Source organism: Moschus berezovskii, chromosome 18 (assembly GCF_049115385.1).
Source record: "Moschus berezovskii isolate FMDL1 chromosome 18, NW_MosBer_1.0, whole genome shotgun sequence".
Taxonomy (NCBI): domain Eukaryota; kingdom Metazoa; phylum Chordata; class Mammalia; order Artiodactyla; family Moschidae; genus Moschus; species Moschus berezovskii.
The window spans coordinates 39,545,631-39,797,755 of record NC_142477.1 but is presented as its reverse complement, the minus strand read 5'-3'; the positions used below and the strand labels follow the sequence as shown (position 1 = coordinate 39,797,755).

The following is a 252,125-nucleotide window of genomic DNA, read 5'->3' as shown; positions in this document are numbered from 1 at the left end:
ATGGGCTTCCTCCGGATGAAGCAGGGTAAGTCATGTTGTCTTTTATGTGGTTCTCTATCTTCACTCACTAAATCTTACTAACTAAGGAAATTCCCACCTGTTCTCTCCCCATTACAATTTAAAGCATTGGCCACTATTTTAGCCAACCAAAGCTGTATGATTAATTTAAACATCCTAATCAATTCTACAAATATATTAGGCCAGTTCTCTCCTTCCACTATTGGAGAAGGGAATGGCAAATCACTTCAGCATTCTTGCCTTGAGAGCCGCATGAATTGTATGAAAAGGCAAAAGGGTATGACACTGAAAGATGAACCTCTAGGTCACAAAAAAGTCAGATATGACTGAACAGCTGAGCAACTCCTTCCACCCCAGCTGGAGTTGTCATCATCTTCCACAGAGCGTTTTGGCTCCCCTCTTATCATTGTCAGTGCTCTTTCGAAAAGGCAAGTCTGACTTCACAAATGTTAATCCCTGTTCCACTTCCCACCTATCTTAATGGGTCCCCATTGCTCATGGGACATCCTTAACGTGGCCTACAAAGGGGCAATTTGTCCCATTTATTTCATCAGCACCATCATTCTACTCTCATTTTTTCTCAGTCATTCACAAGAACTGTGAAGCTTTTGAAAGCAATATGCTCTTTTCTTCAGGCCCTTTGCATATGCTATGTAATAAATTCGGGATTCTTCTTGCATCCCCTTCATCTTTTTGTTTCCTTTCCTCAGAGTTTAGAGTTCAACCATCATGTCCCTAAGGAATGAACTTCTGGAAACAAAATTTCCCTTTTATCAACCATTCAACCAACATTATTTGGTATCTGTAATACCAATTACATATTAAGCTTTATCTAAGGATTAGTTTCACTCAGAGAAGGAAGCTTTTCTGGTCTCCCCCACCCCTCCAGATTATTTCAGTGCTACATACTCTCATAGTTTGTTATTTTCCTTTTAGGCACTCATTTCAACTGTAATTTAATGACTGTACAATTGTGTGCTTTGCGGTTCATTTCCTATTTCTCCTACTAGAACACAAGCTTGTTGCCAATGGGTCCAGTACAGTTCATTGCTCCCAGGAGGCACTCAGCAAATACTTGTCAAATGACTGAATTAGCAAAAAGTACCTCATGCGACGAGTTGACTCACTGGAAAAGACTCTGATGCTGGGAAAGGTTGGGGGCGGGAGGAGAAGGGGACGACCGAGAGTGAGATGGCTGGATGGCATCACCGACTCTGTGGACATGAGTTTGAGTGTACTCCGGGAGTTGGTGATGGACAGGGAGGCCTGGCGTGCTGTGATTCATGGGGTCGCGGAGAGTCGGACACGACTGAGCGACTGAACTGAACTGAACTGAACTGAATGAACCAGTGTCAATACCGAGTTATCCGAGACAAACAGTATGACAGGAAAGAGTTAGAACCCAGCGTTTTAAGCTCAGGAAAGGGCTGTAGAGGCGGCCTGTGACTCCTGCCTCTCTCCAGTTCCAGCTGCCCCTCTTCACCTCACTCGTTCCTACACTCACTCTGAACCTGCTTTCCAGAGCTGCTCTATGTCCTCTCTGACTTCATCACTTTCACTCTGCCACTCTCATTTTACTTGCTCCTCTGCTTCATGGAGACCTCTGAACTTTGAGCCATTTTCTCTCAACCTACCTCCAACAAACTCACACTCTTGGCTCACTGATTAATCACTTCCGCTGTACAGCTGAGCACTGCTGGAAAAAATAATGCAGTTTGGCATATTCACAATCCTCCATGTGGTAGCCAGTGAGTGATCTTTCTGAACTGCTACCCTGAGGATATTTATTCTAAGCCCTTCCAAACTCTTAAACTGCTGCTCTTCCCGATCCTCATTTGTTTTTCAACTCAACCATGATCTGGTTTTGCTCTCATCCTCTCTGAAACAACTCTCCCTAAAGCTTTCTATTGACATCCTGAATGGTGGGATCAAGCATTTTCAGTCTGTTTTACTGTGGCATTTCAAGTGCTGCTCTCCACCTTCCTGATGCTCTCTTAATCCCCTAGTTCTGGATTGTTTCCAGACTCCTCTGATCATTTCTTTTGTCTCCATTTCAACTGCATTTTTTTTTTTTTTGCTGCATCTTGTATGTTGGTAGTCTCTAAGGCTCTTCTTTGGCTGTGCACTGCTTACTGTAACTCACATGGCTGATGAGTCCCAAACGTAGCCCCTGCCCAAACTTTCCCCTGAAAGTGTCCTGCTTGTCTATGTTCCCAACTTCAAGACATCACCTGGACATCTTACAGGCACTCACTTACAACATATTTAAAATCAACCTGCTGCTGCTGCTGCTAAGTCACTTCAGTCGTGACCGACTCTTGGCCACCCCATGGACTGTAGCCTACCAGGCTCCTCCGTCCATGGGATTTTCCAGGCAAGAGTGCTGGAGTGGGGTACCATTGCCTTCTCCGAAAATCAACCTAGTCATCTAGAGAACCTGATAGCTATTCCAGATGGCTGTCTTTACCTCGTGAGTCAACTGTTGAGTTTCGCTGTTTTTGTTCCTGAATACACCTACATTCTCCAGTCTTCTTTATCCCTACCACCATCACTGTCCTAGTTCAGGCTCTCACCGTCACCGAGAGGATATTGCCTTCGTGTCCTCTTCTTGACACCCTCAAATATCCTCTAGTGGCAGCCAGAGTGAGCTTTCAGTAGTCCTTACCTTGAGGTCCTTCCACTGCCTACACATTTAAATTCTCAAAATTGTATACTTATCTCTATTTCTGTAACTTCACCTTTTGATATTTTACTATCAACACCCTGTGATGCTCACACTTCAGGTTTCCACATAACCTAGCTTAGTGATTTTATTTACAAAACTTCAAACACATGGCTTCAGACTATGTTTTCTGACTTCTCACCAATCCAAGTTTCAGTCTTCTGCATCACACCGGGTAATGTAAAAAATAATTAAAAACAGAACACATAAAATATTACATCTTACTATATCCATTTATCTAGCAGGATGGTAGGCATCTCAAAAGTTATTAAGTCATCAAGAAGCCTACATTCAGATCTTACTGGGTGACAGAAGAATGACCTTACAGATGAAATCTTCCTCATTATCTGATCTAGGAAATAAGAGCCCCAAGTGTTGCTCACGGTTAGCTCTAAGTTGGTATGTAGCTTATAGATATCACATTGCCTCTTTTGAGTTTCAATTTCACCTTCTTAAAAGAAGAATTTGAAATAGAAAGATCTTCTAATTTATAATCCATGAATTTTCAAGTCAGGGCATTTGTACATAGACCTAGGTGGGAGGACCATGAATCCTTAGAAATTGCATGCACAAATTTGGATATTAATTTGCTCAGTTTTCTAAGGAGAGAGTTCATCGTTTTCATCATGTTCTTCTCAAAGAAGCTTATGAATTACAAAGCAGTTAAGAACATTTAAAGGATTTCTCAGATCCTTCATATTGTGTATCTATATAAATATTTTAAAAACTATGAAATGTGCAGATTCACTGTTCATTTTAGCTTTTATGACAAATGGAGACTATAATTACTTTTTTCTTTGTTCCACAATCTAAATCTAATGAGGAGAAGCCTAAATTATAATTCTAGGTAAGTTATGATCAAGCAAAGCTTACACTGACACATATTAGTAGAAAAAGGCTAATGTCAGAGATGAAGACCTTAGAACTATTTGACAAATTAACACAAAAATAACTTTTCATTTCTAAGGTTCTGCATAACTGAGATTAAATGACTGAAAAACATCACAGAGACAAACTTCCATTCAGCAAAAACTGTAATGTCTTTCAATTATATACTATTTACAAAACAAACAATGGTGTGGTCACTCACCTAGACCTAGACATCCTGGAATGTGATGTCAAGTGGGCCTTAGGAAGCATTACTACAAACAAAGCTAGTGGAGGTGATAGAATTTCAGCTGAGCTATTTCAAATCCTAAAAGATGATACTGTTAAAGTGCTCAATATATCAGCAAATTTGGAAAACTCAGCAGTGGCCACAGGACTGGAAAAGGTCAGTTTTCATTCCAATCCCAAAGAAAGGTGATGCCAAAGAATGTTCAAACTACTGCACAATTACACTCATCTCACAACTAGCATGGTAATGCTCAAAATCCTTCAAGCTAGGCTTCAATAGAACATGAACTGAGAACTTCCAGATGTTCAAGACAGATTTAGAAAAGGCAGAGGAACCAGAGATCAAATTGGCAACATCCACTGGATCATAGAAAAAGGGAATTCCAGAAGAACACCTACTTCTTCTTTATTGACTATGCTAAAGCCTTTAACTGTATAGATTAAACTGTGGAAAATTCTTTAAGAACTGGGAATACCAGACCACCTTACCTGCCTGTTAAGAAACCTCTATGCAGGTCAAGAAGCAACAGTTAGAACCGGACATGAGCAGACTGGTTCCAAGTTGGGAAAGGATTATGTCAAGACTGTATGTTGTCACCCTGCTTATTTAACTTACATGCTGAGTACATAACGCGAAATGCCGGGCTGGATGAATCACAAGCTGGAATCATGATCACTGGGAGAAATATAAATAACCTCAGATATGTAGATGGCATCATCCTAACAGCAAAAAAGAGAAACTAAAAGAGCCTCTTGACAAAGGTCAAAGAGTAGTGAAAATGCTGGCTTACAACTAAACATTCAAAAAACAAGGATCATGACATCCAGTCCCATCACTTCATGGCAAATGGGGAAAAAACAGAAACAGTGACAGACTTTATTTTCTTGGGCTCCAAAATCACTGAGGACAGTGACTGCAGCCATGAAATTAAACACTTGACTCCAGTATTCTGGCCTACAGAATTCCATGTACCGTATATCCATGGGGTCGCAAAGAGTCGGACACAACTGAGCAACTTTCACACTTCACTGCTTCTTGGAAGAAAAGCTACAACAAACCTAGACAGCATATTAAAAGGCAGAGATATCGTTTTGTGGACAAATGTCCATCTAGTCAAAGCTATGGTTTTTCCAGTGGTCACGTATGAATGTGTGAGCTGGACCATAAAGAAGGCTGGGTGCTAAAGAATCAATGTTTTCAAACTGTGGTGCTGGAGGACTTTGAGAGTCCCTTGGACAGCAGGGAGATGAAGCCAGTCAATCCTAAAGGAAATGAACCCTGAATATTCATTTGAAGGAATGACGCCGAAGCTCCAATAATTTGGCCACCTGATGCGAAGAGCTAACTCATTGGAAAAGACCTGGGAAACACTGAAGGCAGAAGAAGGGGCGACAGAGGATGAGATGGTTGGATGGCATCATCTACTCAATGGACATGGATTTGAGCAAATTCTGGGAGAGAGTGAAGGACACGGAAGTCCATGGGGTTGCGCAGTCAAACACGACTGAGCAACAGAACCACAATAACATAGCCTGTGAATCCATTTATTTCAAGCAATAATTAGTACAGTTTCTGACTAACAGAAGAGCTATAATCCCAGAGTATCCTCTGTTACCTATTTACACTTGTTTCCTTTCTTCAGGTCTTCACCTCCAATTGCCTGCCTGGCATTTGCTAACTAAAATGCAAAGGATGCTTATCACCACCTTTCTGAAAACTAGACCCATCTCCTTGTTCATTATCTCTGGAGTGGTACCTCTGTTCTAGCTATGCAGGCACAAGTTTGAATGAGAAATGACTCTTAAGCCTACAATAAATTCAGGTAAGCAAAAGGATTAAAAAGCAGAAAATAACTGTTATTTAGAATTAACTATTTTCTTAAGTATCCAAGGACAAACAAGTTTCATCATAAAAAATTTGCAGAGTAAAAGACAGATGAAGAAACATTAAGACCAAAAGATATTTTGAGAAAACTGAAAAGTTACCAGATATTTGAGGTCAAGAAGTTATTTAGTATTTAAAGATATCTTTACAGGTGAAGTAACATGATGCCTTGGATTTGTTTCAGGAAAATGAGAGAGTGTACAGGTATAGCTCAAACAAGCTTGATCAGAAATTCAGAACTGACTGAAACTGAGTGATAAGTACATGCTGGTTCTATGACAAAAATCAGAAGTTTTTAAAAATTATGATAAAATAAAATTGTGCGCATACAGCATCACTCTGAGCAATGGAACCACACACAACTGGTCTGAAGAAGGAACGATGAGTGGTGATTTTTGCTTGGCTATAATGCAAAACATGAGGATTTTATGACCACTTGGTCAACAAACTATACAAACTGGAATTTGGGCAGTGACCTTTCTATCATACCAAATATATACTCAAATGGGACTAACATGACAGTGCCATTAAAAAAAAATCCACATCATTTGTATAATTAATACCTATGATGAAACATTATTTAAGTTAAACTTTAGTTTTAGAATGAGCAAGGCAAACAGTGAAAGGTTCAAATGAGTAGAACTTTTATAGAGCAAAAATTATTATCAAATGTTTCAAATTATTTTAAATGGGTAATCTGATGCATTTTATATTTGCACAAGTAATCTTATTCTGGTTGATATCAATAGATCTGAAGATGCAGACCACCTAGACATTAAGATAGTGACGAAGATGAGTACTTTATGTAACTAAACATGGTGTGTGGGGAGTGAGAACCATATACTTTTCTTGGATAGGTTCACTTTCTAAATGAACACAGGATAAATTTGCTTCCTGGTCATGAAATCAACATTGGACAAAAAAGCTTGACTTACCTGTCTTCATGAAATGGACTACAGTTGTTAAAAACTGGTGTGTGCTTCAGTTAACCTGCTAACAATTCAAATACTCGACATATTAACTGAATAAGCTATATACTACTTTTCCCTAAAAGTTCTGAATTTCTTCTACTAGAGATTACTAAATTCTGTTTACTGTATCTGCCCTTCGGTATGAACTTGTTTTTTAAATAACCACGTTTTACCAGAATATTACTAGATAATTAAGAAAATATAGGTTTCATATTAATGTAAAAAGTGAAGGTTTGATAAGTTGACACATCTTCGGCATTGGCAGGCAGATTCTTTACCACTGAGTCACTTGGGAAGCCCCAAGTTACATCAACATTTGCTTTAATTAATAGCTCAAATACTGAAGCTTAGAATATATGGAAAATTCCTAAACACAGCAATTCATCTATGACCAACTGAGGTTAACTGGGGTAAATAGGATCCCTAAGTATGTGTATACTCCAAGCATCCTTTAAGAACTGGTTCACTTTCAAAAAGGTTCATCTTTAATGCTGATGACCAATCAGTGTAGAGTAGTGAGATGCAATTACTCCAATGCTAAATCTAAATCCCTATTATAACACTTAAAAGCAGATTACTGAATCCTGTTGCACCTCAGTTTTTCTTATCTACAAAATGGGGATAACATGTTTAACTATCAAGAGTGTTTAAAGAAATTAAAAGACAGCATGCATCATTAAACATCAGCATTCAAAACTGGCTTTTTAAATCCACAGCTCCAGTCTTAGAAATCTAGAGGCTGGACTTTATATTCTATCCATTTTTCCTAACTGGTATTTTACTCTTATTGATATATTATTATTGTTTTCAAAAGTCACCTTAACCTTTTGCTGATAAAACTCCAAAGGAGGGAAAAGCCCAGTCTAGTTTTGTCCCACATAGTTCACAGTAAAAAGGAAGAGGAAACATGCAATTAAGTGGAAGAAAAAGAAGAATGAGAAAACATTTCCTTCAAGAAAATGTTCTGAAATAATTCCACATAGGAAATAGATCCTGTAAAGTTATTTTCATAGTGGTTTAATAGGAGTTCACAAAAAGGTATTTGATGGCAATGTCACTCTTCCTCACAAATTGAGTATCTTCATTTATTGGCCAATTTCATAAAACTTAACATTCTAGAGGTCAGTTTTAAAAAGCTGACTTAAAAAATAGTACATATTTTTAAAAAGATTTAAATCTGAAACAGACCTCATCTTCTGTAAATTTTAGGCATTACTATTTCTGAGCATCAACTATGCAAATCAACTAATTAAATACCCACCTCCCCATCTGTAATAACAAACAAATAAATGACAACTGCTCCCCAAAGATGTATAAAACATTTAGAATAGAAAATGAATAAACATCTCAACTAGTAAAATTACTCCTTTTTCAGCATTAAAAAATAACTCGTGAAAAATGTAATGTTATTATGAAGTGTTATAGTTATCTCAATTCTATTTCGAAAATAACACATGGCATAATTTTAACTAAGAGAAATGCTAGTTTCCCAAAATACCATGATTGTTACCTTTCCCCAAAACTGTAACTTTTCCCCCCGAGGTTTAAAAAATAAATATTACCATCATGACATCACTAGAAAGAAATTGAAGCATACAAGGAACAAACTATAGTTTCTTTTTATATCAAAATGTACTCTTGAAAATGTGTTTGGCACAGTGCTAAATCATATATAGTTAATACTAAATATTGTAGGATACAATAAAACCCTGGAGTTAATTGTTTACACCCTCTTATGGGAATGAAAATAATAGATACCAATTATTCAGAAGTCAGCCTATACAAACTGTATAAACAATATTTTATGTTTTGTCTTGAAAACCAGTGATATAATAAATTTTACATAAAAGACTGCAAAATAATATAAATGGATTTGAACAGATCTTTACAATAAGAAATTCAAATGGAAACAGACAAGTAACAAAGAGAAGTAAAAAAATTTATTGCAGTATTCGCTCCACCAGGTAGTCTGGGGATCCCTTTTCTTGTATTGTTTTCAGGGTGACCTAATACATCAAAATCTACATTTACAAAAACTCCTTCTGCAGATAGGTCATAGATACTGCATGCTTTTTTTTTTTTCCAACAGAATAAATTATATATCCAGGAGATTCTGCCATTTTACAGCCTGGAAAAAACAATGCTTCCCTGGAAACTGGGCTAAGCTAAAGAAAGCCATCCGCTGCTAGGTTAAACTCCAAGAACACTTTATTAAGAACATTAACAGACTAATTTCCAACATTCACTTGTTTATTTTTAAACAGAAAGTTTTTTTCCAAGATATAAACAATTTTTGTTAAACTATAATACAGTGGGAGTAAAAATGAACTGAGAATCTGTTTCTGCTGCACAACAGCGAAGGGAGCTCCCACAAAAATGTTTGCCCAACATTTCCTTCTTTTGTTCCTGCATCCCAGGTTCCATTCTTACTCTTCATAAAACTGATTTTTTTTTTTTTTTGCCAGAATGTTGATATTCAAGTTTTTCTGCCTTTAAAAAAAACTCCTGTAAATTTGGCTGCATGTACAAATTCATTAGCTGGAAGTCCCATCCTTGGCGGCATACAGGGATCGTAAAGTCTGAACAACTTTATTAGTCAGCTTATTAGCACTCGTTAGAGCAATTTTTTTGTAAATAATGTCTGACTCTTTAATAGTGTCTACCCAAGGCACCAGTTTGCGGCCATCACGGCGCTTAGCCTCAGTCCAGGAGCCACTGTAGGAGCCTGCCATCCACTGAACACTGAAGCCATTGCTGGTTTTCTGTACTACTCTTGCAATTTGTGGTCGATCTTTGTACTTTGGACAGCAAATAGCGATGACATCCATGACGTCAACACTTTCATTCATCTGTGCTGCCAACTCCGTAGAGTCTGAATTTCGTTTTGACCTTCTCAATGACTAAAACATTGGGAGGGGGGAAAAAAGACCAAGTGTTACACAAAATAATTTTAGTGAAATTATTGTTTTTATTGCTTTTAATCCCTTGACGCCGGGAGTTGGGATTTCCCAGCACACTTCCATTGCCGGCAATGAGACGCACCGTGACCGCCAGCGCCAAGGGGTTAACATATATTTGTAAAACCATGTATCTCTTAATTTGTACCCGTGTCTTTACTCTTATTGATATATAAAATTATATATACATATGAACCATAAAGCTACATAAAATTTAGCAACAATAAAAAAGGATAACACACATTAATACAATCCAAAGAAAAATTAATAACCCTTTATGCTGGATAAATCTCATTTCTGTTTTTTCTTTTTTATTGTCTTTTATGTTAAACTTTCTACAAAAAGATGTATAAATGGATAAGTAGAGAATTTCTATCTACAAAATGTTTTCTCTCATAAGTATTACATTACTTGGTGTACATTGAATAGACTGACATATATAAGCACATAAAAATCATTTTACGTAATACGCTGCGAAATACGTTGACTCCTCCTCCGCCTCACCCCTGAAGTGCCTCCTCCTCTATCCTCCCCATCACTTTCATCATCTTCTGTCTCTGCTGCTGCATTATTTTTAGGGCTGCCTCCTCCAAGCAGCGAGGTAATTGCTTTGTTCCGAGCATTTGTGCTGGCTGACACCTCCCCTTCTTCTTCCTCTTCATCAGGGTCCAGATGTTCCATGAGAAGTTTGAACTACAAAAATTAGATATTAACTTAGAATTTGACGTAAACATTTCAAACAAGACTGTCAAATTCCTAAATGTTTTCCATGGCAGTGGTTTGATGCTGGTGAAAGAGACTTTAGCTACTGTTCAACTTGGGTGCTGGAAAACGTTTTTTGTAAAGAGCCAGATTGGAAGTATTTTTGGCTCTGCAGGCTAAAATGCAATACAGAAATGAATGTGCATAGCTGTTTCAATAAAACTTTAGTTTACACCAACAGGCAGTTGACCAGACTTCACCTATAAGCAAGATGTCACTGACCCTGATCCAAATTACCAAGCAGTCAGTGATTACTAATTACTGACAGACTTTTAAACATTTTCTGCTCCTTCTGCTCTCCACCAAGAGGATATAAGAAAAAATGAAAGATGTCAAACAATTTTAAAGAACTATAATAAATGCTAAATTTAAAGTATAAGGTTTGCAGTTTATGAATAATATGAAAACCATTGTGTAGCTTACATTTGTAGTCAAGAAAATCATGATTAGTTATATTCAACGACCAGCTTTAAGTAGATTAAATTTAAAGACTTTATTTTTACTTTTTAGGACAATCTTGAAAAATATTTTTTAAAACATTAAAAAAAATTTTATTGTGGTAAAACAGAAAATTTACCATTTTATTTTAAAGTGCTTAATTCATTGACACGAAGTATATTCAATAACATTGCATAACCATCACTACCATTATTTCTAAAACTTTTACATCATTCCCAAAAGAAACTCAATGTACCCATTTAATACTCTCCATCCCTCCCTCCCCACTGGCCCTAGTAAACTTCGGTTCTATTTTCTGTCTCTCTGAATCTTCCCCTCTTATTTTTTTTCCCCAGCTGCGCCACATGGCTTTCTGGATCTAAGTTCCCTGACCAGGGATTGAACCCTGAGCCCTCAGCAGTGAAGGTGTGGAGTCCTAACCACTGGATCACCAGGGAATTCCCTGCATTTGCCTATTCTTAAAGACATTTTAAAAGCATAATTAATACACTCACATACACACTTGTTAAATGGGTATATACATACATATATATACACGTGCGGGTGTATATATATATATATATATACTTGTACTTCTTCTGTAAGAAAACATGAAAAAGTTGTGATATTGGTTGCCAGAAGGAAGAGGAACAGAAATGGCTAAAGCGGTAGCCCTCTCAAAAGTATTTACATTTTAAAAAGTCATTATCAAAATGAAATATATTTTGGTTTTACTACTCACATCTAGGTACTGTTTTACTATACTTCTCTTCACATCTTCAGTGATTTTGGAATTAGCCATATCACTCCGCAGGAAGTCCAGTGTTTGTTTGGGATGAAAATGAACTCCTGTTTTCCGGTTTATCGCTTTATCATACACTTTTGCAGATTCAGATGGAGAATATTTCTGAATTTTACTGTTTTAGGAAAATAAAACCGTTAATGTACCAGACACTTACATTTAAATGGATTCTAGTTAAGTTTTATTTACTTATAACTAAACTTTGTCATGCAGATTTTAACCAGTGAAACTGTATACGAAATAATTTTTAAAAGGGAAGACACAAAATCAAAGATTAAAGAGTAATATTCTCTTGTTTTCCTCAGTACTTGTCTTGAATCAAGGTATCATTTAAATGAAAGTAGTTTCTCATGTCTATTTTTTAGTACCATGATTGTGACTGTAGGACAGTGTTAATATAATTACTCAGTACTACCTAACTGGTTTACCTTCTTCTAAGATTTTTCATTCGCTACACAGCCAGAATGACTGTTTACAAACCTGCTTCATATATTAACAACTCTATTTCAAAATCTTTCCATCTCCTTAGCACTGCCCAAAGACTTTACAAGGTTTTAAATTATTTTGAATTACAGGCATACCTTGGAGACATTATGGGTTTGGTTCCAGACCATTGCAATAAAGCAATTATTGCAATAAAGTGAACCACATCAATTTTTTTTGTTTCCCAATGAATATAAAGGTTACATTTACACCATACTATAGTCTGTTTAAAGTGTGCAACAGCATTATGTTGAAAAACAACATACATATCTTAATTAAAAATACTTTATTGCTAAAAAGTATCATGAATCTTAAGTGAATTGTAATCTTCTGGCAATTGTAACATCAAAGATGACTGATCAAAGACCACTATAAAAATAATAATGAAAAATATTTAAATATTGCTGAATAACTACAAAATGTGAGAGACACAAAGGGAACAAATGCTGTTAGAAAAATGGAGCCAACAGACTTGCGTGATGCAAGACAGCCACAAACCTTCCATGTGTATCAAATGTAGTATCTGTGAAGTGCAGTACAACACAGTATGGCCCACAGTTGCCAACATTTAACATCAAGGTATTTCTCTTTAAAATCTGGATTTTCTAGTTTCCCTTGGAAAAAATGGAAGCTCTGGCCGCACTGTTCCCACACTCTCCCATGGCAACAAGCTGTTGAATATCTGAACCCCAAACGTGTTCTTTTCATTTTGCCAATGACCTACTCAGGTCCCCTTTATTCATTTCATTATCTGTCCCTATGAACATTTAACTTCAAAAGGTTATAATGAATGTGAAAAATGTCCAAAATTCCATGGGTACAGGCAGTGTAGTGATTGATGATGAATAAAATTATAGCGCATTCAAAGTTATTAGTACTTTTCTACCTCTCACCTTGACAGTGTACATTAAAGACTACTGGATCCTGTTAGAACTTAGCCTAGCTGGTCTGCATCTATTTATTCTTCATTCACAGCTCTTTAAAAACTTGAATTTGCCATCTTTTTTTTTTTTTTTTAAATTACTTTTATTGATTTTATTTCTTTTGCTTTGTTGGGTCTTAGTTGTGGCATGTGGGATCTAGTTCCCTGACAAAGGATCAAACCCAGACCTCCTGCACTGGGAGTGCAGAGTCTTAGCCACTGGACCACCAGGGAAGTCCCTGCCATCTATTTTTAAGGTTAGCGTAATTCTCTAATATCTTTTTAGGGAAGCCAACATAATGTCTTTTAATTTATGATGCATTATCTCCAATTAGAAGAATATAGCTTTCCTCTCTTCAATAACAGAATGTACAAACTATGGTATATTATACAACAAAAACACTATACAGCAGTTAAAAGGAACAAACTCCTTTTTATAAAAAAGGAGCATTTTTAATATTCAGCATGCAATCAAAACTGGGTTTCATATTTCTTCATTATTTGAAGACAGCAAAGTTTTTCTTTCACCACTTATATAATCTTACCTATCAGAAAATCCACAGAGATTCTTCAAATGTTGTTTTAACATCAGAAGCAATAAAATACCCTGGGAGACATTTGCAAACTCAATTAAAGGAGCTGAATTTTCTGGCAAACATTTCATCACCGAATTTATATCATCTTCTGAATCTGAATCTGAATCCGAATCGACACGTTTCCGCGACTTTCGAGGTCTACACACTTCTTCTTCACTCTCGCTTGACTCATTTTCCTTACCAGGAGATGACTTTCTCTCTTTCCTTTTGTCTTTTACCATAGACTGAAAAAAAGAGGAAATTATTCTGTCTGAAAAATAATAAAATGAAAATACCACTAACAACTATACATATGCTCCCTTCAACAGCTTCAAAAGTATCCGCAATTTAGTGTTTCATATATCAAAACTCTTACTTTCTGTAAACAATGGGGATGTAACCCTTAGGGAGAAAATAATGTTCCAAGACTAAATAAAATCCACTCCTCCAACTACTGTGCTAAAACCCTTCTGGAATATCATTCCAAGGGAAAGAATTTTCTTATACGATTGCAATGAAAGATAAATTATAGAAGTAACAATTTGGTATATAGGTAAGCCATTATAGAGGAAAAGAAGTAATTATAATTTAACTGAGGAAAATATAATAGGTCTTGAATTCTCCCACCTTCTTTTAAACTCTCCCATTTAAGAACTTTTCAGCAAGACAACAAGCAGTTTTTCTTAAAAAAATTAAACTGTTTCTTTGTATTTTATGAAACCATTAGCTTTTTAAAAGAAACAAAGCCAACTGGTTTCCAGAGGTGGAAAAGATCAGATAACAAAGCAATATTCAAAATATAGCTGTTAAGAAATAAAACAGGAGAAACATGAACAAATATATTTACAACAGTTAGTGAAGTAAAAAAAGATAACGTGATGGATCAAGTTCCTGGGAAATTATTAACCTCTTAAATTTCAATGTGCATATTAAACACGTAGGAATTTTATTAACAATGCAAACACTGTGTCAGCAGGTCTAGGGTGGGGCCTAAGGTTCTACAGGTCTAACAAGCTCTCAGGTGAGGCTGGTGCTACTGGTTCTGGTCTGCACTTCAAGTAGCAAGGGTTCAGATACCTCTGTAATTCTAATTCTTAGATATTAAAATAATCTCCCTGATTTATGAGTTTGACCAGGCTGAGTTTTGGGTACAATGATACTGTAAAATGAGAATATTTATTTGCATCATCAGGTACATGAAAATATTCCAACTAATTTACAAAGAATGTAAATTACTGAGTGCACCTACTGTATTTCCAGGGCTACACCAGGTGCCTTTACAATTAAACCAACTATATTTTCTTCTTAAAAACCATGAAAGAAAAGATATAAAGTTCACAACAAAAAACTTGGTAAAGATTTTGGGCATACACTATACCAACTCCATTATGATTCTGGTGTTCAGGGATAAGGAAATCAATAGTATAAATTCTCTGTGTTCCTTGTAAGTAAGCTATTTATATTCATATCTATATCTCTTCAAGTGTACTGCTGTTATCTATAGTATTTTCAGATTTATAAAAGAGCAAGGCATTTTAAAATGGGGTTTAAATGAACATATGAATGGACATTGAACATTTAAAGGTCAGTGCTAAAGTGGGAGAGATAAAGACATGGGATAGTTTATCAACAGAACAATCCATGTATGCATGTATTATGTACGTGTGTGTATGTGCACACATGTGCATGCACGTAAGTATGTGCATGTATAAATTCCACCTAAATGATCTGGAATGAAATGGTTTTAAGAACTTTCTTAATAGAAATAAATGGCAACTCATTTCCTCTCTCCAACTGAAGCACTATTTAGATTTCAGTAAGTTTATTTACAAAGATTTTATATACCTGTGAAAACAATAAAAAGAATAATGAGAAACAAAACAGTGAAAATAGTGTGCCTGCATTTTGAAAGATGCATTAAGAATAGCAATGTGTGTAACTTACCTCCTTGAATGACTGCAGGAGGTTACTACCAGAAACAGAGAGTGTAATGTCTATATGATGCATTATAAACAACGGCTCTTCCTGTGTCTGGTATGGAAAACAGGCTAGATTGTCTGCTATATACAAGAGCATATTCACTTCTGTTTTCTGTAAATTGAAAAAAAAAAAAGTACACGTTTAGTTGATAATCCAGAAATCCATCATAAAAACCTTTTTAGAAAAAATATTACAGGGTACTTTCACCTCAGTTAATGTTTCAGAAAGGAAGGGACAGGGAGAGAAAGAAAGAAGGAGGAAGCAGAAGAGAAATGGATTTTTCAGAATAATCTTAAATTCATTTTAAGAGATTTCCTAATGATTTAAACTATGGTACCTTAAAAAGGGAAGAGGTGAATGTTTTTTCAGTGCACGCAAGTGGAAGTTCTGGAAGTTTTATTATAGCATATATAGAATCTTTATGATAAAGCTATACCACATGAGAAAGTACACATATGAATTCATGATTATTTATCATTGTGCCTCTAAAAGTTTAAACCCATATGGAGAGAACAGTTACACACAGTTATTCTGTCTTCAAAAGTAAGAGGTAATAATTATAGTTCTAACATGTGGGTTAAAAAAATCCAAGTTCATGTACTCTTAAAACAATTGTCAGTTTCCTGTGTGTGTATAATTTAAAACATCAGAGTCATTCTGACAGAGCTGACAAAGACTCACCATAAAAACTCTGATGTTGGCAAATTATGGTTACTAATAGTTGTTTGCTTTTAAAAGAACAGAGACTTTTTTTCAGAACTTCATGATCATACAGAATATAAATAGAAAGACATGTTAATATTTAAATTCCTTTAAAAATATTTATAGCTTTTTTTTTTTAAAAAAAAGATAAAACAGGCAATTAAAAACATTACTTCCTGGTACTTCCCAGGTGGTTTGGTGGTTAAGACACTGCTTTCACTGTAAGGGGCAGGGGTTTAATCCCTGTTTGGGGAACTAAGATTCTGCATTGCCTGAAGCATGGCCAAACGCTCCTTAAAATCCCTCCCCAAACACACCTTCCTACCATCTCCCTTATCCTGCTGCCCAGACAACATAAAATGCTGTACCAGTGGTAGCAAACAACAAAAATCCCAAAGGACAGATGGAATGAACTTGCTATTAGTATTCATGAAACTCCCACTCTATTTTTTATTTTTAAATATGTATCAATATGTACATGTTAAAGTTGGGAAAATACAGACAACCACCCTCGCCTCCCTGAAACCTTTTTCTTTAGTTTTCTCTTCCTAACTCTTTGACTATTCCTCTTCTATTTCCTTCTCAAACCAACTCCTTTTCAAACTGCTTTTAGCAACATTCTATTTTTTGTGTGCTTAGAGGAGTCCTGAGAGTCCCTCGGACTGCAAGGAGATCAAACCAGTCAATCTTAAGGGAAATGAATCCTAAATACTCATTGGGAGGACTGATGCTGAAGCTGAAACCCCAGTATTCTGGTCATCTGATGCAAACAGCTGACTCACTGGCAAAGTCCCTGATGCTGGGAAAGATTGAGGGCAGAAGGAGAAGAGGGCATCAAGGATGAGATGGCTGGATGGAATCAACGATGCAATGGACATGGACTTGGGCAAACTTCGGGAGATGGTGAGGGACAGAGAGGCCTGGCATCTGCAGTCCATGGGGCTGCAAAGAGGTGGACATGACTAGGGGACTGAACAACAGGACAAAAATATTCCAGTTAACCTTTGACTATTCTCACAATGTCTCATAATTTATTCCTTCCTCAGTGTTTCTTCTCTCCTTCCATCCATTCTTTTCCTTCCAACTCTCATCGCAACAACTCAATCCCTTATTACCTTCAGTGTGAACACAATGCTAAAAAATCTGTGTTCCTAAAATGTTCTTTGTCACATGTCCTCATCACCGTATTTAATAGTTTTACAGTATCATATATAAGATCCTCCATAAACCATGCCTCACTATGACCTTGATGGTCTAGTTAAATAATGAATCTACTCATCATTTCCCACCCATTCTTATCTTTGTACCTTTATTTATGTTTTTACACCTGCTCTGTCTTACTTAAATAGTAGATCCATCTATTCCCCTACGTCTTCAGTAATTTGTTCCTCCTCTGACATCTTCTGTTGGTGGTAGTCAGAAGAAAGCACTGTATTATGAAAACTAGATTTCCAATTTAGCATGTCACATGCTGGCATGACAAGAGCATCCAGCTAATGACATACAGCAAGCAATGAAATCATGCAGGAATGAAGCTCAGGAAGAAGAGAAAGACCACAGATACAAACCATCTGGGACTCAGACTATGCTAATCTTAACCGCTATCTTACAGGAGGCAAGATCCAATGATGACAAGAGCACCTTATCATATCATTATGTACTCCCATCTAAACCTCTTACACACAATGAAAGCTTAATACTGATGACAGCCCTGATGATGATTAAATTATATTCCAAATGTTTCTAAAATAGAAGTTTATTATATTTATTTGTTAGATAATATAACCAAAAATTTCATGTACTATTTAAAAAGGAAAGGCCTAATAAGGCATTTGCATTCTGGTAATTTTTAGGGCTTCCCTAGTAGCTCAGATCGGAGAAGGCAATGGCAAGCCACTCCAGTACTATTGCCTAGAAAATCCCATGGATGGAGGAGCCTGGTAGGCTGCAGTCCGTGGGGTCGCTAAGGGTCGGACACGACTGAGTGACTTCACTTTCACACATTGGAGAAGGAAATGGCAACCCACTCCAGTGTTCTTGCCTGGAGAATCCCAGGGACGGGGGAGCCTGGTGGGCTTCCGTCTATGGGGTCACACAGAGTCGGACACGACTGAAGTGACTTAGCAGCAGCAGCAGCAGTAGCTCAGATGGTAAAGAATTTGCTGGCAGTGCAGGAGACTAGGGTTTGATCCCTGGGTAGGGAAGATCCTCTGGAGAAGGGATGGGCAACCCACTACAGTCTTGCCTGGAGAATTCCATGGACAGAAGAGCCTGGTGGGCTACACTAGGCTGCTGCTGCTAAGTCACTTCAGTCGTGTCCGACTGTGCGACCCCATAGATGGCAGCCCACCAGGCTGCCCCGTCCCTGGGATTTTCCAGGCAAGAACACTGGAGTGGGTTGCCATTTCCTTCTCCAATGCAGGAAACTGAAAAGTGAAAGTGAAGTCGCTTAGTCGTGTCCGACTCTTAGAGACACCATGGACTACAGCCCACCAGGCTCCTCCGTCCATGGGATTTTCCAGGCAGGAGTACTGGAGTGGGGTGCCATTGCCAGTCTAGGGGGTTGCAAAGAGTCAGACACGACTGAGCGACTAACACATAATTTTAATCTTACTTCATTGAAACAATCTTGTATCAAAACAGCAACAAAGTCGTCAGGTGATTAAAATATGAAAAAAATATTTTTATTTTTAAAGCTTCACACAAGAACTGTTTAGTTCTATGTGGAAAGATACCACATCTTCATCTTCTAGCACAATGGCTACCATAATGCATATGCTGAATACTGTTGTAAAATGAATGAAAACATTCAGAGGTAAGATTAAAGAATGGGATATTTTATTTTCCTGCCTTATAGTCTTGGCCAATGCAACTTGTGCAATAGCTCCTAAAGGGTCAAAATTGTAATTACACAAAAGTGGGCTTTTTATTAAAGGAGGTCAGGTTGAACAAACAGGGATCTCAGCAGCCTAAAACCGAGGACAGTTACTCTAAAACGTTCGAGTCTGATATAAACAAGTGGAATTTCACTTTATCTATCTATCCATCCATCCATCCATCCATCCATCCTGAGAAGTGATAGTTTAGTAACACAGTTTATGTGAAAGCATGCTTAAAGGAACTGCTATAAAGTTTATAACATACTCGGTATGGAGACACAATTATACTTTATCCCTCATTTTCTCTTCATGCAAAATTTCCTCTTCAATACCTTGTAGTTAACATAGACCTAAATAACCACATTTAAATAGTCACTACTTTAGGAATAAAATTTATAGAACATTTATCTTCTTAAAATAAGAAGTTTCTAATGCTTACTGCTGTGTCATCAAAGAGGTTGAGTAAAGAAATCAGAAAGGCGCGTCTGTGCTGGCGGTTTCCACGGATCATGGAGTAAAGGTGTGAACACAAAGCACTGGAGGACTCATCTTGCCTGAAACCCCTTACAGGATCTTTTAGGCATGTGTTAATTGCCTGTTGTACCTGGTAAGACATCTTCATGCCAGCCACCGCTTTCATCTGAAATCAATAAAAGCCTTATTTCTATCACAGAAATTAAAAGAGCCAAATTAAAAATATAAATTTGAGCATTATAGTTAGAGGCAAACTTTATAATTTGGTTTAATTTAAAATAATAAAAATCATAGAATGCAAGCACTGGAAGGAATACTAGAAATCATCTATTGTAATCTGCTCATTTTTATAGAAGAAAAAAATGGAGACCCAGACAAGCCATTACTGCCAAGATACACAGGAGGCACTAGAACCCATGCATCCTGATTTTCATTCAGCGTGCGTGCTATACTGCTACTTCCAGCTCAGTCTTAAAGAGTTAATTTTAAAAAGAATAAACACCTTGGGGGACAAACTTAGATTCATGTTTAGAAGTACTTAGTATGCAAAATATTTTATTCTAATATGAATCTGTGTAGGACATTTGCCAAAGAAATGGTTTACCAGAGAACAATATTTAAATTTAGGCCGCACAATTTAAAAATACATACATGAATGAATCCAGCATATTTTTTGTCTATTTCCACAAGCTGCTGATCAGCTTTGTTCCGCATAGCTGGTTCTGGGTCTGTGCCCATAGCAATTAAATACGGCACACACTGGAAATAAAAAAAAATTCATGAGACATCATAGTAGTAAAAGCTCTATATGTATCTTGATGTATATTAAAACTTGCTATATATCTGGGACATATGAATTTAGCTCACTGGCTTTCCTATAAATGAATGCCACGTTTTAGTGTTCTTTCAAAAATTATTAATCTTCCCTTAGATTTAGCTCAAAGTAAAAAAGCACTGGAGCACCAGCAAAAATTTAAAAAAAAAAAAGTGATGTGAACTTCAAGCAATTTCAATGTGAGTTTAAAGTTCTTTTATTAAAAAAAAAAATAAAAGATTAAAGTGCTCCCAAACTAATAATATCCATTTAAGATTTTGATATATACTACAAATTAATAATCCAATAATTTTTTAGGTCTGACTGAATTTTTTTGGTAAAGATAATAAAGGGGGAAAAACAATTTGTCTTCCATACTCAACACCAGAAAAATATAAATTCCCCCCTCAAATGCTGATTTTAGATATGGCTTCAAAGGTCTGACAGCTGGATAGCTAGTAATCTGGTAACAGCCATACTCACTGTATCCACCTAAAGCTCAGGAAACACCACTACTATGTTAAGTGACTCTGAATTAGAGATGAGGAAGCCACAAAAATAGCAACAAACAAATAAAAAACAACTTTAAAAAAGTAGACAGTACTGAATGAAATGGGTCATCAAGAATCAAACCCTGAATTGCAGGGTGGGGGAGGCTCGCTTCCCTGGTGGCTCAGAGGTTAAAAGCGTCTGCCTCCAATGCGGGAGACCCGGGTTCGATCCCTGGGTCGGGAAGATCCCCTGGAGAAGGAAACGGTAACCCACTCCAGTATTCTTGCCTGGAGAATCCCAAGGACGGAGAAGCCTGGTAGGCTACAGTCCACGGGGTCGCAAAGAGTGGGACACGACTGAGCGACGGAACGGAACGGACGGAGGTTCACAAAAAACATTATTTGCTTAACTTGTAAAATATGAAAATACATTACATACTATTGTATCAATGTTAAATTTCCTAAATTTGATAACTGCATTATGGTTTTATAAGAGAATGTTTCTGTTCTTAAAAAAAAAAGTATGCTGAGGTATTTAGAGGTAAAGAATTATGATATCTGAAACTTATTATCGAATGATTTAGTGTACGTATGGAGAAGCAAATGTGGCAAAATGGCAAAATATATGTAAAGACTATAAAGGGCTTAATGTAACACTCTTGCAATTTTTTGATAAATATAAAATTTTTAAGTTTAAAAAAAGATACAATAAAAGGAAAACCTAAGACTATCAAGCATATCATCAGCAAAGAGCCCTAAGTATCTAAAATATTCAAGAGTATCAACAGAGTACTGTACATTTTATTAAGTAATCCTGCCCTGAGTCACAAAGAATACACTGAATATTCATTAGTGTGTTTTGTTTCAGGACACAGAGAAGAACACAGCATAATAATCAAGAATATATTTTTAAAAAGTTAAACAAAACAGCCGAAATAAAAATCTTGAAGGGCACAAGCTGTTATTTAACAAAATCACTTCTGCAGCCTATGGCACTCTTCTGAACGTGTCAGATGGTGAATACTACAACATGAGCATTAGCTGCCAATCCCTTGTAGTACAAATATGTCTTGAGTACATCATCTAGTCTACAAATCCATGTTTTAAGGTATTGGGTACTTGATCTTACTTCCAATTAAAGATGAAGGAACAGAGTTCAGATTATATAGGTGACTCTTCTGTGGACTAAAATCCACACTGTTGAAAGAGATTATATCTTAACTCCATTTACATTACATGTTGGTGTTGGATTTTAGAGGTAAGAGTCAATGTGAATTAAATCAAATCTATCATCCCTACTTAGAAGAAGTAATACCGAGTACATATTGTGCAAATATAAATTAAAGTTTGTATAACAGAATCAACATTATGAATACATATGTACTTTGCAGTTAAAAGCAACCTAAAAGATGGACTAAAACTTGGATTCCTAAGAGTTTGGGATGCCCCTCTCCCCTCCCCCCGCCCCGCCCCGAAATTGACAACTAAGAGGAATAAAGAACTACTTATTTTCTAATCACAATGTCTTCAAGTGGCAACAAATTCTTGGCTCTTTCCGTTAAGTGCTACTGCTGTAAAACGTACTTACCTGAACTGGATGAATAAGACCTTGGTTTAGAGTCAATGCAATGACATTTAGGGCAAAGTGGCGTACACTTGATTGGGTGTGAAAAAACGCCTCAAGCACCTGTTTGAGGTAAAGCTGCATGATGGAACTACTCATCCCTGAGGAAACATCACCCATTTCTTTCAGATCTTCCTGTTTTGCAACCTTCTTCCCTACAAAAGGAAATAAACATACTAAGAATATGTATATTAACTTTACTAACTACACTAAATTAAGTCACTATCAAAAGCACAAAATGTGACAGCTGACCCACTGGTCCTTAATTTTTTATTTTTTTAGGTCTGTTAGAGACCCCTTGGAGAACATGATGAGAAAGTATAATCCCTTTCCCTCTGTCAAAATGTTAAGGTCTGCATGCACAATTTATAAACTACTTTAGGGAGTTAATGAAGTATCTTCTTTAACTCAACTCCTTTATCTAATATAGGGTAAGTAGGTGTCTGGATTAAAAGAGTCACAGAGTATGCTAACTGCAGCCCCACTGCGAACTTTCAAATATATTTTTACTTACAGTCTCTATCTGCCTGCTGCATACGTGTATCTTCTTCTTGTAGGTAGGTCTGGAGGTTTTTTAATACTTGTATTTTTAAATTTACTGAGGAGTTTTTATCAGATAAAATATTATTGTATAGATTTTTCACCTCTTGCTCAAACATTAGACTTGGGTGCTGAATAAAGGCAAATCCTAAAGAAGATGAAAAAAACAAAAATTCTCTTGATATATTCATATTAAAATTAAATATAACATTTATTGAAAATGTTGATAAAGTATATAAAGAGTTCCTTATTTCAAAAATTAAAACTTAAAATGACTGGAAGAATATGCTGGTGGCCTTACCTAGAGAAGAATTAGAGCAGGTACTTCTTCCCCCATGAATTAAAAATAAGAAATTGCATTTCAAAGGAGAATTTCACACAAGAGGAAACCTTGAGGAGGGAGCAGGGCCTAGTGGCTAAAGGAGTGGACTAGGAGTCAGGAGTCTTGGGTTCTATTCCTGGCTCCACCACTGACTTGTAGTGTGACCTTGGGTGAGTCACATAATCTCTCTGTGCCTCAATTCTCCATCTGTAAAATGGGGACAATAATATTTACCACCCACCTACCTCAATGGGATATTTTCAGGATTTAAGAGGTAATGTGTGCATTTTTAGATTCTTAGTGGAAGGTACTAACCTTGGTGCTATTAAAATATATTCATTTGATAAAATGGAGTAGTTCTAAAATAAAGCTAAAAATTTTGTATCTATTTCCGTATGTTGTTATAATGAAGCCACAATGCTGAATTCTATAATCACAAATTATTATCTATATTTATTACCCCAAATAATATTACCCATGTTTATTTGTACAAAACGCTTACTTATGAGATAAAACGAAGATCTTTGATGAGAGCAAGCATTATGGATGCCAAATAACAAACTAAATTCAAAGCATAGAGTGATCAGATAACTAGCCCAAGGTGACACAGGATAACAATGGCCCAGACAACTTTTATTAACTGGTCTAAGGGCACTATTTTCTGGACAGTACTACTTCAAATTAAAATTTACACTCTTTGTTCTCTGAATTAGATGTAACACTATTAGTTTTTGCCATTTTATAGAATGTATGTCCAGACTGAAGTACACATTTGACTTGAAAGGTAATACTGTACCGATACAACTCCCTAATAAGTAGTATATGAATTTTTACTCTATTTGCTACATGCAATTTTCTGAAAGAGATGAAGAGGAAATAAAATGTTAAGACTTAAATTATAAACTTTACTAATGCTACTAAATAAAATTTCTAAGTTATTAACCTTAATGAACAGCTTTATATGTATCTGCACAAAGTAAAACAAAACAAACAAAAACAACAGCACAAAAACGTGACGAGAATGCTCTTCTAATTTATTTTAGTGCATTTAATTCAGCTATCAAGACTTTAAGACTTTAAGGTATCCCTCTCAAATTTCGCCCATATTCCAATATTTTTCCAGATAAACCTCAAAGACTTAACCTAACCACATGTATTTATTACATCAATGCTCTTGGAAAAATAATATAGAAAAAGTATACATCCAGCTGTTCCTATGTGGTTGGTTACCACGTGTCTTCTATATACTAATAAATAGAAGTCTGTGTAGACTGCCCTTTGTTTTGACTTTAGAAGGGGCAGACACATATACTGACAAAACTTTGCAAAGAAAAATAACAAAAAAATAGACAACAGTACAAATTTTTCTACATCACTTTTCTTTATTAAAGTACTTTGAACCCTATAAAGTAGGGGTAGAGGTTGTCACCTCTATTTTACTAATGAGGAAACTGACAACCAAGTTACATGACTTGCTGAAAGTCACCCAGGAAGTAACTGTATGAGCCAAGAATGGAACCCAGTTTTTTTAACCCCCAGATGTATATTCTAGACACCAGATCCTACTTTAAACAGAAATATACTTAAGTAAATCAACTTTTTAGACTCAAAATTTTTAAAACTTCCTCAACCTCTCAAACAACTAAGAACTAGGAAGAAGACTAGACTTAATTTACCTAGACCAATGATGGCTTTTGTTTGCACTTCTTCATCTGAATGCTTTGTAAAATACATCAATAGTTCAAGTACTTTATCCTTTATGTTAACCTAAGGGGGAAAAACACATTAAAGTGTATAAGGAAGAGTAGCTTAGATCCATTTTCAACTGTGAAGGGAAAAAATATCTAAAAGCAAACTTCTGCGTGTAAACTTTACTAAAGAATAAATCACCAATACATATATAAGTCCATAAATTTTAGAACAATCTCATTCATTGAGACAGTTAAAAAATAAAAGTGCTGCTGACAAAGTGAGCCCACAAATACAAAGCAGATATAACTTGCATTAATTTATTATGGACTGGTACCTAACAGATTGGCTTCACAGATCAGAAGCCAGTCTGAAGATCATGTTTTGAATAGCACTGTTTTAGAATTAAACCAGACAACTCTAGGGACTTCCCTGGTCTGTCAGTGGTTAGGACTACACACTTCCAATGCAGGGGGTGCAGGTTCAATCCTGGGTTAGGGAACTAAGATCCCACACACTGGGTGTGCATGCTAAGTTGCTTTGGTTGTGTCTGCCTCTGTGCGACCCTATGGATTGCAGCCTGCGAGGCTCCTCTGTCCATAGGATTCTCCAGGCAATATGGGAGTGGGTTGCTCTCCCCTCTTCCAGGGGATCTTCCTGACCCAGGGATCAATCCTGCAGCTCTTACATCTCCTGCGTTAGCAGGCAGGTTCTCTACCACTAGTGCCACCTGGAAAAGCCCTTTCACATGCCGCATATCCAAAAAATAGAAAATACAATACAATAAAATTAAAACAAAACAAAACCAAAATCCAGACTACTCTAATGCTGCTCATCCTGGGTCATTATAGTCATTTTTTAATGCACAGGTCACATAGTTCTATTTTTTCAGGATACTAAATAATAATATTAGGATCTTTACCTTACTGTTGCCTTTAAAATCTTCCAGATCAAAATCAAAATGCCGACACAGTGCCCCAACAGTGAAAAGGGATCTCAGAAGTGCTGGTTTGTTTGTTAGCAGTGAAGTGTTATTTGGGTCCTCTTGGTGTTGACTTTTTAATTTTGAAATGGCACCTAGTAAAATAAATAACATTTATTTATACTTTTTATAACAAACCCTCTATTCTTAAACTGCTATGTTCAAATAATTACTGCTAATAAACTAAAACTAAATTTTACTAAAATTAAGTAAATTAAAATTAAATTTAAAATTTACTAAAATTAAACTTTTCTAAGTACTAAACATGCCTAGAAATATGAGGGCATTCCAATCGAGCCTAAAAGAACTAATGTAAGGGAAAAAAATGGTATTTAAATTTGACATAGTAGGCAAAAATCTTACCAACATTCACTTATGAGAAGATAAATTTCTGAAGTAATCACATTGGGTTATTGAGGGACTATAAAAGATACCAGGAAGTACTGCTTCTGAGAATGGACTACAGAGGACAATCACACCTCTTATAATTCCCTTGATATTATCTTTTATCAGATAGGTTAAAAAGGAACTGGACACTGCAAGATATAGCAAAATAATTTTAAAGCCCAGGCAGTGAACTTACCATAGTATCTATTGAAACAGGCCCACACAAATTTAAAATTTTGTGTCACTTTATTTACAACAGCCCCAAGACAGCTTACACAATGTTGCACTACCTAAAAGAGAAAATATGTTACTGTTTAGATAAAAATTAAAGACAAAGTTAAAAACAAAGGTAAAAGCATGATTAAGTGATTTTAAAACTCATGATTTGTGAATTGTATATTGATCAATACAGAGGAGGTAAAGTGAATGCTTACAGTCATGCCATATTTGATGATAAGCTTCATTAGATCTTCTTCAATAGTGGCAAGGAAAGTTTCACTTGGATGTTCCATCAGTGGTACAACTAGTTCTAGGATTTTTGCAACATTGCAGATAACCATGAAATCATTTTGTGTCTATAAGGATAAAATCAATGCTTTATGAATATCAAAATCTGAAAAGAAACTATATGCAGCTTTATGTATTTGGGGTTTTGGTATTATTTTATAGGTATATTATACACATATATATATACACACACACACACATAATAGCTTCCCCCCCCTCCAAAAAAAAAACACACCAAAACAGCATTATTAGGAAAGAACTTTTTTAAAGTATGAAGGGAAGAGGAGCAGATAGTGACAGGAACCTGGATTCTATTCTAGCTCTGTCACTAACTTACCATGTGATCACTTCGTCATAATGCTACAGTTACCGTTTTTCTCCCTAACATGCACTAACAGTCAGTTCTGAACAATGGTGTTTAAATATTTAACAGAGTATTTTACCAAAGACTGGTTCAATTTTTAAGATTAATATTTTTCAAACTAGGATAATAACAATTCAGTATTTCTCAATTGAGGGTGACTTTCCTGGTGGCTCAGATGGTAAAGAATCTGTCTGCAATGCAGGAGACCCAGGTTTAAACCCTGGGTTGGGAAGATCCCCTGGAGAAAATGGCAACCCACTCCATTATCCCTGCCTGGAGAATTCCATGGACAGAGGAGTCTGGCAGGTTATAGTCCATGGGGTCGCAGAGTCGGACACAACTGAGCAACTGACACTTTCACTTTCACTTTGTCCCCCAATGGATATCTGGCAATATATGGAGACAACTTTGGTTGTCATAACACTGGCAAGGGGGGTACTACTTGCATCCAGTGAATAGAGGCCAAGGATACTGCCAAACATCCTATAACATGCAGAAAAGCTCTTGACAACAATGAATAACCAGGTCCTGAGTGTCAACAGTGCCGAAGTTGAGTGCTAACAATAGTGCTGTGTTAACCCCTTTGATGACAGAGGAAAATGCAGAATCCCAGAATTAGGTATAAGTCTCCTTTATTTTAAAATTTAAAATGTTAACATTACAATCTTTTTAAATTTTAGAGGTTTCAAAACTGATTAAAAATTGTAGGCAACAGGTGATTATGATTAAAGTAGGTGAAGGGATAAATTAGTTTTTGTCAAGATAAATTCATTTGAAAATCACTGACAGAATCTTACTTTAAAAATGCAGTAAAAAATTTTTGAAACATAACTGATTTGAAAAATCAAGTAAATAAAGTATCTTAAAATCTAAAAGAAAAATTTAAATGAAGATGAAAATCATGAAGGAAAAGAGCTGTAGAATACATGAAATATCTGAAATGAACATACATAAGATAGATCAATATCTCAAACATTTAAAGAGTTTAAAAAAAAAAAAAGTCCACAATTCAAAGGTAGAATAAGCAAAGGATAAGAACAGTCAAATTAAAGAAAATCAAGTACAACTGGTTAATGCCATAAAAAAGATACTAAACCTTCTTGGAAATCAAGGAAAGGAAGCTGAAGCAACAAACAACTACATTCTTTTACATCTGTTAGCCTGGCAAAGAGTACAAAAATGACACAGATCATCATTCACTGGTTTCCAAAGAGGCTATGAAACATGTCCACCAGCAATTCTACAAGAGCTATTCAGAAGCAAAATCAAAACTGCAAAACATTCCTTCAATCTGAGAAGTCAATTCCTCAGACTATGCCAAAGAAAAAGAAGCACCAATATTTACAAGTACACGAATAGGAATGATTATTAAGGAATTGGTTGTAGTGGCTATCAACGGGAAACAATGTAAATAAAAAATATATACTCCCCTAGATAGCCATAAGATGAATGATACACAGCTATTCAAAAGGATGAATATATATCAGTTGTTTTGAGATTAGTAAAAATGCCTAACAGATACATATATAACATGACATGATTTTTTAAAAATCTGGTTAACCATTTGTATATGTGTGTCTGCAATTATAGAAACATGGATAAAATGTGCAAGGATACTCCAGATTGCTTATCCTGAAATGAGGAGGGTAGGATATAAAAAATAACAACAACAACAACAAACATTTAAAAAGGTGTCTATCATATATATAAGATAACCTTATTTATATAAAACTTTATATTAGTGTATGTACACACAACAAATTATACAAAATGTTTTCAAGTAACCTTGCTTTAAAAAATATCGATTAAAACAAGGATAATCAAGGCTCCATTGTTGTTTCAATTCTACAGGTAAACAGACATGGTATTGAATTCTAGCTTTGGGACTCATTAGCTGTGACACTCGGCAAATTATTTACATTCTCTAAGCTTTTGTTTCCTTATCTGTAAAACCAGGATAATAACGGTACTAACCGCATAATAGAAATAAGAAGCTGCATGCAAAATTCTTTAGTGTTTGGCACTGTGCTCAATAACTATTAACTATTATTATTAGTCATAGATTACATATTAATCAGTTTATATCTGGATCTAACACAAGCCCTAAAGACAGAAATATATGTTGTCTTAATTTTTGTTTCAGAAGCGTTATATATTATTTTTAATGTATTTATCTTCTGATACTTTCCTCTGGTTTTAAAATTCCTCAGGACATCCTGAAGTTTTTCACCTAGAATTTATTAATTTAGATCACCAAAAAAACTGACCATAGCAGCAAAACTAATTTAGTAAACAGTTAAAATTAGCTCCTTAGGAAGTTCAGAACATAGGAATTAAAATACTAATTACATTCATAGATTTTTAGAGTATTTTAAAATTTACTGTTGTAATAAGCCATTGAATTTACCACGCTGTTATATAAACTGCTGGGTTATCTGACTCAAGCAGTATTTAATCTTCTCATTTGATTTTAGAACATGTGTAATATTAACTTAAAAACCTAACATCTCTGATAATCCTTTATTTTCCATATTCAGTATATAAATACATTATATAAATAAAATACATCAAAAATAACAAATGAAAAGCAGAATCCAAATGATAGTAAATTTCTCAGTGACAAGAACTTTGCCTCACTCACTGTGTAAGTCCTAACAATAGTTACATTTATTAAGCATTACTGAGAGTTTAGCTTGAGGAGCTTACAGAGAAATGAAACCTGACATTTATTTATAATACATCAGAAAAATGACGTTTGTAGATAACTTGCCACAAATATTAGAACCTATATTTGAGTACATAACCCATTTGATCTTTCAGTGAAAAGGACTGTCATCTGTCAGTGAAAAGGTGGATGACACAATGTGAACTCTAAATTTAAAATATTTACTACATGGTTTAGATAAGAGAGGAAAACAGGACAGACAGCTCTATACTTACACTACATTTAGTGGTAAGATATGGTTGCATAGTCATGGCATGTTTAACCATGAGCTGGGGTCTTATTTTGCTGAATAAGAACAAAGTGGTTATGCAAGCTACCAATCTTCCAGAATTCACACCTTTATTGTCAGAGTCTGGAAAAACAAACAGAAAATAAGACACTAAAATATGACAAGGCAGTGGAAATTATACAGAATATTATTCAAATTACTCAGTGCTATTCTCTGAACAGATGCAGTGCATGCCTCAATACAACAGAGTAGCATTCCTTATGACACTAGACTTCCCGCCCATCTATATCATATAAAACACATGTATAAAGCATAAAGGGCAAAAAGGCTGCACTATGGAAGGCAAGTTTCACGTCAAGGGGAGGAGGACTGAAGTAAAAAGCAGAATGAAAGTCGGGAAGTTTAGAGCTGGAATTCTGAGAACAAACATGGTGTTGGTTAGTGTCTAAAAATGTATGGAAATGAGAATGGGAAAGAAATTAGCAAAGGAGGACAAAAACAATTTAGCTGAGGTGATACTGTGTTCAAGAGTACTGGGGCAAAAAGATGCTGCTGTGGTAGAATGTCAGAAGACAGGAATGATACATTAAGAAGGTGGACCAGTGCTGTATTAAGACAAGTAAATGCTGTTCAGGTAAGAGGAAAGTGTAGCCAGTTAGGAAATCCAATGTTTCTTGGTTCTTGGGAGTGTTGCTAGGAGATACAATGTGTCTTAGTTCTTGGGCATTTTTAGAGGAGATTAGCAACTTTTTAACATTAAGTGACAACAGTATCACCTTTAAAATCTAGGAAAGGGAAAAACTGGGAAACAGAACAGGAGATAGAAAGAAAAAGAGGTAAACATGGAAAATGAAAAAATAAAAATAAAAAAGACTGCATTAAAATATAAACAGTATCAACAATTTTTACCATAAATGGTACCTCTGTAAGAGGTAAATGGCCCCCAATTCTGAAAACTGACTGAGGCTGACTATTGTTCCTCATTAATATATATTAGGGGATGGGAAGGAATGTTAGTCTTTTACTGCTTTTAAGCAATAGATAACAATCATAACTTTTATGATTTTATAATTATATTTTCATTAATAACTTCAATTTTGTGACTGAGTGATATATAATATTAAATAAGGAATTTGTCAATTTAAAAATTACTAACACCTTTCTAGGTCAAGATTAAGCACATTTTATATAGTTATAAATGGTATTAGCAATGTACTGTAAATCTTTTAAAAACATTTTTATAATAATTAACTTCATTTTGATAGAAATTTTTATATAATTTGAAAGATACTGAACAGTTTTTGGATAAGCACATGTTTACCTACATACATTAGTCCCTGGACTTACTTTAATTCTTGCTCATTATGACATCTAAAATTATGTTCTATTGAAAGATATGTGAAAGAGATGAGTCCCATGCTTCTATTACATTGCTGTAAATAATACCAGTCAACTATAATGTAACAATAACCTGGGATTCAACACAACAAAAAACAGAGTTCATTTAAAAGTGAAGTAGTTAATTATTAGGCTAAGCAGAGCGAGAGGCAAAAATAAGAAATGTGCACAAAGTATTTTAAATATCTTATAAAATCAACTTAATGACCAATATATAAAATGTCTTACCAGCTAGAGATTCCTCATATTTAAGAATGTGCTCAACTAGGTTATCAACAAGTTGAGTACAAGCTTTCTTCACAGGTTTATATGAGGAATCCTCTTCAGACTTCAACAACTATAAGTGTATATATATGAAAAAAAAATCCCAGTATAATTCATTAGACAATAATAATAAAAATGCATCAAAATGTGTCCATAAGTAGTAAGATTTTCAATTGGTTATTAACAATACTGAAAATGCAAATTCATAAATAAAAATACATAATAAATATTTTAAAATATAACCAGTAATTAAAGATACTTCCAAACAATTTCAGTATGAAGTTATTTAAATTGCTATGTATAGAACCTAAGGCTAAAATGAGAGAAATGAGAACACTGACCTTCCCTTAAGAGTACCCCTCAATGCTAGTTGAGTAATTTTAAAGAATTAGAATTCCATCCCTCATCATTTCAAGTTCTTTGATTTCTCAAAAAAGTTTATTATGGGTTAATGACATTTTAAAAACAGCTGTAACTACATCTGACTTGCACCTTAAAATCTGCCATTATAAAACACAAGGCTGGATTTCTTCCCTGTGTTATCTTTTACCAACTTATTAATAAACAATGATAGAGATGTGCCACAAATAATGATATGAGGAAAGAGATCAGTGTTAACTGTAGCTGAAAAATAAATACAATCTTTCATAATCAGAGGTCAATGGTAACGTCATCTAAGATGTATCTGTTTTGTTAATAAAGAATAGTTAACACAATTCTTGGGTTATTAAAGAAGTTAAAATGTGTAATTTCTGTCAAGGATTCCAACGCTGTACAACTGTAACTTTCTGCAATGATGGATATGTTTTACATCTGTGCTGTACAATATTGCTGCCACAAGCCACATGCAGCTACTAAACACTTGAAATGTAGCTAGTATAACTGAGGAATTAAAAATAAGTAAAAATTCAAATTAAATGAAAAATCACATGTGGCTAGTATAGGACAGAGAAGATTTAGTTTAAACTTCCATTACAAGATGTGTGGATGACTACAACTGATAGCAATCAGAATAATGTATTACACACATTTCCCCTACTCCTTCCAATTTAAAGAAATAAATCAAATCAAGATAACTTCAGTTTACCCAGTTTCAGCTCTAAACAGCAAGTTCTCCATGTCCTGCTCTGGAACTCGACCTTAAGCAGCTATTAATATTACATGCTATCTCGGTCTTTTTTGGGAAGGGGTAGAAAACAGGCTAACTTTACCCTTGTTTTTGCTTTTTGCTCTCCAAGACATCAAGTACACATAAAAGTATTAATCATAAATTTTGGGTTATGACACTCTGCCAATACTGGTATGTGCCCTTTTCTTTGATTAAAATATTATGATGCACTATGAACCTAAGAGCATCTCCAATACTTAATATTTCCCAATGTGCTCTTTCCTTTATCATCTTCCTGTTGTTTCACTTTCAAAGTACCACTTATCAGAACTTTTTCCACTTCTTCGCTTAAAAAAAAAACAAAAACTAAGCTAAATACTGTTTCTAGATTTGCTGGATTTTCAATTTTCTAAAAGGTATCATGCTGGATGTAGTCTTCTAGGATTTGCTTTTTCCATTTAATATGTCACTAACTGTAATCCAGGTTGTTGCATGAAACTGTTACTTTACTCATTTTTGCTGCTATAAAATAGGCTGTTGTGTCTATACTGCAATTCATTCATCCATTCTTCTGAAGATAGGTTAATTATAATGCTAGTGGCATAATGAGCATTTTTATTTTATTTGTCTCCTGGTACACATATGTAAGATTCTTTTAGGTATGTACCTTGGCATGGAATTACTGGGTCATGGGTAATATGAATGTTCAACTCTATGAAATAAAGCTAAATTTAAAAATAGCCTTGATTTGCATTTCCCATATTATGAATGAAGCTGAATACCTTAAGTCACATGTGTTTTTTTCTTTATGAAATGCCCATTCATTACTTTCTCCTGTTTTCCTACTGAGACTCTTGCCTTATATTGGTTTGTAGGAAAGGAGCTCTTTATATTTTTTAACAATGCTCCTTTGTCAGTTATATGTGTATCAAATATCTGTCCCACTTGTTTTTTCTGGATTCACGAATGTTCTTCATTTTAAGGCAGTGAAATTTATCAGTCTTTTCAGGTTACTGGTTTTCTGTGACTCAAGAAATTCTTCCTCAAGAAAAGTTAAAAACATATTAATACATATACTGTCTTCTGGGGCTTCCCAGGTGTCGCTAGAGGTAAAGAACCTGCCTGCTAATGTAGGAGACACAAGAGATGCAGGTCGATCCCTGGGTTGGGAAGATACCCTGGTGGAGGGCATGGCAACCTACTCCAGTATTCTTGCCTGGAAAATCCCATGGACAAAGCAGCCTGGCAGGCTACAGTCCAAAGGGTTGCACAGAGTTGGACACGACTGAAGCGACTTAGCACGCACATACATACTGTCTTCTAAACATTTAAAGATTTCCTTTAATTTGTAGGACACGCACACGCTCAGTCATGCCGGACTCTTCGCTGAGTTGAAGAATTAAAAAAAAAACAAAAAACCCTTATGGGTAGCCATTGTTCCAGCTCTATTTATTGAAAAGTTCAAGCTATCTTAATTACTTAACCAGCTATTAATATTACATGCTATCTTAATTACTCAATCTTTAATAAGTCCTGGTACCTATTAAGACTCTTTAGTGCTCTTGCATTTTCAGAAGTGATGATTATTTTCAACTCTTTACTTTTCCATATATGGCTTAAGAACACCTTGACATGCTTGATAAATATTTTCTATTCTTGATTTTGATGAGATCTCTTTTAACATCTTCCCATTTTGCATGAATTTTACCTTAGGTTTTATAGCTTATTCTCTGTCAGATTTTACTTCTAGTTTACTAGACGTTATCATTCAAGGGTATTAAATTTTATCAACAATTTCTTTTGTATCCTCTGATATGATTACTTATTTTTTGTTTAATGTTAAATCATCACACATGTGCTGATGTTAAACCAGCCCCACAATATGCATGCACAGGTGTACATATATACGTATGCATATATAATATATATAGTATAAACATATACACATCTCTATCCAAACTTTTGACGGGTAAGTAAGCTGGAGACATCAATATACTCTCTAGCTTTTCCTTCTGAGATAAAATTTACATGAAATGATATGTACAAATCTACAGTTGCCCAGTTTTGTTACGTGCATTCCCCTTTATAACTCAAACACTCTAGCAAGATAGAGAACAAACTGTCTCCATTTTTAACTTACATTAGAATCATCTGGAGACTGCTAAACTATAGAATGGTGGGCCCCAACTTCAGAGTTACTGATTGATTAAATCTGGACAAAAGTCTTAAAATTTTATTTAACAAGTCACAGATAATCTTGTTAACTTTTAAAATCACTGATATAGATTATAACCATCACCTTTGAAAATTCCCTCATGTTCCTTTCCATTCGATCCATGGCTCTCGGCAATCAGTCTTCTGATTTTTTTCAATATAGATTAGTATAGCCTCTCCTAGAACTTTGTATAAATAGAATCATAACATGTACTCTTCTGTATAAGACTCTTGTCACTCTGTGTAATGTTTTTATTATTTACCTATGTTACTGTTAAGTATCAATAGTTTGTTCCTTTTGACATGCTGTACTATTTAGCTGTATGGATACATCAGGTTTTCTTTAGCCATTCACTGGCTGATGCAGACAAAGACACTACTTGACTATAAACTCGGGTACGAGAAATCAAGCTGCACCTTCAACCCTTTGCTTAGAAATCTCCTCAGCTAAACATCCAATTTCATCACTTGAAGTCTCCCCTTCACCAAACACTAGAAAAGGAACACAATTTAGCCAAGTGCTTCGCCACATTACAATGAGGACAGACTTTTCTGTGTTGTCCAATAGCGTGTTCTTCATTTGCATCTGAGACCACATCACAATAGCCTTTAACCATCCATATTTTTACCAAACTTTTGTACATAATTATATACATCCTGAGAAACCTGTATGCAGGTCAAGAAGCAACAGTTAGAACAAGACATGGAACAATGGACTGGTTCCAAATTAGTTAAGGAGCAGTACATCAAGGCTATATATTGTCACCCTGCTTATTTAACTTACATGCAGAGTACATCATGCGAAATGCCAGGCTGGATGAAGCACAAGCTGGAATCAAGATTGCTGGGAGAAATATCAATAACCTCAGATATTCAGATGATACTACCCTTATGGCAGAAAGCAAAGAGCAATTAGAGTCTCTTGATGAAGGTGAAAGAGGAGAGTGAAAAAGCTGGCTTAAAACTCTCAATAAACTAAGATCATGGAATCTGATCCCATCAATTCATGGCAAACAGGTGGGGAAACGAAACAGTGAGACTTTATTTTCTTGGTTTCCTATGGTGACTGCAGCCATGAAATTAAGACACTTGCTCCTTGGAAGAAAAGTTATGACAACCCTCGACAGTATATTAAAAAGCAGAGACATCACTTTTCCGGTAAGCAGCCTGCGCTGACCTCTAAAAATAGTGCACTATTCACTCGACCCAGAAAACCCCACAAAATCATGCAAACCAAGAGGTTCAAATCTTCACATTCACTTTAAGAACATTCGTGAAAACTGCCCAGGCCATAAAGGGTATGCATATCCAAAAAGCCTCCAAGTATCTGAAGGATGTCACTTTAAAGAAGCAATGTGTGCCATTCCATCATTACAATGGTGGAGTTGGTAGGTGTGCACAGGCCAAACAGTAGGCTGGACGCAGGGTCAGTGGCCCAAAAAGGGTGCTGAATTTTTACTGCATATGCTCAAAAATGCAGAGTAATGCTGAACTTAAGGGCTTAGATGTAGAATCTCTGGTCACTGACCACATCCAGGTGAACAAAGCACGCAAGATGCGGCACAGGACTTACAGAGCTCATAGTCGGATCAACCCCTACATGAGCTCTCCCTGCCACATTGAGATGATTCTTACTGAAAGAGAACAGATTGTTCCTAAACCAGAAGAGTAGGTTGAACAGAAGAAAAAGATATCCCAGAAGAAAGTGAAAAAACAAGAACTTATGGCCCAGGAATAAAGGCCACAAAGAATAAATGCAAATGAAAGTAAAGGAGAAAAAAAAAAAAAAGGCAGAGACATCACTTTGCCAACAAAGGTCCGTCTAGTCAAAGCTATGGTTTTCCCAGTAGTCCTGTATGGATGTGAGAGTTGGACCATTAAGAAGGCTGAGCATCAAAGAATTGATGCTTTTGAACCATGGTGTTGGAGAAGACTCTTGAGAGTCCCTTGGACTGCAAGGAAATCAAACCAGTCAATCCTAAAAGAAATCATTGGAAGGACTGATGCTGAAGCTCCAATACTTTGGCTACCTGATACAAAGAGCCAACTCATTAGAAAAGACCCTGAATTATTAGCATAAGCTTAACCACGTCAGGACTCCAACTGCAGCTCCTGTACCAGATGAGATGTCAGTGCTTGAACAAATTAACATCTTCTGGAACCTGGTGTACAGCTAATGATCTGGAAGATACCTTTTTTCCTCATCCTTGTCAAAGGCCCACCAGAAGCAATTTGCTTTTAACTGGCAAGGCCAGAAATGTATTGCACTGTCTTATGGGTACCTTAACTCCCCAGTCTTACATTATAATTTAGTTTGTATGATTCTGATTATCTTTCACTTTAACATGACATCACACTGGCCCATTACATTGATGACATTATGCCAACTGCACATAGTAAGCAAAACGGAACAAGTACACTGGACTTATTCGTAGAATATGCTTGTGAAAGGGTGGGGAATATATCCAACAAAAATTTAGGGATCTTCTACTTCAAAGAAATTCCTGGGGGCTTAGTGGTGTGGGACATGGTGTGATGTCCATTGTAAAGTAAAGAATAAGATGTTGCATTTGATCCTTTCTATAGCCAAAAAAGAGCTCAATGCCTTAGTGAGTTTCTTTGAATTTTGGAGGCTTATTCCTCATTTAGGTATATTATTCTGGCCCATTTACTGAGTGACCTGAGAAGCTGCCAGTGCTGAATGGGGCACAGAACAGAAGACAGCTCTGGAAAGGCAGGTCCAGGCTGCTGTGCAAGCTGCTTTGCCACTCGTGCCACAGACCAGCAGCACTGAGGTGTCAGTGGCAGATAAGGTTGCTGATTAGAGCCTCTGCCAAGCCTCTATAGGTGAAATGCAGTACAGGTCCACAGGGTTTTGGAACAAAGCCCTGCCACCCTCTGGGATAACCACTCTCTTTTTGAGAAATAGCTCGTGGCACGCTACTTGGCCTTAGTAGATACTGAATGCCTACCCATGGGCCACCAAAATCATCATGCATTCTGAGCTATCCATCATAAACAGTTGGCTGCCTCACCAAGCCACAAAGTTGGGTGTGCAAAGCAGCATTCTATCATCAAAGGGAAGCGATGTATACATGATTAGGTCAGAGAAGGCTGAAGGGCACAAGTTAATTACATGAAAAAGTGGCCAAAATGCCTATGGTTCCCATTTGGCTACACTGCCTTCTCTCAGCCTGCACCTCTGGCCTCAACTGACCACAGGGGATATCCCTGGTTTACAGATGGGTCTACACAACATGCAGGGGTCACCCAAAAGTGGACAGCTGCAGCAAGACAGCCCCTTTCTAGGACATCCCTGAAGGACAGTGGTGAAGAAAAATTCCCCCACTGGGCAGAACTTCAATATGTGCATCTCATTCACTTTGCTTGGAAAGACAAATGATCAAAGTTGGTGACAAGGGAATCTGGAAAAGAGGCATCTCTGAATGGTACAATATTTATATCCCATATGAACGTTCACCAAAGGGTGGCCTCAGTCGATAAGGATCTTAAAAATCAAGTGGATAGGATAACTTGCTCTGCAGATACCTTCTCCAAGGGTACCAGCCTCTTTCCGCAGCCACTCCTGTCCTCACCCAACGGGCTCATGAACAAACTATATGTTGTGGCAGAGATGGAGGTCATGCTTAAGCTCAGCAACACAGACTTCTACTCACCAAGGCCACACTATCTATGGTCCACTCTGCCAGCAGTAGAGAACAAAACAGTTTCTGATATGGACCGACTCCCTGGGATTACCAGCCAGCTACCTGGTGGCAGGTTGAATACAATTAGGCTGCTTCCATCATGGAAGGGGCAGCATTTTGTTCATACTGAAACAGGCACTCCTGATACATTTTTGCCTTTCCTGTATGCAATACTTCTACCAAAACTACCACCTATGGACTTAGAGGATACTTTATCTACCGTAATATTTGTTGTTCAGGCTCTTAAGTCATGTCTGACTCTTTGCGACCCCATAACTGCAGCACTCTAGGCTTCTCTGTCCATCACTATATCTCCGACTTTGCTCAAACTCATGTCCATTGAGTCAGTGATGGCATCCAACCATCTCATCCTCTGTCATCCCCTTCTCCTCTTGCTATAACTCCACACAAAACTGCTTTGGTTAAGAAAAGCACTTTCAGCACACAAGAAGTACAGCAGTGAGCCTATGCTCATATTCCATGTTTCCCACCATTCTGAAACAGCTGACTTGACAGAAGGTGGAAAACGCCTTTTACAAACTCAGTTACAGCATCAGATAGTGGGCAATATCTTGCTGTGACTGAGGCAAGATTCTCCAGCAGGCTCCTATGCTCTGAATCAGCATCCAATACACACTGCTGTTTTGTCCATAGCCAGGATTCATGGTCCAGGAATCAAGAGGTGGAAATTTGAAAGGCATCACTCACTCAAATTTGCTAATCAATCATTTGCTAATATGCTGCTGCTGCTGCTGCTAAGTCACTTCAGTCGTGTCCGACTCTGTGTGACCCCATAGACGGAAGCCCACCAGGCTTGCTAATATGAGTGATTAGCAAAATTTTTGCTTCCATTCCAGTGACTTTATGTTCTGCTGGCCTAGAGAGAGGTTCCAGAGAGAGGAATTTTTATGCCAAAAGAAATAACAAGAATCCCACTGAACTGAAAGACTGTCAGTCAACTATCATGCACTCATTATGCCTCTGAATCAACAAGTAAAGAAAGGAGTTGAGCTTTCCAGGCGGAAAGAACCGTCTGCCAATGCAAGAGAGCTACAAGACGTGGGTTTGATCCCTGGGTCGGGAAGATTCCCTGGAGGAGGGTGTGGCAACCACTTCAGTATTCTTGCTAGAGAATCCCCTGGACAGAGGAGCCTGGTGGTCTATAGTCCAAAAGGTCGCAGAGTTGGAAACAACTGAACATGCACGCACCAAGAAGAAACTAACTTAATATTCCACAATGGAGGTACATAAGAGTATGTTTGGAATTCAAGAGATCCCATAGGCCATCTCTTAGTAATAAATACCAGTTATGACCACACTATCAGTTATAGACACAAGGACTTTGCCATGAGCATTTCCTGCTTATTTTGTCATGAATACGTGTGTGTGTTATGTGTATGGAAGTTGGAGAGAGGGACAGGAAGAGAGAGACTGAGGGAGGGAAAGTGAGAAAATGTCTTTCTTCCCTCCCACCTCCTATTTCCTTACCACAGAACATAAAGTATATTGATTTCATATCAAAGTATTTAAACGTTATTATAAACTGACATGGTAGCAATTAAATTACGGGATATCAAGCAGAAGAGTAAACATTACTCAAGGACTTCTTCTGGGAAAAGGGTTAGTGCATTTTTGGCTGTATGCAGGAGAGCTGTATCATGTTAGATAGAATCGACTTTATCGTGACATTGTACAGGAGACAGGGACCAAGACCATCCCCATGGAAAAGAAATGCAATAAAGCAAAATGGCTGTCTGAGGAAGCCTTACAAATAGGTGTGAAAAGAAGAGAAGCGAAAAGCAAAGCATCTGAATATATAAGCATCTGAATGCAAAGTTCCAAAGAATAGCAAGGAGAGATAAGAAAGCCTTCCTCAGCGATCAATGCAAAGAAATAGAGGAAAACAACAGAATAGGAAAAACAAGAGATCTCTTCAAGAAAATTAGAGATATCAAGGGAACATTTCATGCAAAGATAGGCTCGATAAAGGACAGAAATGGTATGGACCTAACAGAAGCAGAAGATATTAAGAAGAGGTGGCAAGAATACACAGAAGAACTGTACAAGAAAGATCTTCACAACCAAGATAATCACGATGGCGTGATAGACATCTTGGAATGTGAAGTCAATTGGGCCTTAGAAAGCATCACTACGAACAAAGCTAGTGGAGGTGATGGAATTCCAATTGAGCTCTTTCAAATCCTGAAAGATGATGCTGTGAAAGTGCTGCACTCAATATGCCAGCAAATTTGGAAAACTCAGCAATGGCCACAGGACTGGAAAAGGTCAGTCTTCATTCCAATCCCAAAGAAAGGCAATGCCAAAGAATGCTCAAACTACCGCACAACTGCACTCATCTCACATGCTAGTAAAGTCATGCTCAAAATTCTCCAAGCCAGGCTTCAGCAGTATGTGAACCGTGAACTTCCAGATGTTCAAGCAGGTTTTAGAAAAGGCAGAGGCACCAGAGATCAAATTGTCAACATCTGCTAGATCATGGAGAAAGCAAGAGAGTTCCAGAAAAACATCTATTTCTGCTTCACTGACTATGCCAAAGCTTTTGACTGTGTGGATCACAATAAACTGTGGAACACTCTGAAACAGACAGAATACCAGACCACCTGACCTGCCTCTTGAGAAACCTGTATGCAGGTCAGGAAGCAACAGTTAGAACTGGACATGGAACAACAGACTGGTTCCAAATAGGAAAAGGAGTACGTCAAGGCTGTATATTGTCACCCTGCTTATTTAACTTATATGCAGAGTACATCATGAGGAACGCTGGGCTGGAAGAAGCACAAGCTGGAATCAAGATTGCCGGGAGAAATATCAATAACCTCAGATATGCAGATGACACTACCCTTATGGCAGAAAATGAAGAGGAACTCAAAAGCCTCTTGATGAAAGTGAAAGAGGAGAGTGAAAAGGTTGGCATGAAGCTCAACATTCAGAAAACAAAGATCATGGTATCTGGTCCCATCACTTCATGGGAAATAGAAGGGAAAACAGTGGAAACAGTGTCAGACTTTATATTTTTGGGCTCCAAAATCACTGCCGATTGCAGCCATGAAATTAAAAGATGCTTACTCCTTGGAAGGAAAGTTATGACCAACCTAGAGAGCATATTAAAAAGCAGAGACATTACTTTGCCAACAAAGGTCCATCTAGTCAAGGCTATGGTTTTTCCCGTGGTCATGTACAGATGTGAGAGTTGGACTGTGAAGAAAGCTGATCGCCGAACAATTGATGCTTTTGAACTGTGGTTCTGGAGAAGACTCTTGAGAGTCCCTTGGACTGCAAGGAGATCCAACCAGTCTATTCTAGAGGAGATCAATCCTGGGTGTTCATTGGAAGGACTGATGCTAAAGCTGAAACTTCAATACTTTGGCCACCTCATGCGACAAATTGACTCACTGGAAAAGACTCTGATGCTGGGAGGGATTGGGGGCGGGAGGAGACGGGGACGACAGAGAATGAGATGGCTGGATGGCATCACCAACTCGATGGACATGCGTTTGAGTGAACTCCGGGAGTTGGTGATGGACAGGGAGGCCTGGCATGCTGTGATACATGGGGTCGCAAAGAGTCGGACACGATTGAGCGACTGAACTGAACTGAACTGAAGAAGTATCAATATATGGGTGCCAAGTTAACAAAGGGTAGAGCTGTGATGATTAATTTTAAGTGTTAACTTGGTTGGGCCAAAGGATGCCCAGTTATCTGGTTAAACATTATTACTGGATGTGTTGGTAAGTGAGGGTGGTTCTAAATGAGATTAGCACTTGAATTGGTGGACTCAGCATAGAAAATTGCCCTCTCTAATGTGGGTGTGCCTGAAAAGAACAAAAGGTAGAGGAAGTAAGAATCCAACCATTTCCTGATTACCTAAGCTGGGACACTGGTCTTCTTTCACATTTGAACTGGGATTTATACCATCCGCCTCTGTGGTTCAGGCCTTAGGACACAGAACAAACTACACACTAGGGGCTTTTCTGGATCTCCAGTTTGCTGACAGATTGTAGGTTTAAGAGGCTCTGTAATCACATGAGGGGCTTCCCTAGTGGCTCAGCAGTAAAGAATCCACTTGCATGGAGGAGACATGGCTTCAGTCGCTTCATTGGGAAGATTCCTTGGGAAAGAAATCACAATCCACTCCAGAATTCTTGCCTGCGATGGCAGGCTACAATCCATGGTTGCACGAGAGTCAGGCTTGACTTAGTGACTAAATGACAACAACAATCACATAAGCCAGTTCTTACAATAAATCTTTTCTGTCTTTTTCAGTATTTGGTTGGTTCTGTTTCTATGAAGAATATGATAATATTCTAGAAGATATGACTGATACATATCCTTTCTGAGTAAATCCCTGGCCCCCTGAAATTACTCTTCTGAATTTTTTTAATACAGATTAGTTTTGCCTCTCCTTAAACTTCACATAAATAGTATCAGAATATGTACTCTCCTGTGTAAGGCTTCCTTCATTCTGCAGAGTGCTTTAATAAATGTCTCTATTGCTGTATGTATTACCAGTCTGTGCTTCTATGATGTGGAGCACTATCAAATTATATGAATACTGATATATTCATTTTTCTATTCATTCACTGATTGATGGTAATAAAGAGTATTTATTGCAAACTTCAAGAGGCAGATCTTATTTTGGATTACAAAGGCCAGGAAAAGATGAAATGTAGGCAATTAAAGTCTTTTCACTGCCTGCATTTTCTTGTAAACTAAAAAAAAAAAAAGTGTAGGGGGCTGTAGTCTTATAAGCAATGAAAAGGAGTGGCACTGTAATTGTAAAATTAATTTTGTGTACCTACTATAGGCTACGATAGTGATTTACACTGACTGAACCATTTTTTAGGGGAAAAAAAAAAGTAAGAACTTTCATGATTGAACTTTCTCACATACTACTGAAAAAATTCAAAACAAACCATGAATTCATTAAAAGTTAAAAGGAACATGAGTTTCCATACATTTAAAAAATGTGTGTATGTGTGTGTATATACTTTATATATATGTGTGTGTGTGTGTGTGACATTCTAACATTATGTAGTCAGCGGACAGAGTTTGATGCCTATGTAAATATGAAGTTATTTCATGTAGTACTTAAAATTTCTCAAGGCTATCACATTCCACGAGTTGGGAATCACTATCTATATGAAGTCAATCCAACACACACAAAAAAATAATGAGATGTATCTAAAATTGGACAGAATGGAATGTGTGTACATGAGCTCATGTGGAAATAGTAAGAATGCTGATTATTTTTGATTCAAGAATTTAAAATAATTCTAGCAGTTGTTCCTTCTTTGTATCCTCAGCTTTTCTTCAAATTTATGTAGTGTTGTTATAACTGCTAAGAGTGATTATACCTCCATCATGTAGTTACATAAATATTTTAATAAAATGTTCTTTACTTCATAAAACTAAACTCTGCTAGCTTAATGACTATATCCAGAAAGTCCCAATGCCGTTTTGGTAAATTAAATTGTTGGCAGAAACTAAAGCAGGAAAGCAAAAAACAGGGAAACAGAAAGAGCAATGAGCTTAAAAGAGGACTAGAGAGTAAAGCTATAAAGAGTACAAAACTACTGCTAAGAAGTTACAAATCTAGTGTTCACTTATCTACTTCCAATTTGCCAATAACACATAAGAATATTACCTTAGATTCTTTTTACTAACGACATTTCTGAGAGCTATACTAGTATCATATGAAACATGGGTGTAGAGCTTTCTAGAAATTATTGTGTCCCCTTTGGAACGGTTGACATAAATATAACTAAATGGTCATAAGGCTCTATAATACAGTTAATCATCTGACTTATGGGGGAAAGGGTATCAAATACATCATGTAAAATTATAAAATGGAAGATGATTGATAAAGAGAGTCTAAGATGTTACAGGCTGGATAACATAAGCAAACACCATGAGGGTGCTTAAAAAAGGCATCTTAAAATTTTTTTTAAAGGTAACATATTACTAAACACTACCAGAGAGTTAAACTTAAGAAGACTGACAATACCAAGTATTGATGAGAATGTGGATCAACTGGAACACTGCTGGTGGAAATGCAAAATGGTTCAGCCAGTTTGGAAAAACAGCCTGGCAGTTTCTCACTCACATGACCCAGTAACCACAATCATGGGAATTTACCCAAGAGAAATGAAAACACCCAACCTCACAAGAACATGCACACAAGCAGCGTTATTCATGATAGCCCAAACTGGGAACAACTTGTAAATCTGTAAGTTTGTCAATTAACAGAGAAATTATGATACATCCATACTATTGTGACTACCCAGCAATAAAAAGCAATCAAACAATATACCAGCAACATTCTGCTAGAAGTCAAATACAAAAGACTACATGCTGTATGATTCTCTGGACATGAAATTCTACAAAGGGGACAACTATAGTGACAAAAAGTGAATGAGTGGTTTCCCAGGGTTGGGGGAGAAAATCAACTACTACAAATAAATAGGCATAAGAAAACTTTTTAAGAGTGATATTCTTTACATCACTGTAAATAATGATTAAAATTAGTCAAGTTGCACACCTAAAATTGGTTAACATTTCATGTTAACCATGTAAATTATGTTCAATAAAATAATTTGGTTGATTGTTAAAAATATTGCTAAATATAGTTTAACTAAAAGTATTGTTAAAAATTAAAAAGTAACAAATAGAACAGATAGTAAATTGTTGACATATCAAACAGAAAAAACTATTTCATGATAGACTTTTAATGGTATGTTTAGTGAGCTATAGATAAAAAGAAATGTAAAAAAGGTCTTAAACTGTATCCAGTAATCTTATGTTAATATAATAGGGCAAAGCTAATAGGAAATTATCTTTGGAAATAAGATTTTAAGCCAAAAAGAAACAATAAAAGGAGCAGAATCTCAGTCTTAAATTTGAATTAAAAATATTAATTCTTGATTTATTTTTTCTTTCTAAATAAATATATATATTTCTAGCTCTATCCTCTGAAAAGGTCCAAAGCTATGATAACCCATTAGCAATGAATATCCACAGCACCCAGACTATTCCCACAAAAGGCAATCAGGGATTTTAGGAAAAAATGGCTGAGTTCAGATTTGGGACAGAAAATGTACAAGCCAAGTCTGGGGAATCTTGTAGAGACAGAAAGTAATCAGCCTACAAAAAAGCAATGAGGTTATACCAAAAAGGTACAAAATCGACTTGAAGGGACTACTACTGACCAAAGATGGGACAATTTGAGCTTCAAAAAGAATTATGATTGAAATAAATTAAAATACAAAGAATACAAAAATCTTTTAGTTCACACTGATATTTAAAAAAATGAACAAACTTGTTATTCACCTTTGAAAGGTAACAGGAAAATTCATTATTCTGAAAACTGATAAGTAATGGAAAAGAACAGAGCACTTTCCCTGCCTTTCTGGTACAAATTGTATTTCACAGTAACTAAATTATCAGGACAAAATTCCTCTTTAAAGAAGAATCCCAGCCAATTAATATGGGATAAATAAAATAATTCGAAAAAAATCAGCATTTTGCAATTTGTAATGAAAATAATGAACCTAGGTAATGATCACTTGAAACCTACCATGAAAGACTTTATGAAAAGATTAAGCACACAGTCAAAATCACTGAAAATGGGACAACCAAACATTATGTGCCTTTTGATGTGAGGCAACAATATTTAGCATCACTTGTGAAGTATTCTTGTCTGTTTTCTTAAACCTGAACTTCAATATCAGTAAACCTTTAGATCTAACTTAAGAGTTTACAGAAAAAAAAAAAATGGTGGACAGAGGAACACTAAAATGACACCAGAAAGAAGAGATCTATGAAATCGAGAATATGGGACACTCTACTGAAAACATGTAAGTGACATGAGAAAAGGAACAGTGAAAGCTGACTTTTATAGACTAAGACTTAAGAGTCATGTCAACCAAAGCAATGGCAATTCAATTATAAAAACACATTTTTGGGACAATCAGGGAAATGTGAACACTGAATAACTATTACATGTTAGGAAATAATTTTATTAATAGTTATTTTGATACAGATGACAAAGATACTGTTTCTTTTTTTAAAGTCATCTCTGTCAAAGACAGATATTACAGTATTTATGGGTGAAATGATATAAAGTATAGGATTTTCTTTAAAAGTGTTACAGCCAAAGAAAATTAAATTAAAAAAAAAAGATGGAGGTGGGAAGAGATAAATAGGATATTAGGAAAATGCTAACAACTTTTGAGGCTGGGTAATGAGTACTCCTATTTGAAAATCCTTAAATAAAAAAATTCATAAGGAGCTAAATATTTCCATGTATAAAATTTTTAAAGAACACTAATTGTGGTTTAATCCTATACTACTATAGGATATTCTATATATTTTAAAACATGTCAAATAATGTAAACATATATTTAATGCAATCTATATACCTATTTATAGATCTCATGTCTATCATCTACATTAAAGGGATTAAAAAATTATTTAGAAGGATGTGAAGAGAGAATATTAATATTAGTTATTCAGAAAACTTACTTATAGTGAGCAACTGAACAACTGATTAAATAGCGGTATTAAACAAAACATTCACCCTAGTATACTGAAGTAAGTTTTCTTTACCACAAAGTAAACACTTAAAAAAAAAACTGAAAAATTTCTTTCAAATCATGAAGTCTACAAACACTCACATTTTGAAGAAGCTGCTCAAACCAGTCATATCCAGTATCTCTGCATGCTGCAACCTAAGGGGAAAAATATGGTGCACCTATCAAAATTAGAAATTTACATTAAAACATACTTTTGTTATGCTATAGTCTCAAGAATAAAAATGTTCGAAGTTCTAAATTAAAAAAATTATTTTCATACTTATGGACACAGGGAGAGGGGAGGAGAGGGTGAGATGTATGTAAAGAGTAACATGGAAACTTACATTACCATATGTAAAATAGATAGCCAATGGGAATTTGCTGTGTGACCCAGGAAACTCAAACTGGGGCTCTGTTTCAATCTAGAGGTGTGGGATGGGGTAGGAGATGGGAGGGAGGTTCAAAAGGGAGGGGATATATGTATACCTATGGCAGATTCATGCTGAGATTTGACAGAAAACAACAAAATTCTGTAAAGCAATTGTCCTTCAATAAAAAATAAATTAAAAAGAAAAATAAGAAAAGAAAAATTAAAAAAAAGTGATTGTGGATTAAATGATTAGAACTCAAAAAAATTATTTTCAAATAAACTATTTTTTTTCAGTGAGCCAATAACCTACCATGTTAAAGAAATTTATTCCAAAAGTATATTAGAAGCCATTCAAGATATTCACTTAATGTATTTAAAACAGATATGATCATGTAATCCATAATATAAAATTTCTTAAGTTCAAAACATGAAAAGCATTCCGGGTCAAAAAAAAATTATAGTTTACGTGTACAATTAAACATAAGGAAATTAATTTTAATTCATGTAGTCTGGAAAAAGTAGAAATTATGCTCTCATGTCAGGTTGCTATTCATGGGTTATTGTATCTTTTTATCTACTTCTCATTTCCCTTTCAGTTTTCAATCACTGGAAGAGTCTGGAGAATTTTAATATCAGTGCTTAAGACAATGGATGACAAAAAAAAGTGGGGGTAGGTAGAAGTACCACTCTCATCTTATTTGCATCCCTTGAGTATTTCCAGAAATATATAATAAGGGAAGTATTAGAGGGTAACCAAATATCCTGTTATTGTCTCTCCCTTTATAAGACAAGGCAGGCCTCAATGAGGTTTGCACCCACAGGAATCACCCTTGTTCCAGTCCTTCCTTACCACATCAGTGATATTTAAAATCTTCCTTGTCATTGCTTCTTTGTCATTGTGTGGAGTTGGAGTAAACCAGAGTTTTTGGAATGTTTCATTTACTAATTTCTAGAAGAAAGAAAAATTTCAAACTAGTAAGTACAATAAATGTGGCAAAATTCTTAATTCCAAATTCTCATTAAAGCCCAAAGCAAAAGTATATATATTAAAAAAAAAAAACACCTGAAATTTCTGTTATGACATCCTCAGTTTCAAAATGATCACCAATTAACTTATAAAAATAATAATTTTTTTTCAGTTTGGCAAAGATTTTAAATGGGTTAATAATATGCCAATGCAGGAGATGTAAGAAAGATGCAGGTTCGATCCCTGGGTTGGGAAGATCCCCTGAAGGAGAGCATGGCAACCCACTCCAGTATTCTTACCTGAAGAATCCCATGGACAGAGGAGACTGGAGGGCTACAGTCCATAGGGTCACAAACAGTCGGACATGACTGAAGCGACTTAACACAATACTATGTCTAGTATAGAACTTCTGGATATAATGCACTCAAATACTTTAGATCAAACTAAAAAATACTTTTGCTGCTTTGGTGGAAGTTGTTAAAAAACAAAACAAAATCAAAACCCAAAAAAGAAATATAGGGACAATCACATATACATAGATTCACTAATGAACTTTCAACAAAGTATTTACTAATTTAGAAAACCAAGCATATACCATTTGAAAATCAATTTAATTTGAAATAAATTTCCTATATACAATGTAATCTCTACAATGACATTAAATATTACAATTGCCAAATTGGTTTGATCAGATCAGATTTTATTAACTAATGCAGGACCTAGAAATAAAAATACCTAAAAATGTCTTTTTCTTCAATTTATAGTCTACAATATTGATTTACTTGTATAGTTTTTATATAAGTTATAACAAAAGGTATATATATAACAAAGTTATATATAAAACAAACTTTTAACAAAACTTATATATATAAAGGAAACATTTAAATTACTTGGGCTTTCCTGGTGGCTCAGCGGTAAAGAATCCGCCTACACTGCAGGAGACACAGGAGACTTGGATTCGATCCCCAGGTTGGGAAGATTCACCCGGAGGAGGTCATGGCAACCCACTCCACTATTCTTGCCTGGAGAATCCCATGGACTACAGAGGAGCCTGGTGGGCTACAGTCCATATGGTTGCAAAGAGCTGGACACAACTGAAGTGACTGAGCATGCACACACATGTAAAATGTTAATGAAAAATGAATTTTTAAAGTAGTCAATGTTTTTAACTTACCTTAATGCCCTCTTCATCATTTACCCTGCGAATCATTTTTACACACATTTCTGTAATTTTTGGAAATGTTGGTTGTTCAATACAGATGTCTCTTAGAATCTTTATCACCCTTTTTCTGACACTGATACCAGTATCCTAGGAACAGAAAGATATTCTAATTGTCAGAGAAACAGATGCCAAGGTATATGAAATTTGATGAAATAAAATTAGAAAATACCAAGAAACAGTATACATACATTTATTAACATGACAAATATGGTCCATATATTTTCTTTTTGAACACATTTATATTAATCTTATTATAACTATGAGTTATTTTATTATACTGTCTTTTCTTTTAAAATGTAATATCCAATATGTGGAAAATATTAAATAGCACTGAACACAAGAGAAGCGTATAAACTTGCCAAAATTAAATGGAGTAACAAACATCAAACTTTGGCACTTAAACAGCATATGAAACATATTTAACAAAAATTTTTAACAAATCTTTCACACCAGTATCACTGTTTTATAATTTATAGCAAATATAAGGAAAAAAGGAACAGATTAAAGGAAACAAAACCATGAAAAAATAACAAGACTGGCTTGCCTTTTAAAATCTCTCAATGTCATGGTGGCTATGTGTAAGAAAGAGTTAGAGAATACACTAAATAAAATAGAGATGAAATACTGTGGTGGATACATGGGTGTTAACTGTACTATTTTTAACTTAACAGATTTTCATAACTAAATCATCTTTAAATAAAAAGTCCTGAACACCCATTGTGCAAAATTATCTCCATTACGTAGTTTAGCAATCATGAAAATATTTTAGGATATACTGGTAAGGTAGATGCTGTCAGAGTTCATTATACCTGAAAATCCTGCTGTTTGTCCTTCACTCTTAAAAAGAGTAAGACACTAAAAGTGAAAAAATTCTTCTACTTTTTCCTTAAAATTCTTTGCTTCCATCAAGATTTTATGCTAGTTGGATATGAAATTATCTGTAACTCAGTCCCACAGTATTTTAATACTGGGCTAAAAGTGATAAATTTTTGTCAGTTTAGGAATACCAAAATCCTGTACCTAATGAATCTCTGTTGAGTTACAGAAGAAGTCAATAACCCTGAAGTGGGTGGTATGGAATTTCAACAGGTATTTTGTAATGCCAATGTTTCCTTTCATTTCCAAGGAAATACTTCAGGGCCACAGAATTCAATGCCATAGAAGAAAAGAATATCTTAGAATAGCATTTCTATTTGCTCTTAAAACTCAAATGACTTTATTTAGCTTGCAGGTATCTGAGTCTGTCATAATTCAGCTTTAAGGAAATATGCAAATACACATAATAACCAAAAATATTGTCAGACACCAAAGTTCTGGTGTCTATACAGCTCTCACTGAAATAATTCTTCCTGTTTATATATATATGTATTTATATTACTCTAGAATCCTATCCAAAATACTTAACTATGTCACATAGCTCCTATCATTTACTCTTCGTACACCAGCATAATCAAAAGCTAATAGTAACTGGAAAGGAATTCAATTTTTACCAAAGATGTGCTTTACAATATTAAGTGCCCTCCTCTTGAAATATGTTCTTCTTTAGAAAGTTGCTACAGTTTATATATTTGGTAAGATAAATACAGAATTGATATCTACTTTTCTACCTTAATACTTAAAAAAATGATATTAGGAAGGCAAAATTATAAATTATAATAAAAGTGACAAAACAAGCATACCAATATTCTTTCAATCAGCATATCATAATACTGCTCAGCAAGCTGAGGTCGACAAAGGACAAATCGACCTAGTAATTCCACTGCTGCTTCTCTGACACTAGTGGAGTTATCCATTAATCGTCCGTGAACTCCTCGCTGCATATCCAGCTAAAGAAAAATAAAAAAAATATAACTTATACTAAGCAGAGTTAATATTTTAATTTGAATATAAAAGTCACATAAAAAGAATAATCTGTGTTCCTCTTTACCCTTGCTAGAATACTGGGGTCTACAGCAACAACCTCAGATAAACACTTCATGGCTTTTGTTCGAACGGCAATTGCATTTTCACCAAGAACTCGAAGGATCTGCCAAGCAAATATTAACATTTTCATCAATTTTAGAACATATAACTTTTTAACAAAACACAGAAATAAAACATGCAAAAAAATATAGAAATACCGAATTTACTTTCCTTCAATTTTTTTTGTTATCATACTGATCCAAAGTTTTAACTTAAAACAATAAGGTATAGTGTTCTATACTTTATGGCCTTTCCTTTCTTCTGTCATTCTCAATTAAACCTGTTTTTTATTGCTATGCTTTATTTGCAAGAAACTGTAGCCCCATTGAAACTTTCTATGTGTAACTTTAATCAGTTATTTAGTATCATTTAAATAATAATTTTGGTAACTGAATAATTTGTTTTTATAACATCAATCACTCTAACTATACCATCACTCTACCTGTACCATACAGATACATATCCACTTATCTGTAAAACAAGAATCAACAGGTAAAAGGCATGCAGAACAAACATATTTTAACAAATATGGAACAAAGAAACAAATGTTATTTTCATGATTTTTTAAAAATATCTGTTCTCAACAATGAACAGACATCACACACAAGTTTCCAGAATTGGAAAAATCAGTATCACTGTATAAGGAATTCTGGTCCAGTTTACCTGTGTCAAATAAATATCAAAGCTCTGGGCAAACGGCCTCATAGAGGCCAAGTATCGAACAATCAAACAAGCATCATCATAGTCCACAGTATCAGAGTTCATTCTGCAACGAAAGGTCATTAAATTGTAATTAATTTAATCTTTTTGTAAAGTAGATAAATAGATATCAAAGAGACAACTGAAAACATTGGATCTTTTCTTTTTGGATCTTACTTTAATGTGCTGAACTGAGAAGGTGTGGTTTTGATAATGCTTCTAAGAAACTTCTTCCGGTTTTCAGCTCGATGCATAATTTGACCAGTTGTCTCAACTTCCTTTGCATGATGTGATCCTTCAGATGATTCTTCATCTTTTTGTGATTTCATTGCTTTTTCTGTTTCCAGTGTTGTATCACGGAACCACTGGGCTATATAGAATTTACGAGAAAACTGGAAAGAAATTTTAAGACTTGAGTTTGATGAAATTAGTAACAAAATTTCCAACCTACTGACAAAGTTCACAATCAGAAATACAATTATCAAGGTTTACTTTAAAAAAAAACTTTAGAAAACATGGATAAAACGCTGAAGGGAGAAGACTATAGTTAATTTCAAAATTTTACCTTACTTCTTCAAGAAATATACAGTCAATTATTATTGAACTATATTAACACTAAGGTACATGTATATCTGTTCCTGGGTTTTTTCCCCTCCACTTTATTGAGAAATAATTGACATACATCATTGTAGAGTCTGTTCCTTTCCACAAAGACTAAAATTCTATGGTAGTTGGTTGAATAGCTTTAGCTATCTCCAACCTCTTTATTTTTTTAATTCTCCAACTTCTGTAGATGCATATCCCATCAATTAAAAAAAATTAAAAGTGCTCCAATACAGTGTATAAATTTTACATACAAGCTTATTTTTACTAATATTTTTGATACATAATATATTTAAAAAAGCAGAATTAAGGATTATATTTAAAATATACATATAAAATTCTAATCATTTTATAAAAATTCACTTTTTATATGCTAATAGAATATCTCATACACTAACTGGGTCAAAGATCTTTGTCTCAAAGATAAAACATGGAAAGATTTCGGATTACCCAAGTCACATAATATTAGGAAACAACAATATCTGTATCAGAATTCGACTACTACATATTTCTATTTCAAAAATTAATATTCCAATACTACTCTCCTCTTCATGACATTCTCAATTTTATTTCAGACCAAATTTGAAATAAACATGTGAACATTACAAAATAAGGAGTAGAATCCTACCACCAGTGAAGGATCAGTCTCTGTGTTTTCATCCAAGTAATCAAGCAATGCTTTTTGCAATTGCTGTATTTCATCTTCCCCTCCTGAAACCTATAAAACAAATCAGGTCATAACTCAAATATATTACTAATATATTTTAATAAATCATTCACTCACAAACAGAAATCTGAGGGAAAAATCTTATAAATGATAAAAAATGTATAGGTATAGTTAAGTAAAAGGAAGAAACAGAAGAATACTGTTTTTTGAAAAACATTATATACTGATAGCTCAGGTTACTTTTATGAATTACATGTTAACTTTTTCTAAAGAACCTCATAGGAAGCCGACATAATAATTATTAGAAAAATGTGTATGTAAATCTTCAGAGGTAGGAACCTCCTAACACTGGTTTTCTATTTGGTAAGAGACAACTCCAAACTTCTAATCTAGTAAATGGAAACTGTTACCTGTATTATTATGTATTATGGGTATCTTTGAGATATTATTTAAAAAGAACATTCTGAAAGGGAAATATTTTTATTTGTAATTAATACAAAATACTTTATGTCATGTAGGTCAAATATACAGTAGGTATATTTGAGCTGTTCATTTGATCTGGAAGCATAAAGAGGCTGAGTCTTTAGGTCCTGTCAAGAACAATGTTGTTGTTTAGTTGCTAAGTCATGTCCAACTCTTTTGCGACCCCATGAACTGTATAGCCTGTCAGGTTCCTTTGTCCATGGGATTTTCCAGACAAGAATACTGAAGTGAGTTGCCATTTCTTTCTCCAGGGGATCTTCTAGACCTAGGGATCGAACTTGTGGCTCCTGCATTGGGTAGTCAGATTTTTTACCACTGAGCTACCAGGGAAGCTCTTTCAAGAACAATACAGAGCAGGAAATTAACTCTGAGTTGACATTCATGTCTATAGCTTATACTCTGGTTCTACCTGTGTTAAATGCCAAGTATATGGTTTAGACTGTATCTAAGCAGAAAATAAAGACGAGAATAACCTATGTTCTGAGAGTATAGTGAAATGGATATATTCAGAATGGTTTTTATTCAGTTGCATCTGGGGTATCGATTTTTCTTTTTAAAATTTTCAATTTTATATTGGAGTATAGCTGATTAACAGTGTTGTGACAGGGTCAGGGAGACAACAAAAGGACTCAGCCCTACATATAAATGTATCCATTTCTGCCCAGACTACCCTTTCATACAGGCTGCCACATTAACACTGAGCAGAGGTTTCTGTAGTACACAGTGGGACTTTATTGGTTATCCATTTTAAATATAGCTGTATATAGTTGTGTATACCTGATTCAGTAGTTCTAGGGAGAGTCCTAAGAATCTGCATTTCTAACCAGTTCCTAGGTGATATAAAAGTTGGTGCTGCTTGTCCAGGGAATCATGTTTTGAAATTCTAGGGTAATGGTAACATCCTGTCTGCTCAAAATGGTTCAAAAGAAAATAAAAACGAATATACAGACACATATGTATGTTTATTCTAAAAGAGAATAATAAAGCAAATGCTAACCATTAAAGAAATCTGGATGAAAATTTGTGGGAGCTTTTTGTGCTATTCTTAAAACTCTTCTTTAAGTTATAGGCATTTGTCATGGCCAGCATGGATATGGTTATGGACATTAAAAAAATTAAAAAGAGCATAAAGAAAATGAAAAAAGCTTTACATGGTAGGATTACAGATCACTTGGGATACTTGGTGGCTGAGACGGTAAAGAATCCACCTGCAATGTGGTAGACCTGGGTTCGATCCCTGGCTTAGGAAGATCCCCTAGAGGGGGGGATGGCAACCCACTCCAGTATTCGTGCCTGGAGAATCCCCATAGACAGAGCAGCCTGGCGGGTTACAATCCATGGGGTCACAAAGAGTTGGATACGACTAAGTGACTAAGCATACACAGATCATTTACCTATCAATTTTCTTAAGTTATCTTAGTATTACTATCACCTCCTCCACAGTTTAAAATAAAAGTATTGTTAAACCAAATAGAAACTAGTATCATACATTCATAACAGAAGTTCACACACACAAAAAAAACTTAACTAAGGATTATATAGATCATTTGAAAGTTCCTGTTATACAGAATTCACCCTAAGGTATATATTTTCTCTGTGGCGCTTTCAGATGATTTTATTCTGAATCTACAGGTGAAATGCAACACTAACATAAGAATACTTTAAAAAGTTCTTAACTATTTATTACTTATCCCCATAATGTAAATTCTTTATCTCAATACCTGTTTTAAAATTCGTTCTATAGACCCTTGATCCATTTTGCTTGTAACAGCATCTTTCCTCAGTCGTGCAGCAACAGTTCCAAGGTAATCAAGAGATGCCACTCTTAAAGCCATCTCTGTTGACTTGTTACTGAACTGATGAACCTGCATATGAAAAATAATTTTAATTTAATCAACTAATAGCAGTTTATATAAATTCCATATCCATGCTGTTTTACTTGAAATTTAAACATTTTTTCCCCTGTAATATTATCCCACAAAGCAATTATCCTTTAAAAATTTTTTGTTTCATTTTTTTGGCCACACCCTGTAGCTCAGTTCCCTGACCATCGACTAAACCTCGGCCATGGCAGTAAAACTAACCAGTAGGCCACCACGGAACTCCCATTAATTGCCTTTTGAGTTTCCAGAATTTTAACATTTTCATTAAATAGAAAAAAAAAATTATAACTAAGTCTTCCTAAGAACACAGTCACTTTCTTTAAATGTAGGCTCAACTGTATAAAATGGGATTATAACTGACTCAAGAATTTCTTAGGCTGGAATTTCAAAGTCTATAAAAAATATCTTGGTTTCAGAATAGAATTAATATATTTTCCAACTGACAGAAAATAAGGTCCCCAAAGCTCTGTAACAACTACACAAGTCCAAATGTAGTTTAAAAATAAAAATCACAATAGCATTTCCTTGTATTTACTTCCCTAATACGGTATTACATGAGGACTAAAATGTGTCATGTTTTTAGAAGTACTCTTAAAGATGACAAAGTTCATATTAATCAGTTACATGCTTTGAAATGAATTAACTACAATAACTTATGACTCTGTGTTGAGATGCTTTTAAATAATAATACTTTCAAACAAATAAAAGAAGTTTTTTAAAGCACTGTTATCTTATGTAATGAAATGAAAGCACCAAAAGTCACAACATTTCAAAATTTTATACAAGGTACCGACAATATTATGTACAGTAACGCACATGCAAAAATAGAGATGCAATGGTCGTATTTCCTTACACATTTTTAAAGAATTCATCATCTGTGAATCAGAGTACATCCTCATTATGTTGTCTTCTAGTAATCTAATAATCTTTAAATGCTATACTCTTACCAACAGTCTCCCTAACAAACTAAGGAGTAGTTCAGCAGCTGGCCATTCAGGCTTATTGACTGTTGAAAGAAGGTCTTGAACAAAATTTTCAAATAGTGGTCTGTAATCTTCTTCACCTTGCTTACTACCACATCTGTTCAAAGATAAATAAGGAAAAATCTGTGAGTTTAGGTGACATGTTCACCAATATGACTGAAATTTTGTTAACTAAGTTTCTCAACTTGTATATCTAAACAAGGTGTAACAGAGCACATTAAATAAAATATGGTTTAAAATGAATCTATTCCTCAAACTTCATTTTCCCCCCTACTGCAGGAAATTCATTTACTGACTAATATTAATTTCTGGCAAGCATAATACATTTTAAATAATGACCACTGATTTTCTATGAGATTACTATAAACTTTTTTAAACTTTCCTATTCAATCAGAATGTCCAAAAATTCAATGAAAAATTAAAGAATTTCAATCCTGTACTTTAGCTTCTAGAGTTCAACACACAGGAAAGTTCATGAAACTTTAGATTTTATAATATTCCAACTGCCTCATTTTAAAGATAAGGATATCAGGAGTCAGGGAGATATAGTCAGGGTTTAGATTATGGAAGGAAGTTCGATTAATTTTTTACATAAAAGAAATGAACTATTCTCTCCATGGGGAAAATAAAAATCAGATTATGTTAATTTTACTCACTTTTTAAGGAAGATGGAAAGGAAGTTTTGGGCTGTTCGCATGGCTGTTTCATAAGAATTGGTAATGACAACATCTTGGTCAACCTAGATTGAAAAAAATGAATGGATATAGATGTAAGAAATAACCAACAAATTATTTCAGTTGCTACTACCATGTTATTACTGGCTATAAGGGCAGTACAATTAAATACTAAAACTTTATGAACTTCCCTGGTGGTAGAGTGGATAAGAATCTGCCTGTCAATGTAGGGGACACAGGTTCAATCCCTGATCTGGAAAGATCCCACATGCCGCAAAGCCTTTGCACCACAAGTACAGAGCCGGCACCACAGAGGCCAGGAGTCCCAATGACTGTGCCCATGAACCTCAACTACTGAAGCCAGCACACCCTTGAGCTTGTGCTCTGCAATAAGAGAAGACACCGCAATCAGAAACCTATGCACCATGACCAGAGAGTAGCGAGCACTCTCACAACTAGAGAGAACCTGGTCACAGCAATGAAGACCCAGCACAACAAAAATAAAATAAATAAATTTTAAAAATACTAAAACTTTAACTATACTCTTATATGTAAGAGAAGCATTGTCGTTGTTCAGTCCCTCAGTCATGTCTGACTCTGTGATCCCATGTAAGGCAGCACGCCAGTGTTCCATTTCCTTAACTAGCTCCTGGAGTTTGTTCAAACTTATGTCCACTGAGTCATTGATGCCATCCAACCATCTCAACCTCTGTCGTCCCCTTCTCCTCCTGCTTTCAATCTCTCCCAGCATCGGGGTCTTTTCCAATCAGTCGGGCTCTCTGCATCAAGTGGTCAAAGTACTGGAGCTTCAGCTTCAGCACCTGTTGTTCCAATGAATATTCAGGGTTGATTTCCTTTAGGATTAACTGGTTTGATCTCCCTGCAGTCCAAGGGACTCTCAAGAGTCTTCCCCAGCATCACAGTTTGAAAGTATCAATTCTTTGGAGCTCAGACTTCTTTATGATCCAACTCTCACATCCATACACGACTACTGGAAAAACCATAGCTTTGACAAGACAGACCTTTGTCGGCAAAGTAATGTCTCTGCTTTTTAATAGGCTGTCTAGGTTCATCATAGCTTTTCTTCCAAGGATCAAGTGTCTTTTAATTTCATGGCTGCAGTCACCATCCACAGTGATTCTGGAGCCCAAGAAAATAAATTCTGTCATTGTTTCCATTGCTTCCCCACCTATTTGCCATGAAATGACAGGACTGAATGCCATGATCTTCGTTTTTTGAATGGTGAATTTTAAGCCAGCTTTTTCACTCTCCTCTTTCACCTTCACCAAGAGACTCTTTAGTTCCTCTTTGCTTTCTGCCATTAGGATGGTGTCATCTGAGGTTATTGATATTTCTCCAAGTAATCTTGATACCAGCTTGTGCTTCATCCAATATGCTTCATTCTTAACGTATGTTAAGAATGAGAAACGTTTGTAACAAATGAAATATGAATGGTTGTTTATCATAATCTAGGTCAGAATAATTTTGATCGAAAATAAAAAAATAATTTCAAAAAAATTTGCAGGTTCAACGTTTATGAAATGCTGGAATATAATACTAAATAAAATTCAACACCATCATTAGAAATTTAAAGATCAGCATATAGGTAATTCAAAGTTGTAGAAACCTGATACATGAATAAACATTAAAAAAACTCACTAGTAACCAGAAAAATGCAAAATAAAACATGGTATTATTTTACACTAACCAGACTAAGCAAAAATCAAAAAGTATGAATGTAAACTAGAATATCACTTTAGAGCAAACTGACCAGTTTCATTAAAAGTGCATGTAAATTATGATTTACTATTCTAAGTATACCTAGAGAAACTTATGCTTCAAGTTGTGTGTCATATATGATGTATTTAACCCAAGTCAAAATGAATCTAGCATCAGCTCCATGTATTAAAAACAATGGTGAGTGAAAAAATTTGCTGTAAATGTCATTATATCATTTATATAAATTAAAACTTTATCAAATATGCAGATAAATAAATAAATGAAAGAAGATAAACATTCACAATGGTAAGGAAAGACTGTGAAAAGAGAACAAGATTAGGAGAAGTGGACAACAGGGACCTCAACCTTTTTGATATTTGCTTTATACTTTGCACCTTTCTGATTATAATAAAGAAATAAAACCTCTTTTGAATTTTTTGAAGGTAAAACTATAGAACCTAGAAAAATGTTAAGTGTTGATGGGTAAAAGCTACAAAACCAAAAGCAGACCATAGCTATAAGTTACTCAAATTGTTGTTGTTTAGTCTCTAAATTGTATCTGACCCTTTTACAACCCCATGGACTGTAGCCTGCCAGGCTCCTCTGTTCAAGGGATTTCCCAAGCAAGAATACTGAGTGGGTTGCCTTTTCCTTCTCTAAGGGATCTTCTGAACTCAAGAATTGGCAGGTGAATTCTCTACTGTTTAGCCATCAGGGAAGCCCCCAAGTTACTCAATAGAGAAGGCATAAATTCATTTTCAGCATGAATTAAACATTAATTACATTAAAATTATTTGTTACATGTGACTATAGATACTGCATACTACAATATTCATTTTCAAATTCGGTATCTGATTTGAACCTTACAACTTGTAATAGTAGGCTTGTTAGGTATTATCATTCCCATTTTATAAAGAAACAAGATTAAAACAATCTGTACATTTCATGAATGGTGGATACCAGAACTCAAGTCTCCTAAAATTTAGTCTAATGCGCAACAAGGATCTGAAAGCCCAGTCAAGAAACCCTAATTAACACCGTCAGTTTTATAAGAATGGCAGAGAATACAGGTACTTCTTCCTACAAAAGCAAACAGTTCTAAAACTTACAAATGATTCCTTACTTTTTTATTTGAGTCCTCTTCTGAATTAGAGTCCTTCTCTGATGATGGCAAGTGTACTACACACTGAATTAGTTGTAAAACTAGTGCTGTAACCATCTGAATATACATAGGCTCTCCATCCATATCACTACTATTTAACCTTTAATGGAGAAGAAAATATTTTAATCATATAGCATATTGAAGAGAATTTCATTTTACATGTTATTTATAATCTGGAAGTTTCAGGATGCTTTCTTTACCAAAATTTCTAGGCATTATCCTTAGTGCTTATAATAGTGACATTAAGTTAATTATTTTTGGGAAGTTAGAAAAAATACCAACTAAATGTCTACGTATAGATCATTAAAATAGTCACAGGAAAAATGCAGTATATAAAATTCTATACTTTATATGTACTGTAGATTGAAAACTATAATGTAAAACATCAAATATTTTGTGATTTTTAAAATGACAAGTCTTTAAGATTTCACAATGCCCAGGCGTTGATATCTCTTTTCTTATTAAAATCTGTTCCACAGTCAGCTCCTGATCATACGTTAGAGTATGAGGTCTGTGACACAGAATGTAAAAAACCAGATTTTAAATCTTTTTGTTTAAAAGAGTATTCCTTTATATGTTGATTCCTTTTCTTCAGGTTTTAGTAGACAATAGATGTTTATCAATACACAAGTGGTCCAAAAAAAGTAAGATAAAAACAATTATTTTATAGAAGACAACTTTCAAAGCAATCTAAATATAAGCCTATATGCTAGGTCAACACATTTAATCACCCAGGATTATGATAGTCATCGAAATGATGATGATGATCTATGCCAACAAAGGCAATACTGCTAACAATAGTGGATAACATTTCTTAGTTACTCTGTGCTTAGTGATTTAAAGTCATGTCTATTGTCTATATTGCCATTAGAGCAATTTTTCAGCTATCTTAAAAAATATTATATAATGACTTCCCACTGTATAAAGGATTAAGTTCAAGTTCCTTAATAAGGTCTGTAAAATCCCTGAACTGCCTCTGATGCTTTGGAGCCATATTTCCTACTGTTCTTCTCACAGACCAATGGTTCTTAAACAGGGATGACTCTGCCCTTCAGGGCACCTTTGCCCGTGTCTAGTGAAAATTTTGGTGATCGTAATTGGAAAGGGTACATTTCTTTTGGTTATCTAGTACGTAGGGGTCAAGGATGCTGCTAAGCATCTTACAATGTACAGGCCAGCACTACAAACAAAATATTATCTGGCTCAAAATGTCAATTATGCCAAGACTGAAATTCCCTGCCAAAGATTTTTACACTTGACAATCACTGAGCCTTTAAGTCTCTCAAGAGTATATTGCTATTTCACACATTTAAGCTATTCTTCATGCTGTTCTGACACAGAACTGTCTTTATTTGATGATTAAAACAAAAATCAGAAATGATAAAGAAAAAATAAATGATGGCTACAGTATAATGGGGTTCTTTTATCATAAACTTGGTGCTTGCTATAGTTAGTTACCTGAAGTTCCTTAAGCTCCTCTTGCTGGTAGGTAATCTTGCAAGTGAAGTAAAAATTTCTTCCAAAATTAACTGCCTATGTTTTTCATATCTTGAGAATACCTATTTAGCAATTATAAGATTTCAACTTAAGTTATAAGTATTTGAAAACAAACAAAAATGATACGATACTATGTGATAAAAATCTAATCTGCCATTTAGAATGAAAATGTTTTCAACATCTTCAACAGTAACGACTTTTCTATCATTTTCTATCATTAATTGTAACATTCTTATAGAAGTCATAGTATCCTAGTTTCACTTAGAGGAATATGATATCTTGGGTATGGAAAGGAAAGTAAGACAAGATTTAAATGATTTTAAATAATTAAGCAATTATTAAATATTTTTAAATACTTAGAAGTGTTTAAAATCTAAGGCATACTAAAATAGCCCTCATGGAAAATTCGAATCTCCATTAGTTTTTGCAAATTTGTATTGAATGATATCAATATTCTTTTTCTAGAGGATAACTAAAAATATGCACTGATTATACTTACTGCAGTGACTAATTTAATGGCACACAACTGTAGTTCACTGACATTCTCCACAAAAAATGGTGTTATTCCCATTGAAGATACCTGCACAGACACAGAGTAACGACACTACACATCTGTCCTTGTAACAGACTTCAGTAACATTCTACCTCACTAAATCCCAAAACACCACAAAACTTACTGAAAAACAATGGTAGAGCATTTTCTTTTCCCTCATCAATCGGCATCTAGTTTTTCCTTTGTTCCCTTTCATCCTCAAGAAAATTAGTACATACCTTCCTTCACAGATACCATTCCTCTAATTGTCAACTTTTAGATTGATAAATGTCACAGGAATGCAAAAAACAAAACATAATTCACTATTCTGGAAGAAATATCCTAACATATTTTAAAGGAAATGATCATATAACTTTCAAATAATTTGGAGTTTACAATTTACACTACATTTACCTTTCTTCTGACCCAAGTGCTTCTTTTTAAAACTTCCCTAGGCTTTCACTTCTTCCATTTAGATATAATATACTCAGAATGGAAAAAATTAATGCAGTGCTGGTATCATTATTGAGTGATCAAGGTTTAACTGAACCCAATTAGGTCCTTTATTCTTACATTATTTGTCTAGAAATATGGAAAATGCTTGAAAAAAACTTACCTGAAGGATTGTTGTGTCTGTTAGAAGCTGTATTTCTAGCAGTTCTGATAAGCTGCTAACAATGTCACAAACTTTATTATAAAGCATTACTATCACTCTCTGCTTATGGGTAGAACATTTAGCCCGTTTTGCCTTTGAACTTAATAAGCCTCCTAAAATGAAAAAGAAATCAAAACAAGGTTTACGTCAACTTTAATAATGTCTAATAACAATAAAACTGCTTCCTGAATTAAAAGAACACGTCTTTTTTGTCTTCCCTATATAAAAATATAACTTGACAAACAAAGCTATTTATTTATTGAAGAGAAAATTATTCTCCAGGGAATACTCAGAAAGTCAACATTGTTAGAACAGATTTTCAATGGTTATTAAATTCTTGTATCTTAGTATTTTTTTTTTTCCATTGACTGGAGCAGGATAGTAAGATTATGTTCCCCTTAAATCAACTTGCAATAATTAAACCACAGATAATTAACTTAGGATATTCATGATTCAAGTTTGCCCTCCTCTCTTCAAATGTAAATATGTTAATATTTTTTAAATTTTTTTATTCTAAAATTTTTATTTAATAAATGTTACAAAGCACAATGCCAAAAACATTAACAGTTAAAATTTCACCAAAAGAAAAAATATTATAGAATACACAGTTGTAAAAAGCTACATTAAGTTATTTTACAACTGCCTCAGGCTGCAAAAAGAAAAAAAAAACCCAGTGCCATACCTAAGTTATCCCGCTCTCAAAATAATGCCATTTATGTTATAAACCATGAGCACCCCATCAAAAGACGGGAGCTGCTTTTATAAAACATATATATATATATGACTGTATCACTTTGCTATACACCTGAAACAAACACAACTCTGTAAATGAAATATAGTACAATATAAAATAAAAATAAGTAACGAATCTGACGTGGTTGGGGGCTCCCCACCTCAACACTCTGTGGATTCAAGTGGCCATTCCTTCCAGAAGTGTATAAGTTAGTCTGGGATAGAACCTGCACGCTGAATTTACTAATTAAGAAATGAGAAACCAGAACTATAAAGGTGGCATAGAAATACAAGAAACCATTCTTAAGTAATATTTTAAAACTTTGAACAGAGTTACAGATTTTACCATTTGTGATAAACTGGTATATATAATTTAACCAGAACCAAAAGAAAATTAGTATTGTGTGAATTCTGAAGCACTTTCAACAGTCCTTCAATTCTGAAGGACTTTCTTGAGTTTTACACATTCATAAATAAATGGTCTGTATCTCGTGCCTTTGTTGGCTTTCTGTGAGCTGTAGTTTCTGGGAAGTGAGCAGCTCTCATTCCTGTAACTCTTGTAATTCAGTCATTCGTGTGCCTCCTTCATGAGGATTCAGTACAGCTGTGGTGCTGTTATCCCTCTGATAGGAACTCTAACTCTGTGTAAACATGTTAATAAACTTGACTCATTTATAAAGATTATCAGTAAGAGAAAGAATATACATTTTTTAATTAATTTATTTTTTATTGAAGGATAACTGCTAAGAATATACAATTTTAATCAACCCATTTTGTAGATAATATTTTAGGCAAAATTAGGATGAAGTGCTAAATGGAACCAGAAGTGAACATTATCGAAGATTCCCAGACCAGTAGAATTACTTGTTATTGTATGTAAACAGTTGCTAAAGAAATGATAATTGAACAAGTAGCAGACTGGAAAAGTTCTATATTCCAGTCAAATGAAGGGCAGTGTTTATTACAATTTTATAATCTAGTAATTTTGGTGCCATCTGAAGTCACTGCACTCTGACCCATCCAACATGGCAAAATTATATAACAAGTAACTGATATTAAACTAAAAAATTATCAGTATAAACGGGCAAACCAACCTCCATGAGGATCTAATCTGTAAACAGGATCATACTGAGGATAAAGTGTATTCTGCAAATGAAATTTAGTGTACTGTATAACTCTTTCGATTACATCCTCAATATATACAGCTTTTGGCATGTTAGGGGATGTCATGATGTTTATAGTTGTAAGACAGGCATCTGCTGATTTTGTCACTCTCTCCATAATAAGGTCTCTCCATAACCTTTCTTCTTCTTCGGTATCATTATTCTGTAAAACAGCACATTGTTAATGAAATGGAAATAAACACATTTATAGGTTAAAATATTTTTAAAGATTATAATATATTTGACCTTCACTGTAAAACTCTGTGTCGGAAAGACTCCCTAGAGTAGGAAAGGGAAACCCACTTCAGTATTCTTGCCTGGAAAATGCCATGGGGTTGCAGAGTCGGACATGACTGAGTGACTGAGCATGCACGGTGGAAAACTTGGTAAGAGTTTTAATGTGTGTCTATTTAAAGAATATCAGGAATGAAGTAGAAATACTTATGTTAGGTATGATTTTTGTGTTAATGTTTTGAAACATAATGTACTCTTACTTTCTAATTTCACCATTAAGTGACATCCTAATAAGAAAGTTTTAAACGTTATGTTTATCTTCTGGGATAGACTTATTTTAAAAGTAAGTAAAATGTTACCGACTCAATCATTTCTAATACCTAATTTTCAACAACATTGTATTTTTGAAACTGAGATTAAAAAGTGGTGATTATGCAGACTACTGAAAACATAGTTTATTTTCTTCTTTTTTTTAAATTTATTTTATTGGAGGCAAATTACCTTACATTAATATATTGGTTGGTTTTGCCATACACTGACACGAATCCGCCCCGGGTGTACATGTGTTCCCTTTCTTGAACCCCCCTCCCACCTCCCTCTTCCCCATATTCTCCCTCCAGGTCATCCCTGTGCACCAGCCCCAAGCATCCTGTATTGAAAACATAGTTTATTTTCTAAAATAGATAATTCAACAACTGATAGACTACGTTTTAATTTATACATCAGCAATATGCATTACAATTGGGAAAAACTGACTTTAATCTTACTTTTAAAGTGAAAATCCTTCTATCACATCCTTAGTTATAAGATATCGACTTTATATTCTAGGAATATTTTCATTTGCATGCTATTGAAAGCTTATAACAGTGAGAAAAGGAATTAATAAAAGCATAATATATGTAAAGCAGAGCAGGGCTTTACACTAAGGCCACAAAACTCCATCTCTAGCTTTCTTTCTTTCATTTTACTACTTACATATCCACTAAAAAAGTAACATAAAATAACTTTTCTTTGATATTGAAACTGTTATTTGGAATAGTCAGTTAGGGAGGTTCATCACTCATGTCAAACATTAAGGCTTAAAAGCAACACACTAAAAAGTGCTAAGGTTTTCAGGAATAAAAATAATTTCATTAAAAGCGACTCAGCAACTTCTCCAGAACTTTGAACTCTAGATTCTTGTTATTTACCACAGTTTCTTGCCAAAGTATTAAAAACAAACAAACAAACAAAAAAACCCTATAAGACTAAAGATGTAGTGTTAGATTGGCCCAAAAGTTCGTTTGGGTTTTTGTAATATCATATAGGAAAACCTGAACAAACTTTTTGGCCAACCAATATACTGTCACTATAGTTTCTCTAATCCCTTAGGTTTATATGATTAAAAAATTATTTTAAAAGGGCACTGGAAAAATATGGATATATTTAATAAACCACAGAAATACCACCTGAGATTACTTTTCTAAATTCCATGTAAATCACTTAGCATTTCTGTGCATTCTGAAAACATCAAGAACACTTCCTTTCTGACAGATAATCCAGTTCATGTGCTAAACATATATACTATGTATGTATATATGAGAATGGAAGTATTATCTATCAATAATACTTGCTACCAGTGCTTCTCGCTAGATGAAAATTGGACCTTTTTCTGTTTCAAAAATTTTCTATAATATACTATTTTTATTACCAGTCATTTAAAAATAAATATCATTCACTCAAAATATTCCCAAACTCTTATCTCTTACATTAAATTCCTATAAGCATTAGTGTTTGAATTTATTAATTGTTAAAGAGATACCAGGATCAATTCAAATACACATACGGTTTTGAAAGTCTGCTATAAGGTCAGGAAAGCACACTCTGGTTTATATAAACCATTATTATACCATGTTGCTACCACTTTTGATAAAGCACACTAAAATGTAATGACAGCTGCAGTTAACATTTACTGAGAATTTACAATGTACCAGACACTGTTAAGCAGGTTACATGAATTAACTGATGAAACATCCTTTCAACAAACATTTGAGCTAGATATAAAAATAATACATAAAGATCAACATTAAGAAATCACCATATAGTTTCCAACTATTTAGTTCTCCAGGGAAGGTTAAGAAAAAAGAATTACTTCCTACCAATATTTTATAAATGAAAAGACATTTTAAAGACTCATCCACTTACAAAAGGAAGAGCATAATGTAAGATTAAAGAATGATCCTTTCAACTGAATGAATTTACATCTGTCACCATACTTATTTATATCAAAGCTGTCAATTAATAATGTGCAACATTAATTTTAAACTACTAAGAATCAAATTCTAACTGCAAGGCTAAATGTGAACTAGTAAATAGTGGCAACAAGTTCAAATTAATAAAATTTGGAATTTCCCCTAAAAATCAAAGTTGCTTATGAAAAACTGTATAATTTAATAGAGTAAAATTAACAATACAGATCTTAAACTTACATGATTTAACAAAGTGGAGAGCTTTGACCCATCCTGAATATTCTTTTCCAAGATATTTAGGACTTTCACAGTTTTGTCAGTGGAAAGCTAAACAGAAGCAAAAATTCTTTTATCAATCATTGGTAAACATAGTAAATTATTCAAGAAATATTCTGTACAATTATTCCCCTTAGCTTATGGATTACATAGCATTAACATTTGCTCAAAGAGTGGAAAAATAAAATTTTCTCACTTAGCTACTCCACTCAAACCTGAATTATGTAGAGAATTAATTACTTATTTTTGAAAGAACAGCAAACGGAATGGGCACATATGTATGTTTCTAACTCCAATCTTACCATATAGCTAGTTAAGACTGAATCTGTTCTGGCCCTCTGCTCTGTGAAAGTGACATTGAACATGCATATGATCACAGAGGCACGCACACACACTCTCGCTAAATATTTCATCTGCTGATTTTTTATTTTTAAAAACACCTAATTAATGTCTTACAAATTATGTTTTCTGTATTTAAAAATTAGTAGTCATTGTAGAGGTTTTACCAGGAAGCAACTATTACCCATTCCTTTGACTAAGTCTCCTTTTAGATCCCTATCACGTAGCTAGGACTCTCAATGGAATCAGTCAGAAAAGTAATATGGGAGGATCAACAGAGTAAGTGACATCAGGTATATTTTCATTATTTCTATACTAGTGTACAGAAAAAATTTCCCCCAAATATATTGCTTTAGATAATTTCACAATAGATTAAACTACCGACACTTTTGGTAAATTATCCATGCTTTGAAAACACTCAGTAAATGCACTTTTTTGAAATAGAAACACTAGCTAATAGAAACACTATATATATTTTGAAATAGAAACACTATAGAACTTATGACATAAAACCTAAAGAGGGCACTGGCACTTTGGAAAACTGATGCCATATTTGTATATACAAAAGAAATCAATATATTCCTCACTGCACACAGTAATATCAATGTGAACCAATAGTACATTAATTCTTGGGTAATCATGTGAAATGTCTGTATAGCTTTAAAATCCTAACTCATGAAACTTTTGGCACTGTCAGTGGGAATGTGAATTGGTGCTGCCACCATGGAAAACCGGAATCAATCTGTCATCATCAAGTGATTCCACCTCTAGGTACGTATCTGAAGAAAACAAAAGCACTAACTTCATAAGAATATATGCATTCTCATTTTTACTGTAGCATTATTTATAAGAGTCAAGATATGGAAGCAACCAATGTGTCCACTCATAGATGGATAAAGAAAATGTGGTGTGTGTGTATATTTAGCTATGAAAAGAAGGAAATCTTGTCATCTGCAACATTATGCATGGACCTTGATGGCATGATTCTAACAGAAATTAGTCAGACAGAGAAAAACAAATGCCATATGATCTCGCCTATATATGGAATCTTAAGAAAAAAAGAATTTATAAATACAAAGAACAGATTGGTGGTTGCTAAAGGTGCGAAGTGGGGGTGGGTGAAGTAGGTGAAGGTGGTCAAAAGGTACAAATTTCCAGTTATAAGTCAGTCCTGGGAATGTAATGCAAGGCATGATGAATATAGGCAACAATACTATAGTTTATATCTGCAAGTTGTCAAGAAAATAGAACTGAAAGTTCTCATAATAAAAAAAATAATGCAACTGTAACTGTGTGTGGCCATGATGTTAAACTAGATTTACTTTGAATCCTTTTCCAATACACACAAATATTGAATTGTTACACTGAACTCCTGAAACTAATATAAATGAATACAAAATGAATAACATTATATTTTAACTTTGGAAAGAATATTAAAATATCTCCCAGTCTACTTTAAAACTAAATGAATAAGTTTAATTTTTGAGAAAACAAATTCTTCAGATAAATATAATCGTTCATTAAATCTTTTACTATGCTTGGAGAACAAATTATTATCTTTACATTACAGACTAAGAGTAGAAAATTTTATAAAAGAGGAGCCTGATTAGGAGGAAAGAGGGTTTTGCTGAAACTGTATTTGCATAGTAATCATGCAGTAGTTTAGGGGGTGACTGCTGGCTTGTAAAGATTATGGGAAGCCAATCCTTGATGCTGTCACTATTGTTTGAAGCATTTTTAAGGAAAAAAATTTCTGTTATTCCATGAGTGCAATGAGACTGCTTGGCAACAGCTCATAGGAAAGACAACCCACAGAAGTTATTATTAAGCCCACAACAATGAGATTCTGTACTTATTAACAATTAATGTGTTAACAGACACAGAGAATAGACTTGTGGTTGCCACGGGGGAGACGTGGAAGGAGAGAGAAGGATTGGGAGTTTGGGATTGTCAGATGCAAGCTATTAACATAGGACGTATAAAGAACCAGGAACCATTTTCAACATCCTGTAATAAACTCTAATGAAAAGAATGTTTATCTGAATGTTTATTCAGATATATAACTGAATTACTCTGTTATACAGCAGAAAGTAACACAACATTGTAAATCAACTATATTTTAATAAAATAAACCAAAAAACCCCCCAACAATCATTGTGTTAAAACCATGGCTTAACTCTTTCAATCAATGTAAATGACTAAAGGAAATGTCAAAGAAAAATTTAGTGTATTTCTGCATTTAAATACTTTAAATATTTGAGACAATGAAAAAATAAACAGTGACAAAAAATCCAGGACTATGTCGCTTTGAACGCAAAAACATGATTTTTCTTTAGAATAATTTGCAGAATATGCCTTCGATTCAAGCCTTGTCATTTTTTAAAGAAATAATTCTGTCAGATTCTCAGGAAGAAACAACGAATTGTCTTTTCATCATTACTTACTTTATATAAACTTTGCAATTTACCTTTAAAACTTTAATTTCAAACATGAGATAGTAAGTAAATTGATAAATTTTACTTTAGTGAGATACCTTATCCATTATACCCATTGCTTTAATTTTAGCAGATTCACTGCCAAGTTCATTAAGCTGATGTTTTCCTAAGAGTAGTTCCTGAGGAATTTCATCATCATCACCTGAAAAACCAATTCAAACATACATAGTTTAGGTAAAATAAATAGCTCAAAACAGTTAGCTTTAGTTAATAAAATTTCTGCATATATACAAACAGATGTAAACAAACAAAAATAATATCCTAGGAGGCCTCTGTAAACCTTAAGCAAACCCTGAATAAAAGAGGACAAAAATTACAATTAGACTTCTGACTAAGATGGGAAGAGGAGATAGATATCTTATCTTTACTACTTTATGACCCTTCTCAAGCAAACTTTCTGCCCCAGCAGGCTGACCTGTATGGACTACATCAACAGTCTCCCATGCCCTCTGGCTTCTGTTTGGGTTCAGCCAGTGGGATGCCCTGTCAGAAGATCAAAGAGAAGGAGAGTGAGGTCAGGGTATTTATATTCCTGACTCCTTCCTTGCAAGGTCTCCTCAAGCTGCTCATGTCCTCTGACCAAAAGAACACTTGTTTTTACAAAGCAACCTATTCTAAATCTTTTTCTTTTCCTATTGACTGAGTTCTGTTGACTTCTCTTTACCCTTGCTCCTTTGGGTACAGGGGTGGTAACAGTTCCAAGTCTGTTAACTTTGGGTTTCCACTCTATTCTGCCCCTATCTTTGTAATCTTGGTCTTGTAAGTAACTACTCAAATTATCTTGAGAATGTCATATGACTTCCTGTTGGGATCTTAAATGACATGGAAGACAGTTTTCCGGCACACAATTCTGAAGTTTTAGAAATGATATTCTAAGTAATCAGGGAAAGCATTAATGACACTTACACAAGTAACTGTCACAAAAACAAATACTTTTAAAATAAAGGTAATACACCTTTTAATGTATTTTTAAACAGATGTACTCATACTAGAATTATTGTACTCCACTTAGTTTTTGTATAAACTAGGCACTAGTGTTTGTATCTACTGAAAGTGGCATAAAATTGCTGAGAGCAGCTCTGAACAATGTAAGCAGCTTTTTAAGCAAAAAACCTAACAATTCTGTAGGTATGACCCACAATATTATTATAAATGTAACACAACATTACATTAACCCTGCTGCTGCTGCTAAGTCACTTCAGTCATGTCCGACTCTGTGTGACTCCATAGACTGAAGCCCACCAGGCAGCCCCGTCCCTGGGATTCTCCAGGCAAAAACACTGGAGTGGGTTGCCATTTCCTTCTCCAATGTGTGAAAGCGAAACGTGAAAGTGAAGTCACTCAGTCGTGTCCGACCCTTAGCGACCCCACGGACTGCAGCCTACCAGGCTCCTCCATCCGTGGGATTTTCCAGGCAAGAGTACTGGAGTGGCTTGCCATTGCCTTCTCTGTACATTAACCCTATTGTATTCTAATTGCTTTACAATTTTGTTTCCCACATTGGACATGGAATATGTATGTAATACATATGTAAAGCCTGAGGCTGGGGTATTTATGTTTGCATCTCTAGCACTTAACATAAACTACTGACAAACAGTAATTACTGAATAAATATTGTCTTTTAGAATAAATTAAGTAGGTTCTCATTTCTGCATCTTTGCTTATATTAGTACCCTTCTTCTCTAGGGCCTACTCAAGTTTCATCTGCATAAAGGTTTCCCTAATTATTCTAATCTACTATGGTAGCTAGAGGAGCCTGGTAGGCTGCAGTCTGTGGGGTCGCTAAGGGTCGGACACGACTGAGCAACTTCACTTCCACACATTGGAGAAGGAAATGGGCAACCCACTCCAGTGTTCTTGCCTGGAGAATCCCAGGGACAGGGGAGCCTGGTGGGCTTCCGTCTGTGGGGTCACACAGAGTCGGACACGACTGAAGTGACTTAGCAGCATGGCAGCTGTACTCTCAGGACTCTTAAAACACCATCAGTACTAAACTAACACTTGAATTTTATACCAACGTTTTCAGTTACTTGATAACACAGACTAGATTTGATGCCACACGAGGTTTCAACTTCTTAAGAGCACAGATCATCCCTCTGAACCTACTAGAATAACTAGCAGAAAGCTTAACATACAGGTAAATAAATATATTTTAAATTATTTTACCAAATGCAGTAAAATCCATATCTTCTAAGTTATCCAAAATATTCTCTATTGAGGCTGTGAATCTCTTAAAAGTCGAAGAATCCATCATTTCTGCAAAGGAATAAAAAAATCCAAACTTAATCATCCACATTCCAAGTAGAAAACTGAAGTTGATGACTATGAATAAAGACAAACTAAAATGTTACCTTCGGGTGTTAGTTTTGGTTCATAAGCTTTCCGCTTCTTCTGTTTTTCTTTTTTCTTCATTTTTCTAGCGACTAAATGAACAAAAAGAAATACTGAAATGCAGTAGTAATAACCTAAAATACTTCTATGTCTACTTTCTTCCTAAACATTAACTAAAAACTTGAACAATAATCACTGCTAATACAAATTTTTGTCTTGATTAATAATTAGGAGTTGTTAATTAGCTCATAAAAAGGTATAAAAATTCAAAGTTAAAACCTTAAATTTAACATCAGCTTATGTAAGAAATCCATTGACACTGATGAATTACCCTCACTAAGGCTGGGAGGAGGAGAATAATCTTCCATGTCAGAATCTGATGGGCTTCGGTTTCGATAACGACCACCACCTGAACTCCTTCTTCCTTCATGAGAGTGGCCACTTCTCCTATGATCCCCAGAGCTTCTTCTGTCACGCTCTTCATATTCCCAAGCTTTATCATCATCTTTTTTATGTCGTTTCCTAGAGGCTAGAAGCAAATCCCCATGACAAATAATTTACCTCGCTTAAAAGACTATTAAAACTTGTACTTTAAAAATGAACCACATTGAGGTGGGGTGGGGGGCGCGGGGGGAATCTTCATTTGTGTGAGACTAGGAAATTCTGAGTCATTCTGATTAACCAGAAATATAAATTATGGTACAGAAATGGTATCACTTATTTTAGCATTTATCTAGATTTAGAAAATTTTACATGAACTTGGTTTGTTAATGAATATAAATAGGAATAGTCTGGGAATTAAATCACACTGCTCATTTTAAAGAAATATTTTGTGAGTCAATAATATCTAAAACTCAGGATTAATTAAGGCATGTAAAACAAACTTTATCTAGAATTTGATAAAAACCAGAAACACTTTAAAACATTTGGATTGCTGGTGGGAAGTGGGGTTTGGAGGAAAAGTAAACTTTCGAGAAACTGTTACAGAATGTGGGTAACCATGTATACTATCAAATAACAGCCAAGTTAAGCCCACAACATAGCTATAAATTCAACAGACTCTGATAACCTAACATCACGAGCTACCAATACAAAGACAGAATAAACCTGTATAGTTGTAAATACCCACACACTGAATTCATTTCTCCAACAATATACTTGCTTAAACCCAAAAAGACAGCTTTTAAGTTTATGCATGCTAGATAAGCGTATTTATGTATGTTACCTTCAATCCCTTCCCCATCCTTCCAGAGGTATAAGCATTCTGCTAAAATCACCAGTACTGACAGGAGCCTCTAGGCAGAACTGGCAAACAGATTTCATCTGACACATCAACTCTGATCAACCGGTAGTAGCTGCCCAGAGCATAATGTTGAGAATAATTCTGAGCCCTGAGACAAAGCACCATATTTCAGCGAGAAAGACTGATTAAAAATGTCTGTCCAGCGAGACTTGGAAGGAATACAAGTGAAAAATATTTAGCACATCTGTTCTAGGATATAACAATACCAAGTTAAAACCAGGATAGAGAACTGATGTGTTCTACATCCTGTGATCATACACTGGTTGTTGAAGTGACCACTTGTTGCTGACAGTGAATTACTTTCCAGTCTGTCATCCTGAACCTGACTCCTTTGCTTATCTTGACTTGCTTCAATTTTAAATCCTTAACTATGACCAATGCCCAAGCTCTTCACAAGAAACTGTTGCTTGAGTCCCTAGTCCTCTACTTGGCTTATATTTAAGGATACCAATCTTTGGTTCATGTACTCTATCTACACTTGTGCCAATGTCTTATGTGTGGATAAGCAATGTCTATGCGTGCTCAGTTACTTCAAGTCATGGCCGACTCTTTGTGACCCCATGGATTACAGCCCACCAGGCTCCTCTGTCCATGGGGTTCTCCAGGCAAGAATACTGGAGTGGGTTACTATGCTCTTCTCCAGGGGATGCTCTTGACCCAGAGATCGAACCCATGTCTCTTACATGTCCTGTACTGGCAGGAGAGTTCTTTACCACTAGTGCCACCTGGGAAGCCTTTTGCTTATGTATAGCACTCACTAAATATTTTCTCAAAAAGTACTGAAATACTTACTTTGAAGAGTGATAATTAACAAGCGAGTTCGTTCAGAAAGCAGTATTCTTTGATCTCAAATATGACTTGAGTTTTTATTTAATTTCATAAGAAATATATTTCAAGCCTTCAATTCTATGAGTAGGAAATACTTGAAAAATTTTATAGTTAGCAAGTAGATATAATATGCTGAAGGACAGGGAAGCCTGGTATGCAGCAGTCCATGGGATCACAAAGAGTTGGACATGACTGAGTAACTAAACAACAACAACAATAATATGCTGTATTGGTGGTAATTTTTATAGGTCTTGGAAATTTCTGTTTCACATCCATTAAACTAAGCAAGTTGGAAAAAAAAAATAGAACGGCAAATTAAGGGGAAAAAAATTCAACTTCTATGAAACAGTGTATATAGAGACAAGGTTCTATCAGGACCTCAATTTATTATGATTAATCTGTCCATTCTTAATCATTTGTTATCTTGGAAAAAGTAGGGGAAGAACCCAACAGAACTCAATAGGGTGTGTAAAATATGACTTGGGCGCTTTCCACGCTCCCTTTCTAAATTTCACCTATGTGCCCCTTTAGCATCTTAGACCTCCCCGCCTTCTTCCCCCGCAACCAAGTGACTTCATAATTGTACATGACTATCCAAATCTGTGTGGCCCAACTTTTAAAGTTAACCCTCAATAGTTCCCCCTATCTTTCAACAAAACTATTTCCTTAGTTTTAGATTTTTAGGAAACCAATTTGATTGAACTGCAATAAAATTTTGTTTCATAAACATCTCTCTCCCTCAAGGCAACATAATCCTTGCCACTTATGTTCTCATAATATTTTCACATTTTGTACTGTACTCCATTTTACTATTTTTTTGCTACGGTATAATGATGACAATTTGACTGTTTATGACAGCTACGAATTGGAATTCTTTCATCACTCAAATCAGTGGCCACAGAGTCAACTTTTCTAGTTACTTGTGTAGAAATAAACCCAAAAAACCAGGAAGCTATTCTAAGATCTCCTGAAAAACCCAGAGACACTCCCCTTTTCCCAAGCAGAAGCTGAAGCTCAGGTTCCCTAACTAGTATTAGCTTTCAATATCCTCAGACCACATATATGAGATCCATGTCTTTTAAGATGAAATTTTGTGCTTCCATGAGACATCTCTCATCACAGAAAGCAAAGAAGAGAACAGAGGCTGCAGTGACGACAAACATGAGGCATGTGAGGCTCTCTCCTCTATTTTCCATTTGATGGGCTTTTCTGATTATGCTACCCTTTTTACTTGACTGTGAGGTAGCTTCAGAATTCTCATTGGCTTAGCAATGCAGGCAGCCACTCTCAATTAACTGGAGTTGAAGTGTGACTTGAAATCAGTCTGCAATTAAGGAACTCCTTAGTTATTCCCTTTAGAAATGGATGGAGTATTAGGGGAAGGGAGGGAAAGTGAAGCAGAGGTATGTATATGAAGGGTAGTGAGTTTCTGGGCCACTAGATCTCCTTTCTCCTTTCCCTTTCCAGACCATATGTTCCCATATAAACAAAATATTTAATTATAATAAAAACGTATTAGCTTTAGCCATTGAAATATACTGCATATAAATACATCTCATTATAACACAACAACAATTATACATATAATTAAATGTCAGATTAATTTTGTTGTATTTTATTTCAATTTTAAAACTGTATTCAGATTTGTTCAGTATTCATAGTCTACTGTTCATAGCTTAATAGCTCACAATATTGAGAAGATCAGAGTAAATGAACATTGATCAATAACTTTGGAGGTGAAGGGCTTCCATCAACAATAATACATTTAAAAATGGCAGCATGCATCTGTCCTTCCTGCCCTTGCTTGTCACACCTCAATCTACAGATACTAGGTGGAAAAGGTAGAACACACTGGTGGTCTTCCCACTTCTTTTGGTCATAATGACTAAGTCAGTTGGCACACAAGTGAAGATCTCCCATAGTCTGTTTCCACTGAATGCCGTTTAAGTCAAACAAGGTTGCTGACCCCTCTTGGCTAGGCTCAATTCTCTTGCTCCAGTAGAAGGAAGATAGGGATAAAAGAGAAGAACTTTTTCAGTGGACCAGTAGGAAGACAGGCGAGGTATAGCAAGTCTAGTGCAAAGACAGGTGATCACAGTGTTGTAGAGAGGTAGCTGTGTAGTGAAGAAGCCAGCTCTGGAAAACAGTGAAACAAGGGAGGAATTCCAGGACACAGCTGGGCAAAAAGGAGAAGCCAGGTCCAAACCACACAGATAATTGGCAACGTGGCTAATCCATCCATAATTTAGTGATAGTATGGTTTAAAATTTTTCTTCATTTGGCTATCTCCTACGTGTCCTTCAAGACTCAACTCTAGTGTCACCTCTTCCAGTAAGCACTCTCTGAACCCCAGTATAATTTTGATGCCAATCCAATTAATCCAATGTGCTCCCACAGCACCCTGGATTTACTATTATCATTGCTGTACTCCTCACTGTACTTCAACTGTTTACATACTTGCTATATTTTTATTCTCACTGCGTAACATATAGTGGGAGCTCAATAAATGTTTGCTAAATGCATATAGAAACATACCTGTGTTACCTGACACTAATTATAACTCATTAAAAAAATTTTTTTCTTGGTGCCAACTGATCTCATCTTTCACACGTATTTTAAGTATAAAGTAAAAACTTGCTATACTATTTATTAAGATCACTGTTCTCTTGCTAACCCAAAAAATTATAAATGAAACAAATACATCAATCTGCTTTTTAATTCTAAAGTAATAATAAACTTATGTGATACTTACATTCAAAAGTTTCATCACTATCATTATCTTCATCTGAACTGATTTCAGCATATTTTGGCTTTTCATTAACTGTGCTACGCTTGCGTTTATTCATTTTCACACGTTCACAAAGTGGCATGGTGGATTCAATTTCTGCCAGGAGTTCGGGGGGTAATTCTTTTAACACTGATTGATCTATACTACCTATTAATAAAAGGTAAGAAAAAACATAAATCTGAAGATAAAAGGGAAATTTTAACTGTTAAAACATAGAATGAAATATTAATTATGTAAGTTTTCTAAGTTACATTTGTATTTTAATAAAAAACATTCATATTTATAGTCTTAATCATAAACTGATAATGCAGTTTTTATACATATTATCATCATAAACAACTTCTAAAATAGATACTTGCTATCATAGCAATAGAGGTTAGTTATATTATCAATTTTTGATATAATTAGTGCCTTCATTTGTCAGGACTGACTGAGACCCACTTGCATTTTCAGGTGTATCTGTAGTAGGGTGTATACCTCACATTCTTGATAGCACTCAAACTTGTTTTAGAATTCTGGAGCAGTTAGTTTGAAAGTAATTATATCCCTCAGTATAAATGTTAAGAGTTGGAGAAGATACCTGTCACCTCATTCTCTTCTATATGATCTTGGCGGTTGTGTATGGTGGCTGGGACAAGATTTCATATGCTTTTACCTATCTTGGTCTATGAGAGGCACAGTAATACCTTTACTATTACAGAAAATTTCCTCAAACAGCTAAACCAAAATATGTATTTAACTGAAGATAATAGGAACATGAAAGGCAAGATAAATAGAAAAAAGCATTTTAAAATAGAAATGTCAACTGAAAATGGTAAATTCAAATCTGTTATGAAATAAACTCACATTTTTCCATGAAAGAATAAAGAATACAATACTATCAGAACTATTAACATAACTTTACTATTTAATCCTACAGACATATACACAAACATACAAACAGCTGCTAAGAAGAAATCAATCCTTAACATCCTGTTGAGAGCTTAAAAATAAAGTAGAACTAGCAAAAGTTATTTACTCAGGATAATTTGTCCTTGATGACTACTAAAGATGACAATTTTAACTTACTTTACTTACCCATGTAAATCTTTGACTGGAAGTATAAAAATGATGTCTTACCTAAATTTTAAGAGCTGGGAGCAAAGAGTACCTTAGTGGTTTACAGCAGGAATATTAGTAACTATAATCAACATTAAGACCATAACATTCAAATATTAATAGTGCTTATGTAAAGGTTAAATATAAATCATTCCAAAAATAAAGAGGTACTGGTTAAGACAATTTAAACATCACAAGAATATATAACACTAATAATTTAAGAAGACAAAACATAAACTATCAGTCTCAAATGACAAATAATCCTTTTATTCATCATGAAGAAGGAGTTATTTCAGTAACTGATAACTTCTATTCGACCAAATACACGAATAGCAACAATTTACCCAACAAAGATGTAAAACTCATGACTAATAAAATCCCAAAGACGTCATTGCTTAGAATCGTGACATACTAATGTTGAACTTAATTTACACATGTCATTCTCAAATCATGTTAATATTCCCTTGCTCTTTCTTAATTTAACTGTATTGTATCAGTGAGGTTCACTTTCTAGAATATTAGTAGAGATAAAAAAATCAGCTTCAGTTTTGGATCATCATTATCTTCAGTGCCAAGGTGAACATACTCTTCATCTCATTTACAAGTTCTTAATGCTCTGAACACCTCTAATTAAATATGTGGTTTTTTGATGGAAGGATCATGTCTTCTAGTATATACTTTCCCCATTCTACATGATCTATAATATTAAGTATGTATATGAAATGGTCAGTTAAATGATTTCTGACTCTGTGGTTCACAATTTCTTATGTTCACTTATAGATGTACCAACTGTATAGTTTCAGAATTGCTGTATTTTTTGTATAAAAATACAAAAATAGCTCCAAATTTTTTAAAGATGGAAATTCTTTCTTTTTGTACTACATGAAACATTATAACTTTCTGGGATTTATAAATATGGATAACCCAAAAAGTACCTGTCTTTTAGTTCACCATGAGATTTTCTGAAGAAGTAGATTTGCCTGTTATGTTCTACTTAAGATTAAAATTTCCATTCACAAAGATATGCTGACTTGATAAAATATCATAGAATTATTCTGCAGATAAATATACAATAAATAATCAAGGGTTAAGATATATATGGTACTTGCTCTCGCTTTACAATGGTTCATTATATCCCAAGAACAGGGACTTTGCTCTCTTCATTTTTTCTTAAACAAAAAAAATTCACAATAGTGAAACATGGAAAATGTATACCTTATATCTGATAAAGCAGGTAACAAAGATTATTCATTGTAGTTACCTATTTCTAATTTCTTAAATTAAAAATAATACTATCAGATTTAAGAGCTCTACTATTCTGTACATCATTTTAACTCTGCATAAAGCTGAAAGTTACAGCAACGCCATTTAAAGACTTCGTGTTTCATTTCTAAAGATCATCCAACTAAAAAAGAAAGATCCAGCAATGGTTAAGGTCTCTCAATGTACTGTCCTCCAAAAGTGGACTGCCTCATTTTGAACAGATATATCTATTTCACAGATCTATGTATTTTCTGTATTTCTTCCTTTTCATCAAACACTTTATAAATTGACTCAGCAAGGTCCCCTTGATTATGTAGGGTAAGCAATAAAATGCTTGACATTTCTATGTCAGAATCTGTAACACACTGAAGATTGGATAACTGACTCCGTTTCAACAGAAATGAATAAACAGTGAGTACTATATATGATCGCTAGAACATATTTGGTTATGATCGTTTACCTGAATTAGAAAACAGTCCTTTAAATAATGCAAAAACAATGTTTCACTGGCTACATCTTAATATGTTGATGATTTTACAGATTATTGTTGTTTGTTATTTGTTCTTAAAACCCTGGGACTGCAGATCCTTTATGATCATCTTTCTCACCTCTTTTCTCTCATGCCAACTACTTAATGTTTTAAATTAGGTTATTTGAATCACCACAAAATTTTAAGTTACTGGCTTGAGGGATAGTGCCATGTAGTTAATTTGGTAAGGCACCACACTTCCGTAGATGGATATTCCATTGGATATAGTGCATCTTTATTTTCTGGCTCTATTAAAGCTAAAGAATAAATTTACTTCTAGGTGCACTACATTTTAGCAATCTTGAATTCCCAGTATAAATCACTCACACTAGGACATTTACCAGATTATTAAAATGAGAACTTATCAAAAGATTAAAAGTCCCAAAAAGTCACTAATTTAATAACTAACACTGTGTTATGTATGTTTTTTTAAATGGGGAAACAATCCTGAGATTAAAATAAACAACCTCAATCAATGGACTCTTTAGGATTGGAGTTTCAGACAATGGAAGCCAGTTACATGTAGAAACAAACCAGGAATCTCACATAAACCTCCAAATTTTATGTCATAAAAAACATTTTCAGTTCAGTCGCTCACATTTTAGGTAGGCAAAATGTAGCTCCAGTAACCTACCAATATTACAGAGGAGTACCATAAAAGATGATGCTCTGAAGGTGCTGCGCTCAATATGCCAGCAAATTTGGAAAACTCAGCAGTAGCCACAGGACTGGAAAAGGTCAGTTTTCATTCCAATCCCAAAGAAAGGCAAAGACAAAGAATGCTCAAACTACCGCACAGTTGCACTCATCTCATATGCTGGTAAAGTAATGCTCAAAATTCTCCAAACCAGGCTTCAGCAATACGTGAACGAACCATGAACTTCCAGATATTCAAGCTGGTTTTAGAAAAGGCAGAGGAACCAGAGATCAAATTGCCAACATCTGCTGGATCATCAAAAAAGCAAGAGAGTTCCAGAAAAACATCTATTTCTGCTTTATTGACTATGCCAAAGCCTTTGACTGTGTGGATCATAATAAACTGAGGAAAATTCTGAAGGAGATGGGAATACTAGACCACCTGACCTGCCTCTTGAGAAACCTGTATGCAGGTCAGGAAGCAACAGTTAGAACTGGACATGGACAACAGACTGGTTCCAAATAGGAAGAGTACGTCAAGGTTGTATATTGTCACTCTGCTTATTTAACTTATATGCAGAGTACATCATGAGGAACGCTGGGCTGGAAGAAGCACAAGCTGGAATCAAGATTGCCGGGAGAAATATCAATAACCTCAGATATACAGATAACACCACACTTATGGCAGAAATTGAAGAGGAACTAAAGAGCGTCTTGATGAGGGCAAAAGAGAAGGGTGAAAAAGTTGGCTTAAACTTCAACATTCAGAAAACAAAGATCATGGCATCTGGTCCCATCACTTCATGGGAAATAGATGGGGAAACAGTGGCTGACTTTATTTTTCTGGGCTCCAAAATCACTGCAGATGGTGATGGCAGCCATGAAATTAAAGACCCTTACTCCTTGGAAGGAAAGTTATGACCAACCTAGATAGCATATTAAAAAGCAGAGACATTACTTTGCCAACAAAGGCCCATCTAGTCAAAGCTATGGTTTTTCCAATAGTCATGTATGGATGTGAGAGTTGGACTATAAAGAAAGCTGAGTGCCGAAGAATTGATACTTTTGAACTGTGGTGTTGGAGAAGACTCTTGAGAGTCCCTTGGACTGCAAGGAGATCCAACCAGCCCATCCTAGAGGAGATCAATCCTGGGTGTTCACTGGAAGGACTGATGTTGAAGCTGAAACTCAACACTTTGGCCACCTGATGCGAAGAGCTGACTCATTTGAAAAGACCCTGATGTTGGGAAAGATTGAGGGCAGGAGGAGAAGGGAACAACAGAGGATGAGATGGTTGGATGGCATCACCGACTCAATGGACATGGGTTTGGGTAGACTCCGGCAGTTGGTGATGGACAGGGAGGCCTGGTGTGCTGCGGTTCACGGAGTCGCAAACAGTCAGACATGACTGAGCGGCTGAACTGAACTGAACCCTAAATGGATCTTTTACTTCAATCAGGGGTAAAAAGAAGAAAAAGGAAAAAAAAAAAAAAGTTGAGCAGTGTAGGCTGTCAATCTGCCCCGCTTGGAATCCTGTGTTAACATGATTTGAAGACATATTTTTTGGTGCAGATGGTTTCTAAATGCAAGCCAACTTTTAAATTTGAAACCACCACTGATAGAAAATACATCCAAAGAGTATGAAATGCTGACGACATATCCCTGAGAAAAGTTAACACTTGGGCGGTAGAAACAAAGGGAGGCAATGTGAAGAGAAGCTGGGAAAATATGGGGTTCCACTATGAGACCAGGACATGAAATGTTCCTTCCAGAGGCACCTGCAAGGTTACCTAACCTGATGCAGAAGAGGGGTAAAGATGAAGATTGTGTGCTAGGAACCAAAATTCAAAGCAAATGTAGGGGCACCGATGAGGAAAAGTTTTCAGGTCACAATTGACCTTAGAAGAAAAACTTTACGTCTTATTTTATTAATTATTTGGAAAGAGTAAACTAGGAGAAAGATACTACTGAAGGGTTTGCTTTTTTGTAATGGTTTAGGATAAAAAGTATGAGATAATCAGGTCTAAAGTTGTCATAATTTTGGTAAAGAGGCAGAAATCCCAAGCATTAGCTAGAAACTTGTTCAGGATTACAAAAAAAAAAAAAAAAATATATATATATATATAAAGAAAGAAAGAACATTTATTTGTGACTATTGGGGGTCATCATGGTCAAATATGAAGCTATTCTCTTTCTGATGGTATTTGAGAAGACCATCCTGAAACTAATGTGAATCATTATATAATCACTACATAAAGATTGTATTAAACTATTAACTGGCAAGTCTCCCTTTAAATTTTAACTGGCAATTTTCAAGTTGCCTATTGTGATCCATAAGCAAGTTGTTGAGTCAGTTTTGTAGCTCTTAATTAGCAATGTGCTTAAAATTAAAGAGAAAATGTGCCAGTAGTAAAGGTAGGTATTATGTGTATGTATGTGTATATTAGGTCACAACATGCATTTTCTTTCTTGCCTTAGTTCACAATCAAAGGAGTTTGAAAGTTTTTAAACCATAAAAACAGGAAACAATACAGATGGAAAGGGTTCTTCTAAGTTAATCCACCCAGTTTTTTTCTGGCCATGCTACAGTTTGTGGGATTTTAGTTCCCTGACCAGAGATCAAACCTGTGCCCCCTGCAGTGGAAGCATGGAGTCCTAACCACTGGACTGCTCAGGAATTCCTAGCCCATCGTTTCTTAAACTATAGGTTCAGTGAAAAATAAACAATAATTTGAATAATATACTCAAATTAAATTGATTTTACCCATTCTAGGTTGATACAATATTCACTATCTTGTATCAGAGCTTAATTATCTATGTTTATAAGTCTGATATAAAAGTAGCCCATGTTACTGTTTTGAAGCCATGTTACAATAAAACCTTGGATTACTCATAAATTACTTTTATTTTTTATGTAAATCTTTCTAAAAAACACCATGAAAGTGAAAGTTTCTCAGTGGTGTCCAACTCTTTGCGACCCCATAGACTATATATACAGTCCATGGAGTTTTCCAGGCCAGAATACTGGAGTGGGTAGTTTTTCCCTTCTCCAGGGGATCTTCCCAATCCAGGTATCCTGCAATGCAGGCGGATTCTTTACCAGTTGAGCCACCAGGGAAGCCCAAGCATACTGGAGTGTAGCCTATTCCTTCTCCAGCGGATTTTCCCAACTCAGGAATTGAACCCAGGTCTCCTGCCTGCATTGCAGAGGAATTCTTTATCAACTGAGATATCAGGGAAGCATCATATCCATCATTTTTTAACAAGATAACTTTCTTGACTCATGATAGCTATTGAAAAGATCAAGTTTTCCACTACGTTTATATGGCAATGCCTTTAGGAGTTAACTGCTATGCATAAGGCTGTTTTGAAATGATATAAAATGATTTATGCTTTCCTTCTGAATTCTCTAAGTGTGCCTGCAATTAGGTGAAAGGTGGACACTCAGATTCTGCTAATAGTGTAGAATATATAACACAGAAAATGGTGTTCAAATCCTTCAATCCATTTATACCACTCTTGGAAATTTATCCCAAGGAAATTTGTATATATCACAACAAAAAGCTCTATGAAGAAAGATGTTTAGATCAGTTTTATCTATTATAACATCAAAATGTCCAACAGGGGACCACGGTAAATCACATTAGATATAATTATGAATGATGCTAGTACAGAGATAGTAAATGTAAAGAAAAGAGAATGCAAAATAACAATTATACACACTGTACGTTTGTAAAAGATAATTGTACCAGGAGTTGAACAAAACAAATGCTAACATTATACTAACTTAAGAGGTGAATTTTCCTAAAGAAACAGAAGCTACATTTTATGGAAACAAGAAAAAGGTCAATGATTATTTGTGAGCGGTTAGAAGATATTTCATGAACACAGTGGGTTTTCACAGCAATGTGGTGGAGTGAGGTGGAGGATGGAGGAAAGGGGTCGAGAAGTAGGAGCTGGAGGCCACTTGGGAGCATTCCAGCTGTGTCTGCTCTGGACAGAGCATGATATTCAATAGGGAAAAAAAGGAGGTAAGGTTCAGATGCAACAGTCTTTTTCAGGAGGGAGAGAATCAGAATGTACTTTAGAAAAGTTACTCCATCAGTGATTTGTGGGATGGCCTGGAAGGGGAAAGACACTAGAAAGAAAATCTTCTAAGAGATAGTTACTATGTCTATGTCAAACGTGCCTTCAAACTATGGTGTTGGAGAAGACACCTGAGAGTCCTATGGACAGCAAGGAGATCAAACCAGTCAATCCTAAAGGAAATCAACCCTGAATATTCACTGGAAGGAATGATGCTGAAGCTGAAGCTCCCAATAGTTTGGCCACCTGATGCAAAGAGCCAACACATTGGAAAAAACGCTGAAGCTGGGAAAAACTGAAGGCAGAAAAAGGGGCTAACCCAGGATGAAATGGTTGGATGGCATCACTGACTCAATGAACATGAGTTTGAGTAAGCTCCAGGCGTTCGTGAAGGACAGGAAAGCCTGGTGTGCTGCAGTCCATGGGGTTGCAAAGAGTTGGACACAACTGAGTGATTGAACAACAACAATGTGAAAGGTAAGAGAGAAGAGAAAGTAGACGCTATGAATTTAACCATTTTTGAAAAGTGATACTTTTATAAACTTAGCCAACCAAACTTCAGAATAGAATATTTAGTTCAAAACAACTATTTAACATGTTTAAGATCATAAAGATATCATAAAATATGAAATCGAGCACAACAAAATTCACATGTTGATATCTGAATCAATCTGATCAGGTTATTAGTTACTCAACTAATTACTATTCAGTTCAGTCGCTCAGTCGTGTCTGACTCTTTGCAACCCCATGAATCACAGCACGCCAGGCCTCCCTGTCCATCACCAACTCCCGGAGTTCACTCAAACTCATGTCCATCGAGTCGGTGATGCCATCCAGCCATCTCATTCTCTGTCGTCCCCTTCTCTTCCCACCCTCAATCCTTCCCAGCATCAGAGTCTTTTCCAGTGAGTCAACTCGTCGCATGAGATGGCCAAAGTATTGGAGTTTCAGCCTTAGCATCAGTCCTTCCACTGATTACATTAGGCTAAATATGTAGAGAATTAGCAACATTTTATAGCATTCTACAAAGACATTTTCTAACACACTAGAAATGGCATATTTTCTGATTATGTTATTACTACCAATGGCTGTAAAACAATTTTTAATTTTAACTAATCTATTCTCACCTTACTTCTTCCACACTGTACTCTTAATTAGCCAAATGTTTAACTTCTTTAAACTTACAGTGCTTTTTCCTACTACCCTTGTGCTAAATACACAGGTGAATCATATTCCTCAGGATTCACATAGCGCCTTTTTTTCTTAAGAGTATTACACTGTCACTACATCTTTAGTTATCCATATTCTCCATAAGACCATAATCTTGATAAACCCATAAGACTGTGTTGCAGTTGCAGAATCTAGCACAGTGCATGGGATGTTGAAGACAGCCATAAATATTTATTGACGATTGGAGAAGGCAATGGCAACCCACTTCAGTACTCTTGCCCGGAAAATTCCACGGAAGGAGGAGCCTGGTAGGCTGCAGTCCATGGGGTCGCTAGGCGTTGGACACAACTGAGCAACTTCCCTTTCACTTTTCACTTTCATGCACTGGAGAAGGAAATGGCAACCCACTCCAGTATTGTTGCCTGGAGAATCCCAGGGACAGAGGAGCCTGGTGCGCTGCCATGTATGGGGTCGTACAGAGTTGGACACAACTAAAGTGACTTAGCAGCAGCAGTATAATCATTAGAATAAGTTTGTGGTCTTCCCAGAAATTTTTCCAGCTGAAAATTCTTTTTTATATCCTGAAAGCAGTTGTCAGTTGTTCTATTTGACAATTATAGAGAAGCTACCCAGAAAAAGAGACTGAAGAGAAGATTTCATAATTGACTTGAAACAAGTATAAAATATTTAAAGGTAATTTCAGTCTGTATACACTTGCTAAATGTTTTTAATATATCGATTATATATTATTAATAATTTATGTATAATTCTACTACATAAAAATACTCACAAATATTAAATATCCTGGCAAAAATACTGTACTTAGCTAATGTCATATTACATTTATAAATATTAGACAAAAAGGAAAATAATTCAAGTCTCTATCTAAATCAGTCTTTTTGTTCACACATAAAAATTTTGAGTCTCATTTGCTACTGAATAAGGAATCTAGCTATCAGATTCACCTATATAAAACTTCAATTTTATATTTATATTATGTTTAACAACTAAAGCCTATGGGGTTAAATCTGCCTCACCACCGATTTTTGTATATAAGGTTTCATTAAAATACAGTGACACATAGTCTTTCATTCACATACTGTTTTGGGCTGTTTTTCTACTACAATGTTAGAGATCTAAATGGGACACAAAGCCTAACATATTTACTATCTGGCCTTTATGCAACAAGTTTGCTGTCCCCTGGTTGATATTATGACATACTTTACTCAATATGAGACAAAGTGCCACTCATTCTGCAAGTGCAGTCTATATAGTTATATTCTACATAGTTTTCAGTTTGGTTCAGTCGCTAAGTCGTGTCCAACTCTTTGCGACCCCATGAATCACAGCACGCCAGGCCTCCCTGTCCATCACCAACTCCCAGAGTCCTCTCAAACTCATGTCCATCGAGTCAGTGATGCCATCCAGCCATCTCATTCTCTGTCGTTTAGGTAACTGCAAATCAGTTTATTAACGAAGACAAAATGCCAAGAAATCGGTTTATAGCAACTGAAAGAACACTATTACAAATGAAGTATGCAGAAGAAAAGATTCTAAGAAAAATCTTGCTTTAAGCATCATGTATTGATACTGACTAGCACCTCAAAGATTTCATCAATGTGTAGCTGTCAAACTACTATGAGGAAGAATTACGAAAAGAAACTTTTTTTTTTTTTAATTTTAGGAAGTGTATAATGTAAATGACAATTTACTACCATCTAATATAGAAAGGAGCAGAGATCATAAGATCCTTTCTTTCACATATACACACAGTGAGAAAAATAAATGGTACAAAACTACAACCTAACTTGCTGCAAGGAACTAGAAAAAGAATAAACAAAACCCAAAGTTAGTAGAAGGAAATAAAGACCATAACAGAAATAAATGAAACTGAGACTAAAAAGAGAACAGAAAAGATAAATCAAAGTAAGAGTTAGATTTCTGAAACGATGAAGCTGACAAGACTTTAGATATGCTTACCAAAAAGAAAAAAAAAGACTCAAAATTAAAAAGGAAAGGGGAGACATTACAACTAATACCACAAAAAGGATTGTAAGAGACCACTATGAATAATTATACACCAACTGGACAACCTGGAAGAATGAATACATTCCTAGAAACATAATCTACTGAGATTAAATCATGAAGAAATACAAAATCTGAACAGACCAATTACTAGGTGGCAGATCCCAAAAACCTCCCAAGAAAGAAAAGTCCAGGACATATGACTTCACTGGAATTCTATTACACATTTAAACACCAATCCTTCTCAAACTCTTCTAAAAAGAGAAGAGGAGGAAATACCTCCAAGCTCATTTTACAAAGCTAGCATTAGCCTATACCAAAAGCAGATAAACACACTGCAAGAAAACCACAGGGCAAATCCCCTGATGAACAGTGAACCAAAAGTCTTCAAAAAAATATTAACAATAAAAAGATCATACACTATGATCAAATGTGATGTACAACAGGGATGAAAGGATGGTTCAACATACACAAATCAATGGATGATACACCAAATTAACAAAATGAATGATAAAAATAATTATCTCAATAGATGAAGAAAAAACATTCGACAAAATTCAACATCCATTCATAATGAAAACTCACAACAAACTGGGTGTAGAGGGAATATACATGAACATAGACAAGCCCACAGTTAACATTATACTCAATGGCAAAAAGCTGAAAGTTTTCACTCTGAGATCACAGGAAGAAGATAAGGATGGCCACTCTTGTCCCTTTTATTCAACACAGTACGGAAAATCCTAGCCAGAGTAATTAGCCAAGAAAAAGAAATAAAGGACACTTAAATCAGAAAGGAAGAAGTACAACTGTCTGTATTTGCAGATGACATAATATATACAGAAAACCCTAAAGACACCTCTAAAATTGTTAGAACTAATAAATTCAGTAAAGTTGCAGGATAAAAATTCAATTCACAAAATTCAGTTGTATTCTGATACACTAACAATAAACTATCAGAAAAAGAAAATAAGAGTCTCATTTACAACTGTAACAAAAATAATAAAATACCTAGGAATAAACTTAACCAAGGAGATGAAAGAGCTGTATACTAAAAAATGTAAGACAGAGCTGATGAAAGAAACTGAAGACACAAATAAGTGGAAAAATATTCCATCCTCGTGGACTGGAAAATTTTGTTGTTGCTCAGTCACTCAATTGTGGCTGACTCTTTGCGACCACATGGACTGCAGCATGCCAGGTTTCCCTGTCCTTCACTATCTCCTGGAGTCTGCTCAAACTCATGTCCATTGAGTCACTGATACCATCCAACCATCTCATCCTCTGTTGCCCTCTTCTCCTGCCCTCAATCTTTCCCAGCATCAAAGTCTTTTCCAATGAGTTGGTTCTTCACATCAGGTGGCCAAAGCATTAAAGCTTCAGTTCAGCATCAATCCTTCCAATGAATATTCAGTGTTGATTTCCTTTAGGACTGACTGGTTGGATCTCTTTGCTGTTCAAGGGACTCTCAAGAGTCTTCTCCAGCACCATAATTCAAAAGCACCAACTCTTCAGCACTCAGCCTTCTTTATGGTCCAACTCTCACATCTGTACATGACTACTCAAAAAATGATGCGTGTATTGTATGTGTTAGTCACTCAGTCATGTCCGACTCTTTGCAACCTCATGGACTGTGGCCTGCCAGGCTCCTCTGTCCATGGAATTCTCCAGGCAAGAATACTGGAGTGGGCTGCCATTCCCTTCTCCAGGGGATTTTGGAGATCCCCATAGCTTTGACTATATGGACCTCTGTCTTCAAGGTGATGTCTCTGCTTTTTAATATACTAAGTTCATCATAGCTTTTTTCCCAAGGAGCAAGCATCTTTTAATTTCATGGCTGCAGTCACTGTCCACAATGATTTTGGAGCCCAAGAAAATAAAGCCTGTCATTGTTTTCATTGTTTCCCCATCTATTTGCCATGAAGTGATGGGACTGGATGCCATGATCCTAGTCTTCTGAATGTTGAGTTTTAAGCCAGCTTTTTCACTCTCCTTCACCAAGAGACTGTTTTGTTCCTCTTCGCTTTCTGCCATTAGGGTGGTATCATCTGCATATCTGAGGTTATTGATATTTCTTCCATCAATCTTGATTCAAACCTGTGCTTCATCCAATCCCATTTCACATTTCGCATGATGTACTCTGCATATAAGTTAAATAACAAGGGTGACAATCTATAGCCTTGGCATACTCCTTTCCCAATTCTGAACCAGTCCATTGTTCCATGTCTGGTTCTAACTGTTGCTTTTTCACCTGCATACAGGTAATGTCCATACAAGCCAAAGTAATCTACAGATGCACTGCAATCCAATCTGTATCAAAATTCCAATGATACTTTTCAGAGAAATAATCCTGAAACTTGTACAGAATCACAAAATGGCGAAATAGTCAAAGCAATCTTGAGAAAGAACAACAAAGCTGGGGAAACCAAACCTCCTGATTTCAAACTACATTATAAAACTATAGTAATTAAATTGGAATGGATTGGCATAAAAACAGACACAAAGATCAGTGGACAAGAACAGAGAGTTCAGAAATAAACTCAAGTATATACGGTCAATTAATTTACTAAAAAGGAGCCAAGAATATTCAATGGGAAAATGATAGTCAATCCATCAAATGGTATTGGACAAACTGGAAAGCCACAGGCAAAAGAATGAAACTGGACCACTATCTAATACAAAAAAAATCAACTCAAAATGGATTACAGACTTGAATGTAAGACCCCAAACCATGAAATTCCTAAAAAGAGAAAATAGGCAGTAAGGGTCTTGACACTGGTCCTGACAACTTTTTTGGAGCTGATACTAAAAGAGAAGGCAACAAAAATAAACAAATGGGACTACATCAAACAAAAGCTTTTGCACAGCAAAGGAAACCATCAACAAACTGAGAAGGCAACCTACGGAATGGGAGAAAACATTTGCAAATCCAATATCTGGCAAAAGGCTAATATGTAAAACATATAAAGAAATGATACAATTCAATACCTAAAGTAACCAAACAATCCAACTAAAAAATAGGCAGAGGATTAAATAGACATTTTTACAGAGAAGACATACAGATGGCCAAAAAGTATATGCAAAGGTGCTTAACATTACTATTCATGAGGGAAATGTAAATCAAAACCATGAGATATCACCTCATACCTGCTGCAATGGCTACTATAACAAAGACAATAAATAAGAAGTGCTGATGTGAATGTCCACACTCTCCTGTGTCTACCATTGGTGGGAATGTAAATGGGTGCAGCCACCATGATAAACAGTATGGAGGTTCCTCAAAAAATTAAAGACTACCATATGACTGGGCAATTCTACTTTTTAAAATTTTTATTTTTAACTTATCTTTTAATTAGAGGAAAATTGCTTTACAATGTTGTGTTGGTTTCTGCTGTACAACAACACAAATGAGCCATAATTACACATATATCACCTCTCTCTCAAACCTCCCTCCACTCTCACCATCCCACCCCTCTAGGTCATCACAGAAGGCTCCCTGTATTATACAGCAACTTCTCACAAGTTATTTCTTTTACCCATGGTGGTGTATATATGTTGATGCTACTTCCTCCATTCATTCCACTCTTTCCTTCTGCCACTGTGTGCACAAGTCTGTTCTCTATCTCTGCATCTCCATTCCTTCCCTGCTAATAGGTTCATTAATACCATTTTTCTAGATTTCATATACATATGCATTAATATATGATATCTGTTTTCCTGTTTCAGACATACTCTATATAACAGGTTCTAGCTTCATCCACCTCACTAGAACTGACTGAAATTCGTTCTTTTTATGGCTCAGTAATATTCCATTATAAACACACACACACACCACATCTACACACACACACACACACCACACACACACACACCACATCTTCTTTATTCATTCAACTGTTGGTAGACATCTTGGTTGCTTTCATGTCCTGTCTATTGTAAATAGTGCTGCTATAAACATTGGGATACATGTGTCTTTTTCAATTATGGTTTTCTCAGGGTATACTGGGCAAGTCTACTTTTGGTTACATATCCAAAGGACAGAGAACCACTATCTCAAATATATATGCACCTCCACTTTCACTGTAACAGTATTTACAGTAGCTAAGACATGGAAAAAACACAAGTTATTTAGTCCACTGATGGGTAAATAGATAAAGAAAATGTGTCATATATACACAATGGAATATTATCCAACGGAAAAAAAAAAAAGGAAACCCTGCCATTTCCAATGATGTGGTTGCGCTTTAAGAGCATTATGCTAAGATATGTAAGTTAGAGAAAGACAAATACTATATAATTTCACTTATATGTAGAATCTAAAAAAAAAATAAAAACCCAAAATTCATAAGCAGAGATTGATCTTTGCCACGAGGAGGAGGTGGGTGAAATGGGTAAAGGAAGTCAAAAGGTAAAAACTTTCAGTTATATGTTCTGGGAATGCAATGTACAGTGTGAGTTGATGGATGTTAACTAAACTTACTGTGGTAATCACTTCACAATAAATACGTACAGTCAACCTTTCATATCTGCGGATGAGCAATCTGCAGATACAAAGAGCTTACTGTACTATACCTTTTTACAATATATGAGGGACTTGAAAGCATCTGTGAGAGGTCCTGGCACCAACTCCTGTAGATACTGAGGGAACAGCTACATATCAAATCATTATTTTATACACTTCAGTTCAGTTCAGTTCAGTCGCTCAGTCGTGTCCAACTCTTTGAGACCCCATGAATCACAGCACCCCAGGCCTCCCTGTCCATCACCAACTCCCGGAGTTCACTCAAACTCATGTCCATAGAGTCGGTGATGCCATCCAGCCATCTCATTCTCTGTCGTCCCCGTCTCCTCCCATCCCCAATCCCTCCTAGCATCAGACTCTTTTCGAGTGAGTCAACTCATCGCATGAGGTGGTCAAAGTATTGGAGTTTCAGCTTTAGCATCAGTCCTTCCAATGAACACCCAGGATTGATCTCCTTTAGAATGGACTGGTTGGATCTCCAAATGACTCTAATTCTATATGCTAATTTTATCTCAATAAAACTGAATGACATAAATGGTGACAGCAATGCCTTCAGATATACATACTGTATGTAATACACAAATAAGACATCTTCAATTGCTTCTCAGCCTTTTGGCTAAGATCAAGAGAGACATCTTCAAAAATTACTTTCTTCATGGGATAAATTCAATTTAAAATAGGATGAAAGCATTTCTTTATATTAAAAAATTGGACAAATTTTAAGTCTTACAATAAGATTCACTTTGGTTTTCATAACTACATAAAGTAGGAAGGAAATTGGTTTCTCTATTTTAAAAGTGAACGAACTCTGAATCGTATCTTTGAACAAATCATAGCTATGATTTGTTGAGGGCTCTGAGACCAGTGATCTTTGAACTACACAATGTATAATGGGCTTAATGGAGAATTTTTAAGTTAGTATGTTAGTAGCCAGAGAAAGGCAATGTTTCTGTGGGTGGAGAAGAGGATCCATGTTAAAAAATTCAGATTATATTGTATCATATTATGTCATAGTACAGTACATATATACCATTAACTCTAATACATATTACTCTAACATACTGAATTCCTTTCTTCTTAAAAAAGCTATTGAAAACTTCCCTGTATAAGAAATTGAGACAGATATTAAGATAATGAATACCTACTTGATATTATACTATAATACATTATACATATAACGTGAATTATATGTTATAATATTCAAATATTGTATTAACTATGTAATATAATGCTATGATATACTTAACTATGTTAACAGTATCAAGTAGGTATCCATTATCTTAATATCTGTATCAGGCTCTTACAGGAGATTTCAATAACATTTTTTAGAATGAGAGGGAAACTGGAGTAAGTTCTCTCAAATTAATCATTTGTTTGTTTCTCACCCCTTTAATCGTGTTATCTACTTCTATAGATAGCAAAACCTTATAGAAGCTACGTCCTTGGCTGGTTTGAGATAACAAATGGGAATGAAAGAGATGACCACTAGCAAACTTTAATACATTTAAGTTTTATGAAAAAATTCTATTTAATGAATCTCTTTAAATCAATATTAATTTCAGTTATCTACTAAGCGATGCTTGGATCAGAGAAGTTCTATGAAAAGAAATCATGGACAAAATTTTTTAAATATGTATTATGCCAATTTCTTTAACAAATAGTCTCTAAAATTTCCCAAAGATATCACCAATAATAAAGTCTTTATGGAAATTAAAAATTTAAATTTTTTAGAAAAACATTTTATATATTGTCAAATGAGCAAAAGTAAATTTCTACTGCAGCATTATTAAGGATTCTGAATATGACAATCATAACTACTGAGAATTTCTCAACTTAGGAATTCAAAAACCATGCCAAAAATTCACTGTTAGAAACAGTACGTTCTCTCACACCTACAGAAGACTAGAGTCTTAAACACAATCCAAGTAGATTGATTAATGCTACATAAAAGGCAAAACCCAATTTCAGTGATCAATCTTTTACTACAGTAGTAACTAAGATGAAATAACTGCCTCTAATAATGACTGAAATCATTAACTGATCAAATGAGCACTATATTTTAAACACTGCTGACTATAAGAATTATTAGATAACTCTTTAAAGGCCTTGATCTCAAATAACAGCATGTGATATTTCTTGAAAGCAGTAAGTGCAAATGATGGAAAACAATATACTACTTAGAAGGAAATAGGGGAGCAAAAATAAAAAGTGATTTCTTTGAATATGAAACTATTTTGAGACATACTGGTATTGCAAAAGGCCAAAATCAAACTGTTAAAGTGTGTAATTACTAACAATACTAATAATGCATGTTAGTTGATGATCATGCCTAGACTTAAAGATGGTAAGTGTGTGCGCATGTTAAGTCGCTTCAGTTGTGTCCAGCTCTTTGCGACTCTGGACTGCAGCCCTTCAGGCTCCTCTGTCCATGGAATTCTCCAGCCAAGAATACTGGAGTGGATTATCATTCGCTTCTCCAGGGGATCGTTTCAAACCAGGGATTGAACCCGTGTCTCTTATATATCCTGCATTGGTAGGCAGGTTCTTCACCACTAGCGCCACCTGGGAAGCCTAAAAGATGGCATAATTTATTATTTTAATTTGGAGACATATTGTACATTAGGGTATACTTTAACCATAAAGGTATTATTTCAGCATTTAATATACTGTCTGAAGTATATTTTAATAGAGATATTTTTTAAATTTAAAGGTTTTACAAAGATTATATTGGTTCACCACTCATCTGTTCTTGGCAAGGAAGAAACAGGGTGATGGTAAAAAGAAGGGGAAGATAACAGAAGTAGGAAATGAGAACAGAATGGATTCAGAGTCAATCTTGTAACAGGTATACAACAAAATAAAGGTAAAGAATAATTAAACAGACATGACTATAAGTTGGTCTCCTTTAGAGTTTAACAAAAAGTAGGTAATTGACAGTGTGGAAAGTTTAGGCAACGTGTGAAAATTACACAGCTCTTGAGCTAGGGTATACTGGTGGGATCATAAAAGATGAATACACAATTTTAAACTGCACACAAAAGACTTTTCTAAGATGTGAGCAACACAATCTATTTAACAGGTATTTAGTATGATCTTTTTATGTACTAGGTACTATGTTAAGTAACAGGAATATACACATATCCCCATAGAAATAAAATTAAATGTAACATTACTTTACACTGTTCACATAAAAGACAAAAATACGTAACCTATACCAGGAGTCATAAACCTATACCCATACCATTCAAAATTTATCAGCTCAAAGCATATTCATGGAATTTAAAACTACCCTAAAGGATAAATATTTTAAATATGGATATCACATTAAAGTTTATGGCTCTTTCAAGAAAAGAAAACCTACCAAGAATTTTGACCCGAGGAATCAACAACAAAATATCCCAGCAATACTCAGTTTTTATCAGAAAACATAAATATGTCCGAATATGATTTTCTGTGACTCCAAATAAAATCTCAAGTAATGTATACTACAAAGGGTCAGTAATCCACAACTGGCATTCCTATGCATGTAATTTAAAAAATCCACAAGTATATACCTCTGCTATTGCTAACCTAACAGCAGAGATCTAAAATAAAACCAAAGATTAGTCCATTACTGAAAAACAGATATTAAACCTATGGCATAAATAAAGCCAAAAGATATCCACGTAGGATCCTGAAATGAATCTAAAATTTGATGAAAAGGTTCACTTTCAGTTGTATATGCATTGATATGTGTGTGTATACACATACATGCACATGCATTCACAAAGACACCACACTCTTAGCAGGCAGACATACCCAAATTAGTTACTAATATCAACAAATCAAGTATATGCATTTGTGTTACAGGTATACTTAGGAAAAACACTGGATTAGTACTAAAAGTTTGTATTCACAGGCAATGAAATTACATGTGAAAAAACCAAGAGAAATAATACAGTAGTTACTAATTAGGAACTATATTCATTTATTGATATTTAGTTGTAAAGATTCTTTGTTAGAACAGAGTTTAGAAAAGCAAGGCTGGCATAAATAAGCTGACAGAGGGGCAGGGAGAAAAAGATGGTCCAGATCAAGGGGACAAGAGGGTACCACTTTCCATCTTTCCATCTGACTCTTCTATAATTGTATAACTATACTCTTTAGTTTATATGTATAAGCCACTCTTAAACTCTCAGTGAAAATTAATAAAGACAATCTCTATCAAAGAGAAAACAATTTTGGTGCTAGCCACTACACTGCAACAACCTCTTTTACATAAACAATTCTGAAAAGATGCATTCAAGTTAAATACTAAAGACTACTCATTAATTAAAGCTAAGACTTTAATTTTTATAGGTCTCACAGCCATAATTTTAAAATCTGAAAGCTTCACTTAAACTAGTACAAATATTAGTGATTCAGAGGCAATCTTTTTTCATTTTTGAAAGAAAAAACCAAGTAACTGACAGTGAGAAAGTAAACATACGAGAAGAAAAGAATAAAAACCAATTAGTCTCAACAAGTTATTTCTTTGAATAAAGAGTTCTTAGTAATAATACTATGTTTTCAAATAACGTTTTTTTGATAGAAAAGACACAACAGCATTTTACAAAGATAATAAGCAATACACCTTCTACATCTCCTAATACATCACATGTAGTTATACAACACAACATTCTTTGATGATGCCAATGTACTCTCGGTGTTAATAACATCAGCACTTGCCACATTTGGCTACTGAGGATGTAAATTTTTTAAATGTTATATAGTTTAAAGTAAATAGCCTAAAGAGGTTATTAACTATCATAATGGACAACACAACTCTATAGTTTCATGTATTTATTAATAAGTATAAATCTAGGTTCTTAATGACCTTTTTTCACAGAATGTGAACTTAAAAATCAAGCAAAGAATCACTTCTGTTACCTTAGAAACTATATCCCAACCTATTTACATTGTACAGGCTAAATATGTCTTACCACATAGCATCATCAAATTTTGTATAAATATATAAAAGAGTATACAAAACCCACAAAATTATATTTTCTGTACAAACTGCTACTGTATTTTCAGCACTTTTTTTTTTCCTCCTGGAAACAATACTATTTATGTAACTAGAGAATTTAACTCAGAAACCATGCAAAAACCCCTCAAAAAAACCCAAAACAGAAAATAAAAACATATCCAAACAAATTAAAAACACCAGAAATGTTTAAAACTGATGATTTAACCCAATTTAAGACACAAACACCATTCCCTATTATTCTTCCATCGAAAAGACCAAAACTCTGTATTGAAAAAAATAAAACATTCATAACTAATCATCTTCTCCATAAAAAGATGAAATAACCTTTTACATAACTTTTAAACTATATACACTCAAACCATTAATTAATGAATAATTAATATATTCTTTAATAATTAATAATTGATGATACGTTTGTTGGAAAACAATATTAAAAGACATTTAATATTCTTAAAAGAATTTGTAATATACACTTTTGTATACCATATAGCTTTACTGAGACTTTAGAAATTAAATTCAGTCAATTTATTACCTCACTACAGAATGGATTATCTCTACAGTCAAAATAACTTTTTAAAAAGTTGTTAAATACACCTATGTTAATCATGCATTCTAATCATTCACTTGATTAGCAAGCAACTTTCACAAATGCTGAAATAATTAAACAGCAAAAGGAACTTTTCTCTGTGAACCAATAGTAAAAATCACAACTATGGTGAGTAGCAGAGGTGGGAGAGAAAGAATTTTCAATGAGAACTTTTTGTCTATGTTACCACAAACAATTCACTGCTGTTTTATATTGTTTTCTTTTCATGCAGTAGTGTTTCAATTTTTGTAAATTTCCGTTTTTAAATCCATAGTAACCCTAGAACTTAAAAGAAAACTCACTAGAATACAGATGACATCGAGTAAGTATTCTTACCTTTATTTGACTTTGATGGTTTATTCTTGATAGGTTTAAGGGAAGTTCTTGATTTATCCTCTCTATCTTTAATAAGTTTTTGAACATCATCCAAAGACAGTTTTTGCAGGACAACTACAGGCTTAGCTCCTTTATTTAGATCTTCAACTAATCCCATTTTTTCTACTTTGTCTTTCTGCTCTCCTTTCATTTCCATTTTCTTTGTCTCCTGAGTAATATTGCCATCTTTATCCCTCTTGATTTTTGGAATGACAAAATTTTTCAACGCACCAGACCTGCCCCCCAACAAATAACTTGGAAATTCTGCCTTATTATCAGGGTGCGTTTTATTACTGTCTACTTTACTCTTGTTACCCTCTGTCCTTCTGTCATCCTTACTATTTGGCGATTTAAAACCAGGCTTATCAGGTCTTGATTTATTAGAATCTCCTTGTTTAACCCGAGGACTGTCAGGTCTTGACTTTTGCTCCCCAGAAGATGGTCTTTCCCTTGAGTCCCCTGATTCATGTCTGTGTTTTCTTTCTAGTTTATCAGGTTTTGAACCATCAGATTTAATGCCATGGTCATTTCTACTAGAGGATCTCAATGTTTCTGGTCTTCGAACCCTAGATTGATCCCCTCGATGTCGTTCAGATTCACTCCTGTCATCCGACTTTTGTTTACTGTCATGATCACGTCTTAGTGACTCAGAGATAGATCGGCCATCAGGTCTCTGCTTTAAGGCTTCAGCTCTTTCTGATTTTAACCGAGGTGAATCAGATTTAATGTCCTGTTTATGTTTAGACACTTCAGGTTTTTTCTCTGTTGATGGCTTTCCAGAATCCCTCCTATTTTCATGTCTATGTTTCGGTGTTTCAGGCCGACCTTCATTTTTTTGCTTTGGAGTTTCAGGTCGGCCCTCACCTTTCTGCTTTGGAGTTTCAGGCCGTCCATCACCCTTTTGTTTGGGGGTTTCAGGACGCCCATCACTCTTTTGTTTTGGAGTTTCAGGTCGGCTTTCACCCTTTTGCTTTGGGGTTTCGGGTCTTGATTTTGTTGTTTCTGATCTGCCATTATTTTGTTTGTTGTCATTTGGTTTTGTGTCCAGCAGTCTATTTTCATTTTGTTTAGGCTCTGCTGTGGTGCTATCATTTTGTCTGGATTCAATCATTCTGTTCTCATTCTGTTTTGGCTCTTCTGTTGGTACCTCAATTTTAGTTTCTAACTTAGTTTCACTAGATTTTGTCTCGACCAATCTGTTTTCATTTGGTTTAGACTCTGCCAATCTACTTTCATTCTGTTTCATTTCACTCTTTAAAAGCTCAGGATCAGACTTTTTTTTAGGAGTCTCAGGATGGTTTTCTGGTGTAGATTTAAGATTTCCAATAATATCTTCCTGAAGAACAGAAATAGGTGCGTCATTACACTGTTTGATTTCTTCAGGCTTTTTTATGGAGTCTGAATCCTGAGATACAGAGGCCTGAGAGTCCACTCTTCCTGCCTGATGAAGATCAATGCTAACCATTAATGCTGGCCTTGACCCATTTCCTGTGGAACCCGTCTCCTGAGAAGCTGGTCTATTACCTCCTGTAGCACCCCCAGCCTCCTGTGGGTAAGAATCTTGTTTTCTTTTTTTCAAAGGCTTATCTGAAATTCAAAGATAAATATTCAGTATCAGTAATAGACATATATTCTTATCTTATTAAAAACCATATGGACTTTTTGACTATTTTAAAGTCACATTTAAAAAATATGTGGTGAATGCAAATGTCAATATGCATATATAAAATAGTAGGCATGAATGGCATAATACTTTTAAACCAAGGTTTGAGTAAATATTCACATTTGCTGTACCTCAAGAAATTTTCATGACTAGAGTAAAAAGGTAATTTAAACTGCTAATCTAATAAAAAGTACAAAGAAATCCAAAATGCCAACATACAAAAAAAGGTGCTTTTGCCACATGTAAGGAAAGTATGAAAAGGAATAAAACCCAAAAGAAAACAGAAATCATGTCACTGAAAAAAAAACAGTATATGAGGAGAGTAAGAGAGGAAAAAAAGAACTTAATAGTTATTAAGCTTTGATCTAGGATTCAAATTCTTCAAAGTGTCAACAGCACAAATTTAATTTAAAAGCTAACTCACAATTCATAAAATACATAACATGATAGAGCCTTGAGACTTTGCTTGCTGAATTGTCTGGCTATTTTAACAGCTATTTTTAATTTTTTTTAGGGCCATCTTTATACTCTCTTATAGTATTTATTAATATGATAAAGTATTAAAGAAAAAGAGGATCAAACAGTAAAAAGTCAAAATGACCACTAAAAACAACCCCTTAAATATGACGGAACCAAGTTCTGGGGGGGAAAAAAAGTTTTTAATAGTAATGATGCTTTTATACACCAAAATTCCATCATTTTGTTTTCAAAATATGAAGCAGCAGCCCCTTACAGTTTATAATCTAATCAAATATTACTAAAATTTATTTTAGATATTTGCCAGTAATTTTTTTAAGGAATTAATCATTCTGCTTTTTCAGTTTTTCAGAAGTCAAATCTGTCACTATGTTTTGTCCATTTGCAAAATAACTACATGATGATGATAATAAATTATGTTATCATTAAACTGTTTTCCCTAGTTAAAACTAACCTGGTAAAAACTTGTATGAAGCTTTCTGTATCAGTATCTAAGGAAAAAAGAACTCAGAATACTAATTTATAGAATTTTGTGTCTGACTGTTCTGCTACACAAAACAACTTTTATTATCTTGCCAAAGGGCACACCAATTACCTCAAAAACAGGATGCTTTATAACCTTATACTTATCCCTTAAACTTTTATAAGCATTTAGAAAAAAAAATAAGCATCTAGAAATTTAAATTAACATAATCCAAGATTTTTATATTTTTCAATGAAATACGCTTTATGAAAGCCATTAAAATGGTAATCTAAGAATTACTGACATAGATCTCAAGCATCTGGAGAGCTCTCTTAAGAGATGTGTGGCTCATCCTTTTACTAATATGAACAATCTGTCTTTTAGGAAAACATTAAAATATCACTAAGGCTAAATTTTAAAAGATTACAAAATACTTAAGCATTTGCACATGAGTGCTGTGTTAAGTTCAGGGAAGAACTTATTATTTTTTGTACTATGCATAAAATATTGCTAAATACAAAGTTTTAATTTTTGATCTATTGAAGGGTACTTCACCTCTTCTGTAAAACCCAGAACAATTCCATTACTACTGCAAAGATCTGTGGATACGTTAAAAGCAAGCAGACTCTGATTCACTCAATCTGATTCAGCTCCACCAAGAACTTATACCTGTAAAGTGGCTCTGAATCCACACAGGTCACTTTTGTCTATTCACTTTCGTTATCGATCTTTACTACATGACCTTCACCTAATGATTGAAAGCCATCTCTATTAAGAATAATTTTAATATTTGCAACACCTGTAAGCTTTCTAAAGAACTAGAATTAGTAAGTTAAGGTATTAAACGTAGGTATTCCTGAAGAAAATGCATGTGAAAACCTATCTTAATTTTGAGACCAACAACATTTGTCATCTTGATGCTGATATTTTGAAAATAAGATCTGACCCTTACAGAATGGTGAACTCAATTATGCTTATAAGAAACAAACTAAATCACCTGCCAAAGTCTACTACAAGTGATAACTGAAAACACTAAAGCAAAAAAAGCAGAGCAACTGTACAGAGTAGCTAATTATAAAAAAAAGAAAACATCCCATCCCTAAACCAAAGCATAGGCTAAGTGACTAATTGTCCTATTCCTGTCCCAAATACCAGTCTCTTATTTCAAATGGCAATGGGTAATAATTTACTTCTAATAAGGGTTACAGTGCAAGAATATTTTAACATCATAAAAAACATTAGTGAAGCTAGGCCATTCCTTAAACTTGCTAACATGGAAAGTGGACCTTCGGAAAAGATGAAATAGGCAAAGAGGAACAAAGAAACCCCCTCTTTAACAACAGAAAGCAGGTATTTTCAGCACATGGAGATATTAATGTCTATGACAGCTCATCCCAGAAGCGAAGAAAAATAGCCCTTTAAAATTAATTTATGTAATTAAAGATGTTAAAAGGTTGAGCAAAAGATTGAGAAGAAGGTCCTTTAAGAATATTATAAAATATTAGGTTGCACAGAATTAACCTGTCAGTGTATGTAAAACTGTCCAAAGAAGAGAGAACAGGCCAAAGGAACATGAATATCCAGCAGCCAGAAAAGCATCTTCTGTGTGTGGAATAGCAGTGTATTAGGTTATACCACAGCCTACGTAAAATATTTCTAAGAGTATTCTGTTCCTTTTCTTGAATTCCACAATTATCAAAACAGTCTTGCTTGCTGAACTTTCTAATCTTATTCATAAGGTAAAGGTTTCTGACTTCTGGTCAACTGAGGGGAATGCTTCATTCATTCATTTATAACGAACAAATATGGGAAACAAGCTCATAACCTAGAGCAGAGCTCTGAGCAAAACCATGTAGACCAGACAAGTAGTCTTCTTTGTTCCTTACTACCAGCAATATAAGTTATAAAAACGTACTCAGTGCCAAACCTCAGAATACAATAAATACCAATTTTACAATATAGTCCTAAGATGCAGCGGTAACTAGTGATAAATTCATTCCATACTTCTTTAAAGTATTTCTTCTCCCAAGGGACTACCACTTCAGAAAACTTTATGACCTCAACTACAAACTTAGAGCAATATACCAAACCTTTAATCTTTTCGAAATCTCAATATAACTGTTCATATATAAAACACTAGCTCATTACACAATTCAGAAACTGAATACAAAATGACAAGATTTAAATCAAAGGTGTCAGCTAGTACCTAAATTCCAAACTTTTTCAAATAAAGTCATGGAGACATGGCTCTCAGAAGGCTAGAGATGACAGCATTAATATAAGGTCAGCCAAATCAGAATAACCAATTTGAGAAAAATCATCTAAATCAAACTGAAGATCAGACAGTTCATCTTTTCCCTAAAATCCTTACAGAACCAGCTGCCTCTGTAAGTTAGCTTACATTGTTTCAAAATTATAAGTCAACTGTGGTCACTCAACTTTTCAAATATCTTTGTTATAGTCACACCATCACAGATGACAGAGAAGATGGATAATAAAAATTTAAATATACATAACAAGTTTTAGGAAGAACAGTATGCTGTTTGTTGATTCTCTTTTATTTTCCCAAAGAAAAGTTGGCAGTCTAAAATGCTTGCTAACATGCAACTAGTATTTTACTATCCTTATTTCTATTCAGTTTTTAAAAGTAAAAACTATGGTTTCAACAAATATGATATAGTAAAAGTTCAAAAAAGTAAGGAAAAAAGCTCACCATTTTCTCTGCTTTCATTCCAACAATTAGGTCATTAAAAAAGAATCACACTCTTTTTAAAAGAAAGTAATTTTTAAAACACAAATTAAAATGCCATGCAAAAGTTCTCAAGGCAACTAATATTTCTTGGTAAAGAAATTATAATAGTACATGTTTTTTACAAAACTGTCACAGGGTTCAGGAAATGGAATAAGGTAATATTATCAAGAGTAGCTGAATAATATTGTTCTCTTCACTTGATATGCATATACTTTTATGAGAGGCTGGAGGAAAAGATACATTTTGGAACCTATAGAATTGTTTCCTGAACCCCAAACTACTAAGCAAAGAGAAAAAGGGCAAATGACACTTTATTTCATCTTTAATGTCAATGATCTGCTAGTTAAAAAAAAAAGTTTCCTAGCCAATAAAATGAAGACTTCTAGCAATTTCTTTCGGAGACGGCAATGGCAAGCCACTCCAGTACTCTTGCCTAGAAAATCCCATGGACGGAGGAGCCTGGTGGGCTGCAGTCCGTGGGGTCGCTAAGAGTCGGACACGACTGAGCGACTCCACTTTCACTTTTCACTTTCACACATTGGAGAAGGAAATGGCAACCCACTCCAGTGTTCTTGCCTGGAGAATCCCAGGGACGGGGGAGCCTGGTGGGCTGCCATCTATGGGGTCGCACAGAGTCGGACATGACTGAAGTGACTTAGCAGCAGCAGCAATTTCTTGATCTGCATCTACCTGTGATTTCTGCACTTAGCAAAGATGGTAATGTAACAATTACCAAGTACAGTTTATTCTTCCAGTAACATTAAAAACAGCCATCATGATAGGCAGGAAACATAATATGATCTTTGTATGTTTCTCAACATAGGTACAGAATGATCTACAAGTGATCCTGTCACATGATGAGCAAGATCAGATCTAAAAATGACTTCAAGTCAACATCAAGAAGTTTTGTTTTGTAATGACCAGAGAGAAACTAGAAGAACTATAACTAAATCTAGAATATCTAACTATGAAATTAAGTCAAAGTATTCTTTGGTTTGGATGGTCAAATAAGTATATGCACCTACTGTAGAGTCATAAAATTTATAAATAACTAACTTTAACTACTGATTTATTAGTCTCTCTAAAAATTTTCAAGAGATTTTAAACATAATGTTCACCAAACCAAACAACTAAGAACTTAACAGAATTTATTTTCATTATATTTTTTTATAAAGCACAAAAAGAAAGTCCATAAACTCACAGAACAGGTGTCTTATAAATTCATCCTAATACACCAGTCAGACAAAAGGGAACACTTAACTATCATCAATAACAAAAGATCCTTGATTCTTATTGCTGTTTAATATTAACTTTAAATTCTTTCTCAATTTACTTAAAAAAATTCACATTGAGATGACAAAATTAGAAACCAAGGGAAAAATCTAACTGCATAACAAACATACACACAATTTTTCCTTAAAAGCACTGATTCAAAATAATCTATAGCGGTTAACCTTGTTTAGGTAGAAAAAAGGTAAAGATGCAAAATTATATTCACATAATTTGTGAAAACAACCTTCATTTTAGAAGATGAGCACAGATAAAATCATTTGATATATAATAGGTGATAGACCTATTTGGTTTTATAGAATACCAAATCTCAGATCTTTCAAATAAAAAATGAAATTAAGAATTTAACTTCTGAGGGATGAGCAATAGTAACAAAACCAGAATTTAGGAGAAACATTAACAATCATAACATATAATAAGAAAAAAGAGTAATATTAAAAACGTGTTAGGACATTATATAATTACATATTCACCAAGGCTATGAAGTGATAGTAATGAGATTATTTTACCTTTATCTTGAACTTCTTTTGAAAAGCGCTCCCTTTCAATAGCTGATTCTCTTTCTATTCGCTCAATTTCAGCCAATGCATCCAATTCCACTTCATCATATATAGGTCCCTGTTGTGATACCTGTTGCTGATTCAGTACCACAGAAGTCTGGGGCTGTTTTGTAGCAACTGAAGTGTTCTGTTGTAAAACAGGCACTTGATTTGCTGGAAGGAATGCTGTTTGTTCTTGCTGCGACAAACACTGAGCAGCATTTAGTGGGCGGTTTACATCCTGTGGAGTAATGGGTGTTTTTGAAGTCTGTCCTGGGTACTGCACATTAAAAGGAATATCATTTTCTGAAACATTGCTATTTTCCATACCAGAAAGCATATCCTCTTGCTGGTCCATGTCTGAAGACCTTACACGAGTAAGTCTTAACGTAAGTTTAGTAGAGTCCTTGGATGGAGAGCTAATGATATCATACATTGCAGCCTTCTCATTCTGGTCTTTTTCATCTTTGCCTAATTTCATTTTCTTTTGCTTCTTTTGTTTTCTTTCTGGAGAATCTAACAAGATGTCTGGTGGAACATCTCGAGGTGATGAACAAGGTAGAGACTGAGACTGCAGGATTAAAGGTGGTCTTGATCCTAGAAAAACAATTCAACAGGAATGAACAGTTGTGCTAGTTTTATATCTTCAGACATGTGATACATTAAATAAGCAACAATACAGTACTGCTAGAAAAAATGTAAACTATTTCATCCAGCTACTTATGTACAGAATATGAAAACCTAATGATATGTCCCCCATGGTCTTTCACCTTGCTGCTAGATGACTCAGGTCTGAATTAAAGAATGGGCTTTCACGTTCCAGATCAGTATTATTTTTATGTTTTCACCTAAAAAGTATAAGTACTTAGCTTGAAAACATCAAAAGAGTTCACTATTTCTAAAGTTGCAACACAAATATTTTAAGAATGATAATCTCTATACTCTCACTTATTATCTAGAAAAACTGACATGTCTAAAGCAAGAATAAGTCTGTCAAATTACAAAAAGGTTACAAATTAATCCTAGAGACTACACTCACAGGAATACTTAATGGTATAAGAAAAAGGAAGTGGGAAAAATTACATGGATCAGTCTTCAATTATTTAACAAATTGGTGGTAAAGTATCAACTTATACCTTTATGTGGTCCTCTCTTTTTCCCTCACTTAACACCATTTACATACTCTCTTCAGCTTGCTAATCCTTTTATTAGGAAAATATGCAGGTTGAGCAAATTTCAATGCTCAATAAAACATGTTCAGCCCAGAGTCCATTAAATTAAACACTATATAAGAAAGTGCTAAAAATAAAATAAACAAATGGGAAAAATTCTTGTTAACAAGTTTCAATGATGAAAAATTCTATTGACATGCTTTAGAAACAAATGGATAACTGTATCTGAATAGTATACACATTACTTGTCAATTAGGCTACTTGTAAAACTTTTAAAAGATCATGAGAAATAATAAAAATCAGTCAAGGTAAAAGTGCTTTATAGAATGAACTTAAACTTAGGCTTGTCTTAAATTGTTTCAGTGTTTTTACTACAATTGTTAGTTTGAAGTTACATCAAAGACAGACTGATTTTAGACGGAGCTTTTATGGAGACATTAAAAAGAAATGAAATTAACACTCTAGGACCACTTATTTTGTGTCAGAGCTTGTGCAAAGTACTTTGCACATCAATTTATTTAAGTGATTGACAAAAATCTTGATGAGTATTATAACTGTTTTGCAGAAACTAACATGAAGTTTATAGAAATTAAGAAATTTTCCCAATATTAAATAGCTAGCAAACCAAAAATTTAAACCCAGATCCAATATGTGAATGATAACACATCATATGGTCTTTTCACTTAAAATTTATCTGTCAAATTATATATATTTTAGAACGAACTTTAAATTCCAACAATTAATCTAAAAATCAAACTAGGCTTACTGAAGATGCATTCAACATTCAAAACTAGTTGGAAAACAACCGCATGAGCAGAAATAGAGGCTTCTGAGGAGGAAAGTTAGTGAGCTTTTAATTGTTCCAGTTTTCTTCTCTTTCTATCTAAAGTTATCTATCCATCTAACCATCCATTTATTCATCTATCCATCCTCAAGAGTTACAGGGAATATGGTCTTATTATCCAGAATAACCAGCTATTCCACTGCTACTGTCCTCCCTGGCAGTCTAAATATTTCTCACTCTGAAGATACCTGTAAAATTTGTACCTAACTTTGACACCTAACCTACAGAGTTGGAAGTTGTTCTCTTTTTCACAAACTGGGTTATTTTAATCCCTGAAAATTCATAGAATTAAAGAATTAGAATGGCTCAAAATTCTAATTATTGAATTAGAATGGCTCATAAAAGTTCAACTTTCACCTCATTAAGAATATTCCAAATCAAAGACCTGGAACATAAACTATGAAAAAGAAATCTTCACAGTGAGGCAGCCCAGTCCAGGCCACAATTAGAAATTCTCATGAACAGTTAAAATTTATTATCAGCTATACTGCAATCAATTAAAAGTGAATTCTCTAAAGTGGATATGATATTTTCCTCCAACAAAATTGGATGTTTTAAGTTTGGACTTTAGTTTTAAGTTTGTTTTTTTTTTTAAACGAAGACTTATTTATTTTTGACCATGCTGGCTCTTTCTTGTTGCACAGGCTTTTCTGTAGTTGTGACAAGCAGGGGCTCTTTGGTGGTGGTGTACAGGCTCTCATTGTGGTGGCATCTCTTGTTGCAGGGCACGGCCTCTAGGACGCACACGCCTCAGTTACACTTTGCAGACTCCGAAGAGTGTGTGCTCAGTAGCTGTGGTGCTTGGGCTTAGTTGCCCCACTGTATGTGGGATCTTCCAGATGTGGGATCAAACACTGCCAATGCAGTGTTTCCTGCATTGGCAGGCAGATTCTTCAAGACTGAGCCACTGAGGAAGCCCAGTTTTAAGTATTTTTAAAAATAGCTCAAACATGGATTTAAATTCAGAATTTTGTGACTTTACGATGCACAAAAGACCACACAAGGTTCTTTGGGAATTTGAAGATACACAAAACAAAATTCATGTTCATAAATAAGTTATTAGAAAAATTATAAACATCCTAGAGACACTAGGGGAGAGTCCATAGAAGATCAGCCATTTAACTTAGAACTTGAAGAATTAATATGATTTTAATAAGCAGAAATGAAAGTAGATGTATGAGATCAAGTGAACATTAATTCACATAGAACAGGCCAGATTTTGATAAATGCCTAAGAAGTGAGAGAAGATCAAGACAATTCAGGATTGAAACATCCTTAAGACCAACAAAAATGGCAGACAGAACATCAAGAAAAATTCTGAACGTGAATTTGAAATATCAGCTAGATGTGAAGAGGTTTTGTCTGGAATGAAAAATTACAATTTGGGAGACAGAACTGGAACCAAAGACACTCATTCTGGAGTCCTGCTCACAAAAATAACCAATGCTACTACCAAAACTGAGTCAAGGAAAAAAGTAAAATAGAAGATAAAAATATGATGATAGAAATCTTGAGAAATGAGAGAACAAAGAGCTAATGAAGGGAAAAATGACAATGAAAAAACAAGGAAAACAGGTGGATTCACTACAAAATAAGTTTTGGAGGCCAAGGAGGAGAAAGATCAATAATTTCAAATATTTAAGAAATATTAAAAGGATTATGGTTTGAAAAGACCACTGGATAATCAGTAAGAATGATACTATATATATCTGAAAACAGTATCAGTAAGTACAGGTTCCTTTTTTTCCTACAACAAATGAAAAGTCATAAAGAATAATTTTTTGGTACCTGCATTAAGAAGTTTGAATTCTTTACTCAACTTGAAATATGAAAAATTTAAGGAAATTTTAGTTACAATGATACCTTTTGGAGTCCCATCACTTCCAGCAGGGGAACATACTGGCTGTGGAGACCTCAAGGGAAAAGATGCAGCATTCCTCATTGTTGAAGAATCTCCATCCTAGGAATAGAGTATAACAGTTACACCTTGAATGATGGAAGAGGCTTTATAGAAATCTTAAAGACAATAAAAGACATAAATTACTGACAGGTAAAGTGTTGGTATTCAAAAGCATAATTCTTCTGCACTTTCCTGTTTTCTTCGTGGTATATCTTAGAAGAATTGAAACTGTATCCAAAACAATCAACAGCCTAAGCATGGCAATGAATAAGAAAACTGGTATTACTGGTATGCTCCATTTTTGTTTACTATTTTCTACAAAAGGAGCTCTGAATATCCTACTAGGTCATAAATGTAAATGTCTTGAGGGCAGAGTCCAATGTCATCTTTGTCAACTTAAATACATGTAACATGTGATAATACCACCAAATAACAAGACAAATTTGTAGTATGTGGATTAATTCAATAACATTAAAGTCACATTAAATTTCAGGGGAAAATGTTTTTTACAAGTCTTAGAGGGAAAAAGAGCTAAGTACTAATATATAAAGGCTCATAAGAGGACATCTTTGTGTTAGCAAATACTTTAAGATGAAGTATGATTTCACTAAGGACCTAAACCTCTAGACCACAGGTTGGTAAATTTTTTCTATAAAGAGACAGATAATGCACAAGTTTTCTGGGTCATACACAGTTTGTCACATAAAGTTACTTGTTGCTCTTGTTCTCTTAAACTATGAAAATCATTCTTAGTTTGTGGATCAGACTACTGGCCAGTTAGCAACCCTTCTCTAGATTAAGCTCTAGGAGTACAGCTAAATTCTCAGATGTAGTATAATCCTCAAAAAAGGACAAATATCCTTTATATTATAGAAATACTAGGTTATGAGACAAATACTAGAACTATTTCATTACCTTAATGATAACTAATATGATTACATACGTCACTACTTAGCCTGTGCACCATGTGTAGGTAGTCGTCACTTGAGCCATGTCTAGGATTATCAGCATGATGATTAGCAGAATTGCCAGACAACGAACCAGAAACTTTATTATCATGTAGGTTTCTCAAACCACCTGCAACAATGGGACTTGATACCGATGCTGAAATTAATAAGAATTTTAAAAAAAATTTATAAAAATAAACTGGTAAAATTCTTAGAGGATAGTAATAATAATTATTCACAAGTAATATTTGAGTCTTCATAAATTACAAAGACTAATATAATAAGCTGGCTGACTATACACAGCTTGATCAAATCTTAACACTGTGCCACAAGTCATTCAGACTGATTTCTGAAAGGAAATAAGACATTAGATATGGTTGAAGCTCTCCCTATATCTGCATATGCCTCTCCTTCATTTTCTTCCCCTAATTCACTAAAAGCAAGCACTATATTGAACTTAAGAGTTCACTCCACCTATGAATATCTTTATAGCTTTGCTATAAATGAATATATTCCTAAATAACACGTTACTGCTTATACCATTTATATAATATGCTATGTATATATTCTTCTATAACTTGAATTTCAATATTGTGTTGAAATGTTTCTATTTTAATATATGTAGTTTTAATTTATTTTAAATAAATAATGACATATAGTCTGATGCATAATGTACACATTTTATCCAGACTTATGTTAGTAGTTTAGATTGCTTGAATATTTTTGTCATCAGAAACAGTGTTGTAATGTATCATGTATTCTTATGACTTATAAATGTGTCTAGGAGTGAAACTGCTGAATATTCCTGTTTTTAACCATTACTAAATATTAACAAACAGTTTTCCAAATTATTTATGACCACTCTACTAGTAATAGACAAGTGTTCTTGCTGCTCTATATTCTTGTCAACGATTTTCATCAATCTGAAGATGAGAAATGTCTCTGATGGTTACTTTAATTTGCGTTTCTTTCCTTAAATAGTAGTGAAGCCAAGCATCTTTTCATGTGTATTACACATTCAGATTCCCTACTTAACACAAAAATCATAAAAATTACTCTCTGAAATTTTCTTTCAAAAGTTTCATAGTTTTGTTTTTTCATACTTAGGTCTTTAATTCTAGTAAAATTCCATGAATGCTTGGTAGAACTTGAGATGGAACTGTTTGAACATGTTTTATACCCTCCTCCAGTTATAAAAGAGACAAATTTTGAAGAACTGAGGGAGATATATGCATTTTAAACAGAAATAGATATTGTCAAACTGCTCTCTAAAATGGTTCTACCAATTTATATCCCTATGAAGATTGTATGAAGTTTTAATTTCCCTGCACACTAAAACATGTTCACTAATCTGATAGTTATAATAAAATTTTATTTCAATTTAATTTTGATTCACATCTCTTTAACTGTGAACCAGGATGACCATATTAAACCTTTCTGCATTCAATTTGTTTTTCTTTTTCTGTAAATTATTTACTTCTTTAGTCAATTTACCTGTCTTGTTCTCTCCTCTTACAGAGAAATTTGCGATTAATCTGTTTTTTCCCCCATTTATAGAATACAGTCCTACTTAGAAAGGCCTTCTTGACCCTTGGTGAGTAAGTGAAAGTTGCTCAGTTGTGTCTGACTCTTTGCGACCCCATGGACTATACAGTCCGTGGAATTCTCCAGGCCAGAATACTGGAGTGAGTAGCTGTTCCCTCCTCCAGGGGATCTTCCCAACCCAGGGATCAAACCTAGGTCTCCTGCATTGCAGGTGAATTCTTTACCAGCTGAGCCACCAGGGAAGCCCAAGAATACTGGAATGGGTAACCTATCCCTTCTCCAGCAGATCTTCCCAACCCAGAAATCGAACTGGGGTCTCCTGCATTGCAGGCGGATTCTTTACCAGTTGAGCTACCAGGGAAGCCCATTTCCTGATCTAACATAACCCAAATTCACCCCCATGTTTTCTTCTTATAGTTCCACGAGTCAAAATACAAACAAACATGTAAACCATTTATCCACCTAGAACATTTTTGCTCTAGATGATCTAAGAATCAACTAAAATTTCAAAATGCCTAGCCAACCTATCCAACATGATTTACTAAACAACCCACTATTACATACTGATGCAAGATATCATCTTAGAATGACAGAACTGGAAAGAGAATCACTATTGGATGGTAAACCCTTCAGAATAAAGATTAATAGGAAATAGGAGAGTTATGTGATCTCCAAGTATAATCTGACAGATTACTTACTAACTGCAAAGGAAAAATTATGTTCATTATAAAAGAAGTGGTTACCAACTAAATAACGAAGCCACTTGTGATTATAAGTCTTCTGATGTGATGCAATATGAAGTGCACATTACTTTAGTATCCTTGCCAAAAATATAAAACTAGAAATTAATAGAGCCTTTAATGATAACTTCCAGTTGGTAGGAAACATAAGGAGTATATCAGCAAATCAAACAACACAATAGGAAACAGTGAAGTCTAGAATATGTGATACTCTACAACAAAGGTAGCACAGAATTTCTAAAAAAAACCCAGAAATTACTGTCATGGGAAGAGGCTATGGGACCAAATAGTTTTAAAAGAGTCAAAAGAGATGTAAAAACCAAAGGCAATGTGTGAGAAACTAGATTAGATCATATATGGGGGAAAAAGGTTATAAAAGTTGTATCTGGGGCATCTGGTGAAAACAATCTAGACTGGATATCAAATGACACTACAGAAATGTTCTCAGTATTTTTAGGGGCAAATTATTACACTTGGTGTTTATAAAGGAGAACTTCGCCTTCTTAGCAAATGTATTTAAGGACAGAGAGGCAGGATGCCTATTGGTAAAATGGTCCACTGTGCTGTTCTCTAGTTTTCCACATGAAAACTTTTCAAGTTTATAAGAATTTTAAATGTTATCTTTCACAAATTCTAAATTCCCACAGACATCTGCCTTATTTCTGGAACCTTTTTTGTTCCATTTACCTATTTCTTACCACATTAAATTTTTTTCTTTATGATAATTTTGATATCTATTTGAGGCTAATCCCTGAATATTATTTTTAGTTTCTCAAGTATCCGAACATTTCCAAGAAATGACTCATTATTGAATAGGCCCTCAAGCTATGTATATATTTTTTTATTTTGTGATTTCAACTTATTCTTTTGAAAAAGCTGGGTTTATCTCCTTATAAAGTGATAACAGTATTTACAGTAAAAACTCATTTTTTTTTTCCTACACATATATATGTGGATATATCTGCAGGAAGCAAACGTGTTCTGTCAACATTTATCCTCTTTTACATTTAAAATGATCCTCATAACTTTGGCATGTGTGTGTGTGTTAGCTGCTCAGTCATGTCCGATTCTTTGCGACCCCATGGACTACAGTCTGTCAGGTTCCTCTGTCCATGGGATTCTCCCGGCAAGAGTATTGGAGTGGGTTGCCATTTCCTTCTCCAGGTAACTTTGGCATCCCAGAGGAAAACAGTATATTTCACAAATATCAAGAGCCAGTATATATGCATACCTCTGTTTGCACTCACACTAAATCCTCTCATTTTGGAGGTGTCTGTTTCAAAGGTGTGATTGATTGCCTCCAAGTTCTTCCCTGAAGCTCAACCTAGTATTTTATTATCCAGTCTGGAAAACCAGAATCTGGATGTTTCAACAGATGACCCCAAATTAAAACTTTATAAGATACTGACTCTATGCATAATAAAAAACTAAGAATACAAATAGGAACTAAAGACTGACTGTGACTGTTAAAATTTGTTGTTAATTATGAGGGACAAAAACATAAGTATATGTGTTATTATATTTTGTATTTTTCAAAATTTCTCAAAAAAAGTAAAAACAAATGTATACTAATATTAATACATTATTTGGTAGCCATGGCATATATCCCAAGGTAGTATGATCTTAAAAAGACATATTATCAACAACTAACTTCAAATAAGAACTAGTAATCTAATCCCAGAAAATTTTACATCCAAGATTATTAATTTTCCTCTATTAGTACTGTACATGCTTGATACTAAATTTTTCACACTACGTATAATTTACTAATACATAATTCTTTGACTTATTGCTACTATAAGAAGCCTAATTAAATAAAGCAGTTCCTAATTTTATAACTAGATATACTCAGTTGTATAATATAAGGTAATCCAAAGACTGAAATTAAACTTATCTTTTTACCTCCCAAATGATCAATGTCCAAGCAATAAATGTAATATGTTTTTAACTATATAAGCCATAGTTAAAAAGAAATGTTTACTGATGAATAAGTATATAGTTTAGTACTTGTGTTTGAAAACTTATGAAAAGAAAAAGTAAAGAAAAAAATGAATTTGCTGGAACTATAGGCATTCCTGTAAATGAGCACCAGCTTTCTTACCTTGCTGCATCTGTGGATGTGTTGTATAACTTGAAGGATGGGAATATGGCATGTATCCTGCAGGGCTTTGTGGGGCATATGGACTAGGCACTGGGCTATTTTGTTGTGGCATAAATCTGTTCCCAGAGCTTGTCTGTGGTGGCACAAACCGGCTAAAATCCAAAATCCAAATAAACAATATCAGGAGATGAAATAAGTGATATTCCTTGTTATTTCGATAAAATAAAATCTATGTACACAGAAAATTCTGAAAAATAATGTACAAAAATCATTCACAATTCATAACTTAAAGAGTTATACTAAGCAGTTTTCAAATAGAGTAATTCATGTACTTTACATGCTCCCTAAATTATACTCCAAGAATTTTCTTATTTATCTCAAACATGCTCTATTTTAACACATTCTTTTGTTTGCATGAAATTAAGTTACTATTTATTTCAAATAGTATATTAGAGCATTTCCATATTTACCATTTTAAGGCAAATATTCATGTGCTATGTAAGGATAAGCATCTAAACTTTTAACTTTAGGTAAATTAGCTTTAGGAATTTCACCATTACCTAGGTACATATTGTATATTTCCAAACATATTCACTACAGAAAATAGCTCTTCATAAAATGATATATATATTACCTGGAGGGGCTATGTGAGATAGTGGTTTGTTGATAATTGGAAGATGCAGGACTACTGTGCATGGAATTCTGAGAAAGTTTATACTGAGACATCATCATTCCTACATAATACACAAAAATAGTAAATGTTATTTTCTTCTAATGATAAAGCATTCTTTAAATCAACCATTCTCTCACAAACACTCAGAAGTTCTTTCTGTTCTTTTCTTTTTGACCAACATTTTCATTCTGAAGAGCAAAATACTCAAACTATAAATTTTAAGCACAACCAATTTCACCAAAACATCCTTTTAGCATGTTAACTAATCCAGGGACAGAGATAGAGAGCTATGTTTTTATATATTTCTCGCCTACTTACTGTCCTACATTCAGCTTTAGAATTGAAAAGAACTTTCAGAAGCCACTTCATCTAATCCAGGGATTCCCCAATCTCCAGGATGTGAACCAGTACCTCCTGTCAGATCAGTGGCAGCATTAAAGTGCACAATAAATATAACAGGCAATTTTCCTAGATTCACTTTGGGAAATGGATAGCAACTATGCAATTGCTTTAAAAACACAATTCACACATAAGGATACACCATCAACATAGTAATACTATTTAAAAACAAAACTAAGAAATGGAATGATGAGCTTCATGGAGGTATTGTCAGTAAATGGCAATATTCTTGGATACAAATAATCAATTAAATAAACTGGATCTTTCTGGGTTGTCTAACTATTCCCTTCTGGCTGTTTTAATCTTGAGAGGGAAGCAAGCACTTGAGCTTACTAGATTCAGTAAGCTTCAGACCAGAACAAGGCTTCTTGACATAAGGATTCTCCTTGACTACAGAAAAATCATATGCGCTAGATGTAGTATTTTTATGGTTTTTCTAATGCTTATTATAAATAGTTTTCCTTAATAGTAATACTTTAATTATGAACCTTTTTCTATTTCTAAAGGACAGAAGTGTTAAACCAATTACTGTACATGAATTTAATCACCATCAGTACTAAAACTAATACTTGGTATATTTATTTATATACATACTACGTCTTGAGAAGCTCTGCAGATATTTTTATTATTTGATTAATGAAAAGACTTCTTTCATATCTACTCTAGGTTTCTAAAAGAAAAGCTCTTTCGTTGACTAAATTAATACATTTTGAAATATCTAGCAAACTGCATATTAAGTTTTGCCTAATTCCAAGGAAATAAACTGCAAGAATGTTAATATCTATTTAGTTTCCTTTTTGTTCTTGGTTTGATTCAAGGTATCACAGAGTATTCACAGATGACAGGCTAGTTTGTTAAAGGAGACAGCTGAATTTACATGTGAAGCAAGTTCTGATACAAGACACATTAAAAATATATATACTATGAAATTCAATTATTAAAAACCTCACCACTTTGTACATATCTGTTCTGCATACTTTTCTCCCTGAAAACATTAGGACTCCTTGCCAGGACAGCCTGCAACAAGACCGGTATGTCGCCTTCTGGATCATCACTGCCAAGGTTATCTTTCAACTCTCTGGCATTGAAAAAATAAATATAAAACATTAAAAAAGTGATGGTCATTAAGAATTCTTTATTTTCTATTATTTAGATTGTAGACTTCTTTCCTTTCCCCACTTTATTGTAAACAGCAACAAAAAGAACCCAAAACATTATTTTATGGATTGTAAGTTTATGTAAGAATGTTTATATTAGCATAAAAGTATAAAATAAGTGTCTATTCTATTCAAAATAAAGGAAGGGTAGAGGTGATAATTATGCACAGAAGTTGATATCCGGGCTTGGAATATATTTTCTCCCTTATATCTGAATACAAGTGAGTTTGTCTTTTTGAGAATGTCCTCTGAATGAAATGTAGCCATGTTGATTAAGACAAGACCCAAGATTATGTAATTTCCCCCTCTTTATTTTCATCTCAAATAAAGCCACTGGGGAGAAAAAAACCCAAGTAAGTAGTTAAGAATAGCTGCAGTTAGTAAGTAGCTAGTTAAGTTCAGAACTATAAGGTAAATGCTAAGAAATAAAATTTAGGCAGTATTTTAAATTTTACATTCTACACGTCACTGTTGCACTCATTAACTCTAATAAGAAAGATCCATAAAGATGGTGTCCAATGATAAAATTAAATGCATTTCTGGGGGCAATCAAAGCAGCTCACCATAAAATCAATCATAATTGTATATGTGCTATTCCTCTTATCTCTTTAAATATGTGGTGAAAATCTTTCGATTAAGGATGTTCAGGTAGGGCCTTCCCTCGTGGTCCAATAGTTAAGAATCCGCCATCCAATGTAGGGGACGCAGGTTTGATCCCTGGTAGAGAAACTATATGCCACATGCCATAGGGCAACCAAGCCCTTGAGCCACAACTACTGAGCCCACACACTGCAACTTGAGAAGCCCCCACACGCCACAACTAGAGAAAGCCATGCACTGCAATGAAGGCCACAATACAGTCCCAACAGAGCCAAAAAGAAGAGAATGTACAAGTATGAGAAGTAATAAAATACTTAGACACTGTTGAATTTCTGTAGAGATATACTTCCTTCTGATTTTAACCAATCATTTCTCAGTGTCCCATTAGAAAATTCACATTTATTATTTCTCCTAAATTCATCAGCTTAAAAAATGGCCCCAAAGTATGAGCTACAGGTAATGGTAGAGATCTGTCCATTATAATGTGTTTTATACTCATTCCCCTAAATAACGAATCTTTAAGTTAAAAAAACTTAAAAGAATGGAAGGGCACAAGAGTACCACTGTGCAGTGGGTTATGAACTTTTTATACATTTTTGTGTTGAGTAGTGTGTTTTATACATTGTTGAGTATACATATATACTGTTTTGGTAGTAAAAAGTAAATTTTAAAAAGTATACTTGTGCAAAAAGTCTGTAAATAAGCTACATATTTAAGTTCATATTATTTTAAAGTCTATTGTGTGAAAATACACATCTGTGTTCACACTGTACAATAAATCCTGGAGAAAAATTAGTTCCAAATTCTGTAGCAACCTTCCTTAAAATTAATCTCTGAGTTCTTGCTATACTTTACATGAAAAGCATATAAGCCTATTCCAAACAGAACCATCATTAAAGTCCCTAGTGCCCGGGAATTCTAACTACTCCAGCAATTTCAGGAAAAGGAGCTAAAATAATGAACAACTTGAGACCTCTGCACAGATCCATCTTGATGAATCCCAAGATTATTACAAGAATCAAAAAGATATTCATAGAATTACATGCATCAGAACTACTGTCTCAAAATAACTATGGTCTATTTAAATCTCATTAATATCTCATAACAATAAGGCTATATTTTCAAGAGGATATTCCAATAATTTAAAATAAATTATGTATTAAACTTTTTTAGAAATAAAAGTTAAACCAGGAATACTGATTCTCTAAGGCCAAAACATGTCATCTTACTTCAGAATATACTTACATGTGATCTGTTGATACCTGGTTGAGGCTGTGGACAAGCTGTGAAACCAAATTATCATCCCTACAGGCCAAAAGGCAGTTCACTTCTTCTGCTATTCGTGCATTAAAGAGAAGGCTCTTTGTAGTTGTAGCAGGTAAAGGGGATGGAAGAGGCAGCTGGTTCAGGACTATTTGGAATAAAATCAGATTATGAGAAATTAATTGAGTGATAGCACGAAATCTCTTTCATGCTTAAATACATATGGGATTAAAAATAAGTTGTAAAATATCAGTGTGACAAATTATTAAAATTCAGTCCTGTCTCTCCCCAAACAAACCGCAAACTACCCTACAAAACTCCCCAAACATCCCTTTGACCACAATAGATTATAGTACTAAAACTCTGTGCTAACTTTTCATGTCTTAATATCTTTATTAATTTAATAAATAGGTAGCAAAAAAAGTAGGATTAAAAAAATAAGTAATTTCTAAAAATTGAGTGTATTAATTAATCTAGTTTACTTCTATTGTAAAGATTTATCACAATCAAATAAATAAACCAAGTAACAATATCTGACTGTTCACCAGATAGACAACTAATGTGTGTTTGTAAAAGCTTGGGCAAATACAAAAATAGTTCACTTTGGTAGGAGAACAACGTCCATCGAATAGGATTCTAAAGAAAGAAAAATATCTAAGGAATTTTGCTTTAAGTTGTAAATTCCTAAATAATCTTTTCATTCTATTCTGACAGCAAAAAAAGAACCTGAATGTTCACAGTTGTTCAAATTCAGTTACTTAATGTCTCTTCACATAAAAAGAATTTGTTCATTTGTTTAAAATAAAAGTTAACAACAGTGTCTTTGTTTGGTTTAATTTTTAATCACCTATATAGTATTAACTATCATGCCACTCAGTCAGTATGGGTAATAATAGGTTTTTGTTCATAAAAACATTGGAAACAAATCATTACTTAATAAGTAGTATTTATTGGGCAGAAAAATTTTTTAAATGAGGTACAGCTGAGATAATGCACAGAACCCACCCCCTCAAAAGAAAAAAAGAAATTACTGGTTGTTTATTTGACTCTGCACTCCTACAATATATCACAGGAATTTATGCCTTACTTGAACAAAGTGATAATCAAAACTAAAGACTATTTCAAAAGCTTTCTTACCTATTTTAACCACACCAACTACTCTCCTGTTATGTCAGATTTTATAAACTAGCCCTGCTTCAAAGGTGTAGGCTATTATCTACTTTACACCCACTTAAACTCGCTGGAAATTAACAACAGAAAAAAATAGTATTTGGGGGAACATAGATGAAAACATTTCTTGAAGTTATTTTCCTATAGCTGCTCTTATGAAACCTTGTATCTTGCAAAATGCTTGTTTTACAAAGAAAGGATGTCATCTATTCACCACCAACCCTTCCTTCTCATATGTCTTTTCCCCTTTATTTATTCAGGTAGGATAAGGACTAACATTGTCAGTTTTTACACAGGGACTAAGAATTAAAGTTGCTTACCAAAAGAATGAGTCCCTAAAATATTGCACTACACTAACTAAACCTGCCAACAAAGGTCCGTCTAGTCAAAGCTATGGCTATTCCAGTAGTCACGTATGGAGGTGACAGTTGGACCATAAGGAAAGCTGAGTGCTGAAGAACTGATGTTTTTGAACTGCAGTGTTGGAGAAGACTCTTGAGAGTCCCTTGGACAGCAAGGAGATCAAACCAGTCAGTCCTAAAGAAATCAGTCCTGAATGTTCCTTGGAAGGACTGATGCAAAAGCTGAAGCTCCAATACTCTGGCCACCTGATGCGAAGATCTGACTCATTGGAAAAGACCCTCATGCTGGGAAAGACTGAAGGCAGGAGGAGAAGGGGACCACAGAATATGAGATGGTTGGATGGCATCACCAACTCGACGGACATGAATTTGAGCATGCTCTGGGAGTTGGTGATGGACAGGAAAGCCTAGTGTGCTGCAATCCATGGGTTCGCAAAGAGTTAGACATGACAACGACTGGACTGAACTGAACTAAACCTCAAATGAATGACAATGTTCTTAAGAAACTCAAGTGTTCAGGGTAAAATAGGCTCCTGACATCTGTGACAAACTCCAAAAGATTACCAAACATGACATCCAAAATAAATATCACTAAGAAATTAGATCAAGTGGGGCTATCAAGTTTTCTTCTTTGAAGGACAGTTTCAGTTACCATTTCCATAAATGCTTTTTTAAAAATGTGTAATAATTCCTATATGCAAACCATGTTTCTTCAGTTTCGATTTTTCTTAATGATTGTTTCATTTTCTCTGATCCTTACTTTTACGTTTATCCCTTTCATGTAAGACCTTTAAACAAACACATACTACCATTTCTTAATGGGTCCTTAGGATGAAAGAGAAGTTAAGGTCTTATTATTAGTTCACTAATTTTGTTACTTTCACACTTATGCAAGTAAAGCAAAGAAAATAATAATGTGTCATTCAAAATCTAAAATCTTTACACATTTTGTGTTATTTATGACACCACCAACAATTATTGTCATAGTCCCTTTAAAAATCAATGTCAGAGTAGAATGTTAACCAAACTTACGGTCTGTAAGACTAGCAATCCCCGCAAGAGTAGTGATGGGGACATGGGGCATATCCCCATTCATCCTGAAGTTCTGGAATGGTGTTGCCTATGAAAGTACTTAGTTCAGGTGCCAGCTGTCATTACTTCCCATTTCCCAAACACTGCAACAAAAAACAGATAATTATTTGTAACAATACGTCAAATATTACTACTAGGGAAATGCTTAAAAAATAAAATGTTCTGCTTTCTTGCATGCTCAAGCTATATATAACAGTAACAGCCATCATGCATATATTATTTACTGTATGTTCACGCTGCAAAGTGCTTTGTATGCAACAACACATTTAGTCCTGACAACAATGAAGTAAGGTAGGTACTGTTTTTTCCTGCATTTTACTGACAAGAAAATTAATGAACAAGGAATTTCAAGTAATTTGTGGAGCAAAGGTCAGAACCTAATCAATGTGGCTGTATTACTGGACAGGGATACTCAATTTTGACAAACACTATTTTCTTTTCCACATCATATATGCATAAAAATTTATCTTCAAGTTGCCTTCCTGGTAAATAATGTGTGCATTATTAAAAGATGAGTCTTCAAACAATAAAGGCTGGAGAGGGTGTGGAGAAAAGAGAACCCTCTTGTACTGCTGGTGGGAATGTAAACTGATACAGCTACTATGGAAGACAGTATGGAGATTCCTTAAAAAACTAGGAATGACCCAGCAATCCCATTCCTAGGCATATGTCCTGAGGAAACCAAAACTGAAAAAGACACATGAACCCCAATGTTCACTGCAGCACTATTTACAATAGCTAGAACATGAAAGCAACCTAGATGTCCATTGACAGATGAATGGATAAAGCTGTGGTACATATACACAATGGAGTTTTAGTCATAAAAAGGAACACATTTGAGTCAGTTCTAATGAGGATGAACCAAGAGCCTATTATTCATATTCAGTGTGAAGTAAGTCAGAAAGAGAAAAGGATTGCATTATAATGCATATATAAGGAATCTAATAAGATGGTACCGATGAATTTACTTGCAGGGCAGCAGTGGAGAAACAGACATAGAGAAAAGACTTATGGACACGGGGAGAGGGGAGGAGAGGGTGAGATGCCTGGAGAGAATAACATGGAAACTTGCATTACCATATGCAAAACAGATAGGGAATTTGCCGTGTGTCTCAGGAAACTTAAATAGGGGCTCTGAATCAACCGAGAGGGGTGAGATGGGGAGGGAGATGGGAGGGAGGTTCAAGAGGGAGGGGACATAGGTATACCTATGGCTGACTCCATGTTGAGGTTTGACAGAAAACAACAAAATTCTGCAAAGCAATTATCCTTGAATTAAAAAATAAATAAACTTTGAAAAAGATGTGTCTTGATTAAATAGCTTCATAAACAGCAAACAAAAACAGTCTGCTTTACATCAATTACCTAAGACATAGTGCTGAAATAGAAAGTGGAATTGTAATCTTTAAACAGTTTAAATACTTCTCTATTTTTAAGAGAAGCTAGTCAGTAATCTTCAGGAGGATCTCTGAGTTTTTTGGTTTATAATCTTCAAAACAGTGTAATGCTATAACATTAATAATTCCCCTTACTCATACATCTTAAATCAACTTCAAAAATTTAAGTTTTTTCTTAAAAACAGTAAGAGTATATAAGTAGGTAAAAATAAGAATTTTCTTTTTCCTTTCATTATAGATATACTGACAGAAGTTCCTAAAACATATATGTATGATTTAACAGTAATAAAGTAAGCATCCATGAAACCACTCTAACACTCTAGCTCCTTCTAAAGATAACAACTATCTGACCTTTTTAGTAATCATTTTTTTCCCTTTAATGATCTTTTATATGTACATTATTTTCTAATAGCTAGCTAAGCGGGGGGGAAGCACTGTTTTTCTATGATGAACTTGTGTGTGCATGCATCCTCAGTCGTGTCTGACTCTGCGATCTCATGGACTGTAGCCCACTAGGCTACTCTGTCCATGGGATTTTCCAGGCAAGAATACTGGATTGGGTTGCCATTCCCTTGTCCAGAGGATCTTCCCAATCCAAGGATTGAACCTGCATCTCCTTGTCTCCTGTGTTGGCAGATGGATTATTTACCACTGCGCCATGTGGGAAGCCCTCTTTTGATGAATGTCTGACACAAAACTTGCTAGTGGCAGTCCATTGGAGGGAAAAGGCATAAGAAATAGTATAGGGAAGATTTAATTACTATTGGCTATCCTCTATTTTCCCTTTTGCTACACTTACGAATTTTACACTTTGAAGTAATCTATTCTAATGTTGCTGCTTTATGCAAGAAGGTGACTGAAGTCCATCAAGAAACAACATTCCTAGAACTCCAGTATGTGTGTGCAGAAGCGAGTACAACATTCCTAGAACTCTAAAAGTGAATATTTTGTTGTTTGCTGTTGTTGGTGACTTGTTAAGTCATGTCCAACTCTTTGTGATCTCATGGGCTGCAGCACACCAGGCTCCCCTGTCCTCCACTATCTCCTGGAGTTTGTTCAAAACTGAATATACACAACCTAACTAATTAGACATGGCATTTTTGGCTCTGGATTGGGCAGTGTTTGGTTCACCTGGCTCTGTCAAAGTACATGTCTTTCATGCAATTGCTGACAATAAGGCTGAAAGTCATTATCTCTGGGAAAGAATGTATCCAGAATGAAATGGTAACCAAATGGGAAAGATAAAGTGCTTTAGAACTGTCTCCGAAGGAAGTGCTTTATTTAAAATCTGTGAATAGTGACTGTGAATGGTGACTGGTTTGTAGACTGTAAATTTAACGGGTTGAGATCAATTTTGAGAGGGATGAAACAGAAATACAGGGCTATATTGCACATTGCTTTGTGAGTCTAGGTAACATGTCATTTTAATTATGAGTCACCAAATCAAAGCAGCTTGAAAGTTGTTGGTTTAAATAAATGGAAGCATAAAGAAAGTAGCCCCCTTCATAAGTGGTAATAAGAATGAAATAAAATAATGCATGTAAATCACCTGACATACTACCTGGCACACTGTAAGTGATGCAGAATGTTAACAGTATTACTGTCAACTGGAAAAATACTTTAGAGGCCCAGAGGAGAAACAGGTGGATTAGTGAAAAGGAATCTTTTAATATAAAGAACTTCCTATTTCTGAAAGCCCTACTAAAAATTATTACTTGAAATTCCAGTATATATTTCACCATAGTATTACAAATATGTATAGCAGTCCTAGACACTGTGCTGCATAAAATTACTAATGGTTAATCCGTGGGATATATTATGCTAATCTCCTATTTCAGCCCATTATAATGAGTCTGCAGGGAACTTCTAAGCACTTGGCAAGATTTATGAAGACCCCAGTTCTTCACTCAATTAATTTCACTTCAAAATATGATTTCCTCATATAAATGCTAGAAATGCAAATAAAACAGTATTGGTAAAAGTTACAATAATGGATTTGGAATAAAAAACAAGTACATAATCTGATGGTAGATAAACTTTTCTGGACAACCACTTTTGTAACCCACAGCCAAAAAAATGTGTATTATCTTATCTCAACGATCTCACTTTTTTAGTAATGAAAAATTGGCATGAATGATAACGTTTATTCAGCACCTACTATATAATAAAAACTGATCTATAAAACACTTTAAATGTACTATCATTCAACTTTTATATAAACCTGAGGTACTAACACTCCAGGTAAGTGAAGTCACTGATTGTTCCAACTCTACTCTGTAACCCCATGGACTGTAGCCCGCCAGGCTCCTCTGTCCATGGAATTCCCCAGGCAAGAATACTGGAGTGGGTTGCCACTTCCTTCTCCAGGGGACTTTCTTGACACAGGAATTGAACCCATGTCTCTGTTACTGCAGGCAGATTCTTTACTTTCTTTACTGTCTGAATCAACCAGGGCGAAGCCAGGGAAGCTCCTGAACTCAGGTATTTCTAATCTTATCTCACATTCTCAACCATATATGAAGGACTTAAAACTGGGAGGTATCTACAATGCTATGACAGAAAAAACAAACCAGTAAAAAAGGTAAATGAAATGTTCCTCAGAGAAGCAAAATGTTTAAGGTCTCACAGCTTGTAAAAAGACCTATAAAAGTTTGGATTTCTAGTTCAGTGTTCTTTATGCTATGCTGTCTTACAGGATTTATTATTTCAAATAAATCAACATTTTATATGTGTGGACTATTTAGCTAATTAGCACTTTTCCTTCCTTGGTAATACTAATTTCTCCTTTAAAACTATTATATTTTTATTCTCAGTTTATATTACATTTAATAGAATACGATGCCTCAAATTCTTTTGGGAAATAGGTAGAATACAAATCCTAAGCAGCTAGGTAAGTAAATAAGTAAATCTATGTTGTACTATACATAGTACAATATAATTTAAGATTGATTCCTTTATCACAAGATGATTTCCTATACAATGGGATCAGAAATGCAAAAATCAAACAATAGTCATTTTACTTCCTTCTAAATGAGGCTGAGGTCTTAAGGAACTATAACATTTAGATGTAGGTCTCAACTTTAGACCATAACACACTTGATGATATATAATGAATTGAATCTAAAATCTAAGAGAAAATGTTTTAATGTTAAATCACTGAACAGTCCACAAGAGGGCACACTTTCAACTACTACAAAATTTTTACATCCACATTTTTTTTTTCACTAATCCAAAGACTGGCTAGATTCTTCTGAAATAATCATTCAACACCACCAGAAAGCAACATTCTGAAGTCTGTAAAAATTTTTTTAACACATATAAGCAATTTTGGGGTGCATATAAAATGTAAGAAAAGCATGAATACATGAAGACTTCTACAGTAATATTAAATGATAAAAGCAAGTAACAGGTTTATCATTCATCTTCATCCTATTAGCTATTTGCAATTTGTCTGCCCTTAGAATCTTTTCAAAAAACTCTGGTTACTCTGATTTTTGATGCCACAATAAGTTTAATAAACATCTATCATCTCATACAAAGAAATTTTCTTGTGATAAAAACTTTTAAGACCTACTAGCTTAACAACGTTCATATATAACGTACAGCAGTGTTTAATTATGTTTATCATGTTGCACATGACATCTTTTAGTACTTTATCTTGTAACTGAAGTTTGTACCTTTTGACTATCTTCAATTTCCTAACCCCCTCCCGCCCTCCCACTCCCTCCATCCCCCCACAATCCCAGCCACTCTCTGATAACCACAAATCTGATCTTCTCTAAGTCTGCCTATTTTTGAAGCATAACTGATCTACAACACTGACGGTTCCTAGTATACAACATAATGATTTGGTATTTCTATACATTTCAAAGTGATCAACGTAGGAAGTCTAGTTACCATCTGTCACCATACAAAGATATTACATTATTATTTACTATATTCCCACACTGTACATTTTATCCCTGTGCTTCATCTATTTGGTAACTGGAAGTTTGTACCTCTTAATCTTTCTCACCTGTTACACTAATCCACCCACCCATCTCCCCTCTGGCAACCACCTGTTTGTTCTCCGCATCTGTAACTGTCTCTGTTTTCTTATGTTTGTTTATATGTTTTGCTTTTAGATTCCACATATAAGTGAAATCATATGGTATCTGTTTTTACCTGACTTATTTCATTTAGAATAATACCCTCTAGGTCCATATGCGCTGTTTCAAATGACAAGATTTCATCTACTTGCATGTTATCAGCCATAAAAAAGAATATGTGTGTGTATATATAAGTGAATAGGTACATATCTACACTACATCATTTTTATCCATTCACCTATCAATGGGTACTCAGGTTCCTTTCATATCTTGGTTATTGTAAATAATGTGATGAACACATGGTATATGGATCTTTTCAAATTAGTGTTTTTGCTTTCTTCAGAGAAATACCCAGAAGTGGAATTGTTCTGTATGGCACTTCTGTTTTTAATTTTTTTAGGAACTTATATACTGTTTTCCACAGTGGCTGCACCAATTTACATTCCCACAAACAGTGCATGAGAGTTCTTTTATTTGTTGACTTTTTGGTAATAGTTATTTTGAAAGGTGTGAGGTGATACTTCACTGTGATTTTGAATTGCATTTCTCTGATGATTAGTGATGTTGAGTATCTTTTCACGTGCCTGTTAACTATCTTTAAGTCTTCTTTGGGAAAATACCTATCCAGGTCCTTCGTCTGGCTATTTTGATCCTAATGTGACAAGTCCCTAGAAACAATGAATTCTTTAAGACAACTCAGTAGGAGAACAAATATGTTTCAGGTACTTTAGGAAATTATTCCAATTCAACAGCTTAAGATCATTAAAGTGCCGAAAAGAATAACTGAGAAAGAGTATGTGTGTTGTGCTTAGTCGCTTCAGTCGTATCCGACTCTCTCTGACCCTATGGACCATGATGTGCCAGGCTCCTCTGTTCATGAGATTCTCCAGGCAAGAATACTGGAGTGAGTTGCCATTTCCTTCTCCAAAGAGTACATAAAGATGTACAAAAAAACCTCATGACTGCTCACGTATAATGCACATTAAAGATCTCTCTTCTATGCGAACGCATTCAAGAGGTCATTTCCAACAACCATCTTCTCTCTCCTGTGTCATCAATTTCCGCTCTTATTGGATCACTCCAATCAGCATATAAACATCTATATGCTGATAACTACTACTATTCCCCAAAAACAAAATTTAAAAAACCCTTGTCTCCTATATCCTCCATCAAACGGCTTCATTTTCTGCTTCCTTCCACAACAAAATAATTCAGTTGTTCATATTCACCTCTAATTCTACTTTCTCTTGAGACCACACTGGGTTTTTATTCTCATCATTCCACTGAAAGTCTTACCTTGGTTAGTAATGGCATGAATCTACATTGTTAAGTGCAATGGACAAAACTCCTATTTCATTATTTGACCCAGCATTCAACAAAGCTGATTAATCTTGTGTTTGCACAATTCTGTTTTCCAGAACAACATATTCTTTTGGTTTTTCCTCACAGGACAGGCCACTCCTGAATCCTATTTTGGTTCCTTCTCATCTTCCTGTTCTACCTATGCTGTTAATCTCATCTGATCTCAAGATTTTAAAATAGCACCTGTATGCTGATAACTCTAAAACTCATATCTCCTATTGTGACTTCTCCCCACATACAATACACTCAATCCAACTACCTACTCAATATCTCTGCTTTGAAAAAGCTGGCTTGAAACTCAACCTTAAAAAAACTAAGATCATGGCATCGGGTCCCATCACCTCATAGCAAACAGATGTGGCGGGGGGAAATGGAAACAGTGACAGATTTTATTTTCCTGGGCTCCAAAATCACTGCAGAGAGTGACTGCAGCCATGAAATTAAAAGATGCCTGCTCCTTAGAAGAAAGCCACGACAAACAGTGTATTAAAAGCCAGAGACATCACTTTGCTGAAAAAGGCCCATATAGTCAAAGATACTATTTTTCCATAGTCATGTATGGATGTAAGAGTAAGACCATAAAGAAAGAAGGCTGAGCACCAAAGAATTGTTGCCTTCAAACTGTGGTGTTGGAGAAAACTCTAGAGTCCCATGAACTGCAAGATCAAACCAGTCAATACTAAAGGAAATCAACCCTGAATATTAATAAGAAGGACCGATGCTGAAGCTCCAATACTTTGGCCACCTGATGCAAAGAGCCGACTCACTGGAAAAGACTCTGATGTGGGGAAAATTGAAGGCAAAAGGAGGACAGGATGAGATGGATGGATGGCATCATCAACTCAATGGACAAATTGAGAAAATTCCAGGAAATAGTGAAGGACAGAGGAGTTTGGTGTGCTGCAGTCCATGGGGTTGCAAACAGTTGGACTCGAGTTAGCGACTGAAGAGCAAGTGCAGGTCTAGAGTAGAGGGCGGCAATCTTATTACTGACTTCTGAGAGCGTGAATTATATGCTTTAGATAAAAGTTCTTTATTAGATACTATTTGCAAATATTTTATCCTTATCTTTTGCCTTTTCATACTCTTAACAATATCTTTTAAACTTTTTATGAAGTCCAACTTAGCAGTATGTTTTTTTTATGATGGTGGTGGTGGGATGTGACTACAAAGAGACATGCAGAAAGTTTTCGGTGTGATGAAAATGTTCTGTATCATGGAGGGATGTTGGTTATATGAGTATACCCAAGATTTCTATTTTTCAATATATATATTACCAAATTCAAAAATACTACAGAAGTAATAATACTGCTACTAATAATTTAGCAGTGGTTACAGAATGGGTGGAGGTATAGATGAAATTAAAATGACAGCATGTTGATTACAGTTGAAGCTAAGTGATGGACATTAGGCATTCATTACACTTCTGTTTACCTTTCATGTCCTTAAAGTCTTAAATAATAAACAGCCTGTTTCATATGTACCTTGCTTTTTCTTTTTTAAAATTTTTTTGGAGTAATTTAAAATGTGTTAACTTTCACATTTTAATTTAATTACGGGAAATTTTTTGTTGGATACAAAGTATCATCTCATACTTAGGTAAGGATTAAGTAAAGCCTTTCTTTTAACAGACCTATTACTGCTAAACCATGTGATACGAAGTGAATGTTTCTATCTCCCCCCTACCCCATTTGTGTATGGAACCCTAATCCCAGTATGATGGTATCAATATTTGAAAGTGGGGCTCATGAGAGGTGATTAGGTCACGAGGGTGAAGTTCTCACCAATAGGATTAATGCCTCCTAGGAAAAAGACTTCAAAGAGCTCCTTTGATCCTTCCACCATGTGAAGACACAGCAAGAATATGGCCATCTAGGAACCAGAAAGTGGGTTCTCACAAGATACTGAATCTGCCAGGACCTTTATTTTGGACTTCCCAGCCCCCAGGACTGTAAGAAATAAATTTCTGCTGTTTATAAGCCACTCAGTCTACGGTTGTTGTTGTTTTAAGTTGCTAAGTCATGTCCGACTCTGTGACCCCAGGGACTGCAGCACGCCAGGCTTCCCTGTCCTTCACTATTTCATAGAGTTTGCTCAAGTTCATGTCCACCGAGTCGGTGATGCTATTCTTTTATAAGAGACTGAATGGTAAGACATCATGCTTCCCTCAGGCTTTATTTCTATAATTAGTATTAAAAAAATAAAAGAATTTAAGCGATCCAGATATAATAATTAAATAGTATAACTTATGAATATGAAATAACCATATTGGGATAATTTTCAAGGAAAATAACCTTGTAAAAAGTCAATTAAGACTAGTAACAAACAACTCCTTCAGTTCAGTTCAGTCGCTCAGTCGTGTCCGACTCTTTGCGACCCCATGAATCACAGCACGCCAGGCCTCCCTGTCCATCACCAACTCCCGGAGTTCACTCAAACTCATGTCCATCCAGTCGGTGATGTCATCCAGCCATCTCATTCTCTGTCGTCCCCGTCTCCTCCCACCCCCAATTCTTCCTAGCATCAGACTCTTTTCCAGTGAGTCAACTCGACGCATGAGGTGGCCAAAGTATTGGAGTTTCAGCTTTAGCATCAGTCCTTCCAATGAACACCCAGGATTGAACTCCTCTAGAATGGACTGGCTGGATCACCTTGCAGTCCAAGGGACTCTCAAGAGTCTTCTCCAGGGGAGACGCCCGGCTCCGGCGCAACCGACCACGTGCAGAATCGTGGCTGAGATGAGCTACCCCGCGCCCAGGGTTAGGGCGGTGGCCGAGAGGAGCTGTACCACGTTCAGGAGGCGGTGGCTGCTTGGGCACCGGAGGGCCGAGAGGAGCTGATCTACATTCAAAGCAGGAGGCGCGGCCTTGAGGAGATACCCCTCGTCCAAGGTAAGGTACAGTGGCTGCACCTTGCTGGAGCAGCTGGGAAGAGATACTCCACGACCAAGTGGAATATAAGAATCCAGTGTTCTGGGGAGGAAGGAACAAGATGGCGGAGGGATAAGATGGCAAGACCACTTTCTCCCCCACAAATTCATCAAAAGAACATTTGAACGCGGAGTAAAGTCCACAAAACAACTTCTGAATACTGGAAGAGGACATCAGGCTCCCAGAAAAGCAGCCCATTGTCTTCTAAAGGAGAGAGAAGAAATCCAGCTCCACCCACCAGAAAACCGACACATGCTTCCCTAACCAGGGAACCCGGACAAGTCACCCGTCCAACCCCACACACAGCGAAGAAACTACGTAATAAAGAGAACTCCACAAACTGCAAGAAGAGGGAAAGGCCACCCCAAGCAAAGCAATATAAGCAAGATGAAGAGGCAGAGAAATACCCAGCAAGTAAAGGAACAAGATAATTGCCCACCAACACAAACAAAAGAAGAAGATATAGGGAATTTACCTGATAAAGAATTTCAAATTTTGATGGTGAAAATGATTCAAAATCTTGAAAGCAAAATGGAGTTACAGATAAATAACCTGGAGAAAAGGATTGAGAAGATGGAAGAAAGATTTAATAAGGACTTAGAAGAAATAAAAAAGAGTCAATATACAATGAATAATGTAATAGATGAGATCAGAAACACTCTGGAGGGAACAAACAGTAGAATAACAGAGGCAGAAGACAGGATAAGCGAGCTAGAAGATAGAATTGTAGAAATAAATGAAACAGAGAGGAAAAAAGAAAAATGAATTAAAAGAAATGAGGACAATATTAGAGACCTCTGGGACAATGTTAAACGCTCCAAAATTTGAATCATAGGAGTCCCAGAAGAAGAAGACAAAAAGAAAGACCATGAGAGAATACTTGAGGAGATAATAGTTGAAAACTTCCCTAAAATGGGGAAAGAAATAATCACCCAAGTCCAAGAAACCCAGAGAGTCCCCAACAGGATAAACCCAAGGCAAAATACTCCAAGACATATATTAATCAAATTAACAAAGATCAAACACAAAGAACAAATATTAAAAGCAGCAAGGGAAAAGCAGCAAATAACACATAAGGGGATTCCCATAAGGATAACAGCTGATCTTTCAACAGAAACACTTCAGGCCAGAAGGGAGTGGCAAGACATACTTAAAGTGATGAAAGAAAATACCCTACAGCCCAGATTACTATACCCAGCAAGGATCTCATTCAAATATGAAGGAGAAATCAAAAGCTTTACAGACAAGCAAAAGCTGAGGGAATTCAGCATCACCAAAACAGCTCTCCAACAAATGCTAAAGGATCTTCTATAGACAGGATACACAGAAAGAGTGTATAAACTTGAACCCAAAGCAATAAAGAAAATGGCTACGGGATCGTACTTATCAATAATTACCTTAAACGTAAATGGGTTGAAATTTTCAAAAAGGCTAGGAAACAATTCTCATAGCCATCAATAGTTCAGTGTTGAGTTCATGAATAGTTTTTAAAGTTTGGGACAAACTGTAGTATTTGCTGTTTGAAGTACTATTTGTAATTGGCATATTACGATGTAACATTGGTCTTCATTTCCATCTTAAAACGCCTAAAAATGCCTAACAGGTTTTTAGATTTGTGAATTTTACTTTAAATGTATTTTACGATGTTACTAAACCTGCAGAAATATTGAAATATTTCAGAGAACTTATTCACTGTACATTTAATTTATTTTATTTATAAAAGTTATGAACTGTAGAAAGTTTTACTTGTTGGGTCAAATGCTTGTTGCTTCAAATGCTTGTTGCATTTGAAGTGCTAGTTACAAGAAAATCAAATACCTTCAATGTATAAATGCTATTAAGTTTTTAAAGGACTCTGGAGTATAAGTAAGTTTGTTTAAAGAAATTTAGTCTGTTCAACTTGAAAAAAATAAATAAATAAAATTGGAAAAAAAAAAAAAAAGAGTCTTCTCCAGCACCACAGTTCAAAAGCATCAATTCTTCAGCGATCAGCTTTCTTCACAGTCCAACTCTCACATCCATACATGACCACGGGAAAAACCATAGCCCTGACTAGACGGACCTTGGTTGGCAAAGTAATGTCTCTGCTTTTACTAAGGAGCTAAACTTCAAAAATATTTTAAATAGTCTGATTTATAGGAAAAGAAATAATAAAAATAGAGAAAAGCAATTTCTTACCCACATTATCTATAGTGCTTAGTTGCTCAGTCATTTCTGACTCTTTGTGACCCTCATGGGCTGTAGCCTTCCAGGAAGCCACCAAGGAAGCCCACATTATCTACAGCAACCTTTTTAATAATTTCCATTAGATCCTTCCCACTATGCTATTTTATAGGATGTAAATATATAAATTGGGCTTCCCGTCACTCAGATGGTAAAGAGATCTGTCTGTAATGCAGGAGACCTGGGTTTGATTCCTGCGTCAGGAAGATCCCCTGGAGAAAGGAATGGCTGGCTACCCACTCCAGTATTCTTGTCTGCAGAATTCCATGGACTGAGGTTAAGCACGTTATCTTTAAAATTTAATATGCTAATATTCAATGAACTAATCATAAAATTCAGATTTTCATAACATCAAATGGCTTATCCTTTCTATACATAAAATGAAAAATAATTAGTTGTTTAAATTCTATCATTATCAGTAAATCTTTTAAGAAAAATGGGTTTTTAAATTTTAAGTGAAGTTTCTGATTTATATGATTAGTCCCACAAAAGTAAAGTTACTATGAAACACAGATTATTAAAAAGAAAATAAAACATTAACTATATCCTGAGCTAGAAGGTTAATAGGAATACAAAATGTAACAAGATAAAATGATTCTGTGTGTTATAAAGCAGCAGCCCCCAACCTTTTTGGCAACAGGGACCGGTTTCATGGAAGACAATTTTTCCACGGACTGGGGAGCGAGGGGATGGTTTCGGGATGATTCATGCACATTACATTTATTGTGCACTTTATTTATATTACTATTGTATCAGCTCCATGTCAGATCATCAAGCATTAGATCCTGAAGGTTGGGGACCCCTGTTATAGAGGACTTTCATGGTTGTTTACAAAATCTAGGAATACTGATGGGGATAGGGGAGGTGTGCAGAAAAGAGGGATATAAAAAAATAGTTCTTTCAAATAATACTTTGACACAAGTCAATATCACAAATAAACACAAAAGCAAACTAAACTTAAAATGGAACTGAAACACTTTCAATTTCAATCAGAATACTGAATTGCCTGGAGTTGAGGAAGCAGTTTGGCTTCTCTTTACCAGTACTTGATAGCTGATAATATTACGTATGCTTATCAGCAGGTAATGAAATTTTTAAGTGACTCATCTCCTTTTACTTGATGATCTGATTTGATTTTTAAAACATTAAATCTTACGTTTTCACCATCATGCATTTAGCACCTACTACCTAGAATAGGATCTGACAGTGGGTTTTGAGCATAATGTGGTTTAAAAAAAAAAAAAACACCCCAAACATGGTTAATATCCTCACAGAGCTTAGAGAATCCATTAGTAGTGATATTATGAATAATCACCATGTAACAGATGATCACATATTGTGATAAACTTCACCGTTATAATGGATGAGACTTAGCATCTACTATACGCCTGGAATTGTTCTAAGGGATTTACATGTTTAATTTCATATTAATTTATATTTAGTTCATCTTTACATATTTTAATTCAGTTAATCCTTATCTTATTTAACAGGTAGTATTATTAATTTAAGATAATAAAACCTGGGGCATATAAAGGTAAGTAATTTGTCCAAGGTCTGATTCCAGAGTCCCTGATCTTAGTATTTTAGAGTCCTTGCTCTTTTCTAAATGAAAAGAACTGGGCACTTTGAGAGACAAAATGACTTCAACCAAGTTTATAGTGAAGGTTGGACAGTAACAATGTCTCATTAAGGAAGTCTCATTAATATGAGTTAGATAGGCAAAAGGCAAAGAAGAAATGGGAACAGGCTGGGGGCGGTGAATAGCATGCTCAAGTCCCTACAGAAGGACAGAGCCTAGCACAAAGGAAAAGGGCTTATGTCGCTGTACACAATGATGGATTGATACAAGACTAAGGAGAAAAGGTGGAGAAGGAAATGGCACCCCACTCCAGTACTCTTGCCTGGAGAATCTCAGGGACAACGGAGTCTGGTGGGCTGCCGTCTATGGGGTCGCGAAGAGTCGGACATGACTGAAGCGACTTAGCAGCAGCAGCAAGGAGAAAAGGTACATATAAATTAGATCATACCGACTGAGCAACTTAACTTTCCCTTTTCACTTTCATGCATTGGAGAAAGAAATGGCGACCTACTCCAGTATTCTTGCCTGGAGAATCCCATGGACAGAGGAGCCTGGCGGGCTACAGTCCATGGGGTTGCAAAGAGAATCCCAGGGATGGCGGAGCCTGGTGGGCTGCCCTCTATGGGGTCGCACAGAGTCAGACATGACCGAAGCGACTTAGCAGCAGCAGCCTAACAGAGCAGGGCAAGGTGCTTTTGATGTCGAATCATGCCACTTAAAAAAAAAAAGACCCTGATGCTGGGCAAGATTAAAGGCAGGAGGAGAAAGGGACAACAGAGGATGAGATGGTTGGATGGCATCATCGACTCTATGGACATGAGTTTGAGCAAGCTCGGGGAGCTGGTGATGGAAAGGGAAGCCTGGCGTGTTACATACGGTCCATTGGGTTGCAAAGAGTCAGACACGACTGAGCGACTGAACTGAACTGGCCATTTACAAACATATCTTAGTTACTGAATACAGCAACTGTAGTTCCTTAATTTTTTGAATCCATTTCTCTGTTTTCATAGAGACTCTATATACTCCTGAAAGATACTAACTTGAATTCAGTTCACTGTGTTTACAAAATTAGGCACGGATTTAAAAGACTAGAAGGAAAAATGGTTTGTCACAAATACAGTTTTTCCAATAGTCGTGTCAGATGTGAGAGTTGGACCATAAAAAAGGCTGAATGCTGAAGAACTGATACTTTCAAATTTGGTGCTGGAGAAGACTCTTGAGAATCCCTTGGATAGCAAGGAGATCAAACCAGTCAATCCTAAAGGAAATCAACCCTGAATATTCATTGGAAGGACTAATGCCGAAGCTGAGGCTCCAATACTTTGGCCACCTGATATGAGCAGCACTGGAAAAGACCCTGATAGTGGGAAAGACTGAGGGGAGTAGAAGAGGGTGACAGGATGAGATGGTTGGATGGCAGCACCAATTCAATGGACATGAGTTTGAGCAAACTCTGGGAGACAGTGAAAGACAGAGGAGCCTTGTGTCCATGGGGTCGCAAAGAATTGGACATGATTGCAGACTGAACAACAACAAAGTATGAACATTACTGCCTGAGAACTTTAAACAATGCTAAGTGAATAAAAACAGAACAAAAAGTGAAACCAAAAAATGTTTCTTGTGTGAAATAAACTTATGTTCACGTGAAAACCTGAACATCAATGTTCATAGCAGCATTATCTGTAACAGCCAAAAATAAGAAACAACCCAAATGACCTTCAATGCATGAATGACTAAACAAGTTGGTCAATCCACACCATAAAATGCTACTTAGCAACAAAAAAGTACCAACTATTCATACACTTAACAACTTGGATGAATCTCAAGGAAATTATACTGAGTGAAAAATGCGAACCTCAAAAATATATACCGTATGATTCCATTCATGGGATACTCTTGACATACCAACATGAAAATGAAAGGCTGATCAGTGGCTGCCAGAACTTGGAGATGGGGAATGCAGGTGTGACTATGAAGTGACAGTACAAGGAAGTGGTTCTTGTGGTGATAGAACAGTTCTCTATATTGAGTATGGTGGTGGTGACACATAACTACTTGTCCGTGTGCTTGTGCTCAGTCCCTCAGTCAAACTACATTTATGATAAAACTATATAGAAACACACACAAAGTGCATGCATAGCTGGCTAAATCTGGATAAACTGGATTGTACAAATGTCAATTTCCTGGTTTTGAAATTATAATACAATGCTACTTTTGCTCGAGGTTGGATTAATAAGGGTATACATGATATCCCCATACTCTTTTTTTTTTTGCAACTTCCTATGAATCTGCAATTATTTCAAAATAAAGAATTATTAAAAGCCAATTATAGTCTGTGGGTTCTAAACAATATCTAGTTCATTCACTTTATGGGCTTCTATTATTGAACCAAGTTTAAAGTTCTGATTACTGATTTAGAAATTTTGCAAAGCAATTTATAGGCATAAAGTTTTTTTTTTTAGTGTTTCCTGAAGGCTTCTTTTTTAAAAATTTTTCTTAGTTGAAGAGATAACTTTTAATTTTGATATTATTTCAAGCTTACAAAAAGTTAACAGAGTTACACAAAACTGCTTTACAAGTACAAGAAACTGCCATAACTTTCACCCAGATTCACCAACTGCTTACCGTTTGCCCTGTCTGCTTTACCTTTCACAATCCCTTCCTCCTCCCCGTCCTCCTCTGTGTGTGTGTGTGTATCCCCCTGAACTATTTCAGAGCAAGTTGGAGATATCAGAGTCCATTTCTCTCAATCCTTCCTTAATTATGTATTTCCAGGAAAAGTTAGTTTTCATTCCAATCCCAAACCAGTCAATCTTAAAGAAAATCAACCCTGAGTATTCACTGGAAGGACTGATGCTGAAGCTGAAGCTCCAAGCTGTGGCCAGCTGATAAGAAGAGCTGATTCACTGGAAATGACCCTGATTCTGGGAAACACTGAGGGCAGGAGGAGAAGGGGGCAACAGAAGATGAGAGAGTTGGATGGCATCACCGACTGAATGGACATGAGTTTGAGCAAACTCCAGAAGATACTGAAAGACAGGGAGGGAAGCCTGGCGTGCTGCAGTCCATGGGATCGCAGAGAGTCAGACACAACTGAGCAACAAGAAATGTATTTCATAACAGCAAGAACATTTTCTTAGATAACAAGAAGTCAATGAAAAAAAAACATAAAATTTAACATTTATAAAATGATATCTAATCCCAGGTCCCTATTCTATCCACTGTCCCAATAATATTCTTTTTTAACTATTTCTTCCCCTCGGTTCAGGAACCAACCTAGAATCAAATATAACAGTCAGCTGTCATGACTCTAAGACTTCGTGAATTTTGATTGTTTCTCTGTACTTTCTTTGCATTTTTGACTTGTTTGTATAATCCATAGATTTGGAATTCCAGTGATATGTTTTTAGTAGGTATTATCACAGACTCCTAGTGCATTATAACAGGAAGCATCTGATACCAGTTTTTTGCTAATTTGATGATGTTAACTTTGATCACTTGATTAATGTAGCATGGGCCATGTTCTCCGTTATTAAGTTACCCGTCTGCAGTTTGTGGAGAGAGGCTTGTGTAAGGAAACTACTAAACACCTAATTCCCACTGAACTTATACTACTTAATTTTAATACTGTTAATGATTTTCTATCAATGTTTTATTTATTTCTGGGCATTCTACTGTAAAGGGACATTTCCCTTCCTCCCTATTTATTCATGTCAGTATGGACTGGGCAATTTCTCTTTTACTGAATGAGTTGCAATCTATTATTATTCATTTATTTTGATGCTCAAAATTTTCCCAGATTTGGCCAGGGGCAGCTTCTCCAAGCTGCCTTTCTTGTCCTTCTGTTATGTCCTATCACTCTTTAAGAGATTCCTTACTTTCCAGTGCAATAAGATATGCCAACCTCATCTCACACTTTTCCGATCCCAACAGTGTAAACCAGCCTTTTCGTCAGGGAGGTGCTCTGATTCTATTTAGTGGAGAATATTATTCAGAGACAGCACTAGTTGTGCTGTTACTGGTATATCATAGTAAGCCAAGCACATTAAATGAAAAAATAGAAAATCAAGAGAAAATAAGTAAAACATGAGTTGCAAAACAATATAAATGTGAAAAACAATGTATAAATTCCAGAATCAAACAATTTCATAGCTGAAAAATATCTCTGGGAAACAAACATCTATTTTATAGGCCAGAAAACCAAGACCTAGTGATGGTAGGTATGTTGAATATGGTCACTGAATAAATCATTAACCAAAGTCAGCAAATTCTCAATTCGATGTTCCCCAAGTTTTGCTCTTACACTATTCATTCAACAAATATTTACTGGGTGCCTACAATGTGCAATGCACTGTTGCAGTTAGGGATACAGCAGTGATCAAAACAGACAGCAATTCCTGTATGGCCTCACAGAGCTTAATTTTCCACACGAAAAAGTGCTTTAGTTCATTAGTCTTTAAGAAAATGCAAATGACACCATAGTAAGATATATTTAAAGTTAAAAAGTAATCAACTGTTGCAATGACAGCACAGTAAACAACAGGAATGCTCCCACAATGCTGGTGGGAGTATATAAAATGGGTACACACACTTTGGAAAAGGGACATTATCTGTTGGGTGATTACCTTGCTGCTGCTGTTAAGTCACTTCAGTCGTGTCCGACTCTGTGTGACCCCATAGACGGAAGCCCACCAGGCTGCCCCGTCCCTGGGATTCTCCAGGCAAGAACACTGGAGTGGGTTGCCATTTCCTTCTCCAATGTGTGAAAGTGAAAAGTGAAAGTGAAATTGCTCAGTCGTGTCCGACCCTTAGCGACCCCACAGACTGCAGCCTACCAGGCATCTCCATCCGTGGGATTTTCTAGGCAAGAGTACTGGAGTGCCTTGCCATTGCCTTCTCCAGGGTGATTACCCTAGGCCCTGTAATTTCACTCCTTGGTATATACTCCGTAGAAAACTAAATGGCTTAAGGCTCTCAATCTCCTCCTAGAACCAGTGGGTCAGGCTAGAGATGTTGGTCTTCAGAGATGGCAGAGGAACGAAAAGTGCAAGCACAATCTTACAAACATTTTTTCAAACTTTCGGTCATGTCACAGGCAGGAACTACACAGTCACTTAGGAAAGAGCTTGGATGTAGGCAGGGGTGAAGGCCTGGAGCTATTAATACAATCTATCATATCCACCCATTCCAAGATGTTTCAGATATGGAAGCTAATATTTTAACAACACTCCCCTGCAAGGTGATTTTGATGCTTACTAACTGAAAACCAACAGACACTACAGATTGTTGGGTCTTATGCCCAGAGTTTCTAATTCAGTAGTTCAGTTCAGTTCAGTCGCTCAGTCGTGTCCGACTCTCCGCGACCCCATGAATCACAGCACGCCAGGCCTCCCTGTCCATCACCAACTCCCGGAGTTCACTCAAACTCATGTCTACAGAGTCGGTGATGCCATCCAGCCATCTCATTCTCCATCGTCCCCTTCTCCTCCCGCCCCCAACCTTTCCCAGCATCAGAGTCTTTTCCAGTGAGTCAACTCGTCGCATGAGGTAGCCAAAGTATTGCAGTTTCAACTTTAGCATCAGTCCTTCCAATGAACACCCAGGATTGATCTCCTTTAGAATGGACTGGTTGGATCTCCTTGCAGTACAAGGGACTAATTCAGTAAGCCTTGAGTAATACCCAAGGATTTAGCATTTCTAATAATTTCCCAATGATGCTAATGCTACTGATTCTAGGGCCACAGTGGTAACTACTGGGCTAGAAGACAGGGAAAACCTTCTGAGGAAGATGTCATCTGTAATGAATACTGAAAGCTTGGTATTGATGAAGAGTGGGAATGGTGTTGCGGGCAGAGGGAAAAGCAAGTGCAAAGGTAGAAAGCTGTGAAACTGCATGACACGTATGTGGACTGAGGGAATGTTAAACAGACAAAAGCCAGATTATAAAAAAGCCTATGTGCTAGGTTAAGGAGTCCAAATTTGGCTGACTGCAATAGGCAGTCATAGAAACACTTTATATTAAGAAAATTATATGAACAGATTCTGATTTTAGAGCATGATCTATAGCAGCACTGTAGAAGAGAAGGTGCTAAACTTGTAGAAAGGTACTAGAAGAAAGGAAGAACAGTTAGGTAGGAAATAAACTACCACTTGAACAAAGAGAAAGCAAGAATAGGCAGAACAGCAAGAAAAGGGCAGATATACAAATGGATATTAATCTGGCGACAACTTGGATGTGGAGAGAGAGGGAACCTAGGCCAACTTTCAGGTTCTAGCTTGGGTAACTAAAGGTGTAACATACACATATACATACATTCATAAATATAGATATCACATTCTGTGTTATTCCATAAGGATTTGAAACAGTTTACCAGAAGAATACATAGGTTGAAAGATAAACAAGTGAAGGATTCTGAACAAAGGATACACTGGGATAAAGAAAATAAATAAAAATAGTACAGAGTAAAGAATAGTATAATGCTCTCCAAAACTCCCCAGAGTTGGCCTTCAAATACAGCTTAAGTTTCCTAGTTAGGAATGAAAAGAAGCAAATACATAGTGTCTATAAAAAGTGAATCAACTGTTCAGGAGAAGTATAGCTTTTCCAAGACACTGCAATCTGAGGGAAATTTCACCAGTGAGTTCTCCTAAAGAAGATGCTGGCTGATATAACGAAGAAAGTCCTTGAAGGCATCTCCCCCCCAAAAAAAAAACAACTCCCCAAATGTTTTGAGCTAATTTGCTAATTTTTTTTTTTTAAATCACATCCATTTTAAAAGGACAATTCAGTAAGAACAAATCTACAAGGGGATTGCAAATAATGCAATCCATCCAAGTACACAGATCTCTAACAGTATGGTTCTATCTAAGAGTAAAATTGTAAATATTCAGAGGAATGGATGGACAGAATGTTGCCACTGAACAGTCCTCCATTAATTTTTCTCAGAACTGGACTTTTCAAAACTGAAATGGTCCAGAGTACATGTTTGAAATGGAATACAAACACGCGGTATTAAAAGGGTAGCAATATATGTTTTATTAACCAACCAATCTAGGCAAGGAAAATGAAGAGAGGTAAGTTTATGAAGTTTAAGGAGTTTACTCAAAATGTGTTCTACATAGAAACCTCAGGGAGGTTAGAATCTTCTTCGGAAAAAAGTCTGATGCTGCTCTAACACATGGATCATGCTGCCAAATTTCTACTAACAACAGATTATGCAAAATGTTATTACAATTTTCAGAATATGAAAGCCAAAAAGTTAATAAAACATCTTGTATGTATGCTCAGTCGTGCACAACTCTTTGCAACTCCATGTACTATAGCCCGCCAGGCTCCTTTCACTCTAGGCAATACTGTCCACACTATTTAACACATCATAAATTCTCCGTTACAGACAAGTCTTTCTCTCTCTCCCTCCTTCTCCCTCTCTAAATATGCTTTCACCCACTGCCCTTTGCCCCCACCTTGGACACACACTTACTAGACTGCCTACTAGTAGGCAGTATATATATATAAACTGAGGTATAGAGGGGAGAAAAAAATATGTACTGACTATGTGTTAAGTATGTGCTGGGCACTGTGCCTGCTGCTTTACATTCTCCTCCCCCCACTTTTTTTTTCATTTGATCTTCAAAATAACTCACTGAATAGGTCTCATTTTAAAGATGAGAACAAACGTAAATGAACAGCAGAAAGTATAAAAATTAAGATGTAGACTCTATTCAAAAACAATTTGTCATCATTTAAATCATTCAGATATAAAAGCTATAAAACGGAGCTTAAACATGCAAAAAAAGTTATGTTCAGCCTTACCATTACTACGAGAATTAAAACTACACTGAGAACAAGTTTTTGAATTCCAGCCAACCTGACAAATGAGAAATGTTAACAAACTATTATGGATGCTGTTGAGAAACAAGTACTTTCATACACTGCTGGCTAGAATGTAAAATGTAGTTTCAGTTCAGTTCAGACGCTCAGTCGTGTCCGACTCTCCGCGACCCCATGAATCACAGCACGCCAGGCCTCCCTGTCCATCACCAACTCCCGGAGTTCACTCAAACTCATGTCCATCAAGTCGGTGATGCCATCCAGCCATCTCATTCTCTGTCGTCCCCTTCTCCTCCCGCCCCCAACCTTTCCCAGCATCAGAGTCTTTTCCAGTGAGTCAACTCGTCGCATGAGGTGGCCAAAGTATTGCAGTTTCAGCTTTAGCATCAGTCCCTCCAATGAACATCCAGGATTGATCTCCTTTAGAATGGACTGGTTGGATCTCCTTGCAGTATAAGGGACTCTCAAGAGTCTTCTCCAACACCACAGTTCAAAAGCATCGATTCTTCGGCGATCAGCCTTCTTCACAGTCCAACTCTTACATCCATACATGACCACGGGAAAAACCATTGCCTTGACTAGACGGACCTTGGTTGGCAAAGTAATGTCTCTGCTTTTTAATATACTATCAAGGTTGGTCATAACTTTCCTTCCAAGGAGCAAGCGTCTTTTAATTTCATGGCTGCAATCAGCATCTGCAGTGATTTTGGAGCCCAAAAAAACAAAGTCTGACACTGTTTCCACTGTTTTTCCATCTATTTCCCATGAAGTGATGGGACCAGATGCCATGATCTTTGTTTTCTGAATGTTGAGCTTCAAACCAACCTTTTCACTCTCCTCTTTTACTTTCATCAAGAGGCTTTTGAGTTCCTCTTCACTTTCTGCCATAAGGGTAGTGTCATCTGCATATCTGAGGTTATTGATATTTCTCCCAGCAAGGCATATATATCAAAACTACATGGGCTTCCCAGGTGGCACTAGTGGTAAAGAAACTGTCTGCCAATGCAGGAGAACAAAGAGACAATGATTCAATCATTGGGTTGGGAGGATCCCCTGGAAGAGGAAATGGCAACCCACTCCAGTTATCTTGCCTGGAAAACCCCATGGACAGAGAAGCCTGGTGGGCTACAGTCCATGGAGGTCGCAAAGAGTGGGATACGACTAAAGTAACTTAGCACAGCACAGCACACACATATACATTTACACAAACTTTTGACTCAGTAATCCCATCTCTAGAAGCTGACCCTCCATAAATATGTAGAACATATGCAAAATATTATTCATTACAGTGTTATTTGCAATATAAAAATTTGAAAACAATCTAATGTCTCAGCACAGGAATCTAACTGAATAGTACATCCACATCATGGAATATTATACAGTAGTTTAAAAGAATGAGAACTATGAACTGAAACAGAGTAACTCCTAGGAAAAATTAAGTGAAAAAAAACAAGGTACAAAATAAATGTATACAAAATGCAATCTTTCCTGAATGAAGGAGAAATAAGAATATATATAGCAGCAGCTTAACCATAAAAAGAAATCAGGAAAGATAAAGTTGACAGTAATGTAATCATTATTTCTAGGGAAGGTAGGAATGGGATTGTAGTGAGGCTCTTGAGTATACCTTCTCAATACCTTCCCTATTGGGTTGACTTTGGAACCACGTAAATGTTACATTCAGAAATCAGTATTAAATCAAATTTTAAAAAAGCAAACTCTAAAATCAAACACAGCAACATAAATATATTATCAAATAATATATTCATCAGTCCTTAATATTCATTCATCAGTCCTGAATATTCATTGGAAGGACTGATGCTGAAGCTGAAACTCCAATACTTTGGCCACCTGATGCAAAGAACTGACTCATTTGAAAAGACCCTGATGCTGGGAAAGATTGAAGGGGACAACAGAAGTTGAGATGGCTGTATGGCATCACTGACTCAATGAACATGAGTCTGAGTAAACTCCGGGAGTTGGTGATGGACAGGGAAGCCTGGTGTGCTGCAGTCCATGAGGTCACAAAGAGTTGGACACAACTGAGCAACTGAACTGAATAACATCATGACACACACAAAAATTTAATCCAAGTAATTCTCACCACAGGACTCTGTATAAAATTATTGAGTGTAGTGGGTTGAATTGTGAGGTCTCCTCCACCTAAATCAATGAATGTGACCTCATTTGGGGAAAGGGTCTTTCAAATGTAAGAATCTCAAGATTATCCTGAATTTAGGGTGGACCCCAAATCCAATGAACATGTTCTTATGAAAGACAGAAATGGGAGACACACTGACACACAGTGAAGAAGGCCGAGTGAAGATGACAGCAAAGACTGGAGTTATGCAGCCACACACCAAGCAATGGCTGGAGCCAGGAGAAGCTGGAAGAGAGGCAAGGAAGGATTCTTACCCAGAGCCTCTGCAGGGAGAATGAGACTGTTAACACCTTGATTTTAGACTTACGGCCCCTAGAACTGTGAGAGAATAAAATCCTATTGTTTCAAGACACCAAAATTATGGTAATTTTTTACAGCTGCTCTGGTAAACTAATACACTGGGATATATTCTAAGGACAGAAAAAATTAAAGAGAACTCTTAAAACTTACCTATTGTGTTTTATTTTGGCAGTGGTGTTGATATAGGCACTCAAATACAATATATTCTTAGAAATCAGTGAAGAACACCTTTCACTGTATCACTATTGACATCTGAGAACTGCTTTATTATTTATTTCCATAAGTAACCTCAATAAAAACACCTACAAATTTAACTCCAAAGTCCCTTTCCTCATTTTTAGTTTATTTCTATCTATATTTTCCTGTTCCAACATAAAACTGTCCATTCTTGCCAGATTGATCTTTTCACTGATTCCAAAATATGCTTATCCTCAAACCTTGCATGAATACATTTCCTTATACTGTTCTTTTTCCTTTCTATACCAAACAAATTCTACTATTCTCCAAGCTCCACCTCTTCTTTGAAACCATCCTCTACTACTACTATGCTTTACAATATTTTTCTTTAATGAACTCATGTGACATGTATCTGAGTAAGGACCCGTCCATTCATCAGTTCAGTTCAGTCGCTCACTTGTGTCTGACTCTTCGCGACCCCATGGACTGCAGCACGCCAGGCCTCCCTGTCCATCACCAATTCCTGGAGTTTACCCAAAATCATATCCATTGAATCAGTGATGCCATCCAACCATCTCATCCTCTGTCGTCCCCTTCTCCTCCTGTCCTCAATCTTTCCCAGCATCAGGGTCTTTTCAAATTAGTCAGCTCTTCCCATCAGGTGGCCAAAGTATTGGAGTTTCAGCTTCAACATCAGTCCTTCCAATGAACACCCAGGACTGATCTCCTTTAGGATGGAATACTTGGATCTCCTTGGAGTCCAAGGGACTCTCAAGAGTCTTCTCCACCACAGTTCAAAAGCATCAATTCTTTGGCATTCAGCTTTCTTTATAGTCCAACTCTCATGTCCATACATGACTACTGGAAAAACCATAACCTTGACGAGACGGATGTTTGTTGGCAACGTAATGTCTCTGCTTTTTAATATGCTATCTAGATTGGTCATAACTTTCCAAGGAGTAAGCATCTTTTAATTTCCTGGCTGCAGTCACCATCTGCAGTGATTTTGGAGCCCCCAAAAATAAAGTCAGCCACTGTTTCCACAGTTTCCCCATTTATTGCCATGAAGTGATGGGACCAGATGCCATGATCTTAGTTTCCTGAAAGTTGAGCTTTAAGCCAACTTTTTCACTCTCCTCTTTCACTTTCATCATGAGGCTCTTCCGTTCTTCGCTTTCTGCCATAAGGGTGGTGTCATCTGCATATCTAAGGTTATTGATATTTCTCCCAGCAATCTTGATTCCAGCCTGTGCTTCATCCAGCCCAGCGTTTCTCATGATGTACTCTGCATAGAAGTTAAATAAGCAGGGTGACAATATACAGCCTTGACGTACTCCTTTTTCAATTTAAAACCAGTCTGTTGTTCCATGTCCAGTTCTAACTGTTGCTTCTTGACCAGCATAGGGATTTCTCAGGAGGCAGGTAAGGTATTCCTATCTCCTGAAGAATTTTCCACAGTTTGTTGTGGTCCACACAGTCAAAGGCTTTGGCGTAGTCAGTAAAGCAGAAGTAGATGTTTTTCTGGAATTCTCTTGCTTTTTCTATGATCCAGCGGATGTTGGCAATTTGATCTCTGGTTCCTCTGCCTTTTCTAAAACCAGCTTGAACATCTGGAAGTTCACAGTTCACGTATTGCTGAAGTCTGGCTTGGAGAATTTTGAGCATGACTTTACTAGCGTGTGAGATGAGTGCAATTGTGCGGTAGTTTGAGCATTCTTTGGCACTGCCTTTCTTTGGGATTGGAATGAAAACTGACCTTTTCCAATCCTGTGGCCACTTGTGAGTTTTCCAAATTTGCTGGCATACTGAGTGCAGCACTTTCACAGAATCATCTTTCAGGATTTGCAATAGCTCAACTGGAATTCCATCACCTCCACTAGCTTTGTTCGTAGTGATACTTCCTAAGGCCCACTTGACTTCACATTCCAGGATGCCTGGCTCTAGATGAGTGATCACACCATTGTGGTTATCTGGGTCATGAAGATCTTTTTTGTACAGTTCTTCTGTGTATTCTTGCCACCTCTTCTTAATATCTTCTGCTTCTGCTGGGTCCATACCATTTCTGTCCTTTATTGAGCCCATCTTTGCATGAAATATATTCCCTTGGTAGCTCTAGTTTTCTTAAAGAGATCTCTAGTCTTTTCTATTCTATTGTTTTCTTCTATTTCTTTGTACTGATCGCTGAAGAAGGCTTTCTTATCTCTCCTTGCTATTCTTTGGAACTCTGAATTCAAATGGGTCTATCTTTCCTCTCCTCCTTTGCTTTTCGCTTCTCTTTTTTTCACAGCTATTTGTAAGGCCTCCTCAGATAGCCATTTTGCCTTTTTGCATTTCTTTTTCTTGGGGATGGTCTTGATACCTGTCTCCTGTACAATGTCACGAACCTCCGTCCATAGTTCATATTTAGGGTGATGACAATCAGGGAGTCATAATTGAACACAATCAGATGATCTTAAAACAATGATCTTCATATGTTAGGCTTATTAGCAGTCTCATATTTGCTTTTATTGGTAAGAGAACCAGATTTTAAGGGAAATCTACAGTTAAACACTAGAATACTTCTTCCTGCTTTCAGTATCATATTAAGGAAAATAGAAAAATTAGTTAGTGTTTACATAAATTGGTAATTTAATATCCTTGGAAAAATCTAGGGGATTCCCTGGTGGTCCAGAAGCTAGGACTTCACACTCCCAATGCAAGGGGCCCAGGTCTGATCCCTGGTTAGGAAACAAGATCCCACATGTCTCAATGAAAGATCCTGCATGCTGCAACAAAGACTTGGTGCAGCCAAATAAATAAATAAAAATTTTTAAATCCTTGGAAAAATCTAGATCAAAACTCAAAACAGCTCTATGCTTTTTATTTTATTTTCACAATGCCACAATTTTGCATTGTGATAAAGTATAATTTATTCTATTAAAAAAAGAAGCTAGTAATATTACTAGTTTCTTACTTATTGAACATTAATGCTACAGTGATGATGAGGGCACAACGCAAGTTTAAAAAAAATCAAATCCACTTGGTATCTTATCTATGCTTAATTAAATGAACTCTGGTAATTTTCACTATTGATTTCTGAAACCACAACTAAACCATGCTCAGTCTTAGATTTAATTATTACATTAAAAAATTAAATCCTTTAACAAAAATTACCATTAAGTTGCTACTAAAAACAAACATCTACTTTCAGCAAGTGATGGGGCTCCTAAATTTACAAGACTCCTTTTTCTTCTAAAAATTAAGAGATAAAGTTCTCCTAGACTAAGCCCAGAAATGTTATTCAATCAGTCATGTCCAACTCTTTGCGATCTCATGGACTGTAGCCCACCAGGCTCCTATGTTCATGGAATTCTCCAAGTAAGAATACTGGAGTGGGTAGACATTCCCTCCTCCAGGGGATCTTAGTGACCCAGAGACTGAACTGGGGTCTCTAGCATTGCAGGAAGATTCTTTTCTGTCTGAGCCACCAGGGAAGATATGTAAATGTTTCAAATTAAATATTATAATTTCCGTAAGATATTTTTGACTAAATAGAATTAGAGAACTTCAAGGCAGAGGAAAAATTAAGCATTACTAGTCCAGCTTGCTTACTGTACATAAGAAACAGGAATGCTGCATATTTACAAAATATGGGGAGCAACAGTTTGGAGAAATATTATTATAGCTGTTGTAATGCAGAAACGGAATTTATTACAACTATGAAACTCACATAATAAATATAGCCTCTGATAACAGCTTTAGATATATATTCTATTAAATACTGACACATATAGTTACCTACCATGCTAGAACAATATCATAACTTAGAAATATAAAATAAAATAGGGAGAGGACCTGAACAGACATTTTTCCAAAGAAGACACACAGATAGTCAACAGGCACAAGAAAAGATGTTCAACATCACTAATCATCAGAGAAATGCAAATCAAAATGACAATGAGATATAACGTCACAACTGTCAGAATGGCTATCAACAAAAAGACCATAAGTAACGGACTGGCAGGGATGTGGAGAAAGGGTAACTCTTGTGCATAGTTTGTGGAAATGAAAATTGGTGGAACCAGTGGGGAAAACATCATGAAACATCCTCAAAAAACTAGAACTACCATATGATCCAGCAATTCCAATCCTAGGTATATATATAAAGAAAACAAAAATTAATTCGAAAAGATATAGGCACCCCAATGTATTAACAGCATTATTTATAATAGCCATAAGCAGTCTTAAGTGTCCATCAACAGATAAATGGATATTTAGGCATTTGCAACAATATGGATGGACTTGGAGGGTATTATTATGCTTAAGTAAAGTCAAACAGAGAAAGACACGTATCATGTGACATGACTTACTTCAAAAAAGTAAAACTTGAATATAACAAAAAAGAAGCAGATTCACGGATATAGAGAACAAACTAGTGTTTACCAGTGGAGAGCGGGAAGAGGGGAGCAGCATGACAGAGGTGGGATTAAGAGGCACAAAGCACTATGAATAAAATAAATAAGCTATAAGGATACATAGCACAGGGAATACAGCCAGTATAATAACTATAAATGCAGTACAACCTGTAACATTTGTGAATCACTATGTTATGCACCTGAAACTTACATTATATTATAAACTACATCTCAAAACAAAAGAACAAAACATAAAAATGCAAGACAAAAAAGTAAGAAGAATTATCAATGTATTAAAAAGTATGATTATTCAGAAAGAACTTTAACTTAGTACTACCATTCTAGACAAGTCTAATTTAAAATTTTCATTTTCCAGTACTCTACTGGGATAAAAATTCAGCTATAAAGGTAAACTGTGATAAGCTGAGATGCATACTGTAACCCATAGAGCAACTTCTAAAAAATAAATTGTAAAAGTGGCAAAAAAAAAAAAAGAGAGGAATTTAAATGGTACACTAATATTCAACACAAAAGAAGGCAGTTTTCATTCCAGTCCCAAAGAAGGGCAATGCCAAGAATGTTCAATATGCTAAGTAGCTTCAGTTGTGTGAGAGCCTATGGATTGTAGCCTGCCAGGTTCCTCTGTCCATGGGATACTCCAGGCAAGAATATTGGAGTGGGTTTCTATTTCCATCTACAGGGGACCTTTCCAACCAAGGGACTGAATGCATATTTCTTATGTATCCTGGATTGGCAGATGGATTCTGTTCAAACTATCGCACAACTGCATTCATTTCAAATGCTAGCAAGGTTATGCTCCAAATCCTTCAAGCCAGGCTTTAACAGTACGTGAACCGAGAACTTCCAGATGTAGAAGTTTAATTTAGAAAAGGCAGAGGAATCAGAGATCAAACTGCAAATATTCTTTCAGTTCAGTTCAGTCACTCAGTCATGTCCCACTCTTTGTGACCCCAAGGACTGCAGCACACCAGGCCTCCCTGTCCATCACCAACTCCTGGAGTTCACTCAAACCCATGTCCACTGAGTCCATGATGCCATCCAACCATCTCATCCTCTGTTGTCCCCTTCTCCTCCTGTCTTCAATCTTTCCCAGCATCAGGGTCTTTTCTAATAGGTCAGTTCTTCGTATCAGGTGGCCAGAGTACTGGAGTTTCAGCTTCAGCATCAGTCCTTCCAATGGAATATTCAGGACTGATTTCCTTTATTGACTGGTTGGATCTCCTTGCAGTCCAAGGGACTCTCAAGAGTCTTCTCCAACGCCACAGTTCAAAAGCATCAATTCTTCATTGCTCAGATTTCTTTATAGTCCAACTCTGACATCCATACATGACTACTGGAAAAAAACATAACTTTGACTAGACGGACCTTTGCTGGCAAGGTAATGTCTCAGCTTTTTAACATGCTACCTAGGTTGGTTCTAACTTTTCTTCCAAGGAGCAAGCATCTTTTAATATCCTTTGGATATTAAATATCCTTTGGATCATTTCCTTTGGATCATTTCCTCTGGATCATAGAAAAAGCAAGGGAATTCCAGAAAAACATCTATTTCTGCTTCACTGACTACTCGAAAGCTTCTGTTTGTGTGGATCACAAACTGTGGAAAATTCTTAGAGGGATATGAATACCAGACCACTTTACCTGCCTCCTGAGAAACCAGTATGCAGGTAAAGAAGCAACAGTTAGAACCGGATGCGGAACAATGGAATGGTTCCAAATTGGGAAAGGAGTACGTCAAGGTTGTATACTGTCACTCTGTTAATTTAACTTATATGCAGAGTTCATCATGTGAAATGCTGGGCTGGATGAATCATAAGCTGCAATTAAGACTGCCGGTAGAAATATTAATAACCTCAGACATGAAGATGACACCACCCTTATGGCAGAAAGTAAAGAGGAACTGATCGGAGAAGGCAATGGCAAGCCACTCCAGTACTCTTGCCTGGAGAATCCCATGGATGGAGGAGCCTGGTAGGCTGCAGTCCGTGGGGTCGCTAGGGGTCGGACACGACTGAGCGACTTCGCTTTCATTTTCACTTTCACACATTGGAGAAGGAAATGGCAACCCACTCCAGTACTCTTGCCTGGAGAATCCTAGGGATAGGGGAGCCTGGTGGGCTTCCATCTATGGGGTCACACAGAGTCGGACACGACTGAAGTGACTTAGCAGCAGCAGCAGCAGCAAAGAGGAACTGAAGTGTCTCTTGATGAAGGTGAAAAAGTAGAGTTCAAGCTGTCTTAAAACTCAACATTCAATAAACTAAGATCATGCCACCCAGTGCCATCACTTCATGGCAAACAGATGGGGGGAAAATGGAAACACTGTCAGATTTTATTTTCTTGGGTTCCAAAATCACTGTGGATGACATTGCAGCCACAAAATTAAGATATTTGCTCCTTGGAAGAAAAGCTATGACAAATCCAAACAGCATATTAAAAAGCAGAGATATCAATTTTCCAACAAAGGTCTGGATAGTTCAACCTATGACTTTTCCAGTAGTCACGTATGGATGTGAGAGTTGGTCCATAAAGAAAGATGAGTGTCGAAGAATTGATGCTTTCAAACTGTGGTGCTGGAAAAGACTCTTAAGAGGTCCCTGGACAGCAAGAAGATTAAATGAGCCAATCCTAAAGGAAATCAACCCTGAACGTTCATTGGAAGGACTAATGCTGACGCTGAAGCTCCAATACTTTGGCCACCTGATGTGAAGCGCCAATTCATTAGAAAAGATGCTGGGAAGAATTAAGGGCAGGAAAAAAAGGGGGTGCAGAGGATGCGATGGTTGGATGGCATCACCAACTCAATGGACACGAGTTTGTGCTAACTCCAGGAGATAATGAAGGACAGGGAAGTCTGGAATGCTGCAGTCCATGGGTTGCAAAGAGGTGGACACAATTTTGTGACTGAACAACAACAAGCATAAATTCAATCATATCAATAATCACATTAAAAGGGAACAGACTGAACATGCCACTCAAAAGGAAAGATTAAAATAATGGATAAACTATCCAGACCCAACTGACATTACTTCCACAAAAGACAGACTTTAGATCCAAAGATACAAACAGGTTGTAAGTAAAAGAATGGAAAAGATATTCTGTATGAACAGAAATGAAAAGAAAGCTCAAGTGGCTATAGTAATAGCAGATGAAATAAACAGTAATAAAGACAAAGAGGTATCATTTCATAATGATAGAACAGTCCATAATTATATTTGGAAGATACAGCATTTACAAACGTATTCATGCATACATAACAACAGAGCCACCAATATATGAAGTAAAAAGTAAAAGAATGAAATTGAATGAACACAACTAGACAGAAAATCAGCAAGAATCCAAAAGACCTGAACAACACTATCAACCAACTTGACCTAATTTACATTTATAAATACTCCACCGAGACTGTTCAGAAACACATTCTGGTTAAGCACACATAGAACATTCTCCAAAACTGACCACATGCTCAGTTCAGTTCAGTTCAGTCGCTCAGCCATGTCCGACTCTCCGCGACCCCATGAATCACAGCACACCAGGCCTCCCTGTCCATCACCATCTCCCGGAGTTCACTCAAACTAGTGTCCATCGAGTCAGTGATGCCATCCAGCCATCTCATTCTGTCGTCCCCGTCTCCTCCCACCCCCAATCCCTCCCAGCATCAGAGTCTTTTCCAGTGAGTCAACTCGTCGTATGAGGTGGCCAAAGTATTGGAGTTTCAGCTTTAGCATCAGTCCTTCCAATGAACACCCAGGATTGATCTCCTTTAGAATGGACTGGTTGGATCTCCTTGCAGTCCAAGGGACTCTCAAGAGTCTTCTCCAGCACCACAGTTCAAAAGCATCAATTCTTCGGCAATCAGCTTTCTTCATAGTCCAACTCTCACATCCACACATGACCACGGGAAAAACCATAGCCTTGACTAGACGGACCTTGCTAGGCCACAAACAAATCTAAACAAGTTTAGAACCATAAAAAGGTTGTTTCCTAACAGTAATAGAATAAAATTAAAAATTCATAACAAATGTGGGAAAACTTCCAGGTCAAAGAAGATAACAGAAGGGAAATACAAATATTTTGAACTGTAAAAAGGAAAAGATAACACATCAAACTTTGTATGTTACAACTGAAGCAGTATTTACATTACAGTATTTACAGATTTAAGTGCCTGTCTTTGAATAGTCTCAAGGCAATAACCTAAGTTTCTATGCCTTAAGAAACCAGAAAAAAGAAAATTAAATCCAAAGCAAGAAGAAACAGTAAAGATTCAAGTAAAAATGAATGAAATAAACCTCAGAACAACAAGAGAAACATCAATGAATTCAAAACTTGGTTCTTTGGGGAAAAAAAAATTTTTTTTTAATTGCCAAACCCTTACAATGATGGAAAAATAAGAGACAAGAGCAGGTACCACGTACCAAACCCAGAAATGGCAAAGAAGAAACCACTACTGATCCTATAGAAATTAAAAGGATCACAATGGAATATTATGAACAACTTTAAACCAACAAATTAGAGAACTTACGTAAAAAGAAAATACTAGAAAAATACAACTACCAGAACTGACTACAAGAAACAGAAAACCTGAAATCAGCCTGTAACTGTTAAGGACACTGAGCTACACGTTAAAGCCTTCAAACTAAGAAAAGTCTCAAACAGATGGTTCAACTGATGAAGCTTAGGAGGTATTTAAGCAATGACTTGTTCTCTGAGGTCATTACTACCTTATACCAAACCTAGACATAAACAGAGGAAAACTGTAGATCACTATCCTTTTTAAAAAATTAGCTAATTGAATTCAACACTATACTAAAATGGACTATATGTTATCAGCCAGTGAGATTTATCCTGAGAATGCAAGGTAGGTTTAATGATCTGATGATCAATTAATTAATACAAAAATTATATTCACAGAATAAAGAACAAAAACTACATGATCATTTCAATGAGATGCAGAAAAAGCACATGACAAATTACTCAACACTGTACCAAAAATGCTCAAAAAACTAGAAACAGAACTTCTTCAACTAATTAAAGGACACCTATAAAAAGTCTACAACTAACATTATACTTAATGATGAAGGCTTTCCCCCAAATAGCAGAAGAACAAAGATGTCTACTCTTACTACTTCTTCTGGATATTATACTGCAGATTCTAGCCAATGCAGTAAAGACAGGAAACAATAAACTTTAAAAATTAAATTAAAAGCTATTATGTACATTCAGATTAGAAGAGGCAGTCAACTCCAATGTTCTTGCCTGAAAAAATCTCATGGACAGAGAAGCCTGGTGGGCCATAAATGTATAGGCTCGCAAGAGTCAGACATGACTTAGCAACTGAACAACAAAACTGTTATTACCAGATCACATTAGCCTGCATATAGAAAATCCTAAGAAATCATTAAAAAACTACTAGAACTAAGAAACAAGCTTAGCAAGGTCACAAGATATAAGATCAAAGTACAAAACTCAACTACATTTCTATTTTCTAGTAAATATGTGAAAATGAAAATAAAAAAAACAATTCCATTCAAAATAGCACCACAAAGAATATTTAGCATAAAAACTTTTAAAAGAAGTTACAAGGGTTGGAGGAGGGAGGGGTGGGGATTACACAAAGGCAATAAAAGGTATCCCTGTGCTGACAGAAATGTTCTGTACCTTGACTGTTTTAATCTCAATATATTAACTATGATACTTATTGTACTACACTTTTACAAGATGTTACCATTGGAAGAAGCTGTACAAAGAATCTCCCTGTAGTATTTCTTAAACCTCATGTCAATCTACAATTATCACAAAATTAAAAGTTCTATTTTGGAGACTTCCCTGCTGCTGCTAAGTCGCTTCAGTCGTGTCCAACTCTGTGCGACCCCATAGACGGCAGCCCACCAGGCTCCCCCATCCCTGGGATTCTCCAGGCAAGAGTACTGGAGTGGGTTGCCATTTCCTTCTCCAATGCATGAAAGGAAAAGTGAAAGTGAAGTCATGTCCGACTCTTAGCGACCCCATAGACTGCAGCCTACCAGGCTCCTCCGTCCATGGGATTTTCCAGGCGAGAGTATTGGAGTGGGCTGCCACTGCCTTCTCCAGGAGACTTCCCTAGGAGTGCAATAGTTGAGAATCCGCCTTGCAGTGCAGGGGATGAGGATGTGATCCCTGGTCAGGGAATTAAGATCCCACATGCCACCTCCACAAAAAAAAAAACACCTCAGACCCTTACCCCACACCATTCACAAAAATTAATTCAAATGGATCAAAGACCTAAATGTAGAACCTAAAACAGTATAACCACTTAAGAAAAATGTAAGAGAAAACCTTTGAGTCTTGGTTTAGGCAAAGAGTTCTCAGATAACACAAATATGAATAAATGATAAAACTGATACAATGGAGTTCCTTAAAGTTAAAAACTTTGGCACTTTAATAGACACCAACAAGACAAGAAAAAGACAAAGCACAGACTAGGAAAAATAATAAGGAAATCATATTTTTGGCAATACCCATGTATCAGAGCACAAACTCTCTCAATTGAATAAGACAACAATCCAGTTTAAACAGAGAAAAGACTTTCTGGAATAGACATTTCATCAAAGAAGACACATAAATGACTTAAAAGCACAAAGACACACTGAACATTATTAGTCTCTTTGAGAATATGCTAATTGAAAACACAATGAGCTACTACAACACATTCACTAAATTGGTTATAATCAAAAAGACAGATCATATCAAATGCTGGTTAAAATATGGAGAAATTAGAACACTTAACATTGCTGGTAGGAAGGTATAGCCACTTTGCAACACAGTTTGGCAGTTTCTTAAAAAGTTAATTTAGCATACGACTCAGCAATTCCATTCTTGGGAACCTAAGTGAAAACATACATCACAAAAAGACCTGTCCACGAATGTTCAAAGGGCTTGCCCAGTAGCTCAGTCAGTAAAGAATCTCCCTGCAGAGACCTGGGTTTGAGTCCTGGGTCAGGAAGATCCCCTGGAGAAGGAAACGGCAACCCACTACAGTATTCTTGCCTGGAGAATCCCATGGACAGAGGAGCCTGGCAGGCTACAGTCCATGGGGTCGCAACAGTCAGACATGACTTAGCGCTATTTTTCCTTATGAATGTTCAAAGAAACATTATTCATAAAAGTAAAAAACTGGAAATGATCCACATGTCTATCAACCAGTGAAAGAATAAACTAAACATAGCATATTAATACAATGAAATATCATTTAACAATAAAAAAGAACAAAATACTAATACATGCTACGCCACAAATGAACTTCAAAAACATCATGCTAAGTGAAAGAAGCCAGGTACAAAAGACTACACATAAGGTATCATGCCCTTTAGATGAAATGTCCAGAAAAATGTAGAGAAATAGAAAGTAGATCAGTAGTTGCTTGAGGCTGGGGAAGGGGTGTAAGAGTGAGAACTAAGCACAGATAGACTTGCGGGGTGTTCTGGTTATGATGGCTAAGTCCTAAAACTGAAATGTGTTGATGATTGTACAACTCTAATAAATGTTTACTAAAAATCATTAAATTGTATACTTATAACAGGTGACTTTTATATTATGTAAACTATACCTCGATATGCCAGTGCCAAAGAATGCTCAAACTACCGCACAACTGCACTCATCTCACAAGCTAGTAAAGTCATGCTCAAAATTCTCCAAGCCAGGCTTCGGCAATACGTGAACCGTGAACTTCCAGATGTTCAAGCTGGTTTAAGCAAACGCAGAGGAACCAGAGATCAAATTGCCAATATCCACTGGATTATCGAAAATGCAAGAGAGTTCCAGAAAAACATCTACTTCTGTTTTATTGACTATGCCAAAGCCTTGGACTGTGTGGATCACAATAAACTGTGGAAGATTCTGAAAGAGATGAGAATACCAGACCACCTGACTGACCTCTTGAGAAACCTGTATGCAGGTCAGGAAGCAACAGTTAGAACTGGACATGGAACAACAGACTGGTTCCAAATAGGAAAAGGAGTACATCAAGGCTGTATATTGTCACCCTGCTTATTTAATTTATATGCAGAGTACATCATGAGAAACGCTGGGCTGGAGGAAGCACAAGCTGGAATCAAGACTGCTGGGAGAAATATCAATAACCTCAGATATGCAAATGACACGACCCTTATGGCAGAAAGTGAAGAAGAACTAAAGAGCCTCTTGATGTAAGCAAAAGAGGACAGTGAAAGTTAGCTTAAACCTCAACATTCAGAAAACTAAGATCATGGCATCCGGTCCCATCACTTCATGGCAAATAGATGGGAAAGTAGTGGAAACAGTGGCTGACTTTATTTTTGGGGGCTCCAAAATCACTGCAGATGGTGATGGCAGCCATGAAATTAAAAGACCCTTACTCCTTGGTAGGAAAGTTACGACCAACCTAGACAGCATATTAAAAAGCAGAGACATTACTTTGTCAACAAAGGTCCGTCTAATCAAGGCTATAGTTTTTCCAGTAGTCATGTATGGATGTGAGAGTTGGACTATAAAGAAAGCTGAGTGCCAAAGAATTGATGCTTTTGAACTGTGGTGTTGGAGAAGACTCTTGAGAGTCCCTTGGACTGCAAGGAGATCCAACCAGTCCATTCTAAAGGAGATCAGTCCTGGGTGTTCATTGGAAGGACTGATGTTGAAGCTGAAACTCCAATACTTTGGCCACCTGATGGGAAGAGCTGACTCATTTGAAAAGACCCTGAAAGCTGGGAAAGATTGAGGGCAGAAGAAGGGGACGAGAGAGGATGAAATGGTTGGATGGCATCACTGATTCAATGGATATGATTTTGGGTAAACTCCGGAAGTTGGTGATGGACAGGGAGGCCTGGTGTGCTGCGGTTCATGGGGTCACAGAGAGTTGGACACGACTGAGCGACTGAACTGAACGGAACTGATTTTTCCATAGGTCGTTTTTTTCTTTAAAGATAATCATACGTAATTTTTAAAAAACTTGTTATTCATATTAGGCATATACTAAGAATTTCTTGGAATTCAAACAGAAACAATGATTTGGTGGTATTAAATAGCTCTAACCTGACTAAAACTTTTGGCGAGGAATAAGGAGAGCAATCATGTTATTTAAGCAAGCTCACATGTAAAGACTGTTTCACTTTCCCTATGATGGCAGTTACATTCAATACAATTACTTTGCTTTGAAAAGAATCACTGCCATGTAGGAGAGGGAAGGCATCTTTATAAATTACCCAGTCCAATCCCTTTGTTGTACATATGAGTAAAGAGATGAAATGACACATTCAAGAGCATACTTGCAAGGTTAATTGTAAAATCCCAGTATAATTCCAGTCTCCTGACTCTGGCTCATTCTGTGCACTGACTATGATTTTATTGAAAGAAGAAAATGGTAGGTTATAAAGAAGAAGTAATAGGGAACTTCTTTGTATTTCTAGCCTGGAGAATTCCATGGACTATATAGTCCACAGGATCACAAAGAGTTGGGACACGACTGAGAGACTTTCACTTTCACTAACTGGGAAACTATCCAGGAAACAGTTAAACAAATGATTAATTGTTCACCCATGATGAGCAAATCTCTTGTAATCCCAATGTTGGTTCCTTTTGTTTTCTAGAAAAAAGGAAAGAAACTCTGAGCCCTTTACATATTTATTATCTCATTTGGTACTCAAAATATCCTCATGAAGATATTTAATTAATTAGTTAATAATTGGAGAAACTGAGATTCAAAATAAGTAAACTGTCATAGTTACCAGAAATCTTACAAATAAATGATAAAGCTAGAATTAAGAAAACCAAACTTATCTGATTTCAAAGCCAATGCCCATTTTTCCACACTTCTTTCAAACACTTCACAGCATTGACCTACAAATAATTCGTTTCAACAGTTTGTGCTTACATCTTCACATCTCCAAAATACAAGAATTATGCTTATTAGAAAAGTCACAACAAAATAGACATTTTAAAAGGAAACGTTTTTTGTTTTTTTTTTTTAATGTCTACAGGTTCTAACTTCCTCTGCTTTTGCACAATAAGCTTAAATCACACCCTCAGTCCTACATTTCTATACTTTTTCCAGTACACATTCACCACTTTGGAAACCGCAAGATACTATGGTATTATTTCAGAATTGAATACCATCCTCCTTTGAAATTTTCTCCTATTCTTGACACTTTACCCATATTTAAAGCTTTAATTCCTATAGTTCTAATTCAATTAATTCCTTTATTAAGCTTATATTTTTTCTATTCTTATTCTGTTCTTGCACTCATATCCACTGAAAATCTTAAACAGCTCCATCAACAAAGCTAGAGCTTTATAAAAATCAGTTTTTATATAGAGAATGGACATGTGGACACAGATGGGGAAGGGGTGGGATAAATTGGGAGATTAATTTTGACATAAATACACTACCATGTGTAAAATAGCGAGTGGGAACCTGATATATAATATACAGCACAGGGAGCTCAGCTCGGTGCTCTGTGATGACCTAAATGGGTGAGATGGGGTAGGAGAGGGAGGTCCAAGAGGGAGGGGATATATGTATGCATGTGGCTGTCATTGCATAGCAGAAACTAATGCAACACCGTAAAGCAATTATACTCCAATAAAAGTTTTTTACACGTCTGTGAAGAAACTGTAAAAAGAATTGAAAACTATAATGTTTCTGACACACAATGTTTTGTTAAAAGGTTTACAGTGCTCAGGTAGGGGAAAAAATTAGGGAACCAAAAAAAATTATGTTAATAATACTAACATTGGTTTTTAAAAAATACTTGGACTGAAAGCTCTGATGCACTACATCAAATGTCACACTATCACAAAAGTTATGCTGGTGATTCTGTACTCTGGTTGATGTTCCTGCTTAGCTTTCTGGCCATCTTCACCAAGTGGCACTCACTGGATGTACTCATTTTGGACCACACAGACCAGTGAGTTGAACACCTCCCAAGTAATCTCCATCAACACCACAAGAACAATGCTGAGACCTTCCTGAATTCTTGACTCACAAAATCTTGAAACAGAAGAAAATGACTATTAAATTTAAGTCATACTAAACTCTGGGGGTATTTTGTTATACAGCAGCAGATAACTGGAATAGTCATAATATTTTTATTAAGTCAGAAAGAAATTTAATAAACCCATATTTTCTTTTTGGAAACCAAATATATGCATTCTTGTACACTTATTTCCCACTTTACTCCTTAAACCTTAAATGACAACATACAACTATGATAATCCTTAACTCTCTGATTATGATAGCAAATTTCAATAAGTAATACCTTATTCTAAAGTTTTGGTCAACAGAAAAAATCTCATTGTGTATTTAAAGAAAATTTTGTACACTGAGAAATTAATAAATTACAAAGAAACAAGCAACTTCTCACTATTTAAAAAATATTTAATCAACTAAAGCATAAAGGTGTAACTTCCATCTAGAAAATAAACAAATGACACGATTAAGAGGAAGTAGCAGTATGGCCCTGGGAAGACTGTAAGAGAATGATATACTCAAATAAGGAAAAAATGAGAATAATAAATGAAAAACAAATGCAGAGTCTTCTGTCATTATCCTATCCAACCAACTGGTTTTTAAAAAATTACTTGATGCATACCTGTAAAAAGAGTCAAAATCCAGAACACTGAAAATACCAAATGCTAGTGATGATGTGAAGCAATAGAACTCTGATTTACTACAGAAGGAATGCAAAATAGTACAGCCACTTTGGAAGCCAGCTTGACAATTTCTTAAAAAATTAAACATACAATCCAGCAATTGCATTCCTTGGTATTTACCCCCAAAAGGTGAAAACATATGTCCACACACAGATGTTTATAATATTTTATTCTTAATTGCCAAAATTTGGAAGCAACCAAGATGTCCCGCCACGGGTGAGAATAAACTGTGATATATTCAGACAATGAAATATTATTTGTGCTCTAAGAAATGAATTATTAAGCCATGAAGACATGGAAGAAACTTAAATGCATATTCAGTTCAGTTCAGTCCAGTCGCTCAGTTGTGTCTGACTCTGCAACCCCATGAATTGCAGCACACCAGGCCTCCCTGTCCATCACCAACTCCCGGAGTCCACCCAGACCCATGTCCATCAAGTCGATGATGACATCCAACCATTTCATCCTCTGTCGTCCCCTTCTCCTCGTGCCTTCAATCTTTCCCAGCATCAGGGTCTTTTCAAATGAGTCAGCTCTTCCCATCAGGTGGCCAAGTACTGGAGTTTCAGCTTCAACATCAGTCCTTCCAATGAACACCCAGGACTGATCTCCTTTAGAATGGACTGGTTGGATGTCCTTGCAGTCCAAGGGACTCTCAAGAGTCTTCTCCAACACCACAGTTCAAAAGCATCAATTCTTTGGCACTCAGCTTTCTTTATAGTCCAACTCTCACATCCATACATGACCACTGGAAAAACGCATATTATTAAATGAAAAAAGCCAATTTAAAAGGCTACGTATGGTATGATTCCAAATATATGACATTCTGGAAAAGGCAAAATTATGGAGCAAATAAAAAAAAATCAGAGATTGACAGGGATAGGGAGATGGGGAAGAGAGAAACAGACACGTAAAGAAAGCATAGAAAAATTTTAGGGCAGTGAAAATATTCTGTTAAGATATTATAATGATACATATATGTTACTATACTTATGCCCAAAATCCATAGAATGTACTGAATTTAACACTAAGGCTTTGGGTGATTATCATGGGTCAATGTAGGTTTATCCTTAGTTTAAAAAAAAAAGTACCATTCTGGTGAATGATTTTGATAATAGGTAGGAAAGGCTACACATGTGTGGGAGAAACGGTAAATCTCTGTAGCTTCTCCTAAATTTTGTTGTAAACCTAAAACTGTTCTTTAAAGTCTTTTTAAAAATTGCTTGATTTAACAGTCAAATAATGGGAATTAAAAAATGACATGTATATTAGTTAATGTGAGAGGATGAAGACCAAAGAACATAAATGTATATACATAGTTATTACTTATGCAAGTCATTTACTATTTCGAGGTCTATTTTTTTTATCTGCAAGTTGGGATAGTTGCTGCAATCTTACATGGTCACTGATGATCAGAAACAACATACACAGAGCACCTTGCACAGTATTAGCCCCAGTGCTGAATGAGAAGTGCAGGAGTACAGCTTTAAATTATTATTATTACTATGAAAAAAAGGCATAAAATAATACATAACACCTATAACACAGCAATCAAATAACAGAAATTACAAAGCAACTAAAATGTAACCAACATAAAATGCTATGGTCACATTCATTTTACTAGTATTCAGAGTCTACTATAACTTCCAGGTACAATGCTACTGTAAGAAAGAATACACTGACAAAAGCATTTTAAAGCTAATCAATCCTAATCTAGGCTAATCACTGAGAATATGGTAATTACAGAAGTGGAGAAGGCAATGGCAGGCCACTCCAGTACTCTTGCCTGGAAAATCCCATGGATGGAGGAGCCTGGTGGGCTGCAGTCCATGGGGTCGCTAGGGGTCGGACACGACTGAGCGACTTCACTTTCACTTTTCACTTTCACACATTGGAGAAGGAAATGGCAACCCACTCCAGTGTTCTTGCGTGGAGAATCCCAGGGACAGGGGAGCCTGGTGGGCTTCCATCTATGGGGTCACACAGAGTCAGACACGACTGAAGTGACTTAGCAGCAGCAGCAGCATAGAAGTGGCTTTCTGTCACTGACAAAAGTGAAATCTTAAGAAAAAGTGTAGTTAACTAAAATCAACATAAAATAATTAATTGTAATAAAAAGAAAAATTCTCCCTTGTGAAACAGATTACTAAAAGTCAACAAAGATGTATGTGATAAATGCTCAAAAGTGGTTAAGATGTTTGTCAAGAGAGCCAAAGAGATCAAGTCAGGAAAAAATATTTATTCACACAGGAATAACGAGATGAGGAAGTTACCGAATGAACTGGATTAGGAATAGGTATAAGAAGAAAATATTCACAAATGAATACCTAGCAAAATGAGCAAAGCAAAAGATTAAAACAAATTTATGACCCAGAAGTCTAGAAGAGTATGGAATACTGTGTTCTTGGTGTATTTGCAAAGAACGGAGGAAAAAAAGAAAATAAGAAATGTGAGTGGAACATGGGAAAATGAACAGATAACACAAACCAAAAGTTATGCAGGATGTGTGTACTTTCTCTTGGCACAGCCTCAAAAAGAAACAGACTTCAAACAGGAATAGTGGCAAGAACAGAAGTTTTAATTATAATTCCACCACTTAAGAGTAAATGACTTTGGATTATTTAATTAGCCTCTTTAAAGGTTTTATCAAATATAAAGAGGTAATAGTACCCACTTCACAGTTATTTCAAAGATTAAATGAGATAACATGTATACAAAAATCAATGAGAAGACAGTAAACACTGTCTTTTTGAGTAAACACTGTCTTATGAGATTATATAGTAGAAAATGTATTTTAACTTTCCACTTTACATTTATGAAATACCTGTGTAAGTAGACAAAATGACTTGTTTAATAACACTGTAAAACAGTCCTTTAAAAATGCAATTATTGTCTCTTAATCTGATGATAGTAAGGATATAAGACATATAAAATTACATAAACAAAGATACTGGTGTGCTCAAAGTAAGAAGGAAAAAAGCATTTGGCAGAGGCCCCTGGGAAATATCATAAATAACTGATGCAACATCTTGGATGGGGATGGGGAAAGCAAACTTTGAAAGACAAAATGAGATGAGAATCTAAGAAAATTCATGTCATGTAGCTAGACTGGGAGTTTTCTGTTACTGCTGATTACAAGAGCAGTTAATAACTCCTATGCAAGGTACTAGGTGCTTTATATTCATATAGTACTATTTCATTTTCATGGCAATCATGCAATAAAGGTATTATTCATCATTAAAAATTGATTACCTACTAGGTACCAGACACTATGAATACAACTATACACCAGACAAAATAGTGTCCCTGCCCTTACCAACTTGCAGACTACTGTAGAAACTGAAACTCTTTTAAAGAGGTAAGCAATTTGCCTAAATTCACACAGTCAAAAACAACAGAGTGAAAATATGGACTCAAATCTAAAAATCCATGCTCATAACCACTTAACACAATTTAAAAAAAATTTCTACAATGCTGACAAACTATGAAACTATTAAGTGAAAGTCACTCAGTCATGTCCGACTTTTTGCAACCCCGACCTTGTGGCCCATGAGGCTCCTCTGTCCATGAAATTCTCCAGGCAAAAATACTGGAGTGGGTAGTCATTCCCTTCTCCAGGGATCTAACCCAGGTCTCCTGCATTGCAGACAGGTTCTTTCACCATATGAGCCACCAAGGAAGCCCCATGAAACTATATGAACTTATATAAAATTTCCTTCAGTTCAGTTCAGTTCAGTCGCTCAGTCGTGTCCGACTCTTTGCGACCCCATGAATCACAGCACGCCAGGCCTCCCTGTCCATCACCAACTCCCGGAGTTCACTCAAACTCACGTCCATCGAGTCGGTGATGTCATCCAGCCATCTCATTCTCTGTCGTCCCCGTCTCCTCCCACCCCCATCCCTCCTAGCATCAGTCTTTTCCAGTGAGACAACTTGTCGCATGAGGTGGCCAGAGTATTGGAGTTTCAGCTTCAGCATCAGTCCTTCCAAACATTAAAATAAAAACAAAAACCACACTATTCAAATGTTTTATTAATAATTTTATAAAGTAATTTTATTTAATTTTAATTCAATATATTCTGTGTTAACTTCAGTTTTAACACATAAAATATTAAAAATTCAGATATTAGATCTGGAGAAAAACAGCTGTTATCCAAAGTTAACAGCTAACTATTTTCACTGAGTTTCACATTATCTGATCTAGTTTGATTAATCACTTAGACAATAGAAATTTAAAAATCCTAAAGATAAAAACAATAATGGTTCTGCGTGGAAAGCAAAGACTGGAGCAAACAAATTAGAACAATGCCATCTATAGGACAATTAGTAGAATGCAGACAATTAACTGAACTCTTAACCACCTTCATTAGGAACTTCTAGAATGGAAATTAGTCATCAATAAAACACTCAGAACTGGATCTTATCTTATACCTTATAAGACTAAACATTAATAAGACCCTATTTGTAAATCTAATATACTACTATATTTCAAGTTTCTACAAACAGTAGTGAACACATCTGCCAATGTTGGCTGGGTTTTATCACTTATTAATAAATACCCTGTAGTCTCGTATTCAAGCTAAACAGTTCGTATATAATACAGACTTTATAAAGAATCTGCTTGCAATGCAGAACACCTGGGTTCAATATCTGGGTTGTGAAGATTCCCTAGAGAAGGGAACGGCTTCTTGCCTGTAGAATTTCATGGACAGAGGAGCCTGGCAGGCTACAGTCCATGGAGTTCAAAGAGTTGGACACGACTGAGCAACTTTCACTCACTCATTCTTTGATTATACAGACCTTTGTCGGCAAAGTGATGTCTCTGCTTTTTAACACACTTTCTAGGTTTTCCATAGCTTTCCATCTAAGGAGCAAGTCTTTTAATTTCAGGGCTGCAATCACTGTCTGAAGTGATTTTGGAGCCCAAGAAAATAAATCTGTCACTGCTTCCATTTTTTCCCCATCTGTTTGCCATGATGAAGTGATTGGACCATATGCCACGATCCTAGTTTCTGATTGCTGAGTTTTAAGTCAGTGAGAGTCTCTGCAGTTCTTCGCTTTCTGGCATTACAGTGGCATCTGCATCATCTAAAGCTCTTGGTATTTCCCCCAGCAACCTTGATTCCAGCCTGTGATTCTTCCAGCTCAGTGTTTCACATGATGTACTCTGCATATAAGTTAAATTAACAGGGTGACAACATATGGCCTTGATGTACTCCTTTCCCAATTTGGAACCAGTCTGTTGTTGCACGTCCAGTTCTAACTGTGGCTTCTTGACCTGCATACAGGTTTCTCAGAAGACAGGTAAAGAGTTCTGGTATTCCCATCTCTTTTAGAATTTTCCAGTTTGTTGTGATCCACATAGTCAAAGGCTTTAGCGTAGCCAATGAAGCAAAAGTAGATGTTTTTCCGGAATTTCCTTGCTTTTTCTATGATTCAATGGATGTTGGCAATTTATCTCTGGTTCCTCTGCCTATTCTAAATCCAGTTTGTACATCTGGAAGTTCTCAGTTCATGTACTGCTGAAGCCTAGCTTGAAGGATTTTGAGCATTATCTAGCACGTGAAATGAGCGCAACTGGATGGTAGTTTGAACATTCTTTGGCATTGCCCTTGTTTGGGATTGGAATAAACAGAAGCTAATTTTAATTGGTTCAGTTATTTTAAAAAAATTCTCTTTCAAATATATTTTTCTTTAACTCTGTCTACAGAAATATTACCGGGAAGTACCTAAAAATACAGAAAGGTGGTGGAAAGCAAGCGATAGTTCAGATCTAGAAACATACTGCCTATCTACCATGTCACCACTTACATTCTTTAAAATCCCCTTTATCAAAGATAGGGTAAAGTAAACCAATTTCCAAGGGTTTGCTTTTTGACATTTCATCATTTATCTTGTCAACAAAACTGCCATGATTCATTAAGAAAAAAAAGAAAAAAAAAAAAAGGCAATCTCAGACTGTTACTTGCCCAGCTTTGTAAAATGAATAAGCAGGAAAGGCAAATTCAGCACCTTCTAGAATATAACCTAATATAAGTTTTATGCTTTATATTACTTTGTAGTAAACCCAAATACCACGGAAAACAAGTCAGAGTAAGCCCAGAGAAATCGGACAGAAGTACGCTTGATACTTTCCACAACATATCCCAGTTTAAAAGTATAATACTCACTAATGGCCAAAAGAAAACTGAACTCCAGTTTGGTTTCACGCATAGCTTTTATGAACTCAAAAATTTATAAGAATATACACCCAAATTAGGTAACCTCAAAATGAGATTTAACCTATACTACTAATAGCATGGTTTTCCTTATTCAAAAATCCAACAAGTATATTTATGGTAAGAGATCAGGACAGAAATTATGATAAGGACTCAATTTTTAAGAAATGGATCAAAATCTGAGGTCATTATGTATAAAATAAGAGGGTAGGAAATGGGTAGCAATAGAAATTTTACCTGACTCATGGTAAAATGTAATTTACACAGCAGCAGCGAAAGAAATGGAGTGAAGAGCAAAGTGGCTATGGCAACATACATTTAAATCTATGTATGATTTAAACATTGTCAAAGTTTGACATAAACATTATGGTTAAGCCTTATGACTAAATATTATAATTTAAACTTTTTTAAAAGTTGCTAAAACAAGTCAAAAACTACTTTAAGATGAGAGAAAAGACTCAGGTGGTCTATGAAAGAAATATAAGAAACCAACAAAAAGATATGTAAGACCCCAGATAGGTTAAAGATGCCACTGAAAATATACAAGGTAACCAAGCTACTGAGATGAGGAGTGCAATGGTGGTGATGGTCTTGGCAATGGGAAGAGTTATTCTTCGCTGGAAAACAATTATAAAATGAGTCTATTTTAAGAGCAAAAGAACGGAATATGCTATGTCCATTCTTTGAACTAGATATGAAAGCTAACTTATAATTACCATTTGAGAACACTGCTTCTTGTTCTATGTTAATGTGTTCTTTATTATCAAAAAAAATCAGTCAATAATTACCAAATTCACCCTACTAAAAAAAATTAAAGAATCAACTCTAAACTTACAGAATCAAGTATCAAAAGTTGAGAGTCACATACATCCTCAAGTGTTCAATTCTCATGTGAGGTCTACCTGTATGATTTCACTGAGTACCAGCTGTGTACCATTTTTTACCTAATGTTTTTCTTTAAAATGGCTATTTGTTGAAATGCTCGCACAAATCGTTAAGATGCTTGTAACAAGTACTTCTCAAGTGACACAAACCTAAATGCCTTTCAAGTTCTGACATCATCTATTTATATCTTCTTAGTCTTTGAAAGTCATTTTGTGAAGAGCGTGTGTCACTTCCCGGAAATACTTTGGTTGGCCCATAAGTTTGTTTGGGTTTTCCGTAAAATGTTATGGAAAGCCTCAACAAACTTTGGGGCCAACCCTAGGGGCTTCCCAGGTGGCGCTAGTGGTAAAGAACTATTACCAGCCAATAAAGGAGATACAAAATACCCGGGTTCAATCCCTGGATCGGGAAGATCCCTTGGAGGAAGGCATGGCAACCCATTCCAGTATTCTTGCCTGGAAAATCCCTTGAACAGAGGAGCCTGGCAGGCTAGTGGCTTTGTAAGCACACACAGGCAGAAGTGGCTTTGTAAGCACACACAGTCTCTGTGAAGATGCTTGTGTTTGTGTCACTTGTGAAAAGCTTTTTCTGACTACCCCTTTTTAGCCCATGAAATCAGGGATGTAATGTGCAATACTTATAATTTTCTGATATCTACATCCCCAATCTCTTACAGAGTTTCAACTAGGGAGATTCAACCAGGGAGTCGGTGATGGGCAGGGAAACCTGGTGTGCTGCAGTCCATGGGGTCACAAAGAGTCGGACACAACTGGGCGACTGAACTGAACTGAACCACTTTCCAAAAGGTTGCCTAATTGTAACAGCTAAAAATGATGAGAGCCTATACCCTGAAAACAGCAAAAGAATATCAATATTATCAAATGTGCAAGAGAAATTTTACTGAGTTTCAAATATAACAACCCATTTTACTCACAGTTTCCTGGATTCAAACCCAGGAAACCTGGCATCAGGGACCAAGTCATTAAAGACTGTACTATATAGACTTCTTGTCACAATCCATTGTAGAATTAGTAAGATCAACTATAATATCTGACAAGTTTTAAAAGGTAACTTTAGAAGATAACGAAGACAGTTCTGTTAAAGTCTATATTCAGCTTACTGAGTTTATAAGCCCAGTATTGAAGACTACTAAACACCTAGTTTGTGCTGTTCTAAAAAAGTTCTACTTCTGTAAACACTGCAATTAACAAGAATATGTAGAGCAATGTCATCAGAGGCTTTTTCATCATGCATATGAATCGATTTGCTATGTTAGGAAAAAAGTAGATAATTCTGTGCTTATGCAAACAAATGTACTTCAAATGCAAATATCTTGTGTTATCAGTCATGAACTTGCCACATACTTTCCCTACAAAATCAAAAGCTCCTTTTCTATTGTAATAAGCACTGTAAACTTCATCACATGATATGTTCAAAATTATGCTTTTCAAATAAGGATGAAAAGTTTATAGAAGCACATGGTAAAACAAGAGAAAGGTAAGGCAAGACATAAATATAGCAATGGGATACTGTCTACTAACATATGGAAGGACTGCCTTTGGTTCTGAAGTTTTCTTTCCTACTTTATCCTTTTTCTGTTAAATATGCCCCCTCTTGTAGGGAGGGGAGATAACAATTCTGTCCCACAATTTCATCTAGTGAAACACTGGTATTAAACACTTCGGTATTTCCAATACAAAAGTGAAGAGATGGCTTTACTTTGGCCAGATGCTAACTTGTTTCAGAAAAAGTTGTCCATTTCTTCTCAATTAAAGCAATAATTTAGTAAATAACTTCAAAAATACAGGTTATCTGTCTAAATTACCAGAAAAACAAATTCCAACATCAAAATGAACTTGTACCTTCCATAAAGCAATTATCTACTTTTATCAGGAAACTTAAATTTGGATAATATGTACTGAAAAAAGAAATTTCACTAATTTTCTTTCCCTCAGGAAATAAGCGGTTTGGAAGAAAAGAAAGAAAGCAAAATTACCACAAATAAAATGACAATTCATTTGCAACTGAGTACAGTCATTTCACATATATTTTTCCAGTGGAGATAACGATGTGGTAAAGAAATGGATACCAGATGCTTTTTACTCTGTTTTCTACCAATGATAATAAATGATGAGATGTGATTTCACTGACTTATAAGCTAACGGCTGGATCCTTAGGGATTCTGGTATAAGCGTAAGGTATTTCTGATATGTTCAGCTAGCATCACTTCCACAAAACATGAAGGCACGCCAAGGAGATCCTTAGGCATGCGTTACTGCTACTACCATGTAATAAGATTTGTATCATCTTTCTACATCAAAATAAAGGTCAGAAACTACTTTAATGAGAATGATGAACAGAAACGGCTATTTTTTAAAAAATCCTTTTGACTATGAGGACTTCCCTGCAGTTCAGAAGGTAAAGAGTCTGCCTGCAATGTAGGAGACCCGGGTTTGATTCCTCAGTCAGGAAGATCCTCTGGAGAAGGGAATGGCAACCCACTCCAGTATTCTTGCCTGGAGAATCCCATAGAGAGAGGATGCTGGCAGGCTACAGTCCATGGAGTCGCAGAGTCGGACATGACTAGCAACTAACACGACTAACACTATTTTTGACTATGAATGAATAAAAGGTAAAGACAGTAACTGTTTCACCATGTAAACCTTGTGCATGCATGTGTACGTGCTGAGTTGCTCAGTCGTGTCCAACTCTTTGGGACCCTGTGAACTGTAGCTCACCAGGCTCCTTTGTCCGTGGAATTCTCCAGGCAAGAATACCAGAGTGGGTAGCCATTCCCTCCTCCAAGGGATCTTCCTGAACCAGGGATCAAACCCAGGTCTCCTGCATTGCAAACAGACTCTTTACTGTCTGAGTCACCAAGGAAGCCCCATGTAAACGTAACTGTGGTGCTGGAGAAGACTCTTGAGAGTACCTTGGACTGCAAGGAGATCCAACCAGTCCATTCTAAAGGAGATCAATCCTAGGTGTTCATTGGAAGGACTGATGCTAAAGCTGAAACTCCAATACTCTGGCCACCTCATGCGATGAGTTGACTCACTGGAAAAGATTCTGATGCTGGGAGGGATTGGGGGCGGGAGGAGATGGGGACGACCAAGAATGAGATGGCTGGATGGCATCACCGACTCTGTGGACATGAGTTTGAGTGAACTCCAGGAGTTGGTGATGGACAGGGAGGCCTGGTGTGCTGTGATTCATGGGGTCGCAAAGAGTCGGATACGACTGAGCGACTGAACTGAACTGAATACTAAAATAATTATCTCCCTTTGATTCTATAGTTATGATACATCTTCAGTGTGTTTTCATAAGAGTATTGTTTTGAGAACAAAACTCCCATCAAGAATTACTGGGGCAAAAAGACTGCATTGAACCTGTGCTTGTGCTTAGTTGCTCAGTCACGTCCAGCTCTTTGCAACCCCATGGACTATAGCCTGCCAGGTTCCTTTGTCCATGGGGGTTCTCCAGGCAAGAATACTGGAGTGGGTTGCCGTGCCCTTCCCCGGGGGATCTTCCCAACCCAGGGATCGAACCCAGGTCTCCCGCACTGCAGGTGGATTCTTTACTGTCTGAGCCACCAGGGACAGTACTGTCAGGTCACCTGTACTGACCTCAAAACTCCATCAAACAAGAGCTTTAGGCCTATAATTTACCTAATATGATAAAAAGATGTACGCAGGAAGAGTTGGTATAGGGAGGGATCAAGTCAAGTGAGGAGTCTGGTTAACTGATTTTTTTCTGGAATAGATTTATAACAAACATCCTATGGTAAAATATTCAAAATGAAGCTATTATTTGTAGTTCTATCCAAAATTTTAATATTAAAAATAAGAATAAAGGAATGATTATATACAAGGTTATATAATACATGTGGTTGATAAACCACACTGAAAAAACACTAATGCTATTTTAAATGTAAATAATATAAAATTTTAAATGAAAAATGAAACCTTTATGAGGAAATGCCTTTCAAAAAGTCTCAAAGAAAGTCTGAAGTTAAATAGTATTAAAATGTAGCTATTATTAAAATTAAAATGGCAAAGCAAAAATCTCAAAACTCCACAAGTTCTCCAAATGATATACTCTGTAATGGGCCAATTACTAAACTCCCCTCAAATTCAGTTTACATTTACTTTACAGTTTTGAAGGTAATAAATAAAAATGGGTTATGTGAGAAATAGTCAATATAAAAGTAACCTGCTTTCTGGCACTGAAAGTAATAAAAATTTTTCCTATGGTTTAATAAGCAGTTATGGCAACAATAGCCATTATCCATAGGTTTAAAGACTACTGACATTCAGTACTTATCAGGGTGAACCACATGTGCTGTCCACATGTCCCAGACCCTTACCAATATGGCAGGGCCATGCAACTGGTTCTGGTTAACGGGATATGAGTAGAGATGACCTGTTTGTCCTTTCATGACTGAAACACTTAAGAGCCAATGGAACAATGGAAAACTAGACATTTTTATAAAATTACACTTCTACATAAGTTAAAAAAAAAAAAAAACTCATGATATAAACCCAATTTGTTTTACATCTTTCTCTTTACCTATACACACTTATTTTCGCATGCTGAACCACTTGATTTAGTTTCATTATGACACTTTACCCTAAGGAAAAAAACATTCTCCTACACAATAATAAAGTATCACACTTAAATTTAATGTTGATAATTTATCTACTATATAATCCATATTCAAATTTCCTTAATTACTTCAATAAAGTCCTCTAAAGGGACAATCCAGTATCAATTAATCAACGATGACACTGTATCTGGTCATTGTATCTTTTAGTCTTTTTCAACCCAGAACCGTTTCCCAAACTACGTGTGTTTGTTTTTTTTTTTTTGCGGGGGGTCGGGGGGAGGGGAGGAATGTGTGTGGAGCCTGTGGCTTGAGGGATCTTAGTGCCATGAGGAGGTATCAAACCCTGAGATCTGGCAGTGAGTCCTAACTACTGGACTGCCAGGAAATTCCTGTTTTTAATCTTTCAAACCACTGATATTTTGAGGAGCTAATGTCAATTGCTTTATAGAGTCTTAAGTTAAATTGTTCTTCTTTTTTCACCTCATGATTAGAGTCAGGTTAAAACAGGTTGGTTTTTATATATACGTGCTATGCTGTGCTTAGTCGCTCAGTCGTGTCCGACTCTTTGCGACCCCATGGATTGCAGCCTGCCAGGTTCCTCTTTCCATGGGGATTCTCCAGGCAAGAATACAGGAGTAGGTTGCCATGCTCCCTCCAGTTTTATATATATATATATATATATATAAAATAAACATAACAAATCCTGGCTAGTGCAGTCATCACAGAAAACACTGAAGATATGGGGTTTTGAACTCTAGAATACATACTCTCCAGGCAAACATTAATCACTCCTACTTCAAAACTGCATGCTCAATCCTGACCTTTCCCTCCTGACCTCTCCCTAAGCCTGAGGCTTACATAACCAACTCACTGTTCAGTTCAGTTTAGTCACTCAGTCGTGTCCAACTCTTTGCGACCCCATGAATCACAGCACGCCAGGCCTCCCTGTACATCACCAACTCCCAGAGTTCACCCAAACTCCTGTGCATCGAGTCGGTGATGCCATCCAGCCATCTCATCCTCTGTCATCCCCTTCTCTTCCTGCCCCCAATCCCTCCCAGCATCAGGGTCTTTTCCAATGTTGACTCACTGGAAAATCTTCCATCACTCTTCGCATGAGATGGCCAAAGTATTGGAGTTTCAGCTTTACCATCAGTCCTTCCAATGAACACCCAGGATTGATCTCCTTTAGGATGGACTGGTTGGATCTCCTTGCAGTCCAAGGGACTCTCAAGAGTCTTCTCCAGCACCACAGTTCAAAAGCATCAATTCTTCGGTGCTCAGCTTTCTTCACAGTCCAACTCTCACATCCATACATGACCACTGGAAAAACCATAGCCTTGACTCACTGTTGGGTATCTTTAACTGGCTGTCCTACAGACAGTTCAAATTTAGTATGTTCAAAACTCATCTCAGCCACAAAACTTAATGCTACTCTCTTCCTCTGATATTCCTTCTCTAACTCAAATTCACCTAATCTCTAAAGCCTAGTCAAGACACTTCCTTCTGCCTTTACCCACAATAACTAAGACACCAAGATTTAATCTGTATTGCTTAAATCCATTCACTACTATCAAACTAAACTGTCTTTATTCTAAAATTTTAGGATTTTTCTCTTTCCTAGATCTCTTGCAACAGCTTAAGTGGATCCCAGCTTTCAGTCTTACCATCTTCTGCATTGTTACAGGTTAATGCATTCAAAACTAAAACTTAATCAAATAACGAACCTCTTAAAGCCTTTTGATGCTTCCTCTTTAAGGAATGTAACAGAATTCAAACTCAACATCACCTACAAGGATTTACAAAGTTGCTTACCTACATTTCTAGACACTTTCTGACTTGCATTGGAACTTATTCCAGTTACACTGCTATCTTCACTTTAGTCACTGGATATCAGCTTTGTAATTTTTGCCATAAGCCTTCTCTGGGGTAAAAGACATTTCATGGAGATGGAGGAACAATGACCTTTGAACATCATTAACTTTATTCTATGTAAACTTCACAAATACTCTGATCAGGAAATATTTGCTTAGCTCCTATAGTATGTGAAAGACATCCTATTAAGAACTGTGAGAGGGACTTCCCTGGACCCCTCTGTTTCTAATACAGGGGGCCCAGGTTTGATCCCTAGTCAGGGAACTAGATCCCACATACTGCAACCAAGACTCAGCTCAGCCAAATAAATAAGAAGAAGAAGAAAGAACTATGAGAGATAAAAGAAAAGTTACACATATATCCTGTTCTGGGCAGAGTTTCCAGTACAGAATGCAGATTTTTTTTTTTTTTTTAAAGGCACATATACAATTACAGGTAGGCAGAAAAGGACCACAGTTGAAAGTATGATTAAAGTAAGTTTAGAGGAGAGAAAAACTATTTCTGAGTGGTAAAGGCTGGAATAAAATCAGGAAAGGTTTCCTAGAAGAGGTGGCAGCTGGCAGCCTTGAAGAATATGAAAGGTTTGGGCATGGATATGAAGGAAATAATCTTAGTTATTGCCAACTTACAGTCTCCAAGACAACTATTCTAAATCAGCTTTTGCCCCTACATACATGAGTAATATGTTATATTATTTTAGTAATAATGGCTCATTAAAACTGATCCTCAAAGGGAGAATGGTGCAAGTGGGATGTCATCTCAGAATCTGGTAAGTGTCATTTGGGGAAAGCTCTTGAGGTGCTTTTGCCCTCTAAATGAGAATCTCCTTTCAAGAGGTGCTGTGTGCCAAGTCACTTCAGTAGTGTCTGACTCTTTGCAACCCCATGGATGTTAGCCTGCCAGGCTCTTCTGTCCATGGGATTCTCCAGGCAAGAATACTGGAGTGGGCTGCCATGTCCTCCTCCAAGGGATTCTTCCTGACCCAGGGATGAACCCTTATCTCTCATTTCTTTCTGAAATGGCAGGAAGGTTCTTTACCACTAGCGCCGCCTGGGAAGCCCCTCAAGAGAACACCCGACCAATTTCTAAGCAAGTGTCTCCAGATTCCTATAGTCTTCATACAGGTCACAAATTAAGACATAGAGTCACAATAACAAAATCCTTTTTTTCATCTTAGTAGTTTAGCTAAGAATTTCTCAAAGGGAAGATGAATGACATCAAAAGAATAAAGCAATACAAGAATTTATAGATATTAAAAGAGCAGACATGCTTATTCACTATAGCATTTCTATCCTAAAACACAATTCACCATGTAAGTTTTTCCCGTAAATAAAACTATTTAAATATTGGATATAATAACATCCTTTCCTCCTGGAAGAGCTGAGTTAGTGTGCAAGCTAATATAATAATTATTTAGAGATAGACAATTGATACTGAAAAACAGAAGTAACAGCTTCTATATCTGCCTTTTTACTTTTTCTCCCCAATATTAAAAAAGGTGAGATAAAAGTTTATTTCTTTATAGAGCAAAGAGATACAAACTGCAAAAGCAACATTTTTACTGGAGTATACCCTGCACAGTCGAAAATACACAAAAAAAAACTGCTTCTGCAAGCACATTTAAGATAACAGTACTAATCCTGACTATCATATGCTAACAAGTCATTGTTTAGCAGGAAAATGGAATGGGCTAAAGCTAAAAGGAAACAGTTTCATAGGCTATTACAATAGTCAAAACATAAAGTAACGAGAATATAAACTAGGGTAAAGGCAATGAAAACAAAAGCACATGAGAACAATGTTTTGCAGGTTGACATGAAGAAGAGAAACAAGCAAAGAAAGAAACAGTCAAAAAATACTTTTGAGCCTAGGGTGCCCATGAAAAAAGTGCCACTTACTGATCCTAGATCTTTTTCAAGTTTTCTGGCATAGAGACTCAAGAGGTAGGCTTTTCTAGTAAATGTAACTGGGTTGTCCAAAGAAGGAAAGGATGAAATGAAGGTATAAATGATGGAGGCACCCACTGTGTGCTAGAACTAGGAAAGTATTATATTCTCTCTTTCTCACCCTTTTAAAGTCTTGGTTCTACTTTTTAATTTGTTCATTTAAACAATATTAAAAAATCACCTTTCAGCCCTCACATTTACTTACATGTATGCACACACAAAATTGCAAAACTGGGACTGCAATAATCATACTGTTTCAACTTACTTATTTGCTTTAATGTTATTTTGCTGCTGCTAAGTCACTTCAGTCGTGTCTGACTCTGTATGACCCCACAGACGGCAGCCCACCAGGCCCCTCTGTCCCTGGGATTCTCCAGGCAAGAATACGAGTGGACTGCCATTTCCTTCTCCAATGCACGCATGCATGCTAAGTTGCTTCAGTCGTGTCCAACTCTGTGCAACCCTATGGACAGCAGACCGCCAGGCTCCTCCGTCCACAGGCTTCTCTAGGCAAGAATACTGGAGTGGGTTGCCATTTCCTTCTCTATAATGGTATATTACTTGTTAGTAATTTATCTAGTATATTACTCGTTAGTAATTTACCTAGTATACAGAGTCCTACTTTCTTAAAAAAAAAAACGATGCACAGTGTATCCCATCAACTATTTAACTGCTATTTATATTCATTTAGTTAGTTGGGGGTTTTTGTTGGTGCTGAGTTGATTTTTCAACTTTTATGTATTTATATTTCACTACTACCAATACTGCAAAAGGACATTAAAAAATATGAATTTTTATGTCCTTCAAGATTTCTATAGTCCAGATTCCCTGAAGTGGGATTAATGAGTAATGGGTATTTAAAATTTAGACTGACACAGTAGTGCAAAATTATCCTCCAAAAAGGCTGTAACAAGTCCTCTTCTGCATTTCTAAACCATCAATTGTTGGAATGAAAAAAGAAGACCCAAATCCCTCCCATTTGTTTCTCTAATACACCGAACCCTAATCCTTTGCATTCATGTCCAATGTGAAGTTTCTATCTAAACTCTACAACACTAACTTAATCTATTTTTAAAAGAACTAACTGGCATTCTTCCAGAGACTGGACTGATAAATTCTTAACAGAAAGTGGTGCTCACTCATCAACCACCAGAAAACTGTGAGGGCATTTTTGGTATTAATAATACTTGAGGGTTGCATTTGGCAGTAGTGAGTGGGATACTGAACCACAGAGCAGTCAAGCACAATGAATGTCTTACTCAAAATGCCAACAGAACTCTCCTAACCTGTGGTTGGGAAATATACAATTGAGGTATGCTGCTCAATTTTAGGTGTAAGAAGTCTGGAAAGACAAAGAGGTTCAAGTCGGGACATAATAACAATTTGAATTTCCTGAACTATCTGCAATATTGTAAGTTTCTTTTCCTTGACCTAGTTCCTAAAGTAAGACTTTAGGTTTCTAAAGAAACTGCATCTGACTGATGTCTTCTGAAATTCTCTGCTTCAATTTCTGAGTACTGTGGCTTACTGGTAGAGATTATTTCTCTTCTTGTTCTCCAAGATTTAATGTATATGTTTGTCAGTGGATGCACTATTTTGGATGCAACCTTGGACACTGGAAAGAAGAAACTGAAACCAGAACTTAAGAGATTTTTCAAAAGATGCCCAAAGTTCTTCAGCCATTTCTGAAGTAATACCTTTAATACTTTTTACTTCTTAAAATCATAATTTCTCTGTGGCCCTAATTCTGTGTTCCCTACGCAGTACCTGTAACTGTACCACATACAAAGTCAGCTCAATAAACTTTCAATAAGAGGTTGGCTCTTTAATACTAGGAAATTTACAAACAAATCTTAATGAAAACTAGTTTGTTATTTAGGAAACTTCTATAGGACATAGACCCAAAACACAAAAACAAACAAAACCTAAGCATCCATAATATATAATATGTGGTTGTTCACCCCACAGTCAGAGGGCTATCATATGTAAAATTAGTTTAGACTTACTTGGTTTTGTTAAGCTGTAAAGACATTTTGCAAGATTAATTTGTTGGCAGTCATATCTTTACACTCAAATCAGGACTTTCATTTTTTTTTAAATTGTCTTTCAGCATGTAAATGTTTTGCACAGTGTCAGCTGGAGTGTGCACAGTGTTTTTGTGTTTTCGTGCCATTATATTAAATATAATCTTTCTTTGCATTAACCATACTGCCTTTCAAAAGGCTGCATAATGCCACCAGAAATGAATGAATATATTGGTTTTTCTGTACCTCGTCAGCATTGGGAATTGGCTCTAAACCACTTCTTTTGGGAGAAGGTAGGTACCTACCTGGCTATGTGTAAAATGTCTTACTAAAGTTGTTTTAGATTAAAAAATATTTTTTCAACTGTTCACTTATAATCTGTACTTCCATTTATGTGAATTATTCTTTGCTCATCTACTAAAATCTTGATTTCTGTATGAACTGTCAATTATTTAGTCAGGCCTGTTCTTCAGAGGCATTTTTGCGAAGTCTAAGGTTTTTTTCCTTTTATTGTGAAATTAATATTTGCACATTATAAATATTTGAGACTGCAGATAAAGGAGAAAGTACCTACTATTCTATCACCCTAATGTAACTACAGTATATTTTGGGTTTGTTTTTTTTGGTCATTTATGAGGAAAAGCATTTTGTTTTAGCAATACTCCTCCCACAGTATTTCATTTTCTTTACCTAAGGGGAGAACATGATGAAATGCTTCTTAAAAGTTCTAACTTTAACCTGGTGTCTTAAAGCTACACACACACAAAAAAAGACTTTAATTTCTGGTAGCTACTTAATTTTATTTTTCTTATCACTTATATGTATTTTTCATAATGAACATGTGTTACACTCTCACAGGGGTGTTGTGAGGTTTAAAAGAGAAAAAGTATATGGAATTCACTTAACAAACTATCTTGTGATTATGAGACCAGGAACAGAATAAAGCTCTTTTTGAATAAAGGCTATATATTGTCACCTTGCTTATTTAACTTATATGCAGAGTACATCATGAGGAACGCTGGGCTGGAAGAAGCACAAGCTGGAATTAAGATTGCTGGGAGAAATATCAATAATCTCAGATATGCAGATGACACTACCCTTATGGCAGAAAGTGAAGAGGAACTCAAAAGCCTCTTGAGGAAAGTGAAAGAGGAGAGTGAAAAGGTTGGCTTGAAGCTCAACATTCAGAAAACAAAGATCATGGCATCTGGTCCCATCACTTCATGGGAAATAGATGGGAAAACAGTGGAGACAGTGTCAGACTTTATTTTTTTGGGCTCCAAAATCACTGCGGATGCTGATTGCAGCCATGAAATTAAAAGACGCTAACTCCTTGGAAGGAAAGTTATGACCAACCTAGATAGTATATTAAAAAGCAGAGACATTACTTTGCCAACAAAGGTCCGTCTAGTCAAGGCTATGGTTTTTCCCGTGGTCATGTATGGATGTGAGAGTTGGACTGTGAAGAAAGCTGATCGCTGAAGAATTCATGCTTTTGAACTGTGGTGCTGGAGAAGACTGTTGAGAGTCCCTTGTACTGCAAGGAGATTCAACCAGTCCATTCTAAAGGAGATCAATCCTGGATGTTCATTGGAAGGACTGATGCTAAAGCTGAAACTGCAATACTTTGGCTACCTCATGCGACGAGTTGACTCACTGGAAAAGACTCTGATGCTGGGAAAGGTTGGGGGCGGGAGGAGAAGGGGACGACAGAGAATGAGATGGCTGGATGGCATCACCGACTCTGTGGACATGAGTCTGAGTGAACTCCGGGAGTTGGTGATGGACAGGGAGGCCTGGCGTGCTGTGATTCATGGGGTCGCGGAGAGTCGGACATGACTGAGCGACTGAACTGACTGACTGAAACAACTAAAGTCTAACAACTAAAGTATATCTAGAAAATTTAGTATTCTAGAACCTTGCTACTCTAAGTGTGGATTACAGACCAGGTGTACTGGTTGTTTGTTAGAAACTGAGACTCTCAGACCCTGCTCCAGATTTACTAAATCACAATCTGCATTTTAAAAGATGTCCAATGAGCATCTTGCAAGAGTGTTTCTTAAACTTGGCTACATGCTTAAGTCACCTGGAAAACTCTACAGGTACTTACACCTTAGGTACCACCCCTGGATATACTGATTTCACTGTTAGAGGAATGGGCTGGGAACAAGCATATGAAGTCATCCTCCTGGTGATTCTAGTATCTAGCAAAGTTTGAAAACAACTGCTTCAGAACACAGAAAACTGAAATGGCTCACCACAATTGGTGGAAACCACTTCTTACCAGAGTCATTATCTGTGCAAAGTAACACACCATAGCATTTTAGTACTACTCTGAAACTCACTTTCATTTCTTGTGGATCAATTTTCCTACAGCAATATAATGCTTAAAAAGCTATCACTCCCTCAAAGAACATAAAAGTTAAAGTTCTAGAAAAATTCAAAATCTAGCACTCTTCATTCTGTACCTTTTTCTCCAATATTCAGATTTAGAAATCACTAAGTATTAATTATACTTTCTATTAAAAACTTATTGAAAAAGATAACTATATCCTGACCAAAAAAATCAGGTCGTAACAAAATCAATTGTTTTATTTGATCAGTGTAGAAAGGTAATTTCAAGGAAAATTACTAGGGAGAAATGAAAAGTCCACGTACTATCATCAAATTTTCACTTGACTTCCTTCTGTAAATAACAATTTTCACAGTAAGTAAAACAAAATCTGTTCAGGTTACAGTGGCATGTTTCATATAAACAAACAAATAAATAAAGGAGAGAAAACCATGTGTCTGAGACTAGAGTAAAAGAAAGATTAACTAGAGGACTTCTGCTTCTAAGATCATTTTAAGACCACCGATAAAGCAATATGATCTTATAATGTATATTGGGCATCTTTTTGTGTTATAAGCTGGGGGTGGGACTTTGAGAACTTTAATCATTTTACCATTAAAAACTTATTTCCCACTTGAGCAAAACTTGGAGCTAAATGGTACAGTATCAGGTAGATCTTCGGTTTCTTGATATTTCACTTTGCCACAGAAGTTATTTACTGAATACCTTTTAAAGTGGTTAGTGGAGATGGAATCAGAGTAGATAGATAGCACTGAAGACTCTAGAGCCACCAAAATTGTTATTTTCATTGATTCATTCAATGAACACAGGCAGAATAAATTTTAAAAAGCCACTGCAATAGTAGTTTGACAGGAAAAAAGTCACTCTTAATAGAATAAAAACAACACAATGACTTTAACAAGTGGAAAAATTATGTAAACAGCTTCAAAGATTATGCTTAACATAAATTACATTCTTTTTAAAATTAAGTCTTAAAAAGAATCCCCAAATATCATAATATTATTAGCATCACTATCATTATTTAAAATTGTTTTGGGATACCTAAAAATACACAATTCCCTTATATATTTTATGTACATTTATTACATAGTTTATGTAATATACCATGATTTACTGCATAGTGATGCTTTAGCTATTATCACTTGATAATATCTTTGTGAGAGTTGGACTATAAAGAAAGCTGAGCGCCAAAGAATTGACACTTCTGAACTGTGGTGTTGAAGAAGACTCTCAAGAGTCCCTTGGACTGCAAGAAGACCCAACCAGTCCACCCTCAAGGAGATCAGTCCTGAATATTCATTGGAAGGACTAATGCTGAAGCTGGAACTCCAATATTTTGGCCACCTGATGCAAAGAACTGACTCATCTGAAAAGACTCTCATGCTGGGAAAGATTGAAGGCAGGAGGAGAAGGGGACGACAGAGGATGAGATGGTTGGATGCCATCACCGACACAATGGACGTGAGTATGAGTAAACTCCAGGAGTTGGTGATGGACAGGGAGGCCTGGCGTGCTATAGTCCATGGGGTCGCAGAGTGGGACACGACTGCGCGACTGAACTGAATTGAATGCTTGTCTGCTTTTCTCTCCCTAAGTCACAGCTTTCAATTTTTTTGTATTTATTTTTTAGATAAACTACAGATATGTTATTCCAAGCTTCCCCAACATCTCACTAAATTTTTATTGAAAATATATTAAATAATTCAGAAATATGTAGGCAAGTTCAAAGTATTTTCTCTATTTGCCTTTCTCAAAGTTTTGAGGTGTTCTTTCTATGTCACATACGTACATACATTTCTCACTGATTTATGAAAGAGGGGGGGAAAAAGCACAGGGGAAACCGCCCTTTTCATACATGAAAAACTAAATTTAAAAAGGTATTTCATTTTCAAGTCCAACCCTGATCTTACAAGCAAACCGTAGGCTTCTTTGCTCAGTCATCCACTATTAAATCTCATATTTTCAAATAAGAATCCTCTATTAGTAGATCTCCTTCAACCAGGAAAAGACTTCCATATCAGAACCAGCATAGATATGAGAAACCTGTAGCAAGAGATGACCCTATTCCATGAAGGCACACTTTGTTGTAATACTGTCTTTAAAGTTAGATTATTCAAATTCACCTCCTATTTCCTTTTCCAACTAACTCCTGACAAACTACCTATTTTTTCTCTCGACTAATAATTTCTGGCAATTCATCCTTTATGGGAGAAGGCAATGGCAAGCCACTCCAGTACTCTTGCCTGGAAAATCCCATGGATGGAGGAGCCTGGTAGGCTGCAGTCCATGGGGTCGCTAAGGGTCGGACACGACTGAGCGACTTCACTTTCACTTTTCACTTTCACACATTGGAGAAGGAAATGGCAACCCACTCCAGTGTTCTTGCCTGGAGAATCCCAGGGACAGGGGAGCCTGGTGGGCTTCCATCTATGGGGTCACACAGAGTCGGACACGACTGAAGTGACTGAGCAGCAGCAGCAGCAGCATCTTTTATGTGTTAAAAATAATTTTTGAAAAATTCAATTTGTACCCAGTTTTTCTTTTTTGGCTGCACCATGTAACTTACAGGATCTTAGTTCCCTGACCAGGGATTGAGATCAGGTTCAGGCAGTGAAAGTGCCAAGTACTAATCACAGGACAGCCATAAAATTCCCAACCTGTTCTTACTTTTGTTGCTTTTTTTTTTTTTTTAAACTTTTGCAATACTCAAATCCTTATACTAATCCCATAGGGCACTGTGGTAGGCAGTCTCCAAGATGGCCCTCAATGATGCCATCATCCTGGTACTAATGGCCTGTGTAACCCCCTGGTCTTGATTGTGGGCTGAACCTAGTGATTTGCTTCTAACAAATGGAATACAGAAAAAGTGACAATAAGTCCTTCCGAGGTTACATTATAAAGAGACTATTGCTTCTGTTGGGAGTACCCTCCCTCACTCTAAGGTAAGTCAGCTGCTGTATTGTAAGCTGCCCTACAGAGAAGTCTAAATGACAACAGGCGAGAGACGCCCGGCTCCCGGCGGCGCAGACGCGAGAGACGCCCGGCTCCCGGCGGCGCAGACGCGAGAGACGCCCGGCTCCCGGCGGCGCAGACGCGAGAGACGCCCGGCTCCCGGCGGCGCAGACGCGAGAGACGCCCGGCTCCCGGCGGCGCAGACGCGAGAGACGCCCGGCTCCCGGCGGCGCAGACGCGAGAGACGCCCGGCTCCCGGCGGCGCAGACGCGAGAGACGCCCGGCTCCCGGCGGCGCAGACGCGAGAGACGCCCGGCTCCCGGCGGCGCAGACGCGAGAGACGCCCGGCTCCCGGCGGCGCAGACGCGAGAGACGCCCGGCTCCCGGCGGCGCAGACGCGAGAGACGCCCGGCTCCCGGCGGCGCAGACGCGAGAGACGCCCGGCTCCCGGCGGCGCAGACGCGAGAGACGCCCGGCTCCCGGCGGCGCAGACGCGAGAGACGCCCGGCTCCCGGCGGCGCAGACGCGAGAGACGCCCGGCTCCCGGCGGCGCAGACGCGAGAGACGCCCGGCTCCCGGCGGCGCAGACGCGAGAGACGCCCGGCTCCCGGCGGCGCAGACGCGAGAGACGCCCGGCTCCCGGCGGCGCAGACGCGAGAGACGCCCGGCTCCCGGCGGCGCAGACGCGAGAGACGCCCGGCTCCCGGCGGCGCAGACGCGAGAGACGCCCGGCTCCCGGCGGCGCAGACGCGAGAGACGCCCGGCTCCCGGCGCAACCGACCACGTGCAGAATCGTGGCTGAGAGGAGCTGCCCCGCACCCAGGGTTAGGACGGTGGCCGAGAGGAGCTGTACCACGTCCAGGAGGCGGTGGCTGCTTGGGTACCGGAGGGCCGAGAGGAGCTGATCCACATTCAAAGCAGGAGGGGCGGCCTTGAGGAGATACCCCTCGTCCAAGGTAAGGTACAGCGGCTGCGCCTTGCTGGAGCAGCTGGGAAGAGGTACTCCACGACCAAGTGGAATATAAGAATCCAGTGTTCTGGGGAGGAAGGAACAAGATGGCGGAGGGATAAGACGGCGAGACCACTTTCTTCCCCACAAATTCATCAAAAGAACATTTGAATGCGGAATAAAGTCCACAAAACAACTTCTGAATATTGGCAGAGGACATCAGGCTCCCAGAAAAGCAGCCATTGTCTTCTAAAGGAAAGAGAAGAAATCAAGCTCCACCCACCAGAACACTGACACATGCCTCCCTAACTAGGGAACCCGGACAAGTCACCCGTCCAACCCCACACACAGCGAAGAAACTACATAATAAAGAGAACTCCACAAACTGCAAGAAGAGGGAAAGGCCACCCCAAGCAAAGCAATATAAGCAAGATGAAGAGGCAGAGAAATACCCAGCAAGTAAAGGAACAAGGTAATTGCCCACCAACACAAACAAAAGAAGAAGATATAGGGAATCTACCTGATAAAGAATTTCAAATTTTGATGGTGAAAATGATTCAAAATCTTGAAAGCAAAATGGAGTTACAGATAAATAACCTGGAGAAAAGGATTGAGAAGATGGAAGAAAGATTTAATAAGGACTTAGAAGAAATAAAAAAGAGTCAATATACAATGAATAATGCAATAGATGAGATCAGAAACACTCTGGAGGGAACAAACAATAGAATAACAGAGGCAGAAGACAGGATTAGCGAACTAGAAGATAAAATTGTAGAAATAAATGAAACAGAGAGGAAAAAAGAAAAACAAAAGAAATGAGGACAATATTAGAGATCTCTGGGACAATGTTAAACGCTCCCAACATTCGAATCATAGGAGTCCCAGAAGAAGAAGACAAAAAGAAAGACCATGAGAGAATACTTGAGGAGATAATAGTTGAAAACTTCCCTAAAATAGGGAAAGAAATAATCACCCAAGTCCAAGAAACCCAGAGAGTCCCCAACAGGATAAACCCAAGGCAAAATACTCCAAGACACATATTAATCAAATTAACAAAGATCAACCACAAAGAACAAATATTAAAAGCAGCAAGGGAAAAGCAGCAAATAACACATAAGGGGATTCTCATAAGGATAACAGCTGATCTTTCAACAGAAACTCTTCAGGCCAGAAGGGAGTGGCAAGACATACTTAAAGTGATGAAAGAAAATACCCTACAGCCCAGATTATTATACCCAGCAAGGATCTCATTCAAATATGAAGGAGAAATCAAAAGCTTTACAGACAAGCAAAAGCTGAGGGAATTCAGCATCACCAAACCAGCTCTCCAACAAATGCTAAAGGATCTTCTCTAGACAGGAAACACAGAAAGAGTGTATAAACTTGAACCCAAAGTAATAAAGAAAATGGCTACGGGATCGTAGTTATCAATAATTACCTTAAATGTAAATGGGTTGAAATTTTCAAAAAGGCTAGGAAACAATTCTCATAGCCATCAATAGTTCAGTGTTGAGTTCATGAATAGTTTTTAAAGTTTGGGACAAACTGTAGTATTTGCTATTTGAAGTACTATTTGTAATTGGCATATTACGATGTAACATTGGTCTTCATTTCCAACTTAAAACGCCTAAAAATGCCTAACAGGTTTTTAGATTTGTGAATTTTAGTTGAAATGTATTTTACGATGTTACTAAACCTGCAGAAATATTGAAATATTTCAGAGAACTTATTCACTGTACATTTAATTTATTTTATTTATAAAAGTTATGAACTGTAGAAAGTTTTACTTGTTGGGTCAAATGCTTGTTGCTTCAAATGCTTGTTGCATTTGAAGTGCTAGTTACAAGAAAATCAAATACCTTCAATGTATAAATGCTATTAAGTTTTTAAAGGACTCTGGAGTATAAGTAAGTTTGTTTAAAGAAATTTAGTCTATTCAACCTGAATCAGCTCTGTCAAACATTAATTAAAAGCCTCATTTTAAATAAATAAATAAATAATGGTGGTGGGAGGGAGGGTTGGGAAGCTGGCTGGAGGTAGAGGTGGTGAAGTTTATAAATCTAATTAAAAATGAAGTTGCATTTCCATTTTCCAAATCCACCCATCCACCAGCGTACTGTGTCACTAGACATTATGTACGATTTTACTTTGCGACAGAAACCATTACATTTAAAAATTCATTACAGCAAGGTGAGTTAGACACATGATGGATGCAGCTTTAATTCTGCCATATATTATTACAGTTAAAATGTAAACGAAAAATATTTTGTGCTTATCAGCATTTATGTGGAAATGTGTTTTACAGTGATATATGATGTTATATTTCTATTATTGTGATGAAAAAAAAAGCAATACAAAAAGACGAAGTGTTTATTAAAACATGAAAAAAAAAGAAATAAATGGTTTTGCAGCACTGAAGAGATTATAGAAAGTAAATAAGCTAGATCACACCTGTTTTATGTAGTAATTTTATAGTTTATTCTAATTATTTCAGTTGTAAAATATTGTTATACTGTTAATTAGTTCTGATTGTTCATATTAAACTATTGTAATGCAAAAAAATAAATAAATAAAATTAAAACAAACAAAAAAAATAAATAAATAAATAAAAAAAAAATAAATGACAACAAAGTCTCTAGCCAGTAACTAGTGAGGAACTTCAGCCCACCAAGAGCCAAGTGAGTAAGCTGTGCTAATTGAGCCTGGTGATGACTGCAGCCCCCAGTGATGCTTTGATGGTAGGAGGATTATAGCTTTGGGAGACACCCAGAGTCTAGAGGGCACCCAGCTAAACCACACCCAGATTTCTGGCTCACAGGAATTGAGAGATAGTGTTTACTGTTTTAAGTTGTGCAATTCTCAAGTAACCTGTTATATAGCAATAGTAGTTGTAACTAGTGCAGTTTTTGACAAAATTCCTGGGAATCATTTAATTTACACTACACTAATAGTTAATAAAATTCCTTTTGGAGAAGCTCACATAAAGCACTATCCTATTTATAAGCACTTCTATTCTTATTATCTCTACTGAACAATTCCATGTACAATGTGGTGTGGGTAAGAACAGACAAAATTCTGACTTATGCCCTGTATTTAAGGATCCTAGAACTTAATCTAATATACTCCTTTCTATACTCAAATTCTTAGATAACTTGCTCATTCCTGGATATTTGGCTTATCTATGAGCACATCTTTTATGAAGTTTTTCCCTCCTTTTTAAAATCGTTTTTCCCCAAAGGATAAAGATGTCAAAGAACTTCTTAGAAAATCCTAATAACAATCTTGAGATACTATAGGGTCTCAATTATTAATATTTTTGAAAGCAGTTTAGGGGAATGATTTTTCATAATCTAAAGAGCAGCCTAAAGTCACAAAGCAAAAAACAGTAATTCAGAGAGGACAACATTGAAATAAAGTCCCTCAACACTTATCTACAAGTCTATTTTAAGCTTGTTTGTATGAAATCATTCAGCTCAAACATTTAATAAGCACCTAAAGTGCCAGAAATTGTACTCAAGTGTTGAATTCAACTGAGATGAACAAGGCACAGTCCATCACCCCTCTCCTCACCTCTCCCATCCTACAAGGATCCCTAGGACAGAGGAAGAAGACAATTACAATATGATATAATAGGTATGTTTAAAAGGTTAAAGGGAAAAAATGGGGGTGTCAAGAAGGGAACAATAAATCTTGTCTAAAAGAGACAAGAAGGTATCATAGAAAAGATGGAACTAGTTGGAATTTGAAAAATGAAGGGAAACTTGCCAGGTATACTGCCAGATATAGGAAAAATGGTAATCTAAGAACAAAGAATAAATCGCGCAATGCAAATGAAATTCGCATGGATTCACCCCAGAAGACTCATGGCTAAGACTAATGAACCAGTCTTTCACAACCCATTTATTCATTAAAAGAACCTAAACATATACCATATGCCTGGCACTTGTGCAATACTCAAATTCTATGTCAGGTAACAGAAACAGAGCTATAAATGTGATATTAAGTTTTGACCTCATGGAGCTTAGAGTCTAATTGAACTTGGGAGAAGCACGTGTTCATTTTAAGTATGCCAACTCCACATCACTCCGATTTCCTTTCTTATCCTTTAGGCAAGTCACATTCTTTGCAAGCATCAGTTTCCTAATTTGTAAACGTGGGGATATATTATATGTGTGCCTCAAGGATTGTAGTGAGGATTAAACAATGTAAGTAAACCATCCAAAACTGAGCTCAATAAATATTAGCATTATTGCTTTTATTTTTATCATCACTGCTAAAAATAAGGCAATTAAAGGTTTTAGTAAAGAATTCTTCTGTTTTCTAAATCATAAAAGAACTGAAAGGACTCTTTTCTGTTTAGTTCCTTCCAGTTTCTACAAAGTATAAGAAGTGGTAACGTTATTATCGACTAAGGCATTAAGTACCCCTAGTCTGTCACAATGTCCCCCCAAAAGGGGGACTGAAAATAACACCTAATATATCAACATAGTCTCTGATGATATAACATAGGATTGATTCTATTAGTAGCAGGACTTTAAACTCTGTTTATAAAGTGTACTTAAAAAGTAATACTTAATAACTCAGGCAGAAAACCTTAATTCACTAAGGTTCTAAAATACAAAAAACTAAGAATTAAAAATAAGAAGCTATTAAACATTGGAAGGGATGTTCTGAGGAGCATGAAATAAGAGAATTGTAGTAACTGACGAAAAAAGAGGAAAGGAAAATGTGACGGCCTAAAATAAAGAAATAAAAACTCTGTAATGATGTTGCTTTTTAAATGCCATGGACTCAGTGAGTGATGTATATTTCAGTTTTCTAATAAAAATATATTTAAATTAAAAAAAAAAAGAAATAAAAACTCACAGAAAGGGTTGCTACTGCTGCTGCTACTAAGTCACTTCAGTCGTGTCCGACTCTGTGTGACCCCATAGACGGAAGCCCACCAGGCTCCCCCTTCCCTGGGATTCTCCAGGCAAGAACACTGGAGTGGGTTGCCATTTCCTTCTCCAATGTGTGAAAGTGAAGTTGCTCAGTCGTGTCCGACCCTTAGCGACCCCACGGACTGCAGCCTACCAGGCTCCTCCATCCATGGGATTTTCTAGGCAAGAGTACTGGAGTGGCTTGCCATTGCCTTCTCCGCACAGAAAGGGTTACTGAAGCTTAAAACTGAAAAAAGTTCACAAAACCAGGAGACAAACATGTCTCTGACCAATGATTAAAGAGAGCAATCCTTTGGAAAGATTATGTTATTTTAAATCTATTTAAAAATTCATTTTTAAAAGGGCACAACACTACTCAAAATTTTGGAAGATTTTTTAAGCTAAATTTCATTCTACAAAATCCTACTGTTCAAAGTTTAACAAAATCAAATTCAAAACAAAGACTTGCATTGAATGTGGAATTCCCAAAGCAAGGTATAAAAAGCAAAAAGCAAATGATATAAAACTTCCATAGAGGTTCAATCAAGAAGAAATACTTACCAATTTTTAAGTACTTATAAGGCAATCACATTCCGCTTGTTATATTTTTGCACTGATAATATCTAAGGTAAGCCTTCAACACAGAGAAGGAAACTCAGAATTATTTTACTCTTCTTAACTTTACCCATCATCTCTTTAAGCTGTAACTTCTTATCCTAAAATTACTCAAGAACTCTCCCAGGACTTTTTTTTTTTCACATGGATTACTAAGTCTGTTAAATTCTGGACTCAAAGTCTGATTCCATGAGTTTCAAGAGCCAACTTTCCAAAGTGAAGACACTAAGGAATTTCTAAAACCACAAAAACTGAGTGATACAGCAGCACTAAAAGAAAGGGCAAATATTCTATCTGATTCCGAAAAGCAAGGACTTGGGGTTTTTCCTGAAGTAAAAGTAAACTTAAACTTAAAAATTCTGCTTTAAATCTTATTTAACAATTATCTATAGTTTAAGGATCCAAAGAGTATTATGGATGACATTATCAACTTCAGTACAAGCTCCTCAAAGGAACTGGAGAAGTAGTATTTGTATAATAATTTAGATTTCAAAACTAGGTTTTAGAATCAGAAAAACCTGGGTTCAAATTCCCCTTTCTCCTGTGTAAGCTGTATAATCTTGACTTCCTAAGCTTCAATTTCCTTACCTGTGAAATGAAGTTAATATCTACTCCAGGAGTAAATATTAGGTAGATATTTTCTAAGAGCATTAAGCATGACAATGAACAATATATAGAAATTTTCTGATAAATGTTTGTTTCAAGAAGGGGAGGGAGAGTAGGAAGAACTACCCTACACATCTTTTTATCTATTATAACACCTAAACGTTAGTGATAAGAACAATATTAATGCTAGTGGAAGGTAAAACATTAATATTTCATAAGAACACTTTTAGGGTACTTTTGCATTTAACTAATCTTTGTTGATCAACACAGCACATTATAAGCTAACTACAGTACACATTTTCATTTAATTACTACTGATATTGAACATCTTTTTATATATGTACTTGTCATTTTAGGTTCAATTTTGACACAGGTTAAAAAACAGAAGTTAGAATTTGAGGAATAATAATGTACTATCACTGTTTCTCTTCTTTTGTTCCTAATCAGCAAAATATTCATTTATATCATTATACTGCTTGTATTACAGAGGTCAACTTATTAATCTTGCCTCCTTGTCTCTCTTCTCTCTTACCTTCTTTTTCCTCTTCCCTAACACTCTTACCCTCTTTGCCTAGTCATTCTTTTATTCCCACCCCCCACCATCCACAGCACCCATGGTTCAAGCTTTCCAGAGGAACTAATGAAAATCCCTTACTGACCACTGGAAGACAAAGACTTTAGAAATTACTAACAATAGAATTTATTCTGCATCCATATATACACAATGCTATCATAAGCCTTTATTTATTCCCAAAACAAACATCTGAGATGGCCCTTGCTGCTGCTGCTGCCACTAAGTCGCTTCAGTCGTGTCCGACTCTTTGCAACCCCATAAATGGCAGCCCACCAGGCTCCCCCGTCCCTGGGATTCTCCAGGCAAGAACACTGGTGTGGGTTGCCATTTCCTTCTCCAATGCATGAAACTGAAAAGTGAAAGTGAAGTTGCTCAGTGGTGTCCAACTCTTGGTGACCCCATGGACTGCATGCAGCCTACCAGGCTCCTCTGTCATGGGATTTTCTAGGCAAGAGTACTGGAGTGGCTTGCCATTGCCTTCTCCGGAGATGGCCCTTACTACAGGTAAATCACATTACTTTAAGTTCCAGGCAACAATTACTCAATTTTTAATCCTATGCTACAGCCAGATAGCACTAAATGAAAATTTTGACATAATGTGACCACAGCTTTTCTTCTGAGCTCTCTAATCTTACTTTTCATATATTCACAATTTTTTTAAAATCACAAAGCAGCAGAATTGGACAAACAGGAAAATTTCTCTCTTATAACTACTGTTGGCATGAAGCGTCTGCAAGAGTCGAAAAGAGCAGAATGAACCATACTGAACAAACATAAGCTGTCCCTAGATAAAGAAGTACAAATTAGAGCTAATAAAGGGAGTTCAGCAAAGGTGTAAGATACAAGATCAATATATAAAAACCAACTGTACTTTCATATACTAGCAATGAACAATCTAAAAAATGGAGTTAAAAAAATCCCACTAACAATATCATCAAAAGGAATAAAATGCTTAGGAACACACTTAACAAAAGAAGCACAATACTTGTACACTGAAAACCACAAAACTTTTCCAGTGAAAGAAATTAAGGCTTAAGAAATAAAAAGGCATCCTATGCTCATACATACATCCGGAGAAGGCAATGGCAAGCCACTCCAGTACTCTTGCCTAGAAAATCCCATGGATGGAGGAGCCTGGTAGGCTGCAGTCCATGGGGTTGCTAAGGGTTGGACACGACTGAGCAACTTCACTTTCACACATTGGAGAAGGAAACGGCAACCCACTCCAGTGTTCTTGCCTGGAGAATCCCAGGGAAGGGGGAGCCTGGTGGGCTTCCGTCTATGGGGTCACACAGAGTCAAACATGACTGAAGTGACTTAGCAGCAGCATGCTCATACATCAGAAGACTTAACATTGTTAAGCCAGCAATACTCCTCAAATTTATCTATAGATTCAAAGTAACTGCTGTCAAAATTGCAGCTGCCTGTTTTACAGAAATGGACCAACAGAACCTAAAATTCATATGACAGTGCAAGAACTCTACCATACTAAAACAACCTGAAAGAAAAACAAAGTTGGAAGACTCATGTTTCCCAATTTCAAACCTTACTACAAAGTTACATTAATCGAAATGGTGTGATACTGGTAGAAGGTGAGACACATAGGTTGACAGAATAAAACAGAGTTCATAAATAAACTCTCATATTTACATTCAATTGATTTTTGACAAGGTGTCAAGATCATTCAAGGGGAAAATAAGTCTTTCAAGACATGGTAATGGCATAACTGGATAGTCACATATAGAAGAATGAAGTTGGATCTGTACCTCATACCATATGTAAAAAAAATAACTCAAAATGTATCAGACTTAAAAAGCTGAAACTAAAAATAGGTGTAAATCTTCATGACCTCGAATCAGGAAATGGTTTCTTAAATATGATATCAAAAATACAAGCAACCAAAGGAACAAAACAGATTAAGTCAGACACCAACAACTGAAAAGCTTTTGTGCTTCAAAGGATATTATCAAGAAAGTAAAAAGATAATCCCAGAATGGGAGAAAATATTTGCAAATCATATATCTGATATGGGACATGAATCCAGAATATGTTAAAAACTTAATAATTTAAGTTTTTTATATATATATGACCAATAAGTATATGAAAAGATGCTCAAAATCATCAGTCATCAGGGAAATGTAAATTAAAGCCACAATGAGATACCACTAACATACCCACTAGGATGGCAATACTCAAGCAGACAATAAGAAGTATTAGAGAGGATGCAGAGAAAATATAAACCTCAAACAGTATTAATGGAAATGTAAAACTGTAGCCTCTTTGGAAATGTCGAGCAGTTCCTATGTCTCTACTCAGAGGAACTGAAAACACTGAAGCTTTATTCATAACAGCAAAAAGGTGAAAACATCCCAAATGTCTGTCAACTGACAAGTTAATCAAAATGTGGTATACTCACACAATGGAATATTATTTGACCATAAAAAGCAATTAAGAACTCATACATGCTAGCACATGGATGACCAAGTGAAAGATGCCTGGTACAAAAAAGCCACACTGTATGATTTCACTTATGTGAATAAGGAAATCCATAGCAACAGAAGGTAGACAGTGGTCACCATGGGCTGGGGAAAGGGAAGAATGATAAGTGACTGCTAATCTGAGGGAGACAAAAATGCTCTGGAACTAGATAGTGATGATGGTTGTACAACTTTGTGAACATACTAAAAAACCATTTAATTTTTACCACTGTACACTTTAAAAGAGTGAATTTCATAGTTTTTGAGAATGTGACATAGTCTCCAAATCTTTTTAAACTAGTTCAGATGAGCCACTTAAGTTATCAGCAAACACGTGCTAAAAACCCGCTCTGGGCAAGACAATTCATAAGGTACCACGGGCAGATCCTGCCCTCAAAAAGTTTATAATTTGATTGATAATGTAATGTGAAAGTGAAACAAACTGTAGTTTGATACACAATATGAAAATGTAACAAGTTAGCATATAACTTACATAACAAACTCCTACATTCATTTTTATTTTGAAGCTGACCTGATCAGGAGGTATGTATTAGAAAAAGAAGAGATCACATGAAATGGCACAAGAGCAAAGAGAGAAAATATAAGCTTGAAAAAACACAAACAAACCACCCTATGCTATCTCCCTCCATTACCCCCCAAAACTCCTAAGATCTTGATAGAAAGAAGCTGGGATTTGGATAGATGGACAAAAAAGAGATAAATGGTTTTGATTAAAAGGTGTGAAGCAGGAAAATGAGCTATCGAAATACAGTGACCATATTTGTGTGTATTAAATATATACTGCCACACACAGCAGTATAGAACAATACCTTTAGAAGCATAATTAACTTAAGAAAACAGATGAGTTAAGTTCCTTGTATAAGTTGAGTTATTATTTGGGATACTTCACTTGATTTGGGGGTACACAGACAAGTTGTGAAGAAGAAGTAGCAGTGAAGTCCCTCAGTCATGTCCGACTCTTTGAGACACCATGGACTATAGCCTACCACACTCCCCCGTCCATAGGATTTTTCCAGCCAAGAGTACTGGAGTGGGTTGCCATTTCCTTCTCCAGAGGATCTTCCCAACCCAGGGATCGAACCCGGGTCTCCCACACCGTAGGCAGACGCTTTACCATCTGAGCCACCAGGGAAGTTGTGAAGAACTTAGCATATTTCAATACCAGATGAAATTGAGTTGATTTGATAACTTTGTTTCAAATATCTTCCAGTAATTATGTCACAAATTAGCAGATTTTTATTTAGAAACATACTTGACAAGTATATTTTTCATAAAATCACACAATTCAAAGAGTAGCTGCCAACTAGTTAAAATAATAAATATTTCTGAGGATTTACCTGTTAAGTGCACAGCACTATTCCAAGCATTTTACACATGACTTTGAAAGAGTGTGTATTCAACATATACAAAATAAAGCAATCTGACTTCTAAGTAAACTTTTTAAAGAAAAGGCAGCACTAGGACCAGATCAGTCAGTTCGTCATTTTTTATTTTACTCTAGGTGGTATTGCCAATTTGTATTTGTTTCTTCAGTGTTTCTCACCAATTCTTTCTGCCAAATTCATTTGTAGTATCTGCTACTCTTCTTTCCTCAATTCTACAGCCTGTGTAGTATTCAGAAACTCCACTCCATCCTTCTGTATTAACATATCTCTCCTTTTTACTCCTAGTTCTAATTCTAATTCATTAATAACTCTGCCCACCATGATTCCTTGATCCTTCATGCCTCACAGCTGAACAGGAAAAAATAAAATAAAGCTGAGGGGAGAGGAGGGAAGAGGCATATCTTAGGTAGCCGTGTAAATCTGAGAGGGAGGCTGGAAAGAAAAGTCCTAGCATCAAATGCCTAAAGCATAGTAGTTATTGCAGAAGATTAAAAAGCCCAAAGGACTAACTAATAGAGAAACTTATAAAACTTACCCTACATCTCCATAAAAGGGTTATATCAAAAGTTTGAAAAAGTTCCCTAGATGATTCTGACATGCCATCTCTCTAATTACCAAAAAAAAAAAAAAAAAGTACATTTATTTAAATGTATTTAGATCCTAGGAAAGCACTCATTTTTATTTTGAAGCTGACCTGGTCAATTATTTTTGATAATTAAGTTTGATTCTTTCACAATTATTCCTGTATATAATACTTTTTAAAATCAAGCCTTAAATTATATCTGTAAATACAATCTTCTCATAAGCAAAATAACATAGTTCTCAGTAAAGATCTCATAATATGTATGCATTTAGTATAAAACCAACTTAAAGAAGCGGTCTTCAGATTAAGCTGGATTGACAATACATCAGAAAGGCCTTAAGACAGCCTATTACAATAGAAAATTGTCATATAAGAACATTCATTTTGTTTTTCTAAGTTTACAGTAATATAGTCAATACACTGGAAAACAAAGCCTTAAGAAGAAATGGTATTATCTATTATCTTCTAGTAACTTCCCTGGTGGCTCAGATGGTAAAGCGTCTGCCTGTAATGTGGGAGACCTGGGTTCAATCCCTGTCCGGAAGATCCCCTGGAGAAGGTAATGGCAATCCACTCCAGTACTCTTGCCTGGAAAATCCCATGGATGGAGGAGCCTGCTACATAGGCTACAGTCCATGGGGTCGCAAAGGGTCAGACACGACTGAACAACTTCACTCAAGATTAAAAAAAAAAAACAAAAAAACTACTTTTAACCTTGATTTAAGACTGTTTGGAGAGATATTTTAGGTCAGATTTGAAAGTCATTTTCAAATAGCCATTAGTATCTATAACAATTTGACCAAGTCACTAAATTGTTTAATATCCATTCATCCAAAACGTGAAAAGTGATACAGAGATAGACTGCATTCTTTTTAAGCAACCAAAAGTTACTCAACTTATGCTGGCTTTAAAAGCTATAGGTTAATTCTAATTTGTATATCTGTATCAGAACTATAATAATAAATTGAATAGTACCTTGGATATTCTCAGTTAATAAAGAAATTCTAGGATTTCAACACAGTTTTAACCTTAAATTTTATATATCCTTTAAAAATATCTACATAGATTTAGAAATGTTGTCCTCATAAAAATAATTCTCTAACAGACCAATTAATAATTATGCACGTTGCCAAAGAAAAGCTTAACGTTGTCTCAGCTCTGAGAGCCTGAATTAAGTGCTGAGACTCCCACATCTGCCGCACATCTGAATGTCCCACTGACAAGTGTGACAACTGTAGTATCATCTCCCTCCCTTCCGCCACATCCCCATCTTTTAATTCTTATAACCTTCTCCTCTTATATTCCTGATCTTAGTGAGTGGAATCTTCATACTTCAAGGTCCACAAATATGAAACTTGAGAATCAATCCTCAACTCTTTTCATTCTCCATTACTCAACTGACCTACATATAAACACCAAACTGTATGCAGGCTAATTTCTTAATATTCGTTGTGGATTTCCCCCTCCACATTTTCACAGTCCTAACTGAGAACATCAAGTCCTAGATGTCCTCCCTAGCTTTTTTCCTATCTCCTATCTAATCTCTGTATTGCTGCCAAATTTTTTGCAAATACAAAATATACTTTGTTATTAAGTAATTTCTTGTTTTCCCAACATCTTTAAAACAAACAGAATTCTTAAAAGCATATACATTCATCCATAATCTAGACTCAGCCCCTTTCTGCAGCTTCAAATCTTTTTGGAACATTCCTTTTCCAACCCTATGCTCCAATAATCTAACCATCTGCAGTTTCTAAAATCAAACTGTTGCCCCAGACTCCCAAGTCTAATTAATGGCTTGCTAAACATGAGAATCCCATGGACGGAGAAGCCTGGTAGGCTATACAGTCCACGGGGTTGCAAAGAGTCGGACACGACTGAGCGACGGAACGGACGGACAGATGGAAACATGGTTTATATACCATCTCTAGTCTAAATTAGGTAACCCCCCTCAATGCCCTTACTGTATCCTCTTTGTTAATTTTGATTATAACAAATTCTTTATCTGTCTTTTATTAGACTGTTAAGATCCTTGAAGGCAAGAATGAAGTATTTTATTTCACCACTGGTAAAGCCTATAGTTTCTGCGACAAACGAAACACCTGATGTTTGATGAACAAGAGAATGAATATGAAATCACAGCCAAGTCCACATCACACTAGATACTTCATATCTCAAATACTAAGTCTACCCACGCACCTGTGGGCTTCCCTCATAGCTCAGTTGGTAAAGAATCTGCCTGCAATGCAGGAGACCTGGGTTTGATCCCTGGGTTGGGAAGATACCCTGGAGAAAGAAATGGCAACCCACTCCAATATTCTTGCCTAGAGAATCCCATGGACAGAGAAGCCTGGCAGGCTACAGTCAATGGGGTTGCAAGAGTCGGACACAACTTGGCAACTAAACTACCACCACCTCACACCTATGGGTACCTTATTTTTGACAAAGGAGGCAAAAATATTCAATGGGGCAAAGACAGCCTCTTCAATAAGTGGTGCTGGGAAAACTGGACAGCTACATGTAAAAGAATGAAATTAGAACACCTCCTAACACTATACACAAAGATAAACTCAAGATGGGTTAAAGACCTAAATGTAAAACCAGAAACTACATAACCCTTAGAGGAAAACATAGAACACTCGATGACATAAATCAAAGCAAGATCCTCTATGACCCACCTCCTAAAGTAATGGAAATAAAAACAGAAGTAAACAAATGGAACCTGATTAAAATTAAAAGCTTTTGCACAGAAAGGAAACTATGAGCAAGGTGAACAGACAACTCTCAGAATGGGAGAAAATAATAGCAAATGAAACAACTGACAAAGGATTAATTTCCAAAATATGCAAGCAGCTCATACAACTCAATACCAGAAAAACAAGCAACCCAATCAAAAAGTGGAGAAAAGACCTAAATAGACATTTCTTCAAAGAAGACAAACAGATGGCTAACAAACACATGAAAAGATGCTGAATATCACTCATTATTAGAGAAATGCAAATCAAAACTAAAATGAGATATCACCTCACACCAGTCAGAATGGCCATCATCAAAAAGTCTACAAACAATAAATGCTGGAGATGGCGTGCAGAAAAGAGAACCCTTCTGCACTGTTGGCAGGAATGTAAATTGATACAGCCACTATGGAAGACAGTATGGAGATTCCTTAAAAAATTAAGAATAGAACCACCAGATTACCTAGCAATCCCACTCCTAGGCATATGCCCTGAGGAAACCAAAACTGAAAAAGACACATGAACCCCAATGTTCACTGCAGCACTACTTACAATAGCTAGAACACGGAAGCAACCTAGATGTCCTACGACAGATGAATGGATAAAGAAGTTGTCATGCATACACACAATAGAGTATTACTCAGCCATAAAAGGAGAAGGCAATGGCACCCTACTCCAGTACTCTTGCCTAGAAAATCCCATGGATGGAGGAGCCTGGTAGGCTGCAGTCTGTGGGGTCACTAAGGGTCAGACACAACTGAGCAACTTCACTTTCACACATTGGAGAAGGAAATGGCAACCCACTCCAGTGTTCTTGCCTGGAGAATCCCAGGGATGGGGGAGCCTGGTGGGCTTCCGTCTATGGGGTCACACAGAGTCGGACACGACTGAAGTGACTTAGCAGCAGCAGCAGCAGCCATAAAAAGGAACGCATTTGAGTCAGTTCTAATGAGGTGGATGAACCAAGAGCCTATTATACAGAGTGAAGTAAGTCAGAAAGAGAAAGATAAATATCATATAGTAATGCATATATATGGAATCTAGAAAGATGGTACCAAAGAATTTATTTGCAGGCCAGCAATAGAGAGACATAGAGAACAGACTTATGGACACTGGGAGAGGGGAGGAGAGGGTGAGATGTATGAAGAGAACAACACAGAAACTTATATTACCATATGTAAAATAGATAGCCAATGGGAAATTGCTATATGTCTCAGGAAACTCAAAACAGGGACTCTGTATCAACCTAAAGGGGTGGGGTGGGGAGGGAGATGGGAAGGAAGTTCAAGAGGGAGGGGATATATGTATACCTACAGCTGACTCATGTTAAGGTTTGACAGAAAACAACGAAATTAAAGCAAATATCCTTCAATTAAAAAATAAATTTAAAAAGAGGGAAGCAAAAGACAGGAGAAAAGGAAAGATATACCCATTTAAATGCAAAAAGAAAAAATATATATTAAGTCTAAGTAATAAGACTTACTAAAGAACTAATTTTTCTTTTTAGTAAATGGCAACCCATTCCAGTATTCTTGCCTAGGAAATCCCATGGACAGAGGAGCCTGAGCCTGGCAGGCTAGTCTACGGAGTCATAAAGAGTTGGACACAACTGAAGCAACTGATCACCCCATCTAAAATCTACTAACGGCTTTTCTGCAGATTAAAAAACTGATGATGTCTTAACTATATCTTTAGGACCTACCTGCTTACTCTCTTCTTTCATTTATCTAAATTTCTTTTTTTCCCCTTTATGTTTTTATTAGTCCATAAAAATCCTAAAACCTGAGAACTCCTTCAGTTTACATTTGAAGAAATGGGCTTAATGACTGGTCTAAATGTTACTTGGCTAGTAGCTAGTTTAGACTAGATTCTATGCTAATTTCACTATACAAGACCTCCAAATGATAAGTTTGAAAAATTCATAAATTTTACTGTGAAATTCAAAATTATATTGAAACGAGACCACAGCCACAACAGTAGAGAAGAGGAGCATTTAAATGACCTAAGAATCATCCTAATAGGAAAGAGGAACCTACATAAAACAGACAAACTCACTGAGTAAAGACATGAATGAAAATAAAGATTAAGAAAGAGTAAACTGTTTTTCGAAATACATATAAAGAGCCATAAAAAGGTTCAAACCTTTTTTGTCTAACTAGAACCATTGGGATTCTATCCTCAATGAATAAAGCCCCCAAAAGGGGAAAAATGTACATATAAAGATGTTCCACCACCTCATTTTTGTACAGAAGAGAGGTGATAGCAAGTAAAATGTCCAAAGTAGAATGACTGACAAAATTATGGATCATCCACTGACAAAATGTTGGGTAACTGTTTAAATATTTATGAACACTATGTAAAAAATTAGGAGAACCTTTATGCTACAACCTTAAGAGTAAACAGGACTAGGTACATATATTTATACCATAAACACATATTTAACCAGAAGTACAATCATATACGTATTTTTATTAAAAACCTAGCAGCTCTGGATCCCAAGAAATCTAAGGGAATGGAGAGTTGCTGAAGCACGAAATTCTTACAAAGAACATTAAAATTTTGGTGGCTATCCTCTAGTTGAAAACAGAATCACTAAAACCATATGATGGCAGAGGTAGCAACACGGCTCAACAGCAAGACAGCGCATTAGAGATCCAGATACTGAACTTCACCCTAGGACAGTCACAAGCATGCTGTAATTTATAAGTCGTTTTAAACTCGAGTGTTTGGGCCCCCTCGTCTCAATACTGAGGACATACATCGGCACTCTGAAAGAAGCTAAGAACCACAAATAACTGGAAGTGACTGAATAACTGCAACGCCTCTCCCCCCATCCCACCAGCACCTCCCACGTCCTAACATGCATACTGAGACTATGCAGGTCATTTCAGCCCTGAGTCTATTAAACTGTCCCTTCCCGCTGAGGACGAAGTCTAAACCAATACTTAAAATCAGAAGCAAAACTGTTGTGGGAACAAAATAGAAAGAACTCAAAAACACTTCTGTACATAGATCTGCCTCTTTTCCAGCCAAACAAACCTAACTATCCAATTGCAAGCAGTTAAATCACACAATTCTTTGCTTTAAAGGCTGTCCTATCTAGCGTTCTCTTCCTTCTAATTTAACATTTAGCAAGCCCCATCTATCATCTGTCACTCCAATCAATCCTTTATCTCAAAACTGAAACACAATTCAAATTCATATATTCAATTGTTTGCTGAATGCTTACTATGTGCAAGCCACCACAAACTCAATACCCAGGCAAGGTTCTTGGTCAGTCTTTGTAAACAGCCTTTGTATTGATCCTATTTTCTCAAGAAATGGCAATTAGCACCAGAGCAAAATACAGCACCTATTATTTCTTTAGTCAGAAATTCTAGATACAGTGAAGAAAATGTTTACTTCATTTTTCAAGATAGCATCACATTTTAAGATACCCTTCACAACAGACACCCAGGGTTATTTAAATCAGTAACTCTAAGCAGACCCTCCTTCTGTCCCAACTGGGGAATAAGGAGATAACTTTATTCTAAGAAGAAATATTGTAAGCTTATACAAAACCATAAGCAACAACTTCCAAACTCATAAACAAATAATAGAGCTACAATATATGACTCTTGCCATTAAAAATGTTTGCAAGCCTAGCAACTGAATGGTACCGTATCCCCACTGTTTTTACTCCTTTAGTTTTGTTATCCGCAATAAAAGTGAAAATGCTATTCAAGTAAACTTGTTTTCACAGTAATAGGAAAGTCAATTAAAAAGCCTTCCTTTGCTCCTACATTCTCATTTTCTATTCAATTCAGACTTTGCTCCGGAACACATAAACATACAATATTTAAATGAATGTACAAATCTATGAAATATAGTGCTCTAAAAGTAAGAAAAAAACTATTCTACTTGATACACTGGGCTCTAAAGAGGTCCTAGATTTTAGATATGGGGGTACAGAAGACGTTCACATTTAAGCTATAAAACATGAATGTTACTGAAAATGATACCTTAATTTTAAATATCAGAGCCCAAACATATGAGCAAAGAGTATCCCACACTAAATACATATTTTGCAATTACCTCTAAATCTTTCTTAAAATGCTGTTATTTCACCCAACTAGCTGTATGCACATGCCCACTCTCAGAATCAAATAGTAAAGGAGGGATGGATTCAAGTGATATTCAGGGAGGTGTTATGAATGTCAACAACTCATTTGGAGATACACTAAAGAAGGATCAAGTATTATCACTAAGTTTCTAGTTTAGGCAACTTGAGTTAATGATGGGAACATTAACCTACTTCACATGGTTCTAAGAATAGTTTTTCTTTTGAGTGGGAGGGGTAAGGGTAGGGAAGAACTGACACATGAGTTCAGATTTCTATACTACTTCTGAATTTATAATACGTATGGGACATCAGGAGGTGCCTAGTAAGACAGCTGGATCTGTCTCAGAAGAGAATTCTATTCTACAGATAGATTTGTGAGTTATAAGCATGTAAAAAATTTAAATAAATAGATTAAATCAATAGGAAGAGAGAACAGAATGAAGGTTGAAGAGCCACCTTGGGGACACCAACATTTAAGGAGTGGGCAGAGATGGAAGAGTTAGCAAAAAGATCTCCAAAGAGAGAATGATATCCCTGAACCCAAGAGAGAACGCTGTTTCAAAAAGTGAGGAGGAACAAAACAGGTGGTCAAATAAAATGACCCTTCTTTTCTCATTATCTGCTCCAACTTCCAGTAAATAGCACTACTTTAAGCATTAGAAGAGAAGCAATGACTGGTTCTTCACTATAACCTATGCTCTATTTTCAAATAACAAACATGAAACCAACAAAATGTAAACTGAATCTCTGGTTGTAAACTCACCACTGTTTCAGTTGCTATGTGCTGTATGTTCAAAATAAATGAAGTTACCTGTTTTAATTATGATGAAAAAGAGGCCAATGTCTATTTTACCTACTTGGTAGAGCATCTAACCTAACAGAATTAACTAGTAGAAATAAATGCCACTCAACAGTAATGTAAATCACAACATTTCTGGTGTTGAGGAATGAAAATGTGAAAGTGTTAGTCACTCAGTTGTGTCCGTGACCCCGTGAACTGTATAGCCCGCCAGGTTCCTGTGTCCATGGAATTCTCCAGGCAAGAATACTGGAGTAGGTAGCCATCTGCTTCTCTGGAGGATCTTCCTGACATACGGATTGAACCTAGGTCTCCTGCACTGCAGGCAGATTCTATACCATCTGAGGGGTAAATATGGGAAAGTAAGATTGTGTCCAATAACAAAGCAGCTGCAAGATCTGAGACAAATATCTAAAACTGTTCGAAGTATTTTTTAACAAGGTAGTACCAAAGTTGTAGAGTATATTAAATTCAATTTCAAAACTCAGATACCAACAAACTATTAATACATGCAACAACATGGATGGATCTCAAAAGCTTTAAGCTAAGAGAAAGAAACCAGACACAGAAGCCTACATATGTATGATTCCGCTCAGGTGACAGTCTAGAGAATACATAACTATAGGAACAGGAATTTAGATCTGGCTGTCAGGAATTAGACTAGGGTGAGATATTGATCACAAAAGGATATAAGGGAACTGCTAGAGGTGATGAAAATATTATGTCTCTACTAAAGGTAGTAGTTACAATATAATGTTTCTCAAAACTCAAACTGTACAGCAGCAATAGTGAATTTTACTGTGTAAATTATACCTGAATAAGCCTAACTGAGACAAAGGATGAGATGGTTAGATACCATCACTGACTCAATGGACATGAATTTGAGCAAATTCCAGGAGATAGTAGAGGGCAGAGGCCGCAAACAGTTGGACACAACTTGGCAAGTGAACAAGTCTTACTTAAAAAAATTCAGTCACCATATCACTATTTCATTTAAATAGCATTTTTAATGCTCTGCTCTAATTACAGTTGACTTATCTAAATTGCTATTAGATATAACATTTAAATTAGCAAAGAACACAAAAACTACAATAAATAAATCTTAAGCTTGAAACAAGGTATTTAGATACTTTCCCTCTTACAATAAATTGCAGTTATCTTACTTGCAATTCTGCTACCCAGGGGAGCAAAACAAAAGCCCTTTCCTATGTTTTACAATCCTAACAGCCAAAAAAAGAAATTTTAGGGTCTTCCTTTATATATGTTTCATATGGATTGATTGGGATGTATGTAAACACTATCATACAGTTTAATTCTAATTTATCGCTTCAACAAAAATGTAATGAATACCTACAACACAGGACAAGCACTGTGATGGTGTTACAGACATAAAGATGGAAATAACAGTCTCCTTGGTTGCATAGAGCTGATGGTTTAGTATGACTGAAGACACAGGAACAAATTATTTTATCAAGAGACATAAGTAATAAACTGACAAATGCTATTAAATTAAATGACCAAGGAAACTTTCACAAAAAGTTTGCTTTCTCCTTAAAAAAAAATTTCTGGTCACTGAGCTGATGTTTTGAGAAGTACCATATCTCCTGAATGAAGTAAGAATGCTAACACAAATATACCTCTTCCAGTTAGTATCAAAATGCTTTTTCACCAGCAATATTCTGAACTTATGAAGATCTCAGAATCTGAGGCCTTTTAAACTGCTCTAGGTTTCATAAACATTAACAATACCAACTATATTCACCAAGCTATATAAAAATTTGCTTAGGAGGAGACACAGATTAGACAGACACTGACAGAAAGAGGACGAGATTACACAGAGGAGAAAGAGAACATTAATAGAGTTAAATAAAAAGCATATGTCATGTATGTCTCACAGGATAACCTGAAGTTAACTTGAAGTAGGTTATGGCATAAATGTTGGATTTACAATCCTTTTTTCAAAGGGAAAAAATGGTAAAAGTAGCATTTAGGCCATTACATTTCAACTTTCCACCTTAAGAATTTTCTAAGACATAGGCAGAACCCTAGGAAAAAACATCATGTTATGTGTATCAATTTTTTTTTTAAGAATAGTATTTTTTTTTAAATTGAGTTAGGCCCATTATATACCCATGTAAAATTTCAATTTTATCATTAAACTAAATTACATATAGACTACACTCAGATCACCAATTTCTTTAGACAGAAACTGGCAACCCATAATCTTATCACACAAAGAAAACTAAAAGTAGATTTTAAATTCCTGAAAGGGTTAAAATAGATAAGCAACAAGGTATATGAGCTAGCACAGGGAATTATACCCAGGAATTATAACTTATAATAACTCACAATGAAATATAATCTGCAAAAATACTGAAAATCAATATGCTATGTACATAAAATTAACGTAATATTGTAAATCAACTATTCAATTAAAAAAATAAAACATAACAAATATAGGGGAAAACTAAGCAAAACAAAAAACAAAAGAAAAAAATAAAATCTTGAAAGAGTTGCCAAATAGCAGTGTTGAGAAAACTCAGTGATGTATTTCTTTACTACAATTAATTTCAAGGACATGTTAGTTAATTAAAAAATTAAATATATCATTATAAAATTGGTGTTTTTAGAGTAAACTCTAGTTTGAGTTTTAATAATTCCATTAGTGTTTCAAGCACTGTCAGTTTTTGAGGTATCTAGAACCAATGATTATTTAAAAAAAACAGTAGTCATAAAGTACATATGCATTTCACTGGCACAAGACTAAAGAACTGAGAAGTACAGATGACCCAAATAAGCTCATTCTAACAAAAAGGAATCCAGTATTTCAAAGTTATGTCAATGCTTCCGAATTTCTCAGGAGAGGTAAAAGTATACCAAGGTACTTTAACAAATAATTTAATGTTACTAATTCCATGTTTTTGCATCCTGAAAAAGTTTTTCCTTTCTGCCAAAAGGTAAATACATACAAAAAAATTGTTTTAAGAGTTTGGTGTATTATGCTAAATGATATGCTATGCATATGTAAGATGGTAAAAAAAAAAACCTACATCAATTATGTTAAAAATTTAACGTATTCTTGAGAACACTTTCTAATGCTTAATGTTTTGATAAGAAATAATTCAAGAATCACAACAATATTGTGAAAATAAATACTGTGGCTTTTACACATTTTCAAAAAGTATAGCATGCATTATATTTAAACATCAATATTCTATTTAAATACATATTTATACATGGAAACATCTTGCATATTTTATATGGTATGTTTTAAAAACTGTATCAAGTAATGAATCAGCTATAACTGACCAAAAAATTTTAGAATTCCTCTTTTCTAATTATCTTCAGGATCTCTTTATAAGCTACACAAGAAAAACAAGTTTCACTATTTTATAATCAAGCCTACCTTTTTTACCAAGAAATAACAGACAAAAAGTATTATAAACCTTGAAAAAGGCAGCGAGGTAGAATGGAATGAATAGATGTTTTAGAATCAAGACACATCTGATTGGGATCCTATCTTTAATACCTGTTAGATTTGCCACCTTGGACAAATTATTAAACATGATGAGCTTCAACTTCCTTGTTTGTAAAATGAGAACATCATCACTAACCTCACTGGATACTTGGGAGGTTCAAATCATGATAAGCAGTGTAGTGGTTAAGGTTAATGGGTAAAGCATCAACTTTAGAGTCCTTTCTCCACTTTCTGCCACCTGTTAGCTGTGTGACCTTAGTCACTTAATCATTCTGTACCTCAGTTTTCTCAAATATCTTAGGGTAATAAATATAACCAAACTCATACTGTACCTTAAAGAATTGAGAAAATCCATATAAAGTGCCTGGCACTTTATAGTCTTTGGCACATGGGATTCATGCAATAATATATATGACAAACATAAGGTACTGACACAGTGCCTGAAATCAAAAAGATCTTAAATCTTAGCTTTCCTAAACGAAGTTCTAAAATACTTTTTTTACTATCTCTAAAACTCAAATTCACCCCTGAAGATAAATCTTTGCCATTAAAGCTGAGAAAACAACTACTTCAAAGTCTATAAAGTTATTTACTAAAGGAATCCTCCAAAAACTGTATGTAATGACGACAGCTCTGGAGAGTGCACAACTTCCTGAGTTGAGAACTTCGAAAGGACCCACGCTGTTTGGCGACACAAATCCTGGAATTTGTTAAAAGTACGAATCATACTTATTTATAGATTCATATACTGTGATACAACTGACCATATATATTTCTATGAATAAACGCACTCTACAGCTCAATTTTCTCTTTCTAAAAAGATGCTTTGACAATTTCAAGTCAATATAAAAAACTTAAAAGTAACAAATTCAGACTTATTAACAAACTCAAAATGAAAATATAAGGCGGTAAAGATTTGCTGATTTCAAAATTATTGAAATTACTATTAATGTATATAGCATATACAGTTTGAATTTTATTTTAGTTCTTTGCCTACAGTACATAATTTCCTTGACTACATGACTTTTAAGTATTGAATTAACTGAGGAACTAAAGGATAATATTAAGAATTTACTAAAACTAGAAATGTGGAATCCTAAATCCTTAAGAAACAATATAAATCAGACCACTTAGAGTAATTATAAGACAACAGACAATTTTCTGACATTTCTAGCCTCAGTTTCTTCATCTGTAAATTGTGGGTGATATCTGTTTCTATTTCATGAGCTTGTTAGAAGAATTACAGTGGGGTCACCCATATGTAACACAATTCCTGGCAAATAATAAGCCCTCAAAATCTTATCTAGTGGGCAATCCTGTATCAACAAATGATCTCTCCTAGTAAATCACTTTGGGAATAGAAAGGAACCTGCCTTAAAACATAATACAATCTGACAAAACTCAATTCATTAAAATTGACTCCAGATTTGACGCTTAAAATTGATTTTAAATCAACTAGAAACGCTAATATTCCACCCTAGTCATTAAAAGACTGAATAAAAATAGAACTTTAAGGAGTCATTATTCACTACAAATATAGCCAATTCACTTACACTCCTAAAGAGAGACATATGTAAATAAACTCAACCACTCAAACAGCAAACATATATATACAAAGTGAAGATATCTAACATAAGAGTACTATTTTCATACCAGGAAAACACAACCAAAAGACAGGTATCATATCTCTCTATGGAGATGAGAAAAGCACCTTGGACTCAGATAATCAGAAAAAAAAAAATCACAGATGGTATCAGTGTCAGCACTGAGCAATACCTAGCTTCATGACCAAAGCTCACACATTACTTAAAGCAACATAATCTAATAAGAAACTATTAAGAGTCAGAGAATACCCTAATCTCCCACTGAGTCACTAAGTGAATCTAAACAAATCACGTGGCCTCTGAGTTTTTTCATCAAAAAGTTGAAATCACACTGGTCATTCATCTTGCAGGGGAATGAGAATATTTATGAATGAACTCAGGTCACCTTGAAAAAAGAACCAATTTAACAATACAAAGAATAATTACTGACAACTGCTAAAAATAGAAAAAGAACTTCCTTCAAAGAGTATACTTTTAAATGATTTTTAAAAGCTATATAAGACCATACATTACCACCAAAGCCAACTTAGTATCTCAGGATATTAAAATAAACATGTCAACTAACCAGTTAGTTACTAGTTCCTAGTCAGTAATTTCCTATTCATTTTATAGCAAATAAACATGATAAACAGAACTGAAGTTACACATGTATGAAAAGAATTTTTATTTAATTCAGTCTTCTCAATCACTTTATATAATAACTGAAATCTTACATCATCTTAAAAATTTCAGAATTACTTACAAAGTATGCTTTTCCTAATAAGCAACGGAGTGGGGAAATTTAAATGAAACTGTGTAAAACTCAAACTCTTTAGTTTTTATCTACTTTTTATTATTAATGTTTACATCTTATTTTGGGAGAGTAAAAATACTTCCATAGAGCATACCAAAATATAACACAGATGTGTTCAAACGTTTAGACAGCAGTTTGACGGTGAACTGGTCACCAAAAAATTAAATATGAAATTAATTAAGGAAGTCTTAGAAAATACTTAAGTTAGGTAGCCTGGCTCCAAAGAAAGAAAACTTCACATCTGAATTGGTACAGCTTTGTTCATATTATTTTTGAGATTCAATAATGATTATGCAGAAAACCAAAACTAAGTTTACTACCATACTGAAAACTCTCACTTTTCATCCCCAAAGAGAATCTGAAATTTCTTCAAATACAAGTCTTTTCTTCTTAAAGGTGGACAGTATTATAATGGTCCCTAGAACAGGTTCAAAAAGCTTTCGAACAACTACAGTAAACAAATTTGTTGAATGGCTTTCAAAAGGAAACATCGGATACACTCATCTCAAAACACTAGAAATAATTATTTACTATTCAACTTTAATTTGATTTACTAGACTTTCATGATATACTTCAAAACTATTTTTTTTTAAGTAATTATTGTAAGTTACTAGTAACTTTGCAGACTCAAAAGAAACAATAAACCATACTGCTGAAATTTCCTCTAGGTATATCATAAAATATTTACCCAAATAATACAACTACCACTGTAAGATCTGTGGAATACTTTGAGCTGTTTCCTTCCGCTGAATTTAAAGAAAAGAAAAAGAAATACAAGATTAGCCCTGGTGAGTATTCCAACCAATACAGGAGAGTACAGCAGACTATTCATAATCTCTAGGGAAACAAATTAATCTTTCCAACTAAGTTATCAAGAATGTAAAGTTCAAGTTTAGGTTTTACTAAAGTTTCGCAATATCTTCTCCTTTAAAAATAACCTATTTAACTGGTTTGGACCAAACAAAGTATTTTCAACCTACTTAAAAGAAGTACTTATGCTATCATACAACCTGTGCTACTTACGGATTACCAAATATGTAGAATTAGGAAAATAAGGTCTAATAAGAACTAATTCACTATAATGCCAAAGTCACAATAAAAAAATCAATCACATAGATATATGACATACTGATTCAAACATGTGTAAGAAAGCTCCCTTTATAACTATAAAACGCTAAAGATAACTTTCTCCTGTTGATGAAAACTAAGCAAGCAACTCCACTTTCCACTACCTTTAATAGAAGGATGTTAGGATGTTCATCACTTGACATATATCTCAGTATTTTATTTAAATAAAGTTGTAAAGACAATCAAAGGTTCTTATCAGGGCCTTTTTCAACATTAATATTGAAGCCCTTACCCCACCCCCACACCCTCAAATCCTCCGCTTAAGAAATGAACTATTCCTACCTTCGGTATTCTCCTCTCCCCCCTACAAACCCTTGCCCAGTTCCTATTCGCGTGCCCCCCACCCAGGGTAGGCCTGAGGCCCTGTAGCAAACAGTGTCTAACAGGAGCAGGCAGCACAAAGACAGGAATGGGAGATTAGTGGAGGGAGGGAGGCCGGGATTGGGGCTCAGCAGGAGCTTCAGGCTTTTTAAAATTCAAACTGCTCCCTGACCAATACAAATCACGGACACGCTACTGACTACTACACGGATTTATAGCATTAAAAACATGCCTAGTACGTGACAGCTATATTAACTTCACTCTTTCTAACATTTATCCATACATTGGCAGGAAATGTGGAACAATTTACTTTAAGCAGAAGGCTAAACTCAAAAATCACCTTCAGAAAAGTTACTTATTCTACGATGACATAATAATTTAATGAGATGCAAAAAATTTGAACCAACGTAACACTCACTAATAAAACAAGGGACTTTGTTGATCAGTGTTGCTTCACTTTAACCAATGAAAGTTTTCCTTCAGTGAACATGAGACAAAGTATCAAAACAGTCTAACCCAGGGACAATTATTTTTCTATGCAACTTGTATGGCTGAGGACTTTTAAATTGGCTTTTCCCTTATACCAACCTACATTACCAACGCCTCCACAAACAAGCTCCAAGCACTTAACTTACTTGTGAGCTAGAATTTAAGATAAAATTGATCTTTTTCTCCAGCATTTACAGATACATTTGACCTATTAAAATGACACCTCTCTCATTACACAGTCAAACATCATGGGCACAAACAGCCAATGACAATCCTGGGACTTCAAGAAGATCTGCCCTGACATGAAAGGATGGCACCTTCCACATTTTTTTTTTAACCTCCCAGGGATTTTAAGCATAACTTCATTTCTGTCCTTTTAAAGAAAATTGAATGTACTTGTATCTCACCGCAATTCTCAGAACATTTTAAAACCCTTTTAAGCTTCTACACGTTTAGATCAGGAAGTACCTGAGTGTTTCACGTACAATCATTTAAAACTGTCCTTATATAACGCACACAAATATAAAGTGGCAGGGTAACCCTGTCAAGTACTTTATACTTAGCTCTGAATAAAAAGTCCATGTGCAACACACTGTCAGTCAACAACATAAAAGCGCTTTGCGTGGGTGGAGGGGTCATAAGCAGTGTCTACTACACTATGGTTTTCTGTATTAAATATTCATGTGGACGATTTAATTCTCCTTAAAAAGAAAATGAGTCTTTATTAACTTTCCAGCGTCCAAACAAGTTTTACACAGGAAAAGAATTACCACTGGGTCCGTGTCTGAGTATTTACATTTGTCTCACTAACTGAAACTACTTCCTCCCTTCATGGGGTCACAGGGGGAAGAAGGGGGGTTGTTTGTTTCACTGGGACGTTCCCCACTCCCGGACCAGGAAAGTTGTAAATATGGGGACGGTCAGGGCACATTTGCTGTTAGTTGTATTGTTTCCGCCTCCTCACTAGCTACAGCTCTTCTCCCGGGCGAGGCCTGTCACCGACCAGCAGTAGCTCCGCTCAGCCCGGAGCTCTCCTAATCCCCGAGCTCAAGTAGATTCCGCTGGCCCGCGGCCTGCACTCTCCGCCGGGCCTACGCCTCCCCGACCGCCCGGCAGGAGCCCAGTCCCCGCCACCGGAGCCGGCCGGGAGAGGGTACACAAAACCACCGCCACCCAGGGCGGCTGCCACCAGAGAGGAGCGAACTCTAGACTCGCCCGTGGAGGAGACCTGGGGCCGCTAAGGAAACGGCGGGGAGGGGAGCGAGGAGGAGAGACGCTGAGGACCTGGCGCCGCCGCCGCCGCCGCCGCCGCCGCCGAAATAAAGAGCAGGAATTTACCTGGGCGAATCGGCGTCTGAATCCAAGGGGAGGCCGAGGCCGCTGTGGCGAGAGACTATAATCCGGGCCGGGAGGGGGGGTGGCTACGGCTCCTCTTCCGTCTCCTCAGTGCGGGGAACATGTAGAGCCGGGGGGAGACCAGCCGAGAAGACAAATCGCTGCTTCTTCTTCCTCCTCCTCCTCCTTCTCCCACATAGAAACACTCGCAAACACCCGACCAGGGGCCCGAGCTACCGGGGGGGCATCGCCGCCGGCCCGGGAACCAATCCTCCAGTCGGCGGGGGCGTCCCTCCCTGCGGCTTGGTGGTGTCGGGTGAGTCGGTACCGACGGAGGGAGGGGGGGGAGGGCGGGGGGGAAGGAGCCCTGTGTGTGTCTCTCTCTCGTTCCGTCTCTCCCTCTCAGAACAAAATGCCGACCGGAAGTGCAGCTGCAGGAATGACTCCCTCCGCCGGCGCCAAACACTAACAACCACCCCCTCTTCCCCACTCCACTTCCGCCACCGCCGCGCCGCCGCCGCCACTTGGGCTCGCGTCTTCGGCCGCGCCGCACTGAGCGGCCCGCGCCGCCCGGCTCCGCAGCGCACCCGGGGCCCGCAGGCGGCCGGCGGCGAGGCGGCGGGGGGCCTCTCCTCCGCGCCCTTCTCGTCGGGGCGGCTGTGGACGTTGCCTGTTAGTGGCGATCCTGCGCAGCGGAGCGGCGTTTTCGCTGCGGCACGGGCGGGCCGGGTCTTCCCGGTCTTTTATTTTCCTGGAGGCCGACCGGAGCGGGGGCCCGAGCCTCGGTGGTGGTCGAGTGCGTGGGGGGCGCTCAGGCCCGGACCGGCTCGCAGGCCACGCACGCCGCCCCAGCTGCTCGTCATTAGCTTTCGGGAGCCGAGCTCGGGGCGGCCACGTAGAGGACGCCCGCGATCCGACGGCGGCCGAGCATTTTTTTAAATGGTGTCCCTGCAGCCAGGTGGATGGATGTATCGTATTGTACACTCTTCTTTTTGAGAGGCCGGACTTTACGCCCGTCTCTGCATTATTTCTGCGGAGTAAGGACGCAACCCTTGGAGGAGGCGAAGATTCTCAGCTGGATTGAATTGGAATCGTGTTTGTAATGCATTTATTTCTGGAAATATGTGGTCTTTTCTGGGCTCGCGTTTTGTTGGCGGTGGTTTTGGCTCTTGCCTAGCAGTCGGGATAAAGGCCTGTAGGCGACGCTGTTCGAGCGAGGAGCCGGCCCGCGGTGGGCCCGGAGCGCGCCCCATTCTAGGTGTGGGTGGAGCCGAGCGCGCGGGGAGAGCCGGCGGACTGCGGGCCGGGGGCCGGCCGATCTCAGACATCGTTTTCCTCTTTACGCTCGAAACAGAGGTCCTGACCAAGGCTGGAGTACAGATGCGAGTCTGTGTACAGTACCGAGCCTTCTATGGTCTCTTACTGAAACACCTGAAATAACTCTATCGTACAGTTCACTATTAAGTTTACTTCTGTAAATTTAGAGGGTGCTGTTCTTCTGGTAAAAGTGCCTAGGTAAGCGAATTTTATTCAAATGGGACGAAATTTGTGTTATATTATCGTGAGTTTACTTAAGTTGTATGTGAACTGTATTTGTCTGTGTACCAGTACGCCGAAAGGTAAACAGGCAAATCTGCCCGCGGGCCATTCCTTTCGACTCAGAGATCGCTACAAGGACTAAATCAGATCTTACACGTCTCTCGAGCCGGCATTTGCGTAGCCGGGAGTAAAAGCCGAAGCCTTGACCACGGCCTGAAGGCGGTGCGCGCGGTGGGGCGCGGGGAGCCGCCTCGGTCGCGGAGCCAGCAGGGTGTCTGCTCCGCCTTCTGCCAGGCTCCTTCCCCAAGTGCCACAGAGTTTCCCTCTTACTTTCAGGGTTTTGCTCGTTGTCTCCTCCGGGCTCTGTGGCCTGTCTTTTAAACTGGACGTTCCCGATTCCGTCCTCAGTTTTATCCTGCAGGCATTCTACTTATCATGCTTGTTTAATCTCATCTGTTTGTACCGATAGAATAATGTAAGCTCCAGGAGGGCGAGGTCCTCCCACCACCCTCCCGCCCCAAACTGGTGTTTTGTGTAGAAAATACTGGCTGACACACAGTATTTGCTTAATAGCTGGTTAATGAATGAACGACGATTATAAGGGCCTTGACCTCACCCCACACATACACCAGTTTCTGAACTCTGTTCCTTACGTGTATATAACTTACATGCTACAGAGAACTTTTATGAAAGGTGTGTGAAAACAAAAGAAAACCTGGGGGAAAAGTGCAAGTTTATTACAAAGTTCTAGGAAACGGCACTACTTCTAGACTTTGAAAGCCCCCTACAAGCACCAGAAGCCCACAAACTAGTGATAGTTACATGTTTTTAGATAAAGGGGCTTACTCGAGGACAGTACATTATGTGATCCATTGGATTATGTGAGTACATTCATATTGCTTTCCTCTCTTCCTGAATCAAACTGCATTCTTCATCCATTCTGTACTCTTTCTTGAAAAATCATGCTATTTTTACTAAGTTAAAATATGTGAAAATTTGGTTGGCTTAGCCCAAATCCAGCACTGCTGTAGAAATTCATTCAGCAAGTACATATCGGGCACAAAATACATGCCGCCCGGCACAATGATTCAAAAGGTGCTGTGTTTCTGAGGCTTAAAGGACCACATATGGCTACTTTGGTTACTACTCAATTATGCTGTCAAGCAAAGCAAACGCTGGTTAGATTTATTTTTACAGTTTCATTTTGAAGAAAAGGTTCAATGAAAGCTGAGGTCAGGCTTAGTTTGGATATTTTAATTCACCTTTTAGTTTGCTGTTCATTTATTTACTTTACTATGGTAAGCACCAGGTATACCAATAAGTTAACTGATAAATTGATTTTTGAAAACTGAAACAAATTTAGAATTTTTACCTACTAGTGGTTGGATGAACAAGACTTTTAAATTAAAATATATGCTATAAGCCTTTGGGAATCATTTCATATATGGAAATTTTGGACAAGAAAAGACAATCTTGATAAGTATTTCATAACCATTAATACAATTAATTAGACATGTCTAGTAAATCCCACAGTTTGTTCATTATTAAGCACAGATTTAAGTAATATAAAGATGGTTCAGAATGTGTTTTTCATTCCTTTTCAGAGTACTAATATTTCAGTTTTCTTCTGTTTTGTTCCGTCGCTCAGTCGCGTCCGACTCTTTGCGACCCCGTGGACTGTAGCCTACCAGGCTTCTCCGTCCATGGGATTCTCCAGGCAGGAATACTGGAGTGGGTTACCATTTCCTTCTCCAGGGGATCTTCCCGACCCAGGGATTAAACCTGGATCTCCAGCATTGGAGGCAGACGCTTTAACCTCTGAGCCACCAAGCCCTCGGTTTTCTTAGAGAAGCAAAATTACCTTCTTATATACTTCCTTAAATGTTACTGTTAAGCTGAAAAATTTGCATGTTCAGGTAATGAAATTCTTGGCATTGTTGTAGCATTTAATTTAAAATTTTAGGTATTTTTAGTTTCTTCCCTCACTACTTAATAGAAACTTACTAGGTGCTATAATTCGGAGAAGGAAATGGCAACCCACTCCAGTACTCTTGCCTGGAGAATCCCAGGGACAGGGGAGCCTGGTGGGCTTCCGTCTATGGGGTCACACAGAGTCGGACACGACTGAAGTGACTTAGCAGCAGCAGCAGCAGGTGCTATAATTAGCTTTTACAGTAGGCACCTCCTAAACATTAGTGAATTAAAAACAGGGTCTCTGCCTTTAAGTGGTTTAACTTGTAAATAGTTTATAACAATTTTTTTTTCCAAATCTTAGAAATAATGAAGTTGTTTCAATGCATAACGGGATATTTTTCCATTAAATCAATTAGTGTTTTGTTTTCCTAAATTTAAGTATACAAGTTGAGATCTTATGTAGACTCTACTAATACAATCTTAGTGTTTAAAACTTTTATGTCCAAAATCAGTTGATTTATGGTGGCGTTATATTTCACTGCTAGATCCTTGATTTATCAATTCTTAGTTTATAGGGTAGCCCAAAAAAACTTTAATCTGACCTTGTATTGTCTCCTTTAAGTACTGAGTTGCACTACTCACTTTTTTTCCAAAGTTATTCCTGTATATTCCTATATGTATTCTTGATCAATAAGCTGCAAAAGATTTAATAAAATTTTAAAATGCATTTTAAGTATTAACTATTGAATGTCATTAACAGGAATTGGTATAGTTGGCAAATTATGAATTATTTTATTTAAAATATCTTTAAGATAACAATTTTCCATAAAATGATAGGAATAAAAAATTTTAGAAAGTAATTTTCTTCTCTTTATGTCTACCGTTTAACAGTGATAAAATTAACTTACAGAGACAAATTTTGAAAAAACAGACATGTAGTGTCTATATGTTTTGTACATTATTTCAGACTACCAAAATTATTTCATATATAGGATAATTACTTTAGGATGATTTTTATCTTAAATTTTGATAAAGAGTTATAGATGTTGATTTGAGTGTGAGCTACAAAGTTATCAATCGTAAAATGTTTCTATTTCAAGTTTTCAAAGTAAATACCTTAATCAAATCTGTGATAGTGTTTAAGACAGTTATTCAGCATATCTTATCCATTTTTGTTAAGATGGTAGAAATGAATGGTTTTTCACTTGAATGACTTTATTCATGTTGGCTTTGAGAGAACAGGCTTTGTCTTTTCATTAATCCTTCTCACCTCCAATTAAGGATTTTCTCTAAATTCATAGATTTTATTATTCATTGTTCAGTCGCTGAGTCGTGTCCAACTTATTATTCATACCATCCATTTATAATCCTGTGACCTTCCTATATTGTTCTTTATATTTTTGTGTAGCTATGCCTTGTGTTCCTGGATCAAAGTGACTGGTTATATGTTAAACTACATTGTAAGTTTCACTGTGCATTACATTACTGTGGGGCCCTCAAAAAATGTACTTCTGAAATATAAATTCAATATAGAATTATTTAGAGACATTAAATCTTCATGAAAGCCTAACCTTATGGAACCTACACATGTACTGAATGTGAACCAGAGAATTAAACTCTACATGCATTTTAATACTAGACTAATGTGGAACAACTGTTTAAAATTGATTTTATCAAAGAAGGAAAAAATTCAAACTCCACTGAAAACATCTAAAATAGGTATAAAGAGAGTACTTATGATGCACATTGGGTCATGTACCATTATGGGTCATGAAATAAACTCAGTGGGTTAAGAATAGCATTTTTTATTTGAAATAGATGAAGCAATCAAAAATCTTAAGAGTACATCACACATAATAAAATCTGTATTTATATATGTTTATATGTGTGCACGGAGAAGGCAATGGCAAGCCACTCCAGTACTATTGCCTAGAAAATCCCATGGATGGAGGATCCTGGTAGGCTGTAGTCCATGGGGTCGCTAAGGGTCAGACACGACTGAGCGACTGCACTTTCACTTTTTACTTTCACACATTGGAGAAGGAAATGGCAACCCACTCCAGTGTTCTTGCCTGGAGAATCCCAGGGACGGGGGAGCCTGGTGGGCTTCCGTCTATGGTGCCACACAGAGTCGGACATGACTGAAGTGACTTAGCAGCAGCAGCAGCATATGTGTGCATGTGCTGGGTTACTATTTTTTATTAGGGATATTGGCCAGAAAAAGTAGTGTTTTATCTACAGTTCAGATTTTCCTTTACTTCCTTAGGAAATGAAAATAATGCTAGAAATTTATGACTGCCTGTGAAATAGGGATTTTAGAGGAGGCACTAGGATATTTCAGAGAAGATTTGATATTACCTAGTCATAGAAGTTCAAAGCAAACTGCTACCTTCACATAGTAAGTATCATATGAACAAGTTATTCCCTGAAGATAATAGATACTCCTCTGAAAGATAACAAACTTTCAATAAGGGTTTTCTCTCTAGCCAAAGTAAGGAATAATTTCTTGTTAACTTTCACTTGCCATCTAACTCATCTATATATTTAAGTAAGTGTACTTAAAATTGTGTACAGAATTCAAAAGGAGAGAATTGTATAAAGAATTGCAAGGGAGGCAGCATGTTGTGGTCAGTGGGGTGAAGACTACCTACCAAACAGAAAATAAGAATTAAAATTTAGACATTTCAAAAATTTAAGCGTTTCATTACTTGACCATTTCACCTTATTTCAGTCTAGATTTCGGTATTGTGATGTTGGTGAGTGTTAATAAAAGGCTTTTTTCATACATATGATACCAGTACCCTTTCAGTTAGTTATTTAAGACCTAGTTTCATTAAAATCTTAGCTAAACACAAAATTCTAGAGAACTGATGTGAGAATCTCTAATTCAATTACTCAACCAAAGTTATTCACCCCAAGTATTACATTTCACCAATAAGATACAAACGCTATTGAACTAAGAAAGGAATTATATTACTAACCAGCAGAGGGAGCCAAGTCAGTCCTGAAAGACAGGAGTACAAAGAAAGACCACATGACTTCCTGTTTTGAGTTTGTTGTGGCAGCTGTTCAGTTTAGCCTACCAAAAAGCCAAGTTTTTAAGGATAGGAAGGTTACCAATGTATCAGATGTGGATAGGGTAACAATTGTAACTGTCACAATTACCTTGCAGGAAGCAAATTGAAAACATTTATGCTTAAGTTGAGGGCAACCCTGCAAAGGAGGTGCAGCATAAGAGAATTCTTAAAAAACAGACATTAAAAATTAAATGAGTAAAATATGCAGACTAACATTGGCTTTCTTTCTACTATAGGTGGTGAAACTCAGATGGATCAGAACAAAGTAATGATAAGCTTTTTAGCTATTAAGCAGAAGCAATTCAAGTAGAAATATTAATATAAAAGTGGAAAATGTCTCAGCAGTATAACCTAAAAAATAGTACCTTAGGACATGAATTACTAGATGTAACAGTAAACCATTTCTTAATCCATTTTTATTGAAAGCTGAAAATAGTCTCTAATAGGCACATTTTAAATAAAGTTGGTACATAGATTGCTCTTACATTAAAGTTATATGTAATTGTTTCCATTACCCTCTATAAACAAAGCAAAAAGCAGGAGACAGGTTCAGTCCCTGACAGGAAGATCCCACATACCTCAGAACAACTAAGCCTGTGTGCCACAAATAGTGAGCCGCCTGTGCCCTAGAACTGAGGAGCCTCAACGACAAGTCTGGGTGCCCTAGAGCTCCACAGTAAGAGAAGCAATTGCAATGAGAAACCCACACACTGCAACCAGAGAGTAGCCCCTGCTTGCTGCAACTGGAGAAAGCCCCTGCTGCAACAAAGACCCAGCACAGACAAAAATAATTAACTTAAAAAAATTTTTTTTAATTTAAAGTTATACCTTGTTTCATTTCAGCTGTTTGGGGGAATATAGCAGCTAAGGGACAGTTGTACTGTCAGGTTATTTAATATCTTCTAAGAACCTCAAAATCCTTGATAGAATGATTTTTGGAAGCAAATAGTAAGAGCTGGGTGTTAGCTAACTATCAAAATTTAAAGGTCCAAACAATTTTAGTTTAATAAACTAAAATAATGGTAGTCTAGCCACTTACTCATTGAAAGGTATGTGGAAACATTGTCTAAAGCACAGACAATAGATTCAGGCAAATTTTAGCTATAGGTATATTTACTTAGGAGCTTCCCTAGTGGCTCAGTGGTAGTGAATCCTCCTGCAATGCAGGAGACATGGGTTTCATCCCCGGGTCGGGAAGATCCTCTGCAGAAGGAAATGGCAACACCCTCCAATATTCTTGCCTGGGAAATCCCATGGACAGAGAAACCCGGCATGCTACAGTCCATGGGGTTGTAAAAGAACTGGACACAACTTAGTGACTAAACAACATTTACTTAAGTGTTCATTATAAATAGATACTCCTTGAACATGTACTATCTCCATAGGACATAGAGCATGTCTTCATTATAAACTCGATAAAATTCTTAACATCTTGTTGAAAGATTTAATTTCATTATATGAAGAGTCATAGAAATTCAATATGCAATCCATTGAATCCAAGGAGATGGCACTTGGAAGCAAATCATTTAGTACTGAGTTCTAGAAGGTAGATTGTCAACGTCTGTAAGTCAGTTCTTTTATAATACTGCATTATACTGACATTCTATATATTGTCATCTGGTGTCAAATCAGTTAATCACAGCAATGATATGTAGTAAGTAAAATTCATCTAATACCAGTCCTAGAGATATTTTAGTGCCAAAAAAATTTAACCAATATTACTACTAATGTGCTGTTTTTATATGTAACTTGCTATAAATATGGGCTGTTAGAATTGCATAAACAGCCTGACCTTTTAATTATACTTTTTATTTAGTTAGTGTTTTCACTCATGGGAAATGCTATAATGATCTTTTAAAATTCTTATTAATAAAGTGGCAATAGTTGGCCATGAAACATTTCTTAAATGTTTCTTAACCTATTAGATTAAGTAACAGTAGGTTAACTCATCAAAAAGTAAAAACTATCACAAAAGTCAACATTTCACAGTCTAAAATATGGAGTATGTTTTTCTGCTTTATCTAGATTTAACAATCTATAACTCTTTGAAAATAAACTCAAAACCAAAGGAAAGAAAGAAAATAGCTCATACCTTGTTTTATTCCAGAGTAGGGGATGGTGACAGTTTAAGAAAAGCACCAAAAAAGTGACTTCTAGTGAACAAAATTAGATTTGAGTAAAGAATTTTGATTTCCCTTAAAAAAATTAAATACAACATTTTAGTCAGGAATTTATACCCAAACATGGATACTGTTTTTAACACTGCTTTTGAGATACTTGAAATAATTTTTTCTTTGAAAAACAGCACCAAAATCCATATTGCTTTAGAAATCATGTTTCTAGTTTATCAGCTCTTGGCCTTCAGTTCAGTTCAGTTCAGTCTCTCAGTCGTGTCCGACTCTTTGCGACCCCATGAATTTGCACGCCAGGCCTCCCTGTCCATCACCAACTCCCGGAGTTCACTCAAACTCATGTCCATTGAGTCGGTGATGCCATCCAGCCATCTCATTCTCTGTTGTCCCCTTCTCCTCCCGCCCCCAATCCCTCCCAGCATCAGAGTCTTTTCCAGTGAGTCAACTCGTCGCATGAGGTGGCCAAAGTATTGCAGTTTCAGCTTTAGCATCAGTCCTTCCAATGAACATCCAGGATTGAGCTCCTTTAGAATGGACTGGTTGGATCTCCTTGCAGTGCAAGGGACTCTCAAGAGTCTTCTCCAGCACCATAGTTCAAAAGCATCAATTCTTCAGCAATCCGCTTTCTTCACAGTCCAACTCTCACATCCATACATGACCACTGGAAAAACCATAGCCTTGACTAGACGGACCCTTGTTGGCAAAGTAATGTCTCTGCTTTTTTCAATATACTATCTAGGTTGGTCATAACTTTCCTTCCAAGGAGTAAGCGTCTTTCAATTTCATGGCTGCAGTCAGCATCCGCAGTGCCTTACCCTGTTGAATTCTGCATCTCTTCTAAAGCATCTCTCTAGGCTTCTCACTACTGCCTTCTTCCTAATTCTACCATCAACATTCATTAGCTTTCTGCAATATATTCAGCTGATTTCTCATGATCTTACCCAGACAAACTTTGTAACTTTTGCTTTATGTAAGGAGAAATAGCTTATTATGAACTTAGTAGAGCTATAGTAGTACTTCACAATATATTTGCAATAGTATTTTTAACTTAAAGAACTTACTGTGCATCTTACAGGCTTTGTGTTAAAAAAATTTTAATGTCTATTTTGTGCTAGAAGCTTAGAATTGATAATAATTTAATGTTTAATCCTGTGCTTACATTAAATTCTTTGGGAAATGCTCACCAGAAAACTGGCTTGAAATTATCCTGACTACAATGTAACTTATATTCAGTATGGTAAGAGTTAAGTGTGACTTCTGAATAAATGTGTCTATAATTCTTAGTAACAGAAGACAATGTGCTTCTTAAAGAAATTTTGAATTTGTATATCCAGAGTTGAGATAAGTGTGTTTTAACTTACATTTACATTTTTACTGTAGATCCTTCATCCAATAAGCATGTGCCAGCACCTATGTACTGGAAACAGTGAATCCAAATGAATAACCTTATCTCTTCATACAACTCACAGCCAAGAGAAAGACTAGATCAAATACATTTAACACAGTGAAATAAATATGAAAGCGTTGAAGGTGTTAATTGCTCAGTCATGTCCAACTCTTTGCAACCCCAGGGACTATAGCCCACCAGGCTCCTCTGTTCATGGGATTTCCCAGGCAAGGAGTGGGTAGACATTCTCTTCTCCAGGGGATCTTCCCAACCCAAGGATCAAACACAGGTCTCCTGCAGGCAAATTATTTACCATCTGACCCACCAGAGAAGCCCAAATGACTATGAGTTGTATCAAAAGTGCTATGAAAGTACCAGCGATACTGGAGGTTTGGAGAAAAGCTTCACAGAAGAGGTAAAATTTGAATGTTAGTGAAGGGAAAATAATTTTCTAAGCAAAGAAAGGAAGAAAGGAAATTAACCATTCTGAAGAGGGAAAGGAACATATAAAAATGTATGAAATTGGGAGACAGATTGACACACATTGTTGTTCAGACACTCGGTCGTGTCCGACTCTGCAACCCCATGGACTGCAGCACGCTAGGCGTCCCTGTCCTTCATATCTCCTGGAGCTTGCTCAAACTTGTGTTCATTGAGTCAGTGATGCCATCCAACTGTCTTGTCTTCTGTCGTCCCCTTCTGCCTTCAATCTTTCCCACCTTAAGGTCTTTCCTAATGAGTCGACTCTTTGAATCAGGTGGCCAAAGTATTGGAGCTTCAGCATCAGTCCTTCCAATGAATATTCAGGATTGATTTCCTTTAGGATTGACTAGTTTGATCTCCTTGCCATCCAAGGGACTCTCAAGAGTCCTCCAACAGAACTACTATTAATATGGGGTGATATTGGGTGAGTTGGTTGGATGTCATCACTGCCTTAATAGACATGAGTTTGAGCAAACTCCAGGACATAGTGAAGTACAGGGAAGCCTGGTATGCTGTAGCCCATGAGATCGCAAAGAGTCAGATGTGACTTAGTGACTGAACAACAACAATTAATATATAGCACAGGGAACTCAATACTCTGCAGTGACCCATATAGGAAAATAATCTAAAAGAGTTGATACATGTATACCTCATTTACTTTGCTGTACAGCAGAAAATAACACAACACTGTAAATCAACTACTCCAATGAAAATATTTTAAAGAAAAAGGTATACATGCATTAGAAAATTCTTTGTATTTCATAACCTGAAAATTGTTCATAATGCAGATTAGGTAAGGAGTCAGATCTGCTTACTCCAGTATAAAGTGGATTTTATCCCACACTCAATAGGGTAAGAATTAAAGAATTCTCCATTAAAGAATTTTACACCCAAGACAGTATGATAAAATTTACATTTGAGAATTACTCTGCAAATTAACATTGCACATTATAAAGCAATTTTTCTCAGATTAAAAAGAAAAGTATCTATTGCATTAGGGGAAAAAAAATTGTTAAACTGTGAACCTGGAAGTTTCATACTTCCTAGAAATATATTCCAACTGAGTATTCATACTCATACACAGAACTTTCTCACTTGGACTCGATGTGGTTTTTAAAATTTCAGTTCAAACAGAAGCTTAGAAAACTCAGCAAAGGAAAGATGGAATGTGAGAGAGGCTGGAAAGATGTAAATCAATAAGAAAGCTAATGTAATTGTTCAAATGAGACAAGGCTGGGTTATGGGAGCAAGGCTAGAGAGGTGGACATATATTTGAAAGATAAAATAGAACTCAGGAGTCCTGGAACCAATGAATGTGTAAAGCAGGATTAAAGTAGAGGCGGGTTCCATTTTACTGGCAATCAGGTTTAGTTCTCCAGATTGGGTCTGATGTCAATGAATTAGCCATACAATAAAATACACATATAGGAGAAAGTGTAGGCTGAGAGCAGAGAGGTGTAAGAATAAATTTGGGATAAATCTGAGTTGCCTATTAGACTCCCAGTAAGAAATACCCAGTGCGTGCTTGCTAAGTCGCTTCAGTTGTCCAGCTCCTTGAGACCACATGGACTGTTGCCCACTAGGCTCCTCTGTCCATGAGGATTCTCCAGGCAAGAATACTGGAGTGGGTTGCCATGCCCTGCTCCAGGGGATCAAGAAATATCCAGTAAGCAGCTGAAAATATGTGTGGATACTCAGGGAGACAGAGCTAGGGATAAAGACGTGAGAGTCATCTTCATATAGATGATAGTTTAAGCCACAGAGTTGAACCCAGGGAGTTTATAAAATGAAAAAGAGCCCCAAAATTATAAGGACTTCGAAGGAAAAAGCAAGCTACCAGAGTTTGTTATGGTTTTGCCATGGTTTTATAATCCACCACTTCCCCCATAAAATGTATTAAAAGAACCCTTTTTATTCATAACACATTTATTTAAACATAACAGATGCTTGGTTCTCAAATCAATAACCTATGTTATATGATCCTGGAAGTTATTCAATTACTCTTTCTCTCAACAATTTACCAAGAAATGGGAGAACAAGAGAACAGTAATTGATTTCTTAAGAGAATAATAGAAGAAGTTAATGACATTTTGAAGAAGTAAATTTTTCTTAACATTACATAATATTTACAACCCAGATCTAGAAAGTTCAGCAACAGCATCTAAACTTTCTAAGTAGTGTCTGCCCTGCTGGCCCCAAGGTGTCACTCGCAAGCCAATCTACCTGACTGTTCTTGCTGTTTTCACTTAGATCATTCCTTCTACACCCTGTTTCTCTTACTTCCAACCCTCCCATAATATCTATTCACCATTGGTTTCCACTGTCTGCACACATTTTGATTCCTTTAAGTCAAGGGTAATATCACAGTCTTCACTGTTCCAGTCACTTAATTTAGTAAGACTGAAAACTAGCATTCCAGAGTTGAAATGACGACTAGGAAAAAATAACAGAGTCCAGAGATACCCATTTTTTTCAGTAGTGAAACAACAATCAGAAATCCATATATCTATGGGCCACATATGTTGTAAATCATAATAATGGAATTATACTCTATTAATTTTTCAAAGGTAGTTAGTTTTATAGTGTCCAAATAGTTTACTAAGCTTTCTTATAATAGTGCACAATTATGAGCCAATTACTAGTCTTCAATCAATTTTAAAAAATCAGAATATTATTATACAATAGATCAAACTTTGCTCTTAGGTTGTTCAACAAATGGTACCGGGACATGGAGTTAGCCACTTGCAAAAGAATGGGGTTGGACCCTTACTTCATACCATATGCAAAAATTAACTCAAAGTGCATTAACGACCTAAATATAACAGCAAAAACTACAAAACTCTTAGAAGAAAACACAAGGGGCAATCTTCATGACACTGGATTTGGCAAAGGATTCTTAGAAATGAGAAGCATGAGCAACCTCTTCCCCGCAGGGAAAAAAAAAAACAAAACAGCTTGAATTTCAAAATTAAAAACTCTTGCACTTCAAAAGACACAAGAAAGACAATGAAACAGAATGGGAAAAAGTATTTGCAATTCATATATCTGATAATGGATCTGTATCGAGAATATATAAGAACTCTTAAAACTCAATAAAATAATTTTTTAAATAGGTTAAAGATCTGAAAAGATATTTCTCAAAAGAAGAAATACAATTGGCCACTACGCACATAAAAAAGATACTCAACATCTTAAGTCACCAGAGAAATGCTAAACCAAAACCACAATAAGATACTATTTCATACTCATTTGAATTGCTGGAATTAGAAAGTCAGATAACAACAAGCATTGGCAAAGATATAGAAATACTGGAAACCATGCACATTGCTGGTGGGAATGTAAAATAGTGCCGCCACTTTGGGAAACAGTCTATCAGTTCCTCAAATGATTAAATATCTAGTTACCATATAGCCTCTCTAAGGCTTTGGCTTCCCTGGTGGCTCAGATGGTAAAGAATCTGCCTGCAATGCAGGAAACCCGAGTTCAATCCCTGGGTTGGGACGATCCCCTGGCCTGGAGAAGGGAATGGCTACCCACTCCAATATTCTTGTCTGGAGAATTCCATGGACAGAGGAACCATGGACTAGGTGGACTAGGGTCACAAAGACACAACTGAGCAACTATCGCACAATACTCCACGTAACCTAGCAATTCTACTGTTAGGTATATACCTGGGAGAAATGAAAACATATGTCCACCTGAAAGCTTGCACACTAATGATTATGGTAGCATTATTCAGAAATCACCAAACAACCTAAATGGCTACCAGCTGACAAATGTGTAACAAAATGTGCTGTATCCATACAATGGTATATTATTTAGTCATGAAAAGAAATGATAGATACATGCTGCAACATGAATGAATCCTAAAATCATTATGCTAAGTCAGTCACAAAAGATCACACACTATATGATTCCATTCATATGGAGGTCCAGAATAGGGAAATCTGTAGAGACATAAATGAGTAGTTGCTTAAGAGTTGGGAGTGTCAGGAATTAGTGAATGGGAGAGGTGATAGTGTTTCTTTTTTGTGGTGAAGAAAATGTTCTAAGGTTAACTGTGGTAATGATTGAACATGTTTGTGAATATACTAAAAACCATTTAATGAACACTTGAAATGAGTGCATTGTAATGTATATAAATTCTGTCTCAATAAAGATGTTAAAAAAAACAAGGACTCTATACAGAGAAGGCACATCTCAATTTTTACTCCAGGCTTACATTACTGAAAGGGACCCTCAGATTTGATTTCCATGGTTTCAGAAAAGGGAACATAATACACATTAACAGAGTTAGAAGACTCATATATTGCAAAAATTTCACCACAGAGCCAGAAATTTCTTGAGTTGTTTATGATGTATATATTCATCCCAATATCCTGGAGATACTATTGGGTCTTGGTGGGTATATTTTGCTTTCAGCATAATCAGTACTTCTTTAAGTACAGTGATGTTGAGAAGGCAGATGCTTAAAAAATTCAAATACATCATTCTAAAAGTCAGCTGCAGAAACATAAAGAATAATTCATGCCAATGAAAACTTCTGAAGTTTTCAGAAATCTTGATTTTATTTCTACCAAATAGCTCGGCAGTTCTTCAAATTTTGTGATTCCATTTAGCACAAGAAAGTTCTGATTTGGGACATGAATTCACACTCCAAGTAATATCTACCCACCCCCCATGTTCTGATGTGAATATTAATAACTATAGTTCTTTCAAGTCATCTGTTCTTTTTTTTTTCTTTGCAGTCTCGAGTTCAGTATATTCAGTTATCCTGCTTGTGACACCAAACAGAAGATATAATCATGTTAGCTATTTGGGCTCTATTCTGTACTGAATGTGTATTTACTCCCCCAAAATTCATATGTTGTAGTCCTAACCCTCAATATGATGGTACGCTGAAGCTGAAGCACTAATTCTTTGGCCACCTGATGCAACGAGTCCACTCACTGGAAAAGACCCTGATGCCGGGAAAGATTAAAGGCAAAAGGAGAAGGGGGTGGCAGAGGATTAGACGGTTAGATAGCATCTCTGACTCAGTGGACATGAATTTGAGCAAACTCTGCATTCCGTGGAATCACAAGGAGTCAGACATGACTTACTTACTGAATGACAAGGAGATGGGGCTTTTGAGAAGTAATCAGGATTAGATGAGAGCGTGAGGGTACAGCCCCTATCATGGGATTAGTGCCCTTAATACCACTGTCTTTCATCTCCCTGGTACCCCACCAATTCAGTCAATCACCAAATCTTCATTTTGTCTTTGAAGTATCTATTGAAACTGTCACTTCTCTGTCAACAATAACACTAACTTAGTCATTAGCTATCATTGGTAGCCAGAATGGTTGTCATCATTTCTCACCTATTACTATAAGAGCTTACTTTTGGGGCTTCTGGCATCCACAATGACCCCCCCCAACTCTTTCTCCTGCTGTCACAGCAGTCTTTTGAAAACATAAATTTTATCACGTAAGCCTTCTGCTTAAAATCTTGGGGTTCCCTGGTGGCTCACTGGTGAAGAATCCACCAGCCAATGCAGGAGATTCAGGTTCTATCCCTGGGTTGGAAAGATCCCCTGAAGAATGGAATGGCAACCCACTCCAGTATTCTTGCTGGGAAATCCCATCCACAGAGGAGCCTGGCGGGCTACAGTCTATGGGTTCACAAAAGAGTTGGACACAACTTAGCAACTAAACAACAGCAACAAACAACAACTTTTAAGATAAAGATTAAAATTCTTAATGTGGAACAAGGTTCTGGATAGCATGCCTTTGCTTACCTTTCCAGGCTCATCTCACATTAATCGCTACCCTACTGTCTTTGCTTTAGGCATCCTGGCTCTCTTCCCAGTGCTTTGAATGACACCATGCTCCCTGCTGCCAAGGAACCCACATTCCTTTCCTTTAGGGATCTCATATCAGTTTGTACTTATACATTTATTATTATGATTATTTGGTTTATGTCAGTCTTTACCATCTAACTGTAAATTCCACTAGAGTAGGGATCAAGACTACTTTACCAGCACTTAACAAAATATATACTTGACAAATAGTCCCTGAATTAATAGCTTAAAAATAAATGAATAAAAAAGAAACTATATTATCATATTCACTAAAATATAGATAAAATTCTAAATTTTAAATGTAAAAACAAAGTAAGTCTATCTAAAAAATTAAAGATTACTTGGGTAAACTAGTAGAACTCATGATGTGTACAGTCTTTTTAAACAAATATTTTGGAGAAAATCATAAGAAACAAAGCACAATATTAAAGGTGTAAAAACTTAAATACCTACCAATTGAATGTTTAAAAAGTATATATCTTTAAAAAAAACTAGATTATAGGAGAATAAGTGCATAATACAGTTTAAAAATCACAGTATACATATACATGGATAAATATTACAATTCCAATTTTATAATTTAAACATTAGCTAAAAGATATAACCAAAATGTTCTCTCCGAAAAATGGATTTAAAAGTATCCCATACATTTTTCTAAATTACAAACTTTTAATTATTAACCAAGAACAACCAACCAAAGATACATACTTTTAATGTTATTTTAAAATTACATTGAAATATTACTGAGTCCTGACAGATCATCAAACTTTTATGGACTGAAGGATTTCTGCATTTAGAATTCATTCAGAACTTACCTTTCAAACCACCCTGCTTATTTTTATTAAACTAATATTAATTCTGAGGCTAAAATATAACCAAAATTTCTTAAGATGGAAAGAAAATCCTCAATTAAAAATTTCAATTCAATAGTTACCTAAAGAATTCATCATAACAATTATGTTCATAACATTAATATAAAACATAATACATCATATCAAGCAATTAAGTCAAAATATACATAGGATCATCTCAACAGATGCTCAAAAAGTGTTCAATACCCATCACATGTACAGTCACTTGGAAAGCAAGACAGTGGGGATGAGAAATTATTCAATAAGTGGTGCTATAAAAACTGACTGGATATTTGAAAAACATCTATGTAGTGTTTCACTCATTTCCATATACCAAATTCTACCTGTTTCAAACAGGTAAAGTTAAAAAATCAAACAGTACAATATGGATTAATTTTACAGAATAGAGAGCCCTGAAATAAACCCACATACCAACAGTCAATTAACCTTTGACAAAGAAAGCAAGAATATACAATGGAGAAAAGACAAGTCTGTTCAGCAAGGGGCATTGGGAAACTTGGACAGCTGCATGCAAATTTATGAAGTTACAATATGTTCTTATACAAAAAAATCAAAGTGGCTTGAAGACTTAAATATAAGCCAGGATACCATTAAATTCCTAGAAGAGAACATAGGTAAAACATTCTCTAACATAAATCACACTGATGTTTTCTCAGGTCAGTCTCCCAAGACAATTTTTAAAAAAAGCAAAAAGAAACAAATGGGACCTCATCAAGCTTATAAGCTTTTGCACAGCAAAGGAAACCATAAAATGAAAAGACAACCTATGGACTGGGAAAAAATATTTGCAAATGATGTGAATGTGACTGACAAGGGCTTAACTTCCAAAATATACAAACAGCTCATACAGTTCAGTAACAATAACAACAACAAAATCCATACAGCCCAATCAAAAAATGGGCAGAAGGTCTAACTAGACATTTCTCCAAAGAAGGCATACAGATGGCCAATAGGCACATGAAAAGATGCTCATCATTGCTAATTATTAGAGAAATGCAAATCAGAACTACAATGAGATACCACCTCACACCAACCAGAATGACTATCATCAAGAAATACACAAATAATAAATGCTAGAAGAGAGTGTAGAGAAAAGGGAACCCTCCTACACTGTTGGTAGTAATATAAATTGGTGCTGCCACTAAGGAAAACAGTATGCAGGTTTCTTAAACTCCAACGTACAATTCAGGAATCCCCCTCCTGGACATATATCCTGACAAAACTGTAGTTCAAAAAGACACATGTACCCCTATGTTCATAGCAGCACTGTTTACAATAGCCAAGACATGGAAACCTAAATGTCCATCAACAGATAAAGAAAATGTAGTACATATACACAACAGAATACTATTCACCCATAAAAAGAAAAAATAATGCCATTTGCAACAACATGAATGGACCTAGAGATTACCGTACTAAGTGAAGTAAGTCAGAGAGAGAAAGACAAATATGATGTATGTGCAATCTAAAATACAGTACAAGTGAACTTATTTACAAAACAGAAACAGAATAATAAACATAGAAAACAAACTTATGGTTACCAAAATTGAAAGGGAGTGAGAGAAGGATAAATTAGGAGTTTGGTTTAGCAAATCCAAACTACTATATATAAATAGATAAACAACAAGGTCTTACTATATAGCACAGAGAACTATATTTAATGTCCTGTAATAAACCGTACACTTTCCTAAACAACAGAAACTAACACAACATTGTAAATCAACTATACTTCAGTTTAAAAAAATCAAGCAGTACGAATCTTGAAGAAAATATAAAGGTTTTATTGCAAATATTTGAGTGAGGAAGGATTTAAAGCTAAAAAAGTATGAACTTTTTTACAAAGAGAAAATATGGATAAATTAAGCTATAATATTCATAAAGTGAAAGTCATTCAGCAGTGTCCAACTCTCTACAGTCCATGGAATTCTCCAGGCCAGGATACTGGAGTAGGTAGCCATATCCTTCTTCAGGGGATCTTCCCAACCAAGGGATTGAACCAAAGTCTCCCACATTGCAGGCAGATTCTTTACCAGCTAAGTCACCCGGGAAGCCCATAATATTCATGATCACAGGCCAAAGAATTTTGGGCATCTATAATCAAATAAATTTGGGGGATTTATTATCAAAATGTTATTTTGGGGATTAATAAACAAGTGTAACCTAAATTCTACATAGAAAATTTGTCCTAGTGGCATAAGCTATGCAGACTTTTATAGTAAATGATAAATCAAAGACTTTCTTCACTCCTTGGTAGTTTGTGCAGGATTTAACACATACATATCAATATATTCTTAATATATCTACTTTCTTTAAAAAATATGTATCTTTCCCCCAGCTACTCTTATAGTTTCAGTAGCTACACAGTGCTTGGCTAGGTATTCAATAAATGTTTGTTGAATGAATGACCCCCAAATGACCATATTTCAATAAAAAATCTAAGAGTTTCTGGTTTTTTTCCCCTTAATCTCGCATACTATCAGGGCAAAAGAATATTCTGTAGCTTGGAATAAAAACTAGGGAGAAAAATCAAGGACTGCAAATTGGGATAAGACTTACTAAGTTATACATTTTGGCAATTCACTAATTTTGTGTGTGTGTGTGTGAACAGGTTGACAATATGATACCTAATCAATTTTAACATAAACTAACTAGACTGAATCACTACACTACTATTTCCCAGAACATCAGTCTTGCAGAATGATCCAGGAATAAAGGATTCTTGGGACTTCCCTGGCGGTCCAGTGGTTAAGATGCCACACTTCCAAGGCAGGGGTTGCAGGTTCAAACTCTGGTTGGGAAACTAAGATCCCACATGCTGCTCAGTCAAAAAAAAAAAGATTCTTTTGCCATATTTCTCTCTTGAAGATTTATCATGCATATCAACATATTGAATGTTCTGAAAAGTTCCTCAATAAAGAAACATGTTAAATTTTGTCTGACACATTTTTGATCATGACAAGTTTTGTCATATAACCTCTCTTAATATCTTTGACATTAAAATCAAGAACTGTAAATTGGAATAAGACTTACTAAACTACATATTTTGGCAAATTACTATTATTTTTTTTGTGAACAGGTTGACAATATGATATTGTTTGTACTTAATCAATTTCTGTACTTTTCTGTGGAAAACCACATGGAGTTCATAAAAATTGTTCAAAATATATTTTTTAAATTAAACCAAATAGGCTCACATTGTAAAAACAGGGCCAATTCTCTTAATTATGTATTGTTAGAGCTTATGGGGTTTTGCTATATAAATAAGCTGTGCCGTGTTTATTTGGGGGACCAGGACATCAGTGCCTTCCTTCCCAACAAGACTATATGATCTTTCAGCTGCGGCATATTAGGACAATGGGAAGAGAACTAAAAGGACATTTTCATAAAGAACCATGAAACGTTAATCCAGAGATTGGAACAAGAAGGACTCCAGCACAGATCAATTTCCATTCCACTGGTACATAGTAGTCCTGAGCCAAGGTGGTGAAGCAGGGTAATATTTGCATCAACTATGGAGTAATTCGGAGAAGGCAATGGCAACCCACTCCAGTACTCTTGCCTGGAAAATCCCATGGGTGGAGGAGCCTGGTAGGCTGCAGTCCATGGGGTCGCTAAAAGTCGGACAGAACTGAGCGACTTCACTTTCACTTTTCACTTTCATTCATTGGAGAAGGAAATGGCAACCCACTCCAGTGTTCTTGCCTGGAGAATCCCAGGGACGGGGGAGCCTGGTGGGCTGCCGTCTATGGGGTCGCACAGAGTTGGACACGACTGAAGCGACTTAGCAGCAGCAGCAGCAGCATGGAGTAATTATTTCCTGGTTTCATACTTGGATTTCTAACTCACATTTCTCACAGAAAAAAAAAAGTAAGCTGTTAAGTCAACACATATTTATCTTTCAAAACTTTTAACAAATTAAACAAGTTAAGTTTTAAAAGTACAATGTAAGTAATTTATTCAGGTAAAATCAAAATTGTTTTAAAAAATTTGAAGTAGCAGGACTTATACTGAAGAAGAAATACAATATTGAAAGAATGGGTCAATTTTAGCCTATTTTCATAAAATAGAAGTAAGAGTTACATCCTAAAACATATTTTAGTTGAATCTTGGTTGTTATTGAAATTTTATTTCTAATAGTGAATTTCATCAAGGACACATTGTAAAAATTTAGATTTAAATAAGCAATTGATGGAACTTGGGTAATCACTTAAGTCTTAGAATAAGTCATTTAACTCTAAACCTTTGCTTCCTCATCTATAAATTAGAAATTACAGTTGTGGCTAACTCATATGGCTAAGGGTAAGAATTAAAGGACACATTACTTCTAAAGTTTTAGCACAATGCCTGGCACATAATCAGTTCTAAATAAATGTTTGTGATTATTGGACTATCTCAAGTTTTAATTCTAACTCTAAAATTAGGTAAATTACCCCAAATAACCCAGTGTTCATACTTTAAAAGTACTATCTAGCCAATCAGTTCAGTTCAGTCACTCAGTCGAGTCGACTCTTGGCGACCCCATGGACTGCAGCATGCCAGACTTCCCTGTCCATCAGCAACTCCCACAACTTGCTCAAACTCAAGTCCATTGAGCCGGTGATGCCATCCAACCATCTCATCCTTTGTTGTCCCCTTCTCCTCCTGCCTTCAATCTTTCCCAACATCAGGGTCTTTTCTAATGGGTCAGCTTTTTGCATCAGGTGGCCAAAGTATTGGCGCTTCAGCTTCAGCAGCAGTCCTTCCAATGAATATTCAGGACTGATTTCCTTTACTATTGACCTCCTTGCTGTCCAAGGGACTCTCAAGTTCAAAAGCATCAATTCTTCTGCACTCAGATTTCTTTATGATCCAGCTCTCACATCCATACATGACTACTGGAAAAACCAAAGCTTTGACTAGATGGACCTTTGTTGGTAAAGTAACATCCTGCTTTTTATTATATTGTCTAGGTTGGTTATAGCTTTTCTTCCAAAGAGCAAGTGTCATTTAATTTCATGGCTGCAGTCACCACCTGCAGCGATTTTGGAGCCCAAGAAAATAAAATGTCTCTGTTTCCATTGTTTCCCCATCTATTTGCCATGATGTGATGGGTCCGGATGCCACGATCTTAGTTTTTTAAATGTTGAGTTTTAAGCCAGCTTTTTCACTGTGCTCTTTCACTTTCATCAAGCAGCTCTTTAGTTCCTCTTCAGTTTCTGCCTATCTAGACCATAGGACTGATGTAAATATTTTGCAGTGAAAAACAATACTAAAAAATTAGATACTTGAGAATTTAAAAAATTTCTTTGATTTCTCCCCTTCTCCAAAAAAATAAAATTAGCAATTAACTTTCCAGATTTTCCTGAATCAGTCCATGCTCCTGAAATTATAAACCAGGAAACATCCTTGGCTTTATTAAGACATGAATATGCTGTGACTAAGGACTATAAGATTGCACCAATTCACTGATGAATAAACTATTTGAAAATGATTGGCCCAAGTCACAGACAATTGGCCCAAGTCAGGAAGACAAAAAGAAGCTGTGCAAGTCCTGATACTCAATTCATCTCACAGGAATTAAAAGCTCAGGCTCTATACAGCTACTTACATTCAAGTTATCATAGAAATGGTATATGTATTACAGCATTCTTGGATACTGCTTATTATATGCTCCAGAGGGGGGGAAAGATTACTAATATTCTTAAGTGGTTCAAAGGACAGGATTAAAAAATACTTTTTACATCTTCAATTCTGCTTTGGTTAAAAGAAAATGGTATAATTACCAGATGCTGTGGGGGCTAGAAAGCAGCCTAAATCCCAACATCTATCTATATTTCACTTTGGTTCTACCATCAACGAGTAATCTGACCATTTGAAATTGGTCTTTCTGGTTAAATTGTTTCACCTTAAAATGAGGTAGATAACCTAAGTAACTGCTGCAGTCCTTTACTTATAAGCGGTAGATACTGTGGAAAAAGCATGGATTTAGGAGTCAGATCTGGGCTCCTATACTTATGCTATAATTTCTACTCGTTCTGTGTCTTCCAGCAAATTAACTTCCCCAAATGAAATTTCATTTGATTTTTTCAGTGAATAGTAAATGAAATAAAAAGTAAAGTCCCCGGTAGGAGCACAGGTAGCTACGTGAATAAAACTTAATAATTCCTTGTCAAACCTACATTTCTCTCTTTCTTCGCAGAAACAGCGACTTGGGGGCAGTGGAGAGGAGGAGGGAGGATTGGCTTCAGCTCTTAATAATAACCAAAAATCTGGGCACGTGGATATTTTTCTATTTAGTCTCAGCATTAAAAGACAGAAAAATCAAGTGACAATACATTTAATTACACATTAAACAAGTAACCTTCGTTGAAAATAATCCATTTACGTGAAACCAGGTCTGTCCTGATAAATCCAAGACGCATGGGTTTTCCCCTTCTATTGCACACAGCAATCTCCTCAGGAGTCTAAAGTATTTCAAGGGTAAAGTTTAAGTTCAGATTCTATTTATAGTATGTGAGCACATCCCACGTGCCCTGCCAGCCCTTACCTGCACACCTGAAGGACGATATCCAGAACTCAGCATTTCTATTCGCTGTTGATAGTTTAGGGGAAATAAATGAAGAAGGTCAGAGAAATGCTTGTATTTCTGGAAGGAGACACCAAGAGGACTTTGGTGTTATTAGAGAATTATCTAATTAGTTATGAGGCGGAAAAAACTGTGAAGTCTCTTACCTGAGCGGGAAGCTTCGGATTGAACCATTCCTCCTAGCCAGTTCCTATATTAGAGAAAGAGAATAGCAACTTCAATATTTCACCTCAGGTTCACTTATGTTATCGCAGAAATTTTCTTGTTGTAATTTATTCTATTAATTTCATTGGTGACAGTGAAGTTCTTTTATGAGATATGGGTATAAGTAAGTTATATTTCTAAGAAAGTTCCCCCCACTGCTCGAGGAAAATGGAAGCGCCCACGAGCTGTCCTTGCGGGTCTACCCTCAGCTCAGCGAGTGGCCCCGCGTGTGGCTCGCTGGCTGTGAGTGGTTCTGTATCTGGCTGCATGTGAGTGAATTATACCGAAGCAAAGACAATTTTCTTATTTAAAGAGGTAGCTCATTCTGATAGGGATTTTTTGTGTGTGTGACGTAAACAATGAAAATAAAAAAGAGAAGGAAAACATTGAAAAAGAAATCTTACTGGTTTTAGGATACTCTTTTGGACTGCAAGGAGATCAAATCAGTCAATCCTAAAGGAAATAAAAATCAAACCTGAATATTCATTGGAAGGACTGAAGCTGAAGCTCAAATACTTTGGCCACCTGATGCGAGGAGCTCGTTCATTAGAAAAGACCCTGATGCTGGGAAAGCTTGAAGGCAGGAGAAGGGGAAGGCAGAGGGGGAGATGGTTGGATGCCATTATCCACTCAATGGACATGAGTTTGAGCAAGCTCGGGGTGGTGAAGGACAGGCAAGCCTGGCGTGCTGCAGTCCATGGGGTGGCAGAGTCGGACAGGACTGAGCAACTGAACAACCACTAACATCCTCGAATACAATGAACTAGTTTAATTTTTACTTTTTACATGATTGACGTGATATGAATGAAGTGGATTTTCATGAATAATTTTCTAAGTGTGAAGCATTTCTGAATATAAAGTTAAAGCATATACTTCATGATATAAAGCATACAGAGTTTCAAGTTTGTAAAAAGTAATACATGAAGTGTATTTTTCCAAATAAGAATGGCTTTATTTATATTTTTTTGACTTTAATACATGATCATTGTTTTAAAAAATCAAAACACAAAAGCATAAGAAAGTAAAATCACCTGAGATCTCACCACTCAGAGATAAGCACTGCTAAAATTTTGTTGAACAATTTTCTAATCATCTTGTAATACATGCACACATATATACACACTTATGTGTAATTTTACATAACTGGACATTCTATATTTATTCTTCTTTATACACAGCTTTCTAATGAAATAATCTATTGTATATATCTTCTTACGTAATATTTAATGACTGGGTAGCATGGTTGAACAATAAATTGTTTACTCAACTGCTGTTAAAGGATAATTAGATTGTTTCCAATTTGTTTTATAGTATATAATTATAGAGAATGTCCTTATGTATAATCTTTCAGTGTTGAAATTACTGGGAGCAAAAAATTATATCCATATGAAAATATGGTACATGTTTTCTGTCATCCTTCCAGAAATGTGATGTCAATTTGAAGTCTCTTCAGGCACAAAAGAATATCCACTTCTCAACACTCTCAATGTCACTGAGTATTATAAATTCTTTTAAACTTCGACAATTCAGCAAGTCTGTCTGTCTGTCTTTCCATTTTGTTTATTAATTAAGCCGAATATCTTTTCTTACATTTATTGTTCATTTGCATTTTATCTTCTGGTATTTTTCTTATCATTTACATATATTTCTATTATAGCAGCCATATATCTCAAGTATTTATAACTCTTTATATATTATGAACTTTAACTTTTTAATTCTATTAACAAATATAAACATGTTTCTCTAAGTTACTTGTATTATAATTTTTCCTGTGATGTACTTTTGACATTATTTATTTAAAATGATCAGATCTTTATATTTTTACTACCCTTACTACTTGATTAGTTGTATTTTAAAGTATAAGAATACGTAGAATTATGAAGTAGAAACCTTTCCTCAGATTGTCAGTGCCACCATTTTCTGAGGTATGTCATGGTGATTTGTTTGATTGATTTGTCTTCTGCCCTCCTGAAAGTATTTTTACAAAAGTCTTGTTAGAATTTCACTAAAATGTAACAAACTAACAATAACATAACCAGAAAGCAACTTTAATCTGAGGGATGGCTCACATACAATAAGAGACAATTCATTTTCACATTATTTCATCTTCTTCAGATACTCAGAACCTTCACACAGACTCTGGTCTAGCCAAGAAAATCATTCTTCCTTGAAGCTTCCAGCCCCAGAAAAGCATTAACAACCTTTAGAACCTCTCAACCTTTTATATCCTGTAAAACATGACCTTTTATATCTGTGCCTCTCTGCCTTAGAACTTTAAGAGTCACTATCAACTGCTGATGTTTTGGGCTTTCCTGATGACTCAGTGGTAAAGAATCTGCCTGCCAATGCAGGAGATGCAAGTTCAGTCCCTGATCTGGGAAGATCCCACATGCAGCAGGAAACAACCCGTGCACAACTTCTGAGCCTGAGCTCTAGAGCCCCAGAGCTACAACTACTGAGGCCTGCATGAGAAGCTCCTGCACCATGACTGAAGATTAGCCCCTGCTCTCCCTAATTACTTCCACTGTGTAATCATAAGGGATTTGATTGAGGTCATATCTGAATGGTCTAATGGTTTTCCCTACTTTCCTCAATTTAAGTCTGAATTTGGCAATAAGGAGTTCATGATTTGAGCCACAGTCAGCTCCTGGTCTTGTTTTTGCTAACTGTATAGAGCTTCTCCATCTTTGGCTGCAAAGAATATAATCAATCTGATTTCGGTGTTGACCATCTGGTGTTGTGCATGTGTAGAGCCTTCTCTTGTGTTGTTGGAAGAGGGTGTTTGCTATGACCAGTGCGTTCTCTTGGCAAAACTCTATTAGCCTTTGCCCTGCTTCATTCCGTGCTCCAAGGCCAAATTTGCCTGTTACTCCAGGTATTTCTTGACTTCCTACTTTTGCATTCCAGTCCCCTATAATGAAAAGGACATCTTTTTTGGGTGTTAGTTCTAAAAGGTCTTGTAGGTCTTCATAGAACTGTTCAACTTCGGCTTCTTCAGCATTACTGGTTGGGGCATAGGCCTGGATTACTGTAATATTGAATGGTTTGCCTTGGAAGCGAACAGAAATCATTCTGTCATTTTTAAGATTGCATCCAAGTACTGCATTTCGGACTCTTTTGTTGACCGTGATGGCTACTCCATTTCTTCTAAGGGATTCCTGCCCACAGTAGTAGATATAATGGTCATCTGAGTTAAATTCACCTATTCCAGTCCATTTTAGTTCACTGATTCCTAGAATGTCGACGTTCACTCTTGCCATCTCCTGTTTGACCACTTCCAAATTGCCTTGATTCATGGACCTAACATTCCAGGTTCCTATGCAATATTGCTCTTTACAGCATCGGACCTTGCTTCTAGCATCAGTCACATCCACAACTGGGTATTTGTTTTGCTTTGGCTCCATCCCTTCATTCTTTCTGGAGTTATTTCTCCACTGATCTCCAGTAGCATACTGGGCACCTACCGACCTAGGGAATTCCTCATTCACTATCCTATCATTTTGCCTTTTGATACTGTTCATGGGGTTCTCAAGGCAAGTATACTGAAGTGGTTTGCCATTCCCTTCTCCAGTGGACCACATTCTGTCAGACCTCTCCACCATGACCCGTCCGTCTTGGGTGGCCCCACACGGCATGGCTTAGCTTCATTGAGTTAGACAGGACTGTGGTCCATATGATCAGATCAACTAGTTTTTTGTGATTATGATTTCAATGTGTCTGCCCTCTAATGCCCCCTCCCAATACCTACCCTCTTATTTGGGTTTCACTTACCTTGGTCATGGAGTATCTCTTCACAGCTGCTCCAAGAAAGCGCAGCCGCTGTACCTTACCTTGGACGAGGGGTATCTCCTCAAGGCCGCCCCTCCTGACCTTGAATGTGGAGTAGCTCCTCTTGGCCCTCCTGTGCCCAAGCAGCCACCGCCTCTTGGACGTGGGACAGCTCCTCTCGGCCACTGCCCTAACCTTGGGCGTGGGGTAGCTAAGGGTCTAGATCTGATAGATAGAGTGCCTGATGAACTCTGGACGGAGGTTCATTACATTGTACAGGAGACAGGGACCAAGACCATCCCCATGGAAAAGAAATGCAAAAAAGCAAAATGGCTGTCTGAGGAGGCCTTACAAATAGCTGTGAAAAGAAGAGAAGCGAAAAGTAAAGGAGAAAAAGAAAGATATAAGCATCTGAATGCAGAGTTCCAAAGAATAGCAAGGAGAGATAAGAAAGCCTTCCTCAGCAATCAATGCAAAGAAATAGAGGAAAACAACAGAATAGGAAAAACAAGAGATCTTTTCAAGAAAATTAGAGATATCAAGGGAACATTTCATGCAAAGATGGGCTCGATAAAGGACAGAAATGGTATGGACCTAACAGAAGCAGAAGATATTAAGAAGAGGTGGCAAGAATACACAGAAGAACTGTACAAAAAAGATCTTCACGACGAAGATAATCACGATGGCATGATCACTCACCTGGAACCAGACATCTTGGAATGTGAAGTCAAGTGGGCCTTAGAGAGCATCACAACGAACAAAGTTAGTGGAGGTGATGGAATTCCAGTAGAGCTATTGCAAATCCCGAAAGATGATGCCGTGAAAGTGCTGCACTCAATATGCCAGCAAATTTGGAAAACTCAGCAGTGGCCACAGGACTGGAAAAGGTCAGTCTTCATTCCAATCCCAAAGAAAGGCAATGCCAAAGAATGCTCAAACTACCGCACAATTGCACTCATCTCACACGCTAGTAAAGTCATGCTCAAAATTCTCCAAGCTAGGCTTCAGCAATATGTGAATCGTGAACTTCCAGATGTTCAAGCAGGTTTTAGAAAAGGCAGAGGCACCAGAGATCAAATTGCCAACATCTGCTGGATTATGGAGAAAGCAAGAGAGTTCCAGAAAAACATCTATTTCTGCTTCATTGACTATGCCAAGGCCTTTGACTGTGTGGATCACAATAAACTGTGGAAAATTCTGAAAGAGATGGGAATCCCAGACCACCTGACCTGCCTCCTGAGAAACCTGTATGCAGGTCAGGAAGCAACAGTTAGAACTGGACATGGAACAACAAACTGGTTCCAAATAGGAAAAGGAGTACATCAAGGTTGTATATTGTCACCCTGCTTATTTAACTTATATGCAGAGTACATCATGAGGAACGCTGGGCTGGAAGAAGCACAAGCTGGAATCAAGATTGCTGGGAGAAATATCAATAACCTCAGATATGCAGATGACACCACCCTTATGGCAGAAAGTGAAGAGGAACTCAAAGGCCTCTTGATGAAAGTGCAAGAGGAGAGTGAAAAGGTTGGCTTGAAGCTCAACATGCAGAAAACAAAGATCATGGCATCTGGTCCCATCACTTCTTGGGAAATAGATGGGGAAACAGTGGAAACCATGTCAGACTTTATTTTTTTTGGCTCCAAAATCACTGCGGATGCTGATTGCAGCCATGAAATTAAAAGACGCTTACTCCTTGGAAAGAAAGTTATGACCAGCCTAGATAGCATATTAAAAAGCAGAGACATTACTTTGCCAACCAAGGTCCGTCTAGTCAAGCTATGGTTTTTCCCGTGGTCATGTATGGATGTGAGAGTTGGACTGTGAAGAAAGCTGATTGCCGAAGAATTGATGCTTTTGAACTGTGGTGCTGGAGAAGACTCTTGAGAGTCCCTTGGACTGCAAGGAGATCCAACCCGTCCATTCTAGAGGAGATCAGTCCTGGGTGTTCATTGGAAGGACTTATGCTAAAGCTGAAACTGCAATACTTTGGCCACCTCATGCGACGAGTTGACTCACTGGAAAAGACTCTGATTCTGGGAGCGACTGGGGGTAGGAGGAGACAGGGACGACAGAGAATGAGGTGGCTGGATGGCATCACCAACTCGATGGACATGCGTTTGAGTGAACTCCGGGAGTTGGTGATGGACAGGGAGGGCTGGCGTGCTGTGATTCATGGGGTCGCTAAGAGTCGGACACGACTGAGCGACTGAACTGAACTGAACTCCCTAATTAGAGAAAAGCCCTCACAGTAATGAAGACCCAGCACAGTGAAAAGTAAATAAATAAAACTTGAAAAAAACAAAAATGCTGCTGTTTTCTATAACACCTCTGTGAACATTGTTTTATGAAAAACCCTTTCCTTGTTTTAAGTGTCTTTGACAAAAATATCATAAAGATGGGATTGCTGGATCAAAGGATATAAATATTTATTTAGCTCTTGTTGTCTAGTACTATGGAGCTCAGCTGGTAAAGAATCCACCTGCAATGCAGGAGACCCCAGTTTGATTTCTGGCTCAGGAAGATCCCTTAGAGAAGGGATAGGCCACCCACTCTAGTATTCTTGGGCTTCCCTAATGAATCAGATGATAAAGAATCTGTAATATGGGAGACCTGGGTTTGATCCCTGAGTTGGGAATGTCCCCTAGAGGAGGACATGACAACACACTTCAGTATTCTTGTCTGGAGAATCCCCATGGACAGAGGAGCCTGGCAGGCTACAGTCCATGGGGTCCCAAAGAGTTGGACACAACTGAGCAACTAAGTACATCTAGTACTATATTTTTCTCCAAATGGACAATGCTACTAAAAGTGGTTTATGTTTTCATTCCATTTCAACTTTAATAGTTTTGAGTATTATTAATAATTATTTTAGTTTACTAAGCATAAAAGAGAAGTGTATGAATGGTTTTAAATTCACATTACTTTGATTTTCTCACATCTTAGCTTTCCATTTTCTTTTGTGTATATTTTATATTAAGTTTTTAAAATCAAGATAAAATGTATTCGGTGTCTCTAGAGATTTAAAATAGGTAGGAAAAAAACTGGAAAAATCTCTTTTTAAAAAATAAAGAAAATATACCTTTTTGAGCAGAAAAATAATAAAAATACAAAACAATGCATTCTCAATCCCTGGATTCATTTTTCATTAGTCTTCACAGGCATTTTTACAGGTGTAATCAAATTTAGAATGGACCTAAAATTTTCCACAAATTTTAAGATGGCAGCTAGAATGACCTTTTAGAAATGTTAGCCTAAGACCCTTAAATAAAAGTCTCAAACCCTGGGGCTACCCTGGTGGCTTAGATGGTAAAGAGTCTGCCTGCAATGCGGGAGATCTGGATTTGATCCCTGGGTCAGGGAAGATTCCCTGGAGAAGGGAATGGCTACCCACCCTAGCACTCTTGACAGAAGAGTCCTCTACATTGCTTTTTAGCCTCGCCATGATCTGACCTCTGTCTGCTCTTCCAGTTTCACTCTCAGTCCTGGCCTTGTGTTATGTTAGTTCAGGAAATCTCCTGTTGTTAGTACCCAGCACACTGTCCCTTCTGCCTGAAAGCTTTCCCCACATTCTTTTCTCCAAACACATCTTCATTCTTTAGCTCTTGGACTATTGGGTAATTTGATGAAGATTGTCAAGGAAGGATCTCTAAAAAGTGACAATTACTTGGAGATCACATTAAAAACATAATACAGAAACATATATCTCGGGCCTCTCCCAAGAAGCCTCATGCATTTAAAGGGTCCTGAAGTTTAACTTTCATAATAAATCCACCTTTGCATGTTAGTACCTGCTTGACCTCTGTTACAGGGTCATAGAGATTAAAAAATAGCATATCTGGGAACAAAATGAAATTGAAATTGTTCAGTTTAAAGCAGTTACCACTTTTCTTAATATTTTTCTTTTCATAGGGACAACAATACAATTATTTAATCTCAATAAACTGACAAATGTTATCTAGACTGATAAAGCTAATAATTCGTTCATTTAATTTATGGATCACTCTACTCTTTGGGGGATGTTAGCCTGTCTGTACTGTGCACAAATCGGTCACAATAATACATTGCTTGAGTTAATACATTTTCCTTAACGCTAATGCTGCTGCTGCTGCTGCTAAGTCACTTCAGTCGTGTCCGACTCTGTGTGACCCCATAGGCAGAAGCCCACCAGGCTCCCCCGTCCCTGGGATTCTCCAGGCAAGAACACTGGAGTGGGTTGCCATTTCCTTCTCCATTAACGCTAATAGTTGCATTTAAAAACATATTTTGATGGGCTTGTGGCATCCTCCAATAAAAGTAGTTAAATGATTATATCAATATATATAAAGAGAAGTGCCAGACTAATTTTCTGGTCCTTAATAAATATAGGTTGAAATGAAAAAGTCGAAGTGTTGGTTGCTCAAGTATGTCCAACTCTTTGTGACCCCATGGACTGTATCCTGCCAGGTTCCTCTGTCCATGGAATTCTCCAGGCAAGAATATTGGAGTGGGTAGCTAGCCATTTCCTTCTCTAGGGGATCTTCTTGACCCAGGGATTGAACCAGAGTCTCCTACATTGCAGTCAGATTCTTTGCTGTCTGAGCCACCAGGGAAGCCCAGATATAGGTTGTTCAGTCACTCAGTCGTGTCCAACTCTTTCTGACTTCATGGACTGTAGCATGCCAGGCTTTCCTGCCCTTTACACTCCCAGACATTGCTCAAACTCATGTCCATTGAGTCAGTGATGCCATTCAACCAGCTCACCCTCTGTTGCCCCCGTCTCCTCCTGCCTTCAACCTTTACCAGCATCAGGGGCTTTTCCAGTGAGTCGTCTTTTTCCATCAGGTGGCCAAAGTATTGGCGCTTCAGCTTCAGCATCAGTCATTCTGATGACTATTCAGGGTTAGGGTTAGATATTCACTACAATATATACTTGTAAAAAGAAATTCAGCTGATGAGTAATAGCGAAGGGTCCTTCAGGTAGTGGGCTAAGCAGAGGGCAGGAAGACAGGTTCTTGAAGAGGAGATAGAACAGGATAAAGGCAAACTCCAACTACTTTGCAAGTCTTTGGACTAGTCTGGGATAAAAGGGCATAAAGATGAGCATCTTTATACTGTTATGAAATATTTTTATGGTTTTCCTTTTCAATTACTTTAATTAAATTCAAATGAAAGTCAATTCTGTTTTGTGTTTCAAAATAAAATAAATCTGTAATGAGTATTCATCTTGAGAATTTATAAATATTGAAGTATAAATTATGCCTATGATTCCAAAATTTTATTTTCAAAGTATATCTGTGGTTATCCATTCATTCACTTAACAAATATTTATTAAGCATCAACTAGTACTTATTTGGGGTCTTCCCTGGTGGCTCAAATGGTAAAGAATCCACCCACAGTGCAGGAGACATGAGTTCGATCCCTGGGTCAGGAAGATCCCCTGGAGAAGGGAATGGCAACTCACTCCAGTATTCTTGCCTGAAGAATCCCATGGGCAGAGCAGCCTGGCAGGCAACATACAGTCTATGGGGTCGCAAAGAGTCGGACACAACTGAGTGACTAAGCACGCATGAGTACTTACTGAGAAATTGTTTTAAATGAGAAGGATGCAGAGGTAAACAGAAAAGAGGTTATATTTTGGTGGGTGAAAATTGTCAATAAACAGCAGAACAAATGAATATTGAATATGTTAAGTGTGATAAGTGCTGTGAAGAAAAATAAACGAGGGAGAATGATGATAGATGGTCAGTGCAAGGTCTCCCGGTGGAGACAGCATTTGAGGAGAAATGTGAATGAAATGAGATGTGAGCCATTTCAGTGTCTGGGGAACAGTTTTCCAAGCAGAAGGAAAACAAGAGGAAGATGAGTAAGATGCCCAAGATGAGTAAGAACTTGGCATGTTTCGGGAACAGTTAAAAAAGCATTTTGTTTCTGGAACAGTGGAGTTTCTGTCAGGGTGAACCAACTGACAAAATCCCTGTTCTGGAACGTGCAACGTATCAGGTGAAGAGAACAATTAAAATGAAGAAACCATCACATAAGTATATGTGGGGTGGTGATAAGTGCTTTGAAGGAAAAGAGCAGATCAGGAGAAGGAGAAGGAGGAGAAGAAAATGAGTGCTGTCTTAGACAGGGTGGGGAGAGAAGGCTCCTTAGAGGAGATAACAGGCAGGAGAACTGTGAGTCTAAAGGCCCTCAGAGGCTTAGAGAAAAGCAAGGAGTGTGAAGGGGAGAAAAATGCAGGGAGTCCAGTTAAGTGGAGTCCACTTGGGGAGTCTAGGTTGTAGGCAAAGGTGATTGGATTAGTGGAGGTGGAAGGAAGGTGTCAGTGTCTGGATATATTTTGTTGGCAGAGCCAACAGGATTAAAGAATGAATTAGCTGTGGAGTATAAGAAAATATGTGCCAGCTAGAAGGCACTTGAAAAAAAAAATCAGGTAGAATTATGTGTTTGTAAATGTAATCCAGCTTGAAATGGTTACATTTTAATTATTCAAAGATGTTAATAATGCAAATATAGATCTGATGAATCCATTCATCTAAGTTCATCTAATTGTGATGATTTTATTTAAATATGAAAAATAATTCTCTTGTTTTGGCTTTTATTTAGCATCTGGCCATATATGTGTGCTCTGCTCAGTGGCTCAGTTCTATCTGATTCTTTGCTACCCTATGAACTATAGCCCACCAGGCTCCTCTGTCCATGGGATTTTTCAGGCAAGAATGCTGGAGCGGGTTGCCATTTCCTCCTCTAGGGAATCTCCCCGAACCAATGATTGAATCCAAGTATCCTATGTCTCCCTTTTTTGGCAAGCAGATTCTTTACCACTGAACCACATGGAAAGCCCCCTCTGGCCATATCGATAACACTCAAAATTAAACTACTTGCTGAGCTTGGTTGGCACTGTACCTAGAACTAGGACACATGATCAATCGGGTACCAATCTGGATTCATATTTAATCTTCAAAATTACTATTTTTAGGTAGATGGACATTAATGTCCATGCTAGTGTTTGTGACACAGCATTATATAATACCACAATGTACTTTTAAAAAACAAAACATTCCCTATTATAATGCTGATGGGAAATATGACTACCTTATAGGCTGACTTAGGTGCTGTGGCCTTTACAGTGTGGTAAATTGTTTTAATTTCCTTGGGATAGAGTGACTTAACATTCATATACGGTAATAATGAACCATATGACAAAGAAGTTTTTGAGTACATTTGATTCAGGTTAATGATGCCTGATTTAGATTTCTTCTACAGTAACCAGATAGGCATGCTCTTTGAAAGTAATCCATTACTATATAACTTTTATTTTAATACCTAGCCAAAACTGTTGGTAATAATTATCTAATTATTTTGGTAACATTCTTAATTCATCCAGTGAATATTGCACCATCTTTTAGAACTGAGTCTCTGTAAAACAACAATATTTTTAAAGAAATATTTCCTAACTTTTTTTTTAATACTATCTACGGTATCATTGCTGGCTCACTTTTTCTAACAATGGCATGATATCTCAATGAATACTTCTGTTAGTGTCACTTAACTAGTTGTTACAATGAACTTTAGTCCAAGCTTAGATTATTTTACCAAATTACAAAGATAGGGTAGCATATATTTTAAGTTTTCTTTAAAAAGTTAACCTGTCTTTTATTTTTGTTGTTGGCCTTTACTATCAATGAAAAATTATTTTCTGATGAATGATTGAGGAAGAAAAAGATGGATTTAGGCTTATAATGTATGCCTGTCATGCTTTTAATTAATACTTTGTGCATTGTTCTTGTGCATATTTTAGGGCCAATTAATATTGCAAAAGTGTTCAAATCATTAACTTTTTCTAAGCATTTGTGCAATTCTTTTTTGATATTTTTAGCATAATAATTTATCTGGAATTCTGTTGTTATTCTGGTGAAATTACTGTAAATCTTTGCCTTCCATCCTTCAACAAATCTGAATCTTCAAAAACAGCTCTAACCCATAATTAAAATAAACACTGCAGAGAAAGTATCAAATCGAAACTTATGCTTTCTGCATCATGATGGTTAAATTAACTACACCAACAAGCAAGCAAACAAACAAAACAAAACAAAGAACCACCAGAGTACTCTGATTGATTAATCCTGCCTGTAAAAGTGATTTTGCTAACTTTTGTTTGGTAAATCCATGAAGCAGGGGATGAGTGGAGGGAGTTAGAGAAGAAAGAGGATTGGAGACTAAAGGGAACAACTGCAAAAGTGGCAGAGGTTAGAAAGGGCAGATGTGGTGAGGAGAAGCTATGGGCATGGGTGACAACAGAGAGCCCTTGATGAGGAAACAGAGGTTGGTCAGCTCTGCAGCCCACCTGCTCTGGGCTCTTGAGAGTATAGCTCCTTTGTGGACTGTTTGCAGGAGAGGAGAACTGCCATGGAGGCATAACCTTTTCTTTTTTATTGAAGTATAGTTGATTTACAATATTATATTGTTTCAGGGGTACAGCATAGTGATTCTATATTTTTACAGATAGTACTCCATTAGAAGTTATTACACAATAATGGCCTGTCCTTTGCTATCTGCTAGAGTTTGCTCAAAGTCATGTCCATTGAGTAGATGATGGCATCTAATTATCTCATCCTCTGTCACCCCCTTCTCCTCCTACCCTCAATCTTTCTCAGCATCAGGGTCTTTTCCAATGAGTTGACCCTTTGCATCAGGTGGAGAAAGTACTGGAGTTTCAGCTTCAGCATCAGTCCTTCCAAAGACTATTCAGGGTTTTGTTACCACTATATAGTTTGTTTTCTTTATCTGTGAGTATGTTTCTGTTTTACATATACATTCATTTGTATTATATATTACATATTTTTTAGATTCCATGTGTAAGTGATATTATACAGTAGAGACATAACCTTTCTGTAAGAGGTAGTGAGTAAATTTCTTTCAAGCTAATATAAATGACAGCCATACTTTTTCTGTTGTTCTATTGATAAGGAATACTAAGTAACACACCGTTTAATAGTTTATGAATAATTACTTATGCCATGATTTTTGTGAAAGAAAGAACCTTAAATGTCTTCCTTTTCTGTAGAATTGCTAACCTATAAATGAAATATTTTCTCTCTTATTGGCTAAATGCATTGTGCATAAATGGCAAAGTTTTAAGATCTAAATCATCTATCTGCCTTAACTAATATTTGTAGAATGAGATAGGGTATGTGTGCTGTCGCTTCAGTTGTGTTCAACTCTTTTCAACTCTATGGACTATAGCTCACTCCTCTGTCCATGAGATTCTCCAGGCAAGAATACTGGAGCGGGTTGCCCTGCCCTTCTCCAGGGGATCATCACGACCCAGGGATTGACCCGACCCAGGGATCAAACCCACATCTCTTATATCTCCTGCATTGGCAGGTGGGTTCTTCATCACTAGTGCTACCTGGGAAACCCTGAGATAGGGTATAAATAAATACAAATATATAAAAATCATGCTAAATGTAATTTTTATCCTTTGTAATTAGCTTCATAACTTTTGTAATTAGCTAGCCAAAATAATCATTTTTGTACTTAGTTTAACCTAGACTACACTGCCATACTATTTTTT

At 36.3% G+C, this 252,125-nt stretch overlaps 1 protein-coding gene across 3 annotated transcripts; it reads right to left on the bottom strand.

Moving 5' to 3' along the window:
* Positions 1-8,634: 8,634 nt before the first annotated feature.
* Positions 8,635-215,123, bottom strand: NIPBL (NIPBL cohesin loading factor). Of its 3 annotated transcripts, none has more exons than XM_055422164.2 (47): positions 214,784-215,123; positions 122,825-122,967; positions 120,243-120,408; positions 118,191-118,318; positions 116,803-116,902; positions 116,169-116,320; positions 111,779-111,939; positions 110,799-110,895; positions 106,890-107,516; positions 99,697-101,322; positions 78,402-78,584; positions 73,850-74,047; positions 73,539-73,610; positions 73,354-73,443; positions 71,226-71,329; positions 68,318-68,404; positions 65,547-65,778; positions 63,682-63,833; positions 63,033-63,113; positions 62,495-62,595; positions 60,998-61,136; positions 58,138-58,220; positions 57,446-57,578; positions 56,337-56,480; positions 54,094-54,183; positions 53,040-53,254; positions 52,827-52,929; positions 52,129-52,227; positions 51,881-52,027; positions 50,154-50,288; positions 48,863-48,961; positions 47,745-47,798; positions 31,987-32,095; positions 30,347-30,483; positions 26,970-27,110; positions 26,732-26,825; positions 26,089-26,243; positions 25,154-25,244; positions 23,130-23,303; positions 22,580-22,770; positions 20,338-20,445; positions 19,652-19,852; positions 15,596-15,742; positions 13,622-13,896; positions 11,612-11,786; positions 10,174-10,362; positions 8,635-9,612 (listed from the first exon to the last, which is right to left on the bottom strand). In XM_055422164.2, exons 2-47 carry the CDS (start codon positions 122,886-122,888, stop codon positions 9,247-9,249), a joined length of 8,415 nt encoding a protein of 2,804 aa, XP_055278139.2. In that variant the 5' UTR covers positions 122,889-122,967; positions 214,784-215,123; the 3' UTR covers positions 8,635-9,246. The 3 variants fall into 3 exon arrangements, with proteins under 3 accessions (XP_055278139.2, XP_088683776.1, XP_055278140.2); XM_055422165.2 differs by having other exon boundaries at positions 9,472-9,612; positions 10,133-10,362; XM_088827650.1 differs by lacking the exon at positions 99,697-101,322.
* Positions 215,124-252,125: the final 37,002 nt, after the last annotated feature.

Excerpts from the sequence above, each read along its gene's own strand:
- NIPBL (XM_055422164.2), bottom strand. The coding sequence starts at position 122,888 with ATGAATGGGGATATGCCCCATGTCCCCATCACTACTCTTGCGGGGATT. Across the intron at positions 52,930-53,039 it reads TCTCAGTTCAGCACATTAAA|AATGAACTCTGATACTGTGG; the intron begins GTAAGATCCAAA and ends CTTTCGTTGCAG. Across the intron at positions 20,446-22,579 it reads GTCTTATTCATCCAGTTCAG|TGTGTGCCGTATTTAATTGC; the intron begins GTAAGTACGTTT and ends TTTTATTTCCAG.